The sequence below is a fragment of the Neopsephotus bourkii genome, unplaced genomic scaffold, assembly GCF_033783945.1.
Source record: "Neopsephotus bourkii isolate Nb327-2 ecotype Australia unplaced genomic scaffold, CSIRO-AGI_Nbou_v1 NB_107, whole genome shotgun sequence".
Lineage (NCBI taxonomy): Eukaryota > Metazoa > Chordata > Aves > Psittaciformes > Psittacidae > Neopsephotus > Neopsephotus bourkii.
The window spans coordinates 9,314,254-9,576,533 of NW_026900624.1; the positions used below are offsets into that span (position 1 = coordinate 9,314,254).

The 262,280-nt window shown below is 40.7% G+C and overlaps 8 protein-coding genes and 2 long non-coding RNA genes across 31 annotated transcripts in view; 6 read left to right on the top strand and 4 right to left on the bottom strand.

Moving 5' to 3' along the window:
* The window catches only part of LMNTD1 (lamin tail domain containing 1), a 15,648-nt gene extending 14,892 nt beyond the window's left edge, over positions 1 to 756 (top strand). Inside the window, exon 5 of the mRNA XM_061356473.1 lies at positions 225 to 756. Coding sequence (XP_061212457.1) covers positions 225 to 319 — 95 coding nt within the window. The 3' untranslated portion in view covers positions 320 to 756. The remainder of the gene's footprint in view (positions 1 to 224) is intronic.
* A 30,933-nt stretch (positions 757 to 31,689) lies between these two features.
* Positions 31,690 to 38,668, top strand: LOC133215897 (uncharacterized). Its single transcript, XR_009726512.1, has 5 exons — positions 31,690 to 31,998; positions 33,857 to 33,914; positions 35,216 to 35,278; positions 37,647 to 37,814; positions 38,057 to 38,668. It is a non-coding gene; the product is annotated as an uncharacterized LOC133215897 (long non-coding RNA).
* Positions 38,669 to 39,076: 408 nt separating this feature from the next.
* LOC133215890 (uncharacterized) lies at positions 39,077 to 76,363 on the top strand. 2 transcript variants are annotated; one of them, XR_009726511.1, is made up of 2 exons: positions 39,077 to 39,190; positions 75,120 to 76,363. It is a non-coding gene; the product is annotated as an uncharacterized LOC133215890 (long non-coding RNA). The 2 variants fall into 2 exon arrangements; XR_009726509.1 differs by having other exon boundaries at positions 39,083 to 39,540.
* A 915-nt stretch (positions 76,364 to 77,278) lies between these two features.
* On the top strand, positions 77,279 to 100,755 carry KRAS (KRAS proto-oncogene, GTPase). Of its 5 annotated transcripts, XM_061359945.1 has the most exons (7): positions 77,279 to 77,461; positions 78,451 to 78,689; positions 84,618 to 84,796; positions 87,173 to 87,332; positions 94,216 to 94,331; position 97,096; positions 100,295 to 100,755. In XM_061359945.1, the coding sequence occupies exons 2-7, from the start codon at positions 78,579 to 78,581 to the stop codon at positions 100,409 to 100,411; spliced, it is 684 nt and encodes a 227-aa protein (XP_061215929.1). In that variant the 5' UTR covers positions 77,279 to 77,461; positions 78,451 to 78,578; the 3' UTR covers positions 100,412 to 100,755. The 5 variants fall into 5 exon arrangements, with proteins under 5 accessions (XP_061215929.1, XP_061215911.1, XP_061215901.1 ...); XM_061359927.1 differs by lacking the exon at position 97,096 and having other exon boundaries at positions 77,281 to 77,461; positions 78,567 to 78,689; positions 94,216 to 94,339; positions 100,295 to 100,394; XM_061359917.1 differs by lacking the exon at position 97,096 and having other exon boundaries at positions 77,283 to 77,461; positions 78,455 to 78,689; positions 94,216 to 94,339; positions 100,295 to 100,394.
* Positions 100,756 to 103,862: 3,107 nt separating this feature from the next.
* On the bottom strand, positions 103,863 to 106,334 carry ETFRF1 (electron transfer flavoprotein regulatory factor 1). The gene is made up of 3 exons (XM_061359957.1): positions 106,248 to 106,334; positions 105,546 to 105,636; positions 103,863 to 105,456 (listed from the first exon to the last, which is right to left on the bottom strand). The coding sequence occupies exons 2-3, from the start codon at positions 105,585 to 105,587 to the stop codon at positions 105,241 to 105,243; spliced, it is 258 nt and encodes an 85-aa protein (XP_061215941.1). The 5' UTR covers positions 105,588 to 105,636; positions 106,248 to 106,334; the 3' UTR covers positions 103,863 to 105,240.
* A 3,712-nt stretch (positions 106,335 to 110,046) lies between these two features.
* Positions 110,047 to 138,508, top strand: DNAI7 (dynein axonemal intermediate chain 7). Of its 6 annotated transcripts, XM_061360091.1 has the most exons (15): positions 110,075 to 110,162; positions 110,837 to 110,994; positions 111,651 to 111,742; positions 112,993 to 113,094; positions 115,273 to 115,410; positions 117,406 to 117,552; positions 118,704 to 118,807; positions 120,978 to 121,275; positions 122,989 to 123,097; positions 125,501 to 125,667; positions 126,634 to 126,778; positions 127,576 to 127,790; positions 128,441 to 128,608; positions 128,803 to 128,916; positions 129,705 to 130,049. In XM_061360091.1, the coding sequence occupies exons 3-15, from the start codon at positions 111,719 to 111,721 to the stop codon at positions 129,978 to 129,980; spliced, it is 2,007 nt and encodes a 668-aa protein (XP_061216075.1). In that variant the 5' UTR covers positions 110,075 to 110,162; positions 110,837 to 110,994; positions 111,651 to 111,718; the 3' UTR covers positions 129,981 to 130,049. The 6 variants fall into 6 exon arrangements, with proteins under 6 accessions (XP_061216067.1, XP_061216113.1, XP_061216084.1 ...); XM_061360083.1 differs by lacking the exon at positions 110,837 to 110,994 and having other exon boundaries at positions 110,047 to 110,162; XM_061360129.1 differs by lacking the exons at positions 110,837 to 110,994; positions 128,803 to 128,916; positions 129,705 to 130,049 and adding an exon at positions 138,463 to 138,508 and having other exon boundaries at positions 110,047 to 110,162.
* On the bottom strand, positions 130,102 to 171,941 carry IRAG2 (inositol 1,4,5-triphosphate receptor associated 2). Of its 7 annotated transcripts, XM_061359994.1 has the most exons (40): positions 171,829 to 171,940; positions 168,679 to 169,300; positions 168,199 to 168,309; positions 167,285 to 167,465; positions 166,984 to 167,060; positions 166,811 to 166,889; positions 166,051 to 166,209; positions 164,760 to 164,877; positions 163,340 to 163,390; positions 162,100 to 162,177; positions 161,493 to 161,549; positions 159,257 to 159,316; positions 159,083 to 159,147; positions 158,885 to 158,984; positions 157,180 to 157,293; positions 156,719 to 156,820; positions 153,195 to 153,358; positions 151,551 to 151,665; positions 150,961 to 151,123; positions 148,665 to 148,726; positions 147,700 to 147,765; positions 146,615 to 146,723; positions 145,334 to 145,481; positions 144,458 to 144,539; positions 140,920 to 140,966; positions 140,772 to 140,839; positions 140,528 to 140,644; positions 137,892 to 137,977; positions 137,681 to 137,753; positions 136,864 to 136,918; positions 136,750 to 136,777; positions 136,048 to 136,188; positions 135,492 to 135,626; positions 134,507 to 134,654; positions 133,600 to 133,643; positions 132,946 to 133,020; positions 132,779 to 132,843; positions 132,036 to 132,137; positions 131,760 to 131,861; positions 130,102 to 130,688 (listed from the first exon to the last, which is right to left on the bottom strand). In XM_061359994.1, exons 2-40 carry the CDS (start codon positions 169,271 to 169,273, stop codon positions 130,445 to 130,447), a joined length of 4,386 nt encoding a protein of 1,461 aa, XP_061215978.1. In that variant the 5' UTR covers positions 169,274 to 169,300; positions 171,829 to 171,940; the 3' UTR covers positions 130,102 to 130,444. The 7 variants fall into 7 exon arrangements, with proteins under 7 accessions (XP_061215978.1, XP_061216001.1, XP_061215974.1 ...); XM_061360017.1 differs by lacking the exon at positions 132,946 to 133,020 and having other exon boundaries at positions 140,772 to 140,836; positions 171,829 to 171,941; XM_061359990.1 differs by having other exon boundaries at positions 132,779 to 133,020; positions 146,615 to 146,720.
* A 6,355-nt stretch (positions 171,942 to 178,296) lies between these two features.
* On the top strand, positions 178,297 to 183,618 carry SPX (spexin hormone). The gene is made up of 6 exons (XM_061360141.1): positions 178,297 to 178,503; positions 179,432 to 179,512; positions 179,644 to 179,701; positions 180,300 to 180,362; positions 180,952 to 181,038; positions 182,955 to 183,618. Exons 1-6 carry the CDS (start codon positions 178,498 to 178,500, stop codon positions 183,011 to 183,013), a joined length of 354 nt encoding a protein of 117 aa, XP_061216125.1. The 5' UTR covers positions 178,297 to 178,497; the 3' UTR covers positions 183,014 to 183,618.
* Positions 183,619 to 186,592: 2,974 nt separating this feature from the next.
* GYS2 (glycogen synthase 2) lies at positions 186,593 to 228,897 on the bottom strand. 6 transcript variants are annotated; one of them, XM_061360038.1, is made up of 17 exons: positions 227,976 to 228,112; positions 226,210 to 226,287; positions 218,906 to 219,087; positions 215,866 to 216,057; positions 214,852 to 215,037; positions 205,607 to 205,751; positions 201,722 to 201,839; positions 201,192 to 201,312; positions 199,344 to 199,450; positions 195,995 to 196,054; positions 195,298 to 195,376; positions 194,545 to 194,658; positions 193,364 to 193,490; positions 191,418 to 191,513; positions 189,806 to 189,969; positions 188,553 to 188,633; positions 186,593 to 187,515 (listed from the first exon to the last, which is right to left on the bottom strand). In XM_061360038.1, exons 2-17 carry the CDS (start codon positions 226,277 to 226,279, stop codon positions 187,294 to 187,296), a joined length of 2,064 nt encoding a protein of 687 aa, XP_061216022.1. In that variant the 5' UTR covers positions 226,280 to 226,287; positions 227,976 to 228,112; the 3' UTR covers positions 186,593 to 187,293. The 6 variants fall into 6 exon arrangements, with proteins under 6 accessions (XP_061216022.1, XP_061216040.1, XP_061216045.1 ...); XM_061360056.1 differs by lacking the exons at positions 226,210 to 226,287; positions 227,976 to 228,112 and adding an exon at positions 228,612 to 228,897; XM_061360061.1 differs by lacking the exons at positions 226,210 to 226,287; positions 227,976 to 228,112 and adding an exon at positions 228,341 to 228,527.
* A 7,626-nt stretch (positions 228,898 to 236,523) lies between these two features.
* Positions 236,524 to 248,875, bottom strand: LDHB (lactate dehydrogenase B). Its single transcript, XM_061360214.1, has 8 exons — positions 248,753 to 248,875; positions 247,678 to 247,809; positions 243,611 to 243,728; positions 242,943 to 243,116; positions 240,439 to 240,612; positions 239,086 to 239,203; positions 238,069 to 238,192; positions 236,524 to 237,327 (listed from the first exon to the last, which is right to left on the bottom strand). Exons 2-8 carry the CDS (start codon positions 247,801 to 247,803, stop codon positions 237,160 to 237,162), a joined length of 1,002 nt encoding a protein of 333 aa, XP_061216198.1. The 5' UTR covers positions 247,804 to 247,809; positions 248,753 to 248,875; the 3' UTR covers positions 236,524 to 237,159.
* Between the last annotated feature and the right edge of the window lie 13,405 nt (positions 248,876 to 262,280).

Here is a 262,280-nt window from a genome sequence, read left to right on the forward strand (position 1 = left end):
CAACTGAAAGTCTGCAAGAGAGGGTTTGATCCTTTAAAGTAAAGGTATCTTAGTGACAGCTGGTGACCTTGCATGTGATTGTTTATCCCAATGTGGCTTTATTTAAAATGTTCTTCCATAGAGTCAGAAAAAACAGAGAGCTTTTGTTGTTAGCATCCTTGTTTTCTAAACTGACTTTCTTTTAAAAGTAGGTATGTGGAAATAATGACTGTTGTCATCAACAGGCACTCTGTATGCAGGAACTAGCAAGAAGAAAAATCCTTCAGTCCCCAGCTGCGTGAGAAAGGCAAAAGTCAGCCTCCTCAGCAGTGGTGAGTAGAGTTGCTACAATACAGTTTTCAAAGTAAACAAACACAAAAAATCTCAACAAAGAACGGTAGAGCTTAGGAAAATCCACATTTTGAAATGCAAGGATTTCTCTGTTTTGTTGGAAATTCTTTTAGTCTTCTCTCTGTGAGAAAGGCCTATGCCAGACCACAAATACAAAGCATCTGGATTCAGGAACTGCAACTTGCTCACAGCAACATGCATCTAAGTCTAGAGAACTTTATGTGTACATCTTAGGTTTGCTTTGAGTTGGAATCTATTTGCACTGTTCCTTCTAGGGAAAAGAAGGTTTAAGTGCACACCCATGTATATATATGTATTTTATCTATTTGAAGACTGTTGTTTGCACTGCCTCACCTAAAGACCTAGAATCTAGGATCAGTAATGAAGCCCTCACATGTAAATATGTAGACCCTCAGACTTAAGTTGTTGCAAGTTCCTCTTTCAAGCTTCTTGATTTCTAGATCCTTCCTTGGGAGCTGGTTGCTTGATATGACTTAGTATCAGTTGCATGATTCATTGTAACGCAGAATCTTTCCTCTATTTTTGTACTACAAAATATCATTAGATACGCAGATGTTGGAAATGTCTTGTGGCATGTTAAATATCATTCCAATTTCCTACCCCTTCTTCTTAGGTTCTGTTACAAAAGCTGTAAGAATTGATGGATTTTGTCCAGCAAACAACCCATATATACAACCTAGTGTCATAATTATTATATCGTGCAATATGTAGTGATGCTACTTACCATGGTTTATGTTCTCCAAAGTATTAATACATTTATATACATATAAAAAGTATAAATACAAAAGTATAAATACATTTATATACATATATGTGTAAGTAATAGGAAGTAAAAGAAGTATCAGAAAAGAAACTGGGGAATTATTGCTTGTGTCTGTCTGCTCACTGTATGCATAAAGTGGGGTTCTTTGCCCAGGTACAGACTTAAATAAATATATCAGTGCTACAGTTTTATCTTATCTAAAATGATAGTAATAGCACATATCTCCTAGGGGCAGTGTGAGTCAGCAGTGTTTGTAGAAAAGCTTTTCTATCTTTAGATGAGAGGCACTTTAGAAGTGCAATGAATTAGTATTTTTGTCAGTGACACTAGATTAAATGCTTTTTGGTTGAGAATCCTACAGTTCCTGAGAAACTTGCTGAACACTCAAGAAAACCATGACCAAGTAACTTGCTTTCTAATCTCTACATTTGCTTCACAATATTCAGGGTTCAGTGGAACTATTGCAATATCCAAATACAACTACGTGACATTTTAAAGCTTTATGGGGAGAAAGCCCTTAGCACTATGGGCTTTGATGCTGGTTCACACTGTGAAAATTTCACAGCTCAGGAAACAGCTCATCCTGTGACCTGTAATGTTATCAGCAGTAACTAATTCTGTGCATACAGTTCTCTCAGAGCAGATGAAAACAAGGATGTTTGTTTTATCTTCAGAAAAAGAGATTTAAAAGAATACTTCAGATTGCAATACGTTTAAAAGTTTAGCTTGACACTTACTTAGCTGTCCTGTAGCAGCTCATTAAACCCTGCTGGGTTTAATGCAGAGCCCTAAAAATATATCTGCTTCACAGCTGAGTCAAGCTTTCATTCAGATACTCCTTACAAAATCCTTTCACCTTATAAGAGTTATGCTTTCTGTCAAGAGCAATAGATTAAATCCCAAGAGAAACTCTCAGCTGGGCTGCCCACTTCTCATTTTGCCATGAAGAGGTGTCCAAACCAGCTGAGACAGAGAGCTACAGATATGTGAGCTCTTGCAAAGGATAAGAAATAACAGAGCAGCTGAGTTTATTGCAGCTTAAAGGACCATGGGACATGCTTCTAAAAGCAAGGTGCATACAGTGAGGTGAACTTGTGTGCAGCTTTGCAGAATGGCCTCTCAAGCACAAGCAAATTCACATGCTAATTCCTTATAAAGATAATTTTATGTATTTTACTGCTAATGATTGTTACAGGCAGTGGTTAATGATTTTCTCAAATGTTGTATGTATTTGTAGTGTTGTAACGATTATTAAGACAAAGTTTGGGTGTAAGGTCTACTCACTCATTATGGTCTTATGCTCCTATAGAAACAATCATAATGCTCATATAGTCCCAACTTCTCAGTCATGAAACCACATAGTAGACTGGAGATTTGAGAGAGACCAGAGATTGATGGCTCAGCAGCACAAAAGGTTTAGTCCCATTTAAAGTTGGTTTCAATGGGGGAAATTGGAACAGGTAAAATTAAATCACTCAGTGCATACTATATGGATAGTCTTATTCCAAACTAGAACACCCTTTTTCTGGCTTAATCTGTTTCACTTTCAAAATGACTTAAGCTAAACAACAACCCCCCCAGACTACTTATTTTTAATGGAATATCTATAGAGGCAGTTAGATCCCTGGGACCTCAGTGGTCACATTGGCTACACTAGTAAGTTTTCCCACAGACTACCTTTATAAACACCTTCACAAAGTATCCTATAGGCAACGTGTCCTGTACTATGTATTAATTGTAGAGAATTATCAGTATGAACTGAGCTCCCATAACTTAATAGTGATAATAAATTCCTGGTTTACCAATGAAATGCATGTCCAATTGGCACTGACTGGCTATCTGATATTGAGAGGAATTGTGGATTTCCTTCCAATTCCAAGTGAACAGTATTTGCCAGCATAATGAATAGCTTTCCTTTGTCTGCTGTCTTAGTAGATAAGTGAAAAATGGAGTGGGAAAGGACTGACTTCTGGCTCCTGGAGGGGGCACTTCTGAATCAAGATAGAAGTGCCATGTTAGGATGGAGTGAGGAAGGTTGCCATATGACCCATAGGCTTTAAACATTCACTTAGAAAAACTGCACATGCGAGGATCCCATCTGCCTTGCCCTTTCAGTTCATCTCAGAGAGATCTTCACATCTTAATACATGCTACAATTTTACTTTTCTCTAGGAGGAGGAAGAGTCACAAATATCTAGTAAACAGTATGATTTCCCAGGATGTGGTATCCAGTCACCAGCTATTAGGAGGAAGAAGAGACAGCAAATTTAAAGCTTGGTTGGCTTGAACAGGAATAACTTGTTGGACCTCAATCTTTCAGCTTCTCAGGACAGGACAAGAGGAATCAATCTGGTTCACGTGTTTCCTAAGAAAAAAAATCCCAAAATAAACCATACCAAGATAAAACAGTCTGCTGCTTGCTACTAACCAAATTCTTAAAAAAATAATAATTAATTCCTTTCTTCTTCACCTTTGCTGCTAAGCACTTCCTGAGTAATTTATGTTGTTCTCAAACTTGGGTTTACATAGCATTTAATGTCAAGAAAGTCTGATGGCAATAATCAAGAGGGTTTACCCTTGTAGCCAGTTGACCAAAATGTACCTTTTTTTCTAGATGGAAAATAAGCTTTGGGAAAGCTTAGAATATTTTGGAAGTGAAATTTGATTACTTGACAGGGTGAGATCAGAAGTGTAGCTGTCTGTCCCAGTGCAGGTGTCTGCTTTGTGGGTGAGAGAAAGCAGAAGAGAGAGGACAATGCTGGCTGCCCTCCAAACTCTTCTGTGGGGCTCAGTGGGAACCAGAGGATAAGAAAAGAGGCTGGCTTATCTATGAGCAGGCTACAGGAGTTAAGGCAGAAGGAGATGCCTCCTGACCTACCTCTTTCTCCACTGTAGCGGACCCCATGATTCTTTCTCATTGAAAGTCTTAGTGAACTGGTGCATATACATTTAAAATCCAGGTTTCAAATTAGCAAGGTTCTGTGGCTGATAAGCAATCCTTTTGCCTTTTATGTTGGCTCTTCTGCAGTAGCTATTGTTACGTTCCAAGGTATTTTTTTAAATAATGAAATAGAAACAGTCCAAACAAGCTGTGTGCAGGCACACAGTCAGCTGTCAGAATACTAGTGCAGAATTAATGTTGATATCCTCCTCAATGCATTTCAGGTCATCTGGAATAGCTCAGGAACAAGTGACACTCTACATTACTGTTAGAGAGAAGATGGAGCAGGTAGTCTCTCCTGGTACCCTTTTGTTTCTTCATTTTCTTCCACAGTGCTGAGACTAAGTGGCTCCAGCCGTGGGGATGCTAATGACTGGGATTTAATTGCAAAGGTTCTCTCACCTGTGTGTCAGCAGTGTGGATTGTTATGACCTAGCTGTTGTCAAAAGCAGACTGCAACCTGTGTGGGGGTATGTTCATAGGTCTCAGTTTAGTCTCTAGTAGAGAAGCCACTGCTTTAGGTGCTGCTAGTAGCAAACCTGATAACAAAGACAGGGACTTCATGGACATAGAAGAGAAGCAAACCTGTGGGACAGTTTTAAGACAAATTATATGGGTAGCATAAAAGCACTGTTTCTACTACTGCCCTGTGTTGTGGATTTATGAATTTCTGACATTTAATCTCCAAGGCTAGCAATATAGCTTCTTTTACAAGCAAAGTGAGTGTCAAACACCCCAAAATAGCCCAAAACATTTCTAAAGATCCACGAAGATAGGCTTGGTGCGGGGTTATCCCACTCCATTCTTCATATCCCCCTTAGGCTTCTTTGGAAACTGTAGGATAAGCCAGGGTGTTCCAAACCAAGGAAATTAAATCAATCTGTATGTTATCTCTGATCCTCATATTCCCTGCAGTTTACAGTTTTCATGGCATGGAAGTCCTCTATCTCATTTAAGTAATGTGGGGCCAGGCCACTGCCTATTCTGTTTTGCCCTTTAATGAAGGAGATTGTTTCAGAAAAAGCTTAAGTATTAATAGAGAAAAAAACCACACTACTTCTGAAAAGCAAGCTGTTAGCATGGGGAGGGCTCTATTTCATTCTTACTCCTACGCATATATGTTACACCTACAGGCAGCACATCCGACCTGGTTACAGCACAGCTGCCCATCCTTACACAGTGGTTAGAGGCAGCAGCACAAAACTGGTGGTGTCCCAGGTGATGCTTGTGCACTAACTGCACTATGACTTTAGAAGAGAAGTTGTAAACAGGTCCCCTGGCCGGTATACAGGACTTGACAGAAACAAGGAAAAGGTCAACCTAGTGGTTGTTAGGTAGATTTTAAGTCTTACTGAGAGAATACAGTTATTCCCCTTGGAAGTGAATCTCAGGCTCTGTCTAATGTGTTTCAATGGGAGATAGAAGAAAGCTAGATTTTTTTCATCATGGTATTTTAGGAGGTTGGCAAAATGAGTGTATTAAAGTCACTAGCAAATATGGAACTTGGATGACCTATTCCTGCATGGCAGGGTGTGTGTACACAGTACGACAGGCGCAGGGGCCTCCCCAGCATCTGGGTACCAGTTCTTACATTTAGATCATACCACACGCACCAGCAGTTTTTTGCCCACAGTCTTAGGTCGTAAGTGCTTTGTGGTGCAGGAGTATCATGTGCAAGTGCCAAACAACAGCAGCACAGACATGACCCCGCTCTGGAATAACTGCACAGTCACAGGAGCTCACAGACAACACACAGTAGATGGAGAGTGCCCTGTTTTCTTTTAGTCTGCCTCTTTTTCTGTTAAACAAAGTACTTGGTGAATCACAGTTTTGCTGCATGCTCCATCCAGGAAACACTGTAACACACAGTGAACTCCCCCATGGACTTGATATGAATTTTAAATATTGATTCCCCAGTCTGTAGGTTGATATTACTGCGTGCAATCCCAGGGAGTTGGTACATATCCATGTGTCACTGCATATTTTCTTTAGCTAGAGCTCTGAAAGCAAGGTAGAATCACATACTATTTGTACCACAGTTATTAGAAAGGCAGCAGATGTAATAGAGCTTAGAAAGACAATGGGGTTCCTGTGAGTCTCAGGGCACTGTAGAAACCTTCTTTGTAACCTTGCTGAAAGAAAATGCATTCCCAAAACCTTACAAAAGGGATGTACTTCTGACAATCCCTTTTTGTTTCCCATAGTGCTGAGAGAATCTTTCATAACAAAACTTAGAGCCAAAAAGATTTGTCATCGGATACAACTTTACAGTTTCAAAGCTCAAGCCATAAACACTTAAAAGATGATTCTGTGATAGTAGTCCATGCATGTATTTTTATGCGGAAGTATATGTACTACCAATGTCATCTGTTCAACTTAGGGCCCATTTTTATGTTTCACCAGCAGTTTTAAGTGGAATGTAACCAAGGGGGGAAATGAGGATTCAGTTCTGACTGTATTACCGAAATGTCATGATGTGTCCCACCAGGCAAGCCCAGGGCTTCCCAGTGCTATAGTGGAATGCTACTTAGGACTGTGACATGCAAGTGCATAAAACTGCATGTAAAAGAACTTTATATCCTTTGAGTTCAGTGGGGAGCAATTGCATGTTATTCATTACTTTAGTGAAAAATTACATTACACAGAAAAAGCTACATTAAGAGACTGTTCATTTTGCAAAACTGTGTGAGCAAAAAATTAGAAATGCCAGAATTAGGACATCCTGTGCAACCTCCTTTAGATCCCTGAGAAATTACAGCTCTATCCTTCAGCCTGTCTTATTCTACTCTCAATGTATTGGGTGATTTATGCCTTGCCCAAGGTTTTGCTAGCAAGGTCCAGTATTCTTCAGGTATGTTTTCCAGCATTTTTTAACAGACACTTCCTATCTCTGCTAGCTGGCTGCTGTCCTAGATTCCCCAGTTAGCTCTCCTTCCTTGTTCCTTACCACCTCATTATCCAGCTACTCCATCCTCCTATGGGCAATTACTGGCTCCTTCCCAAGTGTGTATCTCGGTCTCTTCCAAATCTTTATCGTAGTCTCTGCCTTCAAATGTGACGTACATCACATTTTCCACATTGGCTTTGAAAATAGTTTATGCAGACATGTACAAGACCAGTGCCTCTGTGTGTGTTGGAAATACTGTGCGGTCTCACAAAGGAGATAATGCAAGTTGCATTGCATTATCACTGGCAGCCACTGAGAGGTCACTGTGGTAGCTAATGGTAAAGACATAGGAATCCTCTGAAATTAGCAGAGGTAATTTGATAAATTAATTGCCAAAAGTTTTGTTAGTTTATTTTCCATTGCCCTTGAAGGGAATCAATATGACTCAAGCAACAGGAATTGTATTGTTTTTCATGCCTCTTTGACTTTCAAAATATGGGATTTGTGTTCATCTGTTCTTTGTCAGTGTAGGATGACATTGGTGTCTTCTTCCATCATAACACAACTTTAGTTTTTGTTTCCATTTATCCAAAAGCAACTGAACTGCAGCCTGTGAAACAGCTGTTAAGTGAATACACAATGTTAAATAGCTTTGTTTCATTAGCTGACATTAGGCTTTAAGGGTGCTGTGTTTTCATTTGCCTTCCCTGCAGCTGTTGTAGTATGTGCTGGACCATTTCACAGTGTATGCTGAATATGAGTGTATCAAATGGCAGCAAGATAGAAATTAGGCAGAGGGTAGTTTCTTCTTCTTCTTTAATTATGAATTCTGTTTTGGAAAGATAGGTCCAATCTATCTCATCTTTGGAAACAATTCTCGCAGAGCTGTACAAGATCAGTACATGCGTCCATGGCTCGGAATGACACGTGGGGCAGGAGGTGCATTATTAAGCCTGCAGCATTGCATCACTGGCCTAGTGACTGTGGGGAGATGATTGTGCTAGCTAATGATTAAATAAATTGTGAGCAGCTGTTTCTTTAGTGTGTGGAACTGCAAGAACAGAAGTGAGAGCTGCAGGCAGGAATCCAGAGTGAGCCTGTCATGACACAAGGCAGGAGGAGTAAAGGATATGCAGTATGCTCTCTGCATGTGCAGAGGAACAGAGCCTGAGAGCTGACTTTAAAGAGAATTGATTTTTTTTATTATTATTATTGACAACACTTAATTTTGTATTATTTGATTTTCCTCACAGTTTTCTTTTTTATTTTTTTTAATAGTTTGTACATGCTGAGTTTCACAATCTAAACAGTTTCACAATCTAAACTGCATCTAGCTGCAGTAAAATCTTGATCACTCTCAGGTAGCTCTTCTGCAGACCCAATGATTTCCATCTGGAAAGTCAGTAATGAATTCAGAATGCTGTAGTCAGATCTCCTGTCATTTCACTGCTTTCACAACACCCTGCTACAGAATCTTTGAAGAGTTACTACAAATATATAAACCTAAACCTACAATTCAAAATAAATGAACTGAATTCTTTTGGTGGAGTAGCATCATTGACTGTTTTAATCATGAGAAGTTGCCTTTCTAATTTGCAAAGTTTGTTAAACTTCTGTACGTGCAAAACTCAGGGCTCCTCAGAGTTTCCAAGCTGATCTTCCTTGAGACTTAACTTTTATCCACAAAACAGAGGGAGCCAGAGAAATGACAGGGCGAGTTTCCTTTCATCATACTGTCAGTATGCTGAAAACTGTCCAGGATACTTTAGTCTCTGCACCCTTTCATTTGTAAGTGTCTCTGCTGAGAGTGTCAAAAGAGATAACAAACAATGCCAGCTGTGTAGAAACTTCATTGAGGATAAACAATAGCTCAGTGAGGGTGGGGTTAAGGGCAACTAATCATTCACAGAAGTCACCAAATAAGCACATTACATCACATTCTCATAGTGCTGGGTGTGTTATTTGTTTTGAGTGAATTATCCAATAAACTTTGGCCCTGGCTGATTATGCACTTGTACATTACCATGTATGACTTATAGGTAGTCTGTGAGCTTGCCCTTTTTATCCTTTATCCTCTTTGAAGCCAGATTGTTCATATGAGTTTCAAGCTGTGATTGAACCTTTAATAAAAAGTGATGAGCAGCAGTGAAGCTCTGGGGAGCCTAGGCAACACTGCAGTCTATAGGGCAGCAAACAAACTTGGGCTCATTTAGAGAGACTCCCTGACCCTGCCTTATCCTGGTCCCTCATAAATCATGGCTGAGGTCTTTCCACCCTAGCCAAGTAGCGCTAAACTGACTTGTTATGGTGGGCTGGAACTGGCAACATAAAGTGCTGGGGACTGGACAGAAATGGAGGTCCAAGTTGGGTACTATCTGAGCTCTGGTCTGGAGGGTGGTGAGGAGCTTGAGAAGGTATCTTCAGCTCATCTCTTCCCACTCCTCATTTCTGCAGTAACATGTAAATCCTGCTCTGCTTCTTGCAGTGTGAAGGTGAAGTTGCCAAAATAAAGAAATGCTCAGAGCAAAGGCACAAACAGTGCCTCAGAAATCATGTAACTTCAGGTTCATTCAGTCCAAGTCTGTTTTCTCCTATCTGAAGCTGGCTGCAGCAGATGAGCTGATCATACACAACCACCTCAGTGTACTGTACACAATTTTCTCACATGTTTTATGAAGTGAGTGATGCACTAACAGACACAGCAGAAGTTATCCTTCCTACATAGCATGTGCCATCACCCTAACTAGACCTCAGGTCTCTTGATGCCCATGTTGTGCTTTTCCTGCAAAGCCTGGGGAAAGAGTACAGTTGTGTTTTTTGCGGAAGCATGGCCCTCCATATCTCCCCATTAATAATTTATTATGAAGTCACGCAGCCTACCGATAGTTTAAATTCATTCTTAACAGCTAATGCTTTGTAGTCTAAACTCAAGAAATAGTTGTTCTTCCCTCTTCTTTCCTGAAGGAAGCAAAACCCAAGGCTGTGTTTCCCGGCTGAAAATGGACTGACTGTAGCGAATGTTGTGTGCCAGCTAGGAAGCTGGCTCTGGCCTCTGAATTCAACAGTTCCAGCCTATCTCTGCAAAAAGATTCTTCTTCTGTCATGTATGGATTCTGACTTACATTTAATATATACAAGACCCAACTGTAAACTAACCAAACAGGGACCTTGACCATAGCACCAGTTGAAGGAGAAGCAAAGAACTCTTGAGCTCTCCACAGCATGAAGCATCATTTATGAAGGCACACTTCTATCGACTGTGTTCATTCTAAGGAAGATATCTTGATCTCAAGCTTTGTTACTGAAATTTTGGGGAAAGTTTGGGTAAATCTTGGCAGTGGCAGCTTAAAACTTTTAAATCAGTTAAGAAAGTCTGCTACTTCACAATCTTTCTTTTCCATAGTCCAAAGCAGTTGCCACAGTGATCATCCAAATATACAACACGTTGACTTCCCTTGCTGCATGATGCTTCCCAGTTGCTGCAGTCCTACCCCCTGGGCAATGTATTTCAGACAGTGGTACTCTGACTCTGTGTTCTAAGGCACCTCTGAATGCTACAGAGTTGTAAAGGCAGTATAAACTGAAACCAACATAAAGAGATCTTGTCCTCCTTGTAAATTGGTGATGTTCTTCTGGCTTCAGAGGACAGACGCTTTTTTACCTTAGTTGAGGAGTAGGTGTAGAGAGTATTAGAGTGTATTTTGAAGATTCTTAACAAACAGCCTCAGAAATTCAAATAGTAATTGCATGGGAGCTGTCAAACTGCTGTTTTTTTAAACTCCTAATAGCATAAACCCCCGTATATTTATTGTTGCATAGATAAAGATATACGTATACTTAGAAACTGGCAGGAGAGAGAATGAGAAAGAGTAGTTCTCCATTAATATTATATTAGATTTTTCTTCTTTTAAGGACACTACCTTTTCAGTGCTGGAGTGCACCTCATTTCCCAATTATTACTTTCTCCTTCCTCTCTGACAGTTGGCTTTTAAAAAAGACAATGACAACTGAATGATCTTCCACCATTTCCATGCTCTATTTTTGGAGATACTGTTTCCCTTTGCTACCCTATTTTTTTCATTTAAGCTGTGCATAGACTGATCTGTCGTTTCTTACACTTGAGAAATTTCTGCACAGTACTTAGGTCCTAATCCAAGCTTTACTTAAGCCAGTGTAAAATTTCAGTAGACTTTGGATCAGGTCCTAAACATTCTTTGCACAAGGATCCTCCCCAGGTGGGAAACCACTTATTTAAAGGTATGTCTGTGCTTTTAAAGTCTTGGTTCCCCTTTATGAAGAGCAGCTTCATAAAACTGAAATATCTGGCCAACATGTCTATGTCAAGAACATACTGTGTTTTCTTATAGTGTATTTTGATGACAGCATTGATTTTTCATTCCAGAACACTGGGCGATATTTAAGCATCAGCAGTGTGCTAGTTAACACATTGGACTTGTATATGCAGCTCAGCTTCTGAAGGAATTCTCTTATCTGCCCATTTGCCCCAGTCTATTCATTTGAATCCAGAGCCTAATGCCTTTGTGAAGTTTAAAGGATGCTTGTTTTAAAAGTACCTGAAATAAAAGGGGTTAAGTTATGCAAAAAAAAAAAAAAAAAAGGAAAAAAGAGGTTATTTCTTTAGGAAAAAATAAAATCTGCAGTATTATTGTAGGTCTGAGGAACAACAAAAAAGGATTTGCTAAACACGAGCTTAAAGCCAACCTTCAAAATGTCCTTTTACATTTAATGATCCTTTATCTTGGATCTCATAACAAACACACCAGGTTCATCATTTCAAAGAAATTATGTAATGAATGAGAATCTTTACCCATACTCTAATCTGCTTCATGGTACATAAATCAAGCAGATTGCCTATTAGACTCATGACTCTCCAAGAGCAGATGCAGCCTCACTCTAAAAGCATTGCGAAGACACGTCCTTTTGGGCAGGAACACTGTGTCCTCAGTCAAAGCCTGCGCCTATAAAAAAACCATTACAAATGGGAAAGTAATGTGCAGCAGTGAGAAACACCTAGTCACGTTCATCCTGCAGTGAGGGTTTACTGCAGGAACCTGCAGATGAAGAGTTGATTGACTCAGCAGCAGTGCACTGAGTTGCAAAGAAGCCTGAGCACACAAAAAGACTTACGATTGCTCCAACCATTTCTATTGCACGACAAATACACTTGCCTTATAACTGTGCCACATTTCACTAGATTACATGCTCTGTGGTTTGCTCGGGTTGTATGATGGTATCACTTGCTATAACCACAAACCACAGGGAATTGACTCTGTCTTCATGATTTTATTGGTTTTGTCCTAACCATACCCTTTGGCATTGCTGCCATTTCACTGAAAGGAAATGCTAAACTGGCAATATCAGGAGAGCAAACTCTTATTTCAAAATATAAACAAATGCTTATTCCCAAACTCTTTTAAAGGCACATCTCTACAGGCAACTCTCTTGTCTCCTGTAAACCTCCTTGTGAATGCAACATAGGCAGCCCCATCCTGTCCTCCCCAGTGGTGGCATAGAACTGAAATACTACATGCTTTGTTAGAGGCCATGGGCCAGCTAGCCCTTCCAGCTAGCAGACTTAAATGTGCTTGTGGTTGTTAAGGAATGAAGCCTAGTATTTGCTCAGCCTGTTATTTAACTTTGATTGTGTAGTTGAAGCACATGATAAAGATACCACCCTGTGAGATGAGTTGGCCAGGAGACATCCTCACAGTTGGCTAATTTACGTGGTATAGAACTGAGAAGATCTGAGGATCAAAATACCCTGTGCTTATTATAGGCCTCTCTAGAAGAGAAGAATAATGTCGCTGGATTACAGTGAGAGTAGCTGATTTCATTCCTCCACTTTCTCCCTTTACCCAGAGGTAATGGCTTTCACTTGTCCAGTTTTTCAGTTTTGATGTCCCTTTAGGACACCGCATGTACCCAGGCAGCTGGAAAAGGAGCTTTCAATTCATTATTTCAGTGGTTATGGCCAGAATCTCCTAGCACTTGAAAGCAATATTATATTGTCAAATAATATTGACAATCTGTAGGACAGCAGTACTTTTTAAAGACAGCTAGTTCTTAATTATGTGTGATAGAGGAAGTCAAGGAAGATCCAACTAATAGACTAATTGTGTTTATACACATATAACAGGTTATGCTGGGGAGCATACTGGAAGAATACCGAGGTGGTGCAGCAGGGAGCCAGCTCAGTTTGTCCAGAGTGATGCTGCACATTAGTGCATAAGCTCTGCTTGTCTCAGGCTTTTCTCGGAGTCATTCCAGTACCTGCAGCCTGTCCTCTTCAGGGAGGTACCTACGGCAGAGCTACTCACACTAGCACTGAGTGATGCCAGCTCAGGTTTGTTTAGACAAAACTGCTTGGTCTCAGCTTTTGGCACAGTTATGTTTTTTCTAGAGAAAGCAGCATAGTTTCATTCAGTGTAGCTTCCTTCCTGGAGGCTGCCCTCCAAAGAACCAGAAGCTGCTTGGATTTCACATGGTTCAACTTGTCCATGCAGGAAAGGGGGAGCTGGCTGTAATGCTGTTTCTTTTGGCAGGAATAACACCCAGTCTCATTGCAAGCATGAAAATGCATTGCCATTTCTTAGTTAGATCTGTTTTGTGGAAGAACAGAAAACCTCAGTTTCAAGTGCTATCTATCTTGCACATTTTAATAGTGCTGAGATTACTTCTAAATGATGGAGGAATGGGCTGAACAGAGGTACATGGGGGTGATTTGTTCCAGGCAGTCGTGGAATCACTAGCTTGATTAGTTTTTGTGTCATCCAACCACACTACTTCAATAAATTAGAGCATTTTTACGGCTGAATTGAGTACCGTGGTGCTTATTCCACTTGTGCCATATAGATAGTTCCATATATATCTCTTGCCAAGTAGGTAGTAAACAAAAGCTATGAATATCTACACACAGCTGGAATAGCTCTGTGTCCCCATGGTAATTTGTGACCAAAATAACAAGGTATGTTGTATACTAATGCTATGGAATATATTTGGCTCTTCTGAAAGGGCGGGCATCCTCTGAGATTTTGCATCCATACACACACTCTCTCACACTCAGATGCTCTCCCTCTCTGCGGGGTTGCACAAAGAGATGTGAAGAACATAAATCTCATTCCAAGAATCTCCTGCTATAAAGAAATCCTTGACTAGAAACAAGCTTGTATATAGTGCCTTTTCAAAGCAGCAGAGTTCATATTTCAACTAGATAAATTAATCACAGACTAGATTCTTGTTTGACCCTCCTCTGTTTGCAAATTTAATTAAAAAAAAGGCAAGAGGATCACTCAAAGTCTTTTTCTCCTAAAATTTAGCAGACAGCTTGAGAACCTGGAAGAAATAGGTGAACATTGCTTCTAATTTGGTCCAAATTTCAGAGTTGCTTTAATCTCAATGAAAATGCATCCATTTTTAGTCCTGCTGAATCTCTTGATAGGTATTGTTAAATACTGAGTTTCTACCATTGGCACCTATCTTCTATGAATGTACCAGTCCCTATTTTTATGCAATTATTGCTGTATGAACAAGTGTCTGCCCATTTTTGCTTTAAATCTAATGATTGCCCAGTTATGGAGAAACTAATGAGTGTAGAAGGCTCCCCAGGGATCCCCATCTCTGCACCACCAGTGGGACAGGGCTCTGTTGGGAAAGGAGGAAAGTGGGATTGACAACCCTTCCGCCTCTCTATTAAATAGAGTGGAAGGCTGCAGCTGTGTGACCTGTTAACCTCATTATTTTTTGGAAGTTCAGCATTTATTTAGTAAACAAAGGCAGGATGAAACCTTCAGCTGGTATAAACCAGCATACCTCTGTTGTCAGAAATGAACCTTGCCAGATTACTCCATCAAAAGAATTGACCTGAAGTCATGGGAATTTGTTACTGGAATATAGGTCCAATATCTTTGGACTGTATTCCTTCTGCTGAAAACTCACTTTAAGTTTGGTGATCCTCCAGAGACATCTGCAAAGACTGTTTTTTAATTAGATTGAAATCAGGTAGACAGGAAAAAATCACTGGAGCTGGCTGGAACTCCAGCAAGACCTTATTTAGAGGAAAGGTTGAAGAGAGAGGGAGAAGGAGACTGTGAAATGAATGATCGGAGCCAAGCTGTTTTGTTTAATTTCTGTGGGTTTTTTAATCATTGGTATTACTATTACTGTGAAGCAACACAAAGACTTAAGGCAGTTCACGCAGTCACTTTAAAGGAGAGGTAGAGTTGGCAGACACCGCATACGGAAAACCACCTCCACTCATAAGGCAAGAGGTGCACAGTGGCTATGAGCAGATGGGCTCCTGAGAAGAACGGCATATCAGCCTTGGAAAGCTTCTAAAAGCTGGCTCAAGACACATGGTCTTTGCGTGTTGATACCTCCACGTTACCTAACTAAGCAGTGACTAGCTTCTTAGACAGTTTCCTTTTCCATACCCTCTGTGCCCATATGTGCAGAGATGATATCTGTTCTGGCTACAACATCCGCATCAAAGTGCCTTCTGCTCTGGCCACAAGATCCTTGGAGCAGAGAGCCTTCTGCCTGGTGATGAGGTTAGTTATAAGAGCTAGTGCATTGACTTTGCTGAGTACACCTGTTTGGGGTGTTCTCAAACTCAGTGTTGACTTTTTTTCTTGCATAAGAAGGTGATTTAGCAGGGAGCCAAAAGCTCAGTTACTCAACATACTGAAGGAGCACCTAAAAATTACATGAGTGCAGCATGTTAAGAACTTCAAATCTTGTACTTAAAGATAACTTGTGTTTACTATACTAGGTAACAAGCAAGAGGAATAGCAAGGAAATACATGAAGTATACCCAGAGCTTTTGTTGTGTTTGCAAGGAGAGTGAAAGCACAGCACTAGCATCTTCTTTATTGAGGTTTAAGATTGCCACCTAGTTTTCCTAAGATTGCCTTAAGCTTGATCAGTCCTACTTTTAAATTGGTATTTCTAGACTAAACAGTGCTTCACATTTTATTATCAGGATCATTTTCTCTGTTTGATTGTCTTTGGGTGAAAACTGTTGGGTTTACATGATAAAGATAACAAAGTGGCTGGATTGAAACATAATGATGCTGCGATTTATAGTTAGTCTTCTTTCATTTAACCTTAGTCATAAAAAACCTTACATGTCTGGGCTCTATCAGTAGCCAGTGAAGAGTGGTTCTTCCAGAAGATGATTCATCCTCTCCAAAATCAGGTGTCTAGGACTGACAGGATAATTTTCCCATTGGAGGTATCTTTCTCTACATATACATTAAGGGAATCTATATAACAAACTTAGACAGCATGCCTGCTTTTCAGATGGTTACATATTTGTGAGAAAGGTGTGCTGAAAGGTATTTGGTTACAGTCCTTCCTTGTGGCTTTTCTACTATAGTCAAGGCTTTGGACCCAACTAGAGCTCTAATAAGATTGCAGCAAAATTGACAGAAGTAGATAGTAAAGATAATTTAATTCCCAAGGAAAACAAAACCAAAGCAATGTGATAGCTGTATGCACTGTGGTATAATTTTGCCCTCCATCGAGAAATGTGGGTGTTTTTAACAAAAATGGAACTGAGCTATATGATTTCTGACAATATTATAAATTGCAGAATGAGATGCCTTGGACAAAACACATAGTGAGTTTAAGAAACTTCTAAAGATAAGGATAAAATCCAATCATCCAGAATTCACAGACTGGCCCCAACAGTACAAGTAGATGTAATTTGTGTAATGAACCCATGCTCATTCACATCTTTCTACAATTTTGTATCAAGTCGTGTGCCCCAACCTTCTCTTCTGAAAGGCCCTGTATAAAAGACCCAGCCTTGCAATGAAGTGTGCACTGAGTGATGCATGTGTGGATGAAAGGGAGCAGAGATGTCTTAATGCAGATGGACGTCTGTCTCTGCTACAGAGATGCTGATTGATTGGGATCTGAGCTATCACGCAGCACATTTTTGGATCTTGTGTGAGTCTCTGAAAGATGTGGCTTCACACTGGGTTTTCTGAGATGACAAATTATAACTGTGAAGTGTTATCGTCCACATCCCATTTATTACATTGACTTCTTGGCACCTGGAGTTTTAGTAAAGTATTCTGATTTCTCCCTTTTTATCTGTAATTAAAAATGGAACAACCCACCTTCTAAATGTACTACTTTGAAACTACCCCTGTAAAAAACTTTGTTGTCATTAATAGAAAGTCTCATTTACTAAGCCAGCAGAATAATTAAGCTGATCCATATAGTAAGACGATGTTTCCATCTTCTTTCTGAGTCATCCCAGATATAGAAGAATAGCACAAGTGGCTATTTTTGTCCTTTTATTATGGGTGTAAGCCAGTTTACCAGGACCATGTTGTTTCCCTCAGATGACCACCTAATCCCTCTGATTATACCATGTGCAAAAATGGGGTAAATGACAGACAAATTGATAATGTGAAAATATATCCTGGGAGTTGGAACCCTTTAAAATCAAACAGTTAAATGGTAGCACCCTTTCTGAATGAGGATGCTTTTCTGACTCAGAGAAAGACATTTTATGAAGTTCTGATTAGCCTCTCCAGCAGGTCTGTGAGCTCATTTGCCTGGGGACAATTAGCTGCAGTTGCTGCGGCTGGAGAGAATCACAGCACAGCCTGTATTCCCACACACAGTCAGTAGGTCACATAAGCAGAGCTCAGAGTATTGACTGCCCCTGCTGCATTTTCCAGAGGTGGGATACAACGTTGTGTCAGAATTTGTATGTTTTCATTTTAATCACTAGCCATACCAGACCTCCTCCCCCAAAAATACGATTCTAGGAGAATGGTGGCATTACCCCAGAGTAATCACTCTGGCTTTAGAAGTGCATTCATTATTCCAGAGCAAAAGCACCTCTTGTCCGGCTGCAGCATCAGCACAGCGAGTTATTTTGGTCAGTATCCCACACTGAAAAGCTTTGCATCATATGGGTCTCTACTGATTACAGATAACCCTGAGCTGAAATTAACTTGGTCCTGTGGATGAGAATGAGGTATCCTTTTGCTGCCCTCTTTCTTCTGCTTGCAAAAATATCTCCTGCATGTGTTTAGTCGCTTCCACCTTCATCCAAAGAACTCAACACTTCAAAATGAGGTGATATACTTAAAATCAGATTATTTATTTCAGAATCAGACAGTGAATCAGAAAGATTCAGTCTAGTCAAAGCTTCTTGAATCTATAGCCTTACTAAATCTCAGCATATAGCAGGTTTGCTTTTTTTTCAGGCAGTTCTTAAAGGTGGTTTCAGGGACATACAGAAATGATCTGCTCAGAATATTGGTCCCAGGAGATTTATTCCTAAAATAGATCTCCTGGTTTAACAGGTAAAGATAATCATGTTTGCTTTCATTGTACATAATGGAATTTATATTCCATCAAAGAAATACTTATTCTTCCTAGATATGTGTTTAAGATTGCTGTGTTAATAAATAAAAAATATACCGTTTTAATGACTATATTACTTTGAAATATAGAGATCCAAAATATCAGTGGGCTGTCTTTATATTCCCCCATGATACTGCAATTTTAAGGACTAATGCAATTTGACATTAGGAGCATAAGGAGAACAGACAATATTAACATAAAATGAGAATCATCAGAGACATTTTTTCAGGCAGCAGTTCTTATTCAAACCACTTTTTATTTAATCTCACAATGCCAGTACTTGAGAGCTGTTTATTTAGCTTCTGGTAAACTTCTTAAGCAACGATTAATTTACTACTTGGGATTTAAAATTAGTAAAACAGAGAAAATAATATCTGAAGGAAACTATACATTTTGACACTGGAAAAGGATTAGCAGCTGGTGTCTTAATGATCTGTACTGGCAGATGTATTCTTTGCTGGTTTTATTAATGGTCTGGAAAACTGAATGAGCAGTGAGGTAAGAAATTTTACAGATGACACAAAATGGTTGAAGGCCACTGAGGAGTAGGGATGGCTATGAAAACTTCTAGAATACTCTAGGAAAGCAAGGTGAGATAGAAATATGAGAGCAAGCAGAATCTGCTGTTTTAAATAAATACAAAATAATCAGAGTTGGGGAAAAAAGGAAACAAACCTAAATGACAGCTACTATTAAAAGCTGAAAATTACTCAGAACGAAACAGTGGGTCATCATTGGTGACAGTGAAAATCCCTACCTCAAACGCAGAGTCATCCAAAATTGTGTGAGTATTGCACAGCCCAGGATGGAAAACAGGCTCTGCAAGTATTACAACACTGCTTTACAAATCAAGCATACTGGCATATCCAAAATACTGTGCTATTTCTTAGTTATTCTTTTCTTGAAAGTATTTTTCAGAAAAAGTCTAGAAATGGAATATTTAAATGACTTGATAAAAGTGTTCACAGAAAGAAACTGAAAATACTAGAGCTGTCATGTAGACATGAATAAAAGGAAAAACACACCAAAGAGGGGGTAACTTTTTTCCTTCATCCTATTCTTTCTTTATAAGAAGAATAAAAGGAATTTAATTAAACTGAACATTTAAAACAGATCAAAGAGGACTCTCATCCACAATGTAGAGTTAATGATGAGATCTTCTTACTATAAGGTATAATTGAGCTCAGGACTCATCCTGTGGGGAGGCTGCTCCATAAACTCCCACTTCTGCCTTGGTTTCCTCTTCTCTGGGAACTTTGGGTCCTGTCCATTCTCAGTGGCTGGGTATTGACCTAGGTGAATCATTCCCAGCAACTAACATCGCACTATTCCTAAGTTCAACATCAGCCCTTATGCCTTACACTGAGAAATATTTATGCTCCTTTGATTTATGCTGATGATAGGTTCATTTACAGCTAAAAATACTGCCACTCGGCAGGGAATTCTGACAGACAAACTGCTGGGGCAGCACCTGCCAACACAGTTTCCTTAGATCACTCTAGGTAGCTGGTCCTGAACATAAGCAGCCAGGGGGCCCAAATTATTATAACTGTTATTTTCACTTCCCTTCTGTGGATTTCAGGCTTCAAGAGTGTGATTAACTAAGTCTCTCAACAACCCTTATGTCCTAGGTATTATTAGACGGATGTCTAATTTAACCTTTTCAATGTCACAGTGTAGACAGCCTAGTTCTGCCAGTGATACATCTCTGAGTTTCTGTTGAAAACTAAGCTGCTTCTTTTGCCACTACCACATCCTTCCATAGCAAAGTCTCTTTCTCACTCCTGTATGAACTTCCAGTCATGGCACTGCAACTGTTACAGGCATACAAAACCATCTTGCAGTCTCGCATCATACTTGGCATGCCAGTGACTCTTGGCTGTTTTTACAAATGTGTCAACTCACCTGTGTCTTACATACCATCTTCTAAGTAAACTAACAATTCCAGCTGGGTTGAACAAAGTGTAAGAAAGAGATTTGGCAATTATGTGACTTAACGTCATCTTAAACCTTAAAACTGCCTTATGGAAACCCCACTCTCTTAGACAGAGAACACAGCATTTTCTGGGTTTTTTCACAGTATTTTTAAGAAAGAACACTATATAGTTTATCTAAGTATGGCTTAAGCTGCCATATAAGCCAGTGGAAGATACTACTGATCTTGACAGCCTCTATATTTTGGTTCTTAATAAGGGCTTTAGCATTAATAGCATCACTAAAATTACTTCATAGTAAGTCTTACGAGCTGCTCTCAAACCAACCACTGGAGTGGAAGCTGCTCATGTATTCGAACAGGTAGGCAAAACTGGTCAGTGGGGTGCTCCTTGAGGTCAGCAAAAGGTAACAACCAGATTAGCTGAGTCATAATGGCCAACCACAGCTCTATCATAGAATCATAAAATCACAGAATCATAGAACAGTTTGGGTTGGAAGGGACCTTAAACATCATTCAGTTCCACCCCCCCTGCCATGGGCAGAGGCACCATTCAAAGCAATATTTTTTAGATCCCAGCTTCCTGCAAACCTTGGAGTGCTGAGATCCCAAAGGCCTTTTGATTTCACTCATTATGAGAACGTTACAAAATCTAAACCCCAACTCTAAATGCCTAGGTTTTTCTCCAGAAAGCTGTGATTCATCCTCAGTCTTCTGCCAGCAAGGAAAACTCGCTCCAGTTCTTTCTGCCAGTCTTTGCAGATTTTTATTTGTTTCTCACAGACTTTACTAAACCAGAGCCTTAGCTTTGAGCATCTTCTCTGGATTACGAAATTGCTCCCTTACATAAATGACAGGGAATAGCTGCCCTGCAGGAGGCTATAGAAACATGTGGTATTTGCCACCAAGAGAAATGCCACCAGAAGGAGTGCCTGTGCTTCTCCTAAGTGGCAACCGATGAGGACAGTTTTCATGGCTTTCAGTCTGCACCCCCAGAGGTGTGTTGCTGACCTCACTGATTTTGACATTCCAGGGAACATATAGCAGCAACAAAGAAGCTCAAAGCTTTCAACTGATGACCCTGGAATGTGAGGAAAAAGTCAGCTGAAGTCATATAGGTGGAGCAAAAACAATTCCCATTTCCTGCCTCTGAAATCCAGCTTTCTCCTTGGCAGCTTGCATCTGAATCTCTCCCCAGCATTAACCACTGCAGTGCCATTCAGGTGACCTGATCTCATCTTTTAATGAGTAATGTTGAGAAATATGTGTGAATAGGCAATTCTGGAGGTTTTCCTCCAAAATCTATATGTGTATTGCATCAGATGAGCTCTCTCCTCCTTGCCAGGCAGGCTGTCCACCCCAGTTCTGCAGAAGCAATGCTTCTTTCAGATAATATGACAGTGCAGCAGCTTTGAGCCAAAGAGCTTAACTTCTTATTGCTATTTATTTGCAAAAACAAAGTCAAGCTTCTTATGTGGATTTTGAGAAGTGCCTTTAAATCCTGTGTCTAACATATGTGCAGCTAAGAACAGGAAAAGACCTGGGAACAGTGAGGTTTACACCAAAACCTATAGAGAAACTTAAAGCAGTTTTGAAAGCAGCTTTAACTAATAGCCAAAAAAAATCTACTACACTACAATGACACAGAGGGAGGTGTACAATTACCTATAAGCCAGGGAGGAATAGCCCATCTCTTATCTCTATAGCCATGCCTGTCTGCAAGTATTTTTTTTGCACTGCATTTGTAGCTTTGCATTTGTTAGCTTTCCTTCCCTTTTGTTTTGCCAGGCTGTTACTGCTGCATAAAAGTCTCAAGTACTTTTTGGTTTGTGATTATGATATAATGTTGTTGTTATGTTATTTTTCCTTATGCTGTCTTAACCAGAGGGATCTTTTAGCTTCTACCAGAACTCACAGTTTTTACAGTAAGCCATGTGGTCACGAAACAGAGCAAGGACCATGAGGCTTCAGTTACTAGTGGTGGTGGTAGGGTACTCAATACCTGAAGGGAACAGACAGCACATGGTAGAAGATCTTAAATCACAGAATGGTTTTGGTTGGAAGGGATCTTAACGACCATCCAGTTCCAACCCCCTAGCATGGACATGGACACCTTCCACTAGAGCAGGTTGCTCAAAGTCCTGTCCAACCTGGCCTTGAACACTGCCAGGGATGGGGCAGCTGCAGCTCCTCTGGGCAACCTGTGCCAGTGCCTCACCACCCTCACAGGGAAGAATTTTTTCCTAATATCTAATCTAAATCTCCCCTCTGTCAGTTTAAAGCCATTTCCCACTGTTCTGTGAAGCTTGGCAAGCCTATGACTGAAGATGTTCTTCCCCTTCTCTGACAGATGGACCACAGCAGACCCAGTTTCTCAAAGAGAGTCCCATGGTCTAAGTAGCCAAAGCCTGGCTGTACTACCAATCCTGGCCCTTTCAAATGCCTTCCCTTTGACCAGGAGGATTGATGAAAAAGCTACATTGCTCCAGATCCCTTTACTGTGCCACTCAGGGCTCTGTAATAATCCTTGATACACCTCAGACTGCTCCTCTCTGGTGCCCCCATGAAGCAACAGCAGCAGATAATAGTTAATGAGCTTGCAGGAGGGTTAGGGTTAGGGTTAGGGTCTACAGGCTTGGTAGTGTCTCCATTATACCCTGATATGAGCCCTTGGTAAGCAGCACACCCCTCTAGAGAGCACATCAGGTCAGCAAAGGGGTGCCTCTCTGCCTCCTACTAGCATCACCCATCACCTTAGTTGTTCTGGTTGTTACACAGCCAGCAGAACAGGCTGCCTTACCCAGCTCCAGCACCTCTCCTGATGTGACAGGTCTTTCATCTTCAGTCTGCAGAGCGGTGAAGCTGTTCTGCAAGAGCACCTCAGGCTTTGGGGGAAGTCTTCCCCCCCTGCTGGTCCTTGGTGCTGCAAGCTTCCATTCTTCTGCATTATTGCACCCCCTTCCTTCTGTACGCACCACTAGGGGAGTTTCTGGCTGTTTGGCCATGGCCTGTGGGTCCACTGCAGACTGTGCTTGGAACTTTCTCAGTCTCCTTGATGTTACAAAGCCCTCTCAGTGTCTCCTGCAGCCCAGACACCCACTGCAGGAGGTCCTCTAGGTGGGCACATGGACTGCAAGCAAGTCTGTTGCCTGCCCTTTTCCCAGGACAAAGCTCTAGGCTCTTCCTGCAGCCTGAGGTCTGCACTGCAGCCTCCCCCTTCAGCAGATGCCTCCACCCAGACACAAGTTAACTCCTTCAAAACAGCCCCTAATGCCATTTTACACCCCGTGCTCATCCAAAGGATGACGGGTGGTGTAGTAACCTGTCTTTTACAACTGCTGAGTCTCCTCACCTCTTACTCTGGCTGTGTCAAGAACAGCAACCACCAGCTTTGCACTGCAGCACCTTCACTGAGGGCAGCCTTTGGTAAAAGGGAGCTGTACCTCCTTGTGAGGTCCCTCTCATGGGCCAGTTAGACAATGTAGCAGCATATGCCCCTCTTTCTTCACTCTCCCAGCTGCAGCACCATGCCATGATTGCTAGTGCAAACTATTCTGCAGGCTTGACTGATAACATGCTTATGTGTTATTTCTGTGTCAGCCACCACCACCCCTTTTCTGATATGCACAGGGATATATCAGTATAAGGAGGGAAAAGGAATTGTTTAGGGTGGGACAAAGAGTAACTAGGGGCAATGGGAGGAAACAGAGCAGAGAAATGTCTAGGCTGACTATCAAGAAAAACATCCTAACACTGAAGCCCAAAAAGGCTGTTTAATGATCTCCCAAAGGAAGTAGTGGGAACCTTTATCAATGACTCATTTCAAGCCGTGAAGGACAAAGCTATGAGTGTGGGGAATAGTCATGTGTTGGCAGGGCATGAAGGGTCTTTCCCATTCCTCCTTGCTGACTCTGTGCCCTCACCCTTCTGAAAGAAACAGGGTTTGAAAACACAATGCGAGCAGTGGTTTCCTAACACACACACACACACACACACACAAAACCAACATCCTTAAGTGATCCTTTGAGATTGGGAGCCTGGGAAATGCTTTTTAAATTAGCCTCTATAACATGACAGATGATAACAAGTTTTAGAGTAATTTTTTACTTCTTTGTCAGCCGCACCGCCAGTGTGTGTCTATCCTGGCAGCATCTTTCTTGCAAATTAATGAAACATCAAGGCTGCACTGCCAGCCAGATTGGAGTCATGTATTTCCAGGAGACAGCCTGAACTGGCACATCCTCAGCTGCTACAAATCAATTAAGTTCCCTTGATTTCAGCGCAGAGGGTCACCAACATACAGCTGCTGAGGATGTGGCCCATTTCATGTTGGAACAGAAATATTGCTTTCATTTTACTGAGAGCTGGAATATTTAAAATTTAATTGCTGTTAAAATTTAAAATCCCTATTTAATTTAACATTCCTTTTGCAGTTTCTTTTAGTGACAGTGTCTAATGCCATTTCTGCTCTAAGATGTTGAGACCATACGTTTCCCCGAGACCACTACTTCAGGGTTTGCAGGGATACGGTGTCATTTGGTCAGCAGGCATGATCTGCCCTTGGATATTTTGCTGACCCCAGTTCCTTGTTCCTGTGTGTTTAATAACTGTACTAAGAATAAATAGCATTAAATGTTAGCCAAGGCTTACCACATTGCCCGAATCCCTGGAAAGCAGTGGCATGCCTCAGTGCTGGCAGGGAGTGGAAACAGGACAGAAAAAGACCCCCTTGCCTATGGAAAAGCATTGGCAGTGGCTTTGAGGCTCAAACTGCTGCAAAGACAAATCTTGCTTCTTGCCAGCATGCCCCAGCTCTGCGTGCATAGTGCGTGTGCTTGAGGCTTCAGTTTGGGAAGCAGGGATTCTCCCAGCTCCTTAGACTTTGGGCCTGCAGGACACATTGAAGAGCTGTTGCAATGCTTATATTTGTAGGGATTTTGACCACAGCTGTGAAGAGAAGCCTGATGTCTGACCATGCAGACCCTGGCAAGCCCTGGTGCATCTTGCTGTGTCTCAAATTGTGTGTCTTAGTAAAAGTTCCTTTATGCCATTTGGTCCCCAGTTAGTTGGATACTAGGGCTAGTATCAGTGAAGAAGAAAATCCTCACCTCTCTCAGCCCATGGCTGTGAGGGAAGGGGCTGTCCTGGTGAGTTACAGAAAAAAAGAATAGAGAAGAGGCAATGGTATCCAGAGACAGCGAGTAAGGAAAGGAGACTAGGGCTTAAAGCAACCAAGAGAAATGAGGGTTAAAGAGATCTTGAAGGGGCTGGGGATGTGTTGGGAGACCAGGGAGGCTCTAGCACCTGTGTGTGTCCCCTGCAGCTATGCCCATACCCATAGGGAGAGCTGCACCCCAGCAGGCAGCGCCCCATTCCAGCTGGGGCCACATCTGTTCAGTTTGGTGCTTGTCTTCTCATAAAGATGGGAGACCTGGTGCTTCCAACTTGCAACTGGATTTATAATTTGGCAAATACTCAAAAAAAAAAAAAAAAGCCCTAAACAACCCCAAGCACATCATTACAAAGTGTTAGAGCACATGCATTAGCGCCTCACTACAAAGTACAGCTGAGAGCCAACTTTCCAGCATCATTTTCCTGTGCATCTGCCAAGCGGTACATGGAAAGAACCATCTGCAGCATCTTACAGGGGCATTTCCCGGTCACAGCTTCCAAAGGGTGACTAAAAACCTAGTGCTGTAAAACATTCGCAATTGCCCCAAAGGGCCTGAGTTTTAACAACAATATAAGTTAAAGTTGAAAGAACATGTGATGACTCCCAGTGTTTAGTCTGCTCTGCCTGTATCTGAAGCTAATCAACCCACTTGGCAAAATTAATGTCTCCCAAGTACTTCGTAATCCTATTTATATTTTAAGAATTTATCTTTAAAGAATTAATAGCATGTCTGTCAGGCACTGCTCATTAAACGTTTTTTGGATCAGGCAATATCTTGGATCACTGAGATCCTGATGATGCTCACATTTTAATCTCAAGATGACTGATTACCCATGGGAACAAGTGATCAAGGGAAACAGTGCATTGCCCATCCGGGAACCACTGATCCAGGCCATGCACCTTTCTGCAATGCAGACTTTTGCCAGGCACATCTTGTGAAGCTCAGAAGAATGTCTGAATGTAAGTCTACACACAAGAGGCCAGACTACACGATCTAATGATCTCTTTTGGCCTTAAAATCTTGAATCAGTGAGTTGAAAACGACGAAAAGAAGTCCCCAGCTGTAGGAATGAATTGGCTCAATTGCAAATAGGTCAATTAAACTCAAAACTGACAACCTCCTGGATATCTTTAAAGTTATAAATTGGATTGAAAGGGATGTAAGTATAATTAACTTCTCCTGTATTTTCAAGCTAGCACAAAATTTCTCACTTCTTATCCAACACTCATATGTAATGTTCCTGTGTTCCCTTAAAAGGATGATACATTATTTTCCACATCTCTCTACAAAGGTAGTCTCTAGTTGGACCAGAACGTTGTGAGTACAAGGCTAGACTGGCCAAGTGAAAGCAAGCCTCCATCCTGCTATATGCAGGCAGCAGACGCAGATGGTCCTTCCAGGTGTTAAGCCAGGTAATTCTTGTGGTGAGCAAAGGAGGGAGGCAGGAGGGACCCTCCAGCCCAGATTGTGCCACTCTGGCTCAGGCTGAGCTGCATTCAAAGGTCTGGTTCACCCAGTGGTGTGGTGGTGGCTGTTTGCAGGGCCACATGCATGCAGGTAAACCTCTTCGCTTCATGTGAATGACCCACGGGGCAGATGGTGGCGTGGCACCTCTTCACACACTTTATCTTGCTTCCTGCATGGGGCTACATTCAGATCCTGGTGGAGCAAGTCTCCTGGCCTGTGTAGTGACTGCCACGCCACAGGAACACAAAACCTGTTGTCTGTGTGGTGCTCCTGTGGAAAGGGCTCTGTTAACACACCACTGAACTTAATGTGGAGGCACTGCAGGGCCTGGGAGGAGGGAATTCTTTTATTTTCCATGAGTATCTGTACCTGGGCCATTAACTCTCACATCTAAGGACTATGGATAGAAATTTCTCTCATTTCTTCAGCACTACAAATTAATTGCATGTTCAGCACAAAAGCAAGGCAGGGGGATAAATTTGAGCAAGCCCAGTTTAGCATTTACCAGCATCACCCCAGCTTCTTTGTCCTGTTTCTTCTTGCTGGGGCCTTAAATTTCTATGCCTGCATGCTGACTCCTCTCTTGTCTTCTTCTGTTTACTTCCCTCTGTACTCCCATTGCTGACACGTCCCATGCCACCATTCTCATCTGCTTCTTCTCACAGCTTCTCATCCTCTCATTTCCTCACCCCTTCCCTGTTTCTCCCAGTATCCCTTCTCACTTTAAAACACAACTGGCTGTTCCAAAATACTAGCAATTGGATTTCAGAGAAATTGAACACTGCCGAAACCAAGTCAGTTTTTGAGCTGCTCTTCTGCTTGGAATATTAGAACCAGGTAGGGATAATGCTGCTAAAGAGCCTTCTGCCACAGTGCAGGGGGCTGTGAAACGAGCCCCTGGGCATTAAGCTGGACTGCATTTGCAGGGTGCCCAAGGACAAGACCCCGGAGGGTGCAGGCCTGGTGCCCCTGCCTGGAGCTAAGCACGGCTCCAATGTGAACAGTGCCATCTTTTGGATAAGGTGGAAAACTGTACTAACCTCCCGCTGCCACCGAAAACCTCTCCACTCAACCCTCCCAGAGAAAAAGGCTCTTTTTTTTCCCTTGCTCTCACAAAGATCGCTGCCTCAATTGCCCCTCAAGTTTTTATCGGGAAAAGTTATTCTTCCCTTCAAACTCAGAAGTGCGCAGTGGTGTGTCTGCACGGCATCCAGCAGTGCTGCCTCGCTCAAGTCAACTGCATTTCAGTGTTATAGTGCACAGAAAAACACTTTGAAGGAGATCCTTCCACAGGAACTGGGGTGCCTGATGAACGCCGCTGCGGCTTGTGAACAAACCTCCCCATGACTGAAAGTCTGACTGAATGCAGAAGCAGCAGCACGGCTGCAAAGGGGGCAGCAGTTCCAGGGTTTGTCTGTGCTGCAAAGTGCTTTAAGGCTGAATAAAGGGAAAAGGCTATAAACCAGAAATGCCCTAAATGTAATCTTATACTGATCCACGTAATACACAAGTGACACTATCGTAGAAATGAATACTGCATCTGCACTGGAACTGGGCTTTTAAAATCCAGTGAAACATCCCGATTCCTGGAGGGGCCTTAGCTGAGAATACGCTCATTCTCAGTAGTCATGCTGATGCTTTTTGAGTCTGAGCCAAGATTCTGTAAATCTAAGTCAGCTCTGTCTCCTGTGCCTAATAATATGAAGCAAGAAATAGCCCAGCCTTATAAAAACTGTGGGTTTTGGCCTCAGCCCATATTGATTATATAGCTCATAAATGAAGCCCAAAATTCTGGTTCTTGTCCAAACAACAATCATCTTGGAGCTCCATGCCTACAAATCAGACTGGCAGATATTAGCTGTTCTGAGTTTGTTCAGGCTCACACTTCTCAATTTAAGCTGAGCTTCCTTTTGTTTATGCACAGTTTCTTGAGCAAAGTCTTTTTTCCAGTTGCATGCTCTTCACAGAACCACAGTACTCACTGACTTCCACAGATATTCTCTGGTCAAATCCTTACTGCTATGGAATTAATGGCAAAATGTTGCTGATTTTATTGTAATCAATATTTCCCCACTTGGAAACTAGTCTCCTAGGTAGCTGCTAGAACACAGTATTACAGGAAATCAGAATTAACTAAGCAAAGTGATTAAGATGTTCTGCTATCCACCTAAGTAACCCCATAAATGAGATGAACGGAGACATCTGAGCTACTTCTATCAGTTCAGCCAGGAAAAAGGGCAACTCTAACTAGCTCTGGTCACTCCTGCATACCAGCCTCTATCATCAACCTGCAGCAAGTATCGTTTCAGCCCATGACTGCTATTACTGATAAAGGTGGCAGAACATCATAGACCAGAGTGCTGTTGCCCTCGGTAGAAGCCTTGGACAGCTTCCCCATCTTTGCACTGCTGACAATTACAGCCACCAACTATCTGTAATGACTGCACCCAGCTGAGATTTTTCATCTCCTACTTGGCCACTGTCACACCTGGAGCCCATTTATGCCACTGAAATACCAGTTGTAGGCTTAAATGCTGTATATAAAGGCTATCTTGAAATGCTGCTTCTAGTTATGCCAAATTAAGCACATGCTTTTGAAGAGGTAATATAGACCCACAGCAAGCTTTACTTTGCTGGGTATTGATGTGAGAATTTTGGCCCCATAGGTAAGTCTGTACTTGTGAAGTCTGCTTGATACTGAGGCCCCTCTCAGAACAGTTGTAGCAGAAGGACAACCCTGTTTTTGGAGGGCTGGTTCACCTTCTTATCCTTCTTTCACTGCCACATGGAACTCAAGCTCTTCAGAGATGAGGGGGGAAATGCTTTCTCTCAGCATGGTACCATGGACAGAAAGCTCTTGACTATGGGTGACTTTCCATGCAGCTTGAGAGCCCTTGGACAGGCAGATGGCCACTGCCCAGGCTGAATTCATTTCCTCAGGACTGAACACCAGAAGAGACAAAGCGATCACCAAATGGGGAATGTGGATCAGTAGGTACAGGGTACTAGTGCTTGTGAAAGGAAGAGTCTCTACTGCAGGGCAGGCTTGGCCAGCTGGGCAGAGTAATTATCCCAGGGCACTGAGGTCTTCTGCCCTATCTGGGCAACTGAGACCTCAAGAAAAGCCCTGAGAGACAGAGTACACTAAGCTCTCTAGTGGACTTTAAGTGAAGCCTTCAAAATGGTGGGGAGATGCCTGTGCTACTATATATGCACTATTATTCTCTCTAAACTGTTTTCTTTGTGTGCTGGCTGAAACACCCTTTGAGCCCTTGGAAAAATGGATGCATTTCTCCAGTTTCACAGGTCCCTTCAGAGGCAGGTTGTATGCCGGAATACTCTCAGAGATGATGGTCTGAAGCCACATCATGTGAGTAAGTAGGGGAGAAAACCAGTCCAGCAAAAGGAACTTTACTAGGTGTCCATGACAGATGTATTGAAATATTCAAGCTTAAACTAATACAAACTTTCCATGTCAGACATTATGTGTTTCACTTCATATGGACTAAAGTGTTTTGGATGGTGTCTTTTTAACGTGCTGCTGAAGTTTGCACATGCAGATATGTATTTTGGGCTGCTAAAATAATTCTGTGTAAGGGGGAAACTATGAGCAGCTGAGGGAGGAAGTAACACTTCTGAAAAATAGAATCTGCTTCAGAAACTGGTGCATGCTTTGAAAAGACAAAAGTTTTATCACTGAGGATTTCTGGCTTTCGACTACGTGCCAATCTGAATCCAGTTTTGCAATTTCCACTTGGCCATATCAGCTCTTACTGTCAGTGGAATTTTTGTCTGAGTGGAAACAGGAGCATCAGGCCCTTTGACAGCAGAGTCGTTCCTCCCCCAGAGAGAGTCTGAATGGTAAGGTAGCACAGGGATATTTTCCTAGGAACGTGACATTGCAAATGTCCACATCTATTTAGCAAACCATCTCACCCTGGCGATGCACCCCATGCATTTTTGGCCCTGTCTTTTCAAGACTCCTATTTAACTTCATGGTTACAAGTAGTCCCCGTGAAACAAAGCTTGGTGTGTTTTTGCACATTTTGCAGGACAAGGGTCAGTATTTTCATAGCCCCAAGCCCAACTAATGGGTTTTTGCTCTGTAAGCCACTGCGCTCTCAAGCTAAATGCTATCAATTCAGCCGATGGAGTTAACAGCAAAAAATGTAGAAGGAAACAGAGCTGGCGAAATAGCTTGTGATTATTATCTGAGGGCTGGGTGGAGTACCTATTGGAGAGGCAGCAGCTGGGAGCCAGCATATCCAGAATAGAGAAGCTGACATTACAGAACTTCTTTCCCAGCTAAATGCTTTGGTTTTCTCTGAACTTCCTAACTTCCTGGGGGGCTGGTGGCAGCTACGTGACCTGCAAACCCTGGGGAGACCAGTCCCAGCTTTTAGATCAAGGGACTCAAGTGAGAGAGAAAAACAAATGCTTTTTTTGAGGAATGAACTTTGAATTATTCATCTGCGTGTTACTGAAATCTGTTTTGTTCCTCACTGGAACTACAAGGAACTCTAATTACAAGTATTTAAGACACACATAAATTACCTTGCCAGCCATGATGAATGCTGCCTGTAAAGCCTAGAAGTATTATTCCTGCAACTGCAGCCAAGAAATGTTAATAGACCACCTGTTGAGTGAGATGCAAAATGATCACTAGCATGTTATGAATAATCGGAATTGTAGTGAAAGTAGGCAATACTTCTGTACTGCCCTGGATATCTCTAGACATCCTCTGCCCTTTCACTACGCATCTAATGCCAGTTCTTTAGGAGTGCAGCTGAGCTCATTTTTACCTAGATGACTAGGGAACTAGCTAGGTACTGGGAGGACAATGAGGCTTTGGGTGGCTGTCCAAAGCTCTGCTGTTCAAATGCCATGAGAGCACCGTACCTGGCTTCCCATGGCTTCCCACCCCTTGTCTCTTTCTTGCCGGCCTTGAGAAGGCATTTTGTGACATCCCCACCCATACACGGTGGTTGTGCTGGGGACAAAATGACAATGTAGAACATAAGCACTGACATGCCGCGACTCCACAGGCAGTGGTGATGTTGATAGAGGCAGACTTCTGTAAATACATGACAGACTTCAAATGCCAGGTTGCTTCTTGAGCCCTAAATAAACCTTGTTAGACTGGTGCTTTTGTTTTCCTGCAGCTGCAAATTTAACTCTTTGCAAAGACATCCTGTGATCTTTCACTTAGTTCAAAGCTGTGGTAGCTGTGTGTTTGCATCTCAGACACGCTGTCTTCCAAAAGGCTCAAAACGGCATAAAGCAAAGGTACATGGTGGCTGCAGAAAAAGCAATGGGATACGAAAAGGTATCTTGCTCGAGTTGCAAGCGGATGCAAAATGATAGTGCTGTGTTGCATTCGGGTGCTCTCTGGCAACGAGCAGCTGGGGGCAGTAAACACCGCTTAGATGAGCCGGAGCCACAGGTCCTACCTTTACAAGTGGCTGTCTCGGGGAGGAACAGCCCATGGAAATTCATGCCAGGGGCATACAAGGTCTGTGTAATTCTCCAGGCCGCAAACTAGATTTAGGCAGGGTAAGAGTGGAGCCTAGCCTTCGTGTGAGATATAGAAAAGGACAGGACCTGCTTAACCTATATACAGTGCCAAGGAATGAATGGCTACCTGCTAGTCCCTCGGTATGTGGCCTCCAGTGCAGATCCCCCAGCGGTGTAAGGTGTGTTACTCAACCACTGTTTGGAGTGGGACCACAGGGACACGGGCAGAGGCGTCCCTCCACCGGCAGCGAGCGTCAGCCTGCTGGAATTTGCAGTTTTACATTGCAATGCATCAAGCTAAACTTCACAATAGTTTCTGAGGGCTTTTTCTGGGGCAGACTGTGCTTCCTCTGCAGTTTTGGAAAGGGCCACGGGGACTCTGACAGTGCTAAGCAGACGGGGGCACTGCTTGAAAGCCCTTTTCTGCTCTGCATTAGCACTTCAGTAGGGAAGGGCTGCAGGAGAGGTTTACCCACTGCAGCAACTCAGGCCCTCTAACTTGCTTTCAGAAGCGACTTCACACACCAGCTTGGTGCAACAAGGACTTTCAAAGGGTGCAGTTACGGTCTGTGGAAGCATCTGCACCAAGCATTTGCCAAAGCAGAGGTCAGGGCTGCTCTGCTTTCTGCAGATTGAGTGACAGCCCCTGAGATCACCTCAGGATGGCACCAGACATGATGGGGCATGTGGTACCATTATGCCTTCCCTGGCAAAATAGTTCAAGAAATCATTCATGTTGGCAGTATCTGTAGTAGCGAGCACATCAGCCAGGGCCTGCTCTCAGGCCCTCAGGTCAAACAAGCGTATGCAGATCCCATCTCATGTCCTCGGGGCTGACCTAGGTTTTTTTCCCCAGGACAGGGTGAGCTCACCAGTTCCACGGTCAGGACCAGCCCCGGGGCTGCCAACTGGGAGAGCCCCGGGTGTCACAGGCCAAAACTGTGGCAGGGAACATGCTAACATAAAAAGCATGGAGGGCTGCATGTTGCTGCTTGAGGTCGTGCCCTGACCCTCTTCAGTTTACTGCTGTAGAGATCATCACTGGAAATAAGAGGAGCTGGCTGAAGTGATGCTCTGCTCATTTGAAAATGAGACAGAAGCTTAAATTCTTTTCCCTTCCCCCAGCAAACTGCCTGCCAGCCTATGCAGGCTGGCTGGGGAGAGCTTTCCTGTGCTACATGGCTGTGCTGTCTCACCTCTGCCCTGGCCATCTCTGCCTCTCCTCCCTAATCGCTCCCCGAACAGATGGGAAACACGACAGGGGCATTGTGCACAGCAAGGCTCATCTCCCAAAGCCCAGGAAAGATGGCAGTTTTACAGTTCCGTGCTATTTACAGAGGAGCTTGCCATGGCCTCCCTGCTGCACCAGGGTTGTGTTGTGTGATGTGGCTGTTGAGCTGCATCTCTATGTAACCTGCAGGCTGAGTGGGCAGCCAGAGTTCAGAGCCTGGCCAAGCTGCTTGCCTGGGATGACAAAGGTGTGAGTCAGTTACAAGCTTGGTGAAACCTACTTATTTATAAAGACTGTATACAAAGATTTTTTTCCCTCCTTGGCTACGGCAGACACTTCCAGCAGGAAGAAGCTTCTTTGCTCGGAACTCACAGCAAGGTCCCCCAGCTCTCACAAGGCCTCACTTCTCTTTCTTTCTAGGATCCAGTAAGACAGTTTGCAATCCATGGAGTTAGCAGTGAACTGCACATGCTTGTCTGCACTTTGCAATTTGCAGTATATGCCTGAGGCAGAGCAACAGCTGCAAGGGTCGGACTGTGGGCAAAATCATATCGTAGTTACCTATGGCATGATCAAGGGAGAATCAAAACCCTCTCAAGTCTAAAAACCTAAAAAAAAACCTCACCCTTTCAGTTTCCACCTAACTCTAGAGGTATGAACACTCACTCTTGACCCTAGTTTTTCCTATGTAAGTGCTGCATCTGTATAATCTGCGTAGTCCAGTAGACCAAGTCTCTCCCCTGCTGTGTGCCAGGTATCGAAATGACATAACAGGGTAGGGTTGCAGACATGCCACGGCCACATTCATTTGCCTAAATGTAGTCACGTAGTGCTATTTTAAGCACATTCGTCTACCCTGCCCAGCCTCTAACTGGCTGCTTTATACATCCTACAATACCCAAAACACCGGTACAGGCCTGGCACGTCTGACATGCAACCCATCAGAGTCCCACGCCCTTCTGGACTTGCAAGGAAGGACTGAGCAGGATACACACATATGCCTAAAATAGTACTAAACATCTCTGCTTCAGTAGCTAGATCCTTACCACCACCAGCTTCAGCATTTCCCTGGCTGGTCTGCACAGTCCTGCTGGTCCAGCTGCTACTGGGGCTAATTTTCCATGTCAGTGCAATTTTAATTTGCCAAAGTTGCACCTGGTTAAGACTGATTATTTATTGTTTCAGCAATAGCAGGACATGATGAAATGTTCAAAGCCATATATAATGAAGTTCAGGATAACCTGGCACTCACAAGAGCATTAAGCAGTATAGAAATGCCAAAAGCAATATAGGATTGATAGTACATGGCTGGCTGCACCTTGCGACTACTTACAGATCATGGACCTGAATCCTTATGGTGCTGCATCTTGTGTGGTCATTCATTATAGCATAAAATGGGTATAAGCGTTAGCAGTCAGCCTTGGAAGTACTTTATAGCCACTTTGCACTGGAATGAATGACTGTAAAAGCATGCTAACGTTTGGTTCTTTAAATCTACTACTGCAGCAAGATCTTCCTACCTTAACGTTTGCATTTTCTCACGATCAGGTTCCAAATAAATTTGCTTTTTGGAGGAAAACTGTCTATCTCTGGATATGCCTGTACAAACGGGTAAAGTGATAAACTTGCCTTGATGATTACACCATGTAAGTAGGCTTTGATCACAACGTGCCTATCATGAAAAAAGTATTTCATTACGGAAACCAACTGTTGTTGGTTGGGGTAAAAAGAGCAATTGTTGGGGTTGGGGTAGAAAGAGCAATTAGACCTATGGTCCAGGTAGGTTACAGCCAGTGACACAGGGCAGCTCAATGGGTACCATGGTGCTCTTCCTATGGTAGGGCTGCTCCAAAAGGCTTTGACTTTTGAAACTTTGACATCATCAGGAAACAAAGGGAAAACAGGACAGGTATGCAAGTGTGGCTCCCCATTTTTTAACATGCTCTGTTAAGACTGACTTGTACTGCTGGGATAGAGGGTCTGCATTCAACATACGAAAACTCATTAGCAGTTACATAAAGTGAGTTTGAGCACTGGGATCCAGAGATTCAAATCCACCTCCAGACACAACACTGCCACCATTACACGTCAGACACCTTGGAAGTCAAGAAGACTTGAGGGCCCACTGGGAAACTGGCCAGCCTGCCCCAGGCCTTTGTGGAGCAGCAGGAGGGGAAGGTCCATGCACAGAGAGGGCTTCGTGCATCTGGCAGCTGTACAGGCACCTACCCAGTCCTTAGCTCCGTCAGTATGTCTGCTGGTGTTGTGATTTTGCAATCAGCCAGACAGGCAGGGCGAGAGGTTATGGGGGCTATGGCAAGGAGCCCTGCAGAGGCCAGCCTCATTCCTTGGGGATGCAAATACAGAATACTGAAAGGAACATTAAAGGTCTGAACTCTTCTCCCTGCCCACTAAAATGGTGAAACTGGAAGAGGAGAAGGAGTACAAACTGCAGATTTTAACTGTTATCTTCTAATACAAGAACCGAGCTGTATACTGGGTTGTTGTCATGGTTTAACCCCCCATTATGTCCTTTTTTCTGGATGCAAATTAACAGAGTGGTGCAATGTTAACGTGACAACTGAAACCTGTGGCCTGCGGTTCTCAGCTTTTCTCATTTCCTTTTTCTTTTTACTCTGCATTTCCTTCTCTCACCCTCAGTCATACAAGCACTTTGACAGTCTGTCAGGCTCAGACAAGCCACTTGGGCTGCAGCAAAGACAGTGCTTCCAGGTTATGACAGCGGCAACCGCTTGGCTGCTATACAATATCACATCAAGCAGTGTGCTGAAACCCGCCCTGACCACCCTCTCCAGCTCCCTCTTTGTGCCACACACCCCTCCCTTATCTCGACAGTGCCTGCATGGGATCTGCGCAGCAGCACCTTTGCTTTGGAGGAAAACTCCAAGCCAGAGCCCAGCGATGCCTCTAAATGTGTCCCTGGAGAAGGGTTACAGGAAATCTGGTAGGGCATATTTTCAGACTCAGTAAGACAAAACACTGAACAAGGGCAGTTTTTATGCTCTTCTCACTTTTTCTGATCTGAAAGTGAAATATATTACTGTTGTTGGTAATGATAATAAAAGTAGGTCCTAATGCAGCATCCCCTATGCAAATCAAGCCTACATTTGTCATGTAAGTAGGACTCCTCTGCCCTGATTGATGCTGGGTGTGTGATTAAATCTTCTTCCAGCTTGAAATCTGTTTTCTGAGAGCCACTTCACTCAAAAGAGTGAAGAACAGCAAAAGAAAGAGGGACAGAGGAGTAGCAGCCGCTCTTCCCAGGTTCATTTACAGCAAAGCTCTTCTTGTGAATGGCAAAGAGTCTTCATATTGAAGACCAAATAGCAAGGGAGCTCTGGATGTGTTTAAATAAAGCTAAGTTTAATTAGAGCTGTTCAAAAATTAAATGCAGAAAGAGAGTGTATTTATGTTTGCACTCAAAAATATATTAGATCCTCAGGCAGATCTAGGTCAGCACAGCTCGTCAAATTACTGGGAAGCACAGCGTGTGGGAAAGTATTCGGTTTTCAGCGTGAGCGGTTTAACTCCTACAAGTGCTGCAATACCCACACCCCCAACACTGGCCTTTGGTATGGCAGCATAGCCAGTGCCAAGAATCCAGGAATCTTGAATTATCATTCATACAGCAGATTCCGGCTTGTTTTGCATTTTGGTTTGGCGCCTCTCTCCTTCCTTGTCCCATTTATAGCTACCACAATGCATCTTCCTGCATAGGCACAAGATCCAAAAACATTTTCCTTTATTTAAAGATTAGATTCTGTTATAAATCTGATTCAGAGTGTCGTAGGTCTAGGAAAAACACCTACTATCTGAGCCTTGAGATAAATCCCCATATATTGGCAATTCCACGTTGCATTGCTAAGGTGTTGCATACTAAAAAGGAAAAAAGAAAGAAAAAGGTATTTTGTTTCCTAAGAAATACTCAGGCTTCTGATCAAGCCTCCTGCCTTTCAAGAGCCAGGCTGCAGGTCTAGAGTCTGCTTAGGGAAACCAAGATGCTTACCCCTGGATCACTATTTATGTGGGTTGCCTTGGTTCAGTGAGGCTGGGACCAGCTGTGGCAGATGTTGCCCGAGTCTGCAGCACGGTGACAATTAGGATGTGCCACAGATCACAGGACTGGGTAATGCCAAGTATCTTCTACGGATGGGCTTTGAGATCAGCTGAGCCTGAGGTAAGGCCACATAGCTATGGTGAGGCACAGGAGATCCATCCTGTGGGCCCGAAAGGATCCTCCTCAGATGGCGAAAGAGGGACGGTCTTTGCTCTGCTGAGGAATCAGGGCAACACTGTAGATTCCGGGAGTTGTCAAAATTCCAGATTTCCACACCAAGGAATCGCAACATTTTCTATTTTATTTCATAGTGAATCAGCAGGAAGTCAACAGCAGTCTGCATTAATTTGGTCCCCTTTGAAATAAAACACTTAACTTACAGAAATGCTATCAAACCTAAAGGAGCTATCTGAATAGCCTCTTAGGCTATAAAGCAGCAAAATTTTGCTCCCACAAAGCATCTTGGGTTTTTTTGCCTGGCAACTATTCCAAAGCAGAACCGTGCTCTCAGGAATTATTGGGCACATCCACTCAATATGTACCACTTGATTCCACAGAGCGCAGTGCTGCAGGAAGTGGGTGCTCAAGGCATCCTGCATTTCTGCTCCAGGCTCCCATCTCCCACTTGGCCACTGCTCCAGCCTCAAGCATGCTGCAGCTCCTGGCTCCCTTCAGCCTCCCCATCCACCTCCCAGTGCCTGACCACGGTTTGCCATCTCATCTATTGACCTTCGTATGACACATTGCTGACATCTACACTTTCAAGGCTCGTATTTGCCTTTCCCAACCCACCTGATTCTAGAAATACACCAGCAGGAGCACGAAATGTGCTGCTTTTGGCCAAGACCTGATCCCCCTACAAGGCATGAGGGATGGCTTCAGGCCTCCTATTGCACCCAAGTTGAAGACCCTTGAGCGAGCCAGTGTTTTGAGTGCCTCGGACTCCCAATACAATGCAGTGCAATGCAGAACAAAGGACCGCACCGAACGGCAACACAGCCTGCAGGGGCCCTTCCTACGGCGAGAGGAAGAGTCCGGTTCCGGGTGTCGTGTGTCGTCCCCCCCCACTACCGCCGCCAGCACCTCAGCCGGGGGCACCACCGCATCAGCGACAAATGGGTCACAGCCCGCTTGCACAACCCGCCCCGCCCCCACGTGACCAGAAGGCCCCGCCCTGCGGCGTGCAGCTCAGCCAATGGGGAGGCGCGCCCCGCCGTCGTATTTATAGACGCTATATAAAGAGCCCCTGGGAGTCTCCGTGCGGTGCTGGGCGGTGGTGGGGAGGGAGGGCACGTGCGCCCGGTTGAGGGGGGGGAAGGGGAGCCAAACGCGCCGCCTCAGCCTAAGGGCGGGCGGTGCGGCAGCGGCAGGGCCCCGCCGATGGGGTGCTGACGCGCGGGTGCCCGCTCGCCTTGCGGCGGGAAGGGCCCCTCGTTTTCACTGTGGTGAGGGTGGAGAGGTGTCCTCTTAATATGTGCGGACCCGCGGTTACAATTTCAGGGCTCCCTACAGGGGAGCTTCAGTCAGAAGCGATCCGGTTGGCCAGGCGGAGGTGGTTTCGCTTTACACATCAGCCTCTTTGGGCAAGAACTTGGAAGTGTGGAAATGCTTTTTGCTGCTCCCTGCTCTACCCCTTTTAATAAACAAAGTGTCTTCATCGGAGTTTTCGTGCAGTGGGGCTGCAGCGAGACATCGCGCTGTAGGGCTGGCCGAGAGCTCCAGCATCTGCCTGTCCGGGCTGTGAGGCGTTTGCAGAGCGGCGGTGTCTGTAACCCTCCTGCACCAAGTGACTAAGGTGAGCGAGCGGCTGTGGTGATGGAGCCCCATCCTGCTCGTACACAAGTCTGCTCTGAGGAGCTGGGACCTGAGGAGTTTTCTGACAGAACTTAGATACGAGAACAGCAGCTGTGTGACTTTTGTCTCCATCAGTAATGCTTGGGGCTTTTGTTCCCCTCTTAGGCAACATTTGATACACAGCTTGCAGTCCTACTGATCAATAGTATTTCCCCCTTCACTTGGAGACTTGTTTCTCTGTGTATGTGTATTCATATAAATCCTCTCATCCAGCTGATACCCACGCGCATCTCTCCTTCCCGTAGTACTGTTGAGCACTGACTGTAATAAGAATTGCAAATGTCCTTAGTGCTGTTTAAAGAAAACCTCCAAGACATACTGTCAGCGAGTCAGCTTGTTCTCTCTGCTAATGCATAATAGAGAACAGAACAGGTATGGGAACTGCTCTGGCTCTTTCTGTTTGTCCCACCAGGGGCAGACTGATAGGTTTCCCTCTGGCTTTTATTAGGATCTGCCTCAAACCAGGAAAAGAAAGAAAACAAACCCAAAAGCTTAAGAAGATCCCAGAGCCTACCTCTGTGTTGCGAGGTGACTGACCTCGCAGGCTTTGAATAGACTCAAATACCTGCTGCTAGCTTCTAGCAAGCATTTTATGGAGATGGTGCTGTACATGCACAATTGGCTTGACCCCTGTTTTATTAGAGCATGGTAGTAATTTCCAGAATAAAATCCAAATGGACCTGGGAAAGAGAGAGACATAGTGAGTAAAGCAGTCAAAAGGACAACAGATTACTTACTCCTGTGGTGCATTTGAAACTATAGATAATGCTCATTCAATCAGTGCAGAAGCTTACTAGAATAGTAATTTTAATAAAAGTTGGGTCAGGCCCTTGAAGAACCTGTGCGCTAAAATATTGTAGTGGGTGAGTGCATTTTACAAGGGCTTCCTGAAATGCTTAAGCTGCCTCAGTGGGAGAGAAGAAGAAACGTATTTCACAGATGGAATGTGCTTCAAGTGAGCTGGTTTGGTTTGGTTGGGGTTTCTTCCTTCTTTTTTTTCTAACTCACTTTTGTTGGCATCCTCTTCAGAAATGACTGCTATGTTTGCATTGTTTGAAAGTTGTAGGGTTTAATACCCTCTGCAGTCTGATCAAGTGAATATAGGGAAATTCACATAGCAAATGGCTTGTGAAGTTGACCTGGCCAGTAATTCTGCACCTTTTTCATGCTCTGAGTTATATTTCATAATAAATGAAAGCACAAAATAACCAGATCTAAAAAAAGTGGAGTTAAACTGGTTGTGAAGCGTCACTGGCAAACAATATCTGCAGTCATGTTGGTCAGTAATATTAAGGATACCCCTTTACCTAGTATCTACAAGAAAATGAACTCCTTTGAAATTTAAAATGACCAAATACCAGCGGGGAGGGGAGAAAGGAAGGAGGCTTTTTCTACACTCCAGTTTCAATGTGATGGAGCTGGGCAGTAAGACACTGACATGCACGACTCCCCCGTGGCTGCTGAGCAGAAGGCTTTTGTTCTGTAGGGCAAGATCAGGTGGCGAGGCAGGGCCTGTGCTGGCAAAGAAGAGGGAAGTAAGCTCCATCTGTGATAGTACAGCCTGTGAGTGTAACTGGCTTTCTGAAAGGCTTGCGCTGAAATTTAATGGCCCCTGGTGTGTTCTGGCAGGAACTCATACTGGTGAGCCAGCTGAATCAGGGAGTGATGCTGAAATCCCTCTCCTCAGCACTCACCTATGTGCGTTTGCCTACCTGCTGTTCTACTAAAAACTCATTTTAGTTCTCATCTCTGATACAGCTGTGGATTGTTTTGTTGGGTTTTTTTTTCAAATCACTACCCCTGAAAATTGAATAGCCTAGTGAATACCTGGGGCTGTCATGATGGAGCTGCAGGCATGCAGCTCCACTGGTATCAAGTCCCTGATAGCTTTGGGAACAGCACACATAGGCTTAACATAATTGTGTCCACACTGAGACTCTGGCCAATAAAGGTTTTTACTAACAGATCCTGAATACTAATCAATGTAGCTATACCTATATCTAGGTGTATATATAAATATATAACTGTGTATATATATGAAGGGAAAAATCTGGTTGTGCTTCTCTGCAAATGTTTCATAAAGATGTAAGTTTGGGGTTCTCTAAATGTGGAAGTTGTCTGGTTTGAATTGCATTAGTATAATTAAAACACTACAGGGCCTGTGACAGGGATAGTGTTACACTGGTGTTTCTTATTAATATTTATTGTCTTAGATCATTACACTGGTGTTTCCTATTAATATTTATTCTCTTACATCAAAACAGAATAAATGCAACTCTTTGGAGTTTGTAGCTGTGTGGTGAGGACTGTGCAGTTCCAATGGCTTATTGGCACCAGAAGGGAGGTGACCAGCTCCTGCGCTTCCAGGTAAATCACAAGGGTAATACTGGTCTGTCCCACATAGTCACTGTCTCTGTTGCTTATCTGTCTGCAGGTAGAGCTGGCTGAATTCACTAAAGCAGCAGTAGACTACAAGTACTGAGGCTAGTCACAGAAAAAATCACTGGTTCTTTGCTAGACTAAGAATTATTTCCCACGTGTTCTGATGAACAATAGAAGCAGTGCAAGAGGCCAGACAGGGCAGCAAGGACATGGGAAAGGGAATGCACTTTTGGTTTGGAGGCCACAAGCCACTGGCTAGGTGCAGGATGAAGGTGGACAGTGTATCTGAGACTTTTGTACCGGAATTGCCACATTTGCTTTTCCAATATAGTTATTTCAGTGAGGCTGTAGGAAGATGTAGTTTTTCACATACAGCTTTTCGGCTGTTTGTAGATGTCTTCTGGGTGAAGACTGCTGTTCCCATCGAGCTGCCAGTCTGTGGGAGCACATCCTAAATCTTTTCAGGCAAAAAATCAGGCAAGCTGGTTTGAATAGTTGCAATAGTCAGCCTGAGCTCATCTAAAGTGAAAGGAGGAGTGTTCACTGGAACTATTCCAGAGGCAGTTGAATGTGCCAACATCCAGCAGAGGGGCTCGGGGTGGTAACAGATTTTACCGGCACAGCCAGATTCAGAAGATGACATAAGTTCACAGCCAAAAAAAAAATCACCTCTAGATCCAAAATACCTCATACCCTTACAAAAAGCAGTATTGAAGCCTTTTTTAGAGTAGCACTCAGATGACATTAATGTACTTTCTGTTGAATTTTTCTGTCTGTAAGTTGCGCTAGTCTTCGAGTTCTTCTACCAACTTGAGTCATGTCTATCAGTAGTGGGTCTGAGGGCGTAGAAGCATGTGAAAAGGAGTAAGAATACAAAAACTGGGCTTTGAGTTGTGGAGTTGAGCTTGCCATCAGCCTGACAGTGTCAGGAGTAAGGGTATGCTGAGCAGGATCCCGCAGGAAACAAGCCCAATGTAGTTGTGGAAAGTTATTGCCTTTTTCTCTTAATGCTAGAAACCCAGTCAGGGTGGGTGGCTTTTGTCTGAATGAAGTATACACCAAAGAGGCATTGTGAGAATGGATTTTGGCCTTCTGGAGATAGCCCTAAATGTGGCTCTCAATATGGTCGTTCTTTTCTCCTCTTCTTTTTTCTGTCCTTCTGTCAGTCTTGTTAATTATTAACCTAGTGTGTTTGAGAGCCACATTCTTCTGAGCAGCTCCTCCCATGTTTCCAACCTGGGCAACTTGTCTTGTATTATTAGTCTGTGGACTAAAATTGCTCCTTCATAAAATGTCACACTCTGGAAAGAAACCCAGGTGGCAGAGTGTACAGAAGGTGTGTCATCCAGGCCTTGTGGCATGTTACGAGAACTGCCTTGCTCTTATCCATTATGCTGCTTTCTTAAATGACCTCTGCAGCTTTCAGTAAAACAGCCTCAGGTTGTGGACTTTGTGGTCGTTTCAGCACATGCAATTAATCAGGAGGGAAAAATAAATCTAGAATCAGAAAGTACATTTTACTTGAATCGAGTTGCAATTTCCGTGCATAATGTAACACTTTGGGGAGTGAATGTTCTCTCTTGCTTGAAATAATTTAGAGGTGGTTTTGAAATAGACCACTTTTGTGTAAACACATCTTGAGATTAAAGATCTCATATTTAGTTTTCTCCAGCATCTCATCTCTGTCTATAGGATGTATCATGCAGTAATCTCAGAGCTCTGTTCTGCAAACTGTTTCCCTTATGAACAGATTCAAAATAATTCTCCTGGCAGAATTTCTTTTCCTCTAAATAAGGGCCTGTAAGATAAAACCCAATGAAGGGTATTTCTGTGCCTGTTTAATAGAAGGGAAAACTGAGGAGAAGTTTGGCTGAGAGTGGCCTCAAGCTAGTGGTTCACATTTTGCAGTCTTTAGCAAGGAAAACAGCTATTTTAACAAATGGGTTTCCCCAGAATTGCAGACCTTAAAGTTACAGATCCCTTCTTAAAGCTGTCCCTGAGTTACCTAATTAATCTGCAGCAGACCGAGTGCATAGTTCGAAGGGCAAGTATATGGTTCATCCTGTGTCCTCTTCTGCATTAGTATTGAAGCCCAGTTTCTAGAGCTTAAGTGAGAGATCCCACACTGACAAAGTTGGTAATACTTCCTGGTGTGAATCTAGTGTGAAATTTGCGAATATGTTCAGGCCCATTGACATGCTATTTACAGACACCTTTGTATTGCCCTTCTTTCTTGTTTCTTTGGGGACTAGGGAGCTTTAGGGATCAGATGTTTTTAACCTGTCTCTTTGAAAAGCTCACTCGTTGGGTTCAAGGGCTAAAGGATCTCTTGGCATGCACCACTGCAGCAAGACCTGGATCTTGGACAACAAGCATTAGTGATGGCATTTAGCGATCGCTTTTTGCTGTGATGATGTTGTGACATATTTACTCAGCTAATGGGCAGCAGTAATAAGTTTTCAGTATATGCTTTCAATATCAGTAAAAAAAAAGCTCTCTGAAGTGAAAGAGCATCAGTGTTTTTCGTTAATTCGTTTTTAAAGCTAGGGCTCATTTATTTTACAATTAAATAAAACCTGTTGGGTAGGGTTAGGGTGTAGGTTGCCACACTTCAAACGACAGTAATTTACACTTCTTTACTAGTGGCATTTACCTTCACATGTGTTATCTGTAAGTGGGCAGAAGTTTTGAGTTTCTCTAGAAGGAGAACCCCAGGGAACGTCCTCGGTTGGTACAAAAATGTGTTTTCGGATTTCTGGGTCAATGATATTTTCTGCGGCACCAAGTGGCACCCTGTTTGCACCTGCTGCATGAATGGCACAGTGCTGCTTTACCCTGGCGGGCCTTTGGTATTAGTGACTTGGAGCTGTGCAAAGCACAGAAAGCAAGAACCAGTGAGTTCATTCACTGGGCAGTGAGACAGAGGGTTATAGCTGTTACGTGATTTAGGAGCCAAATTAGTGCTTAAGTGCAACTGCCACCTAAAAGTCCCTTGTTTAGCTGCCACTGAACTCCAGAGGTGTCTACACTCACATTGCACTGCCTGTTCAACTGTGCAGTTTCCAGCTGCTCTGGTTCTGTGTTGGGCACTTGCAGACTGTTCCCGTCTGAGCCCTCCTGCCCCTGACACCAGCAGGGCATAGTTGAGCTGGGTGTCCACACAAGGTAGCCCTTCACCTGGCTCACTCAAGGGGCAGCTAGGCTTCTTCAGAGAAGAATGCCCAGCACTTCTTCAGAGGGTCAGGGCATTTTAGTCACTTCCATCAGCTCTGCAGAGGGGATGTAATACACAGTGGGTAGAACACCTGCACAGAGAAGAGACATAAGTAGGTGTTATAACCTCTGAGGCAAAAAGGGTTCAAAATTGTATTTCTCCTTCCCAGGAATGTGCTCTTACCACTGTAATATCAGATATTCTGAAAAGCGCCCTCTTTTCTCCCTTTTCTGAAGGCCCCATGAGTTTGATTTTTTTACTCCTAGTTTCCTAATGTTCAGTTGCAGACAGGTAAGCACCTTAGCTGTTGGGCTTGTCATTTCTTACAGCATTCCAGGGAACAGGCCCCTGAAGATGAGGCATGTGAGACTTTCATTGGACCCAGCTCTCTGCATTTTCATTTGATGCCTGGAAGCTGAATCACTGTTGCTCAGTGGAAACCTGCTGCTTGGAAGCCTGAACCTGATAGCTTGCTTATGGGGTTACACAGTCAGGTTCCTGATCCATCAGATAAGACTAACCTTATTTTCCTATTGATCAGCTAAGCAAGAACTTTCAGTCTGCTGTGTTTAGGATACAGGATGTTCAGGATTGCTGCAAGGCATGTTCCTGTCTGGGCAGAATAGTCATTCAGACTCCAGTAACTGCCCCCCCCCCCCCCCCAGCTCCATGGAGGGTCCCTGCAGGGGTCTCCTACTGATCTCCAAATTCATGAGGAGCTGCTGTGTGTTCTTTTTCCCATTTTGTGCCTCTATTGGAGAAACATCCAGAGCTGGCTTGCTTTCTGCCCCACCCTCTGTACAGCCCTGAGTACTAGTGGCCTGTGATTCCTGGGGAGCCCCAGAAGGGAACCACAGGGTTGATTTTGGCTATAAGTGATCAAAACAGGGATTTTTAAACAGATGTCACAATTGCTACTAGTAAGTTTTTGATGGGGGATGATTACTTCATTATAAACCAAGTTAGAATTTTGCCAGGAATCAATCTGGCCAACCATTCTTATTAGACCTCACAACAGCAAAACACCACCAGTACAAACCCCAGTTTAGTCTGGCAAGCTGGTGTTGCTAGTCAGGAGAAAGGTACTTCTGCAAAGCAGACAAAAGCTGCATTAAGTTGCCTGGAGTGGGCACTGAGAAAGAAGGGCACAATTTATGGAGTAGGAAAGTGTTATGTCTAAAACAGTGGCTAACTTGTGAGACTAATTGAATGCCTTGAGCACCCTTCTCTTGCCTAACTGGGTTCTGTGCACGTACTTGTAGTATGAATTCTAGCACAGTCAAATCTGAAATTAGTTTTCTGCAAATGCTTACGTGTACAACTGGGGAAGTGCACAAACTGGGCGTTTCTGCCCAAGCACCTCAAGCGCTAACAGAAACCTACCACAAAAAGAACTCTGAAGACTGGCAAAAAGATTACCTGAACAAACCGAATATACTACAGTATTCATATTTTCCTCTCACCCCCCTCTATAACAATACCTTGTAGCTGACATTTGCATGAAAAAAGCACAGGCAAGGAAGACAGAAACACAACCACAGCAGGTAATGTCTGTTCCAGTAAACAATTCACAGGTAGAAAGTTAAGGCTAACAATTTCACATGGACAGCTGCTGCTCTGTAATGTGTTATCCCTCATCAAACTGTGAAGTAACGAGAAAATGACACGCTGACAATTCCTATCATTATCTCGTAACTCTTGGGCTTTATTGCTGGGCTGTTGCAGGTTTACCTGTCATCTTGGGCAAGTGATTTGAGCCTGTGGTGCCTCAGTTTCCCCTGCTGCAAACTGGAGGCAACGCCTCTGCACAGGAGTGATTTGGCCTTGGGAAGCAGCTTGCAAAAGCAACTTGAGAGTCCTTGTTGAAACAGCCCACCTGTAAGATTGCAAAATGTTAGTCCATAGATCATATCTAAAAAGATCTGACTGAAAAATCAACCTCATTTCTTTGAGTCTAGCCATGAGCCCAAGGTCCTGGCCAATATCCACTGGCTCTGGAGAATGTACAATGTGATATGTGAGTTGTTGCTGAAAACACATATGCTGCCATGCTTTCTGTATAGCCATGTCTATTAACAGCTACCTCATTAGCACAAAGGCTCTTACATCTGTAGTATAAGACATTGTACTTCTACTGTGTCTTCTACTTGGTTCACTCTGTGTCCGAGGATAAGTTGAGCTGACTTTTCTTTCCTTCCTTTCTTCCTTACTTCCTCCCTTCTGTCCATCCATATGTCCATCCAATCAATGCAGTTTTGTAGTTTTTGGGGGCAGGGACCAGTTTCTGTGTTCATTGGGTACTTTCATTCAACACATGTAAAAAGTATTGGGAAAGTTAAATGTTTCTGTTAATTTCAAAATATTGAGAATTAATTATCCCAAAATTAATTTTGGGAGTTACCAGTGTAAAATAATAACCAGATTTAGGTCTCTGGAAGCAAAAACCTGTCCTTTTTGAGATTTTTTTTTTTTTAAGGTTTATTTGATCTAAATTGAAATTGTTTGGGGTTTTTCCCCTGGACACACAGAAAAATGAAAAATCAAGAAGGCATGCTAATTAGAGTGAGGCTTTATAAAGTAAAAATGTATTTATGCTGGTGGTAAGGGAAAACAGAGTCTGAAAACAAGAGCTAATTCAAACCAGAGCCTGAGATCCAAACATTGAATGCTTTTGAGGACTTCTAAAATCCAAACATTGGACTGCAGACTTTTCAAATATAAGGCAGAACTGTGTGAAATGTCAAAAACTGAGATTTTTTTTTAAATTTTACTTTTGGCTTTCTGTTCTTTAACATTTTGTTGGGTTTTTTGTTTTTTCCTAATTCTTTTTCAGTAGCTGCAGTGGCTACTTGGGCAGTCTCTTCCTTTCAAAGAAGTGGTACAGAAGCTAAAAAAAAAAGGGGATGGCTCTTCTGTCAGTAGAAAATTTCCCCTTAACTTCTATCACATGGTGACGGTGCTACTCCACTCAGCAGTGATGTCTTCTGCTGCATGGCGGTATGGTCTCCTTTGACTGGCTATCAGAGGGCAATGTAATAGGCTTTGACATGGCCTACACCAAGACATATTACCACCCTGGCTTTGAGAAATACCAACAGAAGGAGCTTTTGATGAATAGCTGTTACTAATACAGTCATTATTTCAGAGTATTCTACTGAAATACTGAAAGCACCCAGCTGGTTTAAGTTGTGGAAAAGCTGCTGTATTACTGAGGTTTTGGAGAATTGCAGGGATGATTTCTCTTTTTATTAAATGCTCTTTTACTTACCATATTATCTTGTGATTTTACAAGTAGCTTAGTCTCTACTTTTATTCATGCTGGACCTATCTACAGCTTTTCATGTGTTTCAGTTTTAAATGGGGACAGTAGCAGATGGAGGGTAGGTATGGCCTACCTGTCTTTTTTGTTGTCTTTTTGAAAGCATAATTTAGACGTGATAAGGGAGGGAACATTACAGAAAAGTTCTCTCATGGGGACTTCAAAGTCTTTTTAGCATTCTGTGGCATTCTCATGTATGGTTTATTTGAGGGTAAACATTGGGAAAATGCCTTTAGAGACTTGCTATAGTTTTCATTGCTAAAAAGTGAATGAATGTTTGACTCCAGGGTGGAAATGGGAAACAAACAGACCAGTTCAGCCCTCCCCAACACTGTGACCCTTTAAGCCTGTGAAGCTGTTCAAAGGGGACATCACACAGTAAAACTGGCTTTCTCTGGAGTTCCATGCTGCCAGGAGAAAGCAAAGCATTCATCAGCTGCTTATGGTCCTTCTGTCTTGCTCCAAACATGTGGGTACATGCCAAGCATGGAGAGGGTGAGCAGGGCAGAAATTACACTGAGAGTGTTTGCCTACTCCTTTAGATGCAATCCTCCAGCTGTTTTAATTTATGCTGGACAAAGGGCTGGTCCTCTGAAGAGCTAAAACATTAGAGGCCACTGTGGTGGTCCATAATAAGGGAAGTGCCTTGATGCAGATTCTGATACAAGCCTGAAACAAATCATATGAAATCCTTTCAGCTCTTTGAGCTTAATGTGAAGGTATTAGGGGTGAAACTGATGGCCTTAAAACCCTTTCTACTTTCTTCGTTGCAGACTAGGCTGTTTACAGCAAAGATTATAGACCATGGAAAATTGATTTAGGGAGCATTGACCTTGAATCACACTGCATTGCTCTGTTGAAATCATCGAGACCTATTAGAAGTGAGTACTAAATGCATGTGTTTTCTGTACCGTACAGGAGATAAAAAGACTTTGCCTATCCAAGGAGAATTGTCTGGATAGATGTATTATAGAGCTAAATTTGCCAGTTAATGCAGAACCAGTTCATAGTCACACACATATTCTTGATGCTTTATATTACATAACTTGGAAGCACTAAGATATACCAGCTGATGGGCTCTCCTTTGCTGATACAGCAGAAACTGTTTTTGTTTTTTTTTCCAGGAAGAGCTGTGCTGGAAAGAATTGTTTTGTTCCCACATATCCACACAGAAGCTCCTGCTTTCCTACAACTATATGGGATTAATTTTTAATTGCAGACCAGGAAAAAGACTTGTGAATTTCACAATTAGCAGTTTTAAATAGGCATGACTTCCGGACTGTGGCAACTGGCAGATAAGCCACTACCCATCATTTTGAGAAGTCATGGCAGTCTAGTGATGTTCCCACTAACTGGAAAAGGGGAAACATAACCCCCATTTTCAAAAAGCCTCTAAACTGGAGAGTCATAAATTTGATGGATGGACACCAGTGGATAAGGAATTGGCTGTATGGCTGTGCTCAGAGAGCTGCAGTCAACAGCTCAATGTCCAAGCGGGGACTGGTGATGAGTGGAGTCCCTCAGGGGTTGCTGTTAGGACTGGTGCTGTTGGTGACATGGACAGTGGAAGATTAAATACTTGTTTTGTTGTCTGTGTGATATTCTGTGTTGGGAGAAATCTTGTTGTTTGTTATGAAATATGGTACTATGAAGGTGAGGGTGATGCTGTGGGGCCAGAAGACTGATGTGGTCTTCAGACAGTCTCCAGATCTTCAGCAGTTCTGTGGAAACAGAAGCAGATGCAGGAGAGGACTGTATGAAAGCTAACAATGAGACAATTTGATGAATGTACAAAACTTTGGAGAGTAAAGAACAGGATAAGGGAAGAGATGTTAGGAAATAGAGCAAAGCTTCCTCCTCTTCTGCCACCACAGTTGAGGTGGGACTGCATGAGAACTGAACTACATGTGCATGGTGTGAATGCTGCCCCTGCAGCCGTTCTGTTTCTTTGTGAATCTGACCCAGGCTAGGAGGTGCAGTCTTTGGCTCCAGCATAATAACTGGGAACACATGGGCAAGAACTGCAGTCAGTACAAAATTTCACTTCAGTCACTCACGGCTTGTAGGTGTAGGAAGTTGCTCGCCTACTTTTGGTTGCAGGACCTGAACCTTAGCTGGCAAAAATTCTTCTGAATTTCTACTCCTGGAATCTGTTATTTCTCAGTCTTTGAAACATGCCAGAACCTGGCTGGCAATATACTGTTCTTGCTGGACAGAAGCATATAAAACTTCAGTAGAAACCTCTCTGATCAAACTGATCACTTGATTAGATTGTCTCCCAGGGAACTGATTTGGTGTAATAATCATAGTGAATGGAAGTTGCTGTTGCATCAGTGAAACAGGATTGTTCTGCTGCAGATCTTCTCATTGGCAGGACTCTAATCTGCATTCAAGAGTTGCACTAATGAAAATTAGCTGGTGTGTAAGCAGGGGCTGAGTAGATATGACACGCTCAGGTACATTTATGATGAGGGAATGAAGATAAATGTGAGTCTGTATTTTTGCTCTTGACTTTTGCATAATTGTGGTGTTCTCCTGAAAGTTAGAAAATCTAACCTCTGAAAAAGCTTAGCCTCTGAAATATCTGAAATAAAGCACTGAGCAGAGATAGGGAGTACGGGAGGCAGTGGGAGGTTAGAGATGGGGATCTGGGTTCTGTTTGCAGCTCAGATGCTGATTTTTATGACCATTTAAGACGTTTACATACAACTTTACATGCCTTTTATTTCTATACAGTGGGGATAATTGTATTTTGATTATTTAAAAATAGTGATCTGTAATCCTTGGACAATGTGCTATTGCAGTTAAAAGTACAGTGCGTGCACGTTAACCTGTATAGCTCCCTTGTGGTAGGACATATACTCTTCACTGTATTTGAGGCGGGCCAAGTCATCTGGTACTCCTTCACCAAGCTGCACAGTCAGACCTCCCCAGCCCAGGTTCCTCTTAGTCTGAAGGGCAGGAAACCAGACCAGCAGGGGTTAAGTAGTGATAACCTTTGCAGCTGGACTCCAGCTGTGGTCCCAGCTGCCAGCTGCAAAGAGGAGAAGGGGATAGAGAGAAGTGCTGATAGTCCAAAGGTAGGAAAGGCTGTATGCTGCATAAATTAAAGGTCTCTATGCTCCTCTGCCTCCTGAGAAAGCTCAAGGTACTTCATTTTGCTTCTTGCTCCCCAAGGAAGGAACATCCCTTTCTAAACTTGAAGGTATCCTGGAAAAGATAGAAACCATCCTCTGTAATGAGAACAGAACACAGACACTGCAGAATGAAGTGCCTGAATATGAACTAACTTTCCCACATTGAAGATTCACCTATATAAGACATAGCCTTGGATCGGCTCTAACTTCAGTGTAAGCTAAAATGGGTGGTCTTTGTCCCAATTTAACTTCCATTCATTTAAATGGAAGCTTTTTTCCTGAGGACTACTGAGAGACTTCTTCCACAAATCTGTATTTTTTTCAGATATATTTCTGTAGGGGGTGCAGAGAGAAGCTTAATTGATTTGTGTGAAGTCTGGGAGTCACAATTTCTAAAAAATGTGCCAGATATAATATCATTACCTATTTTTACTGTCAAACTTTGTTTCCTTAGAGACCTAGAAGGCTGACAGCCTCTTTTTAATGTGACATTTAGTTTTTACCTCTCTACCAAAAGATCTGAAAACAGACTATACCTTCACTGTAATTATGAGTCAGCCTTTACTGATGGTGACTCAAATATGCAACTCTGGCACCTGTTTCATGTCTGTCTGGGTTTTGGATAGCGCTGATGGTGGCACATACAGAAAGGTAAACATGAGTGTGTTCCTTCCCAGAAGATATTTGCTCAACGGGTTGGATGATAAAGAACAAAAGCTTTTATAAAAAGGTGCTTACAAAACTGCAGCTGTAATAGTGCGGCTTTGTAGGGGGTGTAAGGGAGTGGCCTTAAGACTAGATGCCAGTGACTCTAACACTTCCTTTGGCGTCTTATTTTGCCTTTTCTATGCACATTCAGGGGGAAGGAGGAGGGAGAATTAAGTTAACACTAATTAACTAACTAACTAGCTAACACTAGTGAGGCACCTTGTGGATGAAAAGTGCTGTTTAAGCGTTCAAGGGAAAAAATTTACTCAAGAGAGAAAACTGTTCTGCATCTTGCTCAGTCACACAACTGCAGCCATGTGAAAGGAAGGAAAATCAAGGCACCACTCTACACTTGTAAACAAGGAAGTATTAAGTGTTAAATTTAGGTACATGCTGGTTTTCAGCTGTCCTGGCAAATTTACAGTGTACACCTGCAAATAACACCACCAAACCCAGAATTGGTTTCTCAGCTTTCCCATGTATATTAATGCTTAACGTAATCAATTACTGTTGTGTGAAATCTCAGGAGCTACCACTGCTCAAAATAGGCCTGCATATGTAGTTGTCTGTCTTAAGTGTCTTAAGTGTGGTTGCAATGTGCATATTCACAGCAAAAACAAGTTCAAGTGTAGGGAAATGGTCCTCTTTGAGTATGGAACTTGGTCCTGTCAGGTGAGAAACAACATTTTACACCTCCTCAGGGATGGTTGTGACACATCAGGCCTGTCAAAGGGATTAGTATTTCCAAAACAAATACAGTTTCAGGAGGTGATGTCTGAAATCAGTTCTCTAAGAAGATGTCTCCAATGACTGGAAGCAGGACCAAGATGGAAGAAGTGTAAGATGTGAATCCAAGCAAGTCCCCAGACAAACTCCAAACAAAGGTAGAACTACAGAGCTGTGTGGTTCTGCCACCTGTGAATGCTGCCTGAGGGTAGGAGTGGGCACAAGGACAATCCTGCCCATGTGGGTGAACAGTGGGTCCGTGGTTTATCAGTTTATGAGAGGAAGGGGAAAGGTGGATAACTTAAGGATTTAATCATGGGATAAACAGTTTTCTTTCTGTCTTCTTTGTCACCTCTACCTTCATAAATCTTTACAATATGTTATGGATTTTGGATTTTGTATATTAATATTCTTAATTGCTTTTACCTTGCTGTGGCTAAAGGCAATTGCAAGGTAAGGGTCTGCCATCAAGATACACCCTACCTGCATGAGTGCCAGTCTTAAAATCAGGATACTTAGAATACTGTCACTGTGCCCAACAGCTCAAACCCTTTCTGCAGGATATCCAAAACCTCTCCAGTGTTATCTCCAGTGGTCTACATGGGCCTGTTTATGTCTCATAATTCAGAAGTCCATGTACAAGTATTTTCTGGTGGCTGGTATTAATCATGACAGAACAACACCAGAAGCCCAGACCTATGGGAGGGATTTTATGGTTGTGGTGCTGTTGCATAGGACCTATGCTTGTTTGCCAGTTAGCATGAATCACAGTCTATTCCTGATAACGCCAGTGATAGCTGTAGTATTTCAGTGCCAGAAAGGGACAATTACAGTAATTTTGGTTTTCCCTGTTTATTTTGAATGTACACCTTTGCTAGCAGAAAATACAGTTTCAAGAAGCAGCATTCTTCCAGGGAGCTGGTAAACAGTTGCAGAGGAAACCTTTGGGAGAGAAAGGTATGCTTCTGCTTATCCTAAGACGTGCTTGTTTTGGTTTCTCAGGGAATAGAAGATACCAGCTTGCAGATCCCATGTGTCACAAAGAGTATTGTAACTGGGGAGGAATAACCCCCTGCACCAGTACAGGTTGGGGGACAACAAGCTGGAAAGTAGCTTTTCAAAAAAGGAATTGAGGCTGGTGGACAAGTTGACTATTAGCCAGCAATATGTCTGATAGACAAAGAAAGCAAGAGCCTCCCTGGATGCATTAGGAATAATGTTACCACAGGTTTAAGGAGGTGATCCTTCCTCTCTGTTCAGCACTGGTGAGTCACACCTGGAGTGCTGAGCCCAATTCTGGGATCCCCAGTTTAAGTAAGTGAGGCATGGAAATACTGGCATGAGTTCAGCAAAGGGCCACTGAGATGACTAAGGGATTGGAGTATCTGTCATACAAGAAGAGGCTGAGAGTGTTGGAGTGAGGAAGCTTGGTGGATTTTATCAGTGTGTATAGATAAGTGACAAGAGGATATAAAAAAGTGGAGCCAGGCTTTTCCCAGGAGTGGCCAATGACAGAACAAGAGGCTGTGGGCACAGACTGAAATACAGGAAAATACATCTTAAACATAAGAAAAAGCTTTTTTTAGTGTAAGGGTGATCAAACACTGGAACAGGTTGCCCAGAGAGGCTGTGGAGTCTCTGTCCTTGGAGATACTCAAAGTCCATAATCCTGAGCAATTGCTCTAGGTGACCCCGTTTTGAGCAGAGGGTTGGACTAGATGATATCCAGGCATGCCTGGAGAGCAAAACCCCCTTGCTCTTTCTCCCTACATTTAGCTGACAAGCTGTAGAAACTTCCTAATAAATACATTTGGACATTCAGTCCTAGAGTACATTTTATGTCTTTAGATTGTTTTCAGATAGGAAAATCTCAGTCTGCGAAGATATTCTAGGTTTGATATTTCTCCCCACATTTATTAATGTAATCTGCATTTGCCTCCAATTTGTATTTAAGGCAGGCAATTTGATGGAATTCCTCCATTTCTACCCTTCCCTCCCTCCTCCCCCCCCCCCCCCAGAAATATTGATCAGAGAGCAATTTCATTGTTTCCCATTGATTACACAGGCTCAGTCTCCTTCTGGGCTTGATAAATCAGTAACCCATGAAGATTTAAACTGCTCTCTTGCCTTTCCCAGCAATGCACTGACCTCAGTCTGAGGTGTGTCCTCCCTAAATGTATAGATGTGTGAACTGATGACCATACTTCATGCACAGTCACATCTGGGATCCATGCATTGAGCTCTTGGTAGAAACTACATCCCATGGCAGTCAGCCACTGGCTGACAAAGGGTGTGGGGGTGAGAGGCATTCTATTAGAGACCTCTGCAAATAAACAGTTGGTGTTTGTGCCACATGGGTGGGCTCCTTGGGTGTTTTAAAAGGCTTTCCAGAGCATAGAAGTGTTTCAAAAGCAGTGGTGTGCTTTGCCCAGAAACAGAAATGGGAGGACACAAAGTTCTTCATGTTGTGGAGATCCCAGCAGCTAATTAACAACAACGATGCTCTCCAGATCTTGTCCTTAACCACACCTTTGTCCTCTGGGTAAAACTTAGGGAATCCAAAGGGGTACAAGGCAGTTCATTGAGCTGTAATATGCATACACGGAAAACTGCCTCTGAAGTTGTCATTTTTTGTACTAAAATCTGTTCAACTTACTGAAACATAATTCTTCCCATATACACATCAACAAATAACTCAATCCCACCCACGAATATGCAAACAAATGTATAAGTTACGCCAAGTATTTCTCCTTTTAGCTGCCAAGTAAGAAAGGAAGATTGTTACTGGAACTTCTGTTTTTAAATACTTGGGAGGTGTTCCAATACTACAGCTAGGAGGACTATATAATACCTAATATACCTTCTGCTTTAAGTGAATGCACGTATCAACGTCCTTTAGTGTACCTTCCTTGGAAATTGCAGATAGGCTGCAAATACCCCAACAACTATCCCAACAGCTTTGTCGTGCATGAAACCCAGCTCATTAAAACGTAGCCCAGACCATGACTGGTCATTCCCCTCCCTACCCTATTCTATTTTGGTCTGTGGCTAGGTGTACAGACCAAGCTGTTTGACTGGACACAAGCTTGAAGAAAAGGCCTGTTGTTCTGAATGGGAGGTGCGTTATGTGACATGCTGTAGGAAGGATGTGTACTTGGAAGGGCTGTTGTGCAGAAATCATTAATAGGGTGTGTACAGCTCAGAGGGGGGGAACCCAGCCACAGCAGGAAGGAGCTGGGGAGGGGAGAACAAGGTAGGACAAGGCTGGAAGGAGTATGGGTGGAGGGACAGAGACTAAGACAGTACTTGGGCCTACAAAAGTCACTGCTGGATGTAAAGCGTCTGAAGATAAACTCAAAAGGCCATTTTGGAGTGCGTGAAGGAGTTAGAAGTGCTGATTTGATCACCTTAGAAAAGCTGAAGTGAATGTAGAACCTGTGGTGAGAGTTAAATCGTCAATGTCCTGTTCTCTTAAAACTTTGCAAAGCTGGAATCAATTTGGCTGAAGGGTATTTAATCCCATAGCTTCTATAAAGTGTTCTCACAGGGGTGGTTCTGTTGCAGAGTGTGACCCAGTCAGTGTCCTAAAGAATTTCCTGGTCTGGGGTTAGGAGCTGATGGAATGAACCGTTTTTATACCCAGTCTGAATTTCTCTTAGTGTCAAGAAAATGCCTTTTGCCTTGGTGGTACAACACAAAGAGGTTAGCACTAGCAGTCAGAGCTGAATTTGGCCCTCCATGTTAAAGGGAGTCTAAATCACAGAAGGGAGATTGTGCAGCAGAAGCAAACAAGAGTGTAAGTCAAAGACCAGAAATGGATCTTCCTGTTTGCTATGCCTGTTCCACACCTTTTCTGCCCTCTCCCCCATCCTGCTTAGCTATACCCAGTGGCTTAGCTCCTAGTCTCCCTGGAACCACTAATTCAAATCCTGACAGCGTTGACTCAGCCCCTCTGTAATTTTGAGGTTGAACAAAACTGTAAACCCAAAGATTTTGTGGCAGAGTGTTTGCCCCAGTATGCTTGACCAAAAATGTCCCAGTGCTTATTGTACGTGGCATGCTGAGCTGAGTGGTGTTCTCTCTTGGCTTTTCATTTCTCCTAATGTATTAATTACTTTAATTACTGCCTCAGTATTACTGAATCTATCATGTGTTTTGAGGGAGGTAGTGTAGTATGTATTTACTATCCACATCTTCAGCAAGTGCTAGCTGATGTAGTTCTATTGGCATTCCTGGAGCTACAATGACTTGTATGAGCTGAAAATCTGCTCATTAAACATAGCTATTAAAATTCACAACAGTGCCTTGATTTCAGTTTGAAATAAGGATTATTAGCTGAGATGGATTATTTACTCTTTAATATGAAATAGGCCTGTGGGCAATTTAAAAAGGATAAATCCAAAATACCTGTTACTATCTGTCAAGCTGGAAGCAGGTTGGATGGGGATTTTGTTGCTCTTCTTTAAGGGGAAAAAAACACTTGGGTGTCAAAATGTGACCCAACCAATGCTTTTTAAAACTCTCTCTTACTTCTAAACTTAAAAACAACCTTCTGTGGTTTTCTTTCTTATTTTAATAAAATACTGCTAAAAATATTCTCCTGATCTGAAAGCTTTGACTGCCAAGGTTCAAGTCTTCAAGCATGCTTTTCTAGCCAAGTTACAAATCCATGAAAAATAGATTTATCACCTAAGTAGAAATTAACTTGAACATCCTTAAGCCAAGATCCACATGATTCCTTTATATTTGAGGGTGAGAGTCTGTTGTTGTCTCTGTTGCCTCCCAGCTCATGTAAAGACTGCCTGTAAAAACTAGGTATAGACAAATGCTTTTTAAAAATATGTTATAACTCAGGTTGTTACAAGATAAAGCTCTCTAACATAAAAACACAACACAGCAATTTATCATTCAGTTATTGTTCCAAAGGTTTTCCGTGCTCTAAATGAAATAATGAAAACTTAGGATGATGCCAAACACAGTGGTAAGTGGACTCCTGAGTAATCACAGCAGCAGTATTTAACTGGTTGCTCAGGAGTCCATTTAGTTGCATTTCTACAGATAAAATTCCAGCCCCGTGGGACAAAGATTTCAATCTCTAGGCCTGTGGAACTCCTGGTGAGAACATCTCATCACTCTTTTTTTTGTTCTTGGTAGGGTACCAAGGGGAGGTGTCCTGCCTGTGTACCACAGCCTGAAACCCCTTGGACTACAGTGGTTTTCCAGCACATAAAGCTGTCTTTATGGTACCTCATACTTTCCATGTCCCAGTCTAGCTCATGTTCAACTCTGAATTCAGAAGTGAACAGAGTAATTAATGAATAGCTTTGTGCACAGATACATGGCTCACACAGCTCTTGGGGAGGCCCAGCACTCCTCAGAGCCTGCTGCAGCAAGTCCTTTCAAGTCTGCTGCTGAGGTCCCAGAATTCAAGAAGTTCCACCAGCAGTAAGCACAGAGTTCTGAACTGAGCTGCCTTATTTCTGACAGTAAAATGAGGATGAAGAAGGCAAAGGTAACTAAGTAAACCCTAAGTAACCCTAGTCATGTCACAGTGGACCTTAGATGTAACTGGGAATGCCTGGGAAGCAGTATGTCCCAGGCAGACCAACTCTGTCTGAGCCCCTGGCTTCCCAGCTATCCTTCCACTTGCCTCTGAGCCCTCCTGCGCATCCCAGCCTGAGTTCCCATCCCCAGTATTTCTATTTCTGTTGCCTAACACCACCTGCCACAAAGAGGGCTGCCCCTCCTCCGCTGTTGTAGAGCCCTTCCAATTAGGTCTCCACTCCCTCCTGCCAGGATTATCCTTCCTTCAGAGCCCTTTTCCCACCATCACACGCCACTCTTTCCTAAGCCCAAACCCCTTCCTCTGAATATGCCCCAGAAGCTACAGCCTGTCACTAGCAATGCACTGCCTCTGCCTTCTTGGCTCCTCCAGCTCTGCCTGCTGAAACTGTATTGCCTTAAATGTTGGCTCTCCTTGCCTGCTACCTGCTGCTGTCATACTACCGCCTGCCAGGTTCAGCCATAAATGCCAAAACCATGGACTTGCGCTCATGGGAACTACAGAAGAATTGGCTCAGCTTCCACTTCCTACAGGTGTGCCTAGATGGGATGCTGGGAGAAGAAAAGGGCATATCAGCGGAAAAACCGGATCTATGCTAGCTCCCTTCAAGAGCTTTGTTTGTTGGTTTGGAGCAGCTTTTTGGAGTTATGAAAGTTGTGTAAGTATTTGTCATTTCTCCCCTCCCCATCACAATGGCTGCAGATTAAAGCTGTTTGTGTTTGAAGTATTTCTATAGCAACATCTCATCAGCTTGAATTTGTTAAGAAGCTGTGTTTTATCTGTGGTATTACAGTAAAGTCTGTAAAATGTCACTCACTGAAGGCATTTCAAAACACTTGTGAAAAAGGGAAATTGGGGAAGATTGCATTTTATGCATCTGGATAAAGTTGCTGGTAGTTGGTAGCATAAAAGAGATAATAGAGATAAAATAAATTTTTAATGTAAAACTACCCAAGATTTAAGTAAGCAATTCCAGAACGTAATTAGGGTGGAAATAACCATCTCCACCTAGAAGGCAGTGAGGAATACAAGCTATTACAAGCTATTTTTCCATGAAGATGAGTCCATGTGGCTTTAGCACAGACTACTTTGGAAATGGATCAAATTAAACCACAAAAGAAGCACTTTGAGTACAGAACAAATGTCCACGTGGGCAGTTAAACCACAGTAACTAAATTCATACCCTGGCAAGTGTCACAGTAATGCCTGATTCTTGCAAGCTCACTACAGCTGAGGACAGAGACTTCAAGGACTTCTGTGATGGAGAGGTGGCTAGTGTCAGTTGTAGGCTAAAAAACTTGAAGCAACGGAAGAGGAAATGACTCAGGCTAAGAGAGGAAAATCATCCGATGGCACTGTTTATTAAAGGAGGTGGAGGGAAAATATCCATAACATCATCAGGTCTGTGCAAAATATTTTCAAGGTAACAAATTGCTAGTATGAGTTACATATCAGTAGGTCAGAGAATCCTGTATTTGGAACATAGATAGACAACAGATGAAATGTTGAGGGTTTTTTCCCCAGCCTCCCCTCCCTTTCCTCTTCTCCCACCCACTCTTTTCCTTCTCTGCAAACTGTGGTGGTTCAGATAAACTGTAACGTGAATCTTCCCTCATCTCCCATTCAAGTTTGCAAAAGGAAGTATCTGCAAGCAAGATGTTATAAACCCAGTACTTAGCCATGTGCATCCTTCCTTTATAGTGTTTCTCTTCAGCTGTGGTTTCAACCTTCATCACGTTCCATATTTTCAGTGCCACTAGAAAATAGAATTTTAAAATGAAAAGTATAAACAATTTAATTGTTATTTATTCATACCCCAATTTGTAAATGCAGAACAGTAGCATAACCACTTGCATTAGCCTGAGATGATAAACCACAAAAAGAAATGCCTCTAAATGAATAAAAATACATTTATACATCCTTTATAGAAATTCCTGTACATAAAGAGATTGGAGAGCCATTGTTGTACACTATGTGGAGCAGTTTTTCACCCACTTTTGTGGCTGTGTCTGAAGTAGAGCATATTTTGACAGTGAATTTATGCTGTACAAACTTCGTAAAATGCAGCAATATAGAACATCAGCATAGCTTTTTTTTCTAACTGAAACTAAGTAGCAAAGCTAGGTAAGCAGAGTGCATCTATTTGCTGAATTTTGGATAGGATTTTGAGACTAACGTTACTGCTGTTAGGCTAGGAAAAACTAGGGATAGGCTAGGAAGTGGGATCTAGGTAAAAGGTACAGTGATTTTTTTGTAGGTGCCAGCCTCCTACATAACAGGGTAAAGGGCAGAGAGAATAAGCGTTCACAAATAAAAGCTAGATCGAAGTATAAAATTCTGTGTCTGAAAGTTAGCCTTGACACAAATGGTTTCGGTCAATCTTTGTGTATGGGGTAGGACACCTAGCTTAGGTTTGAAGCTTACGTTAAGCGTAAGTGAAAGTTGTCCTCCATGCATTAGACTTTTTAACACTTCCCACAAGTTGCTGAGGTACTTGTTTGTAACAAAAGCAGAATGTTTAATTTATTCAAAGTATTCTCTGTCTTTCATGCTTGTTTTTATTACAAGTTTACCACTGAAGGAGTATGCTTCAGAAAGGCATGTTTGACAAAGACAATAGCATCTCTTAAGGGCTGAGGAGGGAGTCTTGTTGTGACTTCATTAAATACCACACAAAATATTTCAAAAATTTGTGAGAACTGGCTCTTGAAATGCTGCTACAGAAAAGATACATTCTTACCCTGCCCCCGCATTGCTTTGCTTTGCTAGGTTTAACATTTGTAGCTCAGGCAGTCGGTGTAGGATTTGAGTATGTCCGCTTACACTAAGCCCAGAAAACTCACACAGCAAAATTCCTTCTCCTTTTCACAGAACAGCTTGTTTGAATGAAAATACATGGTTGTTAATCTCAACAAAGAGATCTTATTTCTACAATCTAATCCTCTACTTCTGTTCAAGATAGATCTTCCCTCACTACCTGCTTCTGTCATAACACAACTGCTAAGGCACAGATGTATTTGAGGAGAGTGGCAGCAATTAAGCGAAGTAGGTACTGATTTCATTGCCAAGTGAAGCCTGGATTCTTTTGGTCTGATCATGTACACTGCTGTGCATATACTGTGCCACTCTAAGACGTGCACCTAGGTAAAACATTTTAATCTATAAACAGAGGTGAAATCAGTTTCTGTACATATGTATGCATGTGATATGGACACATGTGATCTGAAATCAAGGGAAGTCAATGGGAAATAACAGTGCTGCCTTTCCTGTGCTTCATGTTAAGGTCTTCTGTTAAAATTGATTCATTCTTCCTTTTGCCTTTACTGAGTTGCCAGGCAGGAACTATGTACAGTGTCTTGCACAATAGATCTTTGGAGTAAGATTTTACTATCTGATTACTGCATATTAATGTGTGTGATATAAATTTATTACTCACCTAGCCAGGTTTCACTTGAAACAAAGGAACTGCAGAATAGGCCTGAACAAACTCAACTGAATCAGATTTCTGTAATGCACTCTAATTGTACTGTTTGATCACATACATACACACAGCCTTTATTTCTGCCTTCAGTAAGTGAATATTTTACTAATTAACATTTAAAGGAATGGATGGGCATAAGCTACAATGTTCACATGCTAACATGAGTTTATAGTTTAAAAAAGTAATGTTAATTTTAACCCAACCAAAGTTTTTTTCAAAATAATAATAATAAAAATAATACATATATATCACAGAAAAAACATTGACTTGAGCACTACAGAAAAATGAAATTCCAGGCTGAGTCCTCTCACAAAGCTCAGGGAAGCTTAGGTTTGAGCTTTTTCTAGGGATCATCTCTCTGTTAAAAGGAAAGCTTTGTTAAAAATGTAAGAGTGATGTAAGATGATACTGGTCCAGAAGGATCAGGGGCTGGAGAGATATCTGTGAGACATGTGCAGACTAAAGCGGAAGAAAATCAGAAGGCTTGTGAAAGCATATCAGAAATTACCCTTTCATTTAGGACTGTATGTGGCAAGGAGGAATTTTCCTCTCAAAGAGAGCTATTGAGAAAAATAGCAAGCTAAGCTCATTCCCTGCTGCCTTCTGTCAGTCTGAATATAGGCTCTCAAAAACCGTTCAGAATTGTAAGATCTTCTGGCTCTAAGATGATACAGCAAGAACGAAATGGAAGGGTAGAAGGCAAAAGGGAATGTAGGAAAGTCATCTTGTAGCTTGCGTTAACTGTTAAGAGAGCTTGAATTAAATTATCTAACTGGATAGGGGTGGAGTTCCACTTTTTTCTGCAATAGAAAATCTGAGAAAAAAAAAGCAAAGACAGAAGAGAAATTAATTTATTGCCTTGATTATTGCCCACCCCAAAATCTCTTTGTTCTCTTTTCCACAACCACAAGCTGTAAATAAACATGGGCATCCTCACTAATTATGTATGTCAAGGTGCTCTGAGAACTGCCTGGAGGCCAAATATATTCTATGGTGTCCTACCCCCACGCTGCCCACAGTCACTCCCTCCCGTAATTGTAGGGTGAGGACACGAGTTAAGTCTTCAGGGTCTTATTTTTGGTGAACTACACCGTTTGTACAATGACATCTTGCAGTCCTATATCATCTTCCTTTCCTGGGACTCAAGCAGATTTACAAGCTTTACCAGCAGTGATGCTCAATAGGAATTTTAGAGGAATTCTTCAAAAGTCAGTAAATGACATTCTTTGTATATGAAGAATTTTTCTTCACAAAAAAGCAGTTATATTTCTGTGTTTTTTTCACTTCTTGATAGAAAATACACCTGTCGGTTCATATGCTTCCACTGATATATTGCTATCTTTGCCTTTCCCATGAGCAGGCTTTCGCTCATCCCCTTGCCCCATCCCTGTTCCCTGGGGAAGCAGATTACTCTCCTCTCAGGGAGCTATTCCTTGCATTGGCAGCTGTGGTGGCAGGTGCACCCTCCTTGGCAAGCATGCTGGGGAAAAGAACATAAAAAATATATCTTCTGCAGGGATGTATTTGCCTCACTGGCTTTATCCCTTTATACTGCAAAGCTTAAATCGCTCCACGGCATGAAGAAAGATTTAGCAGCACTAGAGGGTGACTCCTTTACAGGCGTATACAACCTCACAGACAAGCTCAGAGTCTGCTGCAGTCAAAGCTCTGGGTGAGCTTTGGTCTGTGCTGTGTGAGGGGTCAGACTGGCCACTGTCTATGATCATAGGGAGTGCAAACCACGCCAGTCACATTGCTCATGCCTATCAATGGTTTAAGGGATTACTGATTACAGAGGGCTGCTAACCCACACACAGGACCTACTGGAAACACAGAGTGTAAATGAATCATGATTGTCCCTTTCAGGTTGATCTGTGAATGTGTGTAGCCACTCCCTGTCCACAAAGACTCATGTGTAAAGTGCCACAGAAATGATCCTGCCCTGTTAAATAGCTATGGAAACTTAAAGCAGCCTCAAAGTGCCATGCTGCCAGTGTGCTCAGGAGCCCCTATCCTTAGGTCCCTTCTCAGCTGTTGTGAACAAGGCTTCCAAACTCTTACACAGAGCCTATGGTAACTCATCCTAGTCAGTAGTGGGCTGGTTCCAAGAAGAAAAAAGAAACATTTGGAGCTTTCATTAACAGTCTGGCTATGTCCTCTGTACAATTATACAGTCTCTGCTCCTTAAACACAAGTTAACATTTGTAATGGTGACAAGTTGGGCCAAGTGAAAAAGCAGCTTACACACTGAAGTCCACATTAAACACACACGTCTACACGGTTTAGCCCAACTCTCAGTTTTCCAGATTGTTTTAACACTGCTTGAATCCAAATGGAAAAAAAGCTCCAAGCTGTATGTAAGTGGCATTCCCTAAGCATGCTTGCAAGCCAGACTTATGTCCCACATCTGAGGCACAGCAGGCCCATGTCCTCCCATGCGATCACAGCCAGGACTCAAGTCACCCATCAGCACAACTGCTGGTGCCAAGTTCCTGCAGGATCTCCAGTGCCCTGCAGGGAAGTGCCCTGCTGCTCCCCACTCCCAGTAAGGTCTCAGTTCAGCCTTCCCACAGAGGCAGGTTAGAGACTGGACGGAGGTTACTTTATCAGGGGTTGTCCCCTGGATGCCACTGCTTCTGTCCCTGGCATGTGCTCTCATGTCCATAATTTGCTATACCTTCTGGTGGCTGCTGTTCTCAGCGGGAGCTGCATGAATCAGAACCCCTGGCCTGCCACTAAAGTTATCTTGCCTCTGTGAGGAGCAGGGATGCCTGCCATCTGGACACACTTAAGGCACGGCCAAAAGTATGGCTTGGCCACAGCTTGGTCATGCTCAGTCTCAAACCGAATGTGACTGTGAACGCAGCAGTGTAAGAGCTGACAGGGTGACAAAGCAGTGACTCGTGTTTCTTCCTTAGCCACGGCACTTTTCAGCCTTTGACCTCTCCAGGGAAGGTCCACTGACAAGGAGCCGTGCCAGATACAGAAGTTTTCTCTGCCACAATTAAGTGAGATGTCAGCTGTTCACGGGGAGTTATTTGGCTGTCTTTGAAAAGTGAGAATGAAAATCAACAATTCAAAGGGCAAATCTGGGGTAGAGATGGGCCTTATGGCAGGAGGACAACGTAAGGAATTAGTAGCAGTTTACAGGCTAAAAGGTATGTTTGTAAAGCTGATTCCCCTAGACTCAGTCTTATCAAAATTTCAAGTGTATGTGCATCCTAGGTACATCTCCTGCAAAACTAAACTGGCTTATTTATTGCATTTTCTCTAAAATATATATTTCTATAAATGGCACATTTTTCAGGAAAGCCTGATCAAAATCTGACAAGTGATAAAGCAAAAGTGTTAGAAAAAATTCTTTTCCCCCCACTCTGGTGTTAATGACATTTTAACAATATATTATTACATTTAGTTCTGATTTCACTTATAGTAGGGTCATTCCCATGTAGCTTCATTGACTTGGATATCCTCACCTTAGCTTATACAACCTGACTGTTGTCAAATACTGTGCTAAAAATCTAGCATGTTAATCTCCGTGTTATTATTTATAATTGCAAAGTTTCTGACTGCACTGAGATAGCAAAATGCAGCTGTATGATTACTCTCATAGTATAATCCACAACGCCTTTTCAGTGACTTTTTCTTTTCGTTCTCTATTCTAAATGTGAACTTGCATAACATTTTGGAAGTTACATATTTCCAGATGTCACTTGGTTACAAAGACCTCTTTAGAGATAAGTATTTCAGTGCTCTTTTTAGAATTATTGTCCCAAGCACCATGTCAGTTTAAAATAACTACAGCATGGGACTTTGTTCTGTAGTCATTAAGAAAGGAGGAAGACTATCTTGTCTGTTCTTCTGATCAACTGCAACTCTATCCTCATTTTGCTTAACACGCTCTCTGGTGGTTTGTCTTGTCTGGTTTTACATTATTCATACTGTAAAATTTGAGTATCAGATAAAAAAGCAGTGATTTCCTGGAGCAAATATTTGGAAATATATTTCCAAATATATTTAACAGCAATTAGTGAGAATAAATGGAGAAATCTATAAATGAATCAATTACTCAATCATATAGACTCATAGAATAGTTTGGGTTGGAAAGGACCTTACGATCATCTAGTTCCAACCCTTCTGCCATGGGCAGGGACACCTCACACTAAACCATGCCACCCAAGGCTTCGTCCAACCTGGCCTTGAACACCGCCAGGGATGGAGCATTCACAATATCTTTATTGTTTTACTTAGGAAGCTGTTCCTTGAGGCTTGGTTCCTCGTCCTTGAGACCTGTGTAATTGTGGAGCAACTCCTCTAAGTAACTGGAGTCACCCCAGCGTAAAACTGACATACGGGAGAGCTGAACCAGGTGTGATGGAGCTATCCCTCCAAGTAAAGTAAGCAGCAGTCAGTCCTTAGCTAAAATATTTCTGCCCCTTCACCAAGCAGCAGCAAATTTTGATGCCTTGTAGGTCAGGTTTCCTCTCTAACAGCAGGATACAGAGGTGCTGACTTGGGTATTTCCTTAGGGTAATGTGTCTATTTAAAGAACATACAGACACTTGCTGATTATCACAAGGGTGGTTATAAACAGCATGCAGTCCATTCCCCTTTGCAGAAACACCATGGCCTTGTCCCAAGAAACAGATGCTTTGGTATCCTCTCTTTTCAGGACGCTCACAAAACTGAGAGGCAGCTGTTTAGACACATCCAGCACCCCTTTCTCTCCTGTGTCCTTGCCTTTGAATGGGACAAACCTTTGCCCAAGTCTCTGACCTCGTGGTGTGGAGAAGTGGCTCCATCATTAAGCCTGACTTTATATCTGTGCTCTGTTTCACAAAGGTTGCTCAGCTCTAAGCGCTTAGACAAAGAGGAGAGCTTCAACCCACAGAGTATCTTTAACAATTTTGTGTGCGTGGTTACTGCTTGGCATTTTTAACTTTCCTATGAAGAATCTTTTCATGGGTGTGAGACATCATGTGCAAACCATTCACTCCTTTCACCATAGCCATACATTTTCAAAAACAATCGTGCTCTTTATTAAAGAACTTAAAAATAGCAGTCTAGTGCAAAGGGTTATCCAATGCCTTTCTACTGCAGAGTATGTCAGCAGCTCTTTGACAGTTTGCAGTGCATGTCAGTGATTTATTTGTGAAATTCCTAGAGAGCAGGGGCAAGCTGCGTAGAAGTCTTGATGCATCAAATTTAATGATGTGTAATAAAAAATATAGCAGCTGATAATGCAAACATATTGAGGAGGTCACAAAAAATCCACTTTTGGTCTGCAAAGCTGTTGAGGGGACAAGCAAATGGGATCCTTACTGCAGAGCTCAAGTTCTATTTAAATGTGGTCAGGGAGGGGCTTACCAGAGTGGTAGAAAGAGAGGAGGAGGCTGAGGTTTATTGATACGTAACAGGGGACAGGAGCCACTACCTGGATGCACAACTCCACTGCATATGAGAGCTCGCTCTGATCCTGGGGCAGATCCTGGTCTTACCCTGATGCAGGACTCTGGTAATATTGACTCTAATCAAATCGACTCGAGGGCCTCAAATCACCCGCTAATGTAAACCAACACTGCTTTTTTGCTTTCTATTGATACAGGACATGAGCTGCTTCCAATAATTTTAACCTAGGCTGCAGATTTACACCAGCTGAAAACCTGGCTCCAAGCAGACTGTGAGGAAATTTCCTTGACTTTTCTCCCCCTTCCCTTTAGAAATAAATTACTGCTGCATGTTTTCCATTTTTCTATAAGCTTTCTATTCAATGATCCAAACACTCAAACATGTACATTTCCTTCCTTGGTACTCTGTGTCAGGATCTATTTAGCTGCCTCTGCAAGAACAAGTGATCCTAAAAATCCCACCCTTGTGATTATGCAGAAATTTCTTTTAAGTTTAGAACCATTCCTGAGTGTATGTGTTACACCTCAGCCATGCTTCCTGCCATATTCACATCCTTGCAGTGCTTCTAGGTGCATTTCCTAGGGCTATATGCTGCTATTGGACTTACTAACCACCATTACTCAAATTTTGCTATAACTTGCTCCAATTCATTCTGGAGTAAATGCAGCAATTCCTGAGTAATTCTGAGCATGTAAGCTGATAAAGTGGAATCTCCTGAAATTAAATGGGATGAAAACTTGAATTACAGTGCAGCAAAGTAGGACCTGTGATCTTGAGTACAGTGAGCTTGTCTTATAATGAAATTCTAGTATTGGGAGTGTGTGCATGTGTGAGGAATCAAACTGCTGCTGCTGCAGATATGTATTACTTTTTCCTGTATTTATTATCCCTCATATCATAGGAACAACTAAAGCTCTAAACTGAGATCAAAGAACTGTTTTGTAGGTTAATATAAAATACATGTATTAGCATTCAAAATTTATTTGGGCTGGCTGTAGATGTAGAGGGAGGATAGCAGACCAGGATGGTAAAGGAAGAGGCAGGAACAGTGTGGCTCACTGTCTTTTTTGCCCACGGCTGTGGCAGCTTGTGGAAGTTGCTGTGCTGAGTAAGAGCCTGGTTTTATGGGATAAAGATGATTAATATGGTTGGGGCTGGCCATACCCAGCAGTACAACCACTGTCTTATGCCTCCCCATGTGTGCCTTGGCAGCAACAGGATCAGACAGTTAGCTTCCCAGAGGTTTTGTCCCAGTTACACATCCTTGTCTCCCACCACAGAAGTGGCAAGGCCCTCTGTGACTCTGGTTATGGTATCATTTGATTTTCAAAACTCAGTTTCACCTAAAGCATTGGGAAGTCCAGAACTGGCTGGAACAGGGTATACTAGTATGGCTTTGCACACACTATATCCCTTTATGCTGGTGGGAGGGTCTGGCCACAGGGGTTGTCCATCTAACTTAATGCTTTATGTAAGCAAGAGGTGTGAGCACAAAATATGGTATATTCAAGACTGGCTTTCAGTTTTCAGAATAATCTGTACTGAGACCAGATGTGTTTCAAATGACCAATGACTGGGAACATGGGGGCATGCTTGCCTCTTTCCCTTGTAAAACCCCACACCTTTCATTCTAATGGCCTTGTAAATGTACCCTGCCCACACATATTTTGGCACTGGTGTGCATGAATGCAGAAATCATAGGGCACAGGGAGTCCAATCCTGCATGATTTAGACAGACAAAAAAAGACCATTCAATGAGCCATGTTTTAGGTTCTGGGACAGCAGTGATTGAAAATCATTGTCAGGTCATGAAGGTACCACAGCGAGGCATATGTGCTTCTTCACAGAAGGAGCAGCAGCACATCTTCCATAAGATGAGGCCAGCATGATCCATGCCATCTGTGTTCAAGGTATCCCAGCACGAGTTAAGGCAGCCCTGTGTTGACCAAGCTTCAGCTGCATCCAGACAACAGTCCCAATCAAGAAACAGGGATTTTGCCAAACAGAACTCACTGTGTGAAACTGGTGATTTCAAGTTAGGCTTCTTGCTTGCCTGCCCTTTGCCTTGCCAGGGTCTTGGGCTCCAAACCTGCCAGGCAGTTGCCTGGACTGCAAGCATAGGTGTCCCGGATTTTCAGGCTCTGAGCTCCTCTGCTGCTTGAAAAGTGTGTGGACTACTGATATCAGGGGCTTCCAGCCTTCCCAAAGTCTGCAATTTGTCCAGCATCTCCAGAGGATGAGTCTCCCAGGAAAGTTCATATCTGCAAAAGAACTGACTCTCCAGCACAGCAGTTTGTGAGGGGGGCTACCCTGGGATTCTGCCTCCAGTCTCCCAGGAGAGCTGGGGAAATACATCCTGTCCAAGAAAAATGTGAACTGCTACTGCCACTGGAATGCTTTTTACTGGTTTGAAAAACATGAGGTCTTCGTGCATTGTCCTGAGCTGTAGCAACATGCTCGGCTTACAGGTCTAGGCAAAATAGGCAAGACTTGGTGTGGAAAAACGGACGTAGTTTCCAAAGTGCTGACAACACTGTGATTTTTATTTTTTCCCTCAAATAAAAAGTCTGCAGCAAAAAAGTAGCTGTCCTGGAAAGAAAATATTTAATTCTTTTTCTCTTTATGCACCATTTTAGTATTTTTCCATGTGTTTCTGATCATCTCAGGGAGATGTATAGTTTTACTCAACTCCAGAGAAATAGAACTCTTGGCAAGGCAGAAATCAGCTAGATCTCAAAGATTTTAATACTACCAAGGGATATGTGCAGAGCCTGTCGATGCTGAAAGGTAGGCAATGCTAGTGTGTAAAACCAGGCGTAAGAAAGTGTCAGAAATGCCATTCACTGAGAGCAGGATTGAGCTCTAGGTCATGCCAAATGGCAAAGTTAATTCAGTGTTGCTCCCAGCCTGGCCCAGCTGCACACATGGATTCCTCTCACTGAAGGACAAGGTGCCTTTAAGCAGTATAGACTTAGCTGGAATCGAAGGTTTTGCTCAAGGCCTCTCAGCTCTGCGGAGAGCACAAGCTCTGCTCAGGCACTAGTTATCCTTCACAGTTCTCCCCAGTTGAAGAAAGAGAGACAGAATTTATCAGGAGAGCCCCATGAGGATAGGAAGGGCAAAACACGCAGGAGGGAGGCAGGAGCTGCTACAAGGAGTGGGTCACACTGGGGCTGGCATCCTCTGTTCACTTCCCACAGGTTCCACTTGAAGAGCAGATGTCTGGCATGTCTCAGGATTACATTTTGCTACAGTCACCCCTGTCACACTGCAAGTGTGTGGTGTGGAGCCCATGCCACTGCTCTTCCATGCTGTCTCTGGTAGGAGAGATCCACTTACTTAACTCCTTCTTCACAGGGTTTCTTTTTGGCACCCAGAAGGCATGGGTGCAGTGCATGTGTCCAATGCTCTCCTTTTCTCCCCATGAGGTAGTCTTCAGTCCCTTGAAAGACCTCTTAGATCTGCAGTTTTGGATGCTGAGCTGTGGGTACCAGTAATAGGAATGAGGCATCTAATTGCTTAGTTTAAAGAGGAAATCTGGACACCCCACTGATTTTTCCAAACGTTTCTGGGCCTATTGGAATGAGGCCCGTTAACTTCAGTGGGCTTTGGATGATTTCCTATATACACAGAACTTGAAAAATTATGCTTGAAAAGAAATACCAAAGTTAAATTGGGAAATTTTAACAATTCTCTTTGTATTTTAATTTAGCGGCTCTATGCTGACAATATAATTAGAGAGAGGCTATGTTAATTAATGCCAGATGACATTAGTGGGATGGCAAAAGCATACAGTTTTCTAAAGAATAGTTCACAGTTGAACCTTTCCTCTCCTCCACCCCATTTTTAGCAGAGAACTATATTAAAAAAGTCAAAGACAGCAGAATTAAACCAAAAGTCAAAGCGTTTGCAAATACCAGTAATATGGTACATCTTAGCATGTCACTTTCAAGACAAATCTAATGCTGTTGCAGTAAAAGACGTTAACCAAGTTTCCTTAGTGCCTACTTACAAAAAAGATGGAAAGTTTGCAGGATCTCATCTTCAGGCTAGATGTGCAGCTTTTAAAACTGCGGGGAAGTAATGGTTTTTAGGATAATACTGTAAACAACATAACAAGTTGAGTCCAGAGGAAGGCCACCAAGATGCTCAAAAGGCTGGATCACCTCTCCTATGGAGACAAGCTGACAGATGGGGTTGTTCAGGCTGGAGAGAATGCTCAGGTGAGTATTCAGGTGAGACCTTAGAGCAGCTTCCAGTACTTAAAGGGGGCCTACAAGAAATCTGGAGAAGGACTTTTAACAAGGGCATGTAGTGATAGGACAAGAAGTCATGGCTTTAGGCTGAAAAGAGGGGAGCTTTAGATCTGATACTAGGAAGCAGTTCTTCCTTGTGAGGGTGGTGAGGCAGTGGCACAGGTTGGCCAGAGAAGCTGTGGCTGCTTCATCCCTGGCAGTGTTCAAGGCCAAGTAGGAAGGGGGCTTGGAGAAACCTGGTCTGGTGGAAGGTGTCCCTGCCCATGGCAGGGGATTGGAACTGGATGAGCTTTAAGGTTCCTTCCAAACCAAACTATTCTGTGATTCTAAGTTACACTTGGTACAAGTGAATTTGCATATAGTGCTGGGAGAACAAAGCGTTAATATAAGGTTATGTAGCAGTTAGTGCTATTTGCATTGTCATAGCTGCATGCTTCCATCTGCTCTGCAGTGTGGAAAGTCACAACTGCAGCATTTACGCCGTGCTTGTTATCTTACAGTCTAGAATAACATGCTGTAATTAAGGGATTAAAAAAAAAACCTTTATCACTTTCTTCATGTGTTACCCCATGAATAATACTGTCTACTAATATACACTCTGAAGAACCTTTTTGTTAGCAACTGCTGCAGCTCATTCTTCAGTGACTCAATGAGAAACTAAACATGAGCCGGCAGCGTGCTCTTGCAGCATGGAAAGCCAACCGTATGCTGGGCTGTATCAAAAGAAGCGTGACCAGCAGGTCGAAGGAGGTGATCCTGCCCCTCTACTCTCCTCTCGTGAGACCTCACTTGGAGTACTGTGTGCAGTTCTGGTGTCCTCAACATAAAAAGGACATGGAACTGTTGGAACAAGTCCAGAGGGGGCCACGAGAATGATCAGGGGTCTGGAGCACCTCCCATATGAAGATAGGCTGAGAAAGTTGGGGCTGTTCAGCCTGGAGAAGAGAAGGCTGCATGGAGACCTCATAGCAGCCTTCCAGTATCTGAAGGGGGCCTACAAGGGTGCTGGAGAGGGACTCCTCATTAGGGACTGTAGTGACAGGACAAGGGGTAACAGGTTAAAACTTAAACAGGGGAAGTTTAGATTGGATATAAGGAATAAGTTCTTTACTGTAAGGGTGGTGAGGCACCGGAATGGGTTGCCCAGGGAAGTTGTGAATGCTCCACCCCTGGTGGTGTTCAAGGCCAGGTTGGACAGAGCCTTGGATGACATGGTTTAGTGTGAGGTGTCCCTGCCCATGGCAGGTGGGTTGGAACTTAAGGTCCTTTCCAACCCTAACTATTCTATGATTCTGTGATTCTATGACCTTGCACTGTTCCTGTGTTTAAAGTGCATAGTGGACAACCCAGCTGCCACTGAGGCCACAGGAACAGAACCTAGACTTCTGCTTTGTGTAGCTGAGCATTTGAAAATCATTTTTGGTTTAGGGTTTGTGGATTTCTCAGGCTCCTCAGATAACTGGAAATGGAGTTGCAGTGATAAGGCAAAACACGTTCACATTCAGTGTGAGTCCATACATGTGGTGTTCAGGTACTGTGGGAGTTCATCTATATTAAACTTCAACCTATGCATGTCAAAGGGCCTCTACACTAGGAGGTCCATACCACTATATGAAATTTGTTAGGGCACAAAAATTAACATCCCATGAGAACTATAGCCTTTATTTTAATATAAACTCACATATTTAAAATTGCATATCTAGAGATATTTATCTATGGATGTAAATATTTACATATTTCACTATATGCTGTCTTGTAGATCCTCTCTTTAGTAGAGTTAGTAAGTTAAAAGTCTTAGAGAATATAACTATACCACTGTGGCAGCAGACAAAAGTTTGTGCTGCTCTAGACAGGCCTTAAAAAGAAAACTCCTCTGTAGGTGGTCTTAGTGATAGGGCAGCATAATGAAGTGGGCAGCACTTCCTTAAAGGTCTTTCCTGTGAGGAGAAGAGGAAAGGTAAAAACTGAAGGCTGGAACATCCCGATATATCTCAAACGCTGCTCCTGGGTAACAAATGGAATCTTACACCAGAGCAAAATAACGTGCCTGCATAAAACAAAACACACAGCCCATACAAACCCATGCAGCCAAGTCAAACCTCTTCACAAACTTGGTCACATAAACAGTTTGCATGTGCAGGCTGATCAGGTAGTGTCTGTCCTTCCACTGAGTGCTGTAACATTGGCCTAAAAGCATGAAACCGCCATTAATGCCAGTATTGTGGCCTCTGGCCAAACCAGCTGTAGTATAACTGTGTGCTTGTGCATGACCACGACTGAATCTGTATTGGTGGTCATCTGACAACGTCTGCATCACTCACTGCTGGCTAAACCAGCCCAGGACCCTTGGACTGTCTGTATGTGACAGAAGAATTCTCTTTACTAGTAATATTCCAAATTCACGGCAGGCAAACTTGAAGTTGCACAAACCCACTTACCCTCCTGTAGTAAATCTGCATTGGCTTTGCATCTGCTTTGCATAGAGTTCAATGCCAGGAAAAGCCACAGGAAAATTAACTCTTGTCTCAGCTTGTCTGACACTCTGTTAACAGGGAAAGCTCACTATTCTTCTTGAGGCTGGAGCTGTATTTTACATTCCCCCCCCCCCCCCCCGCAACTGCTGATGGGTGCTGAAAGCTCATATATTCTCAAAGTTTAAATGTCACTAGATTTATTGTATACTGTTTATAATTGGGCAAATCAGAGTACTGTCAGTATGTGGCTGACGGGATCATACTTGGCCTAGTGCTTGATATCAGAAGGAAAGCAACCTGGCAGAGTAGGGAGCTGTGACTGGTGATTTGCCCTGAGATCCATATCCACAGAGGATCCAGAAGACTTGGACAGGAATATTTTAATGCAAATGTGAGGAAGCCTTTGAATTGATGAATATGCTTTAACTTAACAAGCGTATTTAGCCATAGCACACTGAAGTGGTTTTTGGATTTGAGGACATACATCTTCTTTGCCTGTGTTCAGAATCCACTGTGCAAATTGCACTGCTGAAATAAGCACTAAAATGAAGTCAGTAACTCAAAACAGCACTTCCACAAAATCTAGCATTGCTTGTGTTGACTTTTCACTAGCTTTTGTATTGCTGCAGTGTATGGGTTGGAACTTAATGGTTTGATCAGCTCGTTTATTTCAACTTGTTTTCAAACGTCTTCACACATAAACCTCAGAAGATATGTCTAAGCAAAATTTAATTAGAGCAAACAATTTTTTAATAGACATTTATAAGCAAATCTGTGCACAAAAACTGAAATAATCACCAAACTTTTCATTCTTTTTTCCAGAACCCTAACAATTCCTTTTCCCTTCCCAGGACACAGAGAATGTTTGTTTGCACATTTCATTGAGATCACATGGAGATATGACAATTCAAGCTACCACTGGGACCTGAAATTTTCACAGAGAAGGTTCTACCACAGGCAGCTGCTCTCCAGACATGCTTCTGATGCCAGCTGTGACTGTGTGGGTTTAAGGACAAGCAGCTTCTCCCCATACAAAGCCTTGTAGATGAGAACAAACCGTCAAAGCTGTGTGTGGAGCACCAGTGCTATGTGCAGAACTGGGCAAGTTTTCCTGTTAGGCAGGCATTTTCCCACTGCACGAGGAAGAACCACAACACTCAAAGCAGTTTTCCTAGAGGGGGGAAAATACGCAAGTGAGATCTGGCCATCCTGAAATTGCTGATCAGGGCGTTTACCTCAGTCACCAAACATCTGCATTCAAATCCTTTCTTTGCCTCTCTCACACCACAGATGGGAATGTGGGTTTCCCACATCCCGAGCTTGTGGTTTTACCACCAGGCTACTTGTTCTTTGAAAGCAGGTCTCTCTTTTGGTTTTTACATCTGCTCATGTGAGGTAACCTACTTAATAAGCAAACTGAATCACCCCGGTTTAAGTCTAATTTGCGAGATGATTTCATGTTATATCGTCACATGTATTTTTGCAAGAGTCTTTTTTAATGAGGCTGTTGGGAAACAATCTAATAACATTAAACACACACACACAAATGACCAGGTTACTAACACCTAAATTCCTGTGATAGGAGAAATGGGGATCATAAGTTTCCCAGTTTCATTTTCTGCACTATTCACAATGATATACACCAACCCGTGGCCCAGGAGTACCCCTACAGAAGCTCCCATCAGAGCCCACAGGACTTGTCACTGATTTCAATGACAGAAACAACTCGTTTCAAGAACACAGGAAAAGCTTGTCTGACCTTTTGCAGTGTCTGCCTGAAGAGACACCATTTTTTTCACAGAACAGCTCAAAGATGTGTTTGTTTTCCACCCAAGTCTTAACACCCCATTGTGAGGGAGTAGTCCCGAACACCCCCACAGGGGCTTTGGCTCACTGAGGTGAATTCATCACAAGAACACACTTTCTACATCAGACAGCGCAGCCCCAGAGGGTTAATGCCTTGAATGCTCAGCTGGATGCAGCCGGAAAGCAGAGCCCCTTAGATGCACATTCAGAATGAGAGGAGCTGGAAGCTGTCACACGCCACTGCTGAGAATAACGCTCCGGCCTCTTAAATTAAAACTTTTGCACACCAGATGTGTAGACACGACATGTTTATTTTTGACCTTCCAATTTAAGGAGGGAAACCGGCCAAATTAATCCCTTGTGTGAGCCAATCGGCATCACTGCAGTTACCCTCGGAGTAAGCTTTGTAAGGAACAAGGTTCGCAACCTTTGTCTGAGACCTGGCAACGTGTTTCAAACAGCTCTTAGTGCTTGGGATGTAACACAGGCACATAAATGACACTGTAGTACGCCAATCGACATGAAAGCCTTTCAATTACAGGGAACTATGGTTTTGGCCTTTTTACAAGAGAAGAGGCTTCACTATGAAGTTGTTAATTTGCTTTTAACACCCCCCCCCCCCCCCCCCCCCCCCCAATTCCCCCGTGTTCATTAACTTTCACACACAGCATCCCGGTACCTATTACTAAAGCTTTAGCATCCTATTTAGAAACGGGCAAAAGCAGCACAACTTTAACGGGCTCCTAACTTTCGCAGCCATTCCGCAAGGCCTCGGCTGACACCGTCGTGCCCGGCTACGGCCAAGAATGCTTCTCAGGTGAAGCCAGGCACTGCCTTTCACCGCCCGGCCGTCACCATGAACCGGCGGGGCCGCCGCTCAACCTCCTTCCCTCAGCACTAAGGAGCTGAGGCGGTGCGCGCCGCGTCCCCGCCGGCGATGAGGGAGGGGAAATGGCGAGGAAGCGCTGGAATTGTACTTATTTCCCTTCGCCCGCCTCGAACGCGCACTTCCCGAACGAGCGCTCCCTCACGCTGCAACACAAACCGCCTCCTCCGAGCCCCCCTTTACCGGTGCCCGCAACGGGCAGCCCCAACCCCACCCTCCTCCTTCCGCGCCGCCACAACCGGCCGCGACAGGGGGAGGAGGAGGAGGAGGAGGAGGAGGGAGGGGCCGCCGCTGCCGCAAGGGGCGGGGGAGCGCGGAGCGCATCGATCGCTCCAGTGCATGCATCCACCCATCCACCCTCTCGGCGCTCGGCTCCCTCGGCAGCTCCAGCCCTCCCCGTCCCCCGCCATTTCAGACCGGGACGGAAAGGAACGCAGAGCGGCCGCCGCGGCGGGGCGGGCAAGGGAGGTGCCAGCGTGCTCCCGCGGCAGCGCCAGGCAGGTACCGCCTGCCCCATACCCCACCGAACTGGAACTGAATCGCCGCGTTTGCTTTCTTCCCCTTCTTTTCCTTTCAGAGATGGGGTGGGGAGGGAGCGGTGCTGCTTCCCAGAGCCGGACACCCTCCGACTCCGCGTCCCCCTCCTTCCTCCCGGCGTCGCCCTGCAGAGGGGCCGGAACGCCGGCTAACTGGGTGGGGGCCTCCACCCGGCGTCTGTCCCGCTGCCGCCCGCGGGGTTGCGCCCTGCCCCGCTTCCCCTCCGCCGGCATCCTCCGGAGCAGCCTCCGCCTGCTCCTCCGCCGTCCTTCCCCGCGGTGCGGGCGGTGGCTCGGCGGCCGCGGGAGGGGGCGACGGGACAGGTGGCCAACGCCCTCCGTGAGCCCGACGGCTCCTGCCGAGTGACCCGCACCCTCCCCTTTCCTCACAGATCCATTCAGTTTAATCCTTCCACCCTTCCCTTTTCCCCAGCCTTCCAGCCCCTGTGCGCGGGGCCGAGGCGCCGGGCCGCGCCGGAAAGTTTGGTCGGCCTGGCCGCGTCGCTGAGTGCGGGGAGCCGGGGCGGGGCGGGCAGCGGCACCCCGAGCCCCGCGGGAGGTTGTGGGGATCCCACCGCTGGGCCAGCACGGGAAAGCAAATACACCGGAACCCTAAACAGGTGTGGCAGAGAAGCCCCCAGGTGAAGCCGTGTTCGGTCCGCGCCTGTCCCGTCAGAGCCGCCCGGCAGCGGGAGGCGGGTTCCCCGGTTGTGGTGAACCTGGCCGGGCTGCCATACGGATCCGGGAGGTCTCCACAGCCACCGGGGAAAGCGGCGGCGAACAGCATCATTGCCCCGCGAGAAATACTGTCTGACCTCTTCCAAGGTTTAGTGTATCCTGGGTCTTTTATCTCTGTAGTCGGTGCCTTTCAGCCTAGTCCCCACGCTATGTTTCTTATGTATAATTTTGTTTGAGAAACAGCATGCCCTCACAGCTTTTTGTCTTGTCTTTCAGGGAGGGAGTTGCTTTCCGGTAATAGTAAAGGAACGCGAAACTGAATGAGAACGCACCAACAGCATCCTCATTAGCCGGAGCCCGACTCTGCTTAATGTTGGTTTCTTTGTCATCAGGTCTGCTAAAAAATGACAGAATATAAACTTGTTGTCGTTGGAGCTGGTGGTGTAGGCAAGAGCGCCTTGACAATACAGCTAATTCAGAATCACTTTGTGGATGAATATGACCCTACAATAGAGGTAAACAATATCAGCTTGCACTCGTTTTGTGAAGAGAGGTTAACAGCTAAAATGCTGGTTCAGTACTTTTGGACAGTTACCATGAAAACATAGAACAAGGCTTTATAATAAAAACCACTCAAAAGTAATGATCAGCATCAGACCAGCACTGGAGAGGAAATTGTGCTTCTTCATTTGGTTATGGACGATTATGTTCAATTAAAGTATGGTGTTAATTGCTGTGTTTTGTTGGACAGTTTGGATGCATGCTTTTAGGATCTCTGTGACAAACTTTTTGACAAATTGATGTGGAAATGCTTGGCGAAACTCTTTATGGCTTTGTATGCAACCTCTTAAATGAGAAAATTTGTAGTTCTGAAATGTATGCATCAGGCTTTCGCAGCCTCTATCATTAGGATCTGTTTCACACAGCACAAATGTGTCCTGGAATGTTATGGTGAATGAAGCAGAATTTGGAGCCTGGTTTTATTTGTTTATTTATTTATTTATTTAAAAACCACCAGTGCCTGCTTCTGTACCTAGAAAAGATATAACTACTGTAGTGGTTGCTTTAAAATACATGGCACAGTTCCTCAAAATCTGAAATTGTATTTAAGCTTTAGAAGTTATAATATTTTAAAGGTATTTAATGAGCAGGCAAGTTCTACCTTTTAAAGATAAGGAAAATACTAGTGTTGCCTGAAGTCTCCTGTGGATTGTTGGATTTAATAACCTCAGACCATGTAAAAGTAGAAATGACACTGTAAGTTACAGAAGAATTTTATGTTCCCAGCACTAAAGCTCTGTAGCTTATGACTTCATTTATATGTTTATACAGTGAGGCACTTCCCAAGCTCACTTGAAGAAATCACAAGGATTTAAATCTTGGCTTAAAATGGTGACTTGGAAAATGGCTCTGTAGTCATTTTCAGGTAGGCACAAGCAAGAGGAGCCAGTGGCCTGAGGTGGTAGGATGTCTTACTCCAGTGAAGTACAGGCCTCTATGCCCCAAACAGAGACATGTTGGCTTGCGTTTACATTAATGTGCCTGCATGTTGTCTTGTCCATCTGTTGCATGGCCAAGTAGCCCCATGTATGCTTGTAGAAGGTTTGACCTATGGAGAGAGTAAGGGTGTGTGACTTGCCACTAGGAGGGCAGCTCTTGCAAGTAGAAAGATGTGAAGTCGTAACAAGTCATCCAAAACACACTTGCCAAACAGCAAACACAAAACTCGGAGAGGAAGAATCGAAATGGGATTTTACTTTTTCCTGCAAAAGGAACTTTGGAGGATTTGGTCTTTAATACTTGTCATGGTCATCTGGGTTTCTTTGAGGTTGGAGATGTGTTTATGCATTAAAAAAAGTACTGTGGAGGTTCTGTGTTCTGAGTTGTCATATGAAGCCAGAACTGTGTAAACAAGGGGTGCAAAACCTTAAATGCCAGAATTCCTAAATTGCTTGAGGGATTTTGATAATCAACAAGCTTAATATTTTGAGGAATGCCAAATACATTTTAATGCAGACTTATAAGATGAAAATGCAGTTCCTCATAAAAGAACCCAAAATCCCAGAACTGTGTCTTTTACTCTGTAGTGTGCAGGATGACTGTAACACTGCGGTGTGGTCCAGAATCAGAAACCTTTAACCCAATGGGTTTTACCAGCATCCACAACTTGTTGCATGCAAAAGTATTAAATCTTCTGCAACTTGTACAAGTTCTTGTCTGAGTACTAGTTCACATTTTTGTCTTCTGAGTTCTGAGACCTTGATGATGGAGGCTTATCTTCTTACTTAAGCGGTAAATCTCTTTGTGTGCAGTTGCAGTGCTATGATCTGGTAGGTAAGCTTGTAGGGAAGAAATAATTCAGTTGTTAGAAGAGTCATCTGTGATTTGGAGTGGCAAACATACTGCAGAGAGTGGGCTTATGAATTGGGTTTAAATGCTCAAGCCCTTGCTTGAGCAGGATCTGTTCAGCTGAAGAGAGTTGCTTGATTATGCTTCCTGTATAGATGTGGTTGGGGTGGTAGGGGGTGATCAGAGAACAATAGCTGTAGAGTGGCTTTTATGCAGTATGAGGAAATAAGGCTAAAGTTGCTTTTACTAGTAAATAACAACAGTTAAGACAGTTCAGTAGTTTCTCACTTACTACTGTTTCTTTCATTGCTATACAGCTGTTGCCAAAATACTTATTTTCCCTGGCAGATAAAAAATAAAGCTAAATATTTTGTAATAGACTGAGAAGATAATTCAGTGTTTGTTATATATGATGGATCCCACAACTACACAGTTATTAAATAATTTTAAGTCTCCTGTGGTTAACCAAATAAAACTCAACACTTCTAAAATTCTCATGTTGTGAAGACATGATGCAAATTGTAGAGGGAAAAATACAGTAGTTTGATATCTGAGCATAGCAGAAGATGGGGCGCAGGGGGAGAAATTAAAATCAGTGTATATTTGGGTGGCTACTGTTAGTCCAATGTATAAGCTTTATATGTGTTTCACGATTTCATATCTTACTTGAGGTAGGTGTCTAAGCGTAGATTTACAGCCATGTAATTTTTTAAGTGTTTTATTTAACTGTGTGTACATTACCCTTGTAAATCTGGGTTTCTAATACACAGAGCAGTTGGGCTAGTGCCCTCTACTGGACGAGGTCTGTTAAATCTTACCACAAGCTATCACAAAAAATTTTGATTTTTTTTATTATTATTATTTTTTACAGCTTCAGCATGTTTTAGTGCTAAATATATGTCATCTTTTAAATGTTCTAGAGAAAGAACAGCTTTGCTAGTTGCCTGGCAGAGGGTTTTCAATTGGATTAGCAAAATCCCGTGGCTGATTTAGGAATACTGATATTTAAGTCTATGTTCTTAAATGACCTATGCACTTGTGAAACTTCCACCAGTATTTAGTAATAGCTTATTCTTAGTAGCTGTGATATTTTAACATAAAATCACTGTTAAAGTGGATTTTTACAAAATTATGGCTACTGGCTTAGGTAGGATTTATTAAGCAGTGGGACATGTTTTAGATAAATTCCACATGTAGCATATAGCTGAGACTCCTATTGCATTTTCTTATCAGTGCTTGGGAATAGATGGAATAATTACTCCTTTACTGTAATTCATGCTGGTTTTTAAGGCTTCTGAAAGGCCAATAAAAGCAGGTTAAATGATTAATGAAATAAAAACATTTTTATATAGATATGCTGAGTCAGTATACTGGGGAAAAACTGCAAATTTGTATTTGGAGTCAAGTACTGCTTCTACGTTAATGCTCTAGTTTGCATTTTGCTTTTACTTAATAGCCTTATACTGGATGCTTCCTCACTGCTTCTTCATGGCGTTTATCACTGTAAATCTCCCAATGTGCAGTAAAGCTACTGGATTTTTATAAATTTTGAAATCTATAGATTTGAAAGCTGGTGAGGATTTTTGTTGTTGGAAGGGAGTCTGGTCATTTGAGTTCTGCAATGATGTCTTGAAGCAAAAGTGCCACAAGTACTAGAGCGGTGTCACTTTGTTCATCCTACATTCTGTTTTGCAGGACTTAGAAGTTTTACAGTATGGTAACACTTAAATAAACAAATTTTATCTTGGCTATGTTTACACTGGTGCTCGCTATAATGGGGTTGGCAGTCCCAGTAGCCTGAGGTTTTAATGTGGTGCTTCAGTTTTCTTTCCTACAGTGACAAATGTGATCTCACGTTTGATGTTTTGCAGGGGGAAAAAGAGGGGGACACAAAAAAGCAAAGTGTTTATTATTTTAGTAGCTTGGAAGGAAGTAATAAGCTTGAGTTTTCTCTCCCATGTCTTGTCTTTTCCTTCCGCCTCAAATCCCCTTTCTAGTTAGTGACAAAATTCTCTCACCAGAAGTGGGCAAAATGGCCATTATCACAAAGCGTTCCTTCTTTTTGTGCCTGTGCTGTGCTTTATGCTGGTACATCTTTGCTGCTACTGCTAACATTCTAGGCCTGCTAAAACTAACAGTTCTTAGAAGTGATTTTCTTCTCTAAAAAATGATTTTCTTTGATGAAAATTACTTAAAGCTTTTGTTTAGAGCTCAGTTGAGGGGAGTTTCTTTTCCTTTGAAGTGCTAAGATGTAAAGGAATAATACAGGCTTTTCAAGAACTGTTTTTCATGTTTTTAAACTAGCAGTCAAATTGTAAGATGAGAGAAGGAAAGGTCTGTAAATGTGCTGAGTATGGTGATAGAAGCTAATACTTCACTGTGAACTGTCGTAAAGGTAACATAGGACATGGGGGATCTAATGTTGAATTTAAGTGAATTGGAACCAAAATGTGCCCTTTGTGTTTTTTGGGTTTGTGGTTTTTTTTCTTGTTAAGCAATGAGAATATTAACCTTATTTTCAAACGCATTGGAACTTGTTTGTCTCATCTGTAGCAATATTTAAACGTGGCTTACAGGTTTCTGAAGTTACCTACTTCTTGAACACTGAATTTGCACTTCTGCGAAATAAATATATCCAAAATCATGTTGGAAGTAAACTTTTATCTTTAAGGTAAACAGTTAATATTGTTTTACCTGATACTGTTAAATATCATCCAGGCTGAAGACAAATGTGTGATTATAGAGTTTGTTTAGTTTAAGATACTGATTCTATACAATTATCTCCTGCTTGCTTTTTTGTGTGAGCAACAGGAAATAGAACCCTTTGTAAAAATACAAATATATAGAAAGCACACAGGAGTAGGTGTACTGTGCCTTAAAATGGGTACAAAGGAAGGAAGGTCATTCTAAATACATCCTGAAGTTGGCTAGAATTGCAACTTTAATTCTTTAATTTTCTTCACAGTAGCTTAGATTCATCTCTGTATAGTGTTAAAAAGAACAGCAATATTGTGTTAATATCCAGCTAAGGGATCTGAAAGGTAATACCAAGATTTTGTGTTTATACCTTTTATTTGTTGTAAGTACTCCTTACTGAGAATAATTCACAGTGCTATTTGATGACCTGTTTTCAAAGCTGTTGACATGTTTTTATTTCAACTATGTAGATGTTTATAGAAGTTATTGGGAAAAATAATGCTTATGTTCTTATCACTAAAACTATGTACTCATAGTAGCCTAGCATCAAAAAGAGCTGTAAATAGGCATTAAGATCTAGTTGCTTGATGCTTTGTACAGATTTTAGTCACTTGATCAGTTACCTGAAAGCTCTGAATTGATAGTATTGAAATAATTTGTTTCAGTATCTCTGAAGCAACCTGTCTGGGTGTTTATACAACTCTGTTGGTCTGGCCTGGCTAAAGAACTTGAACTTCAAATGTATCAACTCAACTTTGGTAACTTAGTAACAGATATGACTATATGCATCTACTTAAGGCACACAAAACAGATTTCCTGTCCCAAATACTGAAGGCTTTTTATGCTCTATTTCCCTTTTAGTTGTATAGATTTTTGGAGTTGTCTTACTTGTGTATTCTGTCTGGTTTATTACTTTGGACATTGTTGCGGCACAATGCCTTCGTAACCATCCGTAGAATGAAAGTCAAGTTTTACTTAGGAAAAAAAGTATTGGCAAATTGAGTAAGCTTAAATAAAGTCAATCCTTTTAAAATCAGGATCACTGGTTTCTTTAGGGTTTTTTTTTTCCTTAACAGAGACAAAGGGGAGATGCTTTTGATCTGGATCCAAATTGTACTTTTTGTCCTTCTGTGCAAAATAAGAACACTGCCCTTTTTCTGTGTGTATGCACATGAGCTATTACTCACTAAAGAACTGGAATACAGAAAGATAATGTCTTTCAGTGCTCTTCCCACTTCTGGATTTTACTGTATGCATGTAAATTTGGGACACTGTTTTCTTACTCTCATTTGACTGTCTGTAAAGTTGGATTTTAATTCTTATGTGTTTGAGTTACAGGTGTTTGAAATTTTACTTGTTTGTGTTTAACCAAGCTGTATGTGTTTTTCTTTTCTTAGGATTCCTACCGGAAGCAAGTAGTAATTGATGGAGAAACATGTCTCTTGGATATTCTTGATACAGCAGGTCAAGAAGAATACAGTGCAATGAGGGACCAATATATGAGAACAGGGGAAGGCTTCTTGTGTGTATTTGCTATAAACAATACAAAGTCTTTCGAAGATATTCACCATTATAGGTGTGTATATTGAAAGTTAATCAAACAACTCTTGTATTAAGTGGACAGGTTGCTTGTTCTTCCACTGGGTAATAGAATGGTTTCTTATGACATGGCGTCTAAGGGGAAACTTGCAAATTAGCGAATTATTTGTGGGTTTGTAGGTCTGGAATTTTGGGTAATCTGAAAATCTGCTGCCTCGTTTTCAAGTTAGGCAGAAAAAACATCTCAAAGTTATTCTAGTATAAACTAATGTGACTTAGTGTTTCTGCCTATTCATAGTGAAGACTTATCTAAAGTCTGCCCATTCCACAAATAAAATTATGTGCTCTGATGGCAAAACTGATCCAATTGAAATTGCACAGACAATAATGTCAATTGCTAGCTTTTGTTCTGAGAGTGGAGCAGAAATACTGGTGGAATGTTAAAAAGTAACATGTGTGAGCCCTGACGCCTAAGAAGAGCCGACACACAGAAAATGAGGGCTCCAGGATGACTGCTAAAACCAACCTGTTATTAGTTTCTTCATCCTCACTCTTATCTTAATAATTAGCTAAAAATTTCAACTCATGATTTCATTATCAGCTACACTAATGTAGAAAAAGCAGTTTCTGGTGATTACTGTACCAGATCATTTATAATTCAGTAGCTTACTATTATACTGAATTCTCCTTGGGTATTAGAAGGCAATGCAAATCCCACTGATTGTTGAGTTTGGCAGCATCCATTTAAGATCAGTTCCAAACACATAATGCTAAGCTATTCATAGTTAGGCATTTATAATGCTGTCAGATCCATGTCACCGTATGGTGGAGGAGTGTTCTGCTATCATCGTTACCCACAAACCTAACATCTAGTTATAAGCCAAAGTTACGCATTTTTGTTACAAATAGAAGTTACAGTTCCACATTTAAGGTGGGATACCATGGTAGTTCAGGGTCATCAAAGTCAGCAGGTGCAACTGCCCTGGTGGCATGGTTTCATTTTCTCCTGTATGCCAGCAAATCAGCTCGTTTGATTGCAGTGTGATGATGTGAGTAGTTAAACAGGTAAATGCCTACCTACAAAAATAGTTTACTGCTGGCTTATCTCCCTGGAGCAGCTGTGAGATCAGGGGAGTACTGTTGCAAATGAGAGGGGCACAACTGCTGCATATTAACCCACGGAGAGATGAGTGTTATGAATGTGTGCACCTTCTCTGAGGACTGCTTCTTTTTTATATTTAAATTGAGCTAGCCAGCTTTTGTATAAATTTAATTATATATACAATTTTCTAACTGAATGTATCGGTACTGGTGATTTAAAAAAACCCACCAGAAACCCAAACACCACCCCCCACCAAAAAAAAAAAAAAAAAAAACAAAACCAAACCAACAAACAAAACCAAATCCAACCAACCAAAAAAAACCCATGTAAGAGCACAGTAGGGGCGACAAATTAGAAAGACGTCTGTTGCTCTCAGAAAAACTATAACCTGTCTTCATTATCTCACCGGATTATTACAAGTGGTTTCCCTCTGGTTGCAGAGGAAGAAGTGAAAAAATAAGGTAGATGCTAATGTAAAAGGATGGAGCACAGAGGTTTTCATGTGGAATTTTCATTTTTTAAAGTCAGTTGCTGTTTTGCATAAGAAGTCCTTCCCAGTTAATTTCAAAGAATGTTGTGAGTCGAATGCTGGAGTTTCTACTGTGGATTCACACACCTGTGGATAACCTTTCAGACTGAAGCTGAAGGCTTATGAATAAATAACCAAAACCAGTGATTATATTAATTAAGGAACATACTGCTAGATTATTTGGGAAGGCAAAAGTAATAAAATGAATTACTGTTATTTGAGATTTTTGAAAGTACTTCTAACTAGTGTTTCAAAATGTTTTTTAACCAGTGGTTGAAACGGCTCTCTTGCCAAATCTCTCTTTGTACAAAACCAGGCTGGTGGTCTTCAAAGTTTAAAAATCCCTGTCTAAATGCAGAGTTTGTAATGTTATTTTTAATAATAAAACAAAAAAAAAGACACCATCCCCACCCCCTCCAAACCAAAACAGACAACTGGCATAATGCTTTGAAAGTGTTTCATGCTGGCAAATGAATTGAGTATTCAGAGTACTGACTATGAGAGGTAAGAGTAAGATTTATGTCAGAGCATCTTAGGCTTGTTCTGGCACTAGCTGTTAAAAAATATGTGCAGAAGTTTGAAAAATAATCTTGTTTTTAAAAATAAGGTGATAAACTTGAGAGTGACAGGACTGGTCAGTTTATTTTTTGATGGCTTCTAATAGTGTATGTGTAGGAAACTAACATAAGGAGTGATGATGGAGTCTTTCATTGTTTTAAAATCGTTAAATACACTAATACCTGTTAAATACAGTCTTTTTATTTTTTTTTTTTTCTTTTTAGGGAACAAATAAAGAGAGTTAAAGACTCTGAAGATGTCCCAATGGTGCTAGTAGGAAACAAATGTGATTTGCCTTCCAGAACAGTAGATACAAAACAAGCTCAGGATTTAGCAAGAAGTTACGGAATTCCTTTCATTGAAACATCAGCAAAAACAAGACAGGTAAAGCTCAAAACTTACCAGAAACAAATGCAGAAATCTTATCTGAATTATGTATTTATAATTATTCTAGGCATTGATGATTGCTCTGTCATACCAATAGATATATTTCTCCAGAATAGAAATTCCTGTGGTGTGTCTTCTTTCTGTGAACTCACTGACAACTGGTACTTGTTTATTAATGAGTGATTTGCTTCAGCTGTGCAAACTTGAAGCATGAGACCTGGCCTGCCATTACTCTCCATTGTCAAACAGTTGCAGTGTTCTTAATGTTTTGATAGGTTTTAATAGAATGAAAAACAGTTGTACTGAGAGGTGAAATGCTGTTTTTTCCTCAGCAAGAGGATTAAGCAGACAAACAGCAAATTAGTTTATTTTGGTTTTAGTCTTTTCATTAATAACAAAAGGAATTTTTCTTTGAGGCATTGATTCAGTGTTAATGGGACATGCTTGATATCCCTTTTTATAGCTAAGCATTTGACCATAAGTCTTTTTTGAAATGACTGGATTAATTGTGTAAACTAATACTCTTCTAAGACTTTAGAGCTCCCTGTTGGTTTATTGCACACAGCTGGTACAGGTGAAGAGGCAGCTGTTAGGGTCCTTTCAGTGCTTCTTTCAAAGTTTAGGTACAAATCTCTGCATTCAGGAGAAGACAGGCTCTACAGATAGAGATGAAACCGGTTCTGTACTTCTGAAAGAAAGCGTTCTTTTTGAAAAATGCTGGTTGTGGGTTTTCTTCTAAGAGTAAAGACTTACTGTTAGTACAGATTAGGTCAGGCCTGAATAGCTGACTATCTCATAATCTCCACAGTCAAATGTTATGTGCAAGTTACAAATCACAAATTAGTTGTAGCAGGAGATGGCAAGTAAGAGCAGAACGCTGCAATTTGAATAACAGGTCAGTGCAACTGCTAAGTAGGTTCAGATGCATCACTTAGCAAAATTTCCTCATATCCAAAAATAACTTGTCCTGTATATAAGAAATGAATATTTTATTAGTGAAAATTTGCTACACCTGCTCAAATTTGTGACAAGTTGAAACATGGACTAATTGGTAAAATTTTACAGAAGAATCAAAGAAATGCTAACTTTTGGCAATAATCTCTTAGGTAGGATTAAGAAAACCAGCTGCACAGCTTTAATGGCTGAGAATAAATTAGGCCACAAGAGCGTTCCAAAGAGTGTAGCATATAAGTGGACTGAATAAATACAGTGTTCTTGTTTGGAAGGTCCTGTATTTGATATTTCCTGTATTGGAAGGTGGCTGTCATTGAGATGTTAGGATAAAAAAGGAGGAACTCTGAAATTACATTTGAGGTCTGAATCATAGAATAGTTTGGATTTGAAGAGACCTTCAAAGCTCACCTAGTCTAACCCCCTGCAGTGAGCAGGGACATCTTCAACTAGATCAGGTTGCCCAGAACCATATCCGGCCTGCCCTTGGAATGTCTTCAGGGATGGTGCATCCACCACCTCTCTGGGCAACCACTTCCACTATTTTACCACCCTCACTGTAAAAAGTTCTGTACTCATATCGAGATTTTACTCTGTTCAGCCCGTTTCATGGAGCATTAGGCTTTGTTGGGGAAACATTCCTTTTGCATAGCCACTTTCTAATAGTTTGATGTGATTATGTATTTTCAAAGGTTTCTTCTCCCCAGCTCCCTTGCAGTTTACTCTGACAGGCAGCCCCACCATGCCTCACCATTACTAAATCAACATGCTCAATCACCACTTCAGTTTTATAATCTTTATTTACACAAAGTCGTATCAACTTTTTTTATCTTTCAGACTTTTAAGAGGTCTGTTTAAGGAGGTTTGTACTTGTTTCAGAGTACAATAGATCAGTCATATATGAGCTGTCTATAATTTGACTACTTTTATCTGGGGCTTTTCTGTTGGTACCTAGAGAAATACAGTATTACAGAAAGAATCTGACTTTCGGTTTTTGTTTTTCAAAGCTGAGCTTTATACACTTTACAGTTAAGGAGTCCCTAAAGGTGTCTCATGGACTTTAAAATAAAGATGCCTAATACACTCTTTGAGAATGCTGGCTTCTAAAAGTTAGAACCACTAGGCACAGTTGCTGACTTCTTTCATATCGCTGTTCATAATGTGTTATGAAACTGCTTCATAAGATGCTGGATTATTAAAATATTTTTGAGAAGACAAGTGAATTGGAGGAAGAACCTGATCTTTAATTACAGCAAGATCACCTGTATTTGCATGTGTGCTTGTGTATACATATGCATTTACCTATTATGATCTTTAAGTCACACTGTCATAAAAAGATTGTGCATGTATATACACCTTCTTCCAAAGTAACCTTTTGAAGTAGGGGATTCAAACCATTTTGTGAGCTCCATGTGGCCTATAGACTATATTTCTGCTGGTCAGAATTCAGTCCTTGGCTAAAAATAAATAAATAAAAATATTTGGTCCTTTCTGGTTACATTCAGAACTCCCAGGTACGAGCAGATGTACCTTGTGGTCTGGTAACTTCTGGAGTTTGTAGAAGATCTGACATGAATATTTAGAAGTAGGAACCTTCTTTTCCTTTCTTGTATGTACCTCCTACCGCACTGAAACAGCAGCACTAATGCCCTGCTGAAGGAACCCCCACCATCCTTGCATTAGACCTTCCTCAAGCCCCACTTCTGCTGGAGCTCAGATTGAGTCAGAAAGGTTTCTGGGGAAGGAAATGGAAGATGAAAATGGAAAGTTGTTGCTCTTGATCGCAAAGCCACTCTTATTAAATGCAAGGCATGTGCATCACTTAAACTCATTCTTTGCATCAATGACACTTAATTCTTTCACAATCCTTATGTAGAAGGATGCAATTTCTTGAAGTTTATTTTAGTAGCTGTTTTTGCTTTTTTCTGTTTAACATAAGCTTTAAATTAAAATTCTCCCCTATCCACATGAGCATATGGCTCCCAGTATTATCAATAGTATCAATGAGAGATGAGAGGCAAACCTGATTTATCTGTGCCAAGGCTGAATCCTGCATTCCTTACTGCCTTCCATTTGCCTGCAAGTTACACAAGGAAAAGCTGTAAGGCTGTATCCCAAATGTGGTTTGACTGTAGAATTTTGTTTTCCTTGGGAACATTTTGACTGTCCTGCTAGAACCCAATTCAAAGGCAAAGCAGATAAATAGACATTATTGTAAGCATTGTAAAGGATACCCCAAAGCATTTGGTCTCATTGAGAATATATACTTGAACAGACTTTGAAGTGTTTAATGAAGTTGACCTAAATCACGAGGATGCTGTTAAAAAAGCATTACAGTTATTTCATCTGTCTGATGTACAATAGGTTAGGCCCCAAATTTGCGATGAAAGTAAGTTGAGAACCTGTGCCTGGTTTGAAGTAATCAGTGCAGTGTTTAGAGAACAGCATTCCTACATCTCATTGAGATTCATGAGTAACTGATATCTTAAGACAGTTTGCTTGAACCACCTTGCCAAGTTTTTAGAGATTTGTTGTATCTGTTTAATGATATTATTCTGTGTTTTACTTCAAGCAATTTTTAATGTGGGTCATGTATGCAAGTTCCACTTTAAAACTTTGTTTTTAATTAGTTAAAATTTTGTCAGTCTTCACAACGGGAGTTGAGTTTTTCCATGTTGGTAGTTTGTTGTAAGGTAAAACGTTTCCAAAAAAGCGTAGTTCCTCCCAAGAACAAGGGCCCAAGAAAAAAAAAATACTACTCCAGGATGCTCAGGAAACAGGTCTGTTACATACCTGTTGTAAAGATAAATAGGTGCAGCAAAAAGAGGATACATGTGTCCAGTGAGTTAAATTGAAGTAGGACAGCTGTAATTCTGGTACTTCCTACCTTTGGAGAGATTGATTTTAATTGTGATTTTGTGTAGTATTTAATATGAATTTACTAATGTATGTTTAGTATTTAACCGCTGTCAGATGACACGATCAGCTTAACACCCCCTCACTCTCCATATTAATGGAGGTTTTGCATGTGGCTGAGTTCTACTAACTGTTTTCAAACAGTCCTTTGAAGTATTAGATCTCTTTTAGAAACAGCAAAAAATTACCCTTAACCTATAAGCTAAAAGTTGCCTGAGCTAGCAGATTTTTGCAGGTTTGTATTCTCCAGTACTGAGTGAGCTGACTCTACTATTACGAAGTTTTATGTTGGGAGTGCTTTTATGGAAGTGAATAGAAATCTTTTTGCTAACCCTAAAAGCTAAATGAATAGCTTTTTGCTTTATTTGTCTACCAGTTGGTTTTAAGAGACCCGCTCCTACAAAGTGTATAAAGGTGGACACAGAACACTTTTGAGATGCCAAAGCTAACTTTCATTAGTTTCCTTTAAACATTATTTACAGAAGCAGAACATGTGAAAATTCCTGTTTGCGCTTGAAATAGTCTTTCTTTGCACATAGTCATTTTAAATCAAATGTTTGGCTGTCTCCTAGGAGTCAAAAGCATCTTGAAAACATTGCCTCAAGGTCATGGGTTCTTGGGGCTGTTTAGATGTTGAAATTTTTAATATCTGCCAAAGGGTATTTTTGCTTCCAGTTCTGACAGCTAATAGAACTGGTTGATTGTATTTTAGAGATATGGTCCATACTAATTTAAGGAAAACATACTGAAGAATTTTAAAAGAAATGGATATTTAAATTACTTCTTAAGTTTATAAGACTGGTACCTGGCTCTTTAAAATGTCACCCTGTACTAATGACATTAGCAAATGTGTCTCTGTACAGATTTTCTTTCAGAATACCTTATTTCATAAGGGGATCCATAAGCCTATTCTTGGTGGTGGCAGTGGTAGCAATTTCTTTTCTGTGTCTCTCCCTCTCTGCATTGCTAAAGCAAACTACATTTCAATGGTGATGGGAAAGCTGGCAACAAACATTGACGGACGAATTATTATCTAATTATTCATGTGAAAGCTCCATAATCAAATTATGTATTTCTACTGCAAAACAGTAGATTTACAAAAATGTTGATTCTTGTACAGCCTCTGCTTTGGCACATAGCACCTTGTCAGTGTTTACTGTTTCCTCCTTCCAGGAAAACATGAAAATAATGAGCTTTACTTGGGTTTTGCTGGGTTTTTTAAATAGCTTTTTTCACATTTTGCAAGCTTTCAGACCTGGAATATAAGACCGATTGTCTTGTCCATACTTCACTACATCCTAACAGGACATATCACTCATAACAAATACAGTCCAAGAAATAAATCTAATTAATCTTGACATTCAAGTGGCTGTAGTTCAGAAGAGCAGATAAGCAGCAGTATTCTTGAGTCTTCAACATGATAACCTATGGCACAGTTCATGCAAAATGACCCAACAACTGTGGCAGTAAATGTTACCTGTTACTTTTAGGTGCATAAGATAAAGATGGGTTGGAAAGATGAAGCATGGAAAATCTGCCAAATACAAGCCCAGATTGTGCATTTGGTGCTACTTAAGTTTGGGGCTTAAATGGTTGTACCGTTTTCCACAATCATCAGTCTGTTCTGGTTTTATTTTCAAATAATGAGTTTGTATTAAATTAACAGCCCTGTTGATCTGGCTGAGGAGACAATGAAGCTTGACCGTAAGGCAGATTTCCTCTCCCCTTTAAAAGCTGCAGCTAAACATGTTGTATCTTGTTATAAGAACATCCTCTCGGATTTGTCTAAATTTTTAAGTTAATGTACAAATATAGTCAATTTAAAATAAAATAATTGAAAGCTGGTGCTGTACCTCTTTATCTTCTCTTTGCTTAAACTTCAGTCTTCATACTTTTGTGAATGCTTATGGATCATCCTATACAGGTGGCCTAAGCACAGAGCTGCAGAAAGTAGGGTGTGAGACCAGAGAAGGAAAACACATAGCTCTCTGTCATACATGGAATACTTGAGCTCTTCTCAACCAGAGAAAAAACGTGAGCAGGAGAACGTCACAGGCTGCTTGCACTTATTTCTTATTATGGGACCCTCTTGGTTGCCTGAGGTGAGCCCAGAGAGAACAGATTAGGTGTCCCTTGAATGTTGATGTGACCCAGGCTCTTAAATGTGATAATAACTAACTATTGCTTTTTCTGCATGGAAGAATAACATCCATAGTTATAAGAATAATTAATTTTGAAAGTTACCCTGAACTATAATGTACTTCAGGTACTTCTTAAAAGCACTTTGCCATAACTCGAATATCCCTTTTACTAAGTTTAGTAACATAAATAGCTTTAAAAACAATATTGCCTAAAATTTAGTGTTCTCAGATTTTATTTCTTTGTAACCTCTTAGGAAATTGCCTGGTTAGACTTCTTTTATACTTTGTTAGTTTCTTCACAGATTTTTTGCAAAGAAAGTACACCCTGCATAAAGAACAGAACATAAGTGAGCTTGCTTTCTTTGCGTGCTCAAACAGTAATAGGTTCTCACTTTTGCTTAGGAAGTGAAAATAGGTGGTTAACTGTGTGTGTTTATAAGTAACCCCCAGTTAACAATCTAACAAGGTTTTGTGCTGCTAAATACATCCATGCCCACAAAAATGTGTGATTCAGTAACGCGTCTCAGTGCAGTGGAATTATGCAGTAGAAGAACATAATCCTCACTCTTTTTTATCCAAGTGTTACCTTGCACAAAAAATAGGAGGGCTTGAAGCATAGATATTCACAGAAATTGATAATCAAGAAATTATTTGACTGTTTCTCTTTTGCTTGCATTCGAAACAATTTATCAAGCAGCAAACGTGCAAGCCCAGCATTTTAAATATTTAAATGGGATCCATATACTTCTCTCACGTAAAGCTCATAATTTCAGTGGTTTTGTTGTGTTTTTTCTTCTCCTGTGCCATGGGTGTCCCGGTATCTCATGATTGTTAATGAAGCAGTTTTTAAGGAGTTGTGTTTTACAATGCAGAGAGTGGAGGATGCTTTTTATACATTGGTACGAGAGATTCGGCAGTACAGAATGAAAAAACTCAGCAAAGAAGAAAAGACTCCAGGGTGCGTGAAAATTAAAAAATGCCTTATAATGTAACAGGGTAAGTTTTGTAATGTAACAGGGTAGGTTTTACAAATCACTTGCCAAATAAAAATGATCAACGGTATCTTGCAAATCGGACATTTTATGGCTAATCAGTGACATAAATTAAGATCTAAAGCCAATCAGATTTCAGTATTGTAGTCCTGAATAATATTCCTAGCAAAGGCCCAAGTACGGATTTTCTTTGTTTCATGGGGTTTTGATAAATAGATGAAGAAGTCTTTACTGCATTTTAAGTTCTCTGTCTGTGAAACAGAGACCAAGTTTTGAGTGTGAAGAGGTTTAATGTTTCATTATAGATATATAGCAGAGACTTGAATATTGATTGAATCTTCAACTTGATGAACTGAGGGGAGAAGGTCATAATATTTATAGTCCTCAGATGCAGAAACAGGAAGTTCCTAATCCAGCACAGCAGTATTTGGCTAGCAGCTGGCATACAGGATTTCTTAATTCTTGGGCTCTTCCTTATGCCATGCTGTTTCTAAAAAAAAATTACCATTTCCAGAAATACAGCAGCAAAGCAAAAGTGAATTAAAATAGGGAGGAAAAGGGGTAATGGGAAAAAAAAAAAAAAAAAAAACCAACAAAAAAGCACCAAAACCAAAATTGTCACAAAATAATTTTTTATCCATATACTCCACTGTAAGAGAAAAGGAAGGAGAATGGAAAAGTACAAGTTGTGATACGGAAGAAGTGCTACCTAAATCCCTTCCAGTGCCTTGTGAATAAACCATCAGAATAGCTCTTTGCATATATTATTGCCCCATTATTTCTTTCCCTCTTACTGTACCAGTGCAGCGAGTTGTTACTTACGTACTTGTCCAGTAAGAGGATGACCTGGAATTTCCTATTCCCAGTAAAAGAAAAAACATTTTCCAGGGGAGGGAGGAGAAATTTTGTTTCGTATCAGTTCCTGCTAGATCTGATCAGGCTTATATTCTCAGCTTTTAAGTGATGAGAGAATTACTTCTTCAAGGTAACTCTTTAGATGTTTCCTTAAAAACATACAATTTGTGATACTTTTGTATCAAAGGTTTCCTTTGCAGGAAACTGGAAGCTTTAGTTACCAAACTCCCCAGTCTTGAGTCCAAATATCAATAAGATTTATACCATCAAAATACCTTGTTTTATTCTTTACTAGCTGGCACAAAGACAACTAACAGCAGCTTGGCAAGATTACTTTTGATGAGAGCAATATGAATTAAGTTGCTAAAGCCTGCCTGCTGAAAAGCAACTTTGCCATTTCTTGCTGTCTTACTAATGTAGCCAAACCTCAAAGTAGAATTTCTTTTTGTGTACTGAGACTTTAAAGATCCTGAATCTGTCTGCTTTTCCTCTTTGTGGACTTCCTTGGGAGAACAGGATGGTGGGAATTGTGGTTTTCATTGGTTTTTTTTTCCAGTGGAAGCATCTTTTCAGATTTTAAGGTTTTTTTGGGGTTTTTTTTTTTTTTGATAGCTCAGTGAATATGTGCTTTCTTTCTATCAGTTTCTTTTTCTTTCTTTCTGCCTATGTCCAAGAGAAGTATGTTTCTGAGGTTTTGGGTGGTGGTTGTTTTTCCCCCAGGGAATTTTTTTTTTATCAATAGTGGATATTGTTGGGTTTTGATTTGTTTTTTTCTCCATACCTTATTTAGAAAACAGTCTTGGATGTAAAACTGTAGGACTCCCAAGAGCCTGCTCAGGGGAGGAAGCATTTGTTTTTACACTCAAGTGAATTCTACGTAGTGTTGATAGTAATTTCAGCAACTTTGTATTTAAGAGGCTGAGATGGAGAAAGCATACTCCAAAATTATTGTGGTATAGCTGTAGTTCTGTAGTGTTTCTAGTGGAATAAGAAATCTGGCATTTAAAACAGACTGGCTTGTATTACGTTCAGTAAGAAGTCATATTAATTCCGTCTGATGCATAGTAGATAGCTAAGGAGAACAGCACTTAATGATGTGAGTCTTTCAGCTGGGATTTTAGACTTCAAAAATACAAAGTGCTTATTATAGCACTTTGAAATAATAGAAAGCATTTATTTTCCTTTCCTGCTCTGGATAATCAAATTGGATGGCTCACAGTGTTTTGCTATCTCTAAGAATATTCAGTTTATCCTCTTGCTGCTTATGGGATGCCTTTGTAGTTATATTAATCTTGTACAAGGTAACTGCAAACTTTGGCTACCCAGATTACCATTAACAGCTGATGCTTTCCAAGAGATTCATTCCTTTGGCTGTTACACAGTAAAGTCCAGAACATCTTCTGTTTGTAATTTCTAACTAGCGAGAAGAAACTCCTAAAAGTCAATGTAAAATCTTCAAAAGATCTCTTTTCTTGAAAGTGTTAAGGTTTTTACATGAAAATTTTACTATAACTAAAATTTCTCTAGGGCGTAAGTTACATATATCGATAATGTAATTCTGACAGCTGGGTTAATAGTAAAAAGTTTGAATTACTGAAGTTCTAGATTTGAATGTAAAAGTTTCTAGATTCTTTATTGAAACTGTAATGATTTTTTCCATAGTACTAGAGTTGTACAAATAATTTGCTGATGACTGATACCTGTCTATGTGTATATGTTTTGTATATTTAAAGAAAAAATATAAAACCGACTCTTATCTACAATTTATAACTTGTTTACGTTTCCCTGGCCATTGCAGGGGTTGGAAGTAGATGATCTGTAAGGTCCAGTCCAACCCAGACCATTCTGTGATTCTGTTTCTGCGGCTGGGGTGTTAAGGAACTCCTAATTCCTAAATGAATTTAGGGTTTCTTATTGATAGCTGGGTGAATTACTGAGTCTCATGCATGCTTGTAACCATGAAACCAGATACCCAGATTTCCATATGGTCATGGGACCATGCTCCAAGAAAAAGTTGTAGCCAGGAGCAGGCTGTTTCTGTGGGAACAGTTCTGATACATCTGTTCCTGTTACCTTTTGTAGTTGCCCTTTGGAAAAGCAAGTGTCAGGAGCAAGCTCTGTCAATGCACCTTTATGGAGACAGTGTGGTATAGTTCTAAGCGTGCACAGTGAGTTTTGAGTTTCTAATCCTGAGCCTGGATTTAAAGCACCCATTCAGTACATCTTACGCTTTCCAAAAGGCTTGCACACAATAACTCTACTGTTAGAGGGAGGAAGATCAGCTGCATGCAGTCCCTTATTACTGAAAGAAGTAACTAGAAAGGTTCACCACCTTTGATCTTACAGTATTGATGCCTTTAGGGACCTTCTGTAAACACCATATCCACCACTTACATCTAACATGTATGGATAGACTTAAAAGTGAAAGACCTTAGTTTATCTGGAGTTCTCCAGTTCTGATTCACAGGTATTCTAAATGTAGTTTTGAATGTCATGTTATATTCATGACCTGAATTTATGAGGAATTGTGGCAGGACCAAACTACTGAATACATAATTAATAATTTTAAAGGCTTGATCTTCAAAGGTGTAAATGCAAGGACCAAAGCTAAATCAATTCCCTCATAATTTGCAACACACTTTGTATTTAATAGATCATCACCTTACTGTGTAGAATAAAGATTTCAGCCTTAATTGTGAATTCCTGTATTTAAAGGCCTGTAATAGTCTCTGGATATTACTTTGTACAAGTTATTTTCTCTGTAGTGAGGGTTGCTCATTTGAAGAGTGAAATGGCAGTTTTTGTTTAGCATGTCTCATTTGAAGACACCCCTGAAAGCCAACAACCATCCTCATAATGAAAATTTGTCCAACATACTAAAGACCAGTGTGAAATACTGAAAGGTAGTTTTGTAGGGAAATGTGAACAGTCTTGTAGAAGAATACTGTGCAGAGATTTTTCTTATTCTGATCTTGTGATCTAATAATGCAACTTCTGCCTGTGGTGATTGATTCTTAATACTGTCCTTGTAGCTGAGATTAGAACTGCAGGAGATGCACTTCTTCTCACTACTTCTAGATCATTACCCTACATGAGCATTGCTGAATATTCACTCGGTGCATTAATGCTGAAGTTATACGCAAAATACACTAGCTGTCTGTAAAACAGTATCAAGCATTTCTAATTCTCTGGATTCATGAGGGACATGACCTTTTCCAGAGCTGAGGCTACTCTTCCATTAGGCATGCTGCGTCAGTTTTATAGTGATCAATAATATTTTAAAATGTAGAAGAAACTATTTGCAAGTGGTGTTTGTATCTTGCGAGACCTTGCAGAAGTGCTATTAGTGTTGGGATATGTTCGATCAAAGCTGTGTGCAGCCTATCAGTCATGTGTAAATGTTTTATGAACTTGAATGTGAAGGTTTTAAATAAATAGAGGTTATACTGGGAGCACTGCTTTAACAGTGAAGCTACTTAACACCTCAGTGTTTGGACTTTCCATATTAAATTTCATCACCATTTGGAGTTTCACTGAAAGTAATGAATTAGGTGATTTTTTGCTTGTTGTGCTTTTTCAGAGTTCTCTTTCAGTTTTTTTTATTGAAGTGGGCATCCAGGAGTAAACAGAGTCTTAATTTTTGTTGGCAGCTTGAAGGTAATCTCTGTAGCTGACAAGAGGTGGGAAGCTGCATGTCAGTTGTAGGGCTAAATTGCTAGACCCAGTTCCACAGGGATGCAGTTGTCTGCTGATTCATTAACATCATGCTACTATTTTTGATCTGTCTAAAAGGTAATACCAGGAGTAAGGCAGTGAAGAATCAAGATAATTTTTTATTTTAATGATTTTGCAACTGTCCATACTAAGACTATTAAATGTAAAGGTTAATTGACAACATGGGTACTTGACTGGAATTTGGAACAGCCTGAAAGCTAAGCAATAAACTGGTTCATGTAAATAGGTTGTTACAAATCATAACATGTAACATTGTACTTTGATAATGGTTCATATCTGGCTTTTACATACATTGCTCTCTTTTGACCAGAGTTATTTTTGTCAGCTATAATTACTCCACAAAAAAATACTCAATTGGAAACGTTAGCTTTTGTGGCTCTTAGATGTCTGTTGTGCCTTTTGGAGCCTTGGAGATTTTAAGTGACTGTACAACACCATAGATAATGTGTTCTGCATGTATTCTAAGTTGAATAGAATGATTTATCAAATAATAATTTTCATTGGAACATTGGACTGATTTGCATAAGTAATGATTTATAAAACTGTGCCTGATAAATTACCTGAATATGGATACTAATCATAACTATGTCTTTGGTACTGAATTCTTGCTACAGATATTTGTATTTACTTTTTAAAGCTGCCTATAGATTGTTAAGGCATAAACAACATTATTCTGTGGCAATATGATTTAGATTATCTATATGATTATACATACATATAATCTAAATATGTGGTACCTGTACTTTTTCAGTTTGAAATGAGACATGTGCCCTCTGAGATGGCGTACACTAAATTCAGTTCCTTACCATAATAATAATGGAATTGGACCTATGTGGTGTCTGTGGTCAGCCCCTGAGCAGTACCTCACCCAGGCTGGGGAGCAGCTGAGAAAGAGGGCAGGCAGGTGTTGGCTGTTGCAGGCATCAACACAGTTCATTCAGGTTCTTGTTTCAGTGCTGCTCACAACTCGGGAGGGGAGCAGCCTGTGGCTAGGATTCATTGCTCAAATGATGGCAGCCCATTCCCCACCACTGCTCTCCTGTAGGTCCCTCTGCCCATGCACAGCAATGCAGTCAGACTCCCCTTACGTGTTGTCCTTCCACCTGATTGTGTTTCTCCCAGCATGTCCCTTCCTAAGAAGCAGGAATGCTGGAGAGGACTGTTGCCCTGGCAATTTCTGTAACCCCCAGTCTACTCAAGGGAACGTTAATAAAAGCCTCAGAAAGAAGACACTAACGTCTCCTGGCCAGCAGCATAGTAGATTGAATGGTTCACCTCATCAGGTCAGGTGAAAACAGGCTTTACCTGAGCAGATACAGTGTCAGTCTGTTAAGGTGATCTTAATGTGTGTGTGTATGTGTCTTTTCAGGGTGTTGATGATGCCTTCTATACATTAGTTCGAGAAATCAGAAAACACAAAGAGAAGATGAGCAAAGATGGTAAAAAGAAGAAAAAGAAGACAAAGACAAAGTGTATAATTATGTAAATACAGTTTATCCTTATTCTTAAGAAGTACTTAAGTAATTTTTGTACATTACACTAAATTATTAGCATTTGGTTTAGCATTACTTTACTTTCTGCTTCATGATCCTGTTAGCTTTATCTGAATGCTTGTTTTAAATGACAGTGGAAACTTCATTCCTCTTAAAGTGCCAGTATTCTTTGACTGTTGGTTCTTGAACTAGCAATGCCTGTGAAACAAAAAACAAAAACAAAAAAAAAAAAAACACACACAAAAACCTGAGAACTGTCTTGGGACTCTTTGGTGCATGCACAGTTGCTAACTTCTTATTTTTCTTACTGATTGTGAACTTCTGTTCTGTGTGCAAACCAAACAATGAAATGATGCTCTATACATTCTGACATCCCCTTTAGGGTTTTTTTTGGCATTTAAATCTGGTTGGGAAAAAGGACTAGTTAGCAAAAGAGACTTTTCATTTCAGCCTTTTATTTTAGACTGACTGCAATATAGAGAGACCAGAAGCCTTTATAGTCTTCCTGTAGATTTTGCTTCTAGGCATCTAGTCTTGTAGCATTTGAGATCAACTTTAATGAATGTAAAGATAAAACTTTCACAAAAAAAAAAAAGAAGTTTTTCACTGCAGTTTGTCTCGGTCGCTCCTTAAATACTCTATTTTTTCTATAAAAAAAAGAAAAATTAAAAAAAGACAACAATGCACATCTGGCAGTGGAAAAAGTAAAAGTTCGAATTAGGTTGATTTGATATTGTTAATACATTGCTTTAAGACTTTCACTAACTTTTTGTGTCTGAAGACCAAGGTGAAATCCTAGCTCTCCTGTGTGACAAATCTGTAAGTAACTGTTCAGTAGGTACAGGATTTCACCCTTAATGTGTCTAGAAAATACAAGAAAGCCTTAACAGATAAGTTGGTTCAAATTCTTAGGTTAATTCATACGTGGATCCAGAATTTATCATAAGAATTAAATCAGAATGAATCCTAAATTATATAGGGAAGTAAAACCATACCTTTTTTTCCCCCCCCAAGAGTGGCATTGAATATTTTCAGATGCCCATTTTGTGCAAAATAGGGGAGGAATTTTAAATTCTAGTAACATCAAATGAATGAATGAATGAGTTGAATTTAGCTGCTTCATGCAAATAATTTGGAAATCCACTATGCCATAAAAATGGTGTGGAATTTGCACAAACCGTCTGCATAAAACATGGTTTCCAGAGTCGATGTTGTTTGTGTACTGTTCGTGAAGTACTTGTTTTGTTGCACAGAATAAATGGTTGGTGAGTGGCATTCCAGTGTCTAGACTATGGTGAAGCTAGACCAAGATTTTAACATTGTCTCTCTCTGTGATTTAAGTTCTCTTGTGATCACTCCCCCTCTTTCCTTTCTCTGATTGGAATTAATGCAGAATTTTTGCAGAAGCTTTCAGTTTTTGGTACTGCAGTAGTCTAGGTATTCTGCACTGAAGTAACAGCCAGTAGTAATTCCAGTGTTGCCAGCTCCTGTTGTCTTACTGTGTGTAAACGTTGCATTGTTTGGTTGGTTGTTAGGGCCTGGGTTCCTGAAGGTATGCTTCTTCATAGTACCTAACTCAGCTGCAGGGTGAAACATGAAAATGTGACTCTGGTGTACCCAGAAAAGTAAAACACAAGACATCGAAGCAGGATAGTTCAGGACACTGGAAAGTCTGGAGCAGGGAATAGCAGCATTGCCCTAACCTCGAAGTATACCTAAAGAATTCTGTGCAAATCTTACACAGTACAGTTTTCTTGTACCTGCGTAACTTGGACCATTTATAGGATGTCAAAGGTGCAATTGCATGAGGAAAGTATTCTCCTGCTTCTAAAATACCCCCCCACCCCCACCCCTCCACCCCCTCCCCAAAAATCTTGTAGGTGGAGGGTTGCCGAACAGGCAGGACTGCTGCCTGTCTGGATTGCTGCAGCATGTCTGGATTGCTGTGTGTTAATTTCAATGTGGCTGAGAAAAATAATGCCCTTCCCTGCCTGCACCTCCCCATTCCCCATCCTCCACCAAACCCCATGCTCCCTCCCCTCCTTTCAGCTTTGATGTGAAATATAGATTATTAAATATTCTGAAAAACAGTAATAGGAGAACCTAACATTATATCATAAGGACCAATAAGGAATGAGAAAAGATTCTTAATGTTGCAAAACATTTTATAGCTTCCAAGGTTAAAACATTTTGGAGACAGTTAGTTATTTGCACATTTTAGACACTCTTGATTATATATGAAGAAAATAGCAAAAGTGGGTAGTATACCTTGAGTAAATGGAAGTAATCTTAAGTTTACTTCAAGATTTTTGGTAACTGAGTCACACTGCATGTAAAATTAGGGCTGGTCTAAGATTCTTAGTTAATGAAAAACTGGAGAAATTTTAGATGAAAAGTCTTAATCATCAAATGTGGATTTATATAGCTCTGATATAAAGCTATATATATAATAGTTTTGTGTTGGGGTTTTTTAGTAAATATGATCCGTAGCTACCAGTCTAATTAAATCAGTACAAACCCTATTTAGATTAGCCCTTATTTACTTCAAAAAATACACATCCTTGCCACTGTTGTGCAGTTTTGTCTTAATATTTTTGAGATTTGGTGAAGCATGTTGGATTGCAGCTTGCACAAGTCAATCTCATAATTATCCTGTCTTTCCCTATTTGAAATGCTTTCAAAGAACATACCTGGGTGCTGTCTGTTCTGATAGCAGCTACTAAATGAATATGTGAATTGCTTACCACATTAATACATTAAAATTGCCATGTGTCAGGGAGTAACACCTTCTTACAGTAGCTTTATGTAACTCTGGTAAACAACTTTCTCATCAGTTTTTCTCAGAACTGAAATTTCATTATTTTGACCAGTCTCATTGCCCCAAAATGTTTTCTAACTTAGTTTCACCATATAGATTTTGTTACGGTAGCATGATCTCTGTAATGGGTAAATACTGACACACAATCTTCTGCTCCTGTCTACACTCTGAAGCAATACAATTACCTTCAAAGACCATCAGACTGTAAACAAATCATTTTGTCTCAAGTTTACATAAAGCTACATAGATGGTAAATCTTTCCTAACATTTCTTTATTCCACTGTCTTGTGTTTTCATGTTGAAAATACTTCTGCTTTTTCCTCTTGAGTGCCAACTTCTTACTAGAATGACTTCTTAATGTAATATGTTTACCTGGAATGTATTTTAACTATTTTTGTATAGTGTAAACTGAAACATGCACATTTTGTACATTGTGCTTTTTTTGATGTGGAACATATGCAGTGTGATCCAGTTTTTCCATCATTTGGTTGTGTGGCCTAGGAATGTTGGTCATACCAGACATTAAGTTAAAAAAATGAAAAAAGAAAAAAAAAAAGACCACTGTTTGTTTTAAAATTTTTAATGTTTTTAGGAGTATGTGCTGTGAGGTGATCTGGAATTTGTCATTTTTTTGTCAAACTGTACTGCTCCTATTTATTGTAATGTAATAAAAAATAGTTATTGTGAATTTCTGCCCCAGTTTCCTTTTTCTCTCCAAGAACTTTAGTTCCATACCTTAGGAATGGAGTACCCTCTGTACTGCACGTGTTTGGCAGTTCAGTTCTGTTTACTTCTCATCCTTCCCATTGCCTGCCATGAAGTGCTTTATTGTGGCAGTCCATCTCCTCTGATGCATGCTGCTGCTGCTGCATTCTGTGCTCTGCAAGGAGCAGAGCCTTGCTTTGGGTGAGGATGCACCTCTCACTGCTGTGTGCTTCTCGGGCTGTACCATCTACAGCCATGCCCCAGAGCCCTTATTTCATTAGTCTAACAGCAGACTTCAGTTAGTCTACAAGTTGTAAATACTCTCAATAGCTATTCTGTGTTTATTCGCAGGTGCACGTTTGTTTTCTTCTATCAGATGCCTTCCATAAACTTACATAAAACATGAACAACATATTTTAGTACCGGTCGTGTCCTAGGTGGGGAAAAAAGCCTGAAACTGCTCCTGCTTCATAAAGTTACGATTTGGCCCTTTGTTATGTGGATCATCTTCTATCAGTTACTGAGAGGGGTAGGTTAAATTTTTTACATGGAGGTATTCATTCAGAACAGGTTTTAACTGCAACATACTGTAGAATTCAGCTGATGTGGAAGGGCTGCTCTTCACATCAATGTGGTGCTACAAACAGCACACTTCCTCAGAAGGTAGTATGCTAACTGCCCAGCGTTTTTCTTCATTCTGTTCTAGAGTTCATACATGTGAAGACTTGCTATTGCCAACAGTTTTACTGTGATGCAGTGATGACTTACCTATATTCCAAAGATCTTCTGTTCTCTTTCCAGTGTCGCGTAGTTCTTGGTGGGGGTAGAAACACCATCCAATCCTAGTAGACACATAGTTCTGGCACAGGTTTGTGCTAGTTGAGCTAGTCAATGACATTAGCTGTGGAGCAAACATCCACAGTCAAACTTCTGTTCCGGGGGGAAAGCATAAAGTTCTGTATTGCTGCTACAGCAGTTACGCAGTGTCAGAAATCAGTAGTAGCAGGAACTGTCTTCAGGGTCAAAGTGCTTAAACCACTCCTGTCCAAATTCACCCCCCCTTTCTGACTCCGCAGTCTTCTGCCCAGCACGGTGGGCAAGTGCCTCTGCCAGCATGACCCTTACAGAGGGGGCAGATGTAGTTGAAAATCCTTGAAGGCACTACTTAAAGGGAAGCAAAGGCCTAATCTGTATTTCAGATGGGTCAGAAGGATTAACGTTTCATTTGGTTTTAGGTTACAGCTTTTATTGTTCATTTTTTAAGGCTCTGTATCATTACATGGAAGTCATTAGCACCAGTTACTGATTGTCGTCACTGTAGTAGCGCTGTTTCAGAGCTCTGTATTTTCTGAGGAAGTACAAAGCTTCCAGCTCTTTTATAACAAATTCTCCTCGTGCAATCATCTGCTTGATCTTCTCCGGATCTTTCTCATCTTTATTTTTTAGAAAAGCTGCTTTCAAACGCTTTCTGAAGTAGTCTGCTCCTTTGGGATACTCCCTTCCGAGATACAGCAGCTTGAAGGAAGAAAAAAGAAAGATATTATTGGGCAGTGAAAGGGGTTTGTCTCGTTAAGGAAGGTGCTCGTGGTGTTTAAGACACTTACGTTTTTGTATAGATTTCTCACTTCACTTCTTAAATTGGCCATTTTCACATTTCAGTGACCTCTTTAGTTGCGTTTGACTGGGGCTTTTAACCTGAAGGATAATCAGTTTGACATTAGCCTTGCGGGGAGCAAGCACGTCCCAGCCTCCCGCTCCTCGGGAACAGCACGGGCTCTAACCATGCTGTCATCCAGCTGAGCCCCCTTTGCTCAAACGCTGATACTTTCTGCTTCTCTCTCCTGCTTTTGGTTAACTTTTGTTTCTTTCAGCTTCTCTCCCCACTTTCTGCCTGCCCTCCTCTCAAACAGAAAACAACAAAATTCCAACAGCCTTCAGCTGCAGTCACGCTTATCTGTGCTGCTTGTCTCCTGCTCGCTTACGGGCTTTCTACCTAGCTGGCAGCTTCTTTATCTGCGATCTGCTAAAGCAATACTCATACCTGTACATATACATACAGGGTTATATATATATATATGTATAAATTAGGAATTCCGACACGTTAGAAACGCAATAAACCCCTTTTTATTTCTGTAAACAAAAGCACACGGAACGCAGCGCAGGTTCCGCGGCCTGGCGCTGCGGGCAGGGGCTGGCAGTGCTTGCGGGAGCCGATGCCCGTGTCCCTGCCCTGTGTTCCCCCCCCGGACACACAGACACGGAAGAACCGCACTGGCCCGGGCAGAACGAGAAGGTCAGCATCTCACCCGCTTCACGCCGCGCCGTAAGCCCCGCCAACCCCGCTTTACGGCAAAGCCGTAACGAAGGGAGGTACCGCCCTTCTCCCGGTGGGGGGAGGCGGTGGGAGGAAGGACGCACGCCATTGGTGTCGGGAAGCACGTGGGAGGCGGGGCTGGTCGCCTAGGCAACGCGGCGGTAGCAGGGGCGCCATGGTGAGAGAGGGCTGGGGGTCTGAGTCTCATCACTTGTCCCTTGTCCATGTCCCAGGGCCCCTGTCTCAGAGGGCCGGGGTTGCTGCCACCCGACCCCGGGGACAGAGCTGCCGGCACTGGCCGGGAGAAAGCGGTCTGCTGGGGAAGGCCGCGGAGCTGCACCTGCTCCTTCAGCTGCTGCTGTGGGCAGTAGCAGGCTCTGCCCATGCGGTGGGCGCGGGGCGTGCCAGTGCCGATGCCGATGCCGGTGCCGATGCCGGTGCCGGTGCTGCCACAGGGCTCTGGGCTCCTGTGGGTAAAGAGAGAAGGACGGTAACTGGTATCTTGAGGCACTGGTTAGGTCAGGGAGTGGGTAAGGGTGGACGGAGGTGTTCCATGTTGGCTACTGAAGTACCGTTATATGGAAAAAAAGGATTTAACACTGAAAACAAATCACGTGTAGGGCATGTTAACTTTCCTGCAACCCTCCTTGTGCTGTGGTTTGGTGCTGTGGCTGCTTAGTGTGAAGTGCAGCTCGGAGGCAGCTACACCTTAGTGGTCAGAATAGCTCTACACTAACAAACTTCACGTTTCTTTTCTCCAGCCCGCAGGGAGTGGATTCATGTGGGTAATTAATCACACTGAGGTTGTGTAAAATCACCTGGCAATGCACAGAAAGGGTAATTGGTAAATCAAGTAAGAGGTTGACTCTTGGGTGTTTGGTTTTCTAGGGTCTGTCATTTCCTGTTGTCTTTTGGAGAAGTCCCCTAAATTGCATGTTTTCAAATGCAGTTTTCCTTGAATGACAAAAACCTCAGTGGGTTTCTGTGTCCTTCTAGGTCATTGCATGATGTAATATAATGTTACTAGGAATAGCACATGGCATAAATTGATGAGTTCAGAAAACACTGAAAACACTTTTTTGACTGAATTATGTCTTGGACTATATTATGTTTGATATACATTTATTTTTTTTTAATCAGTGGGAACAAGTAGATACACTTCTGTAACCATAAATATGACCTATGCTGGTAAATTACGATGGTCCAGAGTCATGTGTTAGTGGTTAATTTTCTGCAATATTGAAATTATTGTCATTACAGTTTTTCAGTAGTTCATCTAATTTTACAGAACAGTTGTATTTGCTTGTTATTCCTTTGTACTCGATACCCTGTTCTCTGATACTCACCTTTTTATTTTTCTCCCCTGATCTTCTTAGGCTCCCAAAAAGAAAACAAAGGTAAGTAGTCAGAAATGCATTCTAGTTCGCATACAGCATTTTGACCCTAGCAGTGTTCATTTAGAGAGTGTGCCAGCACAATCCTGTTATTTTGGAAATTATATGAGTAAAATGACAAAGCACTTCATGGTAAAATCAAAGTAAGCATCAGTTACTTCTGGACTTAATGTCTACAAAACAGTATTTTTCAGAGGATCCACCATAATAAAGGTGTTGTGATACCTTGATATTATGCAAATGTACTTTTTAAAAAGAAAAAAATATATTTTTTGTTTTATTTTTTAATCTGTATTTCTTCTGAGCCTGTTGGTTAGGGTCAATCTGTAGCATCTCTTATAAGCAGAGACTGTGGAAGCTGGACCTGTTTAGCCTAGAGAAGAGCAGGCTGAGAGGGGCTTTCATTAATGCAGATCAGTATTTCAAAGGTGGGTGCCAGGAGGAGGGTGCCAGACTTTTCAGTGGTGTCCAGCAACAGAACAAGGGGCAATGGCCATAAACTAAAACACAAGTTTCATGTCAACACAGGGAAGAACTTCTTTAAGCTGAGGGTGGCAGAGCACTGAACAGGCTGCCCAGGGGGTTATGGAGTCTCCCTCTCTGGAGACATTGAAAACCTGCCAGGACGCGTTCCTGTGCGCAGAAGAGGAACAGGCATCTCCAGGACACTAAGGGTATGTGCCTTTTGCCAAGAGGCTGAGTACTGTTCCTGCAAACCTACCAGAGAGGAGGTGGTGAGCACAGCCTCTTGTATGTTTTGCTTGGCAGCTGCTGCCCAGGCAGAGAGCCAATGTCCTGGCTTTGTGCCACAGGCTGAACACAGAATGTGATAGGCGAGGGAGACTATAGAGAGAACTCCACAGGAAACTGTACTGCATAAATTCATGCTGTTGATTATTGTTAATTTGGTAATAGCAAAATTATCCACCCCTCCCCCCAAAATAGATCCTATTCAAACGTAGCCCTTTAGAACTGTGCATCTCACTTTGTTAGCTCTATGTAAAATTATAAGAATGTGAAAAGAAACTGACTAAAGAAGTGATTATGAGCAATTGAAACAAACAGGTTTTCCATTTACACTGAAAAAAAAAGTAATACAAAATTATTACTTTGAACTGGAACTGATTCTTCCCTGAAATATTGATGAGTAGAATTATAGGGTTTACTGACTTTCTTCTAGAAGAATTTTGCAAATAAATGCTTTGGTAACAAAAGTGCTAAGATGCATGCTAATTCTGGTGGGCGTACATTTGTGGTTGGCACTAACTTTTCACCATTGTTTTTGTTCAAGCTTTGTGATAACCTTTTATTCAAAAATACATTTACATTTATATTTATTGCCATGCAAAGTTAAGTGAATAGCTTCTGTTACATTTGAAAATACACTAATCAAATCAAAATGTGAAATAACAGTATTTGTAATGTGCTTTTTGAGTGATGAATGCCAAAGGGCTTTCTTAATTATTTCTAAGTTCACTCTCAACTGGGTTACTTGTAACAATATTTACCAAATTATTAGGAATACTCGGGCAGAGTGGATGGGAAGAAGTCATAACACCGTTGTGTTCATTTGCAGCTGTCTGGATTTAAGTCCTCTTTTTTTGTCTCGCCCAGCTTTGTTGGAACTCTTTCTTTATTCCAAGATGGGTACTATGCTACTGTGCTGGTTTGGCACCTTTCTGTACCTGTTTCTCTTCAGAAGAGAAGCATAAGATTCCAAATAGATCCCTGAATACTGTGAATTATAGGACAAAAATAAGTGTTTTATTTTGGTTAGTCTGTTACACGACAGTAGATTTTGTATGTTACTTACATTGTCTTTTTAAATGTATACCTAGACCACAAAAAATTAAGAAGGAAGGTAATTTTTGAGAACCCCAAATTTAAAATACAGCTATTTTAGGATTAGCCTAGTGGTTAACCAGTTAACTGTCTTGAGTTGCCATGAGGATTTTATGACAGAAAAGAGAACTCTTTGCTAGTCATCTTGTGAACTGGATGCTTCCAAATGCCAGAGTTTCCTATTTTCCAAAATGTATTTCCCAGCATTTCCTAAAATGTTTGAAGTTATAACTTCTGTTTTCTTAGCAGATCTACCATGTTACTCAATTTCTACATTAAACCAAGGGATTTGAATATTCTTCTATTGTGGCTGTGTTCAGGAATTTTATTTCATAAAATAATATATTAATTGAAAGAACACATATTTCATCATGAAAATTAGAAGAAAATTGAATTCAGTATGTGTATTGCTGTTCTGGAGTCCTCACTGAGTATGCAGGGAGTCCAAAATCTTAATTCAGTAATTACATTAGAAGGGCAAAGTTACAGAGGGCAAATACCTCCCAAAATGTTTTACAATAATATTGATTTTTTTTATTTGAAGTTAATTTGAAGTTTTTAATTTGAAGTTTTCTTTTAATTTATTGCAAACACTAAGTCTGATACCAAAAAGAAAGCTGAACTACAGAGATTACAGAGAGAAGAAGAAGAAAGGACGAGGAGAGAGCAAGGTACTGTGCACTTCATTTGAGGGAATATGATGGCACAAGTCACCTATTTTAAATAAATGAGCAGATAGTAATTTCCTAAATGATATGTATATCAACGTCTGTCTCTATTTCACAAACACAGGTGATGCATTCCTCTTGTGTGCGACAACTTCTGTCTTACGTGTTACTGCATCTCACTTTCCTTAGAGCCGTACTTTTTTCCTCTAGCTATTTCTACTGCAATTAAGAACTTTGGAAGGAGGAACTGAATTTTTGTTTTGTTTTGGGTTTATTTTCCTCCTCTCTTTTAATATTGCCTTTTGGAATACTCTCAACAAGCTAGAAAAACCACAAAACATTGCAGGTTTTTATTTTTTTTCCTCCCCCTTCCTCTCAAGCCTAGTTGTCAGTAGTCAAGAAAAAATTCCCTGAAAAGGATTTTTTCCAGAGAAGGCCAACACAGTAAGTCTGTTGGCAGGAGGCTAGCTGGTGTTCTGATGGGGTAGCAGTTAAGGTGACTACAGATTGGGATAGATTAAAGTGTAGTTTGCTTGGGCTTCTTTTGTCTACCGAGTGACTGATTCTTTACCCACTTCTTCAAGACCTTTCTATTATGTATCACTCTATCCCTTAAAATGGAATTCCAGTTGCATGGCTGACCTGTCCTCACCATTGGAATGTGTGCGCTTCTGCAGTTTAGCATCACAAGCTGATACCGCTGTCTGAACATCTGTTCCATCTTTTCTTCCCTTTCTGCCATTAATCCATCCTGGTGTGGGGTTGGGCATGCTGTGACTGCTAGTAAGTCATTACTAATCACTAATAATCTCTGTGGATGGGAGTGGCAGCTCTGGTGAGTGGAGGAAGATTTGGGAACTGCTGTTACTCTTGCCTCTGTGCAACGCATGTACTTGAAGTGATTTACATGCTGGGGGTGACATCCAAGCTGCTGTTTGGGAACATCTAGATTGATGCATAGGTTCTGCTAACCAGGCTGAAGGCTTAGAGGTTGAAAGCAATTTTACTTAGTACTCACATCCTATCGCATTTTCTAGACCCTGTGGCAGCAAAGAAAAGCTAAATCTGTGATCAGGAGTAACTGATCCTGAAGTGTTTCAATGAATAAATAGCTATAAGATTGGAGTTGTAGGAAATAGATTTTAGGAGAGGAGGAGAGTAACTTAGGACTGAATTATTTAGTTTCACCATCTACTTTGGATTAAGAACCAAAAAGGAGAAGGCACTCCTGTCACTGTTTCTGAGGGGAAAAAGAGGGCTTGCTAATGCTTTTCTCCCCTTGTGTTGACACAGGCTGATAGGGGTAGCACCATTGGTAGTGTGTTTTAGTACAATGATTCAAATTAATTGGGAAGATTTCTGCACAATATAAGATACACACTTATGTTGCTCATTATTATGGTTGCATTGTTATTGCAGCTAATAAAATAACTTGTCTGGTTTTATTAAGCAAAATATCATTATGCTCTTGATATATTTCCTGATTTTCAGAGGAAGCCAAAATTCAAGCTGAACTACAAGAAGCAGCAAGACTTGAAAAGGAGAGACTTGAACAAGAGATGATGGCAAAGCTTGAGGCAAAAGTTAGTTTGTACTCACTGAAAAAATCTAATACTATTTTTGAATTTGTGACAAGGTCCGTAAAACATTAGTAAATTAGTGTCAGAATAGAAATTAATTTCCTTATGTCCATAGTGTTGGGAACAATATAGAGGAAATTTTCTAGCATCACTAGGTTAAAATTAGTTGTGAAAAATCCAGCCAAGCCACTGCAAAGGTACTCTTGTATAACGTCCCACAAATGGAGAGGGTGGTGAGCTGGATTAGGTAAAACATAATGCACACAAAGTCAAAGGAAACGGGGCTGATTTTTTTTTTAATATAGTATTCTTTCACTAAGCTAATGTTTGGCTTTGTATTGATTTGATTGAGAAAAATTCCCTGACGTGAGATAGTCTTGCCTGGTTTTGGTACATAAAGATGCTGTGGTTAAATACATTAAATTTTGCCATATGTGATACTTCAGTTTAAATAAATCCCTCTTCTATTTCCACTATATTTTCAATTGGACGGATTTTTGTGTTCCCCATAATTATATTTGATACAACTGTGGCAAGAATAGTTTGGTATAAATTCTCTAAGTGGTTACATATTAGGGCAGATATGTTGATTTGTGTGTGCATGTGTATATGTGCATGTGTATTAGACTATGTATATTTACTTTTCTGAGAAGACTCAAATTCAGAGCAAAATGTAATTGGTAATATCTAAATATTTTTGTGGTTTATTTTATTTTTTAAAATAAGGATCTACTACATTTTGGTTTTCTCTTTTCCTGTTTTCCTTTTTTTCTTTTTTTTTGGTATCCCTTCCTCACCTTACCCCTGAAAAAGTCACTCCTGCCTGTGTCTCTTGTCCTTCACAGAATATTTTTTACCTTAGGAAGATGAGGAATTTAAAATAATACAAATTATAAGAAAAAAAAAAAAGAAAATCTTGCACACATTTTTCCAGCATATGCTTACATTTTTTAGTAGCTCTTCTTAAAGCTGTTTTCAGGATGATGATATGGAAGCTGTTCAAGTGAGAGGTTAACAATCACATGACACATTATGTTCATCATATGGTTCAGCAACTAATGCGATGACAATAACATATTATGAACTTTTGCAGTCTTCTCAGTTAAATGTTTTATAAAAAAGCAAGTTGTCAGTGTTTGTATTTGTTTAAATGATACTTGATTCAAATATCCCTTTTTTTTCTTTGATATAAAACAATTTTAAGAAGTAAAATATTTAACTCCTCTGTTTTATATATATATATATTTTAATAGGATCGAGAACGAAGGGAGGCTGAACTGGCAGAACTTCATTCACTGGAACGGAAGTTTTTGTCTGCAGAGCAGTGGAAAATTGATTATAGAGCACATGCAAAGGTAAGCTTGCTTTCCAAAATCTGCCCAGTGTTACAGAGGTTCAACAATGAAGAAAGTTTAGCTATGTCTCCATTGCAGTATCCAGGAGTTTCCATTTCTTGAGTTTAGGTGTGTGCTATGGCTCCATTTCAAATTCCAGCCTGAGGTAGTAACTGGCCATACTCACTCCTTTCTAGTACACAGAAAAACAAATTTAGAATCACAGGATAAATCACGTTAGAAGGGACTTCTGAAATTCATGTAGTTCAACATCTTGAACAAAGTAGGGCAAACTCTGAAGCTAGGGCAAGGTGCTCAGATGAGTTTTGAAAATTTCTAAGGATGGGGATGCCACAGTATCTCTGAGCAACCTTTTGTACTGCTTTACCACTCTCATTGTAACATTTTTTTTTTAAATACCATTGGCATTTCACATGTTACAGCTTGTGATCATTGCCTAATTGTCATGAGGCATCATCCCTGTGCATCTCTAAAGAAAGCTTGACCTGTCTTCTCTATACTCCTCTGTAGGTACTGGGGGATTGCATTTGTTAGTCCAGACTAGCAAAGCTCAGCCTTTCCTCATGTGTCATTTTCTCCAGTACCCTAACCATCTTAAGATCCCTCCTCTTGCCCCTCCAATTTACCACTTTTTCTCTGGTACTGAGGGACACAAAACTGGATGCAGCGCTGCAGGTATGGCCTCAGGAGCCCTGCAGAGGGAACGTTCCTAGGCTTGCTGCTTACACTCTTCATGGTATAGCCCACTGTGCCCTTAGCCTTCATTGCTACAGGGGTGCAACATGATAACTGCACAGTTGCATCTTAACACTTTTGGATGATTTTTATTACCTTTTTCAGTAGATGACTGCTCTGACTTTATTATCCTTGTGAACAAGAGACACTGTTGGTCATTTTGAAAAGGAAGGGTGTTTCTGATAAGCATTTCTTGGAAGGAGGAATATAAAATTTTTATTTTTATTCTTTTAAAAGTAATGGGAAAATAGAACTATTATTTTAAAAACAGATCTTTAAATACAGTACTGGTAGATTATAGGAAATAGCAGTGTTTGTATTAGACTGTTGTTAAGAATATTTAAGGCAAAATACATATATAATACCAAATGCTGATTTTCCACATCCATTTCAGTTCAGATTAACAGATATATTTACAAATTATCAGGAAATTTGTCCTTTTTCTCAAGGCGCAAGTGCTGCCATTTTTAAGGATGTGTTTTCCTGATGATGAAACTGAAGCTCTCCTTTAAGTGCAAAGATGTAAAAAACAGAAATGGGGTGTTTTAATTACTGCAGACTCATCAATCTTTCATACAGGAGTTTCCAGTGCCCTGAGCACTCACCTGTTACTGCCTTTTTTGAAGTCAGTCACTTTACATTGTAATGCAGTCTTCAGTAACATTGTGTTATTAATCTTCACAGCAAGCAGGGAGGTAGTGTTCCCTAATAACATCCTATATGTATGAAAAGAATTACATTATAGGCGATAAATTAAGCCCATGAGCCAGTGTTAGGCTCAGGTAGAGTTGAGTGGGTTTAGCCTGTTGCTGGGTTCTTTTTTCTTCCCCCAGCTATAAGAATGACCAATAATTGATTTTGAAAATAAAATTATAAAAAATAAATAGATAAAAATCTAGGATTTCACATTCCCACCAGAGGTTTTTGTAATAGCTGAATTATGCTGCTAAGGAGGACAAAATCTCTCCTTCAGAGGCAGAGAAAGGAGTAAAATGTTTCTAAGCAGCTTTACTGCAAGAGTACGAATTTCAGTTTTGTTGGCAGTTTGAGAGAGAGAACCATCTGCCTCTTCCACCTGCCTCGTTCCTCATTTGTGTTCTCAGTCATTTATTCATTCACCCCCTCATTTGTGACAGGTACTGAATTCATTGCTTTTGTAGACATGCAAGCTATACCTACTAGCAGAACAGAAACCACTGATAAATGATTGAGTATAAACAGCAAATGTTAAGTGGGCAGAAGTACCTTAACACAGTATATCGAAGTAAACCTATTTTGGTTTTGTTGCATAGTGATAAGCCAGGTGGTGTTACAGTCTTTTTTAGGTGCAGGTGTGATTGTATCACTGTAATATATTTGTCTTTCAGAATCCTTTTTCATGTAATAATGATAGTCATTTGCACCATGTGTCTCTATCTACTTTTCCTTGAACATTTTCTGTAGTGGGAGCATTACCTCAGTTGTGATGAAAATCCTGACCCAACTGTACTGCGGGAAATAAATACTTTCATGAGCTTATGGCGTGAAGATCAAAATAAGGACATTAAACTTGTGATGAAGAAAGGGGAGCAGGTGCTAAATGTAAGTGATAAAATGGTATTTTTCAGTTTAAGCTTACCAGAACATATCCTTAACAGCCCCCCTTTTTTTTTCATGACCCAGAAATTTTGCTTCAGTTTTTACATTATTTTTAATTACAGATTTATTACTCTGAAGAAGATGTCTATTGACTTTAAATATGCAGTGCGTTTAAGGGATTTGTGTGTAATGTTTCTACACTGAGTTCTAGTATTCCAACAGCCATCTTCCCTGCTACATACATTTTAAACAGTCTTGAACCAGAACATATAAGCTCGTGTCATATATAGATGCTTCAGTGGACAGCATCTTTATTGTGTAACACTTACAGCCAGTAAAGTGTCATGTAAAAGCAGAAGTTCCCAAAACACAAACCACCAACTGCTGGTGGATTGTCAACAATTTTAAGCAGTTTGTGGCTGCTTTGTAAGTTAGGATTTCATTTTAATTTATGCTAACTTAACAGTGGTTTTCAGTAAGTTAAATGGGGTTCCAGAATCTGGGGGTGAAATTTGCATGTGTAATACAAATTTCATTGAGCTGGTTTGGTTCTGAGTGTTAGATTTTCTGTCTTGCAGTGCTTGCTGGGTGCTGCAATTTTCACCCTCTGCATACTGCCTTTTTCTTTGCCAGCAGGGAATGTGCTAGTCCTTCCCATGAGTTCCAACAGATAACTCCTCCCTTTCCTCTCTGCTACACTGCAATCCAAGCAAAAAGCCTGGCAATTACCCACTTCCGCTCCTCGACACTTTTCCTTGCTGTCACGTCTTTCCCACAAACACATTTCTTCCCGCTGCTCTGCGTTTCCCATCCAACACTGAAGCAGTTACAGCTACTTCACATCCTCTAAACGTGCACTGCCTTGCACTGTATGCTCAGTAGCATATTCATGTGATACAAGAATATCGGCAATTTCATTTCATCCCTACTGGAAATGTAAGGTGATGTCAAAGATGGTCTGTCTTCTCTTGGTCTAAAACACCTGAGCATCCCTGGCAGTGTTCAAGGCCAGGCTGGATGGGGCTTTGAGCAACCTGGTCTAGTGGAAGGTGTCCCTGCCTCTGGCAGGGCAGATTGTTACTAGATGAGCTTTAAGGTCCCTTCCAACCCAACCCATTCTGTGATTCAGTATGATCCTATGCTTTCCTGTTGTACATGTTCTTAGAGGTTTTAGAGGAACTGTTAAAAGCTCTGAACTGTAGATCAGCAGTTCAGAGTTGACATGGACCACCTCACTGTTGAGGCAGACCACGTTAAAGGTTACAATTCTGCTGCTGCTTTGCTACACTAAATGAGCTATAGCACTGTGATTCCACAGATGGAAGAGGAATCAGGCCAATCTGGAAAAAAGGCATAAATATAATCTGATCCTCCCTTCATCTCAGTACTGCAGGTTACTTTGGCCAGCTGGGAATTTTTTAGTTCTCTACAAGCATTTAGATGTTTAGATATTAGCATGTAGTGCTAATAAGACAACAGTGTTATGGTAGAGTTCACGCTAAGGATTTTTCTGAGAATTAAAATGTAACTGCTGTATGTTTTTATATTGCTTGGTTGTTGTTTGGTTGTTGGTTTTTCTTCAAGATTTCATAGTTGAGATTATTACTTTAGAAAATAGGGTTCCAAAATAGAGTAATAAACTTTTTATTAGACTGAATTTTTGACCAACAGGTTTCCTCACATGAGCAATCCCATTCAATAAACGATCCATTTCATAAGCTAAGATTTCACAGCCCACAGGTTGAGGAATAAAGGAATTGGACTAGACAAATGAAAGCAGGTAGACTTGACCCTGGAATTTCTGCATTTTGCATGGTTGACTAATAATGCTGGCTTAGCGTGATTTCTAGAGATACAGTCAAAAAAGATTATTTCTATGACCAAGATACATTTAGGTACAAAGGAAGCAAGTTTGCCGTGTTTTTTATAACAGAACACACAGTATATTAAGGGTGATGTCAAATCAGAGATATTTGTCCCACATATAATGTCTTCTAGTTAATTGAGAAGTTGCAGCTTCTTTTATTGGATGCATCATCAAATCAGATAACAGAAAAAGAAATAGTCCAGTACCAGGAATCTATTTTGGAGCTGCAGAATCTGCTTCATGAGAAGTACAATGGAGCTACAGAGCACCTGCTTAAAGTAAGAAAGATTTACTACTTTGGAGCTGTAATATGGACAGTGCACACAAAGTTAGCTATAAGTGTCTTCTTGTGGTGGTTGTTTTTTGTTTCTTCTTAAACTGGCATAGAGGTTAGTATGTGAGCTTCCAATTTAGCATTTGAGTTTCCAAATCGTGTGGATAGCAGGTACTAGATTTATAATTCTTCAAACCTCCTGAAAATCTTAGGTTTACAGTGAAAATTCCCATCATTTAGACATATTATTGTGAAGCTTTGTGAGATTTGGAGATGCTGAAAAAAAGGGGCACCGTATTAAATTTGTTTCCTGTTTTGTCCCAGTGATTTAAGTAAAGCTAGTTGATTGTACAAAAATTGCAAATGTGAAAAGCCGGTCATGAGGTTGGTTTGTACACATTTTAATCATATGACTAAAATATTTTTAAAATTAAGGTCTTGGGAAGAGTAAAGGATATTTAAACAAGAAAATGAAAATGTACTTGGGAATCAGTTTTCTGGGTTGCATGCATAGATAGCAATCTTGTTTGCTATTTTAAGTATATTAATAATATATGTAAGTAAGTTTAGCAAAATACTGTTTCTGGAGGAGACAAAAAGGAAAAGGACTAGAGGAAATAGTGAACCAGTTGTATGTTCACAGTCAAAACCCTCTGCAAATTGAGACATTTTAAATTCCTTGATTGTCTTTACTGAGTTTAGGATTAAAATCCTAATGTAATTGTAATTTCATGAGTTTTGTATTGAGAAAATGATATTCTGTGCAGTGACTGTGGGATAGGAAGTCCATTATTGCTCAGTAAGTCCTTTTTTTTTTTTTTGACCTTGTCCTGAGAAGTGTTTTTGAGGGCACCTGCTAAAGGACAGTATCATTGAAGGGTATGTGAGATCCCATATTTTGCAGTATTTGACTGTCAGACTTGATGAAGTCAGAGGAAGAAAAAGAACATCGTTCAAATTTTAGCAAAGAGGTTTGAGTTTATAGCTGTCACATTTTAGTACATAAATACAATGTACATAAGCTTGGTATGGTGTACTTTTATTCCTATATGTTTGGGGTTTTTTCTTTATTCAAGTGTAAATGTAAGTAAATCAAAGTGATATAAATAAAAAAAAAACCCAACCATGACTTACTCAGCCTTTTTTCCTTTGTAGACAGCCTGTCTGTATGAAGATTCTGAAACTGGAAATATGCATGCAGTCATAAAGGATAAAAATGTCACTTTCTGTATCTGGGTCAACTTGAAGAAGAAAGTAAGGTATAGCATACTGAAATTCTTAGTTTGAAATGAGGCCTGGCCTTTTCTACCTAAGTTAAGTAAACACCAAGAAGCAGTTTTTCATGATCTTTTTCATGTTGAATAGCATTCATTCTACAGACTCCCAACTGATGAATTTCATACCAGCCTGTTGCTAAGGAAAATGCTGGTTACATCAGAGTTTTATTAAAGAACAAGAGTGGTTTATATCTGTCTCACTACAAGAGAGTTGCTGAGTTGCTGGATCTGGTCTAGAGAAGGGTAACAAAGGTGGTGAAGGGTCTTAAGCACAAGACTTACGAGGAACAGCTGAGGGAATTGGGATTGTTTAGACTGAAGAAGAAAAGGCTCTGGGGGGGACATTATTGCTCTCTACAACTACCTGAAAGGAGGATGGAGCGAGGAGATGGCTGGTCTTTTCTCCCAGATAGCAAGCAGTAGGACAAGAGGTAATGGCCTCAAGCTGCACCAGGGAAAGCTTAGATTGGATATTAGGAACAAATTCTTCATGAAAAGGGTGATCAGGCATTGGAACAGACTTTTTAGAGACGTGATAGAATCACCATCCCTGGAAGTGTTCAAAAACTGTGTAGACAAGGCCCTTAGTGACATGGTTTAGTGGTGGACCTTGCAAACCTGGGGTAACTGTTGGACTTGATGATCTTAAAGGTCTTTTCCAACCTAGCTGATTCTATGATTCTATGTACATACGTATAAATAAATTTATATATAAAAATACAGATTAAAAATATATATAATTTGTTTTTTAAAATGCTACAGTAGAACCCTGTTACTGCCAGACAGTTTTTAAAGGAAAACAATAAAAGCCATGCAAAGAATTGAGATTCCTCTGGAAGTAATGTTTCTTGATGTATTAAATAGTTTCTGAGCTGTTAATAGTTGCTTGCAAAGCGCTGAATGATGCTCTGTGCTCAGTTCTCTGTTCACAGTATCACAGTATGTTAGAGATTGGAAGGGACCTCAAAAGATCATCTAGTCCAATCCCCCTGCCGGAGCAGGAACACCTAGATAAGGTTACACAGGAACGTGTCCAGGCAGGTTTTGAATGTCTCCAGAGAAGGAGACTCCACAACCTCCCTGGGCAGCCTGTTCCAGTGTTCCGTCACCCTCACTGAGAAGAAGTTTCTTCTCAAGTTAACTAAACTTGTTAACTGTTAACTAAAAGATTCTAGAGTCTGGACGTGAATATGCTCCATAGTAGATTCTGAATCTAAAATAGTTTTTATTAGATTGCTGTTTAATTGATATGCTTTTCAAAATCAGATTTTTGAGTGGACTTCCTATTTCCACTCTGCAAATATGAGAAATAAATTGGTAAAAGGACTTCGCATTGGCTAAGGACCTGTTGCTGTAAGCTTTGCTAAGGTAATTAGGAGGGTGGATGCTGACCAGTGTCAGACTAACCTGCAGGAAGATTCCATCTGGGTTGATGTTAAAGGTTTCTGGCCATCTTAGAAATGTGCTTAAAATTTTCAAGCAAGAATAAAAAAATAAATGTAGCTTTGCTAGAAGATTTTTTTTTAGAACTTGTGACCTGATCTTATCCAAAAGTAAGCTCTGGCTTTGGTTGGGCAGGAATTGCAATGAACAACAAACTTCCATATCTGATGAAAGAACCCAAGTTCATAACTTAGACACTCTACCTAATTCAAGTTGGCCTCCTATGCCTGCTCTGAGCCTTTTTCCTGCACTGTCACAAGGATCAGTGGCTGTGTAAGACTATTGGTTAAGTCTACCTTTACATCTTTGTAACTTCTGGGGTTTTATGTGAAAGTTGCTGAGACTGATGTAACACAGACAGCTGGTGGCTTCACCTATGTAGGATTTGTCCGTTAAATTAGTCAGTTCTACCAGGAACGTGCTGTGTAAAAGAGCTGCTGCCTGATTCTGCCTCATTGTCATCCTGTCAGGTCAGTTATTTGTGCAGCTCTTGATCCCCTTAATGCCATTGCAGCTTTTCTAGAGGGGCTTACAGACAGCTGTCAGTACAAGACAGGAAGCATATCATGACTCTGTTTCTTAGATTGTGCCATGACAAAAGAGAATCTAGGTGACCTAATGTAGAACAGTGATTTGAATACTTATGAAAAAAGAAAAAAGTTATGCCAATCTTACTAGGGAATGTTATTTTTTAAACTCCTGTTTACAGGTTCAAAAGTCATGTGTTTTGTGATGCACAGCATGGATTTGATCTTCCAAAGTCACTGGCTGTGAGCAGTGTTGCTGTTCGCATATTGCATACTCATTATGATCATGTGTCTCCACTTTGGCTACAGTGTCCGAGTGTACCAAAATTGGAAGTCTTAGATAGCAAAGAGTTAATTCAGGATTCAAAAGATGATGTAGAAGAACCAGGAGAAGGAAACAAAGCCGATGAAGACCCCAGCATGCCTGTTAAAGAAGAGCCCAGCATGCCTGCTGAAGAAAAAACATGTGGTAGGAGAAAGGTAGGTAAAAAACCTCACCAAAGGATGTTCCACACTGATGTCGTTACCCAAGGGCCAGTTGCAGTGTAACAGCTTCTTAATGTGTCCTGTGCCTGAGTGAGCCAAGTTCTTAAATATTTTATACTGTGTCATAAATCTTCTCAAGGGGATGAAGAGATGAATGACCAAAGATTGTTGTACAGAAGGTAGAGGAGAGGTTTGGACAGGGTGGGATAGTTGCAGTGCAGTTGACATGCCTGCATTGGCATTTTGTCAGTAGTTTAAGAGTAGGATTAAGCCGTGAGAAACATCAGGTGCCATTGTAAAATATTTCTATATATTCTGCTTCTGAGAAACTGACAACCCCATAAAATCACTGCAGGGATCCAATATTAGTAAAAGTCACAACATGCAGAATAGGATTCAGAGTTCAGCAGGTCTTGGTTGGGCAGTTACATGACTGCTCTGTGTCTGTATGCTGAAGCTTTGCCCTTAAGGGCTTCTCAAACACTGTTGGCTTCAGGTGTTGTGAAAGTTGCTTGATTTTTTATTTTTCTCACTTTTTTTTTTTTTTTATTTTGGTATCATCTATGACCTATAAATAAGTGACTTAGATTCTCTATCTAAAATTTCTGCACAAATAACTGTATGACATCATGTTTTATGTCTTCTTAATATGTTTGGAGCCATAATCTTTGCATTTTAACTTTTCAGTCCCCAACCCCTTTGTAGCCAGTCAGTGTCTGAAATCCCATTTTTCTTGGTTTCTTTTTTTCTTGTTTATGTGACAAATCTTGTCTTTCAGCAGTTTTTGCCTATGTTTTTCAGACTTTTCTTCAAGCTCCTCATTTCGTTCTCTCTCTTTCCCAGGGCATACTCTCTTTCTCTCAATCCCATTTTGTGAATTGTAATGTTCCCTCTGAAGACACCACTTCTCTCAGCTGCTGCAGCCTGTCATTCTGTCTGTCTCTGCCTTGACTTCTCCCATATTTATGTGCATAAATGCTTCTTTCCCCTCACCTTCTGTCCTCTTTCTTTCCCCTCTGCCTTCTGTCCTGTTTCAGAAGATGTCTGTTCTTCACACACACTGGCAAGCACAGCACAGGGCACAGGAGGTGCCTGTGCCTCCAAATCTATGGCTGGTACTCTGAACTGCTGTTTGTCTACTGCTGTGCTTCCAGAAGAGTCTGCTGTGACAGGGTTGAATTTGTATCTGGCTGGAAATTTAGCTGGATATCTATGATAATGTTTTGAAAATAGAAAGCAGTGTAAGATTATACGTAAAGGCACAGGCTAGAACTGCAAGTGGGGGTTTTGGCAGAGTTCCAGCATGGCTTTGGATTCAACATTAGCTTAAGTTTTGTTTGTGTCACTTCTAGCTGTAAAGTCAGCATAAACAGAATTTTTGAGTGCACATGCTGCTGAAAGGGTTAAGTGCTTGCATGGTACTTTGGGAACTCAAGGTGGAATTTGCTGTGGAAATGAATTAATTATGTTTATTTATATATCCAGTTCCAGTCTTGGAGAGTACCTTTAATCAAAATTATTTTTGCTTACTGGGTAGGAAATGATTTCTCCTAAAAACCTTGACCCAGTAGCAAGATTGTTGCTGGAGGAGAGGAACTGTACTCTTTCTCCTTGGACCTCCTTGAAGGAGGTGGTGCCTCTTTTTTACTGAGTATAGGCATATATATGTCTCTGACTAATGAAAAAATGTCTTTTGCTTTTATATAGAGCGTTGTCTCATTCCAAGAAAACAACAGTAGCATAGCTGATGTAAATGAGACAGGAGAGGAAGCTGAGAAGAAATCAGAAATCGCGGATAAATCATCACTATCACTAGGTATTTGGTTAGTTTTATGTGAAGATTGCAAAAGTACTTATTCTAAGCATTTCATATACGGAAACATCGTGATAAAGATTTTCATGTGAAAAATAATGTTTATAAGTATATTGATGTAAATTAATATACAGTGTTAGGATGTATATCAATACAGTGTAATGATACATGAAACAATATGATTTATATAATATATAGAATGAAATATATAAAAATATACAAAAAATACATATTTCAATGTACAATATATCAATTATATATTGAGGGTAGATTTAGGTTGGATATTAGGAAAAAAATCTTCATTATGAGGCTGTTGAGGCCCTGGCACAGGTTGCCCAGAGAAGCTGTGGCTGCCCCATTCCTGGCAGTGTTCAAGGCTGGGTTGGGCAGGGCGTTGGGAGACATGAGCTAGTGGAAGGTGTCCCTGCCCATGGCAGGGGGTTTGGAACCAGATCATCTTAAGGTCTTTTCCAACCCAAACCATTCTATGATTCAGTGTTTCTGTGTTCTGATAACAGTTGAGTTTTGTTGACATTTCTATTAATGATTGCTAAATGCAGGAAGAAAATCAGCCAGGTAGGAAAATGGAATTTGTTCCCACACTTATTTATTATTAATTATTATTATTTATTATTTATTATTATACATGTTTGTTATGTTATGTATGGTTGTGTATTGTTATAAATATATTTATATATGCTTATGGGTGAGACACACAGTTTTTATGAATCTGACAGGCTGCCTGTTGAGACTGACTTCCACAGAAAAAAAAAACAGATTCAGTTGCATATAATAGTAGGCACTCAGGTCATGTAAGTATTACTGAGCATTACTGGCATGTGGGCTTAAAGTGAAATACTTGCTGATACACTTTGCTTATAAGAGGGCCTAATTCTAGGAGCTAAAACTGTTTATCTAGCTGTCCACATAAGTTACAAATTTCGTCAGTGCTGAGTGTCCTTCCGTTTAGTAAGAGTGGGGTTTTTTTATTGTAGTACTGTCTTGAATACAATAACTGCAAACTCTTCAGCATAGTTAGCTGAACTGTACAATCTTTTTCTTGTAAAAAACCCAAACAACCCCACTACACAGTTTCTGTGGAGCACAGTCCAAGCAATTGGATGTCAGACTAGACCCTAAAGACCACCCAAACAAGGTAGTTTTCAAGGGGATATAAAGAACTTGGGCTTTACTTGGAGGAAATTGTTACTTTATTTCAGTAAGGCTCAGGAAATCCCTACCATAGTAGTAGGTGAAATGTATGTGCACAGAAGTGTACTAATTACACCTGAATGCCTTCTAGCTTGTTTATCTGCTTTAGTAAGGAGAGAAGGCTTACTAAGTATGCTTTTTTGGCATGCTAATGATATTCAAATCCATTCAACCAGTTTTCAGAAGAGAGTTTGAAAGGATACACAGTTGCCACAAATTCAGTGAGAACAGGAAGCCATGTAGATGAGATAAAAAATAGGAATGCAACAACAGGAAAAAGAGCAAGAACTACTGCAGTTCTCTGGATTTAGCTCTGTTGTACCAGTGTTAAGAAGTTAATTTAGTTTGGGAGAATGAATAGTTTTGTTAAGCAGATGCTTAATTGTTTTTGTATTATTATTTTAAAGAGAGAGTTAAAATGCAAGTTACCACTGTGGCAGGCAGTAAAATGTGTTTCACTTCCTGTATTTTTTTTTTAATTGGGAAAGGACATTATGTTGTTGTGTGACTACAGTAGGATAAAACATCTGCATAATACGACTACTTCTGACTTTATAAAATCAACATCATTTTCACTTGCTTTTTAGAAATCTTGTAGACAGCTTATATAGATTTTTATATTTTTTTAATTATCTCACTCTCTAAAAGCAAATTTAATAACACAGAGTAGCTGTTTTTTACAGTATTGAACACTTTTTCTTGATCCCTGTCAACAGTAATTTCTGTTCTCCCTCTTTGAGCTTCACCACATGACCTTATATCTTATATATGAGGTGCCTTATATCTTTTTATTTGCCTTACTTCTTTTCATATCCATACAATATTACTAAACTTGTCTAGAATCTGCTGTATTGTGTACCTGTGAAATTCTTCTGTTGCTGATACGACTCACTTTGGCAGTAGAACCTTACTCCTGTATGACTACAAGGGTAGAGCAGATATTAATCATCTGTTTAAAAGCTCAGTACCAAAACAAGAACTACTTTTCATTGTCCAGCTGACTGTCTTTCCCACATTCCAGGTAATTGTTAGAAGGTTTGGGAAACACCAGTAGATGGTGCTAAAATGCTGCAGAGTGTAAAGCACATTGAGCACATGGACTTTTTGTGCAAAAATGAAAAATTGTGGAAGTGGGAAATTTCAGTGTCTTAGTTTAAGCTGCAAGTTAATCCATGTTGTTTGGTTCTTTTGTAGCTCAGGAGCCACTGATGCAGGAAGAGACAAGTGAAAAAGAAGAGCCAAAACCAGATGAAAACATTGTTGACTTGCAGCAGTTTGTACCTGTGGGTGGTGTGTACCATATCGATGCGCTGCAGGTTCCACATCAGGTCAAACAAATCAAGAACTGGAGTATGGTGGAGGTAAGTGAGGAAAGAGGTTACATACTATGTAGTCCTCTTCCCTATCATCCTTGAAGAGCTGTGCCTGAGCTGTGACACAACTGTGCAGGAGCAGTGTACATGATTTCTTGAGCAGCAAACTGAACGGACAAGTGTTCAAGTAATTTTTCAATTACACTTGGCCAGTTTTTGGAGGAGAACAGATTGGCCTGCACTTACAGAGGTGTATGCACAGTCAGTGGTCATCAGCACAGCCAGCACAGATTCTTGTGCTGGAAAATGCTCTTGGCCAAAGTAAAAGCAAAGAGAGGGGGGGTCTTAATTTTTTCCTTATGTGAAAGGTACACTGCCAGTTCAGTCCCAGGCTCTGCAAGCTATTTGAGAACTATAGCTATTATGGTCTAGTTTTCCCACTTTTGGAGCCTGATGCAATGCACAGATTTTACTCTGAAGCTGAAAACCTTTAATAAGTGAAATTCCTATACAAACTAAGAAAGTGAGAGTGTGGGGAGATCAATTCCCAGCTGCACACACAGATCTGCATTACCAGTCCCATATGACCTCTTTCATTCCCATTGCCCACACTATGTGGGCAAACTAAGATTACATCTGCTTTTGCCTTGCAAGTGCTCTTGGGTTTTTGGTTTGTGTTCTTTTGTTTGATTTTTGGGTGTGTTTCTTTGTTGTTTTTTTTTGTTTTTTAAGACTGGGTCTGTTAAAAAAATGACTATGTCTACTGTGTGGTACTGCCTTAAGGGTGCCATCGACAGCACATGAAGCGTTCAAAGGCCTTTTGGCAGTCACCCTTTCACCATCTGTCTATCACCTTCAACACTATAGTTTGAAACATGCAACACAACCAAACCCTTACTAGTAATGAGTTTTTAACGGTGTGTTAGGAAACTCTGCAGGTGATTGGGTGGGCTTACATAGGCTACTGCGTTTTCTAATAAAAATGGTAGATGTTTCTTTCCCACCTTTCCAAAGTTACGTAATGTTGGATTGGAGGCATATCCATATCCCCCAGAAGAAGCTGAAGATGCCACACATCCACCAATAGAAATAACCCTTAGGCTTTCTGACAATGTGATGTATTTTGCAACTCCTGTGATAGCCCGATGGGATCCTGCAGGTATGAATTTAGGACATAAATTTATTGTAAGTTTGAATAATGGAATTTATACCTGAGTTTTACTATTTCAAGAACCCAGCTGTAAAGTTGAGAGCCAATTCGGAGCCCAGAAATAATTTGGGACCTTCAATAGTAATTAATTTGGTTCAGTTATTTCTGGTTCTGTTTTGCTTCTGCATTATATCTATTAGTGGACTGCTTGTTGAGGTTTTTTACTGTAGCTTTTTAATATTAATAGAAAAAATAAATACACACCATTTAATGGGCAGCAATACACCTGTATATCACAAATCAAGTTTTCCTAGGGTAATGTCATGTAAAGTCCACTTTAAGCCAACTTAATATGTATTAGTATTAACTTAATACTGTGAAAATTAAATGTTAAAATCCAAATGTGATATTCTAGTTCTTAGGCAAATACAAGATACCGGACTTTACATTCATTAACGTGAGTAGAACTTTTTAAACAGTTTGATGCTTGAAGTTACTTTGAAAATTATTTTGTGGACAGCTTTATAGTACATGAGAAATGAAAGTTACATCAGTATTTGTATTTCTTTTGAAATTAAGGGGAAGCTTTCCTGTCAAAATTAGCTTAATCTTGTAGGTAAAGACAATTATAACATGTAGAGTTTTTTGCCTTAAATGAATTCTCTTTATTTTATGCCTAATATTTTATCTTAATGGTGGGCCAGTGTTAGTTAACTTGGGATGTCTTCACTAATTCTTCCCAAGTACATATCCCAAGCAGAAGCTTTAGATATACATCTTTGTATTTTTGCATCCCTTCTGTAAAGGCCAGCAGTGGAGAACTGATGACATCAGCAACATAACATATGAAACAGCAGAAAAGAGTATCACCTTTAAGATGGGGGCCTTTTATACAGTAGCACTTCTCCAGGATGCTCATATCAACATGCCATATCGGGGATGGGAACTGCAACCTACTGGTGTGGATGAAGCACTACTTATAGTTACTACAGTCTTTGCAATGATTCAGATACAAATCAAGGTACTATAAATATTTTTGCTTATAAAACATTTGCAATTTAAGAGAAAAAAAATTATTAGTGTCCTTTATTAAGAACTTGGTGTGCTTCCACGAGAGCAACTTGAATCCCACTGTGCCAGTGAAAATGAAGGAAGATCTCTTCCTTTCCAAGCATTCTAAGGAACAGTATTAGTAATTTAATTTCAGTTATTTTCTGTGAACTGGTCAGAAGAAAGCACCTGTATGATTGTCTCTGCAGCGTTCCAGTAAATGCTTTGATATTGATAGTACCTTGCTGAATGCAAGACAGTGGTATCAGCTAGAGACTTAAAAATCTCTCTCCTCCCACCTATACCACGAGAAATTAAAGCATTTCAGGTAACCTACTACTACTACTGCCACTTGTTCCTTCTAAAAGTGGCATTACACATGATTATCCATATGCTTATTACTGTGTAAGTCATCTCAGTCACAGACACGATTTTAAAAGTCATTATGAGCATAAGCATGGGTCAGTAGGCCAGTGTCATTTCTGAAATCCTACAGAAAACTGTGTTTCTTCAGAATAGCAGAGATACTAATAGTTGATGCCTGAAGCAGAAAATAGCTTTTATGAGTGGTAGGTTAAGCTTTCATGACCAGTAAGTTGCTTTTACTGGTTTGTACAACAGGGTAATCAGTGTATGTTGTCTTCAGTAGTGGTGGAAGAGAAGCAGGTGCTTTCCCACATCACAGGAAAATGGATAAGTCCACTTAACCTAAGAGAAGTTTTGAAAAAAGCTGGTGTGAATATTTTTCCAGGAGAGTGTTCTTACGCATACCTCTCTCTGAACAAGAAGGTGAGTCCAAGAGGGGATGGTTTTCCTGTTGGTGTTTTTCCCCCACTTATTTTTCACATAGAAGGCTTGTTGTGCAGAGTCGGGTGAGAAGTGCACAACTATTCTGACAACTTAGCCAGTGAATTGTGGTTTTTCTTACATTTGTATAACAGGGAACTATACTGAACAACATATACTGTACTTTTATATTACAGGCACCCATAGCAGAAGCTAAGGCCTATCAGCAGATGGCACTGCTTGTATCTGCTTTTGCTTTTGGCAGGAGCAAGTGGAATCTAGAAGCAGGCCAAGAGCAAGTCGTGTTTAAGGTTTGTGGATTTAGTCCAAACTTCTAGAGAAAACCAGCATAAGCATTATGTCACAGTTGAAGAGATAGAAACAACTTACAGAAACAGTAGCCATCTCACAGTGCCTTCAACCCCTGCCTAGGCTGTTACTGCTTGTGGTTACTTACTAGCATTCAGTGTGTGTGTGTGTGTGTGTGTGTGTGTGTGTGTGAGAGAGAGAGAGAGAGAGAGAGTAAAGCTTCACAGCCAGGTTCTTAGCTCACTGACGTCAGATCTCTACCTGGACACGTCTCAGTAACAGAGAACTTGCTGATGTGCTAAGGTGTAGAGCTGGTAGGTTAGCTGTTTAGGCTTTGGCCAATGCTGGGATGGTAGAGCTAGATGCCAATTTTCATGAAGTAGCCTACTGGTTGTAGAACAGAACATACCATACTGCTGAAGTCTTGAGCAGCTCTCCCGCTCTTCTGAGTTAAATGCATGCGACATACAACTATTTAGCTTAATACTTAAGCCCAAGAGCAAGAACTAAAACAAATGAGGCCTGTTGCACCTAGCTCCTTTCTCCACAGGACTCAGGACAGCTGCGGGAATGACCAAACCTTGTATTTTACAGAGGCAAACAAGATAGAAGGTGATGGTGTTGATGCAGTACCTGGTACACAGTCTTTTGGTTTAGGGGTTCATGGCAGCACCTTGGTTTTGTTTGTGTATTACATTCATGAGTATACAGGAATTTTTTAGTTTCATCTAGAATTTATACTCTGTCAGTGTCATGGGCTTAATCTTACAGCTATTTTTTTCTGCAATAGGTAAGTGAGCATCTTACAGCAGAATCTGTCAAAGACAAAGACTGGTCTCTTTATCTGTTTAATGGTCAGAAAGCACAAAAGCTCAAGATCACCGAAAGCAGTGAAGCTTTTTCAGAAGAGAGAGAGGAAGATTCTGAATTTCACTCCACAATCTACCATATGCTTAAGGACTTTTCCAGCAAAGAAGCAATAGATAAAGTGGAAACAACTAGCTTCCTGTTTACTGATGTTGTATATCAGCTACTCCTTGCTACAAGAGTTTTAACATACTCTTAAGTACTGCATGCTTCCCTTTAAAACTTTATTAGGAAAAGCTTTCAGTAAAGTTACATTTCAAGTCTCAAATCCTTATCTATTCAAATCATTGGAACAGCTTCAGTGACTAAAATACAAACAATTTAATTTTATTAAAGCAAAATAAGTTCTTTATTCTCTTGTGGCTAGAACACTTTGTCATATTTCTCTTTAGCTACGTTGAAAATTACTAACTTTTATTGGAAACCCGAAACTTGTAAAGTTTAGGTACTTGTACAGATGACACTTGTCAGAATAGGAAAAAAAGTTTCTAAATTTCAAGTCATGCTTTTAAAAAAGAAAAAAAGAAACAAAAAAAAAAATCTCCACCCAAAACATCCATAACCCAACAAAATAAACCCAACCATGTAACCTTAAATATCCTATCACAGCTTCTCACATTCATCCAGAACTTGGAATAGTAACTACAAAAATCAGAACCTTTGTTATAGTGGGGGTGGTCCATTGTGTTGGAGTCCTGTGTATGGCCACAACAGTTGCTGTAGTGAAGTCCAGGAGTCCCTGGTGCCTACAGGTGCTGCATCTGCTGGTCTCTGAAGAGACAGCCCAGTGAGGAAGCTTGTGAGAGCAGCGAGCAGTACCAGGATAGAAACAGAAACCCAGAGAGTTTTGTTAGCGTTGGAGAAGGAAGCCTTGAAATGGGATGCCCACAATGACATTAAATTGCACCTGCACAGAAGAATGAGACATAGAGGGGTTCAGTTTTTCTTCAAAACTTGGAAGTCCTTTTCCCACCCCACTCCCCAAAAACCCTAAAGCAAACCAGACCCCACAAACAAGCATACAGATCCTTAACTATCGAAAGTGACAAGGTGGTTACCATATCAGGAGCTATGTACAGTGGTAGCTTGTATTCTGGGTTTCAAATGCAGACTTCAAGTAAGCAAGTTCTTGATCAGCTGTTATGATAGGCTGACCCAACTTCTAAGTCTACCCACACTCCACGCTGTTTCAGAAGAGGATACAGAAAAGCTGCCTTGTAGCCCATCAAGAAATCTTGCTTGCAGCAAGCACTGACAGCTCTGCCCTTATGGTTTTACTGTTTTCTAGGGATTTGGTGCCTTCCTTGAGGCTAGGGAGAAGTCATACCCTGACTGTCCAAGTCCTAGAACTCTCATGACATTGGGCAGCTCCATTCTTTATCAAACAATAGAAAGAAAATTCTATTTGTGCTTGCTGTCTTCTCAGTTTTAAACACTAGCATAACTGTCTTGTCTCCCCCTTGATCAGAAATGCTCACAGTGGAGGCTTAGTATTGTACAGTTGCATGGAGTAAACAGTTTCTCTGCAGAGACAGCAGACCTGCTTTCCTGTGAGACAGGGGCTTCCAAGGGACAATTCTTTAGGATAACACTCTTCCTGGACTCTAGATACTCAGTGAAATTAACTAGAGTAGTCTGGAGTCAGTCCTGGTAACTACTTGTGTCTCAGTGTGCACCAAAACTGCTGGTAAGTTTTGCACAGGCCTCAAATCCTCAGTCATTTTGTCAGCATGACCTGGTAGCCTAGCTGTAACATCTGGCATAGTCACAAAAAAAGAGGGGATCATGGCATCACGCTTCTCTTTACCTCACCATTTAGGATTAGTAATTAATCCCTGGTGGGGAGAATCTCTGGCATATACAATTACTCATTCCCAGTTGGTTTAAGAAGTGGGCATTAACAACCAAACCAAAGCTACTCTTCCCACATCCACCACCCAAACACTGCTTTGCCTCACGTTGATGTGAGAAAACTTACGCTGACTCTAGGTTCCATTTTGATGCATGTTTTCCGTTTTCAGAGACACTTTCCTTCCTGGATGGTTCTTGTGCTTCAGCAGGTGATTCCGACTGCTCATTTCTGTAAGCAAGCATCAACAGTACCAAATCTTTTCCATCAAGCATTAAATTCAACACAGCTCACAAGCGTTTGACTTTATACCCCTGATCAGGTGGTGGACAGTCAAGAGTTCATTAAGAACAAACCAGCCAACCCTGCACAACACACCTCAGAGAAGGCCGCTCATGGACTTACTTTGTTTCAGAATGTAAGTCTTCGTACTCAGCCCAGGAATATGTGCTAATGAACCGCTGTAGTGAAGGACGCTTCTCATTTTGCTTTGCTCCTAATCGCCCCCTGTAATGTTTTAAACAAATTTACTTTAATTTCCCCATGATTAGATAGTCACAGAATCACAGAATGGTTTGGGGTGGAAAAGACTTTAAAGCTCATCTAGTTCTGGCCTCCTGCCGTGGGCAGGGTCACTTTCCACTAAAACAGGTTGCTCGAAGCCCTGTCCAGCCTGGCACTGAACACCTGAAGTTCACTAGTGCTCTACTTATTTGGGTAGGCCTCAGACAAATAAGTTCTAAAATTAGTTACCTGAACTTCGGAGTCTTAAAACAAAAAAGCCCAAACCCACCCACAAACAGAAAAACCCAAACCTGAAACAACCAAAAAGCCCAAACCCAAACCTAAGATCCGTCAATGCCAACTGCCTGGATTTCATATTGGCAGTTGAGGTGACTTTTGTTTTTTTTTTAGAGCTCTCAACCCTTAATAAAAAAAACCCCAAGCAAACAAACAAACAAACAAACAAACAAACAAAAAAAACCCACATAAAAAAGGCCTGTATCATTTAGTCCCAAAAGCTCATTTACCTACTGAAGCACGTGAAACTAATGAAAAGTCGTAGCCTAAATGTTATTATACCTCAAGATGCTCCATAAGCTGCTTAATACAGGCATAGGTATAAGATTTTAACCAAGTAACTTTACCAACTGCTTGATCGCCTGTTGAATCTATCACTCCGTTCATCTCCATCAGATTCATGGAGTTGGGCCTGGAGAAGAAGTTGGACACTTACTGCATTGGCAATTCCATGCTTTAGCCCAGCCAGTTTTGAGACTATCAAGCACTTCACCACCTGAGAGCCCTTACTTACCAGTGTCAACCCAATACCTGCACTTCCAGCACTCCTAGGCAATGCTGCAATGCTAACTCTTCGTAGGGATGATGGCTATACAAATAAGAGGCATTACTGACTCTATCAAGGAATGACTGGATTACTCACTGATCACATAACATACCATCTGTTTTTATGCAAACTGTATTGAAAAAATAGATGTTGATACTTAGCTTGGAGTGACACATGAAGAATCAAATCACAAGCACAGCCCAAACTATATTCTTTAAAGGTGCATCTTTCCACATTAAATGCCCCCCACCCCCCACCCCCAATATCTGAAGTGAGGCTGGCTACACAGCTTCTAGCAAAATACAACTGAATGCATTTAAATTCCCCTAAAGGCACTCATAGGAATTCCCAGTCAATTTGAATTACTTCCATCTATTTTTTCCATCTTTCTGTGCTAACCCCAATGACAGAAAGACACATGAACAGTATTTCTTAACCACTGCATGAGAGCACAGATAGACTGAAAAATATCTCCTCATGTTTGATGACATCAGCCCATACTTGAGGCAGAATCCCACCAAGCCAAGCATATAGCAGAGCACCAGCACACAAAGCAAAGAAAAACAAAGACATGCATTTAATGACACTTGACACTTCATGTTAGGCTGTAAGGGCCATTACCTTGAAGTTAAAAGAATTTGGTAGCTTTTTATTTGTAGATTCATCTGTGAAGAGATCAAACACCAGAAAGGTTTACAGGAATGCAGCAAGCTTTGTTTGCAACTAGGGGTCTGACTTTTTGCCATATCTGTGTAAGCAGAGCGGATCGGGGTACTCTCAGAAAGCAGAAATTATATTTCAGGAAAATGTTTTCCATTTCATTAGATAATTTCATGCTATTCATTTATTTTGCATCCTCTACAAGCATCAGTTTCTGTTGCTATCATTAAATGTATTACCAAGGACAATGCTTTACAGTCAGGAAGGAACAGCCTGTGATTCAGAAGGCTCCTACAAGTATTTCACTGGTGTGCAAGACTGCCCTTTCTGTTTTTAAAAAGACATGCCCTGTTTTTCAGCAGAATTTAATACTTCTCTGTCAAAACTGCAAGTGCGCATCTTAAAACCTGACCACTCTACCATCTGCTTAGAGGGGGAGATTCAGAGCACCTGCACTTCAGAATTCTGTAAGTCACGTTTAGAAGAGAGCAGGAAGCATCTGTAGAGAGCAGTTAAAGCTCAGCAACCTACAAATAGCTAGTAGAAATGCTTCAGTGTGAGCAAGCACCCAGTTTTACTGCTCTCAAGGAGTAAGGTTATCACTACCACATGCAATGTAGTAAAAAGAGCCAGAACATTACTGCATACTTGCAATGTTTCCCCCCACACTGAGATTCATGACATAAAAGTTTCATCTGGGAGAGGTGTTTCTAGTACTGTTAGTAAATTGCTAATTTTCCCTTCTAGTTTTAGATATGAAGATACAACAGTCTCATAACAACTCCACCTCAGATGTTATGCTTCAACTTTAAGGGTCTATCTGGCAGGTGCCAGAAAGAGGAAAGATTAATCATCTTTTCTTAGTTACCTCGATCTCCAAGAGAACTAAAGGATCTCTCGTTCTGGAGCAGGACCTGTTTCAGCTCCTCAAGTTCTGCATGCTCTTTTGCATACATGCGCTTCAGGTTTTCCACATGTTGAATCATTACTTCCACAGCCTTGCTGACGCGGCTCTCCTAACCAAGCAAATGCAGTAGAAAAAAAGAAACAGCTCTTTGAGGAACTTCATCATGTTTAGATGTTATTAGTTTCCCCCTCCTCTCCCCTTAACCATTTACTCTCATCTTGTATCACTGTGATGAAACATTCTCTCATCCTTGTCCACCCTTTCAAAGTGTCACTACAACACATCTCTCAACACGTGCCAGAGTTACACAGGTCTCATTTCTCCAGTGATTACTCTTATCCTAAAATAAATTAGTCTTCATTTTCTGAGCCTTTACAACTCCTCCTCATATCTCTCTCTCTAATCTACAGTCTCAGCTGCCACCACGCATTTGCTGGTATTGCCAAGTCATATTTTCATGCTGTTCTTTGGCATTATGCAAGCATACACAAAACATCTGAGCAGGTCTTTGTAAATTTCCATAGACTTAGCTTATTAGCTGCCCTTTCCATAGGGCATAGAAATACCATTTGAGCATCAAGTCTGTTGTTATCACACTGTATTCTTGCTCTCTCTATTGTACAGGTCCCTCTGCTACAAATTCTCTTTTTGGATTTTTGCTTGTTTGGTGTTCTTTTTGTTTTAAATCAGAACCATATTTCTGTTGTGTGTTTTTTGCACAATGCTAATGCAATATAGCTGCTTTCAGTGCCTAGGATTCTTTATAACAACACAAACAGTGATCTGTGAAGGGAAAGCCAGGACTAAGCTGTACTGGTCAGTCAGCATTACAAACACAAGACTCTCAAATCTAATTCTGAAACCAGAAACCTAGCAGACACTGCTATATCTTTACATCTAGGAGCTTTTCCCTTTGTGCAAAATACATTTACATGAAAGTGGTTACCTGATTAATAGCACCCAACATCTCTGCCCTGCTGGCAACTCGGGCTGCATACTGGCTGAGGAAGTGCAAGCTTTTCTGCAGCTTCTTAATGATCTCCTGTGCTTGGTTATCTTCTTCACACAAAGGAACTAAAGCCTAAAGGAAATATCGGTAAGAAAACGAATGTGAGCTGTTAGTAGAGAAAGAAGGGTGACCCCAGCTGATGGTCCTAAGAAGTCATGTTCAGTCCCACACAGTCACAAGATCAGCACCCAACATTCTCAATATGTGTAACTTGACTACCTAACTACAGGTAGAGACTTCAACTTACCTGGCATAGAATCAGCTGAAGACAGGAGTTCTTGACAGATGCTTGTGCAATAGAAAGATTGCCCACTGCCTGAGCACACAATACACTCAGACGAAGGCCACCTCTCAAGTGTTAAGTCTTTCCTGTTTCAACCGCATCACTTCAGAACTTAATGTATTGAACACACTCATCCTAAAAAACACAGTATTGATAGACACTTTCACAACTGCTCTTCCACCCACCCTACCAACCTTGGCCAATACTAACCTCTAACATCTTTAGAGCATTTGTGATCTCCTTTTTCAAGTTTTCTTCAGCCAAATCTCGGGACCTTTCTTCAAGCCTCACTCTCTTGTCCAAGGTAAATAAGTCACATTTAAAGCCCAAAGACAATCTCAGGAATTCAGCCTGTTATGGGATAGCAAAAGACTTCAGAATAACCCGGTGATGCAGAAGTTTTAAAGGAGATTTGGGTATGAACATGACATTTGGGACTACACCCCCGAACAAAGTTATAGGGGAGATACAGAAGAGAAAGTGAACATGGCTGCTTTCCCCAAAGCCAGTCTTCCCATCTGTAGTGATGGGGGAAATAATCTGCAGCCAGAATAGGTGATATCCTGGCAGCACACAGTGTGCCATCTGTGTCTTTTGACAAAACTGTCTTCAATCAGCACATTCTGCCTGGGAGGAGGTCACAGCTCTGCTCCCTCAAGCTTGCCAGTGAATGTTTCAGTGGCAACAAATCTTTTGTTCAGTTTTAAAGAGTTACACCTTTTCCCATCCCATCCCTTCCAAAGTTTCCATTGAGCTTGGAAAAACAGATGTCCAAAGCCAAATTATAGAAATACACCCAATTTAAGCTACTCAGCATTGTTCTTTTATATAGGACAAGATATTAATCAGGGCTTATTTACAAAATCTTCCTGTAGTCTGGGATACTTCAGGATACAAGCAGTCAAGACTTACCTCCACTTCTTTCTCATTAGGGGAGTCACTGTAGGATAAGAAGAAACAATCATGTAACAGACTGCAGCTTGAAATTCATACCTGCAGGTGATCACTGAAAGTCAAACCACTTACGACTCATTTTGCTTTGTTTTATCTCCTTTAACGCCACCTGCAGTGGGTGAACTCCCTGAGAAGAAAGACAAAAAGCGTTCTCAGACAGAAGTGAAAAAACAACCTCTCCAAAGCAGCTTGTGGAAAACGTCTCTTTAAATTCAACAGAAGCCACTGTCAAAGATTGTCAGTGTCAAGCTTTTGCCAACCAAAACAGCTTGGGTACCTCAGAGCATATCAGGGTTAGAGCAGCAGTAAGACAGCACAGCACTGTTGCTCGCAAAAACCCCAAAAAGTTAGCTGTTCAGTCAGCTTCAACTGACATCTGTTAGTACAGGAATGGTTAATTATAGGTTTTGGCTTAAGTCTCCAGCCCATAAGTTCAGGAAGTGTCTAGAAGAGCAGAGATACCCAAGCACAGTTAAATAGAAACATCATCCTACTTATCTATAGCACATTACTCCAAGCTTTAGCTAGCATATAGGATGGTGCTTTACAAATCTTTGGGGGGAGCAGGCATGCCAGAACTGTTTCACACATCCCATCTCCTTTTCAGCTCCTAAGGAATTTTCCCCTCCTGTCTAGAGGAAGATGGACCTGCTTAGGTCTGTACCTGTAGAAGTCAGAGTAGCAGATTTCACGTAACATTTCCTTCTCTCCACTCTAATCTATTTTGATCTCCAACTGCAGTTACTATTCCTTAAAGCAATCCCCCTCCCTCATAATAACTGGTGCGGGGCAGGCAGTCCTCTGCACATCTTCACACAGCTCTCTACCTCAGTGCCCCAGGCATGCTCACCAGCGAGTTATACAAATGTGTTCAGCAAAAGCCTCTTACCTTTCCTACTGGGAACCACAACTGGTGCTTCCTCACTCTGCTCTTTGTTATTTTTCTTCTCCTGGCCCACCTCCTGTAGGCATATCAGAGAGTAGTTACTGCAGTGGAAGGGCCGCACCACCACTGAAGGGACCTGTCCCCTTCTGCAGTGCTTTCTTGTCACTACTCAGCCAAATCTGTTCTATGTTTCTCTGTCACTTAGGACTCTTACCAGGTCTTGCTTCAAAACGTTTTGAAACACAGTTTTGTGTTCTTCCATTGCAGGGCGGAATTCCTTCTTCTTGGTCAGATCTGCTCCTGGGGAGAAACATTCCCAAAACCAAATGTAATGACAAAAGCAGAGCAAGCCTCGACACCCTGTCTACTAGCCATGGACCAATAGGGCTACAAGAAATTGCAGCAAATGCCATGAGAGGGCAAGAAGAAGGGGAGGCAGCAGCAAAGAATACTATAAAAGCATAAAGAAAGTAGTGTGATGATAATTTTATTTGGCTTGCCAAAAATCCCAATAAGAAGTGTTACATATCTGCAAGTGAAAGTGTTACTGCTGGTTCTAGTTGCTCTAGCTAAAGTTATATGAGATACAGTAATATCCCCATGGATAAATGAATTTTGTTATTTTCCTACCAGTACATGCATTTTTTACTTTTACATGTATATAGAGACAATTTCTAGTGAGTTTTTGTTTGGAATTCTATAAGCGGAGGAATATGTAGAAAAAATCCCATGTGCAAAGGAACAGAAATGATGAGTATTTGTAATTCTTTCCTTTCACATTATAGAATATCAGATAAAATCAAGAAATAGATGCTGTTACCAGGAGCTTGAGCACAACCAAGTTATGAAATGCCTACAGCTGTGGTATTTCAGGTGTTCATCAGCATCACATGTAGTCTGCCACTTGGGCTGTCCCTTTGTACCTCAAAATGGAACTAGCAGGGTGCTGATAGAGCCAACAAAATAACTTTCCCAGAAGAGGAGTGGTGATGAACTGGCAAGTTCAGGAGCTGATAAAGCCAGTTCAAATGCAACAAAAACTTTTAAGTGCCACAGTATCGAAGAGCTTTAAGGTGGTAAAAGATGCTCAGAGGGCTGAAACACCTCTTCTATGAAAACAGGCTGAAAGAGTTGGGGTTGTTCAGCCTGGAGAAGATGCTGGGAAAACTTACAGCAGCTTCCAGCACTTAGAGGAGGCTTACAAGAAAGCTGGAGAGGAACTTTATACAAGGGCATGTAGGGACAGGACAAGGGGGAATGGCTTTAAACTGAGAGAGGGGAGATTGAGATGAGATCTTAGGCAGAAGTTCTTCCCTGTGATGGTGGTGAGGTACTGAACAGGCTGCCCAGAGAAGCTGTGGCTGCCCCATCCCTGGCAGTGTTCAAGGCCAGGTTGGACGGGGCTTGGAACAACCTGGTCTAGCAGAAGGTGCCCCTGCCTGTGTCAGGGGGTTGGAACTGGATGAGCTTTAAGGTCTGTTCCAACCCAAACCATTCTGTGATTCTAAGCTGGCAAAAAGTAACCTCTCGGAAGACAACTATTAGATATTTCAAAAGGAAAAAACATGCTGAAGAAAGTCTGAGAGTCACACTGGTTACTGGCGCAGCAGTAACTCACAGCTATTTATACCTTCTAGAACATGTTCTTCTAGAGGTTCGTTTTCTGTTTGTGTAGTCAGACACACACACACACCCTATCCCCTCCACCCCGAGGGAGGCCAAAGAAACCCACCTAACTTCTGCTTAGCACTCTTTTTTGTCCCTGCTGATTTTTGCAGGAGCCCTGCATATCTGACCGGGCTCCCGTGCACCTTTAGGAGACATTGTGTGGTCCCAGCAAAAACCACAAGTAGAGATCCAGTGTCTCTGTTCTAATGCCAGAATCACTTTCTTTTCAGAGATGTACAACAGGCAGCAGGGTTCTCAGACTTTAAAGTTATTTGAATGCTCTCTGATCTATTTTGCATATCTGTTTCCTACTTGCCAAAGACACCCAGACCACATATGAAAATTAACAGTGGAGGCAAATTAGTAGAAAGAAAATCTGTTTAAGTGAAGGGGACTGAATTACAGTTCAGGAAGATAGCTATAAAGAGAGGAACAAAACCAAACAAGAAGTGATGACAGTCTTATATTTAGGTAAAGGTTAAAAAGTGGTTACAAACTAGCATGCAGATATATCCTGTGCTACTTATTCAGATCAGCATTTTAAAAATAGCTTGAATACACAGTGTGCACTACCCCAGTTTTGTTTTGCTTTTAGTCTTTAGGGGGAAGGAGCACCATCACATCTGGCAAAAATACATCTTCTGCTTGCTTATGGCTATAGCAAAAGCCAGAACTACACACAAAGGCCTATCCTCATCTCTCCTGTTGACCCATCCCAGCTTCTGGTGCACTGGGCATTAGTTTTGAAAGAGAGGGAAGTGTTATTTAGTCTAGCTGTGTCCTTAAACTTTTTAAAACCATGAAAACAATCTCTCTCTTCCCAAAATTACCTGGAGTTTAGGACCTAAACGGTATTTTGCCAGCTGAGAAAGCATCAAGTTTTCATTAAGTTAGTTCATGTTCACCTCTTGCCATACTGCAGACCACCAGCCTCCAGCAAACAGATAAAGCCTTCTTCCTACTTTAGAATATCAGAGAGGGCTAAGAGCATTTGCAGGTGAAAATATTTGCAAAGATAGAAAAATAACTTGTGAATTTCTTACACATTTTCTTCATTTCAAAGATGTAGAACTAGATGATCTTAAGATCCTTTCCAACCCTAAGTATTCTATGATTCTATGTGGTGGATGTAATCCATTTCTGCACTGCATGAGTGCCAGTGCTCTGCAGCAGTTACTGTACCTGACACAGGACCAGCCGGATCCTTACTGTTGTTTTTCTCCATTGTTACAGAAGTTGGCACATCTTCCTCTTTTTCACACAAGCGCTTGAGTGATTTTTCCTCTATAACAAGGTGATCTATAACATCAGTCAGGAGAAGACAGAGCTTTTACTGTTCAGTAAATGTGCACACTTGAACACAGCTCTTTCCCAGTATCTACAGTGCAAAAGGTTCACATCTCTGTGCCCCAAATTAAGAGCTTACCTGTTACTGGTGCAGTGCTTTCCAAAGAGGATGCAAGAACTTCTTGGGGTGAAGTTAAGTGATCACTGCTAAAACAAGATTATTTCAGATACTTATCCATATTATACAATCTTAATAAAGGCTTTTAAAAGCTTACACGAAACCTGACCTGGATGGGACCAAATTGGCTGGTAGTGGTAGCTCTGCACAGTCAATCTTAATGGAAAGAGAGAAAAGTTAGTACCAGGGAAAGGCTTGCTGTGCAAGTAGAAAATTTGTATGTCAAATTTTTGATTTCCCCATCTGTGCCTGAATTATTTCAGCACTGAAGAACTACATAGTGCACACAGATTCTTCTGCTAGTCTAAAGCCACCCATACATAAGTACGTAGCTTGGCATGTTATCATCATTAGGAGTGATAACTATGCTTCTGCAGAAGTCCTATCTCAGGAAAATCAGCTGGTTTCTGACTTCATGTTTTGCTTCTAACGTACATTTTGAAGCGATCAATGTATGTGTTACCATACCACTGTTCTGTCTTAATGTTGTGCAGCAAGTTATACCCATTTTCTAGGCCTTGACCTCAAACCCTACAAGCAAGACTCGCAGAGCTTCACTTGATATAGAAATCAGGCTCATTTAAGCAATAAAATAAATTTAATAGAAATGTTACTATTAATGGCTTGACCAAGCAGGTGATTCAGAACACAGAAAACTTGTATGCAGTGGAAAGCGTTCTTACCCATGGCACAGGGGTTGGAACCAGATGGTATTTAAAGTCTCTTCCAACCCAAACCATTCTGTGATATATGTTGTGTTGTATGTTTTAGTGTCTGTCTTTGAATGATACTAGTTTTTCAATATTACATATAACTACCTACCCACTTCAAAAGGCTTCAGGCCTCCTCCTTTGCATACAAACAGTAGAGAGGTATTAAGAGGTTAAATGCTGGTCCATAGTTTTTTCTCGTTTTCCTTTAGCTGCTACAGTGCAGTTCTTCACCCAGGCCTTATCACATCACAGACAAAACCAATATCCTCTTAAGCCTTTTAATGTGGCAAGGGAGATACTCAATGGGAAATATCCCTCTTCTTCATTTTACCCTAATTTGCTATTTAATGGATAGACTAGTCTCTCCTTATGGGTGAAAATGCAGTGTGAAACAGAGTTTTAAAGGATTAAGTTGGTAATTGATTGTGGTGATCTCCACTGCTGAAGAGGAGTGCCAAATAGGGAAAAATCCCAAATACAAACCTATCCCCAAGCAGAGAAAGTACGAGGCTATATCTAGCTTTGGGTCCAAAATCACTACTGAAGTTGAGGAGACAACAGAAAACCATGTCAGCAAGCAATCATCTATGTTCTAGTATCTTCTTTCCCTCCTCAAACATCTTCAGAGGACCCAGAAAATCCAGCAAAGAGGAAAAGGAGATGACCAAGAACCTCTGGTCTCTTCCAAGACTGCTCCCAGCAGTAGAAAATGCCTTCTCTCTCCTTTCCATATCAGACTTGACTGTACCCACAGAACCTTTCCCCAGGCAGCCACATGTTTCCTCTAATGCAAATCCAGGCTATTTTTATTCATATTTGAATTTCCTATTAAGCTTAAGGAAGTACAGCATTGCATTTGCCTTGTTCAGGCCATTCATTCTACAGGAATACTGACAAAGAAGGTGAAAATGAATAGCATGTTAGAATGAAAACAAAAGAAATCGAAATGGTTTTTAAAAGGAGCACCCCCCCCAACCAAAGCAACCAACCAACCCAGAACTGACTAAAGCAATACATTATTCTACATGCCTTCTCCCAACCCACGTAATCACATAATTGCTGCTTTCTGTTGGCAGTGAAGGAATCCTCAATTAAGTTTTTAAAACCCCATCCTATCAGGACTGTGAGCTGCCGTGGACTGCACAGGGTGCACTTGTACAGGAAGCACGCCACCAAGAACAAACCCCAGTATTCTAGATCTCCTAATAAAATCTGTTTGCAGAGGGCATTACAGAGTGGTGTTTCTTCCTGAGAAAATGATTGTATCAAAGAAGACCCTGTAGTACATCCCTAATTACTTTTTCCCCTCCATCCCTTTGATAATCATAATAGTCCAAGGAACCTCTGTCACAGCAGACAAATACTGTCCCCAGTCTTGTATAACTCCTCCCAAACAAGGATTAACATTTGGAAGTCCTATCATCTGGTTTTTAGAATGTGATGTGGCTTTCACGTTTATAAATCAAAACAAGTATAAGAAGCGCAAGCTTCATCTGGCCTTCACAGGAGCTCCTGTATTAAATAGCCTCTGAACTCCTACAGTGACAACATTTTCACAAAGCAATTTGAGTTACTTACATGCTGAAGGATTTGATCCGCACAAACACATCTGCAACCACAGTGTAATAAAACAAACCAAAAAACTAGGGAGATTTTTCCTATTAAACAAGGATATTCAAGTTTTGCTGCATGTCACGCATTTGAGAACTGATACAGGATGCAGCCCATTTGCCTTTTCTCTGAAGCAAGCTTTAACATTTTTATTATTAACCCTCTTGAATATTAAAGAAAAGTATATATTGAAAAAATAAGAAGAAAACAAGACAGAAATGGAAAATGACATTTCTGGGCCATTACTGGAATTACAGAAAGCACCAGAGAAATGAAGCACAGTCATTTCAAACAACTTTGCAAGGCTGTGACTTTCCAGAAGGACTGTGTAAAGCTGGAGCCTTTAAGATTGTCCCCTCTAAGGTGGTTTAAGTAGTAGCAGCACAGGCTTGGAGTTCCTCACCTGCTCTATTGCAGCTGAGCAGTGTGCTGAAAACACAGGCAAACCCACTCTTACTTTTCACCCTCACTGCACCATGTGCTTTGATTTGCCACTGCAACCAGACCACTGCTACATTTACAGGTACCACACATTAGGGAGGGTAGGTCTGAGGTTGCCTGCTCATTAGTCTGGCAGAGGTTATTTCCAGGTTCACAGAAACCACTGACCAGTATTCTTCCATCATCACCTTCAGTACTGGAGCTTGTAAAGCTAATTAGAAGCCCTGCTGCATGTCAGGGGCTGAAGTCCAGATTTCAGTAGTGAGTATTGTGGCACTGAGCACAGAGCACAGCTAGGTGCGCTGAGCTGCATGCAGCTCATCTTGCTGTTGCCATGAGAAATCTCAAGCTGTAGATGCAGGATTCAATACAGCAGTGGAGACATATCTGAGCACATCAGCTGAAGGACAATTTTTATACAGCAAAGATGTCGGTTTTCAGCTGTTACATGGTAGCCGTGGGAGAAAGTGCAGAGAAAGGCAGCATTCACAGCTAACGCATCCTGTGGCTTCTTGCGGGTGGATAAGAGTGAAATCACTCAGACTTCCCTGGCAGAACCAAGTATTACTGCAGAAACAGCACTGTGTCAAGCCTGGAAACCACATTTAAAATACTCCCCCAGCTAAAAGCATGACCCAGATGCATGCGAACATTATGATATTTGGGTCTGTAGTTATCTACGGTATTCTATAAGTGTGCCCAAATAGAAGGGACTACCCCATAGAGAACAAGATGTCACAGCACCCTGTTTACCAATGACAGCTCCATTCACCTTGAGCAGTGCTGATTTATAGCTTCTCAATCTGGATCTGGGTCTGAGTAAGGCACTAAATGCTTGAAACCATTCAAAACCACATCTCAGGCATTAGAGACAGCACTCACCTCAGTAACTGAAGAGTCCATCATGGTAATGGAAACAGGAAGGTCTGCATCAGTACAGTTACCAGCAGAGCATATTTTCCACCTAGCAATACATGTTATTTGCATATTGCCCAAACAACAGTGAGATATATTGCCCGTTTTCCTTAAGCACATAACAACTGAAGTCACCACTATCTGTATAGTCAGACAGCTGGTCTCCCAGAGAAAGGCAAATTCATCACTAACATCAATCTCTCCTCCCCCAAACAGCAAGAACCACCACCAGTCCTCCCAACCTCCTCCACACTGCACAACTCTACAGAAAACCCATGGCTAAAGCTTCAAGAGCTGCTGAGTTTTGCTGCAGACTGCCTGTCTGCATCTTCAGGATCATCCTTATCTTTTAAAATATTCACTGACAATAGTTAGCTAGATTTCATAATCCCAAACAGTTCAATCTCTGTTTAAAAGATCTAAGGAGGCAGCCTGATAAACAGAGCCATCCGAATTCCTGCTTTACTCTCTGGAAAAAACTAATTGAGAGTCCTGAAAGCCAACAAGAATTTGACTCCTGAATAGAAGTCAAATAGAGAGTGTCAGTAGGGAGTTAAATGCTGAAAATAAACAAGAATGCCTACATCAAGCCTCATTTCTTCAGGATGAAAGGGTAAGACCATCACTGTATTTGGCTGGTTTCAGTAAAAGCTTTCATAGTTTGTTAATAGAAGCAAAGAGTTATCCCACAACACCATTAGATGATCACCAGGCATCCACTATTTCCTGAGATGCCTGCTGCTGGGCTCAGCATCTGCTGGGGATACAGTTTTCCTTGGAACATACTAGATCCCATGGACTCTCCCACCCTTCACCCCAAAGCAGTTATTCTGCCATCTTTACCTGTGCCCCACTGATGTCACATCTGAAGTGGGCCCATGTCCCGGATGGCAGCTTTCAAACATACAGCTATCAGAGTTCTGTCTACAAGGCCAATCCCGGCCGTGCTCAGGAGGGTTATTTGCGCATGAGGTTTCCAAGTTCAGAGCATCTATGACGAGAAACATGTGTGAGGTGTGGTGGTCACTGTCAAAGTTGGGTTCAGTCACATATCAGGATTTGACTAAGCCTAAAAACATCAAGAAGCAAACCAACCAAGTATAGCTTTATAATAAAGCTGCTTCCATCTCAGTACAAAAGGGTTATGTGGCACAGACATATTTTGTATATGGAGAGTCTGCAGCACCTGGGGACAGGGGTTTTCTATCAGGTTATAGATACTTCTGCATAGGACAGGTTTGTTGTGGTGAATTGTTTTGTGTGGCAGAGAGGGCTGGGAAATAGATATTCTTTTTTTTTTTGTATCAGCACTTGACTGGCACAAGCTGAGAATACCTGCCTCATTTGTGGCTGTATCATGATAGCACAGCAAGTTGTAAGAACACCCCAAGTTGGCCCACTGAAACAGCCCTTGCAGAGTGTTCTTGTAAGGAACACTTGCAGCCGATCAAGAGCTTCTTCCCTTTCCCCCAGGATTCTGTAGAACTATGTTTGAGTATTTCACAGCATGTGTGAGGAGACACTTTGTTGTACCAGCTTACTGCTGGAAGGAATGCTTTGTCTATAAAATCCCAAAGGCACTCTGCAGTTCTGTGGCCCTGCACATCTGTCAGCAGCTTTTAATACTTGTAAGGCTTGAGAGTCACAGGGAAGTGCGAACATTTCATGAACGCAGGAGAAATCAGGAAATACAATTATTTGAATCTCAGTATCTATGGCACCTGTTTAAGTTTTTAAACCAGGACTGACCTCAGCTCAGCAGCAAAGTAGCAAGTCAGCACTTGCTATCTCAGTTTGTGCCAATCAGAATGAACAGGATGAGCATAACTCAAGCCCTCTTGATCCAAACTGACAAGCTTGTCAGGAAAACACTTGGATGTATGATTTATACCTATGGTCCCTCAAGATTTTGGGGTCTCCTGTTAGGCTGACAGCCAGCCACGTTTTCAGGCCCTTCATTGCAAGCATAATAAACACGGTTCAGCCCCCTGGATTACATGCAGAAACAGATGGATGACAGATATTGCACTCTTTATGGTGCATGTTTAACACCATTGATGCCATTCTATCAACCCTTTATATTTCAGGATCGAGGGGAAAATGGCCAACACCATCAGGTCTTACCTAGCAGAAGCGTACTATGCCAGTATGCAACATCCGAGGGCAGTATCCTGGGAAGTTCAGTGCCCAAGGTGGGTCCTTCACTCCACCGTCGCTTAGAGCAATGGAGCTGCTAATGGAAAAATAGAAAGCAGTGCTGTTTTTCAGTCACACTGAATACATTAATGCCACCAACTTCCCTTCCCACCCCCCACACAGCTGCAGCTGCATAATGTGGTACTAACAGTTACACAAATACATCATCTGTTGTTTTTTTGTCTAGAAAAGCTAACATCCTTAATGGGCAGAACAGGTACAGGAACAGGTAGAATAATTCAACTTTACAATTGCAAGATACATGGTGGTTGAAGCCAGGTCTAGAATGAAATACTAGAAGACCAGGCACGATGAGCAGGACAAGAGAACCAAGAAAACCACCAACCAAACCCTGTGAAAAAACTAACCAAAAGAGCTGAAAAAAACCACAAACCCTTTCAGCCAAGCCAACCACATGGACTGAGAAAGGGACCAGCATCCTGCACCTCCTCCACAGGTGAGATCCTTCAGCAGGAGCGGAAAGCAGCTTTTTGTCTTTTTGAAAACAAAGCACTGTACCCACCATCCCCTGCCCCTGAATGTACACCACTTCCTTGCTGTTTAGTGCTGAAGAGGGGTCACCTGAAGATGGCTCGAGGAAACTTCTGAGCAACACTTAGGCAGCTGCATTTGACCTAGTGTTGCTTAAGTGATGAAAACTAGTAAAGGAATTGGAAGATGTAACCCCATCTTAAGCCTCTGATTCATCTCAGAATGCAATTTATCAAACACTTGTATTTTGCCACAACTATTCAGAAGCAACAGGAGACTGGTTTTGCAGTAAGGTTTGAGTACACTTTCGTACGTGTGTATACACGTGCATGTATACATACACAAGTATATCTCTCAAATTATACTTATTGAATATTTAACTTGGCAGAGTTTCTCACAAGGAAAGTTAGACATTTCCTTCAGGTCATAAAAAAAAACAACCCAAACCAAACAATCCCAAACCCAACAAAACCAGCGTCACATTTTAACATCTCGGCAATGGTCATAGCCAGCACACTTACCTTCTCTTTAACCAGCTCAGTTGATGAGGGCAGCACACTGTAGTCAGAATCTAACTCTGCACAGCACTGTTGTGATAGAGAAATAGTTTATGGCAGGCAGCCATAGAAGACAAAAGGTAAAAAAAATAGGAAGAGCACTACTACTGATTAGGAACATAATAAGTTTTATCTTTCTAACTGAACTATTTCAGCTGTTGGGAAAAATCAGGCAGTTTCCCCTTGCTACTTTCAGCCTTTATTTCTGCAGACTTTAATGCACAAATACAAGTTCTATTTGCATGCAGCTGGTCCACAGTTTTCTTTCTGCTCTTATGCCCCTGTTACAGCCTAGGATACATTGCAAGATCCTCTATTTGCCTTTATAAATACCTTGTTGTTGTATGTTAAATCCAGACCGTTCAAACCTGAGCTGTAGCAATCCTTACTAGAGCTGGTTGGGAAAAAGAGTCTTCCCACAACATCTCCCCCTCCACCCCCTTCCAAACTTGAATAAAGTATTTTTATTCAAAGCAAAGCACTCTGGAGTTATGCAATTTCCAACATATTTTCAGAGGGGCACAGAAGTAAGAACTGTCTCACTGCCTATTCTAACGTCTGGATACTGAAGAATATCTTATTATGGGATTTTAAATACTTGGTTGTTAAGATTGCCTGCGGAAGAGAGGGCTTATTGAGGGGATCAAATCACATCAATACATCAGGGAAAATTTCCATCAGCCCTGTTTGATATGATCACCAATAACTGTATAGAGTGAAGACCACCACCACACCTGTAAGTTCATTTTTTCCTCCCCAAAGGTTGAAGAAGGAACATAGTGATGTGCCTTCAGTTATGTACAAGTTAGAAGAGAAGAAATCTGATGCTGCCAAATTACTTGCAGTTCTTCTCAGCTGTAGAGGTCCTTCCACCAGAGCACCTCCTGTGCAAGCCTACCTTTTCCTCTCCCACCAAACAAGCATCATACCTGACACAGCAATTCACAGAGTCTCCTTTGAAGCAGTTCCCATCTCAGCGCATTAGCAGTTGCTATGAAGAGACATTTACAAGTCTTACAGGGTTCCTTATAATCTGATAACAAATGGTTGGATGTTTTGGCATCTTTAAACCCGACTACTGCCTATCACAAACTCATTGTTCTTTGCTTTAGTCTAGTTTTATGTACAACAATTTCTCACAGGAAAGAGAGTTTTAAAAGTGCATTTTGTTTTGAGTGTTCAACCCTACAGAAAACACCGGGCACTTTCTCTTCCTTGTAGTTGCCTTTCCTCTGGCTGTAAGTGGGAGAGCAATGCTTCCTCACATCATCAGCATAAAGGTGCTACAGTTCCCTGTGAAATGGACAATTCCATTACAGCTTATTGGAAGAAAATCATTTGTCCTTCCAATTTGACATCCTGTACAGAAGTTTTAAAGTCAACAGGCTTTATACTTAGAAATATTCTTTGTTCAAGTTTAGCAATGCCAGGGCCTGCCTCTGGTGACTTCTACCATAACATAAGTCTATTATATGTGGCTTTCAAGACTATCAAGCTGTGGCTTTTATACCACAGCTAAATAATGTGTGGAGTGGTGGTGAAAGAAGATTTCATGAGCACTGTCACTTCGGTGCCCTGACTGAGGAAGCTCTCAGTCTTGTTCAGATTTTTCACTGGATGAGGGCTGTAGCAATTAGAGGCAAGGCATGATTAGACATCTGAAATAGAAGGAGCTGGGCCAGGCTGACTTAGGTAAAGTTGTAGCTTGGCTAACAGGTTCCCTAGTTTCTTGTCTCTTACCATGCAGGTGGGAAGAAATAGGGGAACAGAGTGGGTAAGCTGGTGAGAAAGAGACCACAGCTCAGGCCTTTGGTTAGAAGTGACCATAGACCCATCTGGCTTTCTGCAGGAACCAATCTAAAGTACTGTCCTCCCCCACTCCCATCTCTGTTTGTCATCCCTGTTCTTTATAACATTTCACAACTTCTCTACGTATCTACCACTTTATTTCTATTTATTTACAGGACAAGATTTTGTGAACTACCTGGAAGAATTTAAAGCCAAGGTCTTAGCCATCTTCACGGTGGTGGTGTTGTGGGGGAGCCTAAGGGTTTCTAAATTATTTATCCTCCCCTCCCCCCCCCCAGCTTTTTTTGAGTTCAAGTGGTACCAGTCCCTTCCACATGCCTGAAAAGAGTGGTTATCCCTCTTACAGTTGACTCTAACTCACTTTGCATAAGATCTTTGCCTACTCAGAGCTGGAAAAATGGCACACTATTTCCATCGTTATGACTCTTGCTAAAACAAAAAAAAGCAACTCCACGCTTTGGAGGAAGCAGTGCGCATGAAAGCAGCATGAACATACACACAAACCAACGCCAAAACACTGGTCAGAAGTCAGCAAACACAGTCTGGAGCTGTCTCTGCCCATCAGTACATAACAGTTGTGCCATAGAGCCAAGACATAGGGTCCCGTGGAATTTTTCCTACAAGGCAAACTGTAGTTTCACATAAAGTTGTTTACAATGCACATATGTTAAGCATCATTGACATTACCCTGGACAATGCATGCAAACCTTCGATGGGCTTAATTCAGTCAATTTTTTTTCCCTGTAAGCAAGTGATATGCACTCCTGAATTTGCAGAGAAAAAGCCATGTGCTGGAATCAGACTGCTGCATTCTCTAATTGCCCAAGCTTTTGGGGTGTTTATGTCAGCAAGTGAGCAAGAGGTAATATGAAGTTTCCATGGTTCTGGAGCAAAAGTTGTGTGTGTGTGATGAAATGACATGATTGCTTTCCACTAAAGAGAGCAATCTAGTACCATGCAGTTATTCAAAAATAGAAAGCAAAAACAAGCAGAATGCATAACAAAACCAGATCTTTTTGGTACAGGGAGCTAAGGAAAGAAGTATGATTTTGCTTGGAATAAGGTGCGATATTCAGGTGTGGGGACAGCACCTTTGAGAAAGAAGTGGTAGTGCCTCCCATGGAGTTACTAACCCTTTCCTCCTGGAATTGCAGATTTTGTTAGGAGGTTCTGCAGCTTTGGTCCAGCCCAACACCCACTCACTGGGATCCCACCTGACTCTCAGCCCAGATGCCATGGCTGCAGATGTCAAAGGAGAAAAGAAAAAAGAAAGAGGAAAAACAAACAAAGACAGACTCCAGAGAGCATTTTACCAGATGACCTGCAGAGCAGCCTTATTACCCCTTGCCGTAACTAAATCATAAAGGATTCGCCCATGCAAGAGTGAAAGCTGGCACACCACCAGTAGTTACTCACTTTGCTGGTCTTCCACCTTTTCTTGAAGCAACTGGCAAGTGCTTGTTAAAGCTTCATTCACATCCTTGAGTTTCTGCTGCTCAGAAATGGCTTCCTCTAACTTGCATTTCAAGGATGCGGCTTCCTCACAAGCAGAGTGAAATGCTTCAACTTGATCCTTTGCCTAAGCAGAAACCAATATTTAAGAAAAAAGAAGGGAATAAAAAGGAGATAAAGCAGCCTGGCTAACACAAGGAGCCTCTACAGTTCATGTAAATGAAACCGAACTGCATCTGTTCTTTCTCAGGAAGTGATAAAGCTCCCTCTGAACTTCTGCATTTTTACACTGGGGTGGACTGTGTATGGAAGCTATTTTTGGGCTTTTTTCTTTTCTTTTTTTTTAAGCCACCACAAATATGCAATGCTGCCTCTTTCATCAGCAAACTGTTGTCACCACCCCCTCAAATTTTACTTCCTCTGCTGGTTCCACTTTTGCAGTGAGGCACTGCATTATGAACATGCGATTTCCTTTCCGAAGGGCAGCAATGCATTGTACGTAGCCTTTTGCATCTATGTGTTTCCTGTGTAGAAGGAACTAGAGCATCCCTTACCTGTTTGCTGGCATCCTCAAGCTGCTTTGTAGCTTTTTGCAGCTCTAAACCAAGGGCTTCTGCCTGGCCAGCAGTTTCTTCTTGTAACTGTTTGACAGTTTCTATCTCGCGTTGCCTGCAGGGTGGAAGCACGCAAACCACAATCAGTTACTGACATTTTAGAGCAGGCATGCCTGGGAGATGACACATGCTCGTTGTCAAGACACGCATCAAGAACCACATTCAGCTGTTACATACCGCAGCTCCCCAGGATCCAGCACCAGGGACCTGGTTCTTTCTAAGCACAATTCAGCCCAGTAGGCAGATAAAGCTTTTGTACAGCACTTCCAGAATTAGGAAACAGATAGAGCTTTTCCCTGGTTTGTCTCCTGCTGAACAGTGCAATTGCTGTGCCCGGCCCAGCCAGCTGCGTATCAGCTCCTGGAATATCCAGACAATTCTCAAAGAGCAAGATCTGGCAAGCAGATGCCACCAGGACCAGTATAAAGATGATGGGTCTCAAGGAACCCTTTCTTTTACGTTGCAAAAACCTTTTGCCCATTTCTTCTCCAACTTACCTTCACATGTTCTTTTTTTTTTTTCTTGCTACCACCACAAACAATTTTGAAGCGAAAGGCAGCTTTAAGAAATAAAGCTATCAGTATTTTTATAAGCACTTCCCTGAGTGAAGGCAGAGCATGTGGGAGGTCTACATTAACAACATTAAGCAGAAGGTAAGTTAGGCAGAAGCGTAGTGTGAATGCTTCATGTTAGCTCTCAGGGATGCAAAGCCCTAGGAAGATGCTTACATCCCAAACCCAGGTAAAGACGTATGTGTAAGAAGTTACATTTAGTGTAGGACAGCAGAAGCCTGACATCATGCGTAAGCTTGTCCACAAGGAGAGAAAATTCAGATTACTTGTTCTGGAAAAATACACAAACACCTCACACACACACACACACACACACACACACACACACACACAAAAAAAAGCCAAAAAAGCCAAAAAACCCAAACCAAGCAAAAAACCCAAACCCAAACCAAACCAATAAAACACCCTTGACTAGCTACTTCTTTGAATGTCTGAAGAGAGGGCTGGCAGGCAGTTTTACCCCTGCTCTCTTTTGCTGCCATATTTGTCACAACAAAACTCATAGCAGGAGCCATGGGCCAATAACCTAAAATTTAAGGTTATGTTTTCATATTTAATAACTGTTGAAGCTATACCCTTAAATAAACTGAAATGTTACATTGTCTCCCAACACAGAAATATATTTTACAGGTCTTGTGCTTCACACAAAACCCAGCAGTTCATTTAATGGTGGCACCTGCTAGATAGGCAGTGGCCTCTTGCTTTAACTGCTCAGTCTGTAGTCTCCCTGGTGTTTTCAAAGACATCTCCAAGATTGTGTGTTAGCTCATACATAAACCTTAACTCCCACATAGTGTAAATGTTATGCTAGAATGAGATTAACTCTCCAGAACATCAGATAGTTTCCTCTGTGAAATGTCTTCAGGATTCAGTAAACTTTGTTCCACGAGACAAAAAAAACCCAACCCCAAATCACACACACCACTCCCCCCCCGTCCTCCCGTCCCCAAAAGGCTAGGCAAAAAACAACAACAAACTGAAACCAGAAAGACACACTGCTTTGAAGGGGTACCTGGCAGAGAGCTCTTTCCTTAGGTGAAGTTGCTCTGTCTTGGTTCTCCTCAGGTTAGCTGCCATTCGAATAAAATCCTTATCTAGGGTTTCTTTGTATTTTTCCAAGAGATGAAGTTTCTGGATCCAAAGGTGTCTTTTTTCTCCGAGTTCTTGCTTGAGAACCTGTGGAATTTTGAAACTGAACTGCCATGTGATTAGATGAGGAGTAGAGCCAGGGAGTAAACCAGAACCATGGTGAGATAAGAACTGATTTCTCTGCTCCAACATTTAGTATCATCACCTACATCCAACACTATCAGCGTAAAGACGGTGGATAGCTGACAATATTTTGTCATCTGCTCACACAACATCTGGTTGTGGTGCGGGGTGGGGGAATGGGGAGAGATATGGAAAAATACATGTTAATAAGGAAAAGATCATAAAGGAGAAATGGGTGTTTGTGTTGTACAGAACTGTTTTCTGCAGTCTAACAGGTTATCAAAGCTACCTAAACTTCAAGTCTGTGCTTTCCAACACCTGAATCCAATGGGATGTGGGTATATACAGGCCAGACTCCTGCCAAGTTTTATTACTTTAAGACTTTAAGATGGAGCAATGCATAAGTTTGCACAAGAAAACGTACACCTTCAGTATGATCAATTTGACAAATGGCTCCCGCTTTTTTCACAAGGTTGCTTTAGATCAAAAGCTATTCTCAGCCTGTCTTTCTAGGTAGATCTAGGGTGCACAGATACGTCTCTTCCTCTTTGTCCCTTGTAAAACAAATATACAGTTAGTAAGTATTTATGGTAAGCGTGGCAGAAGACTACACATACAGGAGGCAGACTTACCCCAGAAAAACTCTGTCACAAGATGTGCAGATAGAGCAACGGAAAACATATTTCATAAGTGAAGTTTTAATAAGGACTATCTTGCAGGAAGCACTAAAATGGATAATTTAGACTTCTGTGACCATTTCTCAAAGCACAACTAAGCCCCCTGGCACCAATTTGAGTTTGTATTACAGCAAAATAAAACCCAACCAAATAATGGTAAATGCATATTTCAGTTTGAGCACATATCTAGCAGATGAAAAATGTCCAAGAGATGACCCCATGACAAGGGCTTTCAGTTTTGCCTCTGATTTGTAGGAAGAAAAAGGGGAAGAGAGTAATAATGAGGTGTTAAGTAACATAGAATCCTCTATTTCTCAAAACAGTAACTTGCAGTATAAAGTACTGAGAAGGAAAAACCCCGTCCTCTTTGTCTGACCTTGTTCAACAAAACATGCAAAATAGTGAATTATAAAGAATGCTTAATGAAAAAAAAAAAATCAAAGGTCAGGTAAAAATGAGGTTTCAAATTCTGTGATTTTACATTAGTTCAAAGGGGAAAACATTAATTCTAGAACATGGGCTACATTATCTACTTGCTAGATAATGTTAGAGCCTAAAGTTGTTTGTGAGCCTCAAGCAAACAAAAAAGCACATCCAGTGTCATGCTACAAAAAAACCCAGCTGCCAGAGCTAGATAGGTTTACTAGGATGACATGGAATGTGACCACACGCAAATGCCCACATCCTGAAGACCAGTTTTTCAGCCAAGGCAGGCAGCACTCATTCTTATAAATAACACGGTTTTGACACATAAGTGCCATAAGCTTAGCAGGGCATATATGACAGAGTCTTATCTTCCGGCAGGAGGAAAGTGAAATAGTTTTTACCAGCACCATCTAGGTATGCTTAAATATATGTATATATGCACAAAAACAGACTTAAAATTTAGTCTATGAATAATAGACTTTAAATATGCTTAAAAATATTAATCCCCAGCAGAACATGTCTGTAATATATTTCACAGGAAATGGTGGGGAAGTGTTTAGGCTTTAAGTGGGAATATGTAGTCCAAGATTTAATTCGTCTACAAAAAACTCTAAAGTTAAAAGAAGCTACTTTGAATTTTTCTGTTTTGGATCTACTGTTGTTCAGCTCCATCTATCATATTTCCCATACATCTGGGTTGATCTAGTTAGGTGAAGACAATACATTTGACATGAAGTCACTACCCACCCCTACAAATCTCAGAAAGATGGGCCCTTTTATTTCTAAAGAATCTTGTTCTTTGATCCTCTGTTAATGTAGTTTTCAAATGCATTGCTATCTAGGAGCCAGAATAGTATTCATTTGCCATGATCAACTCTGACACCCACACCAGAAGTTGTTAGCTTCATATGTTTAACAGAAATACGATCCCAACATGCATGGTAATTTAACAAGCATTTTTCAGCTGGGACAGCTTTGAAGGAGGAAGTTTTTAGTTGAGATCGAAGAGCTACAGCAATGCAGGAGCTGGAAGTTTCCTAGAGTCTACCCGAAGTCATACCAGGGTGAAGAGACAGAGACACTTGCACCTTCTCCAAAGGAAAGCTTTCAGGACTCCCATAAAAAAAGGAAAAAAAGCCCCAAACTTAAAGCTGGCTGCAGGACTGGATGGCTCCAATGATTGCTTATGCCTGCCCAGGAAAGACGAAGAGGGTCAGCTACAGCATTTTGCAGTATTAGAGGAAAAGGGTAGGTTTCTGCTTAAAAGCTAACAGCTTAAAGCAGCACATACTGTGATGCCACCTGCTATTACCCAAGTGGGATGAACTGAGTTTTTGCATCTATTAAGGAGCTGAAAGACAGCATCATTATACAGCTTGGTTGAGTTTTCCATGGCAGTGTTCCTAACAACAGATTAGCAAGAAGGGGCTGGTTAGAGGAAAAGCCTCATCCTGTGAGATGAAAATTTCAGAACCTGTGCTGTTACACAGGAGGGAACAATACAAAGAGTAGAGCTGTGCCTGCAGACTGCTGCCTATCGCATAGGGAAGTTATTTTTGCTGGTTGCCTTGAGCGAAAGCCTTTAGCTTTGAAGCCTCATGAGAGGTATGAGTAAAAGTAAAAATACATTAGATTAAATTGTAGAAGATGGTTTTGTAGGAACTTTTCCTGTGGAGCGTGTCCAGAAAAAACAGAATTCTCTGCCTTTCAAAAGAAAACAAGCACTATGAAGGTTTTGATTTGGAAGTCTGGTTATAAAGCCACCTCCATCCTCCCCACTGGCGAAACCAACTACTATTGTAGTCAGATTCAGAGCACAGTAGAAAATAGGTGCTCAAGGCACAGAGAAGCATGTAGTGGGAAGACAAGCTTCATAGCTCACACAGTATAGCATTGCCATCTGACCTCATTTTTATCTTCAAATTGACTTGCTTCATCTACCCTTTCCTTCAAGCATAGTTTTAACAAAGCGAGCTCTTGCACAAGACAAGTCAGGAAAAGCACAGTATTTAAGTGAAAAGGAATCATCTCCTTCCTCCACCTCCTCACAAGAAGAGTTACAAAAGACTATTTCTCTTCATACAGCCATCTCCAGCCCCCAAACGTACTGCTATGATCTCAAGTAATTAATATACATAGGAAGCAGCAGTTAGATACCGACCTCAAGCTTTTGCACAGCCCCACTATTTCATAAAATAGCTTTAGAGAAACAGTTGCTTACCACAAGTTTTCTTTCCCAAACATGTTGGATGCTAACATCAGAATCTTTTACCCATTGTAAAGAAGCCATTATCAGCTCCTCTGCTTCAGAGGCTTCCTCTTGCTGAAAATCAAGAAAAAAAAATAATCAAATGAACAAAACCCCCAAAAAACCACCCCTCCCCTCACAAAACCAACCAAATAAGAACAAAAAACCCAACCAACCAAACCCCAAACCATGGCATATCCAGTACTAGTCTGACACAGCGCTGCCCAGAATTACCGAGGTTATAAGTGACAGTGTGAGCGTAGGTGCCAAGTGACACTGTTAGAGTGAGCATACCCCCCCACTCCACTCCCAGAGCTGCTATTCTTAATTTTTCACAAGGAGTAAACATGATCCAAGTATCAGTGCTAGGAGACATCTCAGTTAAAAGGCTGATAGAAGACCATATCCTTATTCACATGAGCTCTGCCACTGACCAGATTTCGCATGACAGTCTTAAATTTTTCTCCCCCATATTCAGGTCCCTGAAGTAAAACCAGCACTTCACGGTCCAGTGTTTCATCCAGGGATGTCCATTCAGTTTTGGTAATCTTTGAAGAGATGGAAGAGCCAGCTAGTTTATTTTGACATCTCCTTATTGTAAACCAGCATCAGTGACATTTAGACTTCTCTGAAGTATCCCTGTGCTGCATTTACCAGAAGGTCAGAGCTACTGAAACTTGAAATCTGTAAAAGCTTTTCATGTCATGGGGATTTAAAAAGAAAAAAAGCAAGCCAGCCAAGCTGCCGAGTGATCCAATATAAATTTTCACATCAGGAGTAAGCAAGAGAAAGTCGATAATTAGTTATCTTTATTCAGAAGAGGCTTTACCAAGTGATGAACAAGCAGAGCCATTACTTGCTTTACAGGGAATTTGGTGGAATTGTGTCTCATTGCAACATCTGAGAGGCAAACACAATGACTCACTGTGACTATGGGGTGCTGCAGTAGGGGATTATACATTACTTTCTAAATGGAGCTGCGTAGCCAAGTATGCCTCTCTTTTCCAGGCCTGTAGTTTTAGTCCATTAGTAGATTTTTTTCTTTTCCTGTGGCAAATGCTAACTCTTTGCAAATGCACCACATGTAAAAACACGGGAAAGTCTTACAAGCAAAATCCCTGCGATAGCATATATTGGATATCAGTTTTGTTACATAGCTTGCATTTGAAGGGAAGACGCACTGTCAGGAAGGATGGTACTCCATGGAATACCTTTAGGGAAATGGGCACAGAATAGCTCAGATAAAAATCTGAACCAAAACCACAACGTATGTATAAATCGGTTTTGGGATTCTTTTCAGTTCTTCCCCATTGGAGTGCTGGAAAGCTCCAAGAACAATAAAATACAGACCAAACATCCAGTGTTATGTGAAGCTTGTCTGATCAAAAGTGTAGTCACCAAACCACATGCCAGGTGTTCTGCAGAGGACAAGGAGGACACTACAACTCCAAACCGACAGGCTCAACTGCAGCACTAAGGTTGTGTCAGCCTGTGCCAGACTCGGAAGGATGACTCCCCTGTCCTCCTCCGAATTACTATTCAAAGACCTCACTGAGGCAGTGATATCCCCCCAAAGATCAGCCTCCATTGTATCTGCTGAGGAGCAAGGGAACGGTACCTACAGGCAGATGTTCATCAGAGTTCCTAAAGAATAAATTAAGTGAAGACTCTACAACCCTGTCAAGGTGATTACTCTAATGCTCAATTTTTCTCTTCACGACATTAGATCTCAAGGAAAATTAAGTTTCCCCTCCTGCAATTGAAAATCATTGTTCATATCTCATCTAGGCAGTACAAGAAGAAAACAGACTGTTACTTCCTTCAGCATAATAGCCTTTATATATTTGAAAACTCATGTGTTCTCCTATAAGCCTGCCAGCTACATGTATGGCTCTAGCTCTTCCAGGTTTACTTTTAAAGTCTCATTTTTTTTAGATCTCCAAGCACTTTGTTGGGTTTTTTTTTGTACTTTCTCCAACGTACTTGGGACAATAATGTAACCTTCCCATCCTATGCTTGCATAGTAGGATTAATGACTTTGAATTCCAAGGCTATCTAATGAGCTACAGGGAATGAGCTTTGTTCTTCCCAACTGATGCAAGACACTGGAACGGTATTCAATAAAGATTTGAGTCGTACCTCAGAAGACTGAGCAAGTTCCAGTTCACAGTGCAGTGAATTAGTCCCTTCAGGAATATTGCAGTTCAATTTGCACAACAATGGGAAATTCAACCCATTTCTAAAAGAAGCAAGAAAAATAAATAAATAAATAAAACACATCCTCCCTTTTTGACTTTTGACAAACTGCATTTCCTGAGGGTTGTTTGCAATACTCACGAGATCAGCTCTTGCTGCATGTGTTGCATGTTCTCCAGTAGCTTATTCTTTTCTGCTCGCAAAGTCTAAAACACACATCAGACCTGGTTAGAGCATTAGTTTGTCATGCATATTAGCCAAGGATATGCATGCTTTCTCCTCTCATAGTGAAAAAAACTACACTTGGTCCCCTACCTCTATTATTGAAGAACACTCCACAATGGTTAACTTCAGTTCTTTGATGTCCTGCTCTTTCTGTGGAGAAAAAAAGCCTTTAAATGACACAACCCAACAACTAGCACATTGAAGTGCATTTGTAACACTTACAGCTATGATGTATTGTAACCAGAATAACACTATACTCAAACCTGCATCATAGCAGTAAGCTGTGCTATTTAGGTTTGAGCAGCAGCCTGATTATATAACATAAAAATAGTTGCAAATTTTAACGAATACAGTGAATTGCTTTGCATACTGGCTAACAAAGCACTTGGATGACCTTTTCTATGTAGCTCCTAAAATTAAAGAGACAGAAAATCTCTTTCCAGTTTCTACACTTTATCACTTACCTGGTTTTTGTACCAGCATCAGCTTCTTAAGCTAAATGGAGGGACTTTGTGTTTAGCTGAAAAACTGGACTATGAACAAGAGTTTTAATCCCAACTGATCCTTAAAACTGGTTGCAATGTTCAGAGTTTATTCTCATTAGTTTTCATGATTAAAGAGATTAAACACCACCTAATGAAAGAGCTGATAGAGAATATACCAACCCTCATGGTAAGACTGAGGAGTTAGTAAGAGTAGCAGCTTTCTTAGCATCCCAAACCAGCAATGGGCTTCACTCAAGTAATTCCATTACAATAGAAGACTGCACAGACAAGTAGAGAATTTCTTAGAAAAAAAAAGTAATTTCAAGTAGGAGCTCTGGTCCTCTCGCCCCTTTTATCTACAGTTCTTCCTACTCTTTATTTTTAAAAATAGTTGATGGTTTTGAAAGAGATGAAATACACAGAAAGCTAAACAGGAAAAACAGGGTTATAAAATGAAGTTTCCAGCCCTAGTAGAGAAAACTGATGTATGGTGCTGAAGGTTTAAAATAAAATAAAAAAAAAAAAAACATAAAACAAAAAAAAACCCAAAACACCAAAACCAGAACCCAATAAAAATAATGATAATAAAAACAAAACAAAACCCCCAAAGCAATAACAAACGCCCTCACCCCCCCAAAAACCCGCAAAGTGTTATCTATCTTCATGTACCTTCTGCAGGCCTGGAAAAGAAAGGTTGGCATAATAATTTTCAATAACCAACAATCTTATCCAATCTACCTCTGTATAAAAGCTATGAGAGGGCTTTTTCTAGCTTACAGGTAAGCCTTAATACCACAGATCCTAATGCCAACAACTCAGTTTTCCATACCAGTTTCTTCAAGATTATACAAAATATTCACCTTTATCTACAAGAACATGCAATCTACGTTCAGAATTCCCATTTAGGCAATAAACTAGAAAAGCCTTTTTAAAATTAAAGGATACTAACGAGGCCACAAAAGTTTTGAATTATTCAAGGAGGGAGGAGTGAAAGCTATTTGAAAAACATACCAAAAAGAAAGAGTTAATTCATTTGTGCTCTTAAGCTGCTTCAGTTAAAAAAACCAAAACCAAAACAATAAAACCATATTAAAAAACACCCTGGTACAAAATTGCTGGCTGCATCACACTGAAGTCAGGTTGTCACTCTTTGAATTCAGCTGCAAAATTGATTTCTACAAACAGCCCAATAGTCAAACATTTCATCAGCTGCTTTAGAACCTGCCATGCTAAATAAAAATTCCATTAGCCTAGAAGGCTATCTGCATAATTCATGAATCCAGAGAATTCCAACACCCTTATGTAGTCTTATGCCTTTGCTTTCTAATACAAAATACAAGTTTAAGACCAACACCAGAAATGTCTGGTCTTCAGCAAAGCCTAGGTATTTCTACCTTACTAATGAGAAAGGACAAATTTGCTTTTCCATTGGGCTCTAAATCAGTTTGGTACGAAGTTTAAGCAATTGAAGTAAAACACAAAGGAAAGGATCTTCTGCAGGTACGTTCTTTCATCAGGTGTTGAAAGAAGTAGCCTGTAGCCTTTAGAAGCTTCTGTATGTTTTTCTAAAGTTTGCAAGTTTGTTTTGTTTTAATAAGTTGTGATTTTTTTCTTTTTTTTGTAAACAAAATCAAAATCCTGAAACCTTTAATTATTCTGACTCATAACCAGGTCCTAAAGCAGTTCTCGCCTACTTTGAAGCAATTTATAGGATCAGGTTCTGTAGTGTGAGAACAGTAGAAATAAAAGTGCTACAGTGAAGACTATTGCCTTGCCTTTTTACAAAACATCCCATAATCAGTATTTTCAGTCAAGACAATAATGAAGTAAGAGCAACTAACCTGGATCAAGCTTGCCTCTTTATTCATCACAGTGGTCTCATAGATATGCACTTGTATCTAAAGAATGAAAAGATCAAAAATACTTCCTGTCATTGGTATGCACTATAACACAAGTCTGTTCCTGTGTCCTACTTGAAAGGGATGAAGGTTATTAACATTCCTATTTTAGAAAAATCAGGTTCTTTGAGTACCTTGGATAGTGTTTCTTCAAAGTTCAAATCTTGTATGCAGTTAAAAGCGAAAGCTTTCTCAGCTTTCACAGTCATCTTTTTTCCTCTTGTCTGTTCAGGGTAATAGTTTCAGCAAGATCAGCCAAAGCACAGCTTTCTAACGTATTTTCTCAAATAGTGGGGAAAAGGTTTTCTAAGAGGAATCATTCTTTCCTTAAAGGAAATAGTGGAACTGTGGACTGTTTATATCAACCCAGTTTTAAACGTCCAGACAGCAACTTTCTTAATCAAAGCTGTCACATTGTCTAATTGCACTGCAGTTCTTTAACAAAATGCAGGTTCAGGGCTGTCTACCTTCCAGAAGCAGAAATTCTTCTCACTAAACACAAGTAATCTATAGGCTGTCCTTCTGTTCCTCCTAGAGCTGAAATGCTTACTTGAAGTTCTGCTGCATTTTTAGACAGCTCCAGTATCTTCTTTTGAAGTCCATCGGCATCCATGCTGCTCCTAATATTCTAAACAAGATAGAGTGTACAGGCACAGCTGAATTGATTGACAGTTTCTCCTTGAAGAAACTAGGCAAAATGACATCTCCACCCCCAAGGTGCTGCCTACTCTAAAGAACTACCAGTATTTATGCACATGCATTCTATGTGCTTGCACCACTGAAACTGTTTCTGCTCCTTTTTTCCCTCATTTCTCTAGAGCACCGTTAAAAGAGAAAAACTTCAAAATTTGACTTATAAGCAGACCTAAAATCTAAGGAAAAGCTTTCAGGCCTGCAGCATGAGGATTATTTTAGGAAAGATGCAATTTAATAGCTATTTGGAATTACAAGCTTTTCAGAAAGACTAATCTTGAGCATGGTAAGCATGCAAAGAATAATGAATACGATGTTGGTATCATAAGATCCCCAGATCCACGAAGTGCCTCTTTTCACTATTACGCATAATTTAACTTGTTTTTCTCTTTCATCCTAAATAGTCTAAGATGCAGGCTGTAAGCAAGTATTAAAACATTTGATCACCTGATAAAAAACTGGCTTATAAAACAGTTACTTTAATGAAATGAAGTGGTGAATGGCTGCTCTCCAAACAAGAAAACACCAAACAGAGAAACAAAAGAAAAAAGGAAAAAAAAAAAACAAAAACAACAAAACCAAAATCAGCCAATAGCAGTATATTCCCTACAAGCCTCATGCAGGTCCTTAGCCAGTGCCAATGGATCTATCTACAAGTGAAGCCTTCAGTCACTGCATAATTTGTTTGGAGTTACGTTTCTATAGGAGATTCCTCCTTTGTATCTTACAGGAAGGAAACAGAAGTGAACATCAGGAAGTGTTCAGTGAAAATTGTTTCAATACACTTAGAAGAATAGTTAAGGCTGTGTTAACCAGAAATATTTTTAATTTGCCTATAACGCTTTGAAAAAGACAGAAAAGCAGCTGTTCATCCCTGTCCCCATGCTTCTCCCAACCTCACATCCTTACTTACTCAGCAGATGGAAAGTCTGAAGTACAGTGCAGCTTCAAGATAGAGTTTTATGATAAGTCATCCTTGTAAAATGAAAGACATCTTGAAAACCTAATTAACATGTCAGGGTTCAAAGTCTAACAAACACTTAGTGAGCTTTTAGTTAGACAAGAACACATATTTTCAAAATCATGATGTATTTTACCTCTTCCTGGAGAGAAGTAACTTTGATGATGAGAGACTGATTTTCTTTTTCCTGGTCAGGTTTATTAAAAGAAAAAGAAATATTTTGTTTTTAGCATGTCAAGTTCAACATTCAAAGCCAAACTAAGCCAGAGAAGAACAGGCCGCAAACACCTCCAGAGCCCAACATGAAGCTGTGGTGTGGCACTCCTTTGCTTCAGAGAGCATAGCCAAAAGGGAAGTGCTAAGGCTGACCCTATTCATGAACCTTCACTGAAGGTTTTGACACAAGCATTTCAAATCAGGGTAAAACTCAGACCACTAGGTGATATGAAGGAGGTGTTAAGACCAAAAAGAGGAAGTCTAGTTGCACTCATGCTTGAGTAAAGACAGAACTAGAAAGCCTATGTGCCACACTACACTTTTTTCATATCAGACATGAAGCAATGTAGCAGTATCCCAGGCAGTGCCTCCACTGCACAGGGAACAGTAACTAAGGGAATTATAAGCACAACTACAAAGCTTCTAATAATATTTCTCTCTCCCACCCCTCCTCCTTCTCACAAGGTGAGTTTCAGATGTGATCTCAAAGCAGATCAATAATATACACACACTGCAGCAGGAAAGCACACACACACAGACAAATTTTCTGTTCTTGCTTGGCATGGAAGCCTTTTTTTGTTTCTAATTGCCCACCACCAGCAGCACAGAGCACTGTGGAGCACCAATTTACAGCTGCACCCACACAGCAAAACACAGTGATGCCACTGCAGTGTGAACAACATGCATGGCAGCAATGCAAACATATGCTCTCCTGAGAGCCTACACTTCGGTGTCTGGAAACACCTGCCAAAGCTGCATTCACATCACCCTTGTTACCAGACTGCTTCACACTTCTCACAGTCAAGAAGGGCTTTGATATTCAGACACCTGGTGTTCAATCCAGATGCTGTCATGTAGGCAGCTTGTGTTCTTTGAGACACACAAAGGTGTGCTGCCTGGCTTCCATCTGCCAGTCCAGAATAGAAAGATTTCTCATAGCTCCTTGTCTTATCTACCAACCCATATGGACATTGGCAATAACGTAGGGTGTTTTGGAAAAGTTGCGTGGACATCTGAACAAAATCTCCTGTCTCTGCTGATTTTAGAAGCCATGTGAATTTCATGATGGCAGCACAAGAGCTGTTGTCTTCAAGCATAATTATATGCAAGCCTGGCCCTTTTAATTGTTTTATTAGTTCCAACTGACACTAGTTTAAAGAAACTTCACATTGGTTTTGTAAAACTAATAAATCACATTTCAAAACACCCTCAAAAATTTCCAGTGCCTACTGGCACAGAGGAGCTCATACTGCTGATTTTTACAGTTTGAGCAACCATGCTGTTGCTGCACTAAAGTATGAAATGCTGTACAATGTAAGCTAAGAAATAAGAGCACCTACTAGCTGTTTATTCTGACAGAGAATCTGTTGTCTTTTCTCTTCCAAAAGGTTCAGGTTGCTTTTTGCTTCTTCTAGTTCTTCTTCCAGTGATTTGGCTTTCAGCACGGAATGCTGGATGCTGCATGGGGAGAAGGAAATCCAGAGAAACTTTAGTGAGTTACTACTGATCATTAGATAGGCTTGAAATACCAAGAACAGTATCTTTAGAAGCCACCAGGGACTTTCTTTGGTACAGATATTTCACATAAGATTAACAGTCAAGTGCAAGCCTGTTGTTTTTGTCCAGCAAATAAGCACTCATGGACTTACCCTTTGTTTATCACCCCCTTTCACTCTCACAGTAAGGAATAAAACCCCAGGCAAACATAGCATTCAAGACAGAGTGCTTTTGTTTGCATTCACCTACAACCTAGCTGGTTATAGTCAAATATCAGGTTACGTGAGCACATAATCTCATCTTTAGAGCACTTCGTTGTTAGCAGTTAAGGAAACAATTTCAGTTCAGTTTTCAAGGATAAGTGCTGCATCATTTTCTTGTCCTTATCTGATACCCTAATGTATATTTAACCAGTGTGCTGGTAGATTTCTTTCCTGGTTAGCTCTAGACTGCATAACATTCCTGAGAACATGGTCCAACATGAGGGCATACATCCCATGTCAGCTACCCTGCAGACTCCTGGCTTAAACTTCACCGAAGATACTGGGAATGGTTTTGCAGGTCACGTAACTATATCACACTTGAAGGAGTTAGGTCAGATTAACATTATGAATTTGTTGTAAATAAAGTCTTGTACTTGTGGCATTGATGGGTCCCCAGGCTGCAGCAATACTAAACTAGTAAGAAAGCTCACTTAGTTCCTCAAGGGACCAGCAAACCAGCTCTTAAATGTTCATTTGCTCTCTGCTTGTCAGCAAGCATGTCATCTGGGTTTGGGAGCCTTCCAGTGCTTAGCTGTTCTATTAGTAATATTAAGCATTAAAAAAAAAAATAAATTATTATTCCTGCTTTGTTTATTTTATTTTGCTTTACCCTAAGATTTTGCCTGTGTGCACTTGTAGCAACTTGTGCTGCAAGAGCCAGGCTATAAGTGGAATGACTTAAATGAATGACTTCTAACACCTCCTCTTTTTATAAAAACCAAGAGGTACAGAGCAGAATAATCAAGTTGTTGGAAATTGCTGCCATGAAGCACTGGTGAGGTTAAAAACGTGAAGCAAGCCTGGATCACTTGGAAAACAGGTCTGCCCATGGCCATTACACTGTAGACCTGGTGCCATTAGGGTCCCTCACCTTTTTATTTGTTGACGTAGATCCTCATTATCTGCCAACAGCTTATTGTTGGTCTCATCCACAGCTTCCAGTGTGAGCTTCAGCTTGCTGTTCTCCTCCTGAAGCTTCTGGTTGTTGTATTGCAGGTCCGCAACACAGATTATCAAGTCAGAAGTCTCCCTGTTCCAGTAACCAAACAAGGAAAGACTGAGAAAGGCGATTTGATCCAATTTAGATTGTCAAAAAACCCTGAAGCTGTGCTGCACTGATAAGAGAGGTGAGAGGAGATCCCACAGAGGACTTGTAATGCTGCAGTGTACTGTCATTTGTTCTACACCAAGATACAAGATCACCTCCAGATCAGTTCTCTAATTCACCAGGAACCATTCTGGTTTTAAGTACTTTTTAATGCTCCTTGAAATAAAGATGTGCCACCAGATTTTCATGAGATAATTTCTTCTATTGTCACATAAACCTAGAAACTTAGGGAAGGTACTGTTTTAAAAATGAAAAAGAAACACACGGCAAAACTCAGACCACAAAGAATTAAAGAGGCAAATGGACACAGAAAAACTGAGATATCAGTAGGAAGAATTACCAGTGTGTTTTTAAGCCTGAGCAGAAGCTGTGAGGAAGAATGTGGTAGCAACAAGAGCTACTACAGACACATCAGCATTAGAAACTCTACCAAGTTTTCTGTAATAGTAGTTCTCGGAGGTAGCTCTCAAGTATTTCAAAGCTAGGAGCAGGAACTTCTGAGGAGTTGCTTGAATGGACTTACATGTCTCCTCTAGACACATCACCTCCAAAGGCCTCCAAGCTTCCTGATGTAACATTCATCCGGACAGTTGTCTTTTTTGCTGAAAGAAGTGTGTGTGGGGGTGTTAGTTATAGATAGTATAGAGTGAGAAAATGGAGTTTTCCAGAATAAAACCAGAATAAAACAGCCTGCACCTTCAGGGGTGGTTTTATACACTTTGGATTCCAGGTCTTCCATGCCTGCTGCTGGTTCCTCAGTGGCACCATCTTCCCTGAGAAAAAACAAAGCAGCATCAAGAATCACAAAATCAGCGTGACACTGGATCGTTTACCAACTTTTTAGATCTAAAAGCTTTCAGCCAAAACCCACACTGTGGTCACAGTGTTCTGATAACATCTTTGTTACAGAGTACAGAAGGCACAAGCCACAAGAGAATTTTCTCCTCTTCTGTTTTTACAGAAGCTTTTACGAGATAGATTGATAAAAAGCTGTTACCATTTACTCTTACAGTCTTCAATCCACTCTTTCATGATGGCATGATATGTTTCCAGGTCCATGGAGATGTCTTTCTGATCTGGGTCAAGCATGTTGCACAGCTCTTCAAGACCACTATCTTCCAACCCCCGACTGGTTGTATGTCTCAAATAATCAACTATCTTGGAAACTGCAACTTTTCCTAAAACAGATACAGATGTCCATGCGCCAGACTCTTACATCTTTTAGGCAATTATAAAGAGCTGTAGAAGGGCAAGCTACCCATCTGCACTGGTGTGTATTCCGTTGCCTTCAAGAGCTGTAGACAAGCAACTGATCTTTGCAGTTGTCCAGAAAGGAAGAGCTTTTTTTACTTTTTTTTTTTTAATACAGAAGTATGAAAATCCAGTTAATTCATTTTTTGGACTCCAGTTTAAGAACAAACTCAATACATTTACTATGCTGCTATTTTTAGGTCTTTCATCAAATTGTGAAAACCCTGTGACTAACATCGTCTTGGTCTACAAGACAACTCCTGTCTCTACCACTTTAAGTCATGTTTGAGGTGGAAGTCAAAGGAATTCTCTCTTGCTCTGAAGTTTCCCAAAGTTATATTTTTTAACAGGAAAAAGCCTAAAAGAAATTACGGTCATTTCCGTAAGGTTGATTGCAAGAGGCAGGTTGTTCCTGTACTTCCTCTGCATTAAAATAAAGCAAAGATGTGCTGAGGTGGAAGGGGACCGAGGAGGGAAGAGACAAGCACCATGCAAAAGAGGCACAGACATCTATTCTGCTTCTGCCACACATACAGCCACTTGTCTAAGCGAGCTAGTTAGTCTATCATATATCGTGTCTCAGGAATTATAACACAATCTGAACTGTGAAAATTTGTTGATAGAAGAACAAAACAGAGCAATGAAAAATCACTGACAAACCTGTTTGGTCTACGTCACATGCATAGAAAATGGTGGTCAGTAGGTCTTCTTCACAAACCAAACTTGCATCATGCATGGTGTCCGTTTTGTACTCCAGTGACTGTTTCCATCCTACGAAGGATATGTTTGTTATTGTCCATAGTGACTTTCATGCACAACAAAAATCACATCTGAACTCTTCTTTTTATATTAAAGGCAGATTAAATTAAAAGCCAAATCTCTTCTCCACAAAAAAAAAAAGGAATTAGCAGATTTGCGTTTTTGACTTGACTCATTACTTCCTCACTTTTTATATTCACATTAATAAGTTATAGAGTAAATTTTAATTTTAATCAGCGCTTTCTGCTGTCTTATTAAATTTGAATTATTCTAAAACATATCGTTACTAGTTTAAGTAGTAACTAAATGTCATCTATGTAGGTTGAGTGCTCAGCTGTCTAGGATTTTGGACTGGGAGGGTTTTTTCCCCAGGATTTTTACCTCTTTCACTCAAAGATGACCTCTTTGGCACAGGAGATCGTTTCACAACACTTTCTGACTTTTTATCAGGTGTGAAGTAATATAAATTTGGACTTGATGTGAGATACTTCTGTTCGTGAGGCACATCTTTAGATTCAATATTTGATAAAGCAGACAGCTTGTTTTGAGTATTGGCCTCTCTGGATCTGAAGTAGGATGGAGAACAGCTCTCAATGGCACATACTGGCATCCATGAGCTGCTGGAGTTCTCTTTTCTTTTAATGATTGAGTATGTAGCATTTACAGAACTGGAGTCAGACATGTGACCAAGACAAGGTGACAGCAACTGCAGGTCTGCAGAGAAAATGCTGTCACCGCTGGGACTGATTAAGTGCGGATCAGTACTGTCATGACTTCTGAAAGTTCTTTTCTTCAGTAGTTCTTCTAGGTTTTTCTTTGCATTGCACTGTGGACTGTCAAAGTTTGGGGACTGAAACTTTGGTATCTGCAAAGCAGGGTTAGAGACTTGGTCCATCATTTGGATAGATTTGATCTTTCTGCATATACTGTCCACTGGGTTATGATGCTTTTTGTTAGCTCCAGGTTCTGAAGACATTATCAATTCCCCTCTCCTGCAAAATATCTGGAAAGAACAGGGACATGATACAAGAGTCAGGATGATCCACAGACACATATTCCCTGAGCCAGTTTTCTGTTCAGCAGACTTGGAGCTTTGGTAGTAAGTGGTTTGAAAACCTTTGCTCCACATACCAGCTGTGACAGAAGTCTTCAATCTTGATATTTAGTTCTCCAGGGAGCTAGAAGTCACGTGGATTTGGAAAAAGTAGGAAAGAAACAAAGAAATACTTTCTGAAATCTCACTGCTTATTCTTAAATACAATAACCATGACAGGGATGGAGGAAGGCAGAGAGGGGAGGAACTAGAAAAACCCCTGTGGAACTCCCTGCAACCTGGCAGCTGATTACCTTTTCAGATCAAAGGAAGCACTAAGCAATATTACTCAGACCAATTTATCCCAAATTGGGCATTTCATTTTTATATGAAAAAAATGAAACTCCTCACACAACTTTTGTAACTATTACTTCCAACCACATCTGTAGCAGTTTTTATTTCACTAGTTCCATGTTTTTTTTGCTCAGGTCTAACAGCAACAACTGTCCAGCTATTTATTGCAGGTACCACCTACAGCTACAGACATCATCAGTTTCTGATCTCTTTTTGTGGCTTCGCAGTCAAACCCCACAAGTTGGTTGAAGTATTTTAAGCCTGCCTCTTTCTTGAAGTCATCTCGTGACGGGTTTCAGAAGGCAAGATTTAAATGTAGCTTACTTTCAGGAAAATATAAGTCTGTCTTTCTGGCATTGCTCTTTGCAGGTATTGGGTTGAGGGTGGGGTAGAAAAGGAAGAGCAACAAGAGTTTTCACATTTCACTGAGCTTGCAAGGACAAAAATTAAAACCTAGTTGTTTCTTTTACCAATTAGCCACAACTACAGCTCTCATGACACCACACAGGCAATTGCCCAAGAAACATATCCTACAGAGGCAAGCCATCCTATCTATTATGTCAGGCAATAATTAAAAAGGCAGGTAGGTGGGAAGGTAGGGGGGCGTGTGTGTACGTGTGACCAAGGCATGGAAGGGTACATTTAGCAGAAGTAAAGCCACATTTCAAGTGAGAAATTAATCTTTACTCTGCAATTTGCAACCACTTCTGAACTGAGTAAAGAGCTTCCATGTGATGCTGTCCCACTGCAGATTTCACTCTCAGTTTCTCACACTCAAAAAAGAGGGAAACAAGTAATATTATTGGAATTTAGCTATGACATCTACACCAGTGTAAGAAACATATTACTAAAGTATTACTGTACCAGATAAAGCTAGACACAGCTCCTAGGAATCAGATTTTAAGCGGTATCTTGCACCTAATGTTGCAACTACATATCTACCTTCCACCACTCTATCACTTTCAATTCCTCAGCTCTGAAAATACACCGTATTGCTTCTCTCCACAAGATTATATACAACATTAAAAAGCAAAATCCAAAGCACACACAAAACCCAATACTTGCTTTAAAGTAATAAACAGGGAAGCAGTGAAGAGTCCAGTATATGTTAACTGTATAACCTACATAACTGACAACAACCATCCTCAGATAAAACCTCAGTAAAACCATCCTCAGTAAAACCCTCTGGGACTGGGGTTTTACTCATAGCCATCCTATCAGAATAACATCACCAGAGACCAGACTCCTGTTGGGGTGGAGAGGAAAATTAAAGAGCATCTTTGCAAGTACAGCTCACAAGGTAATGTGTACATGTGAGAGAGACTGACATCATTGCTCACAGGGGCAGAACACCAGACTCCTTGACCCTGAGGGGATTTCCCCCTGTATAGTACAAATATCATCTGTCCCCAGAAGTATAGAGACTTCACTGAACTATGCCTTTATGCTCAAACTCTGAATCAAGAAACAAAAGGAAGCGACCTCGCACTCCCCAGGAAGTTTGCTCCCTGCTTTTAGGTAAAAAAAAGCCCAATTCAATTCTTTTCCCAAAACCAGCATCAAGCTTCACTAGCATTTAACATGAGAACTGCCACTTGTATAACCTTGTAAGGCAAAGAAAAAAAAGGCACACGTAAGTATTTGTTAATCTAGAGTACAAGAAACTTGAATACTTACTGTTTTGCTTCAAGTGTTTTATTACAAGCCTCCTGCATGTCAGCAGCTTACTTTTATATATGCAGACTCAAGATCTCCAATTTTATATTTCTAGCATTGTTTCTTGTAAGTAGCAATATTACCTTAATTTCTTAACTGGCTAAGTGCTCGTTAGCCACAGGAACACTTAAAAAAATTAACAACAATAAGAATTTTAGAATAACTTAAAAAGAGACTGTTTTTTATTATTATGGTTGTTTTAAAAGGTTTACTCCTTAAAAATAAGTTCCAGGAAGTTGAAGTAGTCTCCTATTTTAGAGACACAAAGAAAAATCATTAAGAAAGATTTTATTCTGTTCTGTAAGTACACAAGAGCTTTCAAACACTCCATTAAAGAATATTAGTCTGATCATTTGCTATATGTTTTTAAATGTTGCTTATAATTCCCCATTTTAAAAAAAAGAAACAGTCCAAGACTTCATACTTACTCGAGCATATGGAAAAAAATACCTTCTTTTCCTCTGCTAGAGATAACACAGGATAACAAAAGCTATTTTAGCTACTCCTCTGAGGAGGACTACCTAAATGGCCTATGCTACTCGAATTAGCAGAGAGCTCATTTGATGGGAAATTAGCTTTACAAGGTACACTTGTGGCTGCCACTCAGCTTTAGGTCTGGGAGGGGCAATGAGCTGAAAGGAGGTGCAAATCAAGCATCCCTCTCTAGCTTTCTAGCCCTTCTTCCCCCAGCCCCAACTCTGCTGCAGTTAAATGAATTGCCTACAATTCCATATACATCCTGAAGTCTCCCTGCTATCCTACCCTTATTTTTTAAATGGTGAGGAAAATAATGCCATAGCTTAGTGATGCATCCCAACTCTGGTGCCTGGGATGTTTCTTACTTCCTATTAGCAGTTCTGTCTTACTTTTCCCACCTACTGGAAAGTTTCAGGCAGGAGCAGATCTCTCATAGTTTTTCTTGTGACAGTTGGAGCAGAGTAGCAAGACACTGTAAATTTCATAGTTCTTACTACCTTTTAAAAGAAGTCAAACACTGAAGTCTCTTGGGCTGATGTATTAAAGTCTTTGTGTCACTGTCTGCTCCGCACTTGGTTCTGTGAGTCAAAAAAAGAGTTTTGAATTAGAACTGTTAACCAAGTCCTCTCTTTAGTATTAAATTATCAAAAAAGATTTGCATTCTAAGAGTGTGGATCTTTGGGTATATGCTGTACGAAGAACTGGAAATAGAAAAATGCTGTTGAAGGAATACTCTTGCCTGCCCAGTGCCTATTAACTGCACAGCCCATCAGACTTCTCCAAACACGTGGAGAAATGACACATCCCAGCCTGCCACAGGCTAGGGGGGTGGTGGGGAAGGGTCTATCAGCAGGAAATTCCCACCCTTTGAATTTGCCTGGTGTGTAATTCAAGCCAAGAGCCTCACAGCCCATCTTTCGCTGGGCTACACTGTTTTGCTTAGAGCTTCAAGGTGAACTGATACAGATAAGCACTCACAGGCCTGGATGAAGTGGTTTCCCACCCACCTTGGGAACATTTAAAATGCCTGTCAATTCTGATGACCTTGTGCATCAGGTAAAGGTATTTATTTTACCTTATATTGGACTTCTTCCTCTAGAACCAAGCTTTGTTTCAAACGTTTGTTGTTACAACAGTGTAACACAAAAAACCCTCTGATTTTAGTAGCATTCCTGTTCTCTGCATGGTGGGTTTGAAATACATGTTATTTAAGGGTAAAGTGTACCTTATGTTCAGTATGCATGGGTGAACATTAGGGACAAATGTTTTCAATGCTTACCAAATGTTAATGCAGCAGAGCTCCTAACGTATTCGGTTTCTCTTGAAAATACTGCCCAGGGTTTCCTGTTCAGCCTTTAACAACATTTTCCTTTACATAATTTATGTATTTTACATATAACTATATGCATTTCTATATAAATGTATCAACACCTCCCCATCCCTCATGGTATGTATGTGAAAAGAAAACCATTTTGCCCAAGAAGCTGCACATTTTATGGACCATGCTCACAGAGGTTGGACACTTTGTCTGTTAAGAACATGGAGCAGGCTCTTTCAGTCTCTGACACCTGTCTGGTTATCATGCAGTCTCTCAGTGTAACTTGCCTTTTTTTGTCTCTCCCAATTCCATCCACTGTTTACAACAAAATGTCAGCATCCAGCTGCTCAGCAGCAGCCTACATTTCCTGCCCAGCTCCATGGGTGAGACTGTGTGACAAATGTACTACTCAGTCAGGAGGAGATGACTGCATGCGTAATGCTCATCATCCTTTGTAGCCCGCTAGGTAGCTTCTTGACAAAGACAATAATCCTCTTTGCCAAGTTCATGGGGGTGGAAGAAAAGGTCAGATGACTCCTTGGCCTTTGATGCTTCTGTCGTTAGAGAAACATATGTTCTGTGAGATACGTTCAGTAGCGTCTGCCTGTCTGAAGAGCTGGACAGCTTCTTCTAATGTACTTTGTAAATGGCTATACTCAGATGGTCAGGTCTCTTTTCCAGCTTTCAAACTGGATAAACCTGTTCTTCAGCTGGACTTTTTTTCCTGGTGTTTGGCCCAGACTTCTCCATTACTGAAAAAAAATGTTGTACCATAAGAACACACCTTATCATGCACCAAGCTTCAGAAGCAGTACCTCTTTCTGATGTGCACACCTTTCAAATACTTGTGAATTTCTACTCTTTCCTGATACTTTTAAACATTACTCACCCCACATAGCATATTTGACTTATAACTATTCCTTGAAGTTTGTCTCTTTCATCAATATACTTCTGAAAACCGTAGTGCCTGGACCTGGATAGCATTGATCAAACTGTAGTCCTGAACAAAGGCTCTGTTACTTTTATTGTGCGAGGCATTTGCATGATCCCTAGCTGATTTTTCTACAGCTTGTTCTGTGCCTCAAACGGTTTTTGGTACACTTCTTCTCAGACAGTCTACAGAAAAGAAGAAAAGCAATGATAGCAACTATGCAGTAGCACTGGAATCAGGCCTGCAGACTTTATGGTGCTGAATGTGCAACAGGTTAGTTAGTTAAATAAATTTTGAGCCAGCAACTAGTGGCCTCTGTAACTGTGTATCTGGTTTATATCGGAGAGAATCTCTTTCCTTCAGAGCTGCACCATGAAGATACAACTTTCCGGAGAAGCTGAAGGTGTCCCTGCTCATTGCAGGGGATTGGATTCAGACGACCTTTAAGGTTGTTGCAGACCAAACTATTCTATGATTCTGTAAGTTATTCTGAAAAATAATACTGAAAAACATGTTTGTATGACATAAAATGTCTGACAAAATGTATTGGTGGATTGCAGATAAGGTTTACTTGGTCAACAGGTTTCACAAGGGGAATATGGAACTTGTATACAAATTTCACCCTAGCCTGGGCACTATATATGGGATTGAAGTCTGGAATCAGCGTTGAAAGATCACAGAAACACAAAAAACAGGCCCAAAAGAAGATATTAAGAGGCTGTACAGTTCAGCACCAAGTTTCTGAGCAGCATCAGTTCACCAGTGAGTCCTAAGAAGGGTAATCTATTCTCTGAGTTACTTTGTGGTAATAGATTCACAGCCTTTCAAGGCAATCTATTTCTATGTGCTGTCTATTTCTATGTCCTATTTCTATTTCTCTTTGTTACTGTTAGAAAACTTGCCTACCTAGCTTAAATCTCGTCACTGCAAATTAAGCACAGAATTCTTTGTTTATTGCTACTTTGCAGACTCTGCCATGATGGTTCACAGCCTTCTGAGATATTATGATTAGCATGTCCAAGCCACAAGTGGACTATGCTAGGTGCTGTTCAGATGCCAGATGAAGGAAATGAGAATAAGCACAAGAGACAAAGGTCATACATCTCAGGAGCTGTATACCCTAACACTGTCAGAATGCCATATTACTGACGCACCTACTGACCACCTACCCACAATAGCTACACCTTTTACTCAAGAACAAGCAATGCAGCATTGGTGTCCTTACCAGCAGTTTAAAAATAGACAGGCACAATGGCTATAGCCTATATTTTTAGGGGAATATTTTGAAAATCAGTCGTGATGCAATTCAGTGATGTATGTTTAACCCCACTAGTTAAAACTCTATCACATGAGAACTTTTTCACTCACCTCAGCACAGATCTTCAGTTCCAGAAACTGGCTTTTTATCATGTACAGTCTCTGCCCTTTAGACATCTTTAAGAATAAGAATAGGTTGTGTCCGTTCTAATAAGGGGTCCTGCTGCTACAGCAAGCTTCACTACTTCCTTCACTTAGAGTATCGATTACATGCCAAAGCCACTTCCTCGATTATGTAAATCAGCTGAGAAATGGCAGAGTTGACAATGAGTGTTTCATGTACAGCTCATCATCTTGAAGTGCTGTAGTTTCTTAGTGTGTTATGATCCATAACCTAATTATAGGCTACTTCATTTTTCAAGAGTACAAGCTTACATATGGCCATACACATCCACATGTTGGTTTTTTTTTTTGTGACTGCAAACACTCTTGGTATATGCATTTTATTCCAAAAGTATTGCCTTCTGTCACTGTTTGCAAATAAACCATGTCCCATATGCCTTTCTAGAAGCTGTTCGAATGCTGGGCAGAGTGAAATGACCACCTTCTCATAGGATCATTACAAAAAAAAGCTATGAAGAGAGAAGTCTTTTAAATTTTAGTCACTGTCATAGAACTGGCAAACCTGGAGTTTTTTATTCTGCATGCAGACTTCTTGCAGATTTGCAGACTTCTCACAGACTTCAGAAATATATATGTTTTTTGAAACAGCAAAGCAACTTAGAATCACCGGTCATAATAAAAATAAGTGGATTTAGGGCCCTAAGTCACAAAAGCACAGATAATTTAAGGGAAATAAGAACCTTTTGGGAAAAAAAATACCCAAACCCTTAAAAAGCACTAAAACCATTTAATCTGAGAGAATGTTGTCAAGACCCTGTGTTTGCTCTTGAGCTGATGGTCACCAGGCCCCAAATAAGCCAGTTCAGCTTTGACCTGTCCAGTTCAGTTCCCTCCTGCCCTACTGGCAGCCTCAGCCAACCCCCAGTCTCTACAAGGAGACAACTGGGACTCTAGCAATATGTCCAGGTTTAGAAGAGAGAGTGAGACTCCAGCAACACCAAGTCAGACCAGCTCAGGCTTTTCAGAGAAGTCAAAAGATAAGAACAGCTGAAGTTGTCTTTCTACAGTATGGTAACAATATAAATCTTTCTCCCTGCCTCCTATTCTCTTCTCCTTCTCCCTAGTTCCACGAGAAGGGACTGAGCTGGTTGTCTTCATGGTTTATTTTGTGTTGTCTCATTCCGGTGGCAGGAGAACCAGGGGTTATTTTCAGCGCCAAACAGATTCTGTGTTTTTTTCTACCAGAAGGAGAACTGTTGTGAAGAACTGTGTGTACTTTACGTTGACCAACACCAAATGTAGGGGGTTTATTTTCAGACTCAGTTGTGTGTTTTGATTCTGGCCCTGTGATTCGTGCAGAAAGAGAAGCTCTGAGGTCACTCCAGGAGGGAATAAGTGAGTAGCTTATTTATCTTTTCCAAGTCTCTGTTCATTAAATGTCTTCTGGATGCCATGCATAGTCCCCTGCTAAGGCTAAGGGTTAAACATCATCAAGAAATGTCTTTGTTCTGAGCAGAGAAAATGTAACCTTCACATTGAAGTAGATGCAAGTAGAATCCCTTCTGTTGGATAGGGTGCATCATGGCATGGCCTTTTTAAAAGGATAGAGAGATAGTGACAGCTCCCAACCATGGCGAGAGCTGCATGAGGCCAAAACCTGAACTTCTCTCTCATTTCTTTCATCCATTCCAAAGTGAGCCACATCAAATGCCAGTTCTGTACATTTCACGAGCAATTCTCTCTGGCATGAGCAGAGAACAGATCAGTATCCACACAAAAGCAGGGGAGTAGTTGCACCTTCACAAACAGTGTGCATAAGAGCAGTCTCCACAGACACGTCAGGCAAAACCTCATGGCAAACCTTAGCAGTACTTATCTGCACACTCCTCAGGCAGACTCCACATACATGAGCATGTTTGTTACGTGTAGGGGCAGACCTGTGTTTTTGTTACACCACAAGGTGGTCCAGTCTGTGAGACTGCTGCAGGAAAGTTCCTACTGGCCAGTCTTCTAATCAGCAGATTTCTAGCTCCCTGTGTTCTTTGCTTCCCCTTCTGCTTCCCTTTCCCATTTTACAAAGGGAAAAATTGAAGGAGGAAAGATAAAAACCCTAGCTACACAAGCTTTGCCCCTCATCCATTATCCATGACTACAGTAAGTCCAACAATCACTTACAAGTATCCTATGGAAATGGCTTCTCTGATTCCCACTTCCAGACTTTTTTCTGTTTACTGCTCCACTGCTTGACCTATTCGAGCCCATTATTTGGGCTTTTACTCCAACCAACCCATGAGACAGAAAAGTGTTTCTGACTATTAGGGGTTGGGAGGGTTTTGGTGTTTTTTTATTGAGCTTTGTATTTTTACTTGCATATAAGAAAACTAGATGCGAGGGATCATCAGAGAATCAAATGAGACTGCGTCTTCTAAATGTATGCTAGGAATAACATAGTACATTACTACTAGCTATACCTAGTAGGAATAAGCTAGTAACACTGGAAAAGTCACCATTTTCTTGATGCTGGCGTGTTATGCCTGGAAAGTAATTTACTAACTTTTCCAGCTTCTGCAATGTATAGCAATATATGTTAGATTATCCGAGGTAAACACTCACCATGCATATTAATACCTGCTTCTGGCTGTGGTTGTCGATCATCTAGCAAGAAGGTGACATGTTGCAAATGCACAGGGCTGATGCTGATGTATTCAGAAGTTATTCACCTGGCTAATGGGGTGCATCTGCAAGTGTATCCATCTTTCAATCATTTCTCTGACTTCCTGCAAGACTACACATTTCCCTCAGGAGTCATCAGACCTTCTACTTCTCCATCTAGAGGGCTGACAAGAGATCCCTTTAGACTCCTCCGCCCTGCCACAGAAGGGGAGGGCACCTTCACTCTGAAGATTTAAAAGGGAACTCCCAAACCTTTAGGAGATCTTGTAGCACGTTATCCCAAGAAAAGAAGGCTGAAGATTTGCCTCTGAACAAAGTATGAAGGTGAGTGAAACTCTTTTGGTGCCTAGGAAAGCAATGAATACTTATTCATGTGAATATAGTATTTAGCAGCAGCAGGGGGGCTTAAGAATTTTAACTTTAAAATAATTTATTTTTAACTTTAACGTAAGAAATATACACATAATTCTATTTGGTGTGCTTGAAACAACTGCATGAAAAAAACATTAATAGCAGAACATGCTCTCAAAACCAGGGTGAAATAAACTACTGTGAATCATAATATTAGGTGCTCTCTGTTGCACATCACTGTTATCAATAAATAAATAACAACACGGTCTGTGTGAACAAGCAGAGATGCAACTTTTTTGCAGAGGATTCACACTCAATGATTCATTTGCATGTGCTGCATCAACAAACAAGCTCCAAGAATCACAAAAGCCTGTCTCGTGACATGTGTGTAATCATGGCTGAGGCGAATAGGATGCTAAGTTTAAAAACTTTCTTTTCCTGAGGAAGTAGTGATGCGCTCTCCTGGTTGATTGGCTTTTGTTTGAAATGGCAAGTCCCTGCATTTGCTTGTTGTCTGAACTCTATGATTCAAGGTTTGGTAAAATCAAGATATACTTTATATTGTCTTTCCCCCTTAGACTGTACATTTCTCTTTTTTCTGGAGGATCTAATGTCCTTGTAAATAGGAGGACAACAGGTGCTTGTGATGGTGGCAGTTCTCACCCGTATGGTACCTTTGTAATGAATAGGAGTTAAGAGAATATATGTTTGGTTTAACATCCATCCTCCCATGAGATCACTGTGTACAAATCAGTGAAATAGTAACTGAGCAAAAGGAGGTTTGGCAGCAAAACAGGGAGAAAGGAGAGACTAGGCATACCCTCACATTTAGATTTGAAGTTGAGAGGATCTAAGGATCTGGAAGGTCTTCCTGTACCTTGTAGTTCTTTGTTGTGCACAGGGACTGCGTAAACTGACAGCAATTGCAACGGCACTGTTCATGGCAGCGTTCTTGGTATCTTTCTCCTGGAGTGCACCTCAGGTAAACTGCTCACTTACTTAGGCTGAATGCGCAGCATCCATGAATCTCACGGGTTGGTGCCAGTTAAGTGTTTGTACTAGTTAGTAATGTCATGCAGTGTTGACATGGCTCTTCTCTTTTTTGGCACAAAGGCTTATTTCCAAAGGAGAAACTGGACTCCTCAGGCTATGCTGTATTTGAAGGGTGCACGTAAGTCCCACACTCTTTCCATTTTGAGGAAATAATTTTACCACTGGATAATTCCTAATCTGTTTTGCCCCCTAGAATCAGTAAATCCCTGAGGGTGCTGTGGAGGCAGAAGTTCTGAGGCCTGCAGGGATATGCTAATACTTATTTCTTCTTGTCTCTGAAACAGTGGTATCACCACTATTATTATTTTTTAAAGAAAGCAAATTGAAGAAAGCAAACAAGTGTTGGAAGAAGTGAAGCAAAACAAAGTACTGAAAAAGTTGATGGAAGCTTGATTGTAAAACCTGTTGGAAAAGAAGTTTCCTTATCTGAAATAAACTTAAAGGGGGTTTAAGACATGCTGGATATAGTTATCATACCTTAATTTCACTCAGGCTTTATTAAAACATCTTCTAAAGTAACAGGGGGTTGTTGTCTTGGAGTGTTATGGTTCAGGATGGGTTCCTCCTGGTATGGAAAGACCCTATGCCTCCCATTTTATGTTTGTAGAAGTAACGTTGTAATTTTGTATTTTGAAAATACTACTTTAGGAGTTGTAGTGTAGGAATACCAATAGACCTGGGAGGTTGCTTTCACCCTTTTCCCACTGCTTTTATAGAGGGACGTCGATTCATCTCAGATGAGAGCCAGCGAAACGATCTGTATGAGAGAATGAAGCTTGGTAAGTACATGTGCACAGGTATATGTAACACATTGATCTCTCCTCAGATTATGGGAGAAATCTGTGGAAACTGGAGGGGATATAGTCAAGGAAACAGTTAAATCTATTTCTGCTAGTTCCTTCATTCAAAAAGGTACATGATAAAGACTGACTTTCCTCCCTTGTGCACCTGTACTATTTCATTTATGGAAGTTCCAGGTGGACCTGGCTGTTAAGTGGCATTATCATCAGTACTTCTGATTTTTATTTTCCACTGGAAAATTCAAGTTATTAATTGTGCTGAACTGACAGATGACAAAAGTAGACAGATAGTGTTATAACAAAGTAAGGAACATATGAAAAATACTAAATATTCTTTTTACCTTTGAAGGGGCTTTGAAATATCCTGCTTTTTATAAAGATTGCTTCTGTCTTCTGTGTTAAATACTCATCTGGGTGGTTGTGAGTAGAGAATGTTATAGCGTGAGGGAGACAACAGCACTACTTTTCTCTTTGGGTCTTTCATTATAGAGATAAAAAAGCAAAAAACAAACCAAATAAATACCATCAAACACTAACCAACCACGCATCTTTCTTCTTGTAATTCTAGAAACACGCAGCCAAAACACAAATCCTCTATCTCTTTCCGAAGCTGCTGCACTGTTCCTTAGTTCCTTACAGAGAGCACAAGAAGAAGGTAAATGTGTGTTTTGTCTCACCCTGACTTTTAAAAACAAGGTTTGTCACTATTTCATTTATTAGCAATTTAGTAAATTAATCTAGAAGGTCTAGTTTTGTCGTGGTCTAAGCCCATCTGGCAAGTACCATGCAGCTGCTTGCTCAGGTTTGAAATGAGACATTCCAAGGATTGCATTGTGTTAGAGTGTACATTTACACAGATTACGACACGAGTCAGATAAATGACAGTAGGTAAAATTTTGTATATTCTGCTTTGAATTTGCTTTTCAGAATTTCATTGCTTTAGATTCAAAGCAATGGCTATTTTGAATTGATTTTTTCCAGAGCAAAACTCTACTGGGACTCCTTTTTCTGCATAATATTGTTCTCTTGCGAAATTTTCATTCCTCAATTGGGTCTTATATCCTAGTATAAAGACTTAAAAGAATCCTTAAAAACCCCAGCAGAGGAGCTGTGGGATTCACATCTGGCCTCTGCAAGCTCTGTTTCTGGCACAGTTGACAAGAGTCCCAGGGACATTTTGAAATAGAGCTTTGAAATATCCTGAAAATCCTGTAATTTATTCATGTGTTCCCAGCTTTCCATCTGTATACCCTCATCACATGCTTCCTCACCATGTGCTTCTGCTTCTTCAGAACCTCAGAACCCATGTTTCCCTTCCACAACACCCCCTAGCAGAACCCAACTACTGAGTTAGGCTTAGGTAACTTGTGTTCTCCTTCATGCACATTGCACTCCCTTATCCTATGTTCTCCTACTCCCTTGCCCTGCTTTAGTTCCCCTTTCCACCCTAGCCAGCTTTCCTGAACTGCTCATTGTCTGATGCATAGGTAGAGCTCACCAGGCTGAAACCCTAAATCTATGCTGCCCTTGTCCTCTGGTTTTCTACATTTCACCTCTACATAGTCTGTGTTTGGGAAATGGAGCTGGGGACAGGAAGTTTGTAAAAGGAGGATGCACCCTGCAGGCTCTCGAGAGAGACCATGCTGTGCTCTGGCTCCTGGGTGCTGCAGAGGCTGGTGTAGCATATACAAACCCAGGAGTCTGTTTAAATTTAGCTCTTCCCCTCTTTGGTTCAAGACAGGGAGGAACAGAAGGTGGCTAAAAGCTACCTTTGTTTCTCATCCTGGTTGTTAGTTCCTTATTCAGATTATTATCAACATGTAGTGCTGGAGTTCTGTGCTCAGCTCTCTCTTCCCTGCCCTGGCAGAACTCTGCTAATCTAAAGAATTCAGTGGCATTTAAGTGACAGAGAAAAGGCAGAATTAACAATGAGCATAATGCTTTGGGCAAAATATCTGAGCAGTTCTAAAGATAAATCAGAGAAAATTTTATTTGTGTGCTAACAGAAAGGGAAAATCCTCTGAAGCTCACAATGCATATATTTTAGTGGTATTTTCCTGCCTGTTGCTGCTGTTCCGGAAGAGATGGTGAACAGCAACAGCCCCTGAGAAAAAAGGTGACATATCTCAGAGAGCTAAGCAGAGCTGGCAACTTGTTTGAAAAATACTGTGACATTGCCACCATTGTAGTAGGGAATAACGAAACAGCCAAACCTGGATAAGTTATGCACTTTCAGAAGATCACTTTCCAGTGATTTCAGAATCCTCCTGAGTGAGAGAAATGTGTGAATAGAAACCAAATATGTTATTTTCTTCTGCATGAAAAAATTCTGCCTTGTACTAAGATACCTTTCTGGATGTGGTTTGTACCTTTGCACTTCAGAAAATAGAAAAATTCCTACATTTAAAATGAGAGAAGGCATGATTCTTTCTACAGATGCTTACATCTCTTAGCTAAGAAGTCACTTTACACTTGGCTTGTGCTTGAGGCACATCTGTCTCCTGAAAGCTTTACTGAATGAACTTTCCCTTATCTACAGCTTAATTTTCCCTATTGTGTCTTGCCTTACAGCTGAAGAAGAAAACAGTGATCACCCTGCCTACTTGACAGATAAGATATCAAATTGGTGAAATATTTCAAATTTAACATTTGGATTGCATAGACCCTGAAATCATGTCTTGTGTAAACAGAGTATTTCATCCAGCCTCACTTCAGTTCCCAAAGCATGACGTATATATGTATTGCAAAATTTTGAATGCAAACAGGTTGCACGTTACTGATAAAGATCAGATAAAGGAGGTATTTGTTAGGTTCTGCTTTGTTTAGACCATTTTGTATGTCCCACCTAGAATTTAAAATACATTGTACCATCTTACCTGAAAAGATGATTAAAACTGTCTTTTTGGACAATGACTTCATTTTCTTTCAATAGTCATTGGATAGTCATCTTTTACCACTTTTCACCCAGCTGTGTATTGAAGCCCTTTTAAAGGTAATTACTTCACCACTTTGCTGCCAGCCCTGTAAACTGCTGATCATTAATAAAGTCAGTGAGATATTAAAACAATCCAGCTATCTTTGATTGTGAAGACAGTGATTTATTTTTTTTTTTGCAGATATCTGTCCCCACAGAGAATAGGCAACAGCGCTTACTTAGCCCTCAGCGCTGTCCCAGTTACATGCATGCAGAAATGTATAGTCTGAACAATCCTACTGAGCAAGCCCCACCACATAAAGATAGTGTGGGGATAGGTCTTACAGGACCTGGGCCTCATTAATGCCTGTGGCATACAGTCACAGCTGTTTGTCAGGATCTGCAGTACTGCTGGAGCTGGTGGTGGTGTACCAGGGACAAACCTAGTGTCACATATGACAACAGGCACACAGAATATTAATTGCATGGTTGCTGTACTTTTTGTTGGCCTGCTTTTTGAGTTGCGAAACTGGAGCATAAATTGGTCTATTATCATTCCATGCTGATAAAGATAGATTTAACATCATTTGTGTAGTTTTGCGGTCTAACTGGAAAGCCCTCTGTAGTTCTCATGTAATTAAAAAATAGCCACATGATTCTTGTGTCCAAGCAACTATGTTTTATTTTTTTAACCTTCAACCCTAGTAATACTCTTCATCTTTCAATGCTGCTTCCCTCTGATCTTTCTCATGGCACTACTAATTAACTGTTAACACACACTAATAACAATGTTGCTTCTCCTCAAAAGAAACGCAGCTGAAGGAATAGAGGAATTAATTTCCATCATGGGGCTGTTGGCATTTTCAGTAATTGTTTACAATCTATATTATTTCATGGAGGAACATAACTGGAGAAATAAAAATGTCCTTGTATGTTATTTTTTAAGCACCAATGTATCTTTGAATAGCAGTATATGTTATATGGAAGAACGCATTCATGAGGAGCTTCATCTAAAGACCAATGATATCCAACAGAATATTTTCATTAATTTAATTGCTCTTTGTTTCTATCATACTCTGAATAACTAAGTTACTTTTCAGCATATTTTACTGTATGATAAGTCAATGATCAGACAAAAGGTGGAAGGCTTATACATCCTTTGGTTTATTACTATAATGAAATTTATATGCCTCTAAATGAGATGGTAGAAAAACTGTGCTAATCGTATTTCCAGCTTTTTGTATGCAGTCCTGATGTAAGCTCACTAGCTTAAACAGTTCATTACAAATACCATGGAACAGAATAAACATTCTGCCATGCTGGTGAGTGGTTTGTGAAACCCTAGCATTTTCAATCTGGCAGATAAACACTTATGTAAGAGACAGCTGCTACCAAGCTTGTCAGATGTCAGTAATTATTAGAAATGTGTGGCATTTAATTTAGGCAATCTGTCTGAACGAAAAGCCATTCCCTATGAAACTGCAAATCCAAAAGGCAGAAATGCTTTGCTGTACTTAAATTGTCATGCTACTGACGGCTAGTCTTAGCGTTCAAGACAATACCAAAATAGGCCTAGAGGCATGAGGCAGAGGTCACTTTAGCCATTTCTGAGAAGAATGTGCGTTATCTTCACATTGGTCATATCTCAGAAGTTGTGCACTTTCTGTCACAAGGCAGGTGCTCAAAGCATATGAGAATGCTGAATCAAACACAGCTGGATTTGTGTGAGATGTCATTACAGTTCTCTGCTCTTCCCAGAGAACTCAAACACCATAAGCACATCTAAGAAAACCTGTAACCCAGACCATACATCTTGCTTATTTTTCTCCTCTGGGACTTGTTCAGAAAGAAGAAGTGTAGCTGTCATAACGCAACCCTAGCAAAACCTTTCCACTTGCCATACTGCCTGTGCTGTGGCTCCATCATTTAAAAATAATTACCACACGTATGTAGTGATCACATCTTTCAGCACCAAAATGAAGCTGATGGTAACAGATGTTCACGAGCTTGTGGCAACTGAAACATTTTTAGGCAACTGAGGAAGTGCTGGATCACTCTCAGATGATGCTAATGCAGTTTTGATGGCAGGGAATTTTGGATGAAGTGCTCTTCTTCCATACAAGACTGCATCAAAATACAAGCAATAATTATAGATTTCTTGAATTATTTTTTTTAAGAGAACATTAACTTTCAGTCTATATACCTTTTAAATGTTCTTTTGTTGAAACTCTCTGCCATTCTTTGGTTCTGTGAGCTAACTCTGATTAAAGCACTTTGGGGAAGAATATACATTTCTGAATTCACAAAGTTCAGTCGTTCTCCAATTAGTAAACTGTATGACGAAAAATGTTTGTAGTATCTTTACTTTCACCACTTTCATATGAAAAATAACTACTCATTGCTTTACTTTTAACATGGCTAAAAATAGTGTCTCCTTTTAAATCCAGCTATGTTTTTGCCATAAAAGCCTGAACCTGTCTTCTGAGAATAGTTATTCATTCACGTATCCAAATCAGCTTAAGAATGAAGTCCAATTTCAAAACTGATTTTAGGTGGCCAAAAATACAAATAGGCACCTAATCACTTTTATTCTATAAGTTCTATGGTAAGACCGATGTCATCAAATGTTAAGTGTTTGGAAGGTATGTGTCTAATCAAAGTGGGACATCTAGGCTCCCCTTGGGATTTACAGTGAAGGTAAATATCTCCAAAATTTACATCATCCTACCTGCTGAAGAACAGGCTGAATCAATTCCTGGAAATGTCTTTTCTTGAACAGCATGAGAAACTTTTGATGCGCAAACTTCCAAAACAAAAAATGAATTTCCTTCCTAACATCTTAAAAGTCAAGATCTACTTCTGAAGAGCATGTTCAGGCACTCTCTGCATCTCTCAGAATTAAAATACTTCTGAAAGCTCTCTGAAGGTAATGTCTAGTTCTTGTTGTGGGGTTCAATTACTCCCCAAGTACTTAGAAGTTTCAGGTGCTTTTCGATACTATGTCTGTGGAGCAAATGTGTTCTTGGAATTGTTTTAGCATTGTTTGTTACAATTACATCTTTCCTCAAAGAAGTGAAATAGACCATGGATTAATTGGGCAATTGGAAGGATTAGAGTTACCCATCTTTAAATGCTGTCACACTGCTCTATGGCATGTAGGTTTGTCTGCAGGGAAAGGTCTAACATAAGGAAATGTCATTTAGCCAAGTCACATTACCTTCCTCCCAAGCTGGTTTATTAATAACCTTTGAACCTAAGACAAGATGAAAACAACAAAAAAGACATACCAGAGGAATCAGAAAACAAATGGTCTGCTGTTTACTGTGGGTCTAAGTGACTTCAGAAAGATAACTTCATTTGTCTCTAAAATTCAAGTGCCCACTGCATAAGACTTTATTTTGTTTCACAGGAAGTATGTTTTACCACTGGATCAAGACATTTCTGTGTATTGTAAAAAAACATGTTTTAAGTGATGTAAGCTTATAATAAACAGCATAAGTAAAAAGAAACACTGTTTTCTTTTCCACGTATCTTTTTTAACCCTGCCAAGGTTTCCTCAGTGCAACACTTTTTTCTCTAAATTTTTGAGCTCTGGCTTAAAGTTCATATTAGTTTAGGAAGGGACAGGGGAAACATAAATGAGCAGAAATTAATTTGGGACACCCATAATGGAGCTATCAGCATAGACTATAATTAATATAGATGATTATGTAGACAAAGTTATGGCCTGTAGTTTGTATAAGCTCCTGAGGGGACTGTCTCATTCTCTAGGTTTATTAAGCTTGAGAAATCTCTTCTGTCTCAAAGGGGTACAGAAGGATTGTCATTTAAAATACTTTTTAAGGTGAAATAATATTAGGATTTACAGCAGTGTAGCTCCAATAACATTTAAGATTCCCCTAATTATATCATACTGTCCTTAATAGAAAGCTTAGGAACCTACAGGAGAAACTGTTGAATGGATGAAGAGACCTTGCCAGGGTGAGAGCAACAAATTCAGTTCCTGTATTCTCCGTGCTGCTTCTTTTTCCGTTGTGGCAATGCTCCAAGGGTAAAGGGAGACTTGATGTTTTGCCTATCCCTTTCAGCTTCCTCATCCTCATCATATCTTTCATCCTCATCTTCATCTTCACCTTCGCTATTGTGAGGGCTGGAATGCTGAGAGGCAGAAGGTGATGGTGGCACTGATGAAGGCCTAGGATACCTGAAACCTTCCGTCTGGCAGAGAGAGAAGCATGTTGCATGTATTATCACAGTGTTCCTCAATTGGTTGTATACAGCAATTTAAGAAAATTAGCACTTCAAGGAAAGTGCTCTGCACTCTAAAATTAAACTCCCTTGACCCTACATCCCCTCAGTCCTCTCTGCTTGTATGGCAGTGATCTTTAGCCTGTGGCATAAATAACATGCTGCCCTTCTAGCACTCCTTTTTGCAAAATATGACTACCTTTACTGATCCAAAAAACTGTCAACACAGGATGAAATCCTTTGATACCCCATAGTCAGAATATGCTTATCAAAATTCAGAATTCCGTCAAGTTTTAAAACTGCTTTCTAGTTATAATGCCAATATCTGCAAAACCAGAGCCAAGAAAGGGTTGGTTTGAGCTTCCTTTGCCCTTCTTGTTTAAAAACAAATGTGTTGCTCTCCAGAGGTGCTGGGGATTTGGTGTCAGATAATATTGTTCTTATACTGGATCTGAGCAGCTTCCCTTCTCACTTTGGTGATAATATGCACTATGCAAAACCTGACCCTTTGCAGTTCCAACCACAGCTTCCTCCTCACAGACTATGCTTAGATGCTTTCTTCGCCTCACTTTCCCTAGAGCGTCCTTTCCCAGCTCCTCTTCTGCTTGGTTTGTGCAGAACATCTCCATGACATTTATCAGAAGCAAAATTAGAAGCTGCCACTCTTTAATAAAAATTTCAAAGGCCATTTCCTCAGCTGGTCTAAAGTGGCATAGTGCCAACCAGGTCACTCTAAATGACCCAATGAACTGTTCCTGTGTTGCAGCTGGTATTCCTAGTGTTCGCATCTGATGCCGTTACAACTCCTGACTAGAGGCTGGGTCTATGATTTGTTGAGCTTTTAACTATTAATTCCTACTTCCCTTCAGTTAAAACGAACCTTGCTAACTCTCTTCTCTCTTTCTGTCTCTCACACACACATGTACACACACACTGTCACTCTCCTTCTCTCTCTTTGTAAGAATAGCTAATACGCAGATGAACTCATCTCTAAAAGCAGGCTTTACCTTTGGTGGAGCACATGGTTCCATTTCAAATTTATCTGGAAATGTTCTGCTGAGGGCCAAGTGTCTGGCATGCATATAATACTGCAATATGAAAGAGAAGCCTTTGCAAGTCAAGGAAGTCTTGGGTAGATTTAAACATGTAAAATAGGAACTTAAAATGAGTATCTTCTAAAAGATAATGCTGAACAAAGGCTATACATGTTTTCAGCTAAGCAGAATCGAACTGATATTCAAAGCTTTTAATAAGCACATTGCTGTGAAGTAGTGAAACATCCACATTAGATTCACGCTGAAGTAGAGTCTGGAACAGAAGATTAATAAGGTTTCTGTAAGACCAGTGCATTAAGATAGAAACCAGCATTTGTCTCAGTCAGTGTAGTTCTTACTGAGTGACAGGTATTCTTTATCTCTCAGGATAGAACTGGCTCTTTTCTAACCAGGAAAATTTATATTTTTAAGTGTGCACATGTATATTTACATGACCTTTGGACTCATCCTTGCATAGGAAGCATGCGTAACAGTTACAGAGAGTAATATTTATGAAGCCTTGTATTTAATAATTTGGCAAAAATATTTATGGATCCACTATATTCACAAGTACATGTCACATGCATGATAAAAATAGCTTGTTATATCAGGGTCTTATGCTGTGTTGAGAACCATATAAACAGAAAGGTTCTCACACAAATAGAGCAGGACAAGGTCCAAAATAGTTAAAAACTGATGCATGTGCATCTGCTTCTTTGCTCCTGTGGATTTCAGAATACTGCTTTGCTACTGTTTTAGTAGGTGGCACTGCAGTGTTTTCTATGTCAAGTCAAACCCTTTGTTTTGCCTTCAAGGCACAGAGGTCATTCAGGAGGGTTGGGGAGCTCAAGGCCCAGCAGTAAGAACAGGTAGGATGTTTGGAAGAATACAGATGACTTTGGAGAACAAACCCTTCTTAATGTAGGGTTGCCAGTGACACAAGTAGGGTTGTCAGACACAAGCTTTTTACATGGCCTTTAGCACCAAGAGTAAAAAGACCTCAGCCAGCATGACTGGCTTCTGCTCTAACTTAGTTAAGTCATGCCTCTCCTTACCACTGGAGAATGAAAACATTACACTGTAAAGGCTGGCTTTGCCTTTAGCACCTTTGAGAGATGCTTTTCAGAGCAGGGATGTCTCCTTGCGTAGTAGCATAGTGCTAAAGACTGCTAGCTAGACCTATGTGCCTGGAATGTGTAGTACTTCTATTACACAGTTTCACACACCCTGCCTAGGTATCTCCAGTCCAACAGATCTGAGAGCCTCTCGGTTCGGTTTCTTTGGATGATTCTCTGGCGACGGGACTGCTGACAAAACCCGTACAGGAACTGAGTCAACTGGTTGCATGATTCATCAGGTGAGCGGAACCTCCTGTCAACTATGTAGATGCCTGAAGGACACAAAAAAGGTGAAGTCAAGTGGAACTGAAAATGGGATTTGACCTCTTACATTTCCATTCTACCTTCCGTCACATAGTCTTACAAACATTACATGTATTATACGTTCTTTTTAATGTTAGAAGGCAGCTATGACTGGAATATTTATTGCTATTCTAAAGGAATGGAAAGCTGCAGGGAAATATGTATTTTTTATTTTAACTTTCTTTACCTTTCAGGCTGAAATTCAGCAAATTATTCAAAACTCAGAGTCTTTATTGTTGTTGTGTAAGTATGTCCAAAAGGATTCAAGAGTTTCTAGATAAAATACTGACTGCTTAAAAAAATAATCTAGTGCTTTCCTAGTTTGCAGTAGAATTTATGAGTGAGGATGATCAGAATCACCCTGTAGTGGAAAGGCTGTGTTTTCTGTAGAAATACCAGTGTTTCCACAGAGATTGCTAACTTGCATTTATTAGTCAATGTACAATTCTGGCAGAGGTGCCAAGGTAAACTTCACCTCTATAGTTTGCTGAGATCAATACCTTATTCTTACCACCTTCCTTACACCAGGGTGTTGGGAAAATGAAGGTAGTAGACCTCGGCTATCTTCATGGATGAGACAGAAACACAACTACCTTAACTGAAGTGCTCAGTGTCCCCAAGGAATGTACAGTAATTTATGTCAACACTCACATCTATGTTTTGGCAGAGAAGAGCAAGTCTGAAGGTTCTTAAAGATATGCCTCAAGTAATTCAGGATTAGCTATATTTTGCAACAAGTTCTACCCCTTCCCCTAAGGCCAGGGCATAATTTGAACTAGTGTGGAGCTGCCATTGCCTAATTGTGCACAGAAGACACAGAAAGCCCTAGTTTCGACACATTTTGCGTCCTGACACAACAGGAGTTGGCTACCCTCCTCCTCACCACGCTCCAATCACAAACCATTCCTAAACTTTCATGAACAGATTCTTATTTGTAAGTAAGTGGGTTCCTTTTATTTTCACAGGTTTACTTTTTAGTGTAAATGATAATTTATTCTTTGTTTGGTGGGGTGAGATTCCCTGGCCTTAAAGTCCCATCACATCCTTCTTGGACTGTTCAAACAGAAGCAGATTTTCACTGTTTCTGTTGAAGGGCTGACAGCATTACAGTGTAACCTGAGTCATTAAAGGGAAGTGCTGGAAAACTAGTAGTAGGAGGAGGAATACTGAGTTTGGAAGGATAAAGCAGGCAAAAGGTTAAAGGGATAAAAAAGACAGAACCAGAAAGGGCTTGGATAAGTATGAAAGCTCGAATGGCATGTTCAACATAATGAGATATTCAGAGCTCTGAATATATTACCCAATGAACTCCATTGCACCAGTGAAAGCATGAAATTGAGGAGTAACAGCATCACTGCTGTGCTTTTTATGTTCCCAACTCAGTGTCAGTACTTTGATGTAGTGTTAAAAATTTTACCATAAGCCGCTGGATCAGCAACATGTTCCTGCATGAAACAGCCAAATCCAGAAAGGTTTGTGGTTACACTGGGAATGCCCATCACAGTACATTCAGCTGCCAAAAGAAACAGACAGAAAACATTTCAGGACAATATGCTTTGAATGGTTTCACCTTAAGAGAAAAAAAGAAAAACAGGCAGACAGAAGGTCCCATAACACTAGAGCTGCCCTGAAAATTTCAAGTGAAAACTATTATGCTTTGTTGTGGGTTTGGAGAGAAAGAAAGAAGAAAGAAAGTAATTCTAAAAAGAAAATTTCACACTGTTTTTGTGAACATATTTTTGTGTTTCCCAGAAGCCAAACTGAATGTTTTCTGGTAGTCCAGTGTTGAAACTGAAAACCTCAATATATGGTCTGGACTGTTAGCTTGGATTTTAAATTGAAGCCTGATGTACAATTATGAACATCACTCATTTGCAAGTACATAAAAACCTGAATCTCTTAAGTTCTGGAGCACATTAAACTTTGTATTTTGATATTCGTTACTTGTGAACAGGTCCCTATAGCAAGAAGAAAACCCAACAAACACTACCATTAACTCAGGACCACATTTAAAGTACTTGTGGCGCTAGTTTTATAAAATTAGAAAATGTATACATCTATTACAGTTATTTCTATCATCGCTGTCTGTAAGGATAACTGTTTACTCAGGTTGAAAGAGTTTTTGTTGGTGAACTTAAACTGCACCTAAGACAGCAGATCAATACCCTAGTTGCTGAAATGATAAAAGGGTAGCTTTTGCTACATGGCAGCTAAATGCTACATGGCCTTCATTCATATGATAAGTAAACTGATGCCTATGAAAGCTAGAAATCTACCTTTAAAAAGTTACTTTTTGTTTCTGGAGGATTTAAATGGGTGTCAACTAAGGGAATTGCTTTTGCATTAGTAAAGGAAAAAGAAAATACACTTTTAGTTAGTGTAAATCACAGCGTTCCTGAAAACTGCCAAGTACAAGTCTAACATTTCTGTCCAGTTTTACTTTAGCGTTCTCTTCAAAATCGTCTCTGGCTGTCACACTTCCTTTATAGCTCAGCTGAGATTAGAATGCAAGACAGCTATCTTACTTGGAATTGAATAGCTCACTTATTTGGAGGGAAATAGCTGTGGAGAATGACTAAATTTGCAATATTTCTATTCTGCGTCATTGGTTTACAGAAAATGCTCTTCAGAGGGAAACCCGGATTTTCAGATGTCCCTCTTCAAAGGGATACCCCAATTATTAGATCTGAATTATGTAGAACACATATTGGAGGACGTAAAAACCCCAGGCAGCTAGGCTTTGATTTTCATAGATATTCAAGTTCATGGTTTTGCATGATTTCATCAAGTGGTAAGTGCCTTTTGTAAATCTGAGCCCAATAATTAAAGTCAGAAACTATATTTTCTTGGTACCCTTAGGAATTTCCATTTAATTCTGTGAAATTCTTTACCACTGAGTGTATTTGTGGTGAATATCTTTGATAAGGCATTACATAATTCTATCAAACTTAATTGCCATCTTGAATGAAATCCACTGAACTACATCAACTAGTAGCGCCAGATTTCTTGTCTTACTTTTTTCAATATGTATACTGCTCTAAATCCTCTAAAATTCTTGAATCAAGTTAAGGATTAAGTTTTAAAATGATTTTTCAATTCTAAAGCCACATAAAATCAAGAGATTACATGTGAGTATGGGAAAGGGTCCAACGCAGGGACAAATGTGAGTAGCTGTCAGTCAGTAGATGCCATTTTATACCACCTGGCCCCCAAATTTTGCCAGAAGTAAGACCTTTGCACTGCAGAGGAAACAGAGCCAAAAGAGTGTTTTCAGGACTCCAGAAGAAACTGGCTGCAAGCTACTCTGCATCAACAGAATGAGTATTTATCTCCCAGTACTAGTTAAGGGTACAGATTGCCTACCTGGAGTGTAACCCCAGGGTTCATAGTATGATGGAAATACACCAAGGTGGCAGCCTCTAACAAATTCCTCATAGTCCAAGGGCAGCAATGGGCTTGTCGAAGAAAGAAACTCTGGATGTACGATCACCTGCATATTCAAAACTTACATTAGAATTGAAAGAAAACCATCATCAGTACATTTTAATTATTGATAAGCTTAAGCAATTTCTTCTGGTCTTTTTCTAAGTGTCTGGACAATACCTCCTTTGCTCATCTTCCCATACTAAAATGTATCCTGCCTGTATGCAGTCTTGTCCTAGAAATAGTATTGATAATGAACCCTTTTTCTGGACATGTATTCAGCTTCATGCTTGTTGATCAAGGAAGACTGTGTGCATTGAGGGTTATACCTAAGGCTGTGGCATTTAGCAATACTAAATTGGTTCTCTTGGTCTGTTGTACCAAGGTACAAAGTAATGGCATGTCTTGTTCCAGAGGAGGCCTCAGGAGGATACAGTACTTCTGAGCTTCACAGCATCCAGCTGAAATACAGGAATCTTTACAGTACTTAATGAAGCCCTTAAAATTTGGGGAAAAAAAAAAAAAAACAATGTTGGCAGATTTGTGAAAGTAGGTGTTGATTATTTCTCTGATCTGGCATAGCAGACGTGGAATTGAGGAAAGGATTTATTTACACACATTTAGCTTCAAGTTTATGTAAACATGAGCACAGCCTGAACAGGTATTTCTTCTCAGGTTCAAACCCTTGTTTACCTTCTACAGCAAATGTTCAGCATCAGGGTGCTGTTCTTAAAAGATGAACCAATACTCCAGAAATATCTGTGCTCAAATGATGAACCTCCAGTTTTAAGCAAATGCATCTAATAGAGCTTTATATCTGGCTGCAAATGACCTGTCACTCTGGATTTCAGGACTAGTGGTTTCTCATTCACTTAAGGAAGTAGCAATAAAACAATTCCCTAACATGAGATTTCTAACTTGAAATTAACTTGGATAAACAGAAACTAAGGATATCTGTGAACTGACTAGCTGTTACTCCTAGAAAGGGAAGAAGAGAGAACTACTTTATTAGTATAATATGGCCTCTCAAGAATTTGACTGCATTTCCATGCTAATGATCCAGACTGAGACTATTTAAAGAAATTGAATTTTATATCTAAAATTAAAAAGACAGAATGTACCTTTACTCTGTCTGAACGATTATTGAAAAGGCCAATGCGTCGAATGGTATTAAGGATTGGATCATTGCCATCATCAATCATGTTGTGGGTGGTCACTGGAGGCAGACAGTGTCGCTAAAGAGAGAAAAGGCAATCCATAAGCCAGACAAAACTGTTGTCAGAGTCCTGTTACTGTTTTCTAAGGTGGAAGGCAGTAAGAGATTTTGTCATCGGTGTGAACAGATATTTATTTCAATTTTTAGGGAAGAAAGGAAAGTTATGAACATATAAAATTGTCTTCTATATAAATAAGGCCACAAATGAGACCATAAAAACTGTCAAGGACTTGTTTTATTTACCCCACAATAAATGCATTTGTACTAACTTTTAGAAAAGCCTACCATTTAATTTTAAAGGTTTTTAGTCAATGTATTATGCCTCCTTAACAGACTGACCTTACATATTTTCTAAAAATGGAAGAATCCATGCCTCAGAACTAAAGTTCACACTTGGTGCAGAAGAAAATAATTAGGAATTTTGGTGTCCTGCATGTGACTGGAGAAAAATATCCATGAATTCTCCTAAAGAGTTGGTTTGGGTCATACTCTCATTAAAAACAGTCACAGCTAATCTTTAAATGTTACTAATGAGAAGTATATTTGCTCAAAACCTCTTTTCAATGAATGCGTATCACTACATGTCATACACAACACTGGCACATAGTCATATTAATCATTTATACTAGATGTTTGTGTAAATAGTACATTTTCTGACCTGAGTTGAAAAGATGGCTCTTTTCATAATGGTTATATCATCTCGGTCAAGAATCTTGTTCAAGTCTGGAATTTCTCCTCTGCAGAGGCAACACAGAACCTATTTACCAATTGACTTATTATCAGTTGTATAAAGAAAATGAAGAAATGTCAAACAAGGTCTGAAGTCTGCTGATGTCAACATGAATCTTTCCTTTGTTTTCATGGCCCTTCTATAATCCCTACATTTTGTTCTACCATACACTTGCCGACCTTCCAGTTAGCTTCTAAAAAAGCTAAAGGATTCCTTTTTTGTACTTTTTCAGACACACCTTGTTTTTGCTGAAATTCCAGTAATCACGGGTTCTTTTGAAAGGATATGACTAAGTCACTGATACACATTACTTTGGTGCTTTTTTAAGCTGAGTTAGCTAATTTCGGGCAGTGAGTAAGCTCACTGTGTTACTTAGACATCCCCCATGTCTGTTGAGACTCTTTTCACAATGGGACACTAATACCTTTGAATTTTTCCTCTGTGACATGCCTATTGAACAAGTAACACGTATATGGAACAAACGGTTCCATATTCTTCTCCTATGCCCTTCCTATAGATGTCCAAATTTCTTACACCAAGAGTAGAAGCACAGAAACACCATAGGTAAGCCAACTGAATGAATACGTGGCTCTGCAAGGCAGAACAAAGTAACCTATACACTCACTTTAGCAGGGCATTGTAGAGTTTCTTTCCAAACTTTTCTTTCACAGATTGTGCAGTGTCCCTGGGAAAATAAATAAATATATGTATAAAACAGAAGAATCCATGACAGAGACAGAAGAAAGGAGATTCCTGCTACTGGAGATTAAATTGTGCTTTCACATATACAGATGGAACCAAGAATACAGAAGCAGACAGAGGTCTGGTTCTCAAAGCTCTTTTGTCCAGCCAGCAGCCACACTGATGGGTTTCAACACAACTGTGCATTTGATCTGCATTCAAAGATGAATGCACTGAGAAAGCCAGGAGCAGATCTCATTAGTAATTCTACTATTTTGCTCTGATCAGTAGACTACACTTTCATCTCAGCTATGAGAAAGATAGCATAGATATGACTCTACATAAAGAAAGATGACCATTAACACTGGAAACTAATGAAGACAGAGAGGTCTCCAATTTAATTTGGCCTAGTAGAAAGATGTGAGATATAAGAGTTAATTAAATATGCATTTTAAAGCAAGCTTTTCACTTCATATTCTGCCCTATTTCCTAACTCAAAGAATTTTGAAACCAAGTATTTGACTAAAAGGTAGTTTGCCATAAATTAGTTTGCAAACCAAAATGCTTCCTGGAATGCTCAGGCCATGTTTTAAGCTAATAATAAAACCTGTGCCAGACAAATGTTATATTTTAGCTAAGAAAGAACTCCAGTGAACAAATGTTCTAAATGTAGACTCATTTATATTACCTTGACCCTAGTGGAAATAACTTGAAAGTGTGCCTGGAAGTGCTGTCAAAATAGCAAATGCACTCTCCGTTTGAGTAATAGAAACAGTTCATGGAACTTTTCTTGCCTTCCTGGTTTCTATGAATTATACTTTGAGCTAAGACAAAACTTGTCAAGTGAAATCCTAAGCTCTATCAAGCCGAGAACCCATACACCTGTTTTCAGTTGTTCTCTCCCAAATCACATAGACACAACAGTGGATGACTTAATTTTGGATGAGTTGTAAAGCAGCTGAATGTTAAACAAAATTGATTCAAATCCAAGAAAGCTATTCCCTTCATGACTATATTTTCATAGACTCATGCCATGCACAATGTCCAAAACTTAAGCCAGCTAGGACAGACCACTTTTTCAGAAGTGGAAGAAATGAAGGATTTTATATCCCAGATCACCCAGCATCTATTCTTTTATAAGTGCCAACCTCATCTTATATTTAATTTCTGTGTCATCCTTAAAATAATCTATTATTATTACATAATACTACTATCACATGGTTTTATCCAGGAGCTCCAGATTGTGACCATAATAATGTAGAGGGTCTTTTGCTTTTACAGGGCACAGTGGGAAGAATAGCTGGAAGCAGAATTTTTTGCATTATTCCAAAACTTTAGGCTCACCTTTACTGTTACTATTGTGCTTGCATTACTGAGGAGTAGAAAAATAATTACATAGTAGAGATACAACAGGGAAATCCTTTGCACATTTAAACTAATTTAAACTTCCCTAATATCCATATATTATTTATTGAATATGTTATATATGAATACCTGTTATATGACATTGCATACTTTATATCAAAGAAAAAGCAGGGGCCAAAAACATGTGTTGCAAGCATGGCTTTTCCCCATTGCACTCCCAATGTTTTCTTACAGTTCTTGCATACAGAGTTCTCATGAAAAACTCTGCCTATGCTACCTCACACTTCAGCCATCTACACTTTAAGTTAGTTGCACAGATCCTCCACACATTTGCTGAGAGTGACAGTCCATTTCAGAGGATGATTCCCTTCACTCATCTTAGATACTTTCTGAAGTGGTATAGGAGGAAACATCATTTGGACTGAACCATCACTCTCCACTCTTCAGTGAATGCAACTTGGATACATAGCTTGTAGGAAGTCAGAGTTGGACAATTAATTCCAACCTCTGCATTTGTGGTACCTGTTTCCAGAGTGGTAACCAGGTAAAAAGTACCCTGTAAGTCCCAAGAAGTTGCTTTGTGATGATTTTAGAGATAATCTAGAGACTAAATAGATTTCTGCTATCTGCCTTCTTTTCCAGATATGGCAAAAGCTAAAAGATTCCAGTGATCCTTGTTAAACTATTTTTGTCACTGGCTTTGTGCAGGTTTAGTATCCATTAATCGAAGATTTCAACTTGATTACTGATATCCAGGAACTGAGCCAGAGATCATCTACTGGAGGCAGTTAATGAGATAACAAGGGAAGTAGTATCCTTCTCTTACACAGTGCCTTCATCTACAGATTTTTAAGTCATTTAGATCTCTATCATTTTATAAATATAAAACTGTCATCAGAAAGAGGTTAAACAGTGAGACACAAGCATAAAAGCAGAAGCTAGGTCTTGTGGGTTTTAGTCCCTCAGCTTTAAGACCAACCTCATTACCTCCGCAAGCAGAGTTTAACTGCTCTACCTAACTAATAAGGTGAATATTTCAATTTCTCTGCTTAGATAATTAATCTGTAAATATGTTTAGTGAGATGGCATTTTTTCACCTTTTGTTTTTAAACAGAAGTCATCCTTGACAACCCACCACTTATTTTCTTTATGAATTTGAACCTTCAGTTTTGCCATGTCTCTCAGTTCAGAAGTACCTCACAACACATACTTTTCTCTAGCAGGATCACACAGCAGTTAAAGTGACGTTAAGTCTGCCCTGCTTTGCTTTTTGTTTGGGAAGTTGTAAAATGAAACCTGTTAAACTAAGAAGGGCTGTAGCAATTTTCCCTTTATAGCTGTAAGTTTCACTGCTTTGGTGTGCGCATTGCTTATTGTAGGTTATACAGAAAATTACAGAGTTGTTAACAACTGTTATTCTGCTGGATTAGACAGTACAATTTCCATATTTCTAAATAAAAGAGGACACATAATTAATTAGTTTTTCCCACTGGAGGCGGAGAAGCTCACTCTGATAAATTAGCAGACAGTCCTTACTTTGTGGAAGCTCAATGGTGTGTCCAAAGGGAGTACCAGAAACAGTCAGAAGACATAAAGACCAGTGTATTTTTCTAGTACCTTTGGTTTTGTTACTGGAAAACAAGTACTATTTGCTAACTTGTTACAAAGAATGGCAAGGGCAGTTTACTAAAAATAATCTGGACAAAAAAAAAAAGAAATCATAGAATAATAGAATGGTTAGGGTTGCAAAGGACCTTAAAATCATCTAGTTCTAATTACCATTCCCATCTCTTTCATCCCCACAAATACATTCTAGTTACCCACAATCCTCAACTTCAGCAGAACAAAAAGAAAGCGTTATTCTTCATTCAAATTTTGCATGTCTCCTCAATTCACTATTCGAGGCCGTCAGTGAGAACAGCAATTACCAGAGTTGCTTCCGGACTGCTTGTCCTTTCAGGGTTTCCACATTGAAATTGTTTGTCTTGGCTGGCATGATGAAGAACACAACAACTGTAACATCAGTCTTATGAACCTACATGGACACAAGATGGAGAGGAAAAGGAAAAATCTCACTAAAAGGTATCACAGCCAACTTTAAGAATTAGTCACAGGAAAAGCCAATGCTCTTTGTCTGGCTGTCCAGGAAGGCTCTGATCTTATACCTCTCCCTTTAGCTATGAAGTTTTTGTCAAGCCAGAGATATAGTTGAGGATAGGTACAGGTAAACAGATGTCACCCAGTTCCAATTTGGACAACACAGATCTTCCTGACTTCTAATGGTTTAGAAGCCATGGCTTAGGATATGAACATAGGCTGCAAAAAGTAAGAAACGTACACGTATTCTCACCCGGCACAAAATATGTTGGCTTAAAGAAATGAACAGTTACTTTACTAGGCGAGGTGTGCCCAGGCATGGGGCAAGGGATTTCCTATAACAGCAAGCAGAACTACTTTCTACAACTCTAGCTCCCCAGGTGTATGGGCAGAAAGAGGGATGATAGCAACCATTATCTACCTGGACTCATGGCAAAGAGCCTGCCAGACACACAGAACACTCTGACTTCCCATCAGCCTGGCTTGTAATTGACATCATATAAATCATCAGATAATAGAAGAAACTGCTGCTACACACAAACCATTGCTCAAGCAATGCTTTCCATCCTAACACGTAAGACCTTCCACATTGTCAGCATTCATAGCTAATAGTTCTGTAAATGCTATTAATAGGTAGCTGATGTTGTGCAGCAGTGCCAAACAACAGAAGTCATTTGTTTGGCAAAGCTGTGGAAGAAACATTTAAGTTATGCGAGGTGACCTGTTATGTGAGTGAACTGTGTGAGTAGATTAAAAGTGAATGGATTAATCATTTCTAGAAAGTCCACAGGCTCTAGCGGTGTATTAGTAGAAAGTGGTGGTAGAACAAGTATACTTAGAGCTTGGAAAATTAGGATTTTTTTTAGCACTAACAATAGAGTATCAAGATTTTTATCCAGATTTTTCCATATCATTTAAATGACAGAACACAAAGGACAGTCTGAGACAACAGCCAACTGATCCTTGCTACATGGCTGAACATTGATCAGGCTTTTATTCGATTGTTTTGCTGCTGTTTTTTCTTTAATGCGTCAGTCTTTGGGACGCATCTGTCATTCAGTGACCTCATTTGTAGGTGGGAAGTGCTCTGGACTTTGATCATGACAAGGCTCAGGACTTATTTTCTTTAAAGTACTCCATAAAGGCATTTAGTAACATTGCACACATTTTTCACCTGAGGAAAGAAACACGGAGGAGTGAGTGGCTTCCCCATGCTTATTCACCAGGCCACTGCCATACCTTGCTTTTTATTGCAAGATTGATATCTGATGCGATAATAGTATTCAAAGATTTAAAAGATCACGGCCAGCTCCTAATGAGTTAATTTGCTTTAAAAGATACTTTCAAATTGCATCATTAAAGGGTTATTTTTATTTGCCTTCTAATATGTAAATCTTCACAGTAAATTCTTGAATCATACTTTCAGTATTTTTCTTTAAAAACAAGGGAGATAACCATGGATTAACTTCTTGAACTAGGTAATCACTTATTTTTAAGCAGCCTGGGATCATTATATACTCTGATGATTCAGGGAGAGAGCTTTATGAAAAGTCTGAATATCCCATAATTAATTTCCTGCAAACCAGAGTATGGCATGGAAATTCTTGCAGGTAACTTCCATCGTATGGTAAGTTTGAACATAAGCTCTACGTTATCTACATTTGCAGAAGCTTTCTTACCCTCAGCAAAAAGTTTAATCTTGATAAGGCTTCTAGAAACATATCAGCTCCTTTGTTGGAAAACTCATATCTCCCAGCAATGAAGAAAAATAAGGTCTTCTCAAGACTGAAGTCAAGGTGGCTGAAACCAAGCAAACGGACAGAAAAGCACAAAGTATTTCTCAAGATACAGTAAAGCAAAATACACAACAGCTTTCTATTCTGGAGGGATTTATTAGCCCAAGAAAACAATGAAAGCAAGGCTTTTCTGCTGTTCTTTAAAATTAGTATCTTAATCTGATAAACTGTATCTTGGGTAAATAACAAAAAAATAAAAAAAAAAAATGAAGACCTTCTGCCTGATCCCACAATCTGTTAAGCAGAGTTAGAACTGGTGTCTGAAATCCCTTTAGCTTCTGACTGATAAATCCCAGACAGATACTTCGATAAGTTGGTAACATTTTTGAAGTACTTGTTAGTCTTCCTGCTTTGGTTCCTGCTTTAAATAACGTTGGACAACCAGTGCTTAGTTTTGAAAAGTAAAAGCATACCCATAGAAATGACCTCGAATGAACTCTTGGATCCTAGCCTTGTACATGGAATGCAAATTCTGAAACTCATGCATTGCTGAAAATTTCTTAATGTTCAAGCCATTTGGGGTGACAACATCTGGAAAAGCAGAGAAAAGGCAGAGGTAGACATCTTCAGAGTCTGAGAAATCTTTAAGGAAAGAGCCAACACGTCTTTCAGCTATCAGTATGTGAAGGGTTATGTACTCTTATTACTCATGGATGGAGAACACCACTAACACAATGGTCTCCACCAGCTTACTCCACAAATCTTTGCATGCGATACTCCACTGTCTACCACATTGAAGTGTTGACTTGTACTCAAAATTAGCACAGATCATGCTGAACAGTGAGGTATTCCCCATGCCCTTTTGTCCCATCAAGACTTAAGTAATGTCTCCATTTAGCCATACGTTTTTTGTGCAATATACCCTTTACCTCTTTATTCTGGATATCGATGTTGCCAGCTCAACCACTGCTCTTGAAAGCAGAAACTGCTGTACCATGCATTTGATTAGTGCATGGCATGAGAGGTCTGTTCTGTCAAGACTTCTGAGGATTTACCAGAAAAGAGAGAATGTAAGAAAACTTTTAAAAAAGACCTCCCTTCAGTAGTCTGTTGGATTTCTCCTTTTAGACATAGAATAACATACAAGTCCAGCCTTAACCAGGAATTCTTTACTTCTCGGATACTTAGGATCTGGTTCTCAGTTACAAGAAAGGAGAGTCCTGGTGGGGCTGGCAAGAAAACCTGTGTCCTTATCTTCTGTTGCCTAGCCCTAGCAGCTGCTCTGAACAGAGACTTGTGTGGCTTCACATGAGTGGGGTATGTGAAGAAAGCAGAAACACCCTCCATTTCCCTTTGTCTTTACCAACAACCTATCTTCTTCTTCTGACTTGCTTCTTGTCCAGCATGGAAGAACTGGCTCATGCAGGACATAACTTTGGGACTGCAATAGTTTCAGACTCTTTCTGATAAAGTAAGAATCCGTGACTGTGTACTTCTGGCCAATTTCCATCTACACTTTCACATTTATCAGAGAGTTTTGGACACTTACCCATCGTCATCAGCCTGCATATAACCTACTCCAATGTTCTTTGATTCAACTGTAGTTTCATTTACCCTTTCATCAGGACTAGGGCTCAGCCCATCTCTTATTTATGCCTTTGAGATACAAAACATATCTGTGGCATGTGGAAGCCTAAAGCACCAGTTCACTATTTCTGCTCAACATATAATATTTTGAATACATGTGAGGCAATGCGTCCTTACCCTATGGAAGAAATGATGAAAGAAACCTTTGTTCCTATTTTAATTTATTTGTGGTTTTTGTTGTTTAATGAATTAATGACATTTTTGTTTTCAAATTATCCCAAGTAGGTCAGATCAGGATGATTTGACTTCTATATTTATAGTAAAGAAACTGGCATTGATTAAAGTAATAATAGCACAGAATGATGTTTTTTGTTGATAAGTTACTAAGATTCAGGGTTGACTCATACTTTTCAGAGTCTGCTTCCATGATTTCAATCAAATATATACAGAACAAAGTCCAGATCTAGATCTTAACTGATACCCAAGGGTCTTGGAATTTTGATTCAAAGTCTTCTCTACTGCTAATGAAAGCTATGTTTTGTACCTGAATGAAAATATTAGAAAACCCATAATATCAGTATCCAAATCACAGGAGTGTACCTTATGATCACTGACAGAATCTTGCATAATAGGTCAAAGGAAACATGTTTAATATTAGATACTCAGGCTTTTGGCAAATAGGTTTTGATAAATTATTGATCAAATAATAACAGAATAACGCAAGCAATCATTCTGTTAGGTTTAGACTGGCAAATCGGCCTTTGTCCAAGTGCAAAAAAAAAAAAAAGCTTCCTATGCAACCATGTCTACTGAATTTTAAAGGGGTTTTTCCAAGTGCTGAGATCTATAATTTGTGTCCAAGTTTAATATTAATGAGAAGTAGCAGAGACTGCTCTACATACCACATTTCCTCAGTTATTTTTAGTTAACAACTTTGTTGGAAAGTTTACATCTGAATAAATTCAAATGCAAAAAGAAGTTAATTGTGCCAATTCTGCATCCCCCTTTTAAAGTTTATTTTTGAAATGGATTGAGAAGTGTACACATTCTTCCAGTATTCACATTCTTTTGCAGAATACAAGCTTAATGATCTACAGATGGATTGCTGAGCTTTTTTAACAGGCAATGTCTATGTTGATTTTACAACTTCAGAGAGAATAAATAGTATGAGAATAGATTCATAAACAGTCTGTGGTCTATGATTCAAAGAAACTATTAAAGTATTTATTCCCATCAAAACATATTTTCTACTTGTAATTGCCTCCTAGGATTTCAGGTAACAATTCCTATTGTATTTCTTTCTAGCGCTGTTAACATGAAGCATGATATGTGTCAACAAGATTTTTAACCCAAACATTATATATATTTACTTGGCTTCTTCAAAGTTGAAAGCATACAAAAAAAAAAAATAAAAAAGCTCAAGCTGTGAATCTCTGTGCATGTAATTTTCTTTACCTTCAACTGATATTCTACCTGTGAGCAGTCTGCAGATTTTCTCTCCCAAATTAAACTGGATTCAGAATCATTTCAGCCTCCTTAAATCCCAAAATATAAACTACAATTTTCAAGAGTAGCTGTTGCGGGGAGAAGCCTCATGCTAATAAAAAATAGCTTCAGAAGTCTGGTTTTTAAAGATCAAGTGCTCTGCAACCAAGACCTTTCAGAGATATCCCAGATTAGATGACTGAACACTTACATTACTTTTGTCATGTTTAAAAATGAAAGAAAAAAATCTTCTAAGTTCACCATCTTATTGACAGTCAGGAATGAGACAAAGGATCCAATGGACAGCTCTTTTATCCTGATGCATGAACTACACAGTGGCTTGAAGCATTGAAGTTAAGGATAACAGTCCCAAACTATGATTAGCACTGCAATTTCCATTAAAAAAAAAAAAACTACAAAGAACAAGCAAAGAAAATAAACCCCAAAGTCATTTGAGCATTGTTATACTTAAAATAACCAACTAAGATGTGAATACACCTGCTAAATAGAATCAAAATTGTTGTGTTTCATCCATGATGCTTACCCTTGGAAGGAGTACTGTGACTTATCCTTATAAAACACTGTGCTGATTTCAAAAGAACTTTAGTGACACATCAAACTGGGATCATGACCTTATTTAAACTCCACATGTGGAACACAACCAGTTTTATTAGTAAGTCCCATATTTTATGAGAGTAATAGAAAGGGAAAAGTCAGACAAACCATTGGGCACATCTCAACTATTTTTTCAAACTGTACTGGTTGGTCTAGTAGGAAATACTGTATCTGTTTATGAAACTTCTCATGGTTAGGTCCTAGGATCACAATGATCATGACTACACTGCTACTCCTAGCTGTGAGAGAGACAAGGAAATGAACTATACTGATTTACAGTTTGGTTTTTGCCTTCTGATCTCTACCATATTAAGGAAAGTGAAACAGATTTAGCACTGGAAAACAAAACTCATCTAACATTGTTTTGCACATTAAAATTTTTGCAACATTTCTAAAAGATTATATCAGTCATTGCTAGCAGAGCAAAAAATCTCACACTGTAAAAGCTGGTGAAATGTATTACAAAAGCTCCAACTTCTGCTTTCACCAGTTGACCTGAATATAACAACATCACTGGAAACCTTGCTATAAGCAAATCTCCTGAAACTGAGATGTCTTTGCAAAGAAAGCCTAACATCCATGGAGTTAAACTAATGCTCTCCTGAAATGGTACTGAAAGCAGTTATTAAATAGTGCTGAACTTGATTTGGAGAAAACAACCAAAGTCTTACCAGGATTTCTTTTAAGCATATGTTCTGCTTCTACAGCTGTTATCTGAGAGACTGTGGTGAACACATGGGCACAATGTACAGATGCCCGTTCCATACAGTACCGATGATAAATCTGTCTCTCCCCTGCTTCCTTATCAATGTCAAACTGTTAAATAACAAAACAAACAAAAATAAGACACCTGTGCGATATGTTCATCAGACTTGTTACCATGATTTCAAAGAGTTTAAAGGAGCAAGAGAGGTCACAATTCCTGCACAAGCATGAAAAAAATGGCAGTTTAGCAATGAAAGGAGACCCAGATTAATGATCCGACCGATTCCATGAAAGGTAAGTACCTGTGCTATCTGACCTGGTGGCTGGCAATATGTCATGCTGAATCTTGCCTGTACTTGTTGGAAAGCTTGGGAGAGTGGCGAAGTTGCTGGTATCTGAAGGTATAGGGGAGAGTAAAAAAAAAAGGAATGGGGATGAGGAGAGAACCTGGTGACTGTGTAAAATGCTGGGGATCATGGGTAGGCCAAAGAGGAATAGAGCTGTGGTGGAGAAGCAGGATGTAAGGACTCGGCCACAAATCCTGAGGGAACAAAGAAAATAGGAAATGAGATATTTTCTGATATTCAGAGATGTTCTTCCTCCAGCTTTACCACTGTTATTTACTGTTCTTTTTACTTCAATTTGAGCTCCATTAATTTCTAGAGGCAGAGATAAGTTAAACTGTTAGATAAGACAACCCCAAATACCAGAATATTTATGAATTACCTGAAAGCCTTGCAGGTTTTTTTTTGTTTGGTTGGTTGGTTTTTTTTTACTGAGCTTATCCTGATGGGAAGGAAATGCACATTACCTACTGAGCACACGCTTAAAGGTTCAAATGCTCACTAATGATGTCCATTGCAAAATTGCTGCAATGTCTAAAAAAGAGTAATTGCGCAATTACACAAAAAAGTACAATTGTCTAAAAAAGAGTGTGCTAATAGAGTGTTGATGATTACAATTAAATTACAATCCTCTTAGTCTTATATGATGTTTCACTTCTGGGAACAGAAATGTTGACCTCCTAAGGTCAACAGCATGGGCACCAAATAGACTGTGTGAGTTACATGGCTAGTGACAATGACTCTTAATGAGGTCTGTCATTATCACCGCCTAATGCTAGGTGCAGTCTGATTTTGATTGCATTTCACTATGTAACTTCATTGACCACAATAGATTTAACCATTATTGGAATATTAGGAATATATACTTACCTACTTAGACTTCCTTTTTTGTCATAAAAACTTTGCTTGTTGTGTCAAAAGTTACTAGATGTTTGAATGATGATTCCCTTAAGGGCTATTACTATGCATCTTGTACAGGATGGGCAGACAGCACTTTCTATATTTTGGACTATCTGACCTTTGCCACAGCATGTTGCTTTTAGTACTTTAGAACTCAGCCACAAATAAAGCTATTTAGATCATAACTTTTTACATGCTCAAGGTTGGTACAGAACATATTTCAAGAAATTTGAGCAAATGTGATCCATTTCAGGGAACAACATTTAAGCAAAAAATTTTTTATCTTTACTTAGGTAGGTATATATATATTTTTTTACAACTGTTTTGCTAAGAAACGTATATGCTTTTATCACCAAGCACTCTTAATTGTGCAGTAGTGCTACACTGCTGGTGGGCAAGTTGTTTCCACTATATAAACTGAAAATGCCACCCTAATGTGACGAGAAAAGAAGTCTTGAAAATCTTAGATGAAAAGCTCAAAAAGATAGATGCTTTCTTTTGATATTGATGATGCTATAAGACAACAGTTTCTAAGCTTGCAAAAGAGATTTTTAGGAAGAATCTTTAGGTAGGAAATATGCGTTACCACATAATGTTATTCATTGTGATACAATGTTTCAGTTGTATCTTTATATATTGTATTTTCTGCATTTCCCATGAGAATTTTGAAAGACAACCAATGCATAAAAGATCTTTTCCCTAGAACATACCTCATTTGTCACAGAAATTGAATGGTAGAAAAAGCACAGGGCAGGAGGGTAGGGGAGAAGAAAAATAAAGGTTAACTATTTTGACTCTTTAAGAGTGTCACAGTCTGACCTGTTAAAGCATTGAGTGTTCACATCTAGATCTGAAATCCACTGTACCTGTGCTCTGAAGTTATTAAGTACTTGGTATTGCTAACTCTAATAAAAGCTTCCCTAAAAAAAAAAAATCTGCATGATGTAGCTACCTTCTTTCACATGAGTGTGGCAAATTAATTCTCTGATATTTCTGGAGCATACAGATGTCACTGATTGATGCTGCAAAACAGCTCTTAAGAAAATCACATGTATGTTTTTCAGAACAGAACTCTTACATGCTGCAAGCAAGGTAGAAAGCTGCTTATTGAAGAATAACAAAACCAAAAATCATTATGAACATTGAACCATTCTGTGTACCAAAGATACGAAATCAGACCATTCTTTGGCAAACACACAAATGGGGTGGGGTACCACTGAACACACACAGCTATGCAAGTTTTGTTAAATACTTCTGACTTTGTATGAAAAATAATTTCAAAATAAGCAAACTTTCAAATGCTTTTCATTCTCTTTTCCCTTTCTCACAAAGAATGGATTCTTTATAAAATGTAATTAAAACCTAAATTTGGGACTTATATACTAACCATACATAAACCCTCACAAACACTATTGGGAGAAAGATTCATAAAAGGATCATTCAAAGCACCATGGCTTACTTCCTGCTAGCTTATATTACTTTGATTGCATGAAAGCATTTTACACATTTTACACATCTTGATGTTTGTTTTTTTATTGCTATTCATTTTTTCATCTTCTGGAAATGGGAAAGGTCGTATTTTGCACACGCCTTCATGACTTTTGGCATTCTTTTTCAAAGGTACATAATTCCATGTCTATTAATAACAATAAGCTGAGGAAAGAGTTCTCACATATCATCTGCTCTCCTTTTCCTGCAGTTTCCTCCAGTAAAGTAAGATCTTGGCCTCTGACCTCACTTACAGCGTGGAGTAAGAAACCTCACCATGCACTTCTGAGCAGGCTAGATGAGTGACTTTAGAAAATAAGCCTTGGGCAAGTTGAAGGGCAGGTTAAATGGAATTTAATTGATGAGACAGCGCAGGAGACAAATTTAGTCCACACAGTACTGTGCAAAGACAGCTGAGCTGGCTGCGACAGTATTAGCTCCAGAATTAGAAGCATCATGGGGCATTGGCACTGTATTGAGGAAATAGGCCAAAATGAAGCAGAACACCAGTGCAGGTAGTCTGCTCTTCACCCCCAAACCAATGTTTCTGCTCAGCAGTTGGCTCTGCTGCCTGGATTCTCATCCACCTTGGTTAAGGCACCTGTGAACATGTTCCATAGCGTTCACATTCAGCAAAGCGTGTGTGAAGTGTGTCATGCTTCCTTTTGTTTGTTTGCTGTTATCAGCAGATGGGAACACTAGGAAATGTGCAAATAAAAGCTGCATCAAGACAAAAAACAGACCTAAGTCAGATTAACTGTTTATAGAATCATTTTGGTTGGAAAAGACCCTTAAGATCATCAAGTGCAACTACTACTCGGTGACCTTTAAAGACTTATGACTTCAATATTTACTTTCCTGCAAATGTTCCATTGCTGCTCCCAGTGAGGATCCCCTCCTACTCTGACTGTAGAAACCAAGCAGGTTATTAGAATTTACAAGACAACAAGGATTAGAGAGGAAAATGCCCCTCTTATAAGGCCATTCTAATCTTAAAGCAAACCAGGGAGATGTTCCACAGGCATAAGTCTTTGGACTAAAATTTGCATTTGCTGCAATGCAATTCTGAGGAAAAAAAATTCAGCTCATTTCTGTCCTTCCTATCGATCAATGTGATGGGCATAACAGTTTATTCATGTCTTAAAACGTAGCATGTTAGGGGGAACTATAGGTAATCAATGAACCTTCCAGCACAACATTCTAAGACAACTAAGGTGGCCTTTGAATACAAAAAGAAGAGAATATCAAACAGTTATGGAATACTGGTGTTAGGTCTCTCTTGGAAACAGGTAACATCACTGAAGCAATAAATCCAAATTAGAAATTCCTACTTCAAAATGATAAAGACAGGATTTACAAAAGCACAAAGAAGAATGATTTGAGAGTGGAAAAGAAGGAAAGACTATATTAGCTACGTAAATACTGTTCTGAAAGAGAAATTATTTGTCGTGGTCTGCACACAATCTCTAGGTACTGACACTAGACTATGATTTCATAAAGAAAAAAAAGCATAATGAATGGAAATTAAACCAAATTCAAACTGGAATTAAAATAATTAATTCTGACAATTAAAACTTTGTGACACCTTTGCATAAATTATGTATATTCCCCTGACCACTTGAACCTTACAGAAACATTATCTACTCAAAGTAAGCAGTTTGTATCTCAAATAAAAGGCATAGATTTGATGCATGAATGTTTAGTTGAGGACTATATGTAGAGAATGATCTCTTCTAGTCTTTAAAATCAGTGGCATGCTTGAGTTCACAAGGTGATTTTGCAGTAGAATCAGAAGCAGTCAGAGATAGGCTTGAAGTTCAAATTCCAATCAACCAAAAGGTAGAAAGGAAATATCTTCACTTCTGGCATAATCCCACTGGCTGCCATTGTCTGCATTATGTAAGAATTACTCTTTTTAAAATCCAGCGTATGTCAAGTTTAACTCCCACTTATTGTTATCTTGTGCAAACAGAACTTTCATTCTGGTAGCTCTGCCATGCCAAAAAGGAATGAAATTTACACTTCCTGGCTTAAGTCAGATTTCCATTAGCTGCTGTACTAACAAAGCCGATCAGCTTTGCATAACAGTGAGCTCAGTGACAGCCGTGACAGTACTGCACTAAATGGAATGAGAGCTTGTGTTCCTATATTGTCAGCATAAAAGCTCTTGACTATTTATTTTCATTGGGATTTTTATTACTTTTTCTTTTAGATTTCTTGGGTAGAATTCATCATTCTGCAAACTATATTCAGCTAGACTTGTACAACTCAAATATAAAATGTTCCTAGGTCTAAATAAAAGTATTATACATTAACAGGGCAAACTTCTATAAGTAAAACCCCAATGAAGAATGAGAATAGGTTTGTTTTTTTCTCCTCCTTGTCATTTTTTTCCATTATAAATCAAGGTGATGCCCTGACTCAGCTGTTTACCCATGGTTCTTCAAATGCTTAAAAGCAGATAAAAGTATCAAACTCTAGCAGACACCATGCAAGTCACCTTCTGTTTTGTTCTTTTTCTTTTTTTTTTCCCTCTTTCCCTTCCTTCCTCCAGTGATTTAAATCAGTGAATTAAATGTGTATCTAAGAACAAAAATGTACAGCGAATTGCTGTTCAATTGCTGGTTATTGCCTCAGTGCTCCTCTTACCTCAGGCCATCCGTTATTTGTTAAATGCTGCTGAGGACACGACAGTATTCACCATGTGCTGCTGCACACTAGAGGTTTCCTCTGGAGCAGCAGCAGCTAAATTTCTCCCAGTACAATTAATTAATTATTGAACTAATTCATGAATTAAGGCTATAAGAACTGTATAATCTTTTACAGTAATTTTGTGTAAGAACCAGGATCTTGTCTCCAGCTAAGGCAAAGAGCAAATGGGTCAGGATGAGGTCAGGAGTCCGACAACATTACAGTCTTACATCCATAGTGGATTCTCTTATCTTCCAGCAAGTTACAGCTCTAATCTACTAGACTGACTAGTTTTTCGGTCCCCATTGGAAGCATCTTCTTACAGCTTACAGGCTGCCATGCGCCCTCAGCTCATGAAACCAAGGGTTTTGGTAGCCTACAGTTCAGGCCTCTATATAATTTAAGTAGTCTGTAAAGAATCATGCACCACAGTGTGCCAACCTTTCGCTAAGTCATTCTTACCTTTCCCCCAAAAGCCTAGTAAGGCTGAAGGTCAAGTTTTCACAGGCCCAGGTTTGAGAGGGCTATCAGAAGACCACATAGAGCCCTTCCAGTTTTATCACCTGACATGGGCTGGTGACTTCAGTTCTTCGTTCACTAGAGTGCTAGAGAAAACCTCAGCCCACACTGCATTACGCAGGTCTCTGCATGACCACTGATATTGACGTTCACTCCAAGCAGGCTGGGACTTGGACCAAAGTTTTCTCTGCTCTAAAGCTACTGACGTCACTGGCTTACTTCAGAGAACACATTCGTACCTTCCATATTTGTGCGAACTGGCACCTATTGAGCTTTGCTAGGAAGGTGAATTAAAGTGGGATTTTCCACTGTGGAATCCAGAGAAAGAAAGAACATCTCAGTAATCCTTTGTATTTTTAAAGGGGATCTTTCAACTCATCTAGTATCTTCTGGTCCTGTACAGGCGTAGTTTAACACCGACAGAGAATAGTGTTGCACTGCGTGGGCACTTGCAGATGCATGCCTCTGTGTGTGCAGAGCAGGCAGGGCTAGTGATGAGGACAAATTGGGAGTGTGTTAGAGTCAGGGCTAACATGAAATACCATGGTGAGGAACAACACATTGGTCACACACACCCAGGGCATGGTGGAAGGAGGGAGAGAAAGCCTGAGAAGATGCCAGGTAAATATCTTTCGTCAGTCATCAAACAATCATGTCATGGTTTTGCCTGTGGATCCCCCTGTTAAATCCTTCAACATTGCAGGAAAGCACTTGGCCTCAGAGGGCTGAGTACAGCTCCCTGTAGAAGGCATTCTAAACCAGCTTTTTTGGGGACTGCACTGGGGACTAGAAAATGGAACACGAGGTTTCCTCTTTTCTCTGTAGGAGCTTAACATGCCTGATTGTCTCTCAGCACCTACCCTCGTGCTGCAACCATTTTTTATGTGATATCTGACATAGCACGTTCTACAGTTGCATCCTTCCCACCTATCTCAGCTGCTGTACGTAAAGCTGGTGAAAATTCTGTTCTAACCATGAAAAGCTGATCAAAAGTGAGAGCATTATTTTGCTTTAAAGGAAGATAATTATGCAATAACACTGAAAGAGGAAAACAACTATTAATACTTTGGGGTGGGAGGGGATGACACTCTCTCTCTATATATATAGTCTCATCCAAAGATTTAATGTTAGGAAGCCCTGGAGAACTTTCTTCACTGGGAAAATTGTGTGTTTGACCTTACTAGTTTACTACTAGAAGAGAGCAATGAGAATAACTTCTGAATACTTAGCTATATGTACCATTTAATTACTGTACTCTAGATCAACCTCTCAGGTCACTTTTGGGCTAGATTGACCTTTTTACATCCAAAGAAGTTGTCACTAGGATATCCGATCCCTCACTAGAAGTTAACTTTGTCAGGAAGAGCTTTATCACCCTATAAGCATGTCATAGTATAATAGCTTGGCATCGTTTCATCTACTAGTACCTTTAAATGGAAATAACTCCACAGAGGGCATAAAGCTTATGGTCTAAAAATCAGCAAATTTCCTCCCTTAAATATTATTTACCGCAGTTTATAGTAATATTTTAAACTGATATATATGTTTCATTCCATATGCATACGCATGTTTCATTCCTCATATTCTTTGAATGTAGAAAAATCTGAATAGAAATTTCTGTATTTATGACGTAGCTGATAGTTGCCAATGGAATTTGTGAAGCTTTGCAGAAGGATGGACAGTACCTTATCACATGAAATTTGCCATGTCATGTCAACAGTAAGAGTGATATGGATACTGTGGGTATATTAAAAATACATTAAAATAGATAAGTCTGCTCAGATGTAAGGTAATTACGTATTCTTTTGAGTACACAAAGAAAGGGTGACACACTTAAGGTTATCATGAAGGAAAAAAGAAGTTTGCTTTTGAGAAAAGCAGACTGTTTGGCCAGACTACTTGGAGCGTACCAAATCAACAAGAATAAAAAGCAAAGAATAATTTTCTTTAGGATTTCCTTTACAAAAGGAAGGCAAGGCTCCGACAGTCTTTTTAGCATCAGGCTGTAAAACAACCAGCATTCTCTTTTTTTAAACTCTAATTTCTCATTTTAAATGGCCTTTTTTATTGTTTTTTTTTTTCTGTGGCTTCCTTACTAACAAATTATGTTAGACTGAATCAAGGGTGAATGAATAAAGTTACTGCTGAAAAGCCCTCATTTTCTTAAGCTTTAAACCTGAAACCACATGGTTTTAGTTCTTTTAATCTAACTCCATCCAGAGAAAAATAATTTAATGCAACTTTAAAGCTAGAGTTTGCATATCTACACATAAGGGGAATATGAGGGAGTAGGAACGTCTAGACTCCTAGACAGCATGACCACGTTATTCATGCTGCCTCACTAATGCATCTAAGAAATGTATAATTTAGGAGACTAGTTTTCCTAGGTGATAGATGGAGACAGATCTTTCACATGGTAATCCGGGGATGTTTGCCTTATCCTAATTGTGAAAAGGCCAGTGTAACTCCACTGATGGTATAAACCTAGTAGGAGCAACCACCTATGTTATCTCATTTTAGGCAGAGACAATTCCCCTACACACTACCATGCTGCAATCTTTATGCAGAGCAATAAATGAGTAGAGTGCCTTTTACTCTTAGTGCATTCAGTATATTCAGTAGTTGCCTTTGAAAGAAAAGGAAATAAAAAAATAAGAGGGAGAGGGTGTTTCCTTGAAGTACAAGGGAATTACAATCTATTCTGTGCTTCTGAATAACGCCAGTAGCATGCTACTACTTGGACCTTGTCTTTGAAAGACACTGCTCCACAGTATGTCAAGCTTCAAACATCCAGTTGAAAATTGCCAACTAAGTAATTTTCTTTACTGCTTTTAGCCAAGGAAATGCAAGGACAGTGAATAAGGCAGTTGTTTGAGCCTTTTAACCACCTCTACCCTCACTAAGTGCTGGAATGCAAAATAATCTTGAATTCAGTTTATCTGTAACCATATTAGAAATCCTAGATCACGTAATGTATTCCTGCTGAAGGGAGTGCTAAAGACATCTGGGTCCTTGAAATGTTGATTTGTGTTATGCTTTGAGTGGAAATAGAACATGGAAAACCAAAACCACCAGACAGTCTTCAGAAATTCCAAGAAACAGATGTGGGTCTTTTGAACTCAGAAAATACTTCTTACATTTGTTAGTTACAAATTAAGGATAACCTGAAAAGCTTGAAAGTAGGAGGACTTATTATGACTTGCAAGAATTAATAAGTAGGCTGAGGGGGGAGTGGGGTGGGAAGATGGAGTGATAAAAATGTCTCTTACCTGGTCAAGATTGTTGTAAAAATCTATGCTGGCTGCACACAGATATCTCCCAAGCAGAGTCGCATGGGTAGTAAAAATTGTGGCCACACGAAGCTTCCAAGATCGAGACAATATCAAACCCACTCCTGCCTGCCACTCATGGAAGTGGGCAATTATATTGGGCTTGTCATCAAACTGACAGGAAAGCTGAAAACAATTGAAAGAACATACATTAAAAACACATTATATCCTGCCCACCATCCCAGCTGCAGAAACCTCTTTTTTCTCATGCCTTGCTCTGTGTGCTTGCTTTCTTTCACATCACAAAGCAGTACAGTGTTTTAAGCAGTCGTGTGTCTTGATTCCCATCAAGCTCTAATCCTTAGGTCAAGAAACACATGTGCCTCACTCAGAGGCAGTATCTTTCCTAGAGTACTGGGGAGCAGAGTCACTCTTCTTCCTTTTAACTTGCTGTTCTGCTGTTGAAACTCTTGTTTGATAAGAAAATAGGACAGATGTATTATTCTGCAAATTAACAGAGTTTCCTCTTTTTAGGTAGGCTGCAATACAGTCGCATATGAAGTCACAGTGCTATCATTAATGCTTTCTATCCATATTCCCTGTGCAAGGTAGCATCTATTTGCTGAATTATGGCTTAACTAGCTTCAAGGACAGTCTGTGAGTGTGACAACTTAACTACCATAGGTGAGAAAAAGGGAGTTTGAGATCCTACTTGTAAGAGCATCTGATGACAAATAAGGGAGTTGAGAAGAAACAGAGGGGGAAGTGACAGTAAAGACACAACAGATTTCACATAGGAGAGCCTTCCCCTCCCTGCCCCCTTCTCCAGGGAAAAAGTATAGTTAAGTGACCACTTAAGATTTAAGTTTTAAATACAAATTTGATCTACATAAAGTATCAACTTCCTTAAAATCACAGTTTTCAAACTGGAAAGTAGGAAGCGCATACCAAAGCTTTGTTTCTGCCCTGCTGACAAAGTTGGAATCTGAAAATCTCTAGATTTAAAAACTGTACCTCTTTTAAAAACCAGGCTGTTAACGATCCAAAAATCACAGCATCATTGGCTTCTCGGTCATGAAAAGGGATCCCTATGTTGCTGGCATCCCAAAAGTCACCTTTCCACCTGTCCAGGTTCCAAGCCGCTGATCCTATATCAAACAGTAAGACATATGGGCTGCCCTCTATCAGCCATCTTCCAAAAAAGACCTATGGGGAACAGGCAAGGATACAACCAGAAAATGTTACAGTAAATGTAAAGGCCAGGTAGCATAACTGTTTTCATCCATCAAATCTCAAAATTTTACATAAGGAATATGTGATCATAGTTCTACATACCTAAGGTTTGTGGTTTTCCTTGCAAAATACATGGAGTAATACTGGATCAAAGGCAAGGGTGAAAGGAAATTACAATCTTTAAGAATATTTGGGTTTAAGACTTTAATTTCAGATTTTCATCACAATATTTTTTCCATTTTTTTCCATTAAAAAAAGTTTAGGAAGACTAGTTTGAATAAGGAGGTCTTATGCTATATTGGAGTATCTATACCATTTTTGTTCTTATTTCAAAACTCTTATTTTTTTCACTAAGATTTGTCACCAATCTCTTGCTATTTATGTTAGATTACCAGTGATAGATTTGATAGGATAGGTGTTTGGGACCTGCATGTACCATGACATTTCCTCATCCCACGCAAGCAGCACAGTTGATGCCATTTGGCAGAGCGGAAGGAAGGATCAATCAGACTGTATAATAATGTATATAATGTATAAAACCACATCAACCTAAAAATACAGCTTTCCTGCTTTACCTGCATGGATGTAGTTAAATATCTCTAAGAGTATGTAGAACTTCACCGATACAAACTACCTGCCCAACCAGGAGAGCAAGCTGAACTATCATAAGGTAACACAACACAGCTAGGCCTGCATTACAGGCTGCACCACTCTGCACATTCAAATTTCACTTTAATTCTACCATCAAAAAGGCTATAGTAGCAGAGACATATTAACTAGGAAGAAAAAGGCACTACAGGGAGGCTAGTGCAGCTTATACTCCATGTGGAGGAATCTTTTATCCACTTTTCAATCTCTTCTAATTCATCAACCCCTGAGACACCAGGGATTGAACCCAGCCCTACAGCTACAGTGGGCTGAACTGAGATCAGGTCTTGAAAACAGTGAGATGAAAGCTCTTAGACCTGTTTGCACAAAAAATACAGGGTCTGACAAAGACAGGTGTGTGAAGGAGGGTCATTTCCTTATGTACTTATTTCAGGCTATCTAGGTTCCTTATTTAGGAAAATGAGGTTAAAAAGCAGGAAGTTTGTGTGAACCCAGACTTCACCTAAATATGGAGCTAGGTTGTGGCAAGTAACAGATGACCTGAGAAGTTTGGAAGTGTTCCTAGGTCCCCTGATTTAAAGGGACATATTGCGATGCATAAGCAAAATCCAGACATAAATGTTAATAGGATAAGTGCAGCTCCTTGAAAATACAGCATCATTAGATATCAAAGCTATACTTGACGTACCTGGGACAGATTTGCTGCTATATATGAATACTCCAGCAACACAACGTATGTTAGGCAGGCAGAGTTGGCTGATTAAATTGAACATATTGCCTAAACAGCATGAAGTGCATAGATATAGCATTTCAATTAATCTGCCCCACAGACTATAGCTTTTTTCTAAACAAAGGAATGTTACACAGCTTGTAGCAACATCTCTTTCTAAGCAACAGAGGCAACATGGAGAACCTGATCAATCACTTATGAAAATTTGATTAGAAATTAGAAATGGCAGTTAGATTAGACCTTTTAGTTTGAATCTCCGCCTGAACGATGCATGCATCCCACAGCGTTAATGTCCCTGACAAACACTTTCCCAAGCTGTTGCATATATAAATCCAGCAATACACTTCTACATGATATGCAGTGGGGCATTAGATCCTAGTAGCAGCAGAACTGTTGTTACAAAGGGAGATATCACACTGACAGTGCAACAGCTGGTGGCAGCCCAAGAATTTTATGAATTTCTACATTAAAATATGCCATGCCCTTCAGCAACAGAACTTTGTAAGAATGCTTCCTTGTGCCTGCCTCTCAATGCTTTTCACATCTGTTTGACACACATTATAAGCAGACAATTTTTCCTCCTGCAAACTAGCACCTCTGGGAGACTCAATGCTGAATCAGAGAGAAGGCGAGTTCTTAATCTCTGATGAGGACTTTCAAGAAAAGAGGTCAGATTTAGCATGTGTGGAATTTAGCAAGTGTGGAATTTAGCAAATTCCACCTATTTTCAGGTAATCAATTGTCCTCAAGGCTGCAGCTGCTTGCGACTTAGTAGCCTGCCCATCAACACAGCAGATTCTATTCCTTTCAGCAGATCAGCTTCATTAAGAGTTTCATTCCTAGTTGATTATTGAAGAAACTGAGTCACATAAAGGTTATGAGGTTCAAGATCACAGAGAAAACAGTGGTTAAAAATTGGGTAGGATACACATGAATTCATACTTGTGCTGTGGTTTAACCTCTCTTCCTGGGAAACAGACAGCTAGTTGCATTGAGCTGAGGAAGGAGACTCTTTGTCAGTTGGGTGCTTTTCTTAAGTCACCCTGTGGTTTGTCTCTTTCTGGCTTTCAAATCAATGCTACGTAAGAAAAAATGTGAGCTAGCGGAACGCTCTTCTCTGTCCAGCACAAGAACACCAAATGTAAGGGTACAGTCAAAGTAAGGTCATATTATCTACTAAACTATCACTGTATTTAGAGACTAGATAAATAAGTCATTAAGCCAATTAAGCAGACTTGCAGGTAAATAACTGTTAAAACCTATAATTGGAGTTAAAACCTGTAATTGGATAAACTAGTTCTTCCTCAAAAATAACCTGTAACGAATTGACTCTGCTGTTCTAACAGTGGATTCTGAGGCTTCCCCATTGTGACATTGACCAGGATTGCTGTGTCAAGCGGAATGGCAAGAGCATTAACCAAAACTGTAATCTCCTCAGAGTCAGCTTTGTTGCCCTGGGAAGCAGTAGCACATCTGATTTACCTGACACCCTTGGCTTTTCATGGTGTCCATTGCCTTCTTAACTGCAGGGTTTGGAGGCTCACATGCTTCTGCCTGAGTCTTCACATTCTGCTCAAAATAGGGACCAACCAGAAAATAGTTTTCACCCCATTCATCTGCTGTAGTTTTGGCTTTTGTCTGGATCACGGTGTAAATGCCTCCCACTGCAAAAGAAGGTCACAAAGAAAATGAAATAGAAAAGGCCACAGGCCATAAAGCTCTGGAGTAAGCTCCAACTTGTAGGTAAGATATACAGTAAAAACACTTCATATATTCAGATTTTAAGTGAAACCCATACTTAATCAAATAAATAGAAGTTCAGTCTCTTAAATGGAATCAGACCTAAGATGAAAAGAATCTTACAGATGTATGTTCCTAAATCAAGCTCACGGTTCAAGAATTTCAAGTCATATAGACATGGAACCACAGAAGGGAATCTATGCATAATGTTATTCTTCTCCACTTCATTAGGCTCAGAAAGCTAAGAAACTAATTTACAATCATCATACTCTTCCACAGCTCCTCTGGACAGGGATTTAGAGAAATCTTAGGTAAGTAACAACTATGTATTTCCTTCTAGTTCCCCTGCTCACAAGATAAGATTAACTGAATAGCTTGGATTCATAGAATCATAGAATAGTTAGGATTGGAAAGGACCTTAAGATCATCGAGTTCCAACCCCCCTGCCATGGGCAGGGACATCTCACACTAAACCATGTCACCCAAGGCTCTGTCCAACCTGGCCTTGAACATCTCCAGGGATGGAGCATTCACAACTTCCCTGAGCAACCAATTCCAGTGCCTCACCACCCTTACAGAAAAAATTTCCTCCTTATATCCAATCTAAACTTCCCCTGTTTAAGTTTTAACCCATTACCCCTTGTCCTGTCAGTACAGTCCCTAATGGAGAACCCATCCCCAGCATCCCTATAGCCCCCCTTCAGATACTGGAAGACTGCTATGAGGTCTCCACGCAGCCTTCTCTTCCCCAGGCTGAACAGCCCCAACTTTCTCAGCCTATCTTCATACAGGAGGTGCTTCAGTCCCCTGATCATCATCATGGCCCTCCTCTGGACTTGGTCCAACAGGTCCATGTCCTTTTTATGTTGAGGATGCCAGAACTGCACACAACACTCCAAGTGAGGTCTCACGAGAACAGAATAAAGGGGCAGGATCACCTCCTTCGACCTGCTGGTCACTCTCCTTTTGATGCAGCCCAGGATGCAGCTGGCTTTCTGGGCTGTGAGCACACACTGAAGCCAGCTCATGTTTACTTTCCCATCAACCAACACCCCCAAGTCCTTCTCTGCAGGGCTGCTCTGAATCTCTTCCCTGCCCAATCTGTAGCTGTGTCTGGGATTGCTCCAACCCAGATGTAGGACCTTGCACTTGGCATGGTTAAACTCCATGAGGTTGGCATCAGCCCACCTCACAAGCGTGTCAAGGTCCCTCTGGATGGCATTCCTTCCCTCCAGTGTATCAACCGAACCACACAGCTTGGTGTCGTCGGCAAACTTGCTGAGGGCGCACTCAATCCCACTGTCCATATCAGCGACGAAGATGTTGAACAAGACCGGTCCCAACACCGATCCCTGAGGGACACCACTCGTTACTGGTCTCCAGCCAGACATTGAACCATTGACCACAACTCTTTGTGTGCGGCCATCCAGCCAGTTCTTTATCCACCGAGTGGTCCATCCATCAAATTAATGTCTCCCCAATTTAGAGGCAAGGATGTCATGTAGGACAGTGTCGAACGCTTTACACAAATCCAGGTAGATGACATCAACTGCTCTGCCCCTGTCCATCAGTTTCATAACCCCATCACAGAAGGCTAACAAATTGGTCAGGCATGAAAACATATATATTCAGATAAACATATAATTTTAATTATGTGAGACAAGTCAATGTTCAACACATAAAGTGACACAGTTATACATCTGTCCTTATGGTGTGGTAAATACATCATATGAGCATAAGGCACTTCAACAGGGATAAATATGGGGCTTGGTAGAAATCTTAGTCAAGAAACTCATTGGTCTTAATTGGCAGAAATACAGAGCTTACCATAAGGGAACATTTTTGTGCAGAGCAGCCTGGTGACCCAGGGAAAAGAGAAAATACATACTTGCAAGATGAAAGATACTAAATAACATGACAAAGCTCTAGTCATAAAGTCATAAAAAAAACCCAAAAAAACCTCTTTCACCACCATCACAACAATGGAGATCAACCTGTTTCATACTCCAAGGCATTCAACATTGGGATCAGCAAGGTAGCCAAGTTTCCACAGCTATTAATTTTAAGAGTAGTAAGAAAGCTGCAGCTCAGGACCTGAAGACAGTCTGGACCTTTGGTTTATATAGCCAACAGCCTACTGCTTCTTTTCACAAGGTTTTGCTTAGGATCACTGTGCGTCCTAAGGCGTACCCTGCCAAAGATGTACAGAAAGCCTACTCTGAGAAGAGTGGAGAGTGTGCTGTGCTCTGCCGTTGTAATCTGTTGCACAGCAAAGTAAAGTAAAACATTTCAGGGTACAGGTTTGCCAGAAATGCAATGAAAAGTACTTAGGATAAAAGCAAGAGTACGTTTTTCCCGACTGTAAGAACTCCTCAGAAGCTAGGTGCCTTAAAAGTTCTGTGTTACCTGGTCCTAAAACTGGCTTTTTGTCTTCCCTGTTCCTGTGGAAACATGACTCACAAAGCATGTCTGTGCATAAGCTTTAATTGACAGGGGAGGGAAACTGTGCAAGTGAAACTATGTATGTGGGAAGTGTTGGGCATAACTTAAAAAAAGACTTCTTGAGAAGAACAAAGCAATGTCTAGAATAATGTACTGGTTTTTGAAATTACACTTTGCCATAACAAATTCAAGGAATACATTATATATCCTTAAGAGCTTAATTCTGCTCAGTTACTTTGAATTCCCTGGAAATACCTATGTAAGCAATGCACTACATGTCCCACTGAATAACAGAATAAGGGTTTACATATTCACTTGGAGCCTAAAAGAATTCTCTGATTACTTCCAACCTTATTCTTCTCCTGTACGACATTTTAAGGTCATATTACAAACACAAAACTTTTCCAAACAGAGATGTACCAAAATCCCAGGATGTTGTAAGTTTCTGATTACCACCTCTGAAGTTTTTTACTTTGAAACAGGTTTTAAAACAAACATTAAATGACAAAAAGAGAAATAGCTGCAGAATCAGGAGAGATCAGATCCAGACAATTGGTTGAGATCATCACAAACATGGGGAATTAGCAGTAAAATGTGGATGCAGGGCTAATTACACATTCTGATCTCCATCTAAATGCTTTCTTCAAATATTTTAAGTTTTAATCATTTTCAAATGTCCCCGAGAGAAAAATGCTTCCATTATTTATTTTTAGAACTTGTTTTTAAGTTTTTCACCAGAAACAAGAAAAGAAAAAAAAAAGAAAACCAAGTTAAAAGTTAAACCAACAACAAATCTTTCCCCCCATTTATTTCTTTTTCATTCTTCCTCTTTCTCCAGGGAGGAATAAATTGGCATGGAAAGAGGGACTGAAATGCTTGAGAAGGAAGGATTTCGTTCATTTAAGAAAAGTTGGATTTTGTTTTTGTTTGGTTTGTGGTTTTTTTTTAGTGACCTCTTAAAAAAAAATGTAAGATGAAAACAGAAAATAGTTCATAGAATTATTTTTAAAAGTTACAATGTTTTCAAATGTGTTACCACTACTATGAATTTGTCTAAAGGAGTTATCTGCAGCACTCCAGCCATTTTCTTCTTTTCTCATTTCAAGTCTTTGTGCATTATTTCTTTTGTATATTTAAAATCCTTAGAGCCCTCCAGGATAAACATCAGAACCATCTAAATAAAAAGTCTGATTCAAGAGCAGTATCACAATATCATATCACTGTTGATGATGATATTAGGCAGAAATGGAGATCTAACTATGCAACTCGAGATCTTTGTGCAAGATCTAATATGCAGATGTGCTTTCTGCCGCAAGCTGTTACACAGAAAGATGCATCGCCAATGTCTTTTGTCACCTGACGAGGAAGGATCTACAGCTCCCACGATTAGCCAGGAACTGTGCTGAAAAGGAATGTCTTCTGGATCTGTAATCCTTTGAGCATGGAATTGCCAAAACTCCTCAAAACTGCCAGAGATACCCACCATTCATTTTACCTGCTCTACCACCCATGCAACGTCACAGAAGGATAGAGAGTAGGAGCAGCAGAAACCAAAGAGGAAGGAGAGAGGAAACAAAGCTGTGCACATAAGACAGAGATAAGTGGAGATAGTCACTGATCATGAGTCCTTCCACACATACCTTTGCTACACAGAGACAGAGGATCAGGGAGCTCCCAGGGCTCTTCAGCCTCCTTGCTATGGCCTGACCAGGCCACTCTGAAGGCCATAAAGTTTTCCTGAGGACCATGGCTGCCATGGAATCCAAAAGAGCACTGGGACCCCATCTTCAGGATTCAAATTGACTTCAGTGCCACAATTAATAGTTACAGTTACACCAACCATTCTTTCACCCCTTCCCATCAGAATGTGCCAGAATGTGTCTATAGAGGTGTGATAAAATTGGGCTTGAACATATTTTTTTCTAGCATTTGGCTGGAAATGTACTTATTTATTTATTGCCTGTTTTGATATCTAGGGATCATTTATAGAATAAGTTTGCAAAATGTATCAGGTGAAAAAAACCCCAGCATCTTCTGATAGCAGATGTTTTTCACGTAATTTTTTGGCTAATTTTGTAACCAAGACTCATCAGAAGATAGTAGTTCTCCAAATTCTGTGAAATTCTGGCATTCCAAACACAGTCTGAAATAATATTGAAACACTGAAATTTATGACATATGTCTGTGGTACAGAAGCTATTTCTGTGTGCATCATCTCCAGTGCACAAGATTTTATTTGAGATTGATTTGAGGTTGATATACCATCCCACTCAAAAAATGCACTGAGCTTTGATGCTGTGCTTATGCCAAGTTTATGCCAACACATCCCAACTTCCCAGAGTGTGTTAGTTCAGGTGTATCACAGATAACAGCATTCACCTTCTCCCAAGGAACTTTCACCATGGAAAGACGGTTAACACAGAAGAGGTAAAGTGCTTCTCCTACTGACTTCAGTGGATTCAGGATTTAATTTCCTAGAGTCCAGATTTTCACCAAAGAAACTGTGCACAGAGCTCTGCTCCAGGGAGAGCTGAACAAGGTTTGTTTTTAGCAGAGTCTTCATTCTAATAGGGATGGGAAAAATATTTAAGATTCATCTACCAATGACTCTTAAGCTAATCTGTTCACAGCTGAGTGGTGACATAAGCTGGCTGTTTGCCCAGCATTTTTAAGCATCCTTCTATTTTCTGTCTAAAAACTGTAGTAGTACAGTAGGAGATACTGAATCTAAATATTACTGGAATTATTTTGAAGACATCTTTATAGAGCACAGACCAGATTTTGAACACTCTCAGCCCTTCTTATTAATGTATCTGAAAATCCATTAAATTACCACTGTTATTCTGTCTTACAGACCTCTTCCCCAAAACCAGGTTAAATACTTCAGTTTTCAGTGGGTAAACATTTAAAAGAAGTTGAAAAGGATGGAGTCATTTTCGCTGTGGAAAATGTCCAGGACTGCCACCATTACTCCTGCAACAGCTTTTGGCTGCTCCCTGTCAATAATTTCCATCTGTGGGGCTTCCAACACAAGAAGTTCCTGTCCTTAAAGTTTACATTGGTCTTCCTGTTATGGAAGAAACAAAACCAGTCTTCCTTTTACAGTGTGCGCAGATATTTGACCAGACCTGGCTTTACCAGAGCACAGTGGTCAGGACAGAAGGGGTAGGGCGAAAAATACTAAGCTTGACCATGATTACTACCAGACTGTGTGGAACTGTATTGCCCTGGGACCCTTGCCTGCCTGCTTTTTTGCCCTACTGCCACCAAAACACAGTAGATCCACTCCACTCCACAACATGGGTCTTGCCCATCAGTGAATAGCCAAATAAAGCAAGGAAAATCTTACAAAACAAATTACACTTTGTTATTTCTTTGGCAGAGAACTTTCAATGCAAGATGATCTTGAAGTTATGCTTCGTTTAGGTGGCAAGTTCCTTTTCACATGACATGAAGAAAGGGGAGGGAGAGCAACACTGCCAAATGAGCCTTTTTTGTTTCTCAGTTTCTTCTTCAGCTACCTTACATTTGCTTGCTCCAAACAGAGAAGAAAAAAGAGAAACTGAGATGCCAATGCTCTCCAACATAGATATCAGAGGCTGCCACTTAGCATAGTCAGCAGCGGGGAGAGAGAACATAAAAAGAAAGCATGGAGAAGTAGAAAGCTTTGCCTTATTAGAGCACGTTAAATTACCTGGAGTTTAAAAAAAGAGAGACACTTTCATTATGCCAGCTGCTGAGAAAGAGGTGATGAGACCCTGGAAATAATGGAAACTTGTAGATCTCTGAGCACTGAATTCATACAATTGACTTGTCCTTCCCTACAGCTGCATCTCATTCTTCAGTATCAACCAGCTCCATCAGGGAAATCCCAGTAAACACTTGCTCCCTGTGGGCAGCCTGGCACATGAAGACCCTCTTATACTATGTAATCAGATGTATTCTAATTTGCAGGATCCCTTCATCATCCTCAGACTCTGAAGGAGTATTTAAGACGTTCAGAAAACAGCTCAGCACCTGTAAAGGGCACTGATTACAGGTATGGAAACAGAGCCACCTGTAAGCTGTGGTAGCATGTTCCTATAGGGAAGAAGACATTCAGCCTTATTGTCACTGCACAGAGAAGAGGAACCACTAAGAGTCAGCACTGGTCAATGAGGAAACGCACCCATAGCCAAGCACTTGATAATGTACACAAAGTTAACATAAAGACTTGAACCCTCTCTTGTAGGCAGCAGCAGCTTTACACCACTTTAGCAGTACAACCAAAACTGAACTACTCTGGCACACCTTTGCATTACCAGAAAGGAAGAAAGAAACCTTCAGGATAAATGCTCAAAATTAGCTTTTCAAGCAATAAACCAGCTAATGCTTGTCTTTCCCTCTATATTAGAAACATATACAGCAATATTAACACTAAAACATGTAACAGTACTAAATTTATGAGGGGTCAGCCTACTTAGTCAAATAAATAGTTCATCTGTCTCTTAAAGGAGGTGGGAAATATACAGTGTAAGCTATTATTTCCTAAGCCCATCTATCTTCTGTGATGACTCCCTGTATTTTATTGGCTACTGTCATTTCTATGAAACACAGTGCCTTACCATTTTCCAAGAACTGTTTATAAAACTTAAAGTCACCAGGGAACTGTATTTCACCACGTGATTTAGACATTCAATTGCCTAGAAAATACACGAAAAAAAATCAGTATCAAGAATTTACCAGAAAAATAATCTGAAACAGGCTTACTAAAGATTTTTGCACTGATGTTTCCAGTCAAGGTTGGTTAATGGAAACTTTGCCCAGAGATTTGGTTCTAATGAAGAAATTGTTTGCCATTACTAGTTCGGTCAGTCCATTTGAATATATGGTTTGGTAACTGGTATATTTAATAGCCCCCTATTTTTAAACTAACTCAATATTCACGCTCATTAATTCTCTCATAAAATGTGAGAATAATATATTTTAGCTGTATCAGTTGATACAGCTTCAGTGAAGTCAACAGGAGCTATGTAGATGGTTACAAGAGTCACTGTGTTTTGTACACAGAAAGATAAATCTAACCACATTTTACCTTTTTTTAACATTCTGTGTGATATCTATAACCAGTTAGTCCAGATGACTCAGAATATATATAGACGATGGAGTTCTGAGATATTAGTGAGAACACCTGAATTTCCTAGATTTCTGCCGCCATCTGCTTGCCAGCGCCTTACTTGACATGCACACTCAAAAGCAAATGCTGCATGATCCACGTTCAGGCAGTAGTAAATTGACACAAAAGGCTTAAATGAAGCTACTGAAAAATAAGACCACAGGATTTAAACTGCAAAAGCTACTCTGTACTACCTCTGGGTATTGATACCTCTCACCACCCTAAAAAGAGCAATGTAAAATTGCACTGCAGTGCAGATTAAATACCTGAAGCTATTGCAGAATAGTAATTCCAGTTTCACCATGGGGATAAACCCTGGCACTGTCTGTTCATCTCACAGATGTTTCCCCTTTGAAGTTAAAATCTGAACAGATTACAGATCCCCTCTCCTGACTAATCTCTATTTATCTGACAGGACAATAAAGGCACATGAGGTCAATCATTTACTCATACTTAACTCACTTTTGTGGCAAAACCAGATCCTGTTCCCCCTTGGTGAACTACCCTAGCTGAAAGGGGATGATTTGATTAGCAAATTAGAGATGGAGGCAGAAAGATATTTGCTAAACAAGCCACATGCACATTGCCTGACAAGCTGCGTGTAGTGAGCAAGTTTTCAATCTGTACACATGCACAAAGCATAAAGTCCTTGTCTAGCACCCCGTGTTTGCAGAGACCAGTCCAAAAGGGCTTCAGCTGGCATAAATTCTGCAGGTCATTGACATGTTCAATGACTTCAATGCAGCCATGTTTGTTTACACCCATTTCAAATTTGGCCTCTCCTCCACATTGCTTTAGAAGGCCAAGGGAGACTGTTAAGCTACTCTGAATCTTAAGTCTGTTTTACAGCTCACCGTCATGTGTTATATTCCCAAATGTATTCGTATGGAAAGTAAAATGTAAGTATGTACAAAGCAACATCCATATATCCATACATATGCACACCCGGGCATAACACCTAGATGTTTGTTTAAACAACCTATCCCTGGTGGTGAAACATGTAAAGACACCCAGACACCCTGACTATATACTCATCCCACACAAGCACAAGCAAATGCAGCCCACACACCACATGCACGATTACACATGCACTCCTTCCAATACAGCAGCTCTGCAGAACACTTTTCCCCCATCTCCCCTTAATGCCTTTCTTGTCCAAGCCTCCCTCTGCTCCCATGAAAACAGAATATTACCTCCTAAGAGTGTTGTACAAACCTTTGTTGGTAACTTCCCAAGAAACTTCAAAGAGCAACAAGTCCTCCACTGGTAGGTCTTCATCCTCCCACTGAGGAAGCCCATTAAGAGAAGTCATGGACAGTGATCTAGCCAGAGGCATTTTCTTCAGCCCTCAACTGCTCAACACACAGGCCACAAAAGATAGCAAACGTCCAGTTAACGTGGCACGTCTCTGCAGTTCTGGTTAGAGCAGTCTGCCAGAGTGCTCGCTCCGAGGAGAAAATTATTCAGATAGCTGAGAGCTAATGGGTTTAAACTGTCTGACCACCAGCATTAAATTGGCTCAGTGAAATCCTCAGGGCTTGAGAAGCAGCTGCTGGTAGAGGTAAGAATTTAAGACTGACCTGAGAAAGGTCTTGGCTGTTTTGGGGCCAGGCCTCTTTCTTTTTCTTCTCTTACAGGAAGGTAAAAAAAAGGGTTTTGAGCTCCTCAGCCACAGTATTCAGTACCTACCACCTCAGCAACAGCTGAAACTCAATAGTTGTAAATTCAGCACTGCCCTGAGCAAACTCCAACAGGGACAACACTTTGAGTTCACCACCTGATTTAAGTCCAGCCCCTGAGTCCTCCCCTCGAGATACACCTCCCATTAACACCCATGGACCGGCCACTTACCAACCAGGCTAGTAGACTTGTTCTACATGATGTCTCTTAGATTATTTGCCAGGTAAAAGGCTGTTATCCCTTTTTGTGCAGTTCACCAGTTAAAGTAAGTGATAGTTTACCTTATACCCTTCCTCCACGATAAATTCCAGCTGTGTTCCTAGGGCTCTGTGTAAGCTTTTGGCTTTATTGTGCTCTTGAGCAGCACTGCAGCCCTGAGAGCTTTTACAAACAGACCTAGAAAGGCTCTATCTCTACTTTGACAAGTACTTTGGTCCTCCTTGCAGTCCTGGTCCTTGATTTTCTGCCTGGCTTTTCTATGCCACAGCTCTTTTCTAGCCTCTGGCCCAATTCCTCTGCCCTGGTAAATTATTAAGTAATAAGTCAGGCAACAGTATGATCCTGTTGTATTCCAGGAAGGATTTGGGATCCTGCAAGCGGTGCAAACACAACTGCAGGGATGTTGGTCCTTAACTTGGAACCTGAGATCCTCAAAGCTCCACAGAGCAAATGCCTGCTTGAAAGATGCTTATGTGCTTACATGTCTGGCTGAGAAGCCAGTGCTTCTGGGACAGCTGTGTAAATTGAATCCAATTCTGGGCTTAGAGCACAACATGCCCAAAATCTGAAGTTCAGCAGTGAGTGAATTTCCAGGTGAGATTCAGGGCATCTCTGGCACAGTGGAGAATAACATGAAGATGATCATGTTACTCCAAGACTGGAGTAACTCTCCTATGAAGACAGGCTGAAAGAGTTGTAGTGGTTCAGCCTGAAGAAGAGAAAGCTCCAGGGAGACCTTAGAGCAGCCTTCCAGTACATAGAGGGGGCTACAAGAAATCTGGAGAGGGACTGTTTACAAGGGTATGCAGTGACAGGACAAGGCGAATGGCTTTAACTGAAAGAAGGGAGATTTAGATTAGACATTATCAAGAAGTTCTTTACTATGAGAGTGGTGAGACCTTGCAACAGTTGCCAAGAAAAGCTGTGGCTGCTCCATCCCTGCACACAAGGCCAGGCTGGATGGGGCTTTGAGCAACTTGGTGTAGTGGAAGGTGTCCCTGCCCATGGCAGGGGATTTGGAACTGACTGGTCTTTAAGGTCCTTTCCAACCCATTCTAGGAACATTGCACCAGCAGACATGGACTATACAGTAACATAGAAGGAAAGGCTCTGAGCTCACTTAAGACAAACCAAGTCCAAGGCAATTAGTTTATAAGACAGGCAGCCCAGCTGCATAGAAGTCTCCTTAACATAATACAGTACAGCTGAGCCTGATTTAACCATTAACTATCCCCCAAGAGTTGCTCTTCCATTCATGCTTCCTATGCACTCTGCATTTAAGCAGTCAGACCCATCCTCGAGCCGATGGAGACAGCTTGCCAACCTAACATAAGGGCACAGAAAACTTTTATACCAACTTAGGAACCAGAGCTGACTCAGCAAAGAGCCTGGCAAGCAGGGATGGAGCAGCACGTCTGGGAACAGAGAGAGACAGGAAGGGTGAACCGCCTTGCCTTTCCAGCCAGTGGAGCTAACAGTGGGGCTCAGCTGTGCTGTTGGGAAAGAGGTTTCCTTTCTAGATTAACTGGAAGGCATTACAGCCTGCCCAGGGAAGGATTCCGGTTTTATTGGCTGGGTGTGGTTTTGTCCCTGTGGTCCGAGTTGCCCTATTTACTAATTCATGAAAAAGAAGCCTGGCTGAGAATCATTATTTTTGGAACAGCTGTGGGTTTTACTACCTGGAGTAGGTAGGAAATCAGAGCGTTCTATAGGTTAAAAGAGTTTTCTGCAAGAACCAACTCAGCACACCACCCTGGTCAGGAAGTGAGTTATGAATGCTGTCTTCACACCACAGTTCCCCCAGAAGAACCATTTCAGACAGCCTTTTTTGCTGTAAAATGAACTTTAGCCTCTCTGGCCACAAGTGAGAAAGCGCATGTTAGGGGAAGAAACGCTCTCAATGTGTGGGAGCTTATGAGGTAACTGTCTAGGTCCAGCTTGTTCTAAACATAACTGTGGGTCAAAGTCTGCCTACGTTAATTGTAGGGGGGGGGGGGGGGGGAGGAGAAATAAGCCTCAGATGTTAAAAATGCTCATACACGTTGAGTCAAATTTTACCGGAGGCGGGGGCTACGGTAGTTTGTAGCAATTACTGATGTACACACGCTGTACTTCAGAAATAGAACAGTAGGTGGCACTGATAGTATTAACATGAGTTCTCCAGTGCCTGAGTTGGTTTATTTGACCAAAGGCTGGTCTATCCCTCTTACTAAATCCTGCTTCGTGATAAACTTTAGTTTTATGAAGCCCGTGGAAACAGAACTACAACTCCTTCAGCAAAATAGGGGATCTCCATCTGGAAGAAAAGCTCTTGGCTCAGGCTGAGACACAGGGAAGAGAGGAAACAAGCAAAGATGGGACGCTTAATAAAAACAAGCTCTTGGTACTCAGCAGTGTGAGCTGCCAAGACTCGAACAGCCCTTACGAAGAAACTTAGAGAACTTAAAGGCTGAGCTTTATTTTGTATCCCTACAAGTAATAATCCACTCTTCTAAAAGGACACATTACATTGTTGAGGATGCTGTTGACTTTAAGAAGGAAGTATGAAAACACCATATTTCTTTTTCTCTTCACCCCAGGTTTCCCCCCCCCTTTTTTCTTATCCCCTTTTGTACTTCATTGTGGCATTTCCTGTTTTCAGTTACCTAACTCTTAAATGTATTACTTTGATCTCCATGTGGTGTAGTTGTCTTTTTCACACAACCAGAAGGCCTCACTGTTTATTACCTTTGCAATTCACATGTACTGATGAACTTCCCTAGTAATATTTTAAAAAAAAAAAACCCATAGAATTTTACTTAATTAAAAAAAAAAAAAAACCACCAAATGTTTTCTAGAATTTTAAGGTAGAAATGTCTATTTTATATGATTATATGTGGTTTAGTTTCATGTTTCACAACCACAGTAAGGTATCAGCTGCACTTGTTTTGAACAGTTCTAAAAAGTCTTAATATATTTGGTTTCAGAATCTAGTAAACTTCATTATAAACCCCAAAGTGGTAGAGAAAATTAGGATAATAGAGCAAACCTGACTAAGTGATATGCCTAAACTGATCATCAGCATCATCCTCCTGGTTTTTTGGAGGCTTTGTGATCAGGCATCTTAGCTCTGCTGATCACCTGCCAAACTGTTGTTCGGTCTGAAAGCCAGTGGAGGAGTTGGATTGTGATGGACAGACATTCCTTAATAAATAAGAACTAAGAAATGCAGAAGGAGTGTACAGGTATGCATAAGACCGCTTAAGATATTGAGAGTTTTTAGTTACACTTAAAGCATTTGGCATTCAGTGTATGATCAAACTGTGTCTGGAAAAAAAAATCTGGGAGCTTTACATACAGGTCCCAGTAACTGATACAATTAGGAACTGTTCTGAGAAGGTAGGGGTCATGTCTGTTAGCTCGCTACCCTTCTCTCTCTAGTTGAGGCATGGCCATGATTTTGCTCCATTCAACACTTATGGTAAATTGCTTACCCAAGGGAGCTCTGGAAAAATCTGTTGATGGGGACAGACACCCCTCCATGAATTAATTTTGATGGATTATAAGTGCTTATCAGTCTGATTTTACTTTCCTAACACTGTAGACCAGAAAATCATGTGTTATTAAACACTCTAACCTTGGTAGAAGAGTTGAGCCTCTTACAGAAGTAATTTTAAAAATAATTCTTTCTTTCTACTGCACAACAATTTTCTATGGGGAAGACACTCTGGAAAACAAACAGGAGGTCAACAAATACTCCTGTAGACTGGTCTTCAGCCTGAGAGTATCAGGGACTACTCTATTGTCATATGTGGGTAGGAAAATGAGTTTGATGTGATTCTTACGCTTGACAATCACAACTGATTCCCAGAGATACTGGTAGAGTATTCCAGTATTTACTGGTGGAGACTGCTGAACGAACAGAGACTTTGGAAATCACTGCATTTCTTATAGTCTGAAACACAGGATTAGCAGCACAGAGAAAACTATCTCAAGCAAAATGTGTTTTTATTTCCCTTCATATTTTCATTTAGCACATCTCACGAGCAAGAATTATGAATATTCCCTTCCAGAAATTAATGCTGCTAGGAATCCACCTTCATGCTATTTTGTCAAATTTTCTGGATTTTTTATCTCAGCTATTTAATGTGTAAACATGTCTAAATAATGTGGAAGAGCTGTTAAAGAGGAGATCATAAGGGAGAAAATATTTACTTAGAAAATTAACTTTGCATAGCCATTGCCTGGGCCAGACTGTGCTTTGTTTTGTTTGCAGCTAAATTATTCATTTCAGACACAGAGCAAATCCAGCCCTCCTGAGTCTGACCTCTCCAATAGACCAATCCAAGTTAATTATTTGCTCAACTCCTTTGCTTGCACAGAATAATAACTCACATAGCAATGGTATCTCAGCAACAGTTTACAAAAACGTAGTACACCACTGTGGTCAATGTAAATTTTAGGAAGGCTGTGACTGCTGTAGTCTGTGAAAAGCTTTGAGAGTTTTCGTGCTTGAAAAGTTTTATGCTTTTGAAAGTTTAATGTGCATTAGAGGAGAACTATTCATTGAAAAAAAGAAACATTCAAAATTAGACATTGTCCTGGGAGGCCATTACACTATGGCGTCAGTATGGAGTACATATAAGGATCTGACTCTTAAATGATTTTGGACTCCTGGTCATACTGATATCAGTGAGAGTTCAGGATCTACAGTCCACTGAGTAATTGTGGCTTAATTGTTCTAATTTGTATCGGTAAACTGGGGAAAAGAGAATTTCTTTGCAGCACAAGGCTGATATGAAGTGGGTAAACACAATGACGACAGAAATTCTGTGAGCAACTTATGACATAAGTCACATACTTATAAAACACAGTTTTAAGTTAGCTAGTATGAAAGTCATATAAGCACTACCAGCCTAGCAAAATGCATATATAAAGCATTTCCACTGTTCTATACCTAGATGTTCTAACGCTATTTCACTGTTTAAAGGTGCCTTCCATTCCCTGCCCCATTTTTATCCTTTGACTAATAAAAACTCCAGCTGATTTAACACTCTATTGGAGCTCAGAATAAGCCCACCTCTTGCAGACAGTGGCTATGTAGATCAATAATAAAGCAAAGGATGCTACTCATCTCAATGTTCTGGATGTTCAGGTGGAAAACTCAAGCTCTCTTCTTCGCATACATTTCTTTGGAAAGCCATGATACAAATACTGTGGTAATAGCACATATCGGCATAACTCAGAGGACTGAGATCGTCTTCTGGCACAACCATGCCAGTAGGATCTCTCCTATGTCAGTGGTCTGTCAGTCATCTGCGTGTCTCTTGTCTGACATCTGCAAGGGAGTCAGAGAGAGTTTCTATTCTGGAGCCAGGATCTATGTACCTGCAAATGCAAGGTAGTCTAGGTCCTTATAGCAATTAAAATAACATTACTGGTTTTACCTCAAGTGAGTCACAGAATCATTAGGGATGGAAGTGACCCCTGGAGATCATCCAGTCCAACCCCCTGCCAAGGCAGGACCACCTAGAGCAGGTTACACAGGAGCATGTCCAGGTGGGTTTTGAGAGTGTTCAAAGAGGGAGACTCCACAACCCCCCTGAACAGTCTGTTCCAGTATTCTGCCACCCTCAATGGAAGGAAGTTCTTTCTCACGTTGAGGTGTGATTCAGAGAAAACTCCAGGAAAAAACTTGCCAACAAAGTTTTCAAGCTGACAAGCAGGTATTCTTCATTGCGGCGCCGGGAGACATGGGGGATAGCTCCTCATAATGTATGTCCCCCAATTGCCACACAAGCCACCCTTTTATAGTCCCTGGGCATGTATACATATTCATGAGGCTACGTATGGATTACATCATTTTCCAGAGAGTTCCCAGCCTGCGTACAGAACCATGGTGGTCGTCTCTGAGGGTCGTTTACTTCTTCCAACAATCTTCATCACTTCTGGCAGCCTTTGGAGCACGCGCAGTAGATGCTCATACCAGTTTAATTGGTTCGTCAGCACCAGAGACATAATAATCCTCCTATCCTCCTACTTATCAGTTAGTTTAACTGTAGCCCATCCTGAACACCTGAAGTTCCCAGATACTCCTTATCCCTGTGTCCTCTTCTTCTAGACTGTTTTTCTTAAAACTATGTCAACTATAATGATTTATCTTGTGAGAATTCTCAGTATGTTCTCTAGCTGTACTGTTTTTTTCTCTATGTATCATGCACCTCAGTAATTTTCCATTGCTACTGTTACAAAGCCATAAAACTTAACATTACTTAAAACTAATTCTAAAGGTTTCTATATTCCATTTTGTGATTTTGTGCCCCTTTGTCTCAGGTGAAACTTGTTGCATTTCAGTTTATGGCCATTGTTCCTCATCCTGTCACTGGGCACCACTGCAAAGAGTCATCTCTCCAAAAGTACAAGTTGATGCAGCGAGGCTGCCAATGCGCTAAGAAAGATGCTCATCATGCATAACAGTGATCTTTCATTATTCTTTTAGTTCCTTGCTTCATCTGTATCCACTCACCTTATTTTATAACAGACATTTTTTTGTAGTAGAGTGACATTAGCTCTTCAGTTGCTCAATGTCTGGGCATAAAGGATCTTCTACTGTTGTTAAGTCTATGACCATTAACAAACAAAAAAATAGGCAACAAGCCTCTGTTGACTCAAGGGAATTGAAGGAATAGTTGGCAGACACTAGGTGACAGCAGCTTCTTACGCACTTATAAACATGCTCAATTCAAGATGTCCCAACCTGCTTTGGGGTCTCAAGTTTGTTGACCACAGAACAAGGTATGGCTCTACACTTTAATGGGTGAGAAAAGCACACTAATGCAATCAGGAACAAAAGCCAGTTTTATTGTAGCTGTGTAATCTTTAAAGATAAAAAAAGCCCAACAAAATTCAGTATCAGAGTGGAAAAGAGCCCACCCCCTATCCTCTAAGACAACTGATGCCTCCTCATGCATATCAGTCTCAAGAATCCTGCAAGATAATATCACGCAACATAACTTTTAATTATTTCATTAACTGAGGACAGTGTAAGAACAAAGCCAGGAAGGAACTGTGCAAGGTAGCCAGCCAGCTAAATGCATTCAGGTGAAAACTGCCAATGGGTGTGTGCTGCAAAGAGCAGCAGCTCATGCCATTTACCTCATGACAGCTGATCATCGACAGTTCTCAGCTCATCTCTCCAGGTGGGGAAAGCGTTCCAGGGTAAGTTCTCCACACCAAATTCTGAGAGCAGAGACTATGATTTTCTTTCTCCTGTCCTGGCATTTAGCATGTGACACGGGGCAAGACATCTCCAAAGATCCTTTATAAAAATCATGTTGTCACCAACAGCCCACTCATGCTATTTCATTAGCTACAGGATACTTACTAAATCAAAGGAGTTTTCTTGCAGTATGACAAAACTTGCATGATCTTGTCTTTTAAAAGAAGCCACAAAAATTAGGCTATTTGCTTGTGAAAGTGTTTTAGTCCATTACTCAAAGCATTTTAATGGAGCTAGAAAAGGCCTTGACATTGCTCCAACTTAATCTCAGACCATTTGTTATGAAACAAGACTTGCAGGTCCCCAAATCATGATACAAGATAGAGGGAATAGATACTGTTTGTCTCCATGACATTTAGGTTGAGCAGTTCTAAGCATGCCAAGCAAGTACTGGCTATTTCACGGCTAATATCTACTCCATCACTGTTAAGTGATGAGGAAATAAAACTTTGGGCTTTACTTTTTTCATCTGTTCTCTCCCTTCCACCCCACCCTCCCCCCCCGTATATAAACACTAGAGATTAAAGCCCAATTTGACTTGTTCTATAAACAAGATAACCATGGGACTCATCTTTTGAACTCTAAAAAAACTTGGGATTGTGGTAATCAAATAGAAAATAATTGTGTTTGTTCTGAACATTATGAAAACTAGACACCAGTGAGAGGCAAAGAACTGAAAGCAGAAGAGAAGCATCTAGAATTCCCTTTTTCTAGGCTAGTAACATACAGGATCTTAATGTTGGCATGCTTTTGGCAGGTGGCCCAGAGGCATATCCCCATCCCATTTCCTCATCCATCAGAGAAAAAACAGGAAGTACTTTATCAGAAAAAAGTCTTGGAATGAACTACACTTCAAACCCGAGTTGAAACTAAATCATACAGAAATCATTTCCAGTAAGGCTGTATTAGTGAAATCCCACCACAAGTGATTACTGCCTTGTTTCTAACCTTTTAAACACTTCCATGTAGGCTGGGGCATACAATACAGCAGAATGTTACAGTGAGCCAGGTAATTAAGGTACTGCAAAATAAATCACCAGGACAACAAAACATGCCTGAAAGTTAACTTTATTTGTTCATAAGGTTTGTGCGTTACAGCAAACGTAAGTTTAGCTACTGTGAACAAAGCTCATTTTGGAACAGCATTAAATGTTTAAACCATAGGGATGTACAGTGAGTAGAGCCCACTTTGCACATAACACACTGTTTTTCCATTTCTGGAACATATCTAACATTCATAGTTTACAGATCTTTAAGATCCTTCTGGATGTTCCACAATGTATCCGCACTCTTTTTCAACTGAGCCACCTCATCATCCTTCAGCTTTTGGTTGATGACACTTGTCAATCCAGAGCTATTCAGGACAGCAGGAAGGCTCAAGAAAACATCATTATCAATGCCATACATGCCCTGCCACAAACAAAAGAGATTACTCAGATATAAACACATCACCCCAGATCTGCTTGGAGAGCAGAGCTCAAGACTATCATTTTGCCACCTGCAGAAATTTTTAGTCACAACGTGTTTGAGAAAATATAGTAGTACAAAGCTGGTTCAGACCAAGAGATCAGCAATACCAAGATGGACAATTTCAGAAAGCACCACCTCCAAAACCCTCACAACTGTCAGCAAGTAGCTGACAAAATTTAAATAGTATTAGGGCAGGTCTTTTTCCTAATATAGAGGGAGCTGCAAGTTTAGCCCACTTCAAGTCCTTGCTGCGCTGGGGTTATACGGCACAGTACACTAGCACAGACTAGATGCAGCAGTTATGATAACTATAAAAGGACACAGCTCTCTTCTATAGCACTTCTGCCTAGGTTCACAGAATCACAGCTGGGGCTCCATGAAACTTTCCATTTCGCACCGAAGCTTCCTTTTAATGAACCTGCATGCCACACATGGCAAACTTGACACAAGGGTAGTACAACATTGGGTAGAGTACAGAGAACTTCTTTTCAGCTCCACGCTTGTGACAAGGGCAGGCTAAGAGGTCAGACTAGAAAAAATTTGCAACAGCAAGCTCCCATTTTAAATTCAAAGTAGTATTTTACAAAGCTACCTTTGTTCAGCACCTTGCTAATTGAGACTATTTAGCTTTTCCATGACAACAAAATGAACTAGAACATAAAATTAGCCAACACTTCTTACCTTTACCAGTGTTGAGACTGAGTGAACACGGCACAAGTTCTTCAGCATGGTCTCGCAGAGCTCAGCAACACTAAGGCCAATGGCCCAGTTTGTGTATCCCTTAAGTCTGATTACCTCATAGGCACTAAGGAAATATTGAAATACAGTTGCGTTACAATGTCTTCAAGACACTGTGTGAATTGGAAGTCTTAACAGTAATGTTTTCCTACTAAAGAAAATCTGGAACTTCTGTGACATACTGTAAGTTTTGGGGTTAAAATGTAGGACAGTTATACTTTTCAGCATTAGAAGATAAAGCATGAAGTCTGCATTATCCTATATGCAATAATAAAGAAGCCACATTGTTCTCACTGGATTAGCTGAAATGAAAAATAGCTTCCATCTATGAACAGTTCTTAGTGTCAAGCAGAAAAACAGATACCTACAACTGAACAACTTCTCAGAATGATTGCGCCACTGACTTGAATAGAGACCATTTGAAATAGGTAAATATTTAAAAGTCAAAGCCATTCACTACCTACATACATCCTATTTTTTTTAACCAACATCTGTGTACACTTTTTACCAGTATAGTCTTTATTTCACAACCAAGGCAAGTGATTTAGCAACATATGTAGTTACCTCTAGACAAGTTTTCCTAAATAAAATGAACAAACTAACTCTAGCACTGTGCTCACAGAAACATACTACTTTTGCTAGTCTTGTGCCCTTTAAATAAAGTTAACCATTTAAGAAGCCACTTGTGAGAGAGCTACAAGTGCACACAAAGCTAAGCAGTGCAGTACTAAAGCGGGTATGTTACACAGTAGCTTGTCTTGCGGCAGGATAATAAAGCTTACCAACTGAAATCCTGCATTTCTGTGTTTATACCAGTAGCTCCACTTACTCATATAATCCTCTAAAGAAAAGGGCATGAAAGCTGAAGCAGAACAGATAGGCACTGACAAGGAGGCAGAGTGCAGACTAGCTATTTTCAGCATCGTATATATATCCACCTTATTCCTCAAGCCACTGTACCTTTCAACTACTTGCTTGTGGACCTCCTTCCAGTTCTCACTATCTTTGTCAGTTCCCATGGCAGGATTCAGCTCCTGGAGTGAAACGCCTGCCACATTAACTCCACTCCAAACAGCCACTGCAACAGAAAGAGGACATAAGTTTCCATAGTAATTAGCAACTTCCCCTCCACTTTCTCTACCTGCCTAAGATAACCAAAACCAAAAGTAGTAGTCAGAACCACAGCAATGTTTGAGGCAGATTTCAAATTTTCATTTAACCTCAGTTAATTCCAAGAACTCAGAGGGACAGATATTTAGTGTTGACACTTTAATGAGTACGTTACAGTAAATGAACAACAGAATTTTCAGTCCTTGGAAGGTGTAGATAACTATTTGTGAAGTCAGAAACCTCAAATTCTAGCAAACAGGCACATCTTAGCTGTTCAAACTTTTAAAGCTAATTTTACCCAAAAATTGCAGCAAGTATGTATTTGCTGTCCCTCTAATCAGTATTAAAATTCTTGAAGGCTAACCCTATTTTCCCGAATAACAGGGTAACAATATGCAAATTTAACATGTCCATTCATTTTGGCAGCTTACAGGCAGACTCATTTCCTCTGTTCCTGTGAAGTAAGTATGAATTCTTGGTTACTTCAAAGCAAAAACAGCTATGACACTGAAGATGAGCTCTGTGTATGCTTATCCAAGCTCTGCTTTTGTTACAGTGCCGGGCTGGCTTCAGTAAATACTGTTGTTGATCAGACAGAACACTGTACTTTGATTACATGTAATGGAACATTGAAGAGGTGGCTCCCTTAGAAATACACAGCACTAAAGTTTAAAGTAGTACCAATCTACATATATGTTCTGCTGCATCATTTCAAACTCGAAATACATGAACTGAATTAAGCCAAATAAGGTTCTTTTATTTCATGTGGTTTTAAAAGACATCTTACCTTTTAAACAGCACACAAAAAAGTCACAAAAAAGCGATCATTTTCCTAGCCTGAATCTGAATTGATATCTTTTTCTACTACTTGCAACAAGCTCCGCCATTGACCTAATAAGAGCTAATACTGCTTTCAGAAGAGAACTGTGCTACAAGCTACATTATGATACCCTAAAACCAGAATAAACATTAACGAAATTGGCCTTTTCAGTTTAGGGGTTTAAACAAGCACTCACAATCATTTTTATTAAAGCACGTAGCTAAACTTCCTGAACTGGTCTTAACTCTAATCTTCATGAGAATACAGCAAAGTGGTAGTTACTTTCGCGCAGCTGCATCTGTTCTTTCAGAATATTTTAACACCCCTTAGGCCTCTAACATCATAGTGCTTATTCCCAAGGAGGTGTCAGGAATGCTCCTTACCACTAGAATCACCATGCTCTCCCAGGATCCAGCCGTGGCAGCTGGTTGGGTGTATACCAAGTCTCTCAGACATCAGATAGCGAAATCTGGCTGTGTCTAGATTGCAGCCACTTCCAATCACACGGTGTTTTGGCAGGCCACTCAGCTTCCAGGTGACATAGGTCAATATATCCACTGAAAAGAAAAACATGCACAGTAAATGAAATCATTTGCATATACTGAGAACGCTCCAACAATTACTTCACTGCAAATAATAGTGCAATCAGGAGGACTCAGAACAGTTGTGCTCATTACTCAAAATACTGTAGGTCTAGCTATTTGCAGATTAAAATGAATGCACTGCTCAAAATTTAGGACCATCAAACTACTGCTCAGAGAAAACTGAGGAAGTTCTTCAGAGATTAGTTTCCTACCAGCTAAAGTTCGAGGAACTTTTTTTGTCACAGCAATAGCCCTAGGGTTCCAGGACTGGGGCTGAACACATATGATTAAAACATTCAAGCAATTTCCTGACGTTATGTTACCTTCCACTTAATCATCACAGTAAGAGGTAATGTACAACAAAAAATGGTTGAGATTTAGCAAATAGAAAGAGTATGTAACTACTTCAATGTAATTTCTTGTACAGATCTGTGCATTAAACAGTTTCTGCACTGACTATCTCTGTAGCATGAAAAGCCAGATAAGGAACACACTTACCTGCATGTGGTCCTAAAAATACAGTTTTAGGAAAACAAAATAAAAACCAAAACCAAACAACCAACCAAAAAAAACAAAACCACACAAACAAAAACCCCAAAAACCAAACAACAACAACAAAAAAAAACAAACAAAACAAACAAACAAAAAAAACAACACCAAAACCCCAAAAGCAAAACCAACAACAAGTCTAGGTTTGGGCAAACACAGGGATGTGAGGACAGAGAGAACTCTGCATCACATGTCAGAGCAAGAATAATAGACTGCAATAATTGTGGCCCAAACTCTCAAAAGCCAGCCAGTGTGCAGAAGGAAATTTATTTCCATACATCAATCTGAAATACAGAGTCATAGAATCAGCCAAGTTGGAAAGGACCTTTAAGATCATCAAGTCAAACCATTCCCCAGCACTGACAATTTGTTCGGCTCAGGCATCAAAAGCACGTTATCTCAGTACAGTTTACACCTTGCTGTTGCAAGCAGCATGCTCATCAGGCACAGCTTCCTTACAACTTCATATGGGGGAGCTCCTGCCAGGATCAGTGACCTGTACAGACTACAGAGCTAACAGCAATCAAGCAGCTGCTCCACAGTCTGGCTTTCGAGTCAGGTGCTGAGACACACATCCAGACTTTGAGGAGTGCTAATTTCATTATTGAACTACTGTTGGGCTTTCCACAGGACAGGCTGCAGGCAGTGCTTTTTGAGGTAGAGCCCAGACAGATCCAGGAAGTTAAAAATGGAAGGATCAAGGTCACACACCAACACACATGCAACAGACACCTTCTAAAGGACTCACAGTAACTTCCACTACATAAGACAAGTGGACAAAACTACATTCATCTTGAGAACACAAAGCATAAAAGTAGTTTCGAAAAATCACAACATGTAATTCTTCTCCTGCAGCTGCCATACTGAAGTCTATAGTTTGAATTCAGCCTTGCTAGAACAAGAACAATTTGATCTTTGGTTCAGTTCAGTTTTCAGAGAAGTGCTTAGAATTGCCGTAAGTTATTGTACTTGCACAGTTACACTAGTATTCAGTAGTAGTAACTGTACATCAGCTAATGATTTAGCCACCAGCTGAGCTGCTAGCTTTATGTGCACTGTTTTGACTCTGTCAAGCTATCTTTAAAAGCAGTATCACTTCACTGCCAGGGTTCTGTAGTAATGGCATCACTCAGACATTGGATTAAGCAAAGACAACCCTACGAAGCGTATCAGAATGGTTAAAGTTGGATTTAGACATTCAAATATCCAAGCTGTCCCAGTGCAACAGCATGCTTCCAAGCAAGTACACAAACGTGTAATAACTACGTCTTTTCTAACATAACTGAACTATGCAGTACAGTTACAATTTTCCCCACCACAAGCTTCAGCACGCAAATTATTTTTTCTGTAAATACAGCCAAGATTATATGGTCAGTTCTTCATCATGAAAAATGGTCACACCATACCCAGATACAAAAAAAGTTATGATTTACAAAGAGTTTAAAAGCAAAATGGATGTGCTCTTTAGAAATAGAAATTTTCAATTACCTACAGCTTAAAAGTATGTAAAGAACTGAAGTGTTTACCATGAAGCATGCTTTGAAAATATGGACACAGTGAGAAGTTCTGAATAAAAAGGGCATCAAAAGTACAGAATACTTGTTTGTACTCTGGTGTTAGCAACCACATGGCAGATGTGCACACAAAGCTATTAATTTCTGACATTCAATTTTCATTTGAGAAGATGGAAAAAATAAAACACTAGTTCTCCAACAAATAGAATTTGTAAGCGTTTTAGGAAAGGACTGCCTTACCGGGGTTGGAGACCACCAGAATGGTACAGTTGGGGCTGTATTTGATAATCTGAGGAATGATGAATTTGAAGACATTCACATTTCTCTGAACCAGGTTGAGACGACTCTCCCCCTCTTGCTGACGAACTCCTGCAGTTACTACCACAATCTTGGAGTTGGCTGTGACAGCATAGTCTACAACAGAGCACAGGAGAGAAGATACAGAATGTGTTAAATAGACTTATCGCTGATTTCAATAGCGTTGTGCTCATACGCACATTAGGCTTCACTGTGCATACATTTAAACCGCATAACCAGCACCATCTATTAACATTGTCCCAATATATGAGTATGTGGGTCTTGAAAGCACATTCAACCCCTCTGAATCTCATTTCCACTATCCAAATAACAATACTATTTCTTCTACAAAGAGGTACTAGAGTTAAATTAAAAATCAACTTTACTCAGCAAGCCCAAAACTGTAAAGTGGCTATTAGAGATGTAAGAGAAAACCCAGATGAACAGCCAATGCCACTGTTACCGTGTTCATCTGAATTCTCACCCCAGTTCATAGACTTCAACTTTTCAATGCCAAATCTTTAGACTTTTTGGGGATTACACAACTAATGCTCCATTATTAAGAAAACTCACAGAGTATCAGTATCAAATAAAAAGAAACTAAGGTTCACCTTTGTCTGCCACAATCTTGTGAGTGTGAAGGAACAAGCTTCCATGCTGTAGATCCATCATTTCTCCTTTAAGTTTGTCTTCCAAAACATCAACCAGAGCAAGCTCATCACAAAGGTCCTCAAAACAACAAGATTTCAAGGAGTTAATGAAGCATTTAACTTGCATTTTAAAGTTACTTCTGAGTTGAGCCATATTACATTTTAAAGTAACATGTTACTGATCTGGAAGTCTCTCTTCTCCAAAGGTAAACCAGTAGGACAACACTATCTTGGTGCTCTGATGTACAGTTCTCACAGTAACAAAGTCAGAGACTACTACAGTACAGGGTCATAAAACTTGGAGTTTTCCAATAAGGACATGACTTTTTGGGAGTTTGAGTGCACAGCTAACCATTTGACAGCAAGGCACTTCATGATTTAATTAATATCTTAGGAAAAAAAGTTGTATCTTTCAGAGTTGCAACAAACCTAAATCTATCCAGCAAACAGTCAATTATCAAGTAATTATATTCTCTTATAACATTCCTTCAAGCAGTTCATTTCAGAAAAATACAGAATGGTCACAGACTTATTTTCCTCAACACTAAAAGTAATGTCAAGAGAGAACATCCTTTACCTAATTCTTCTCTACTACAGCTACTACATCATTTACTTAGCAGACCAGATTTAGTCATGCATGTTTGCTGTCCAGCCAGGTTAAGTTGGGAGATAACTTCATATGGTTTCAGAACACAGGAATAGCAAGGGCTCTGCTCTAATACAAACTTTTACTGCCTTTTGATACAAGTATTCACTACCCTTGTAAATTCTACTATACTTAAAGTCTTATAATTTAGTAAACTATATCAAGATCCAAATTACTACTTCTATTTTCTGACATATCTATACCCCATTTGCAAGCAGTTAAGCCATTTTTATGCCCATGAAAAATATACTGTAAGAAACTTTGTTTACCTTTATAGAAAAAGTAACAGTACTTCACATGGAAATATTAATTATTAGCATCAAGTAAATTACTTTAAACACACAACAATATGCACTGGTTTTCCTGTGGAAAAATATATTGCACACCAGGCATATTTAGTTTTTTTTCATTTTATACTTTAAAATAATGTTAGAGTTTATTGCTTTTCTGCACTGCTTCCTTTCACAGCTGATTTGATCAACTTCAGAAGGAAAATCGTAAGAATCTTTATCTGCACTTGCTCTGTCCTCAAAATAGTCTGCAGGGTAAAATTAAAGTCTAAGTTACTTAATCATAATGAAAAAGTATCCTTAACTGAAATCACTGGTGTTAAACTAAGTTACTGTGATCAGAATTTGAAAAAATAATGTGTGCACATGTGCAATTATATTTATATTTATATACACAATATACACTGACAATATGGGATTTTAGCCTAGACCTTGCAGCAAATATTCCCCAGACTCAGCAGGTTCAAGAAGCCAGTTGCCACTGAAACAGAAGCACCTGGAATAGCTCCAGTGCCCAATTAATGAATTTGCATCAGCGTTGCCTAGAATTCAGGTCATTATAAGTACACACAGGAATAAAGCCTACACAGTCACCAAGTGCAACTTAAAATATTCTTACTGAAAACAGCTGACTTGCAACTGTGGAGATGTTTCCATTTTGCAAACACCATGGCAACATCAGTGACTTCTCTAAGAGGGACCTAAGAATAGTAGTGGCATTCAAATTTATATATTCAATACTATACCAGTAAACTGAAATTAGCATTATCACACCAATTTTATAAAATTCAAAGCCGTTGAAAGCTCAACTTCATCTACACATTAAACTATAGAAAATTTAACTATAAAATTTTATGCCACAGTTTAACAAGAAGAAAAAAAAAAAAAATCCTGGGGAACATCTTGCAGTAGTCAAAGCCACTTTGTTTTGGTCATCCTGGTGAATATGAGCCAGCAATGTGCCCAGGCAGCCAAGAAGGCCAACAGCATCCCGGCTGATATCAGAAATAGTGTGGCCAGCAGGGATAGGGTAGCAATCATTCCCTGGTACTTGGCACTATTGAGTCTGCACTTTGAATCCTGTGTTCAGTTCTGGGTCCCTGCCTGTAAGACTGTGAGGTGCTGGAGCGTGCCCACAGAAAGGCAAAGCTGAAAGGTCTGGAGTAAAAGTCTTCCAAGGAGCAGCTGAGGGAACTGGGATTGTTATCACTCTCTACAACTACCTGAAAAGGAGGTTGTAGCAAGGTGTGTGTTGGTCTCTTCTCTCAGGTAACAATATGACAAGAGGAACTGGCCTTAAGTTGCACCAAGGGAGGTTTAGACTGGATATAAGGAAGAAGTTTTTCACTTGAAGAGTAGTCTGGCATTGGAACACGCTGCTCAGGGAAGTGGTTGAGTCCCCAGTCCCTGGGGGAATTTTAAAGGTATGCAGATGTGGTGCTTAAATACATAGTTTAGCAGGGACTTGATGGTGCTACATTAACATTTGGATTAAATCTTAAAGGTCTTCTCCAATCTAAATGATTCTATAATTCTAATTCGGTGACAAGAATCAGGTGGCTTTGTTATAAAATTGTTTTATACTGCAGCTTATACTTGTAAAAGAATAAGAGGAAGCACAAGCCTGGTTGAAATAAACCCCATCACACCATAATCCAAGCTTGAAAAATTAAAAAATAAATCAAAGCATTTTTACTCTGAGTTTGGTACATAAAACTCATTAACTTTGCCTATATTTCTGAAAGCACAATTTGGTCCTGCTTAGGGCAGCACATTAAACACAAATGAATGATGGATTGTAGTGGAGTTTGTGGTAACTTCACCTCACTCACTCACTGCCAACCTTACACTTACAGTACTCCTTCAAAAACAAATGGGTTCAGACCACAAGAGCTTAATATTTGCTTCAAACAAAAAAACCCACCATGAACTGCCACTGGTTTTCAATTAAATTTCTCCTTTAGTTACAGAGTTTTAGGAATTACTTTTTACTTTCACATCAGTACTTAGTTGCACTGTGACCTTTTCTTTCTGTCAGTTTCTCCTTGCTAACAAGGCTTGCAAAAGAAAACCCTTAAAAAATGTAATTATTCAAAAGCCAGTACTGTAAAACATGCATCCTCAGGGTAATAGGTAGAAGAAGGAGGATCTCCAAATAAAATACAGTTGGTTTAGAGGTATATGCAAGATTTTTGATCTCATTGTATGCTACCCAATTTAAGATCTGCCCCTGCAAGTGAGTACGGCATATCCGTTTATCCCTTCTCTTAAGAAGGGATCTGCAGCTCCCATTTATCTTTTCAAAAACAGAGTAAGAAACAAATTTAACTCATTCACAAATATTCTTTAAAAACAAAATGCAAAGTATAAGAGATCCTTATTGCGTAAGCCTTTGCTTTGCTCAAAGATTGCAACATAAGATCTGCCAAAAAACACCCCCAAAAACCTGGGAAAAAAAACAAACAGGAAAAGTCAGAATAGCCTCTAAATTTATCCCTCTGTTTTTATGTTTTGGAAAACTACCTAAACTTCCCTGGTAACAATGAAATCATATAAATAAGCAGCAAGGGCTTAAGAGAAATAAAAAGCCTACCAAATGCAATAGCAGTATTTTCAGTTATTACTGCACACACATATTAAAATAACACAAATCAAAACATGCATAGTTCTGACTCCTATCCCATATGTCACATTAATTTCCATACTGTCTGCATTCTTTGCCCAGCAGAGCTCTCCCACCAAGCAAACCCCAGCTTTGTTGTGGAAGAACAAGAAAGTTTAAAAAAGAAACAAAAATTTGGCAGGGGCTTCAGAGCCATTGCTTACTGTATTTTCCCAGCAGCCTGCAAAATAACTCTGCCTAATGAGAAATTTATTGCTAAGTACAGATAGAAAGGTGAGAGAACAAGGAGAAACTGAATGGTGAAGTCAGCCTTGCATGAACAGCGTAGGTCACTGCCTGCTTACACGAACTGCAAATGATTCAGTCCTGCACTAAGCTACCGTATTTCCCACCATCTGCTAAGACAAACAAGCAGCGCATAACATTACAGCAAGGGGAACTTGAATAGCACGTTGTCCTTGAGCCGTACCTTTCCCAGGATGCTGATAGCACAGGCCATCCCAACCTGTCCAACCCCCACAACAGTTATCTTGTTGTTCGGGACCGTGGATCCCGCAGCGATAGGGGTAATCAGCTTCTCCTTAAGAGTAGCCATGGTTTTCTGCAAGGACAGAGAGACCCTGTTCAAAGCAAGCCAAAGGAAACCATAAAACGCGCTCTGAATTTAAGAGGTCATCCGCCACTGCCGGAAACTTGCCGATGGAAGTGCTGGGAGTCGCTGCGGTGCGGATAGCGGCGTCCGTACGGCAGCACAGGGGCACGCTGCCCTTGTGCGGGGCTCCTTCACCCCACGATACCAGCCCACCCAACCCTCCTGGGACAAAGGGCTCTGGCTCCCATCCCTCCCTGCATTCGCCGCTGTCCACAGAGAAGCTGAAGTGGGGCAGGGGCTGTTTCGGCAGCACGTAATAGAATATATTTCTGCTGGCTGCTCCCCAGAGCCTCCCCGCAGAGGGCAAAAACTCTTTCTGCTTCAACGCCTCTGTGGTATTCACCTCCCTTCAGAACGCCCATCAGGGCTGCGGGACTCGTAACAAAACCACTAACTAGTCTGGGAGCATGAAGACTGCGGGGATTTCCCGGCTCGCTCGCATTCGGCCCCACGCCTCCCCGCGGGGAACGCACGGACCCCTGCGCGGTGCCTCCGACCTTCCCATACATCGCCCCCTTCCCGCACATCTCTCCCTCTCCCCTGTCCGGGCCAGGCTGGGGGTGCAGCCCTCGCCCCTCCAGACCGTAGGCCGTCGAGCGGCTGGCACAGACGGTCACCCCGCGGCTGCCTGCACACAGCCGGTTGCCGCCATCCCACCCAAACCCGCAGAAGCCACAGCCCTACCACGACCACCGGACCCCCACAGAGGCAGGGACCGGCCACAGCGCCCGCAGCCCCTCACAACATCCGGGCGCCGCGCACGGATGCTCGGCCCCGGGGGAAGTCACCCGGCCACTGCGGGACCGAGCCACCCGGAGATGGCCTGGGCAACCCTCCAGCATCCCCCATCCCGCGGAGGGGATCGCGCTAGCTCTGCTCTTCCCATACCCACCCGGAATGCTCAAAACGGAGACAGACGAAAGCAACACCAACCCCCGCGCTGGCCGCTCGGGCAATGAGGACTCTGCCGCAGAGGGGGCGGTCCTGAGGGCAGGGCCGAGCCGGCCGCACCGCCCTCCGCACCGCCCTCCCCGGCGCCATTGGGGAGGCGGTGGCCTCCGCGCTCAATCCCCGCCAAGGACGAAAGCTCAAGGGTGTCACCGCCCCGCCTCGCTGCCATTCCCGCTCCGGGACTGTGTAACTGTTCTCAGACAGGCTGGGCCAGCGTTGCTGGCTCTTACTTTTTCGTGTGCTGCTGCAGAGCCGCCTGAGGGGCGACGGAAGCGCCCCCCGCCATTGGTGCGGACCTGGCAAGGAGGCTTGGCAAGGAGGCTTGGCAAGGAGGCTTGGCGGGGCTGGGTCAGTGGCAGGAGTTGGTGCAGTTAGGTGTGAGGGGGGCGTTGCTCCTCGGCGGGAGCCACAAGAGACCCGTGGTCTCACCGAGTTTACCTTCCCAATTAGCTGACGAGGTGCAAGCGTTAGCCCCGTCCTTCTGGCCGCAGACTTGGCCAGAAGGAACGTCCAGAGGAATCCCTGCAAGCCAGCAGTTGCGCAAAAATAAGGCATTTTACGCGATTTATTCCCGGGCAAAGTAGCTCGAATTGGTGGTATCTGGTTTGCACGCTCTCTGCTCTTTGCCCTGCAGCTGCCTTCGGCTGAGTTTGTGGTGGAACAAACCCCGAGGCGTCAATGGCGCGCCTGCGGTCACGCGAATGGCGTTGGCACGAGCGAGGCATGCAACCTGACGCACGGCCACAGCCGCTCCTCCTGCCCTTCCCTCTGCTTCGGACCTCGCCAGAGCACACCGGCTGTCCCTCCGTCTGCGGGGACAAGGACCCCTGGAATGAGCCCCTGGAGCATGAATGGGATTTTGTGCCTTGTTAAAGTAATAAGCACATCCATCACTGAAAGTAACAGTAAAAATCACGATAGGACACTCTTTTTCTCTGACCTATGGAACAGATAAAACTGAAAATTTGAGTATGCAATTTGCCACTGTTGCTGGGCACAGAATAATCACAGAATAGTGGAAGCAGGGAAGGACCACTGGAGGTCATTTGGTCCAACCTCCCTGCTCAGGCAGGGTCACCTGCAGCACATTGCTCAGGATCATGTCAAGATGGCTCTTGAATATCTCCAGGAGTGATTTGTAAAAATTCCTGTAGGACCAACACATGCAAAATAGGAGAGTATCAAAGCATATTTTCTCCTTTATGCCGTAACATTTCTAGCTTTAAAGGAAGAAAGTAGAGGCAAAACACTGGATTGTATATAGTTAGTTTCACTGGGAAATAAAACTTTAGGTTCCTCATCACACATCACCTCTCACAAGAGGGAAGACAGAGCAGTAGATTTCAGTCGTCCCAGATAAGTCACTGGGTTAAACCTAGGCAGAGCGCCGAGCCCTGCTTGCCTAAGGTTATGGCTGCCTTTTTCTTTTGTGGTTGTGGCCAGTTTAAGGTTGCATTGATTTCTTTTTGCCAGGTATTTTGCCACATTAGTAACTGGATTAATTTCCCCTGGCTCGCCAAGCAGCGAAACAAACACTGGTGCCAGCCGGCGGAGAAGTGGCGAGCATGAGTGGTGAGGAAAGGGTGAGGCCTGCTTTTAAGTAGCTACCTAACCATGGCCTACTTCTCTTCTTCACATTGTTTGACATTGCAAAGGGTCCCCTGGAGGGAAAGAAATTACTTAAGCCATCCACATGACACTTCAGGTAGAAGCTTGCTGTAAGAAAATAGATTGAAGACTTTGGTAACTGCAGCTGAAATGGGAGCTGGAGGTAAATAATAATCACACAGTAAAATGCAAGAGTAAGAAAATCTATCCTGTATAATCACAAAGGAAACATGTACAGTTGAACTTCGAGAAAATGAAGGGGGAAGGGAGAAGGAAAGTTACAGGAGAGGGCGGGGAAGGATCAGAGCAAGGTTGTTTCATTTCTGAAACAGAACCAAGTAGCCATGCTTGTCCTGCCAGCACCTGTTGCGAGGAGCACTCACCTGTGCATAATGTCTGCTTTGGACAGGATCCTTCTCTGTCCTTATGCATGTTCAACAATCAGTTACCATGATAGCATTTATAATTAAGAAGAGAAGGAAATGCCACTTTCCTATTTACAATATCTTAAAGCTTTTAAAGGCAGACTGGACCTTTTACCACATGCCACAACAGCTCTCCTAGGCCCTTGTTCAGAGCAGGCTTTGATTTGCTCACCATGTTAAAAGCACAGGGTACCTAATTCCCTCCCTGGAGCCCTTCTGATCTAAATAGACCAGGCAATTGCAGGAAGGATGAAGAAAGATTACTCCCTCTTCCTACTTCTTGTTATTTACTTATTTGTTGTTTCAGACAACAGAGGATTGAGGCACAGAGAGGTGAAAAGATCTCCCTAAAGTCGCAGGAGAAGTCTCCTGGTTACAGGTCACAGTTTCAAAGTTCAGCTCTAGTTTGGCAACGTTGGCATTTTTGATGAAGCGTAGTTTTCTGGAAAAACAAACCTTCATGTTAAGGGACACAGTCTAAATAAATTTGCCTGGTAACCTTCATACAATTACAACATAACTTGTGTGTGTATATATTAATCAGATTTAACTTTTTGCTTATATACAAAGTATATAATCAGATAACTCAAGTTACTTCACTACTTGTATCTGTCCTATCGTTTTCCCAAAACACATGAAAGTAGATATGGTTTCCATCCTGTTTCCTTTTTTCCCCAAATTAAACCTGATTGGAAACTGAGAACTCTACTCATGGAACTCCTTTCAACAGCAAAATGTTGATGCTCTGACAGCCAGGGTCATGAAGTCTGGCGTCCTATGGTAGTAGATGTCATGACAGATGTAACCTAGGAAGGGAAGGAACCCATTAGCACAAGAGCCTGGGATGCAAGCCTGGTGGCAGGAGCACATAAGGTAAAGGGTGGTTTTCTGTCACTTTGTTAGAGCTGGTAGATCAGGTCATCAGACTGCAGGATGGGTATTCTCCAAGTGTTATTTCACATGGCTGTAATGGAGAAAGAAGAATTAGTTGTCCAGCTTTGCAAAATGTAGAGAACTGAATTCATCCCCTGGAAATGAAGGAGTGCTAATGCACACAATGATGGCAGATGCTGAGTTAAAATTCTGGTCCTCCTATATTTAAATTCTGTGCTTATTCATGTAGATTTTTCATCACACAAAAAAAAAAAAATTATCTTGGAGTGGAAATTAAAAGCTTCTTTTACCCCAGTTTTATTTGAAGGAATGGTTTCTTATTTTTGGCAATGGGCCTAATTTCTGTTTAAGTTTTGCTAAAAGATTATACAGTGTTATACAGATAACTCATTCAGTAGTTAAGTGCTTTATAATGTAGTTAATAAAAAAAAAAACAACCAAAAAACAAAAGCATCTCGTGTGTGTGCACAAGTTTGCACAGTGATCACCTGCAGTTGAAGTTCCTAAGTGTTGGTGGGAAAGGTAAGAGGATGGAAATCTTTAAATGAAACTTTCTTATTAACTGTCATAATAGCCTGCATTTTTGAAAGTAATCTTGATTTACCCTCTATTTTGGGGTACTTGCGTATGTAGGTGCCTGCAATCTCTGCCTGCTTGCACAGACATGCAGAAGCTGAACAAGAAAGCGTAACTGGGAGCCATGGCAAGTGAACAAATGGGGCTTCTTCCTGTAAACTAACATCACAGTGGAGTGGGGTCTGTGTTCCAGTGTTTGGGACTATCTTGCAAAAGGAATGAAATGCAATGATCTTGATTAATAAACTTCTTTAATGTCAGGGAAAAATGATTATAAAATTTTGCAGTGAGGTAAGTACTAGCAGTAAGTTTGTAACAACAAAACTGCATTGAGAGCTCTGGCTCATTAAAAGTTCAGGAGAAACATCAGCTTCTAAATAAAGTGATAAGTCAGAAATGGGACAACACCATACTTGCATGATATTCACATGTGGCTCTGGCAACGAGCCTTCCCTCCACCCCATGTCCTCAGTGACTCTTATATCCTTGCACCATGGTTCCCTCTTCCCCACACTGTACAGTGTAACTGTTGGGAAGGTTCTCTGTTCTGCTCATCTTGGTGAAATATAATCTTAAAAATAAAAAGGGAAGGACCATCCTAAAGAATTTCTGTCAAAAATATTTTCTAATTTCATCTTTACATTATTTAAGAAATATTTTGAAACATTTTCTACTCTGCTATGATCCAGTTTGTACATCATTCATGAATAAATAGAAGTCTCTTCCACAAGAACCGTTCAGCCAGTGTCTTTCTAATGCAAGCAGTTACATAGAATCAAAAGTTAGTATGACATACAGACAATGATTTTTATCAGTAAATGAATTTCTGTACAGCAAGGAAAGTTTATTTTCTCTGAACTGGTAGAACTACTGCATTTCTCAGAAAATGTAGTAGTCCTAAGATTTTTATGTCTGAAGAAGTGACTATGGCTTTGTCAGCCTAACACCTCTCCGGACATAAGTGCAAGGCCATGTTTATGCTGAAGAGCTTTTCACATTAGTGCAGTTACCCCCTGTAATCACATACTGTAGCATGTCTGCCTGAAGAGTGGCATGTGCCACCACCATTTATTTTGGTACAAAGATTTTTATAGGAGTACTGTATAGTATATTGTATCATGTTGTCGTGAGTTTTTCAATAGTGCTTCACATAGAAACACATATAATCTCTTTAATGGCTTCTGAAGTAGTTCTGCAACTGCAGGACTTACTGCCTCTTTAGGAGATGATTCCAGGTTTCCTTGTATGCACCTTGTGCTTGGAGAAGATATTATGCTATCTGAATTCCCCACGTCTGGACGTTGCTTCCTCAATTTTGCCAAAGAACATATTTATCTCTCCCACTCCCTTCCACCTAGCCATTCACTTACATGATCCTACAATTTACCTTGTTAAATATTACTGTAATTCTGAAGACAGATCAAATGCATTTTTGCCTGTTTAACAAACTTCTGCCCATTCTCTCTAGTACAGCCACTGGCTTCCAGCCACTGCCTTTGGATCGGACTGCTGAAGTTAAGGGTCAAGGATTGACCTCCCTCCTGTTTGGAAAGAATCCACTGATATCTTAACTCACCTTTGCCACATTGCACTCTGGACCCATACTGCTCTGCAGTTCACAGAGCAAGATTTGTGGAAATACTGTGAACACAACTGAGCTTCCAGTGAGCATTATTTAACATGTTTCCTGTTACTGAGGAATGTTTGGCTTCATCCCTACAACCAAGTCCCCTGTGAAGGCTAGGAGAGAGATACTTCACACTGAACCCACTGGGGGCTCATGGTGGCAGAGATTTGTTGATGGAAGTTGTCAGAAAGCAACAAGGTGATGTGGGGGAATATCCTACCCCTGATGGTGTTGGCTTTATGGGGAGTGGAGAGAGAACTGTGGGCAGATGCAGTGTGTCATTGTGTATCTGAATGCTGGGGATACTCCTGGAGTGTCCTCAGTCATGGCTTCTTTCACCTGAGCAGTGTATGTCCTGAGAGGTGGCAAGTGGCAGCAGCACAGGAGCTGCTCCCTGAAGAAGGCACGGTTACTTAGCACTCTCTGTCAGCCTGGTGGGCTTGGTCATGAAGGTATGCAAGTATCTATGCCAGGTTGATCTTACTGAGAGAGTTTCTGTATTTCAAAGGAAGGAGTTTTCAGAATCTGAAAATAAAATTCATTGCCTTTAAAATCACAGACGGTGGCATGCTGAGAAAAAGGGGCTATGCTGTGAGTGCAGAGTGCCCTTGTGTTTGCTAATCTGCTCTTGTGGCTAGAGGGTTTTGAAGGCTAAAAAATACCATTGCTGAGAATGAGGGCAGACACAAGTCCCACATGAAGCCAATGGGGTTGCATTTTGCAGTAGTGGACTTAGAGGGTGATACACCAAGATCAGGTAAGACATCCATGGACACATTTTGAATCATTACCCAACTGATTAAGCTTCCACTTTGTTTTATAATCATGGAATCATTTAGATTGGAAAAGACCTTTAAAAACAGCAAGTCCAACTGTTAAGATAGCACTGCTAATGCTGTAGGCAAAGTGAGCCATGAGATTTAGGATGACTGTGACAAATATGTTTTATTTGCTTTAACAGGTGCCCACTTATAATTTCTATGATTCTTTTTAGTAACTGTGAGGAACTGTTGTTTCTTTTAGCACACAATGATACTATATACTGAAAGAAGAGCCAGTGAAATTCCTCATGGTTGGAATTCAGTAATGTGACCTAGAGGACTTCAGTGCAAACTCATTGCTCCAAAGCTGGGTCGAACCGGTAGGGATCAGAAGATGTTGCTTTCTGACTATCTGGCTCCATCTAAGTACCATTATTTTGAATACTGGCACCCCTCTCTTCTAACCAAAGAAACCAAGGCATAGAAACTGTTCTCAGTTCTGCTGGTCAGCCCTAAATAAAGTTTAAGATGTAGCTCATGTTCTCACTGCTCATGTCGCCTCCTCCAGGCACCCCTCACCCACCAAGGCTCCCACTGCTGTCTGCATGGAACACAGACTCCTGGCTTTGACCATCTGACTTGCAGCTAAGCGAAAAGCCTGGAGATTACTTGTACCCCTCCCATTACAGGGAGTGAATAAACGGAGCCTTCTCCAAATGCTAGTTCTTGCTTGGGGAAGCCATTTTCAGCCCCCCACCATAGTCAGAATTGTTCCAGAAGCAATTTAGGGCATAGTAAGAGGTGCTGACTTAGAAACTAAGCCAGCTTGTGATGTTTTTGCCCTATGTTGGCAGCTTCTGATTCTGCATCACTGTTTGCTGCTGTCTTATCAGTATTGCTGTGATTGCACTGGCTCAAAAGCAAATCCCTGTTTTCAGGGAGATCATTTCTATCAGTTTGTTTTCCAGCCCCACGGCAGTGACAGCAGCATAAGAACAGAGATGGGAAGTTACAGTGTGGGTGTAGGGATTCTTTTAAGCCACAGTGATGGGCTGACCCTGGCTGGAAGCCAGGTGCCCACCAAAGCTGCTCTATCACTCCCCTCCTCAACTGAACAGTGGAGAGAAAATATCATGAAAGGCTTGTGAATGCAAGTAAGGACACGGAAAGATCACTCACCAATTGCTGTCACAGGCAAAACAGTCTTGACTTGGGTAAATTAATTAAATTTATTACTAATCAGAGCAGAGTAGGACAATGAGAAATAAACCCATATCTTAAAAACACCTTCCCCTCACCCCTCCTTCTTCATGGGCTCAGCTTTAATCCCAAATTCTCTACCTCCTTCCCCCTGCCAGCAGTGCATGGGAATGTAGAATGAGGGTTGTGTGTTCATCACATGTTGTCTCTACCACTCCTCCCTCTTCAGGTGGAAGAGTCCTTGCACTCCTCCCCTGCTCCAGTGTGGGGTCTCTCCCACAGGAGACAGTCATCCATGAACTTCTCCAACCTGAGTCCTATTCCCATGGACTTCATTTCTTCACAAACTGCTCCACTCTGGATCCCTTCCATGGGGTGCAGTCCTTCCGGAACAGATTGGTCCACATGAATCCCCACGGGATCACAGGTCCTGCAGCCCTGCTCCAGTGTGGGCTCCTCTCTCCAAGGGCACAGATCCTTCCAGGAGCCTGCTCCAGCATGGGCTTCCCACGGGGTCACAGCCCCCTTTGGGCATTCCCCTGCTTTGGTTGGGGTCCTCCCCAGGCTGCAGGTGGAGATATGCTCCACCACAGACCTCTGTGGGCTGTAGGGGCACAGCCTGCCTCACCATGGGCTGCACCACGGGCTGCAGTGGAATCTCTGCTCTGGTGCCTGGAGCACCTACTCCCCTCCTGCACTGACCTGGGTGTCTGCAGGGCTGTTCCTCTCACATATACTCACTCCTCTCTAGCTGCAATTGCTCTTGTGCACTAACCTTTCTCCCTTCTTAAATTTGTTATCCCAGAGGTGCTACCACCATAGCTGATGGGCTCAACTTTGGCCAGTGGCAGGTCCGTCTTGGAACTGGCTGGCATTGGCTCTGTCAGACATAGAAAAAGCTTCTAGCAGCTTCTCACAGAAGCCACACCTGTAGTACCCCTGCTACCAAAACCTTACCACGCAAACCCAATACAGCCACTTTGATCAATAAAGCTTTCCATTTACATAGCAGCCAAGGGTGACCTTATCCAGCAGAGCCGAGTCAAAGGACCAGCTCCCCACTGCAGGAAGAGGCAAGTGTCAGAAATCTGCCCTGCACCCCAGCTCGTCCCTTGTGCCTATCAGCTTTGATGCTTCCCTGATCTCTTTGTGAGCCAGTTCAGCTCATTCAATAATCTGAAGACTATAATTTTTCTTTTGAGTAATTTTTTGTTCATTAGCCAACTGACTGTGTTCAGTGGAGTGCTCAGCAAACACCAGAGACAGCTCAAAAAGGGCCAGGATGAGCAGGTGAAAGGAGAGCCCTTTCCCTTTGTTGTGGCTGAGAAATACTAAATCAGATCTCTGCCTCTCCTGTAACTTCAGCCTGAATTAAGCTTGTGCTCTGAGATGCCTTCTAGGGCAGCTTACATTTCCATAGACCACAGAAGGAGCTGGAGATGGGGATTAGCTTCACTCAACTAAATTTAATCTATGTGAATACCTTTTCCTGTACCTGGTGTTTTAATTCCAACACTTCCTATTAATAATAACTCATGCACATCATCTTTGTAAATCGTCTTGAATAGCATAATCAGCCCTAGTGGCAATATCAGCTAACACCAGCTAGATTAGATAAACACATCATTTTTTGACTTAGCATGTACCCGAGATTTACTGGGCACATTTAGCTTGTACTCTTAAAATCCCTGTCTTCTTTTAAACTTACCAGCTAATGCTGAGACATGTGGGCAGCCGGAGATCGGTAAATTCAGAAAGTCACAAGCTCCCTGTAATTTGTTGATTTGCTTTTTTGGCACCTGAAGAAAAGTAGGCAGAAATTTACCCTGCCTGGGTTTTAGTTTTATTGGTCAGGACTTGGAATACTAATTAAAGTTAATAGATTAAAATGGTGCATGTTAGATGATGGGGGCTTTTGGCGTACAAAGGTGCAACTAGAAATGGTTTATTTTGAAAGATTAAAAAAATAAGGAAGCATTTTGCATAAAATGCATTCAGAAAGCAGGTAAAAACTGTAGTTTGTGTGACAGTGACTTGTCCTTTACTGACTGCTCTGCCTGGTTGGACTGGTTCTGTGCCTGAAATTTGGAGGCCATTATTGTACCTATTTTGAAAAGTTCATAGAACTGAAGACAAAAATTAATGAACATTTGGTGATAGGTACCAGACATCAATCCCCCCCCCCCCCCAATTTTTTCCAAATCATCCCTTTAGTCACAGATTGGCACTCTATTCATTGCCATCTTTAGTGATTGCCATATTTATTTATTTCTACATCAGTGAGTAGATTAAAAGCTCTTTACAACTGTGTGACATCCTGAACTTACTGTTTACTTTTCCTCAGTACAGGTGATGCATCTTGTAGTCACTCATTTTTTCAAACCTATTGCAAATTGAAAATGTTGACTATGTGATGCTGCTTAATGAATTTCAAATTGTATTGTATCTGCGTGTATTATTTCACAAATTAATATAATTGGTGCTGTTGTCTCTACTAGGGGATGTGGCGCTTACCTTTCAAATCCAGTTAATACACAGAGGTGATTACATTCAGCTTTCTCTTTGATTGTTTCATCATTGTACAAAACATAATTAACCATCTTGCTATATGATGGATGGTAAGTATACGAAGAGGACATTCACAGCCCCCCATCCCTGAATATTGTTTCATGTAATAAAGGAACTTGTCATCTGGCCCTTGTACAAGGTAATTTTTTGCTGTCAAGAGCAACTGAACAAGCTGTGTGAGAGCGGATGATCATCAATTGCTTATTGCTGTTACTTTTTGCACCAATTCTTTCCTTCCAGTTCCGCCAATGCTAAGACTTCATCAATGCCAGAAAGGATTTGGCAGTGCAGTTAGACTGAGAAAGTATGCCAGACAGTTCTCTTGGTGGAGGCTCATTTCATAGAGCCTCCACCTTTTGTTTCTAGGGCAGTTTATGTCACCTCTGAATATAAAACATTCTCCATCAACAAAACCACATTTGGTATCTATAGCATGTGCCTGAGTATGTGTAGATAGAGAACAGTTATACCGTGGCACAATTGCATTATCACATATAGGAAGTGCTACCGGTACAGTGCAACATTCTGACAAGCTTCAAATTAATATTACTGTGGTGGTGGCCCTTCTAATAATAGATCAGGGTACTGCTTTAATTTTAGTGTAGTAAATGGCAAAAAATACAGTTGTGACTTCCGGCAACTTCCCAGTTACCTTTTAATGTACCATTTGTGAACTGTAATATTATCTAAATTTCAATTATAAGATGTTAGCGATTAAAGGAAAGCAGAAAAATATGCAGAGAAAACCCAGCCCTCTTCCACTTATTTTTGCCCTGAAAAATGCCTGAGGACACTAGGTTTGGACAACTTTTGCTTCCATGGATGGCTGCTCAGTGAAGGAAAGCGCCTTATCAAAAGATCAGTCTAGCATGAGGGTGACACCATGATTCTGAAATCTGATGTGACAGAGGCCATCCTGAGCTTGCTCAGTAGTCAGCTGTTGACCTATGGAATTTCACTGCTGAAAACACAACTTCTTACAGTCATTAATGGCAGAATATCAGCACATGACACTTGATCCTGAGGGCAACTTTACTAATCCTAAAATACAGGCTAAGAGGATGAAGTGCCTGGAGGGGTGCATGCATACCTCTCATTGTAACGCATTCTGGTTAGCTGGCTTAGGAAAATTCTCATTGGGAAAATGTAGGAGTGATGAATACATACTTTAATGGTCAGGATTTTTCTCATGTGCCCTTAGATAAACAGAGTGTCTTATAGCTATCTGGTCACCTTATAGCAAAAGGAAAAAAAAAAGAAGGTGTTATTTTGATTCATCTGTTCTAATACAAATGTCTATTACGGGGAAAAAATATATTGCATCCTAGAAGTGCTTTTTTCCATCCCTTCATTCTAAAAGTGGGCTGAATCACAGAGGAAAAAAAAAATACTAATTCTCAGTCCAATAATGACACAAGAAAACCAGGCAGGGATATGCACCATTTTGGTTTTAACCCTTCTTAGCTTGGCATCAAGGCGGTTGTGAAGCCACACCTTCAGAGCAAGGCTGAAGGTCATTCATTCCAGCTGAGTGCCTGGCTGCAGGGGATGGCAGGCATGTGCTGCTACTGTGCCCCTGCCAGTTTCAAAGGAGTATTATTTTAGCTAAAAACAGCTGTCAAGGTCAAGTGAGTGCCTGTTTATTTATAGCAGCAGGGCAGTGCCATTAAGCAGCATCAAGTGCAGACTAGCAAAGTAAAATGAGCAGGTCTGGGAATGCCATCTCCAGCTCATGTTCACTGCTACTCATGTGCTGGAAGTCTGATTTACAGCTGTAGTGAATTCTGTCATGATCTTGCTAGTGAATGTAAAAAAAGAAATTGAATCAGATTGGGTTACTGTATGAATGAGACACAGTGGACACTTGCAAAGAGTGCTCTGTAATCCTGGGGTTGGCCTAGTCCTTATAGAACTGATGGCACTTCAGCATGCAAAATGACACTAGTTCTAGCATCACAGAAATATAAAAAGAGAAAATCTGAATGCTTCTGGCTGTTAAGGTCCTCAGACATACTGGTTCTTGGAGTTTTATGCTCTTTAGACGCCTGTTCTTCACTGATGTCTTCTAAGGTAGCGTTTGATGTTGTAAAATGTTATGGGTATTTCTATCTCAAGGTGCAAGGTATAACAGCATCTCTTAAATAGGCAGTTGTGAAGTATATATGTATATATATGAGCATATATATATAAACACTGAGGTTGTTTAACTATGTTACTAAGCATGCCTGTATTGTTTACATTGTGCTGCCCTCATTGATAATAGTATAACCCTCACCTATTTCAGCTGTCTGGGTCAGGAAATGAAGGGTGTTTTCCTATTAACTGAGTTTCATATAAGCTCTTTATTGCTGCTACTCCCACCCTGAGTATGTGAGTCTCACGATTAATTTGATCCCTTTCCAAATGGTCTGAAGATTGAACAACACAGCAGAGGTGGCCCAGCTTGTACTGATATGCAGTTTCCTTCAGGTAGAAAATGAAAATCAGAGAAATACAGTTGGATGGCTTTCTTGGCATCTATCTTTGATGACATCTTTCTGGTTTGTGCTCTGGAGGGACAAATATGTTAGCTAGCCAGGTCAGAGTGTTAGAGTAATGTTTATTATCCTGACTGATATCTTTTGCTCTAGCTCAACTTGGAGCTTCAGCCTAAAAGTCAGTGGAAACTCCATCTGGAACAAAAAGTTTTACTGTTTTATAGAGGTTTATAGGCTTTTGGGGAGAATGCCTTTGAACAGCTGGTGTGGCATTTTATGCTCTGGATCACACAATCTGATTGAGATTTCCAGGCACAATCATAGCACAAGCAGTAATGATGTTGTCTCACAGCATGTTGCATCTATCTCTACCCTGCCTATCTTGGCTGCCCATTTGCTTCAGCACCATTTCCTCCTCCAGAGTTATGTTTCAGCCCTATTCTCAGTGAAATCTACTCTGTCCTGACTTCCATGTCAGGGTAATATTTGTGCGCTGTGTATACTCAGCTCCAAAGTATTTAATGATCACACCTTAGCTGATAATTTCTTTTCATGGTGTTTTCTATTATCCAGTTACTCTTTTGACCATGTAGCAGATTTTTGTTTCAATCACAGTGTCAGAAATCTGTATGAAAGCTCCATTATCTTAAATGATAACTGTAGTATTCAGACTTAAGTTCCCTTTGGTCCTCCCTTCAAGGTCATTGCTTCTCAGCCTGAGAAACATTAGGAAACCTTACCTAAGAACTGAATGATCTTTTTTTCCTAGATTTTTTTCTTAGCATATATGGGTGCTCTGAAAATGTGTTTTGATTTGGTCTTTTGTTGTTTTGGGTTTTTTTTTAATCATATCCATTCTTTAGGTGCAGAAGAATGTAAACCCAGAAATAAATTGTTCTACAGACTCTGTGGTCCAAAATCACAGACTTACAGTTGAACCCTGAGATCTCTTACAGAGGGAATATAGCATTTTACAGCAAAAAAGTAAGCCAGGAGCAAATAGGTTGCTCCAGATACGGCTAGCCACCCAGGAGACAGCAGTATCAAAAGACAATATAAAAGGGACTGTAAAGGCTGTGACAAGGTCCAGGGGTTTATAGTTTATATGTAATTGGATTTGCTGCCAAATGAAGAAGAAAACAAGACTATCATGAAGAAACTCCTCAGGACCTCTGAAGAACTTGAAACATAATTAGCACTGTGAATGACAGCCTCTGTTGTTATTTATTTCCGCTGCATTTCATGTAATAGCAAGACAGAAAAATGTATGAGGGAAGGGTGGTAATTATGGAATCAGAGCACAGATAAAGCTGAGAGAGCATGCTAGAGATTT

What these genes read in the sequence shown, in the direction of transcription:
- KRAS (XM_061359945.1), top strand. Translation starts at nt 78,579, where the DNA reads ATGACAGAATATAAACTTGTTGTCGTTGGAGCTGGTGGTGTAGGCAAG. An exon ending in AATATGACCCTACAATAGAG is followed by an intron (nt 78,690 to 84,617) that starts GTAAACAATATC and finishes TTCTTTTCTTAG; the next exon opens with GATTCCTACCGGAAGCAAGT. An exon ending in CATCAGCAAAAACAAGACAG is followed by an intron (nt 87,333 to 94,215) that starts GTAAAGCTCAAA and finishes TTTACAATGCAG; the next exon opens with AGAGTGGAGGATGCTTTTTA.
- ETFRF1 (XM_061359957.1), bottom strand. Translation starts at nt 105,587, where the DNA reads ATGGCCAATTTAAGAAGTGAAGTGAGAAATCTATACAAAAAC. An exon ending in TGAGAAATCTATACAAAAAC is followed by an intron (nt 105,457 to 105,545) that starts GTAAGTGTCTTA and finishes TCTTCCTTCAAG; the next exon opens with CTGCTGTATCTCGGAAGGGA.
- DNAI7 (XM_061360083.1), top strand. Translation starts at nt 111,719, where the DNA reads ATGATGGCAAAGCTTGAGGCAAAA. An exon ending in AAGGGGAGCAGGTGCTAAAT is followed by an intron (nt 115,411 to 117,405) that starts GTAAGTGATAAA and finishes AATGTCTTCTAG; the next exon opens with TTAATTGAGAAGTTGCAGCT. An exon ending in CTACAGAGCACCTGCTTAAA is followed by an intron (nt 117,553 to 118,703) that starts GTAAGAAAGATT and finishes TTTCCTTTGTAG; the next exon opens with ACAGCCTGTCTGTATGAAGA.
- IRAG2 (XM_061359972.1), bottom strand. Translation starts at nt 169,273, where the DNA reads ATGTCTTCAGAACCTGGAGCTAACAAAAAGCATCATAACCCAGTGGAC. An exon ending in TGTTGGGTGCTATTAATCAG is followed by an intron (nt 134,655 to 135,491) that starts GTAACCACTTTC and finishes TTGCTTGGTTAG; the next exon opens with GAGAGCCGCGTCAGCAAGGC. An exon ending in GACTTACATTCTGAAACAAA is followed by an intron (nt 131,862 to 132,035) that starts GTAAGTCCATGA and finishes GCTTGCTTACAG; the next exon opens with AAATGAGCAGTCGGAATCAC.
- SPX (XM_061360141.1), top strand. An exon ending in TCTCCTGGAGTGCACCTCAG is followed by an intron (nt 179,513 to 179,643) that starts GTAAACTGCTCA and finishes TTTGGCACAAAG; the next exon opens with GCTTATTTCCAAAGGAGAAA. An exon ending in ACAGAGAGCACAAGAAGAAG is followed by an intron (nt 181,039 to 182,954) that starts GTAAATGTGTGT and finishes CTTGCCTTACAG; the next exon opens with CTGAAGAAGAAAACAGTGAT.
- GYS2 (XM_061360029.1), bottom strand. Translation starts at nt 228,096, where the DNA reads ATGCCTCTGGCTAGATCACTGTCCATGACTTCTCTTAATGGGCTTCCT. An exon ending in TGAAAAGCCAAGGGTGTCAG is followed by an intron (nt 216,058 to 218,905) that starts GTAAATCAGATG and finishes TGTTCCCCATAG; the next exon opens with GTCTTTTTTGGAAGATGGCT. An exon ending in GATTAAACTTTTTGCTGAGG is followed by an intron (nt 199,451 to 201,191) that starts GTAAGAAAGCTT and finishes GTGTCCATGTAG; the next exon opens with GTTCATAAGACTGATGTTAC.
- LDHB (XM_061360214.1), bottom strand. Translation starts at nt 247,803, where the DNA reads ATGGCTACTCTTAAGGAGAAGCTGATTACCCCTATCGCTGCGGGATCC. An exon ending in CAAGATTGTGGCAGACAAAG is followed by an intron (nt 243,117 to 243,610) that starts GTGAACCTTAGT and finishes GCTCTGTTGTAG; the next exon opens with ACTATGCTGTCACAGCCAAC. An exon ending in CACAAGCAAGTAGTTGAAAG is followed by an intron (nt 238,193 to 239,085) that starts GTACAGTGGCTT and finishes ATATTTCCTTAG; the next exon opens with TGCCTATGAGGTAATCAGAC.